We start from the raw sequence: 233,060 nt of genomic DNA on the forward strand, positions 1-233,060 counted from the left end.
TGGCCTCCCAAAGTGCTGGGATTACAGGTGTGAGCCACTGCACCTGGCTAGTTCAACTTTATAAATAAATGTCAAAGATAATTCAATATTAAAGTTTATTTACCATTTTAACCAGATAATGTAGAAATAGGGTGATATGAAACATAAGTACTTATATAGTTTAAGAAAAATAAACTATATAAGTAAATTATTTATATTCAATAAATTGGAGCAATTCTTTGTTATAAAATTCTTAAGAAACTCAGAATAAAATGCAACACCCTTTTCTCATGATAAACCTCTCAGCAAACATACTTCAAGCAGAACCTTACAAACAGTATAATTAAAATGAGGAACCACTGAGATCATCACTCTTTCTCATTATTTCTCCCTGGCATTGAGCTGGGGTCCTAACCAATGTGATACAGCAGGACGAGCCACAGACAAAACTTCTCAGACACCAGATTAAAGAAGGAAGAGGTTTTTTATTCGGCTGGGAGCGCTGGCAGACTCACGTCTTAAGAGCTGAGCTCCCCGAAAAAGAAATTTCTAGCCCTTTTAAGAGCTTACAACTTTAAGGGGTCTACGTGAAAGGGTCGTGATAAATCAGGTGTGAGGAACGTGACTGGGGGCTACATGCATCAGCTAACAGAACAAAAAGTTTTACGGTGCTTTCTCCTACAATATCTGGAATTTACAGATAACACAAGTAGTTTTGGTCAGGGGTTAATATTATTATTATTTTAACCACCAGGGCCAGGTGGTGGTGCCAAGGTTGTCTAGCTATTTATCTTCTGTTTCTTTGCAACTTTCTACTTTCCCCCTTCTCTCTTTTCATAAACTAGGGAAAAGGGGAGGTGGGGGAGAAGCTGGGAAGGACAACAGAAGTGGTGGTCTCATGTTAGTGGTAAGACAAGGAATGAAGATTAAGAGGTATATTGGACTGGAAAGAAAGAGAAATATTTTTGGTTGTTTGCAAGCAAGATCTTGTGATGATTAATGTTAGGTGTCAGTTTGACTGGATTAAAGGATACCCAGATAGCTGGCAAAATATTACTTCTGGGTATGCCTGTGGGGCTCTTCCAGAGGAGACTGGCATTTGAATCAGTAGAGTAAGGAAGATCCACCCTCACCCAGTGAGAACGGGCACTGTCCAATCTGTTGAGGGCCCAGACAGAAGAAAAAGGCTGATAAGAGGTGATTTCACTCTCTCCTGGAGCAGAGACACCATCTTCTTCTGCCCTTCAACATCAGAACCCAAGGTCCCCAGGCCTTCAGCCTCCAGCTGAGAGTTAAGCCACTGGCTTCCCTGGTTTTGAGGCCTTGGTACTTGGACTGAGCCACTCTACCAGCTTCTCAGATTTTCCAGCTTGCAATTGCACATCTGTGGGACTTCTTATAAGGACACTAATCACCTTCTGTAATCCCACGAGCCAATTCCCATAGTGAATCCCCTCCCACACATCTGTTCGTCTACCTCTCTAGCCTATTGGTTCTGTCTCTCTGACTAATACAGATCTAAGAAGTGACTTCAGCATTGTTCCAAGGTATGTATTAATACTGTTGCTGTTTACTGTTCGTCTTAGTCTACGCAGACTGCTAGAAGAAACTATTACAGACTGGGTAGCTTAAACAATTTATTTTCTCACAATTCTGGAGGCTACAAGTCTGCAATCAGTGTGTCAGCAAGATACGTTTAAGAAGTTTGTATTTAATTCATGAGTGTTTTAAGAGATGGGGTTTGACGCCGTTTCCTAGGCTGGAGAGCAGCACTGCAATCATAGCTCACTGCAGCCTCGAACTCCTGGACTCAGGTGATCCTCCTGCCTCAGCCTCCCAAGTAGTTGGGACTATAGGCAACCACCATCACACCTGGCCAATTTATTTTTATGTTTTAAGACAGGTCTTGCTATGTTGCCCAGGCTTAGCATGATGGGTTTTGGTTGGGGCTGTCTCCCTGACTTACAGATGGCTGCCTTCTCACTGTCTTCACACGGCCTTTCCTCAGTGGGAGCTCAGAGAGCGAGTGTGTGTTCTCTGATGGCAGCGGCAGGCTATCCAGAGTGGCCACTGCCATCAGGCCGGCAGCAGCGGCAGGAGCGGCTGTGGGGGCAGCAGTGGGTCTCCCGCCCTGTGTCGCAGAGGCAGCTGATGCCCTGCCTTCACCCTTGTGTGGCTGCGTGGTACCCGCTCCCCGGCCCCTGGTCCCCCATGGCTGCTCTCACCTGCCGCCACTGCAGGGAGGGCACGGGGAGGAAGCAGAGCTGGACCCGAGGATGCTGTGCTCCACGGAGCTGGCAGGAGCCAGGGACAAGCAGGAGCCCCTCCAGAGCCTGCTTCCCTGGAAGCCACTGCGATAGGGCCAGGCTGGGCCACCCGTGATCGGGCAGAGAGGGGCCCAGTGAGGACCTGCAGCCCCCACCCCAGGCTGCCAGGAGGCTGCGGCCAGGGCTGCCTGCCCATTGCACAAAGCAGGCCGGAGCCCTGCTCTCCAGGCGCAGGACCCGGGCATCTCTGAACTCTGCACCCTCAGGCTCGGGTAGGACCCCTCCCCCGACAGGCTCGGGGGGATCTCCTCCCGCTGCCTGGCCTCTTCCTGCTCCCAGCACCCAGCCCAGTCTTGGAGCGGGGTTGGAGTTGAGCTCAGGCACAGTCACAGCCCAGCCGGGTTTGCACATGCTCAGGGCGGAGCTGACACACCAGCCTCCTGCCGCCTCAGACCCGCCAGACTTCGGGTACCAAAGAGTGCAACGGCGAGGCCAGGGCGGGCCTGAGGGCAGCTCGGCGCTGGCCTACAGGTGCCCCTTGGTGCAAGCAGCCTGAGCGCACAGTGACAGGAGACAGGCTCCTGGGAGGAAGGGGGCGGGTCCCTGGCGAGGCCCCAGCTGCAGTCCAAGGGAGGCCTGAAGACTGGGGGGCCAGGATGCCAGTCCCACGAACCCGGGGTGGGAACTTAGGTTCCTTTTCCTGGCCGCCCATGGCCGCCCATGAACCAATCGGCGAGCACTGCCTCCTCTCTCAGCCCCGTACAAGCCCCAGGCTCAGCCAGAGCTGAACAGACAGTGGGACCATCTGCCTGCAGAGAGGGGCCACTCGCTTTAGGGCCTCCTCTCTGCTGAGAGCTGAGCCCTGGTCAGGACAACCAGCTGCAGAGAAGAGCTACCCTCTGTGCCAGGAGCTAAACACCGCGGGACACGCTGGCTGCAGATAGGAGCTGCTCCCTGCGGTCTCCTCGGAGCTGTTCTAGCACTCACCAAAGCTCCTCTTCATCTTGCTCACCCTCACTTGTCTGCCTACCTCCTTCCTTCTGGTCGCAGAACAAGAACTCAGGACCCGCTGAATGGCAAGGCTGAAAGAGCTGTAACACACACAGTGCTGAAACGTGCCCCTTGCTCGCCACATTGTGGGTGAAGAGAGAGAAGAGCTTCAGCCCTTTGAGGAGCCCAGACCTGGGAGATCTTTGAGCCAGGGCTGTGACTTCCTCTTTGAGGCCCTGTAGTTTTTGGGGTCTCCAAGCTTCTGGGCAACACCGCATTCTCCAGTGCCAGCCATGGAAGCTGCTTGTGGTGTGCCGGGTCCAGCCGCAGCCCCACAGAGAGCTGGCACCCATGCCAGCACCTGGAGCTGCCTGCCCCACAGCAGCAGCCAGCATGTCGATGCAGGGGCTGAATCCCATGCTTGCTCACACACCCCTTGCTGCTCCACGCCTGCCTCACGGTCTCCCTTAGAGGTGTGGGATCTGGGCTGGCAGTGTGAGCTCAGCACAATGTGCTAGGCCAAGGGGGCAGAATGAGCCCAGCGGGCCTGAGCAAAACTCGAGCAAAGGTGCCTCCGGCCACAGAGGTTTCTGACAAGAAAAGTGACACCCCAAAGATCCCATAACATCTTTTTTTTTCTTTTTTTTTTTTGAGACAGAGTTTCACTCTTGTTGCCCAGGCTGGAGTGCAATGGCGCAACTGGCTGACTGCAGCCTTTGCCTCCCAGGTTCAAGCAATTCTCCTGCCTCAGTCTCCCGAGCTGGGATTACAGGCATCCACCACCACGCCCGCTAATTTTTGTATTTTTAGTAGAGACAGGGTTTCACCATGTTGGCCAGGCTGGTCTCGAACTCCTGAGCTCAGGTAATCCACCTGCCTTGGTCTCCCAAAGTGCTGGGATTACAGGTGTGAGCCACCACTCCGGGCCTCTCATGAACTTATTTAGCCTTAATTATTTTCTTAGAGATTCCACTTCCCAATACAGCAACACCGGGGGTTAGGGCTTCAATATATGACTTAAGGGGCACATTCAGTCCGTGACTCCACCAACATCCAATAAGAAAACACTATAGGCTGGGTATGGCAGCTCACGCCTGTAATTCCAGCACTTTGGGAGGCTGAGGCGGGTGGATAACCTGAGGTCAGGAGTTCAAGACCAGCCTGGCCAACATGGTGAAACCCCGTCTCTACAAAACTACCAAAAAAATTAGCCAGGCTTGGTGGCGAGCACCTATAATCCCAGCTACTTGGGAGGGTGAGACAGAAGAATCGCTTGAACCTTGGAGGTAGAGGTTGCAGTGCGCTGAGATCGTGCCATTGCACTCCAGCCTGGGTGACAGAGCGAGACTCCATCTCAAAAACAAACAAACAAACAAAAAAATGCCATAAAAAACCCTCATATTCATTATAGCAATAGAAATGAGAAGCTACTTAGAAATATATCTTATAAAATGTTAAATTTAAAATGAGAACTGGCCGGGCGCGGTGGCTCAAGCCTGTAATCCCTGCACTTTGGGAGGCCAAGACGGGCGGATCACGAGGTCAGGACATCGAGACCATCCTGGCTAACACGGTGAAACCCCGTCTCTACTAAAAAATACAAAAAATAGCCGGGCGAGGTGGCGGCGTCTGTAGTCCCAGCTACTCAGGAGGCTGAGGCAGGAGAATGACGTAAACCCGGGAGGCGGAGCTTGCAGTGAGCTGAGATCCGGCCACTGCACTCCAGTCTGGGCGACAGCGCGAGACTCTGTCTCAAAAAAAAAAAAAAAAAAAAAAAAAGAGAACTGTCTGGGAATAAATCTTCTGAAAACTATATATAAACTGAGAAATTATGAATACAATAATGTTTTAAAGTTTGTAAAAGAAAAACTAAAAAATGGGCCGGGTGCGGTGGCTCATGCCTGTAATCCCAGCACTTTGGGAGGCTGAGGTGGGTGGATCACGAGGTCAGGAGATCGAGACCATCCTGGCTAACACGGTGAAACCCTGTCTCTACTAAAAATACAAAAAACTAGCCGGGCGAGGTGGCGGCGCCTGTAGTCCCAGCTACTCGGGAGGCTGAGGCAGGAGAATGGCCGGAACCCGGGAGGTGGAGCTTGCAGTGAGCCAAGATTGCGCCACTGCACTCCAGCCTGGGCGACAGAGTGAGACTCCGTCTCAAAAAAAAAAAAGGAAAAAAAAAAGTGAAAAGAAAAACTAAAAAATGGAAAGATATGTTTGTTACTGAGCAATAGGCTTACTTTATGACACCCACAGAAGCCAACATTATGGTTCCCTCTTTGGAGGAAAGAAAAAGCTTTATACCAAGTCAACTGGCAAGGAGACAGGAGGCAATGCTCAGATCTGTCTCTGTGATCAGGGGATGGGTCAAGTGTTTTGTTTTGTTTTGTTTTTTTTTGAGACGGAGTTTTTTTTTTTTTTTTTTGAGACGGAGTCTCGCTCTGTCGCCCAGCCTGGAGTGCAGTGGTGCGATCTTGGCTCACTGCAAGCTCCACCTCCCGGGTTCACACTCTCCTGCCTCAGCCTCCCGAGTAGCTGGGACTACAGGCGCCCACCACCATGTCTGGCTAACTTTTTGGTATTTTTTAGTAGAGACGGGGTTTCACTGTGTTAGCCAGGATGGTCTCGAGCTCCTGACTTTGTGATTCACCCGCCTTGGCCTCCCAAAGTGCTGGGATTACAGGTGTGAGCCACCGCGCCTGGCCAAGGTGGGTCAAGTTTTTATGGCATTTCCAGCTAGACCCAGATGATGCCAATGCAGCTGGCCTGCCAGGCTGGTGATGATAACAATCAGAATTTAAAGCTTTTTGCATTGCATGTGCCAAGGCAATTTTGGCTCTGTATTTACCTGCAACGACTTAAGAAATGGTTAATTTGTTTGAGCTGGTCCCACAGTTACAGGTACCCCCCTTTTTGTGCACTCCTCAATATTGAGGGAAGTGGGGTGATGACCATTCTAGCTACTTCATGCTTTCAAGGCGCGCAGGTCTGAGTACCAAGAATGCATGAGTGGGGCTACTGACATACAAGATAGCTCTGCTCCATCTGTACCTTGACAAGAAGGAAAAGGAATCCCAACATACATACAACTATAGTTCCTAACTTAATTAAACCCTCAAAAATAGATCTTATCCATGATGGCATTAACAGAGGCCTGGTTGGCATCTTGAGTGAGCTGTTTCCTTCAGCTGCCATCTGCTTCTGGCCCTCTAGTTTGATCAGGCAGAGGCTGGTTTTAGACTCTAAAAGGAATGAAAATATGGATAAATGGCTTTTCCTTTATCTGGAGATCCAAGAGCCCTTGCACTTTTTTTTTTTTTTTTTTCCTGAAAAGTAACTGAAGATCAGTTAGGGGTTCACAAGTGTATTCCTGGGTGGAGAAATTAGTTGTGGGCTTCTACAGCCATTTGGGATTTGGGTGACTTGGCCCTACTGCTTCCTGTTGTCTGTGGTAAGTATAACCTGTGTAATGAGGGGCTGAGGAGAGTTTTAAATATTATCAGATACTACTTTTTCATTGGAGTCACCCAGGCTGGAGTGCAGTGGACAGGAACAATCTTTACTAGTGATTGATGAACCCAGGGCTTGACTCCTTTTAACTTTATGAATGAATGGGTTACCAGGAGAACTTCATAAGGGTCCATTCTATTTGGGCTGTATTTGGTCCTCAGGGTTGTGATTTTTCCAGATTTGAAGGGGTACTTGGTCTCCTGGGCTAAGGCACCGTAAAATAACATTTATAGGAACAAAGAACATACACAGGAACAAAGTTGCACCCGGAGACTGTGTGTGTGTGTGTGTGTGCGTATGTATATATTTATTTATTTTGGATGGATAAAATAATAGATGGATAAGAAAATTTTAAATATATTAATATATAAATAATATATAAATTTAAATATAAATATATGTATATTTTAGAGTGAGTCTCACACTGTCGCCTGGGCTGGAGTGCAGTGGTGCAATCTCTGCCACTGCAACCTCTGCTTCGCAGGTTCACCCGATTTTCCTGCCTCAGCCTCCCGAGTAGCTGGGATTACAGGTGCACACCACCATACCTGGCTACTTTTTGTATTTTTAGTAGAGATGGGGTTTCACTATGTTGGCCAGACTGGTCTTGAACTCCTAACCTCATGATCTGCCCACCTTGGCCTCCCCAAGTGCTGGGATTACAGGCCTGAGCCCTTGCACCTGGCCAGACTGTACATATTTTTTGGTATCTAGTTCTTCTACAATATGACTGTTTTAGGAATTTTAACAAAATTTAGTTTTAAGGAAGGGTCTCTCATAAAGCATTTCATAGGGGCCTAATTGGAGCTTGCTTCTAGGGTGACTCTTACTCTAAGCAGGGCAGTAGGCAAGACCTTATCCCAGGTTAAGTGGGTTTCTTGTTTTTGAATTCAAAATTTTTTTTTGTAGAGATGGGAGTCTCACCATGTTGCCCAGGCTGGTCTTGAACTCCCAGCCTCAAGCGACATTCCTGCCTCAGCATCCCAAAGTGCTGGGATTACAGGTGTGAGCCACTGCACTTAGCCGCAGGTTAAGCTGGTTTCTTAATTTCCTTTTTCCTGGAAGTCAGCAAACCTCTGCCTTTCCATATGCCTCCCATGCATTAAAAAAATGGACAACTTAAGAAACAACCCCCCAGTGGTACAGAAATGTGTGTACGTCAGCAGTAACCACTGAAACTCGATATCTGCAGTTTCTGCATTTCTAGTATCAGTCCAATTTTTAAAAATCCTGATCTAAGTCAGTATCCATACCTTGTTCCTTACTTCTCCTAAGGTTCTACCATTAAGCAGCACACTGGCTTTATGGTTAAAATCCTATTTTTTTTTTTTTTTTATCATGTTAAGGTAGCAAACAAATTTGCTATTTTTGTAAAATCTAAAATATATCTTAAAGTTAATTTTTTCATGTAATTGAAGTGATTTTATTTTCCCCTTAAGTTACTGCGATGGTAATATTAGTAGGTTTTCTGATCAACCTTGTGTTTCTAGAATAGAATCCATTTGCTTATAGTATATTTTTGCAATGCACTGCCAGCTTCTGTCTGTTAATAACTTCTCAATATTTATGCGTGCATAATCTTAAGTTTTGTCTGAGGTTTCTTTTCAAACCATACATTCATCAATTTTGGTATCTTTATGCTGTTTAATAAATAGAAAAATTTCCTTCTTTTAATTCCTCTGGAATTGTGTTTTCAGCTTTACTAAAGGTATATCTGACAATTTAAAATTGTGTCTAGGGAGTGGCTAGAGTGGCAGCTGGGCAGCAAGACTAACTCTGGATCCACCAGGCCAGGTGTTGTGTACAGAGGCTGGGGCAGCCATCCCCAACTCCAATGCCCAGTCCCTAGAACACCAGCACTTTTTTGTGATGTTGCACATTTATGGTGACTCTGAGTGTGGTAGCAGATTTCTGCCAGGCTGAGCACAGCATTTTCACCGACAAATGAGCTTTGAGGTTCTACGTGCTGTCACCAACACTGCCGTGAAAACTCGAGATACCAAGACTGGCCTCAGAAATAGATACCTTTAAAAAAAAAATTGCAAATATATATATATATATATATATATATATATATTTTTTTTTTTTTTTTTGAGACAGAGTCTCGCTCTGTCGCCGGCTGGAGTGCAGTGGCCAGATCTCAGCTCACTGCAAGCTCCCCCTCCTGGGTTCATGCCATTCTCCTGCCTCAGCCTCCCGAGTAACAGGGACTACAGGCGCCCGCCACCTCGCCCGGCTAGTTTTTTGTATTTTTTAGTAGAGATGGGGTTTCACCATGTTAGCCAGGATGGTCTCAATCTCCTGATCTCGTGATCCGCCCGTCTCGGCCTCCCAAAGTGCTGGGATTACAGGCTTGAGCCACCGCGCCCGGCCGCAAGTATATTTCTTTTAGCGATTCCAGTAAAATTAAGCATCAACTAAGCACAAGTGGAAAGTGACCTACACTTTTAACTTGAACTAAAGGTAATAAAGGCTGCTTAAGCTTTGTATGTCGTTGGATTTTTTGGAGTCCGGAGGTGTCTATCTGCAGAAATTGAGGCCTAAGGCCGGGCGCGGTGGCTCAAGCCTGTAATCCCAGCACTTTGGGAGGCCGAGACGGGCGGATCACGAGGTCAGGAGATCGAGACCATCCTGGCTAACACAGTGAAACCCCGTCTCTACTAAAAACACAAAAAACTAGCCGGGCGAGGTGGCGGGCGCCTGTAGTCCCCGCTACTCGGGAGGCTGAGGCAGGAGAATGGCGTAAACCCGGGAGGCGGAGCTTGCAGTGAGCTGAGATCCGGCCACTGCACTCCAGCCTGGGCGACAGAGCAAGACTCCGTCTCAAAAAAAAAAAAAAAAAAAAGAAAAAAAAAAAAAGAAATTGAGGCCTAAATTGAGGTTGGATTCCAGCGGGTTCTGAACAATTCTGCTTATCTTGAAGATAGTAGCTTCATAAGGAATAGACAAGTTAAGTCGAAAAAAACACTGATCAATAATAGGCAGTCTAGTGATCTAAAAATAAAAGATTAAAAAGTTTTCTGCTGTGAAACATTTCAAGATTTATTAATTTCTTTTCACTTTCCCCATTACTCACACACATGCTCACACTTTTTCTTTGCCAGAATGGACTGACTGTCCAGCCCCTGTGGAGATCTACAGGAACACGCATTTTCTCATAACCCACAAGTCTACCAGTGCCACTGCAACAGGTTCACAGAGGAATGTGAGAAGTGTGGAGTGACACTTTTGGTTTGAGTTTGTGATGCTACATTTGGTAAAGTTCCAGTTGAAAAACAAGGAATCCACATTTTTGATTGGTCATTTGACGACGAAGCTCCACCACCTAATCAGATAGCAGATGATTGGCTAAACCTGTTAAACACCAAATGGCATGAAAAGCCAGATTGCTGCATGGCAGTGCATTGTGTTGTGGGATTGGGAAGGGCACCTGTGCTGGCGGCACTTGCTTTGACTGAATATGGAATTAAGCACGAAGATGCAGTTCAGTTTATAAGACAAAAAAGAAGGGGAGCATTCAATTCCAAACAGCTGCTTTACTTGGAGAAATGCCAACCTAAGATGCAATTACACTTCAGAGATACCGGTGGGCATTGCCATGTTCAGTAGAAATGTAAATGAAGGCCGGCTTGATTGTGGCACTTTAGAGGAACTCTAGTACTTGGAAGCTGAATCTGGAGTCTTACCTGTATCATCCAAGTAGTGATAGGCTCAGTACTCAGCCACTCTCCCAGTGGCTGGAAAAATGCAAACAAAAGAAATCCCTCTATAACATCAATAAAATGTTTAAGAAAAAATTAAATAAAATTGTATCTATTCAAGGTGACAACAGGATCTTTTGATATATCATTGTGAAGAGACTGACACAATCCAGCTAATGAATGTATCCATCACCTCACATAGTTACCCTTCGGGTATGTGTGATGAGAGTATTTCACTTACTCTAAGTGAATTTCAAATACACGATACATTAGAAACTGTAGTCACCATGCTGCCCATTAGGTCTCCAGAACTTATTCATGTTATAACTGCAAGTTTGTTCTCTTTTTAAAACATCTGACCAACATCTCATTTCCCACTCTTGCCACCTGACCTCTGGTGACCACACTTCCACTGTTTCTATGAGTTTGCCTTTTTAAGATTCCACGTTCAATTTCCTATGTTTGTGGTTATTTCTCTTTTTTCATCTCTCTCCTCTCCTCCATCTCCCCGGAGTCATCTCTCTTGCATAAGCATCGTGACTTACCTATAATTCTCCCTACCACTCGAGTTATGGATCAGCTTTACTTTTTTTCTGTTAATTCTTAGCTTCTTTCCGTAAATATATTTTTTTTTTTTCTGGTTTCCTCAACTGAAGTCAAACCAATTGTCTTTTTAAAGTATTGGTGGCCCGGGCGCGGTGGCTCACGCCTGTAATCTTAGCATTTTGGGAGGCCGAGGCGGGCGGATTGCCTGAGCTCAGAAGTTCGAGACCAGCCTGGGCAACACGGTGAAACCCCGTCTCTACTAACATACAAAAAATTAGCCGGGCGTGGCGGCGGGAGCCTGTAGTGCCAGCTACTCGAGAGGCTGAGCAGCAGAATTGCTTGAACCCGGGAGGCGGAGGTTGCAGTGGGCCGAGATCGCGCCACTGCACTCCAGCCTGGGCGACAGAGCGAGACTCCGTCTCAAAAAAAAAAAAAAAAAAAGAGTATTGGTGGATTCGGTTTCCCTTCATGTTTCTCAGAAAACCGTGTGAGCCAGTTTGGCGTCACTGCGTCTCCAGGCGACAGGCACTTCCGGATGCGGGGCACCCTGGGAAGTTGAGTTCGCAGTGGCTCCGCCCTTCGCGCATGCGCATATGCACTCGTGGCAAAGCTTGCTGGCGGCCCTTTCTTCCTCTTTGTCCTTCGCTGCCACGTGAGAGGGGAGTGTGCGCGTGTGCGCGTGTGCGCGTGTGCTCGTGTGCAGTCCCCTACTCGTCCCGGCCCGTTCGGAGCCGCGCGGGAGCGCACAAAGGCCGGCGGCTCCGGCGCGTGCGCGGGGCGCGGGAACGGGCGGCGTCACGTGATCGCGGGGCCGCGGGCGCGCGTGCTCGAGCGCGACTCGGCGGCGGCGTCTTTTGTGAGTTCAGTGCGTTTAATGCGGGACCGGCGCTGGGGGCTCCAGGGATGGCGGGGGAGGCGCGCGGGAGTGGCCGCGGAGGGCTTCGGCTTCAAGGTCCTGGACGTCCGCGCGCGGACTCGGGGCTGGGGCGGGGTGGGGCTGGGCCGGCTCGTGAAGATGCCGTGGGCCGCGGAGCCGCGCGGGTTCTGGGCTGTGGGGCGGGCACGGCCTTTCCGGAGGCGCCGCTCCTGGGCGTCCTTTCAGGCGGGCGTGGAGGCGCTGGCGGGGGCCTCGGGTGCGTTCGGCCTCCACCGCGGGCCAGCGCCGTTGCCGAGCCGTGGCCCTGAGGCGCGGCTGCCCTGCTGGACCGCAGCCGCCCGCAGCCTGGCTCTGCCGGTGTCGAAAGAGTCTTTTAAAGCGCTGGGCTCACAGGTGTGAGCCACCATGCCTGGCCCTGTATTTTTTAATGGTTACGTTTATTGACTGTTTTACATTTTTTTAAATGACTTTTGTCTTTTGTATCATGTGGCGACATCTCCCCTCAAATTATGCATATATTCATTCACCTGTGGTTTTTTTTTTTTTTTTAGACATTCTTAGGGTTTCCATTATTTAAAAATTTAATCCATCTGGAAGTAGTTGTATGAAATAGCTACCTTTATTTCCTTTCAAATATTCTCGTATGCATTAAATAATTTAGTTTTACTCATGGCTTTGAAGTGCTACATCTATTACATGCTGACTCTTGCATAGACAGTTCTGCTTTTTTCATCTGTATAACCTCTCTGAAGCCACTGTCAGATGTTATAATTATTATAATTTATATGTATTACAGTAGGCCTGTTCACATTCATTATTTTGTGTTTCCAAAAGCGTCCAGGCCAGGTGTGGTAGGGTATGCCTGTAGCCCCAGCTACTCTGTAGGCTGAGGTGGGAGGATCACTTGAGCCCAGGAGTTCAGGGCTGCAGTGAGCTATGGTTATGCCATTGCGCTTCGGCCTGGACAACACAGTAAGACCCTGTCTCAAAAAAAAAAAAAAAAGTGTTCAAACTGTTCTTGAACCTTTTTCCTTACACGTAAACTTCAGAATTTTGAGATTCTGAGTGGAGTTGAATGAGTTATATAAATCATTTGAGGTCAAATTATCTTCACAATATGAAGTCTTCCTATCCCAAAATAAAATCGAATTATAAATTTCTTTAATTCTATTTTTATAGTTTTCATTGGTGTTTTTAGTATGCTTCATATGGGTCTTGATATTCCTACATATTTTATGACTTTTTTTCAATTATGAGTAGGATTTTACTTTTTCATTATTTTATATAAGTTGTTGATATCTTACAGAAATAAGGTTATTGACCTGGAAAGATGTTCTTCACATAATGGGAAAAAAACAAAAACAGTTTTTAAATATGACCCTATGCTTCCATTTTATGAAAAATATCACAATAGTGTCCACCATCTCAAGAATGGTTACCTGTGGTGAGATCATAGATAATAGTTCTTATTTAGCTTGTGTACATTTTTTATGTTTTGCCATCATATTTTACTTTTATAATAATAATTATAGCTAATATATGTTTAGTGTGACTGTGTGCCAGCTTCTGTTCTAAGATTTATGTATTATCACAATTTAAGGTATAAAGGAGTCATTTCTTGTATAACTGGGAGAAACTGCTGTGTGTTTCTGAGTTGGCACTGAAGTTTGAACCACAAAAAACAAGTTAAAGTGCTGCTTGTTAGTGTGGTACAGGGTTGAGGCAGGCCGTCCTTCATTTGTGTTTTTGTGGGAATTAGTGACTGAATGTGTGCATGGAAATAGGAGCTGACTCCAGGATTTATGTTGTGTGTTTGTACATGTAGATACGCTCAAATGACGATATGACTTTAGTAGTACATGCTTTGAATGTAGCAGGATAGAGAATTAACATTTGAATTTTGCTACTTACTAAATGTACAATCACAGGCACATTTTACGATCACTCATTGTCCCAGTTTTCTCTTTGTAAAACGGAGATTATGTTAAACACCTCATAGGGTTGTGCGTAAGAGTTAAACTTAAAATGCTTAGTATATTGTCTCACATATAGAAAGCACTGGAACGTTAGCTGTAACAGTTATTACAAGGCCCAAGTCGCTTTCCTTTTAATACCTCTTTTGTTTCTTAGACTCCCATTGTGAGGTCCACTTTATCCTCACCATTGTAGCAAATACAGAAATCGAGGCTTTGAAGGCAAGAAAGGAGGGGGAAAAAAACAATAACCACAATAAGCATTAAATGTATTCAATTTGTCAGTTAAAAGACAGACTGTTGGTTTGGATTTTTTTTTTTTTTTTGAGATGAAGTTTCACTTTTGTTGTCCCAGGCTGGAGTCCAGTGGCACAATCTCCACTCGCTGCAACCTCCACCTCCCAGGTTCAAGCAACTCTCCTGCCTCAGCCTCCCAAGTAGCTAAGCTTACAGATAGATGCGTGCCACCACGCCCGGTTTATTTTTGTATTTTTAATAGAGACAGGGTTTCATCATGTTGGTCAGGCTGGTTTCGAACTCCTGACCTCAGGTGATCCATCCGCCTTGGCCTCCCAAAGTGCTGGGATTACAGGTGTGAGCCAGCGCACCCAGCCAATTTGGATTTATTTATTTATTTATTTATTTATTTTTAAACACCAATACATTTGAGCTCTGAGCTGCTTATAAGGGACAAAGATAATGATGCTGAGATTTTAAGTGTAGTCGAACAGATGATAACATACCAGGTAAATACCAAAAGAATGCTGAAGCCAGTTGTGGTGTTTTATGCCTATAATCCCAGCACTTTGCGGGGCTGAGGCGGGAGGATCACTTGAGCCTAGGAGTTCGAGACTATCCTGGGCAGCATAGTGAGATCCTGTCTCTACCAAAAAAAAAAAAAATACAAAAACAGTTAACTGGGGATGGAGGCACACAAACCTGTAGTCCCAGCTACTTGGGAGGCTGAGGCAGGAGGATCCCTTGAGCCCGGAGTTCAAAGTTGCAGTGAGCTATGATTGTGCCACTGCATGCCAGCCTGGGTGAGGGAGCAAGACCCTACCAAAGAAAAAAAAAAGAAAGAATGCTGATGTTGCAGACTTCGTCTAAGATAAAATAGATTTTAAGGCAAAAAGCATTATTTGGGGTATGAAGCATTGTTACACAATGATGTTTTAAAACCCTCTATTTAACCATGATGCATCAAACAATATAGCCATAAGCATATAATCCAAACATCAGCAGAATTATAAGGAAAAACTGACTAATCTAGTCATATTGTGAGATTTTAACCCATTTCCTTCTGAAATGGATAGAATTGGCAGACATAAGTTAAGGATATATTAATAGAAGATTTTGATAGGAAACTATGCTCAGAATGGTGAAATTTGTTTTTGCCAAAAGTCATCAGAATGGTGAAATTTGTTTTTGCCAAAAGTCATCTAACTGGTAAAGGAAAAAAGTTGATTGAAACTCAGATCTGTTTTCATACAAATCGTATAAACTGTATTTTCCTAACAGCACCTGTTAGACTGACTTGCATTTCGGCGTTCACAGTGAATATTGAGTGAATCTCACAGTTACTTTATTTCTGATATTTCCTTATCTGTTTGCAGAGACCTAGGCTTCCACTGTTCCATTTTACTATATTCTGTTTCCCTGAGAACCCTGTTTCAGTTATATAGCGAGCATACCTCTGGCCTTAGATGATCATTAATTCCAAGTTCCTAGCAAGACAGAAAAAGATTTAGTGTGCAATGTGAATATACCGGTTGAAGTACATTTCTCCCAAAGTCCACAGATCCTGGTCCCTACAAATAAGCGTGCTCATGTGAGATAAAAAAGTTGTTGCTGGAACCAGGAATTCATTCTCAGTGTAGAAGACCTAGCCAAGCCCTCACTCCACAGTTTTGGGGCAGAAGCAGAAGAGACGCACAGTAGAACCCGTCTCAGCCTTGCTGATCATCTCGTACAGCAGCAGAAAATGACCATGTTACAGGTGAGTTGATTGTTTAGTTCTTATTTTTTCCCAGGGAATTAAAAGAGATGTGTAAGCCTTCCAGTGAAAAAGAAAAGTTTAAATAGTTAAGAAATCAGAGGAAAATAGCCTCAGAATAGATGATCAGGATTGGAACAAAATTGGCACAGTGATATATTAACTATTGGACCATGACAAGTTCTTAGGGTTGAGTATTTATAGCATATTTAAAGCCATAACATCTTACGTAATTACTGCATTTGAGCTGCAAACTTTGTTTTCAAATTTTTGGCAGTCGTAATAGAGAAATGTGAACTTTTATATGCTTTGCATGGTTTAAAGGTAATTGCCCATAGGAAGTAAATATTTCTTGGTTATCAGGTGTCCATTTATTTTTCCTTGATGAAGTATTATGAATAAGAGATATGCAGTAGTTCCTCTTTATCTGCAGTTTTGATTTTTGCAGTTTTAATTTCCCAATTTCCCATGGTTTGAAACTATTAAATAGAAAATTTCAGAAATAAGCAATTTGTAAGTTTTGAATTGCTTCCTGTTCTGAGAAGCATGATGAACTCTTGCACCGTTCCACCCAGGACCTGCCTCATCCCTTGGTCCAGCAGATCCATGCTGTATATGTTGCTTACCTGTCAGTCACTTGGGAGCCATCTGAGCTGTCAGATCAGCTCATGGTAATACGGTGCTTGTATTTTAGTAGCCCTTATTTTACTTAATAATGGCTGCCATACATAAAAGTAGTGATGCTAGTAATTCAGATATATCAAAGAGAAGCTCCAAGTGAAAAGGTGAAAGTTCTAAACATAACGAAAAAGGTAGGCTGAGGTTGCTAAGGTCTATGGTAAGAACAAATTTATTCATGAAATTGTGAAGAAGGAAAAATAAATACATGCTAATTCTGCTGTCACACCTCACACTGCAAAAGTTATAGTCTCAGTGTGTGGTAACTTTTATTACACTATGTTGTTATAATTGTTCTATTTTATTATTGTTGTTATTTATTTTTTACTGTACCTAATTCATAAACTGAACTTCACCATAGGTATGTATGTGCAGGAAAATAGCGTAGTCTTTATAGGGTTTGGTACTGTCTGGTTTCAGGCATCCACTGGGGTCTTGGAACATCTCCTTTGTGGATAGGTGGGGGCTACTGTGGTGGGTAAATGTTCTCAGGAGAAACGCTAATAAATGCATGAACCTTACGGCATTTTTCATAGCATTCTTCAGAGTATGTCCCAAGGATAGAATGCCAGAGCAGGACTTCGTGACCATAATTATTTACTTTTTACCTTTTTAAACTGTAAGGCCTAATTTACATGCAGAAAAGTACATTTTAAAAAATACAGTTTGATGAATTATTGTCAGTGGAATATGCATGAAACCACCACTCAGGTCAAGAAATAGAATATTCGTAGCCCAGGTGAGTCCCTTCATTGCCCTCTCCCAATTATCACAGCCTCTTCCTCCTGACAGAGGTAACCAGGATCCTTTTTGGTAACCATTTCCTGACTTTATAGTTCTGCTCCTCTCTGCGCATTCTTAAACACTATATTTGATTTTGTCTGCTGTAGTATATGCTCACTTCTGTCTTCTTTCACTTCACATTTTGTGACATTCACTACAATTGCAACTGCAGTCCTTCCTCCAATTGAGGTGGCTTCTTTATTTTTTATTTTTTTTGAGACAGAGTCTCACTCAGTTGCCAGGCTGGAGTGCAATGGTGCAGTCTTGGCTCACCGCAACCTCTGCCTCCCGGGTTCAAGTGATTCTCCTGCCTCAGCCTCCCGAGTAGCTGGGACTACAGGCACCCGCCACCACACCCTGGTAACTTTTTCTGTTTTTAGCAGAGACGAGGTTTCACTGTGTTTGCCAGGATGATCTCAATCTCCTGACCTTGTGATCTGCCCGCCTCGGCCTCCCAAAGTGCTGGGATTACAGGCGTGAGCCACCGTGCCCGGCGAGGTGGCTTCTTGATGTCTAGTCAGTGTTTGCATTTCCAGTTCTCTCGTAACATTCAGAGGTTGGTGGTTAGTTGTTTGAATCAGAATCCCAGTAAGGTTCATACAATGCAGTTGGTTCATCTGTCTCTTCAATCTCCTTTAATCTGTTGGTTCTTACTTTTTTCTAGCCAAATTATTCGTTAAAGAAGCCAGGTCATTTTTCTGTATAGTTTCCTACTGTGTGGATTTTGCCACTTGCAACAGTGTTGTTAATGTTTGTCACCTGTATTTGGTGGTGTTAATATGTTTGTCATCTGTATTTGCTATAAATAGATAAATTTAGAGTTGTGCTGTCCAGTACAGAAGTCACTGGCCACACAGGACTATTTGAATTTAAATTAATTAAAATTAAATCCCACAGTCACGCTCGCCACATTTCAAAATGCTCAGTAGCCACAAGTTAGAGATCCATGAATTGGATAGCGTAGTTAAAGAATATTCCCATCATCACAGAAAGTTATGTTGGACAGATCTAATCTAGAGGGTTGGTCACATTCAAGTTTAGCTTTTTTGGGCAAGAATGCTTCAGAGGTTGTGGTATGTACTTCTTTCAGAAGACACATGTTTGCTTGTCTTCAGAAAGAACTTGGATTGTGGTAACATTTTTTTTTTGAAACAGAGTCTCACTCTGTCACCAGGCCGAGTGCAGTGGTGCGATTTTGGCTCACTGCAACCTCTGCCTCCTGGGTTCAAGTGATTCTCCTGCCTCATCTTCCCGAATAGTTGGGACTACAGATGCACGCTCCCATGCCCAGCTAATTTTTTGTATTTTAGTGGAGACGGGGTTTCACTATGTTGCCCAGGCTGGTTGCGAACTCCTGAGCTCAGACAATCCTCCTGCCTTGGGTTCCCAAAGTACTGGGATTACAGTTGTGAGTCACTGCACCCGGCCAGCATTTTTTAAATGATCATGGCATAGATGGATTATTTCATTGGGAGTTGCAAAATGGTGACGTTACTTTGATATTTCTTTTGATGAATCTGTCAAGGCACAGGTTTCATCTTTTTGTCCCAAACCTGCCATTAGTCATTTCTACAGTAAATGGTATCTGAAATTTTGTTATTTGAAAGACTTTTCTTGCCAAAACATGGAAGTACGCTATATTTTGGCATATTAACTTTGTATACAGGAACTTCTTTTTTATTTTATTTTTTATTTTTTTTTTAGGCAGAGTCTCACTCTGTCACCCAGGCTGGAGTGCAGTGGCACAATCTCGGCTCACTGCAACCTCTGCCTCCCGGGTTCAAGCGATTCTCCTGCCTCAGCCTCCTAAGTAGCTGGGACTACAGGTGTGCCACCACACCCAGCTAATTTTTGTGTGTTTTTTTTTTTTTTTTTTTTTTTTAGTGGAGATGGGGTTTCACCATATTGGTCAGGCTGGTCTCAAACTCCTGACCTTGTGATCCACCCACCTCGGGCTCCCAAAATGCTGGGATTAAAGGCGTGTGCCGCCACGCCAGTCCAGGAACTTCTTAAGCTCACTTATTAGTTCTAATGATTTTTCTTTAGATTTGATTAGATTTTTCATATTAATAAAAACATCAGCAATAACTTTTTTTTTCTTTTTCTTTTAAGAGGTATGGTCTCACTCTGTCACCCAGGATAGAGTGCAGTGGCACAGTCATAGTTCACTGCAGCCTTGAACTCCTGGACTTGAACATGCCTCCCACCTCAGCCTCCCAAGGAGATGGGACTGCAGGCACATCCTACTAAGTCCAGCTAGTTTAAAGTTTTTTTTTTTTTTTTTTTTTTTGGTAGTGACAGGTTCTCACTATATTGCCCAAGCTGGTCTGGAACTCCTGGCCTCAAACAGTTCTCCTGCCTCACCCTATCAAATAGTTGAAATTATAGGCATGAGCCAGCACACCTGGCCAGATCATTTTATTTAAATGTTTGGAAGAATCACCACTGAAACTACATAGATCTTGCATTTTCTTTGAGGGAACGTTTTAAATTGTGGGGTCAGTTTCTTTAACTGTTACAGGATTAATTCAGATTTTGTTTCTTCTTGTCACTTTGGGTTCATTGTTTTTCAAAGAATATAGCTATTTGGCCGGGTGCGGTGGCTCACACCTGTAATCCCAGCACTTTGGGAGGCTGAGTAGGGTGGATCATGAGATCAAGAGATTGAGAACATCCTGGCCAACATGGTGAAAGATCATCTCTACTAATAATACAAAAAGCTAGCTAGGCATGGTGGCGGTTGCCTGTAATCCCAGCTACTCGGGAGGCTGAGGCAGGAGAATGAACCCGGGAGGCAGAACTTGCAATGAGCTGAGATTGCGCTACACTGCACTCCAGCCTGGGCAACATAGCGAGACTCCATCTCAAAAAAAAAAAAAAAAAGGAATATAGCTATTTCATCTAAGTTGTCAAGTATGTTGGCACAAGTTTATAATATCTTTTTTTTTTTTTTTTTTTTGAGACGGAGTCTCGCTCTGTCGCCCAGGCTGGAGTGCAGTGGCCAGATCTCAGCTCACTGCAAGCTCCGCCTCCCGGGTTTACGCCATTCTCCTGCCTCAGCCTCCCAAGTAGCTGGGACTACAAGCACCCGCCACCACGCCCGGCTAGTTTTTTGTATTTTTTAGTAGAGACGGGGTTTCACCGCGTTAGCCAGGATGGTCTCGATCTCCTGACCTCGTGATCAGCCCGTCTCGGCCTCCCAAAGTGCTGGGATTACAGGGTTGAGCCACTGCGTCCAGCCTATAATATCTTTTAACAGCCTTATTGAAGTATGACCTCAATAAGATCCTCCATTTTAATGTATAATTCAGTGATTTTTAAGTAAACTTATACTGTATAACCATCATCACAGTCTAGTTTTAGAAGATTTTCCTCACCCCAAAACAATCTTTGTGACGTTTTTGGTCAATTCCTCTTCCCACGCCAGCCTGAGACAATAATTAATTTGCTTACTCTCAGCCAGGTGCAGTGGCTCACACCTGTAATCCCAGCACTTTGGGAAGCCGAGGTGGGTGGATCACCTGAGGTCAGGAGTTCGAGACCAGCCTGGCCAACATGGCGAAACCTCGTCTCTACTAAAAATACAAAAATTAGTCAGGCATGGTGGCAGGTGCCTGTAATCCCAGCTACTCAGGAGGCTGAGGCAGGAGAATTGCTTGAACCTGAGAGGTGGAGGTTGTAGTGAGCCAAGATCAGGCCACTGCACTCCAGCCTGGGTGACAGAATAAGACTGTGTCTGAAAAACAAACAAACAGAAATTAACTGGGTATGGTGGCATGCACCTGTAGTCCCAGTTTCTCAGAAAGCTGAGGTGGGAGAATCACCTGAGCCTAGGAGGCAGAGGTTACAGCGAGCAATAATTGTGCCACTGCACTCCAGCCTGGGTGACAGAGCAAAACTCTGTCTCAAAAAAGAAAGAAAGAAATTTGCAGTTTTCTGAATTGCTGTTCCCTTTAAGTGTTGTGATTTTTTTTTCTTTCTAGCCATGTATGATGTGTCTGGGAATGGATTTCCTCATGTTTATTGCCTGGCATTGACTGAACTTCTTGAATGTTTTGGTTTATATCTTTTGCCAGTTTTACAGAATATTCAGCTATCATTTCTTGAGACTTTATTTTCACCATGCTCTTTCTTTTCTCTTTCTGGGACTCTGTGACACTCACGTTAGATTCTTTGGTATTATTTGATAGTGTCCTGAGCTCTGTTCATTTTTAAGTCATTTTCTGTCTGTTCAAAACTGACAGTTTCTGTAGATCTGTCTTCAAATTCTTTGACTCCTTTTAAAGCGTATCATGTGCTATTAGGGTCAAATTTATTTTTTGATTTTCCGGTGGCATTCTAGATTTTTAAAAGATGTGTGCTTGTGTTTTCTTTTTATCTTAGGAGACTTTGAGACAGAAATCAATCTTGATCCAAAATCTAGTCACTTTTCTAAAATCTGTTTGATTCTATCATCCCCTTTCTTGTAAGGTGTTTCATGGCTAACTTGGCAACAAGAAAGTGTCCTAGCTAAACTAACCACTTTCTGCCCCAGCCCCCACTGTGGCCTTTAATCTCATCACTATCCCATTCCCTATTATCCTGTCAGACTGATGTTTTTGTATCTCCTCAGTCCTCACAGTTTTTTGTTTTTGTTTTTTAAATCAAAGCTGCTTCTCCCAGAACGCCTTTGCCTCCTCTGTTTTTGTGGAAAACAACTAATTTTCTAAAACTCATTTCAATTTTACCTTTTGCATAGAGCCTAACTTTACACTCAAATAGAGTGAAGCACTCCCTGCTTTTTATCCACACTGTACTCTCCTTTATTTCTTAGTTATTATAAGTTTATTTTATTTGTAAGTTCATGTTTGCAGCCCTCTGTAAGACAATGTGACTTTTGAAAGTATTATTTTGTTATCTTCCTTCTTGGTATTTTTGTGTATTGGTTTGTTTTTGAGATGGGGTCTCACTCTGTCACCCAAGCTGCAGTGCAGTGGTGCAATCACAGCTCACTGAAGCCCCAACCTCCCAGGGTCAAGCAGTCTTCCCACCTCAGCCTCCCAAGTAACTGGGACTACTGGCATGTACCACCATATCCAGCTAATATTTATATGTATATTTTTTGTGGATACAAGATCTCACTATATTACTCAGTTTGCTCTCAAACTTTTGGGCTCAAGTGATCCTCCTGTGTTGGCCTCCCAAAGTGCTGGGATTATAGTTGTGAGCCCCCTTGCCTATCCTATTTTCTTTCTTTTGCTACTACCTCTTCCAGTGCCAAATTTGAGGTTCAGTAAATATTTTATTGGTGGTTCAGGGGGTTTAAAGTCACCTATTCCAGTTTGCGTGTCTTCTGTGAAGTCGTCAGAATCAAAATGGAGTCACTAGTGTGAATTTTTTTTTTTTTTTTAACCCCGACAGGTAGAGCTGGGGAAGCCTGTGAAAAGAGTGTTCTCACACTTGCATGCCTGATAAAAATTATCACAAAAGACTGCAAAAGCCACAGCCTTGTACAAAGGCCATTGAAGCCTTGCACAAAAATACTTTTATTGGGACATCTGCCCAGCAGCTGCCTGTCCAGCTTTGGACTGGTGTCACCCTTATTATTGATCTTTGTAGCCAAGGAGAACTGTTTCAAAACAATTATGTGATGCACTTCTTTTTTTTTTTTTGAGACGGAGTCTCGCTCTGTCGCCCAGGCTGGAGCACAATGGCCGGATCTCAGCTCACTGCAAGCTCCGCCTCCCGGGTTCACGCCATTCTCCTGCCTCAGCCTCCTGAGTAACTGGGACTACAGGTGTCCGCCACCTCGCCCGACTAGTTTTTTGTATTTTTTTTTTTTTTTTTTGAGACGGAGTCTTGCTCTGTCGCCCAGGCTGGAGTGCAGTGGCCGGATCTCAGCTCACTGCAAGCTCCACCTCCCGGGTTCTCGCCATTCTCCTGCCTCAGCCTCCCAAGTAGCTGGGACTACAGGCGCCCGCCACCACGCCCGGCCAGTTTTTTTTTTTTTTTTTTGTATTTTTTAGTAGAGATGGGGTTTCACCGAGTTAGCCAGGATGGTTTCGATCTCCTGACCTCGTGATCCGCCCGTCTCGGCCTCCCAAAGTGCTGGGATTACAGGCTTGAGCCACCGCGCCCGGCCGTTTTTTGTATTTTTTTTAGTAGAGACGGGGTTTCACCATGTTAGCCAGGATGGTCTTGATCTCCTGACCTTGTGATCCACCCATCTTGGCCCCCCAAAGTGCTGGGATTACAGGTTTGAACCACCGCGCCCGGCCACACCTCATTTTTTTCGTTTAAAAACTTTCGTCTTTCTTCCCATCCAAGTAATAACCAGGCCCGACCCTGCTTAGCTTCCGAGACCGGGCGCGTTGAGGGTGGTATAACTGTAGACACCTTTGTCTTTCTTTACTTCCCTGAATACACATGTAGTTTACTGTGGCACGTGTCTTCCCATGGCAGTACTCTGTTCCCAAATAAACATCATTTTCTTCTGGAGAGCCTCTCTCTTTATTCTTCAGGTTAACAGTTGTATAAATGGAAGGATGGAAGAATGCACAATGACATTTTATCACACCAAATATGCAAAGGTAGGGACATAGTAGGCATTTTGTATAACTTGTTATGAGAATAAAGTGCTCAAACTCTAGTATTTTTTTCTCACATCATACAGTGTTAACTGCTTCAGGTTTACTAGGATTGTGCTCTTACAGGAGTCATTCTCATTTGATGATTTATCTGTGGACTTCACCCAAAAAGAGTGGCAGCTCCTGGATCCCTCTCAGAAGAATTTATACAAGGATGTGATGTTGGAGAACTATAGCAGCCTAGTGTCACTGGGTAATAAAAGCTTTCTTGAGTATCTCGGACCATGCCCAATGCATTGCCTTTTATTTTTAGTTGCTGGGAAGTTTCAGAAGCCTGTAGTTAGGCTTCTGAAATTTTTAATGATTTTAGACCTGAAATTTAGATCACAGTTGCTTGGACTATGACACCAAGAAAGTATTTGGGTCTCACCTTTCAATAATGAAGTCATAAGTTTGTTATGCAGCCTCTGAAACTTAAGTAGTAATAGTTTGAGTAATAGTTTGAGCAGTAGTGGTAGCACCTAATGCATGTAACTTACTGTATACCACATCTTATACCACGTGCTTTACATATATCAGCTCATTTAATCATCAGAGATTATGTGGCTAGTACCGTTATCCATTTTTCCTGATGAGAAAATCAAGGCCAAGAGAGGTTAAGTAACTTTCCCAAGAACTAACAACTATTAAATTAAAGAGCCTGGATGTAAACCCAGGCTTGCTGGCTCCAGAGCCTCTGAAGTGTTCAGTGGCTTTGTACTAGACCCTATTAGCCACCAGGGAGACTGTTACTGTAACTTTGAGAATTACTCTGTTGAGGTACAGCTTTATCAGGCCAACTGTGATGTGAAACCTTGCTCATCTTCAGAGGCCCTAAACCCCAAGCATTTGGGCCCAAGGCCTTTGTAATTTTTCCCTTAACAGGATATGAAGTTATGAAACCAGATGTCATCTTCAAATTGGAGCAAGGAGAAGAGCCATGGGTAGGAGATGGAGAAATTCCAAGTTCAGATTCTCCAGGTGAGTGCGTGAGAACCAGGCAGATGGGAGAAAGCGGAAGTCCCGTGTCATCTGGTCACTGATGGGTTGGCCTCTCTGAAATGTGCTTTAGGGATCTCTTTCCAAAATCTCTAAACCTTTGGTGGTACCTCAGAACAATTGACATTAGCTCCTCAAGTAAGTCACATTTAGACGTAGCTTCTTTATAGCTTAAAATGAAATGTGTCCTGCTTATCTTGGCCATGACGTTATTCTCTGTGACATCTAGGACCTTGACTTCTTGTTTGGTATTCTGTCCTCACATGTTTAATCCCTTTCAGTCCCTCCTTCCCCTGTGGTCAAAGACACCTCCGTTTGTCCATTGAAGCATCTCGATTTTGTCTTCAGTTTGGGTATCTCTGATGCCCAAAAGACCACCCTCCAAAGCCCCAGTCTGTTCAGTCTCATTATATTAGAAAATGGAGCCATTATTTCTCCCAATTTATCCTTATCCTCCCTTTTAAATTAGGTTCCTTTGTGTTTTTTTCCTACAGATTAGACACCATGAAGTATATGAATAATCCCTTTCCTTTTGTTTTGTTTTGTTTTTTTTTTTTTGAGACGGAGTCTCGTTAGTGTCACCCAGACTGGAGTGCAATGGTGCAATCTCAGCTCACTACTCCACCTCCTGGGTTCAAGCGATTCTCCTGCCTCAGCCTTCCCAGCAGCTGGGACTACAGGCACATGCCACCATGCCCGGCCAATTTTTTTTTATTTTTAGTGGAGACGGGGTTTCACCATGTTGGCCAGGCTGGTCTCAAACTCCTGACCTCGTGATTCGCCTGCTTCGGCCTCCCAAAGTGCTGGGATTACAGGTGTAAACCACTGCACATGGCCGAATAACGCCTTTCTACCATCCTTTCATGTTGTTTTAAATTTTTTTTCTATTGGGAAAGTATCTTTTTAAAGCCTTCCTTCCTCAACTTCCACTTAAAACTAGGTCCATGATGTCTCATTTTTGAAGTTGTCAAATTGCTAGATAGATCCAGTTTTTAATATTTTACAAGCTACCTTAATGATGCCACCATATTTTATTTCCTAAAGCTTCCCACACTACTCTAATCAGTTGAACCTCTTTACTCATTATCTGCTTTGTGACATTGACTTACTTCAGGTTCCCTCCAAAGCAGACCCTCAGATACTTATGTGAGTGTAAGAACTTATTGGGGACGCGGTCCCCACAAATGTAGTGAGAGAATGGACAAGTCAGACCATGGAAGTGCTGGGGGCATTACTGCCAGTGAAGGGTGGGCTGACGCTCTGACTACTGCTGTGGGTGGTGGATGCTCAGTTCTGCTGAGTGCCTCTGAGGCACTGTGAGAATATTCCTCAGTCTTGACACTCTGAGGTACCAGGAAACCCAGGTATTTATGTACTAACTCCCATCTCTCATCTTGAGGTTTCCTCTGCCGCAGTAAGTATCCAGAATGTCCAGGGTCCCTGCATACAGACCAGTCTTGTGCTTTCAGCTCGAGAAGGTTCTTGGGTAGAGAGTGGTGAGTGCCTCCGGTAGGAATCTGGTCAGCGTATGGGTGAGGCGGTGGCAGCATCTGCTACAGACTTGTAATCTTTGCTTTCAAGGACCTCCATAATATGACACTATTGCTGCCTGTTCAGTTATTTTTTCCTTCCCCCCATTCACGGTCAGTTTCATTTAAACATTTCTCAAGTGTTTTCAGATATGTAATGTCTTGAACTTTTGAGGGTATTATACTAGTGACCTAGAAATTCTTAATCCTTTCCATAGGAACTGGGGTTTCACTGCATTCATATTTATGAAATGTTCCTTGACTACCACAGCCTAAATTTTTCTCCGCTTTTGCTGAAGTCCCATCTGTGACCTGATCATAGTATGTATAATATTTTTTAGAACGTTGGTCCCTGAGCTTTGTTTGCACACATGGATGCAGGGGCTTATAATGAAATGTCTTCATTTTAGTTATAGAACATGTAATATTTGTTAAATTTCTTTCCAAAAGCCTTGTGTTTGGTTTTATAGACAGGGTCTTGGTCTGTTGCGCAGGTTGCAGTGTGGTGGCATGATCATAGGTCACTGCAGCCTCAAATTCCTGGGCTAAAGTGATCCTCTTGCTTCAGCCTCCTAAGTAGATGGGACTACAGGTGTGTGCCACCATGCCTGTTTTTTTTTTGTTTTGTTTTGTTTTGTTTTTTGTTTTTCTGTTTTGTTTTATGTGGTAAGACTGGGATTTGTAATTTGAGAAACTTCTTGTCGTTTTTATGTGCCCTTTTTAGTTGAGATCCACTCACCCAGTGGGTTTAATCCTTTACTGAAAAGGATTACAAAGACAGACCAGAAAATAAGTTCCAGAAACATAGGAGTTAAGAAGATGAGACATTTGTGTTCTTTTTTTTAAAAAATTCAGCACGTAAACACTGAACATTTGTTTTATTGCAAGGCAGTGGAGAGCTAATTATCAAGATTACACAAATGGGACTGTGTGTCAGGGTCTCCAAGATCCCCCCATGTTCAGAGTCACTAGAAGGACTCACTGGACTCAGCATATTTGTACTTATGACTAAGATTTATTACAGTGACACTATAAGGACACCGCTGGATCACAAATGAAAAAGGCACAGGCAGAGTCTGAAAGAACCCATTTGCAGGCCTCCTAAGCTCCCTCCTTCCCATAAGGGTCAAAGTTTACTATCCCCCTGCAGCAAAAATACAGTAACACATGTGTTTGATGTTTCTGCCCAGGAAAGACCATTAGAGATAAGTGCCCAGGGTCTACTGGGAGCTGGTCCTGTAGGTATTCTCTGCCTAACATGTGCTGATCATACTGTTTGTATACAGTCTCAGCATAGTAATTATCAGTTAGGAAATAGTAGGGACATTCCTGAAACCCATGTTCTCAGATACCAGCGGAGGGCCAATCTTGCAAACAGGACTTTCTGTGGATGGTAGTTTCGGGCCTGAAGCTCTTTTCTACACAGACTACTTCAGAGAAAATAGAATGTTTATTGACTTCTTTTATTTTTAAGTTATTGTGCCAGGTACTGTGGGTATAATAGAGCATTAGAGATATATTTCCTACTGACATAGTGTTTACTTGCTAGAGGACAAAAAAAGAACAGGGTAGTAAGTAAGCAGGAAAAAATTCAGATCCTGCTAAGTGTTATTACAGAAATAAATTAGATGAGAGAATGGGTTAGTCTGCTCAGTCTGCCATAACAAAATGTCATATTCTGAGGAGCTTAAACAACAGAAATTTGTTTTCCAGTTTTGGAGATGGAAAGTCCAAGGTCAAGGTACCAGCATGGCTGTTTTCTGGGGAGGGCTCTCTTCCTGCCTTGTGAAGAGCCACCCTCTCACTATGTGTTCACATGGCCTTTCCCCAGTGTGTACATGGAGAGAGAGAAAGAGATAGATAGATATAGATGGATCTCTTGTGGGGTTTCTTTTTTCTTTTTCCTTTTTCGAGACAAGGTCTCACTCACCCAGCCTGGAGTGCAGTGGCACAATCATGGGTCACTGCAGCCTTGACCTCCTGGGCTCAAGTGATCCTCCCAAGCATCTGGGACTACAGGTGTGCACCACCACACCTAGCTAATTAAAAACAGGTTTGGTTTTTTTTTTGTACAGACAAAGTTTCACTGTGTTGCCCAGGCTGCTCTCAAACTCTGGGGCTCAAGTAATCTGTCTGCCTCAGCCTCCCAAAGTGCTGAGATTACAGAGGTGGGCCACTGTGCCTGGCCTCATATCTATTTTTGTAAAGATGATAACCCTGTTTGATCAGGGTCATACCCTTATGACCTCATTTAATCTTATTTCCTTAGAGGTCCTGTCTTCAAATACAGCCATTCTGGAAGTTCTTCTTCGGTATACAATTTTTGAGGAGATACATTTAGTCCATAACAGAGAAAGACATGGGAAAACTAATTGTAGACATGAAAGATGTGAAATGAGCATGGGGAAGAGTGTCTCCAAAAGGAATGACCAATAAGAATATGTTAAGTCAGAAAATGATTTAGTCACTTTTAGAAACAGAATGGAAGCCCATGTGGCTGAGGTCAGTATGCCCGAGAGATGCAGGTAAGTTGGAGAGAGTATGGGAACTAGATCATATCTCAACTTGTAGGCAACACAATGGAGTTATAATCGAGTCAAGAAATTTTGAAAAGTAAAATCTGATTTAGAATTGTGAAAGTTTATTCTCACTGCCAAGTAGAAAATGTAATTGGAAGCAGGGAAACCAATTAGCAGGGTATTTCATTGAGATAATGTGATAGTTTAGAATACAGCAGAGAAAGTGATGGAGAGAGTGGGACTATTTGGGATATACCACAAATGACCAAATATAAGGCAATTACATTTTTCTAATAGGAAAAAAAATAAAGATGGGGGAAGGCAGATGTAAATTTAAAACACATACTTAAGTATTAATAGTTCAATAATTTGATAACATTTAAAATAACATGAATGTAAGTTTAATTTATAAATGTTTCATTTTCTGCACCCATATTTTCTGATACCATTCTATTGAAACTTCACATACATCTCAAAATTAATATGTTAGGCCTAACACAGTGTCAGTTGTGGGGGCCTGCACCTGTAATCCCAGCAACTTGGGAAGCTGAAGTGGAAGGACTACTTGAGCCTAGGAGTTTGAAACCAGCCTGAGCAACATGGTGAGATCCCATCGCTACAAAAAATTCTAAAAATTATCTTGAGCATGGTGGCATGTACCTGTAGTCCCAGCTACTCAGGAGGCTGAGTTGGGAGGATCAGTTGAGCCCAGGAGTTCAAGGCTGCAGTGAGCTATAATTGCACCACTAAACTCCAGCCTGAGTGACAGGGCAAGACCCTGTCTCAAAAAACAGAATTAATGTGTTTATAGTGGAGTCTTGATTTGAACCCATGTATTTCTCCCTCAGTTTTCCTTAATGCATTAACACCATAATCTACCAAATTGTTCAAACTCCAAACCTAAGGGTAATTCTAGATTCTCTTTTTTCCTTTATTTTCTCCATACCAAATACATCAGCAAATCTTATTGATTCTACCTCCACCATATAATTCTACAAATATATTACCTTCAGTTGACATTTAAATTTGTAGAATGTTTTCACATTACTGATTATCTTTCTTACCTCTAGGTACAACCTCACAAAAAATTTGAAATATAGATTTTTGTTGAAAAATGGGCCCAGCATGTTGACTCATGCCTGAAACCCCAACACTCTGGGAGAGACCAAGTCTCTTACTGGTTTGGGAGGCTAAAGTGGGAGAATTGCTCGAGCCCAGGAGTTCAAGAGCAGCCTGAACAACATAGGGAGACCCCATCTCTACAAGAACAACAAAATTAGCCAGCCATGGTGGTTGCACACCTGTGTATTCTGGGTACTTGGGAGGCTTATGTAGGAGGATCTCTTGAGCCTCGAGGTTGAGGCTGCATCACAACACTACACTTCAATCTGGTCAACAGAGCAAGACCCTGTCTCAAAAAATACTTATTTTGAAGTTCACTTATAATGGTATAAATGGTTATGTCATGAGGATAATGGAAATAGAGCTATGTAACAACTGACTGTCAAACTGTCAGATTATTTTTAGAATGGGAACTTGGGTCTTGGGATAGTTTTAGTGAAAGTACACATGGATTTTAAAGTTCTATGCCTGAATAGTTTAGATGAAAGATGATATGGTTTGGAAAATGTGTTGCATAAGTGGCTTTCTTAATAGCAACGTGAAGATGCTTATGGCAAGCTTAAATAAAACTTTAGAATGAGAACCAATATGCAAAATATTTCTCATTCTTTAAGCTTGAAATGACTACCTAATTTTTCTTTCAAATATGTTCATTTTCTTCTTAGTATTTACTACAGTGTACAGTTTTGTTGTTTTAAAAATATTATTTCTTTATCTTTTCCATTACAATGTAAATTTTATAATAACAGGAGCTTATTTTTTCTTTTGTGTCTCTATACCTCACACACTACCTGGGCATAGTATATACTCAGAAAGTATTGAGTGAATTAATTACTCAAAACATTGGGTCAAAGCTTCTTCCAACCTTTTTTCTTTGCTTTTCATTGCTTTTCATGTGTTTTTTACATTCTCCATTTAATAAACATATTTGTCAACAACCAAAGGTGACTTAATCTCCAGTCAGTTTCCTGTTTCTGTTTTCAGTAGTTCCTTGCAATACCTAGAAGATTGTTATTATACTTGGGACTTACTTCAGACTAGGAAACTAAGCCTTAAAAGCAGCCAACCCCTCAACATAGCATTTCTAGGTTTTGGGTTTTTTTTTAGAAAGCACAACCAAACATTTTTTTTTTTCCTTTATAGAAGTCTGGAATGTAAATGGTAACATGATGTGGCACCAGGATAACCAAGACAAGCTTAAAATTATAAAAAGAGGTCATGAATGTGATGCATTTGGAAAAAATTTCAATCTGAACATGAACTTTGTTCCTTTAAGGAAATCAAACAATGAAGGTGACTTAGATGGATCGATTTTAAAACATCATTTAGATTTGCTTATTCCAAAAGGAGATTATGGAAAAGCAGAATCAGATGACTTTAATGTGTTTGATAATTTTTTTCTCCATTCCAAGCCTGAGGATACTGATACCTGGTTAAAGTACTATGACTGTGATAAATATAAAGAGAGCTATAAAAAGTCACAGATTATCATATATCATAGAAATCGTTTAGGGGAGAAACTCTATGAATGCAGTGAATGTAGGAAGCGCTTCAGTAAGAAACCAAGTCTCATTAAACATCAAAGCAGACATATAAGAGACATAGCCTTTGGCTGTGGTAATTGTGGCAAAACCTTTCCCCAGAAGTCTCAGTTTATTACACATCACAGAACTCATACAGGAGAAAAACCTTATAATTGTAGCCAGTGTGGGAAAGCCTTCTCCCAAAAGTCACAGCTCACATCCCATCAGCGGACACATACAGGAGAGAAACCGTATGAGTGTGGCGAGTGTGGGAAAGCCTTCTCTCGGAAGTCACATCTCATATCGCATTGGAGAACACACACAGGAGAGAAACCCTATGGATGCAGTGAATGTGGGAGGGCCTTTAGTGAAAAGTCCAATCTCATTAACCATCAGAGAATTCATACCGGTGAGAAACCTTTTGAATGCAGGGAGTGTGGGAAAGCCTTCAGCAGGAAGTCACAACTCGTTACACATCACAGAACTCACACAGGAACAAAACCCTTCGGATGTAGTGATTGTAGAAAAGCTTTCTTTGAGAAGTCAGAGCTTATTAGACATCAGACAATTCATACTGGAGAGAAACCCTATGAATGCAGCGAGTGTAGGAAAGCATTTAGAGAGAGGTCCAGTCTCATTAATCATCAGAGAACCCACACAGGAGAGAAACCTCATGGATGCATTCAGTGTGGGAAGGCCTTCTCCCAGAAGTCACATCTCATATCGCATCAGATGACACACACAGGAGAAAAACCCTTTATATGCAGTAAATGTGGGAAAGCCTTCAGCAGGAAATCACAGCTCGTTAGACATCAGAGAACCCATACGGGAGAAAAACCGTATGAATGCAGTGAGTGTGGGAAAGCTTTCAGTGAAAAATTAAGTCTCACTAATCATCAGAGAATTCATACAGGAGAGAAACCATATGTATGCAGTGAATGCGGGAAAGCCTTTTGTCAGAAGTCACATCTCATATCACATCAGAGGACACATACAGGGGAGAAACCCTACGAATGCACTGAATGTGGGAAGGCCTTTGGTGAGAAGTCAAGTCTTGCAACTCATCAGAGAACTCATACTGGAGAAAAACCGTATGAATGCAGGGACTGTGAAAAAGCTTTCTCCCAGAAATCACAGCTAAATACCCATCAGAGAATTCACACTGGAGAGAAACCCTATGAATGCAGTCTTTGTAGGAAAGCTTTTTTTGAGAAGTCGGAGCTAATTAGACATCTGAGAACTCATACAGGAGAAAAACCTTACGAATGCAATGAATGTAGAAAAGCCTTCAGGGAGAAGTCAAGTCTCATCAATCATCAGAGAATACATACAGGAGAGAAGCCTTTTGAATGCAGTGAGTGTGGCAAAGCTTTCTCTCGGAAGTCCCACCTTATACCACATCAAAGGACACATACAGGTGAGAAACCCTACGGATGCAGTGAATGTAGGAAGGCCTTCTCTCAGAAATCACAGCTGGTAAATCATCAGAGAATTCATACAGGAGAGAAGCCTTATCAATGCATTGAATGTGGGAGAGCTTTCTCACAGAAGTCACAGCTCATCAATCATCAGAGAACTCATACAGTAAAAAAATCCTAGAAATACAGTTAATAGTAGTCTTTGACAGGTCATCTTGGACTTCAGAAAATGCAATTATGATAACGTTTTTAGACAGTCACATTGTGTTATGTGTCTGTACTCCCTGAGGGTGAGAACTCTAAATGAGGTGGTGTATGGAAAGCTGATCTTAATTCATAGAGTGAACCTATGAATGCAGTGCATCTCAACAACTTTTCAAACCATAGTGAAGCCTTACAGAGTAGAACATTCACAGCAAAGAAGAATCGTGTGAATATCAAAAAGCCTTCCAGAAGTCAAGTCTCCTAAGCTATTAGACATATTCCCACTGGAGATGAGAGAAAACCCCATGAATGCAGGAAATGAGGCAATATTTTTAAGAAATGACAGTTCATTGTACATAAGGAAATGCCCTTAGGAATGAAGTTCTGTGAAAGTACTAAATATGGGATAGTGCAACAAGTAACCAAACTATTTTGTATTTTGGAGAATTCATATTATGGAGAATCTAACAATTTAAAGACACTGGGAACACTTGCCCCTCAGTATAGTACTGTCAAGGGAAGCCATACACTTTTTGTAGACGTGGGTACCAAAAATACCCAATTCTAAGTGGTTGACAGTTGTTCACTTTGAAGTGTGGAGTTTTAAAAATATGTGAATAAAATTATGTGAATAAATTGGCCATTGAAACATCTAAGAAATTTCTTAGTGGTATTTGTGGCTTATCTTCTAGTGTCACATATGTTTTGCGTTTTGAACTGAAATATAATTTAATGTAATTGGGATTATGAAATGCATATGCCTTATAGTGCCTCTGATGTCTGTGAAGACACACTACACACCACTGGTTTTTATTTTTTAACAATAATATAGAAAATGGAAAGTCATGTAACATGGCTACATTAATAAGTACCTTGAGTGATAACCCATTTCTTTTTCCTTATTATAGACATACATAAGGGGTCTTTTGTTTTTACTGACCTTTCTATTCAGTAACTGAAGCCAACATTATGTAAGTCTTCTGCATCCTCAGAGTCTGAGTAACAGTTTATATAAAATAAATATGCAAAGGCAGGAACCACAGAATAACCATAGTAATATATAACTGAATTAGCAAAATAAAGATATTTGAACTACATTACAACACCCAAACTAAATGAAATAAAGTAGTGCTGTATCAAATCTTTTTCTCATTTAGTGAGATGCCTCCATATATTTTATATATATATATATATATATATATATATATATATATATATATATATATATGTATCTTAAGTGATATGTAACCCAAATACCACTATTTTAATTTACTGTGGTAAAGTATCATGGATATTTTGTGCTGCTATTATGCTTTTTGTGTTGCATAAAATATCTTGTAAAAATTAGATGAATAAATGAATTACTAAAAAATCCCATTTCTGAAGATATAAAGTATTAGGGAATTTTATGCTGGAAAAACATTTTTGACATTCAAGGAAGCCTGTTTTCTAGCAAATTTCTGTGGTCACTGGAAAAGTACATATGATCCTGAACTTACAATGGGGTTACATCCCAATAAACCCATTGTAAGTTGAAAACATTGTAAGTCGAAAATGCATTTAATACACTCAACCTACCAAACATCATAGCTTAGCCTAGCCTACCTTAAACATTCTCAGAACACATTCTAATGCATCGTCTATTTTATCAAAAGGTGTTGAATATCTGATGTAATTATTGAATACTGAAAGTGAAAAATAGTAGTTGTATGGATACCATTGTAATGTTGAGAAACTGTAAGTCACATCCTCTTAAGTCAGGAACTCTGTATTAGGAAACAAGATTTCCATTTTATCATTTGAAATGTATTTGACTCTTTCCCTAGTTGCATTATCCCCATGGAAAACTTCACATTGAGAACTTACATTATTTAAGTATACTTCCATAAAAATGCATGAACCATCCCTTAGCTAAGTAAGGATTTTGTAATGTTCTCTCAATGTTGCTTGACAAAGTTAATATTTTTTGTATGCTGATGAAATTTAGAAAAGTCCAATATTGAGCTTGATTGCAAACTTAGAAAAAATCAAGGCTTCACCTTTTATGTTCAAATTGTTGTATCAGTATGGTATTTTACACCTTTACCATGAACAGTATTTTCTTCTTTAATTATTGATTTTGCAACATTTTGGGAAAGTTGGAATTTTAAATAAATGAGAATAATTTTCTAAACCAGCATACCAGTCAACAGCCAAATAATTCTTTCTGTGCTGTAATTTTAAAGCATCTAATTTTCCAACTTTTTATTCATACTCAAGTGTATGAACTTCCTGGCTGGGCATGGTGGCTCACGCCTGTAATCCCAGCACTTTGGGAGGCTGAGGAGGGTGGATCACTTGAGGTCAGGAATTCAAGACCAACATGTTCATGGCCAACATGGTGAAACCCTGTCTTTACTAAAAATTGGCTGGGCGTGGTGGCTCATGCCTGTAGTCCAAGCACTTTGGGAGGCCGAGGCAGGTGGATCATGAGGTCAGGAGATCGAGACCATCCTGGCTAACACGGCGATACCCCATCTCTACTAAAAATACAAAAAATTAGCCAGGCATGGTGGCGGGCACCTGTAGTCCCAGCTACTCAGGAGGCTGAGGCAGAGTTTGCAGTGAGCCGAGATCGCGCCACTGCACTCCAACCTGGGCGACAGAGCAAGACTCCATCTCAAAAAAAAAAAAAAATTAGCTGGGTGTGGTGGTATGTGCCTGTAATCCCAGTTACTTGGGAGGCTGAGGCAGGAGAATCACTTGAACCCGAGAGGTGGAGGTTGCAGTGAGCCAAGATGGCACCACTGCACTCCAGCCTGGGCAACAGAGCTAGACTGTGTCTCCAAAGAAAAAAAAAGAACTTTGGCCGGGCGCGGTGGCTCAAGCCTGTAATCCCAGCACTTTGGGAGGCCGAGACGGGCGGATCACGAGGTCAGGAGATCGAGACCATCCTGGCTAACACAGTGAAACCCCGTCTCTACTAAAAACACAAAAAACTAGCCGGGCGAGGTGGCGGGCACCTGTAGTCCCCGCTACTCGGGAGGCTGAGGCAGGAGAATGGCGTAAACGCGGGAGGCGGAGCTTGCAGTGAGCTGAGATCCGGCCACTGCACCCCAGCCCGGGCGACAGAGCGAGACTCCGTCTCAAAAAAAAAAAAAAAAAAAAAAAAAAAAAGAACTTCCTACTTTTTAATATCTCAAAGTCATTTTACTAGATGTGGGAGACCAACTAATGCAAATGAACAGTTAGAAGGTGATGTTGTACTTTGTGATTTTTGCCCTATTTTTTTCTTTCCATCTATTATCATTCTCTGTCCAATCCCAGAGATTGATTCATTAAGTCTTGGAAATTCTAGATTATTCTATTAACTGTTAAGCAGTTAAACCTGATACTTCCTACACTCGATAACAGAACTTCAACATTAACCTATTGATTGAATGCCCAAGAACAAACATTTTTTCTTTTTTTTTTTTTTTTTTTTTTTTTTGAGACGGAGTCTTGCTCTGTAGCCCGGGCTGGAGTGCAGTGGCCGGATCTCAGCTCACTGCAAGCTCCGGTTCCCGGGTTTACGCCATTCTCCTGCCTCAGCCTCCCGAGTAGCTGGGACTACAGGCGCCCGCCACCTCGCCCGGCTAGTTTTTTGTATTTTTAGTAGAGACGGGGTTTCACCGTGTTAGCCAGGATGGTCTCGATCTCCTGACCTCGTGATCCGCCCGTCTCGGCCTCCCAAAGTGCTGGGATTACAGGCTTGAGCCACCGCGCCCGGCCTCAAACATTTTTTCTAAACATCAAGTGCTATGGGGAGGATTGACGCTGACAATAGAGGTCTAGTTAAGAACTGATGCAGAGGTTCAAATACATTGTGCAGTAGTCACTAGAACTCACCTTCTAAAGTGTCATAAGAGCTCTGATTCTGAAATTAGAGATTTTTTAGTGTGTTTTTGAAATTACCTTGTAAACCACAAAACTGTGTCGCTGCATTGTCCCTTATTGGTTCCTACCATAAATTCTACATCAAGAAGAAAGTTTTAAAGTTAGAGTGGATTTATTTTTGATTTTATGGAGCACAATAAGGTACATTGAGATAGCATACTAAAGGAGGCCAAATACAGGAAGCATCCCCTTTTCTTGTTTTCTTACTGCCCAGATTTTCCCACTGACCTCGAATTGTGCACAGTTCTACAAAGGATAATTTACATTTGTTTTCCTTTTACTAAGTAGTGGGTTTTCCTTAAGGTCCAGACTGAATTTTGAGGCCTGTACCAGGATTGCCTTCTGTGTAGCCTTCCTTTCCTTGCAGGATCTGATATCATTATCTATGGGTCCATATATTTGTGATACTTTGGTTTCAGGAACATCACTTTTAGAATGTTGACATAAAATGCACCTACAGAATGCCAGATTTATCAAAAGTAATTTTCTAGCAAAGTCTACAGCAGTGGCATTTGGAATCTACATTTGAGACCTTCTGTCATTCCAGGAATCTATGTCCAGGTTGTCAATTTCAGAGGTCTTATTAATGTCTATACAGGTACCAATAAGCTTTCAGATGCTCAATACCTACTCCTGGCCTAACTGCTAATAAACTTAACCAATCATAACCCTTGCAGATGCATGCATGTTTTCTGCACCTTGCTATCATTTTTCGGCCCATTTTTCACATGTATACATAGTGATTATTTTTAAATGCAACCCTGATTACACATGCCTCGTTGAAATATCATGTGGCTTATTGTGGACTTAAAGTGTAATATTCTTCTTATGGTATGCAAGGACTTTTGTACAAACCAATGCCTATCTATCCACTGTCATTTCTGAAAACTTTTTCCTCCTATGCAATATTTTCTGGCCTCTGTGAACAACTTGTAGTTCCTTGAGATTTCTATTATTGCTTACGTTTTTGCAAATCTGCAATTGAAATGCCCTTGTTCCTTGTTAATGCCTATTGAATCTATATGAACCTGTACGTGTGTTTCTCACTGTGATAATATAATCATTGCATGTTTTATCTTTTCAACTAGAAAGTTTCTAGAAAGCTAGGACTATCTTTTTGTCTATGTAATTTTAGCATCACAAGGTATATTTAAATGTGGGTGCAGTGAGTGGCTGTTTTCTGCCACGTGGAGAAACACGGTCTGCAGTGAGAGAGAAGAATGAAGCCATCACAGAAGCAAAATCAAGAAAGAGTCCTGATTGTGTTCCAGTACCTGGTTCTTCTGGTCTTCGTGTCCAGGTCCACCTCTGCCCTTTTCATGCCTTGGTTGTTGAATTCTTCTGTGAGATACTCCAAATATCCTAATAAATTATCATGTTTGCTTCATTTGGCTCAAGTTGTGTTTGTTACAACCCAAATATTTCTAACAGGAAATCAGGCTATGTCGTAACTTGTTCTCTGGATGTGGTTACTGAGAAGTTTGGGTGCAAGATGTCTATTGAGGATCAACAGCTGTGAAATGATCAAAGAAGAAGTAAGAAAACATTGAGCTGAGGAAGAATCCAATTTGCACTGCATTGGAGCCAGCAGGGAACTCTGGAACATGTACTGCCCATTGGAGTGCCTCGTGTTGAACCAAGATGGCCAGGCCCTTATAACCCTGTGTTGCTCACCCCATCACCCAGACTCAGGCTGACCTGGGAAGGAAGCAACCTTAGGTGAAGCAGCTCTTTTCTTAGGTGATGTTGCTGTCTTCTTAGGTGAAGCAGCTCATTTCAGCTGAGGCCAGCTTCACAAGTGGAGGCTCTGCTGATGACTCTCCCTGCCCTGTGCAAGTCCCACCTTGAGGAGAGATCTGAGTCATGATGCGTGTTTGTGATCACACAGTCCATCCTTCCCACCACTTAGATCCCCTTGTCTTGTCTATGTTACATTTGGGAAGCTGCTGCTCTAGGATTCTGGTGGGGCTCTCTCTGAGGAGAGACTCAGAGAAGGAAGATTCGTAGGACAAACCACAGCCCCTAATGTTGCAGTTGCTGTCTGTATTATTTGCTGTAGATTCTCATCACATCTGTTAGCACCTTTGTGGACATAAGTGAATTTCGTGGTAGCTTGTTGCAGACCCTTATTCCTGAGGGGGTCAGAGCCCTGTTCACCATGTCCTTTTCAGATCCAAGTTGCTGTATTTGTCCATTTACATCACAATAGGGCAAGGAAGTTCAAAGAGGCACCTAGGTGGACCACCTGAGTGCCACTCCTTTTTTCTCCTGCCCTGTTGTGTAAGCAGCCATACCTTCTGATGATCAGTGTCAGTGCCCCAGCAAACAGTGGTTTTTCTGGCATGCTGGTCCCTGGACACAAGGGTACAAAGTTCCATGCTGTATCTGTAGTTTGTAATTTAGAACACTCACTCTGTCCTCTGGTGGAAAGTGCCCCCTTTGGGACTAATCCTTCATGTTTGACCTTTATACAGTGCTGTGTTTTCAAAGAGGACACATGGGTTTGGGTACCGCAGTGTGGAAGCAGGAAGATTACAGATGATCCTCTGGGGGGACCTTGTGCTTCCCATAACCACAACTCTGGGGTTGAGAGAGTTAATATTGCCCTGGGAGCAAAACTGTAGTTATACCATTGTCCATTTCATGTATATTGTTTGGTTTTGGTTTTGGTTTTGGTTTTGAGATGGAGTCTCGCTCTGTCGCCCAGCCTGGAGTGCAGTGGCGCGATCTCGGCTCACTGCAAGCTCCACCTCCCGGGTTCATGCCATTCTCCTGCCTCCGCCTCCCGAGTAACTGGGACTACAAGTACCCACCACCATGCCTGGCTAATTTTTTGTATTTTTAGTAGAGACGGGGTTTCACCGCGTTAGCCAGGATGGGCTCGATCTCCTGATTTCATGATCCACCCGCCTCAACCTCCCAAAGTGCGGGATTACAGGCCTGAGCCACCGCGCCAGCCTTGTATATTGTTCATTTCATTGCCCACTTCATTTCACTTGATATGAATGCAAACATTTATCCTTTTTTTCTGAATCAGGATATTAAAAAATGCATTTACTGGATCAGTAGCCATATACCATGTATCTGAGGCTGTATTAATCTCTTCTAGTGGAAATATCACATCTGGCCTAATGGCTGTGATCAGGACTACTACTCACTTGAGCTTGAAGTTGAATTGCAGTTGTGAGTAGTTTTTACTAGAGAGATGATGGGAACCATCACTCCTAAATCTTTTATATCCTGAAATGTGACTCTAATCTCTACTACTCCCCCAGAGATTGTTCTTATTTACTATCTTGGGTGGATTGTAGTTTGAGGCTTCCACGTGGCCTTTCCTGCCACAATAGTTTTTTTTCCTGCAAGCCAAGGACCTAATGCCACTTGTGATACAGCAGGTGTGAGCTGCTTTTTGTGCAGCCAAATGCCCTCTAACTTTCACAGCTGCAATCAATTGTCTATTATTTGGCCTCAACTGTGTGTTACCTTTATGTAGAGCATCAGTGGCTTTTTAGCAGTAGCCACTGTATTAGTCCATTCTCATACTGCTATAAAGAAATACCCCAGATTGGGTAATTTATAAAGAAAAAGAGGTTTAATGAACTCACAGTTTCACATGACTGGGAAGGCCTGACAATCATGACGGAAGGTGAAGGAGGAGCAAAGATACATCTTACATGGTGACAGGAAGGAGAGCGTGTACAGAGGAACTGCCCTTTATAAAACCATCAGACCTCATGAGATTTATTCACTATCACAAGAACAGCATGGGAAAAACCCATCTGCATGATTCAATTACCTTCCCTGGGTCCCTCCCGTGACACAAGGAGATGATGGGGGCTACAACTCAAGATGAGGTTTGGGTGGGGACACAGCCAAACCACATCAGCCACTCAAACCTGTTATTTAATAATAATCTATCTCCTAAGTTCAAACATCTGTTACATAGCACAGGTGCTGCCTCTTAATTTTCTATTGGTGAACTATTTAATGATTGAACCACCTCCTTATGCCAGGGCCTCTTTGTGCTCCACCTGCCACAGTAGTGGGGTTTGTATGTAAGCTGGATAATGAGTAATCCAGTTCCAATGCTTTGGCCCATGCTTTGCTATTTTGGAGCGCCTCAATAATGGTACAAGCTGCAATCCATTGGGTTTTCTGAAAGTCGACTCTGAGATATACTTTGGAGGTATTCACTGTAGATCAGTATCTGTGAAAGGAAAGAGAAAGAAGTAGGATTAAGCAAAAGAAAAGGTTAAACTGCAATGCAGATCCTACAAAACTGCTCCCAACTCAGAATGGATCTCTGTGGTGAGTGCTGCCTGACAGGGTTCAGGTGTCAGGCAAGCATGGTCTAGTCTGTGTTCATGCCTCTTTCAGTCACTGAATACAGCCTGACCTGGGAAGAGGGTGACTTTGGACAAAGCTCTTCTGCAGCAAAAGCTGACCATGAAGGGCTTGACAGGTGAGGGCTGTCTGCTAACTGAACTTCCCACACTTGTGCTACAAGCCGTTCCTTGAAGGGAGATAGAAACAGCACATCCTCATGCCTACTAAGGCACGCTGCCCCAAATTTGATGGTCTCAAATACAGTCTTCCCTTACACTAGAAAATCTTATTTCATTGACTAAGTCAACGTTTTAAAAGTAAAGGCTAACCTCCAAATTCTCTCTAGAGGAAATTCAGGTGAAAAGATCACTGAACTAAGGACTCCTACAATAACCATCCAGTGTAGGATAGGTCTGTGTGAAAGGAATGGCCACATTATGGGAATAAGGGCAAAATTACATGGCATAAAATTGTATGTTTTTAAAAAAATATAAAGACATTCTCTGAAGTTGCTGATGTGACTTGCATGCAGGAGGATATTTCAAATGATGATGTATAAAATTTCCGGATCAACTGAGCTTCACAAACCAGGATGGCTGCATTTGGTGTCTGAGATGGTTTATAAGACTTCTCAATGTGATGAGAAACACGTAAGCTGCGATATCCATTTTTTGTTTGTTTGTTTGTTTTTGTTTTTTTTGAGACAGAGTCTTGCTCTGTCGCCCAGGCTGGAGTGCAGTGGCCGGATCTCAGCTCACTGCAAGCTCCGCCTCCTGGGTTCACGCCATTCTCCTGCCTCAGCCTCCCGAGTAGCTGGGACTACAGGTGCCGCCACCACACCCGGCTAGTTTTTTTTTTTTTGTATTTTTTTTTGTAGAGACGGGGTTTCACAATGTTAACCAGGATGGTCTCGATCTCCTGACCTTGTGATCCGCCCGTCTCGGCCTCCCAAAGTGCTAGGATTACAGGCTTGAGCTACCACGCCCGGCCGGCAGTTGGAGTACTTTCTACATTGGATTCTTGGTCTTTGGTTAAAAGCCACTATAGTGGGAAAGGCCAGGTGAAAACCTCTGAATCCTACCCCAAAGGTAAGATCGTAAATTAAAAACAATGTTGCATTTTGGGGAGAAGAGTTGGAGGGAGTGAGGGAGGTGAGTGCAACTCGTAAAGACCTAAAGAATGTGGTAGTAGTGCCCCTGTGATACTATTATTTAATTCGATAACAGAGACCTCATAGTGACCTGACAAATCCTAGAGAATGACTACAAGTGAGCTCAGCCAGGTCCAAGTCCCGCTTGCAGACAGGACATTGTTTCTAAAGCAGATTTAAGTGGTCTTGGGTCGGGAAATCAAGTTTTTATTCTATTCAGGAAAAAGAATCAGAAAATGTATGCATTAACATGGGACAGACAATACTGTGCATTCGCAGTTTTACCCCAGGCCTGTCATAATATAATCTGAATAGAAGTAGACTGAACATTTTATAGAACATCACAGTAATACAATACGGCAGCAAAATCATGTCAGTCAGGCAGGATAAGTAGGAAGTGGCCAGCAGGTTGGAGACACCACACGCATTCTAGAGGATTGGTGACAAACCGTTTAAAAATCTAGCAAGTTACCACAAAAGATAGCATATAATTCAGTTTTTCCACACTGCTTTATCAATTCTTGAGGAAGTTTTTGTCGATTTTTTCCTACTAATTTTATATATTTATTGGCATGAAATTACAGATATGTTCCTACTGATTTTAAAATCTCAGACGGGCGTGCTGGCTCATGCCTATAATTCTAGCTCTTTGAGAGGCCAAGGTGGGAGGATCGCTTGAGTCCAGGAGTTCGAGACCAGCCTGGGCAACATAGAAAGTGAGACTCCATCTCTACAAAAAATTTTTAAAATTAGCTGGGCGTGGGGGTGCTTGCCTGTAGTCCCAGCTACTTGGGAGGCTGAGGTGGGAGGATTGCTTCAGCCTGAGAGTTCGAGGTTGTAGTGAGCCATGAACACACCACTGAACTTTAGTTGGGTGACAGAGTGAGACCCCATCTCAAAAAAACCCCAAATTTGGAATCTCTTCTGTATTTGTAGTTATATTGCTTTTTTATTAATAATATTTATTTTTTACTTTTATTCTTGTTTTATCTTGGTAAAATTTGTGTATTTGTTAGCTTTTACAATAAACAAGACTGGTTTTATTGATCTATTTGTATCTTTGTTTCTACTTAGCTGATTAACTGAAAGCTGAACTTGACAGAGGCCAATATTAAGGTAAAGTAGATGTCAAAAATTTATTGGCATAAATATAGGGATTTAAGGAAATATTATTAATATTGATTTGTCATAAGTACTACACTCACTAATTCCTCCGATTTTGACCCCCAACAGGGGCCAGAGGACAGTTCTTTCACCATGAGAAATTACTTGGTAAAGGGAGAACCAGCCTCATGTAAAAATGTGGGTATAGTTGTGTGTTATAGATACTGACAGTAAAATGAGATTCCTGATGTCAAAATGGATGATAGGTTCTGGAATGGAACAGTTCTCACAGCAGAATTTACTCACAAGCAGCAAGATAGGCATGGTTAGTGCGGGAGGGTCATGATCATAATGGTAATGAGAATTGTTAAACCTACATAAACCTTTGGAAGTGGTTAACTGATCAGAGATCTTAAAGGCCAAAATAGGCCGGGCATGGTGGCGAGCGCCTGTAGTCCCAGCTACTCAGGAGGCTGAGGCAGGAGAATTGCTTGAATCTGGGAGGTGGAGGTTGCAGTGAGCTGAGATTGAGCCACTGCGCTCCAGCCTGGGCGACAGAGCGATACTCTGTCTCCAAAAAGAAAAAAAAAAGAAAAGAAAAAAAAGGCCAAAATAGATGAACAACTTGTCAAGGTCTTACCTTATTTTTAGAACCAAAAATACAGAAGAAACAAAGTATCTTTGAAAATGGAGCCGGGCGCGGTGGCTCAAGCCTGTAATCCTAGCACTTTGGGAGGCCGAGACGGGCGGATCACGAGGTCAGGAGATCGAGACCATCCTGGCTAACACGGTGAAACCCCGTCTCTACTAAAAAATACAAAAAACTAGCCGGGCGAGGTGGCGGGCACCTGTAGTCCCAGCTACTCGGGAGACTGAGGCAGGAGAATGGCGTGAACCCGGGAGGCGGAGCTTGCAGTGAGCTGAGATCGGGCCACTGCACTCCAGCCTGGGCGACAGAGCCAGACTCCGTCTCAAAAAAAAAAAAAAAAAAAAAAAAAAGAAAATGGAGCTTCAATTGCATCACAAGCACACGCTATACAACTTGGGATCCATCAAGAGGCCTGTTTGTTAGAATAGAATTTCCAAGTGTGTTCTATGCTGCTTTCCAAATCCAAAGAGGTCTACCAAGCATTTTACCTCTGCATGCGTGAAGTACAAATTGCAATAACTTGCCTTTTCCCTTAAAGGGATGTCTTAGCATTCTTCCATTCACTGAACTAAAAACTTCATAAATGTCAGGCCCTTAAATCTTCTAGCACATATATGTATTATTAGGTCACTTTCGGTACTTGCTACTTCTTACATAAAAATTACAGATCTGAGCCGGGCGCGGTGGCTCACTCCTGTAATCCCAGCACTTTGGGAGGCCGAAGCGGGTGGATCACGAGGTCAGGAGATTGAGACCATCCTGGCTAACACGGTGAAACCCCGTCTCTACTAAAAAATACAAAAAACTAGCTGGGCGAGGTGGCGGGCGCCTGTAGTCCCAGCTACTCGGGAGGCTGAGGCAGGAGAATGGCGTGAACCTGGGAGGTGGAGCTTGCAGTGAGCTGAGATCCGGCCACTGCACTCCAGCCTGGGCGACAGAGCGAGACTCTGTCTCAAAAAAAAAAAAAAAAAAAAAAAATTACAGATCTGTTCTCTACAGGGCCCAGGCCACCACCTCTGGTCTCTGGTTCAACTGTTACTTTCTGTGGGGTCAGATACGATGTTTTAAATATTCCTTTAACAAATTTTAGTCTATTTATTTGCTTTGGTTTTTTTTTCTTTTCTCAGACACAGTCTCACTCTGTCATCTAGTCTGGAGTGCAGTGGCGCTCTGGTTCACTGCAGCCTTGACCTCCCAGGCTGAGGTGATCCTCCCACCTCAGCCTCCCAAATAGCTGGGTTACAGGTGCGCACCACCATACCTGAATAACTTTTAGTAGAGATGAGTTTCGCGATGTTTTCCAGGCTGGTCTCTAACTCCTGGGTGCAAGCAATCTGCCTGCCTTGGCTTCCCAAAGTGCTGGGATTACAGGCTTGAGCCACTGCCATGAATTCTTATTATTTCTTCAAAACATCTAAAATTGTTATTGATATAATTTGCATATAGCCAGGCATGGTGGCTTATGCCTGTAATCCCAGCACTTTGCAAGGCTGGGGCAGATGGATCACTTGAGGTCAGGAATTCAAGACCAGCCTGGCCAACATGGTGAAACCCCGTCTCTACTATAAATACAAAAATTACTCAATCCCAGCTACTCAAGAGGCTGAGGCAGGAGAATCACTTGAACCCAGGAAGTAGAGGTTGCAGTGAGCTGAGATCGTGCCACTGCACTCCAGCCTGGGTGACAGAGTGAGACTCTGTCTCAAAAAAATTGCGTATAAATAAATGTACTTACTTTTCTTTTTTTTTCTTTAGAGATTGGGTCTCACTGTGTTTCCTAGGTTGGACTTGAACTCCTATGCTGAAGTGACTATCCTGCCTCAGCCTGCCTAGTAGTTGGAACTAAGGTGCACACCACCACATCTGGCTAAGTGTACGTATTTCTAATGTATAATTCAAATTCTATGAGCTTTGAAAAATGTCTGTGGCTGTGCAACCACAGCTCCTGTCAAGATGTAGGACATTTCCATTACTCCAAAATATTCCCTTGTTTCTCTTCCCAGTCAAATCTCACTCCATCACTGACCCCAGGTAACCGCTAATCTCCCTTCTAACACTATAGATTATTTTTGTCTTTTCTATAATTTTATATAAATGGAAATTATGCAAAAAGTATTTGTTTTTGTCTGGCTACTTCCACTCTGATGTTGTTGGGATTTGTGCGTGTTGTGTGTGCATCAGTGGTTTGTTTCTTTTTATTGCTGAATATTCCTTTGTATGAATATACCCAGTTGTCTGTCTGTGCACCTGCTGGTGGACATTTGGGTTCAGATTTTTGGCTATGAAGAATAAAGCTGAGATACCACATTACACCCATCATAACGGCTAAACAAAACACTGCCAATACGATGTGCTGGCAATAATGTGGAGGAACCAGAACTCTCAGACGTTGCTAGTGGGAATTAAAAAATAAAACCACTTTGGAAAACAGTTTGACAGTTTCTTAAAAGTTGAATATATGCTGGCCATATGATTCAGCAATTCTACTCTTCTGTATTTACCAAGGAAAATGAAAATGTCCCCAAACACTTATACACTAGGGTTCACAATACCATTTTAAGAAATGTTTAGGCTGGCCTTCTCTGATCTCTGCTGCTGAAGCTACAAACTGAGGATCACAGAAAAGGAAAAAATGAGTCATTAAAAGAAGAACCCTGAGGGGTGTGTGTGTGTGTGTGTGTGTGTGTGTGTGTACTTATTCTTATGTCTATATCTCTATATATACAGATCTTATATATATATAATATAGAGAGAGATCATATATATCTCCTTATTCTTAAAAATACATCCAGAAGATGACTTCATGTGGCAGAGCCCTTTCGAGCAGAAGCATCATCTATGTGTTCTCTAGGCTACTGAAAATAATTTGATTTAAAAATTTAATTTAATTTTTTTTGGTGGGGGATGGAGTTTTGCTCTTGTTGCCCAGGCTGGAGTGCAGTGGCAAGATCTCGGCTCACCGCAACCTCCGCCTCCTGGATTCAAGTGATTCTCCTGCCTCAGCCTCCCGAGTAGTTGAGATTACAGGCATGTCCTACCCACACCCAGCTAATTTTGTATTTTTAGTAGAGACGGGGTTTCTCCATGTTAGCAAGGCTGGTCTCAAACTCCCGACCTCTGGTGATCCGCCCACCTCGACCTCCCAAAGTGCTCCACTCTCAGCCAATTTAATTATTAGAGACAGGATCTTACTCTGTCACCCAGGCTAGAATGCAGTGGTACGATCATAGCTCACTGCAGCCTTGAACTCCTGTGTTGAAGTGATCCTACTGGCTCAGCCTCCCAAGTGGTTAGAACTACAGGTGCACACTACCGTGTCTGGCTAATTAACTTTATTTCTTTTAGACATTGGGATCTCACTATGTTGCCCAGGTTGGTCTTGAACTCCTGACCTCAAGTGATTCTCCTGCCTTGGCCTCTCAAACTGCTGGGATTACAGGAATGAGCCACTATGTCCAGCCCAAAGCATGTTTTATCCAATACATGTTGTTTGGACCTACAGCCAAGCAGTTTGTACAAAATAATAATGTTGTATCCCTATATCACACTCAAAAAGATAAATGCCAGAAAGGAGAATTCTACAATTGGCATGTAAGAAACAGCACAGTAGCTCACACCTGTAGTCCCAGCACTTTAGGAGGCCAAGGTGGGAGGATTGCTTGAACCCAGGAGTTGATATCAGCCTGGGCAACATAGGGAGACCCTGTCTTTACAAAAAATAAAAATTAGCTGGGCAAGGTGGTAGAGGCCTGTAGTCCCAGCTACTTGGGAGGCCGAGGTAGGAGGATCACTTGAGTCTGGGAGGTTGAGGCAGCAGTCAGCCATGACTGCACCACTGCACTCCAACCTGGGTGACAGAGTGAGACCCTGTCTCAAAAAAAGTAAAAACATTATATATAATTATATTAATATCTATAATGTGGATAAAAAATGTTAAAACATGCACTAAGGAGAACAACTATAAAACATAGATTTCACCCGCATAAAACGTAAGGTTATAGAAAGTAAAACTGTCTCCTGTAAGTCTTTATTGGCTAATTTATGAAAAATGTATACAATGAGACTGTGCACAGACCTTTACAAAAAAAATTGAATATACTAATTCAAAACATATTTTATGAACCTTTACCTACCATGTACTACCTATAACATACCACTGTTCTAGGCAAAGCGTAAAAGTCTGAGACAAGATTTCTTCTCTCCCAGAGTTTATATTTTAATAAGAAGAGACATATATATGTATATGTATATGTGTACATATATGTATATAAAAAGTGTAGGTACATATTAATACACTTTTAAATTATATACACATATACTTTTTAATATTTGAATAAATGTTATGATAAAAACAAAACAGGGTAATATGATACAGATTGATTTAAATGTGAGGAAAACTGCAATTGGTAGTTTTTTAAAATCTTATTCAAGCTTATTTGATTTTTTATTTTTTATTTGAGACGAAGTCTCGCTCTGTCACCCAGGCTGTAGTGCAATGGCATGATCTTAGCTCACTGCAACCTTCACCTCCCAGATTCAAGCAATTCTCCCACCTCAGCTTCCCGAGTAGCTGGGACTACAGGTTTCCGCCACCACGCTTGGCCAATTTTTGTATTTTTAGTAGAGACAGGGTTTCATCACATTGGCCAGACTGCTCTCCAGCTCCTGACTTCAAGTGATCCACCCGTCTCAGCCTCCCAAAGTGCTGGGATTACAGGCGTGAGCCACCGTGCCCAGCCCTAATTTTTAAATTTTAAATTTCATTTTATTTTAGATTCAGGTCCCTTTACTCTTCTTCTTGCTGTTAGAGACAGGGTCTCACTATGTTGCCCAGGCTGGTCTCAAACTCCTGGCCCCAAGCAATCTTTCCACCTCAGCCTCCCAAAGTGCTGGGATTGCAGGTGTGAGCCACTGCACCTGGCCCTTTCACTCTTTACTATAATTGTCTTAAATCTTTCCTCTATATACAGTGAGGTCTTGCATCAGATGATGTTAAAATTTTTGCTTCAACTATTGAGCGTGATTTTAAAAACTCATGAGAAAGGTAGTTTGTTACATTTACCCCAATTTTAACCCACTCCACAGTTTTTTGTCTTTTTGAAGTTCCATCCTGTTACCTTTCCAGTCAGAGATGCTCTGTGAGTCAGTCTTGAATGGCAGTCAACCAATTATTATTTTCCTTCATCTGAAATGCTTTTATTTTTTCTTAATTCCCGAAAGGTAATTTTGGTAGTTATAGAATTAGAGGTTGACAAATCTTTCAAGCACTTGAAAAATCTGCCACTTCCCTCCAGCTTCCATGGTTTCAGATGACAAAGCTACTGTCATTCAAATTGTTGTTACCCCACAGGGAATGCATTTTTTCTCTTAAAACTGAATATAGCCGGGCGCGGTGACTCACACCTGTAATCCCAGCACTTTGGGAGGCTGAGGCAGGTGGATCACCTGAGGTCGGGAGTTCAAGACCAGCCTGACCAACATGGAGAAACTCCATCTCCACAAAAAATACAAAATTAGCCTGGGTAGTGGCACATGCCTGTAATCCTAGCTACTTGGGAGGCTGAGGCAGGAGAATCACTTGAACCTGGGAGGCAGAGGTTGCAGCGAGCCAAGATTGTGCCATTGCACTCCAGCCTGGGCAACAAGAGCGAAACTCAGTCTCAAAACAAAACAAAACAAAACAAAACAAACAAACACACAAACAAAAAAAAAAACTGAATAGAATCACAATGGAATTTCTAATAAATTTTGCAAAAGGAGTTTGGCAAGATTATTTTAAAATTTATCTGCAGCCAGGTGTGATATTACTCATGCCAGTAATTCCAGCACTTTGGGAGGCTGAGGCTGGAGGATCGCTTGAGCCCAGGAGGTTGAGGTTACAGTGAACCACGATTGCACCACTGCACTCCAGCCTAGGTGATGGTGTGACCGGTCTTAAAATAAATAAATAAATAAAATTTTCAGGAGCTCGAGACCATGCTGGCCAACATGGTGAAACCCCGTCTCTACTAAAAATACAAACATTAGCTGGGTGTGGTGGTGGGCGCTTGTACTCCCAGCTACTCAGGAGGCTGAGGCAAGAGAATCGCTTGAATCCAGGAGGCAGAGATTGCAGTGAGCCAAGATCGCGGCACTGCACTCCAGCCTGGCAACAGAATGAGACTCTATCTCAAATAAATAAATAAATAATAAAAAATAAAATTTATCTACAGGGTAAAACACATAAGATAGTCTAGAAAATAAGAAAAGAAAGAGTAAGAGAGGATGTGCCTTACCAGAAAGCTACAGTAATTAAGACCATATAATATTGGCACAGAAATAGGCAATGAGATCCATGTAACAAAATAGAAGATTCAGAAAGAGACCCAAATATAAGGAAAATTAAGAGTGTAGGAAATATTTTAAACATTGGTATATGGATACCCTTTTTAAACAAGAGAAATTCAAAAGCCAGAAAGGAAAAGACTTTTAGATTTGACTACGTAAATACTTACAGCACAGGTTGGGCACAGTGGCTCACGCCTGTAGTCCCAGCACTTTGGGAGGTCAAGGCCGGCAGATCAGCTTAGGTCAGGAGTTCAAGACCAGCCTGGCCAACATGGTGAAAGCCCGTCTCTACTGTAAATACAAAAAATTAGCTGGACAGGTGCCTGTAATCTTAGCTACTTGGGAGGCTGAGGCAGGAAAATAGCTGAAACCCAGGAGGAGGGGTTGCAGTAAGCCGAGATTGTGCCATTGCACTCCAGCCTGGGCAACAAGAGTGAAACTCCATCTAAAAAAAGAAAAATAATTAGCCAGGCGCGGTGGCGTGTGCTGGTAGTCTCAGCTATTTGGGAGGCTGAGGCATGCGACTCACTTGAACCCAGGAAGGTGGAGGTTGCAGTGAACTGAGATCGTGCCGCTGTACTGCAGCCTGAGTGATGGAATGAGACTCTGTCTAGAAAAATAAAATTAAAAAAAAAAAGCTTATAGCACACAACCTTACAATATACAAGGGAAAATATAAGTAACAACTTGTGAGAATATGCTATATTTGCAACATATATATAAAAGGCATAAAATCCCACTGTGCAAAGAGCTTCTACAAATTAATTATAAAAACATAAGGCTCCTAATAGAAAAGTGATTCATAGCAAAATAATGGTTCGTAGCCTTTGCTATCTTCACAGAAGATAGACACTAGTCAATAATCAGTTTCATATTATCATGAAAAGTAAATTAAAACACGATATCACTTTACCTCACAATAGGACAAAAGTTAAAACTTGATAATATGTATCATTCCTTTAGTCAATAAATATTCACTGAGCACCAAGTAGCATAGTAGTCATCATGGGTACAGTGATGAACAAAATGGTGTCTAGATTCATGGTGCTTACAGTCTAGTGATGTAATCACTAACAAAATAATCACATGAACATAAGTACATAATTACAAACATAATTGCAAATTAAGTAAATGCTAAAGAGAGTAAGTCTAGGGCATAATCATTGGGACCTTACTGATTACAATGGGATCAAAGAGCACTTCTCTGAGCAAGACTTGCTGGGCTGAAATGTAAAGGATGACCTGAAATGAACTAATGAGGTTATGGTGTGAAGGGATAGTCACCTTTTTTTTTTTCAGACGGAATTAATGTGCTCAAAGATCCTTAGGCACATGACATTTGAGGAAACAAAGTGCAGTTAGAGAGGAGGAAAGTCATGTAAGAAAAGCTTGAAAAGATGGGAGTAAGATCCTGCAGCCTGTGGACCACATTAAGGACTTCTGCCTTTACTTAAGAACAATTAAAATCATCAAGTTATGTTAAGCAGAAGAATATGAGCAGAATTGCTTTGTAAAAATCAGGCTGACTTCGGTGTGAAGGAAAGATATGGGGAAACGGATGAAGTGAAATCTTCCGCAAGATTCCAGGTTAGGCCGGGTGCGGTGGCTCACGCCTGTAATCCCAGCACTTTGGGAGGCCGAGACGGGCAGATCACGAGGTCAAGAGATCGAGACCATCCTGGCTAACACGGTGAAACCCTGTCTCTACTAAAAATACAAAAAACTAGCTGGGCGAGGTGGCGGGTGCCTGTAGTCCCAGCTACTCCGGAGGCTGAGGCAGGAGAATGGTGTAAACCTGGGAGGCGGAGCTTGCAGTGAGCTGGGATCCGGCCACTGCACTCCAGCCTGGGCGACAGAGCCAGACTCCGTCTCAAAAAAAAAAAAAAAAAAAAAAAAAAAGATTCCAGGTTAGAAAGGATAATTTGGACAATATTAATAAAGTTAAACATGCACACATCATTCTCTATATGTCCCCAAATTAATTTTCTTCTCTTCTGAACTTGTTTCTTTTCCTGGGTTCATCATCTCAGTGAAACAAAATAGCTATGAGATCTGGGTGCGTCACCTGTAGGGTAACTGGAAGCTGAAGCCATAAGAGTGGACGGCCATGGCATAAGTCTTTAAAGAAGGAAATTCTCTGAGTATATCACCCTAACAAGACACTTAGCTCTTCCTCTCCTTCTATTTAATTGGATGATATCCAATTCATCACCCAGTCCTTTAGAGTCTCCCTTTAAATTGTTTCTTAAATAAATCCCCTCAATCCATTCTCTGCACCAGTTCAGATTAGTTTCCAGAATATTTAACTATTGCCCCAGTGGCCTTCTTCCCTTCAGTTCACCATGAACACAGGCAGTGGAATGCAAATATGATTATACACATCCTCCTTAGAATTTTAATGGGTCTTCCCAGCTTACTGAGCCACATCCAAGCTCCTTCACAAGGACTTTTTTTTTCAGTCTCCTGTCTTTTCACCAGGTCAGTGAATTTCCTCTTTTTTTGCCCTTTTCCATTTTGTATAATGGGCTTTTTCTTTTTTGTCTCTCTTTTTCATAAACTGTTCCCTTGATCTGGAACAATACTCCTTTGACTCAGTGGGTTGAGTTTTCCCTTACCTCGTATTTCAGCATACAGTTGGTGTTCTTCAAGGACAGGGATGTGACTGGCTCGCTTCCCCAAACCTCTCCTACATGCCCAGGACAGTGCCCCACACAACGTTGGGAGTAAAGGCGCTCCCAGGTCACTGGGCATCCAGCCCCTGTAGATGCAATCCAGTGCCTCTTTCCAGAAGGCGTCTGGGGGAGGGCTCGAGCTGGAGCACATGAAAAACCAGGGCCGCTCCAGTGTCTGCCTTCCTTCTCAGGTAACACGAGACTGCTCAAGGGTGGGTGGGTGGGGTTCCCAAAGGGAGAAGCCGTGGCTGTGCCGGTACCAGGTAGAGTCGGGGTCGTCCATAAGGCCACAAGGGACTCGGGGTCACATCCTCTGAGACCACTGTTTCAAGGTGGCCAGGGAGCGTTGCAACGATTCTGGTTATTACAGCTATACGAAGCCAAAGTGTCAGAGGTGTTTAAACCAGAGCAACTCCATCTTGTGTTTTTATTATCATTATTTGCTGTTGTTGTTGTTGTTGTTTTTTGAACAGTCTCGCTCTGTCGCCTAGGCTGGAGTGCAATGGCACCATCTCAGCTCACTGCAACCTTTACCTCCCAGGTTCAAGCAATTCTCCTGTCTCAGCCTCCTGAGTAGCTGGGATTACAGGTGCGCACCACCATGCCCGGCTAATTTTTCTATTTTTAGTGATGGGGTTTCATCATGTTGGTCAGGCTGGTCTCAAACTCGTGACCTCATGATCCGCCAGCCACAGCCTCCCAAAGTGGTGGGATTACAGGCGTGAGCCACCACGCTTGGCCTTGTTTTGTTTTTTTTGAGACACAGTTTCACTATGTTGCCCAGGCTGGAGTGCAATGCCAAGATCTTGGCTCATAGCAACCTCCGCTTCCCGGGTTCAAGTGATTCTCCTGCCTCAGCCTCCCGAGTAGCTGGGATTACAGGCGCCCACTACCACACCCGGCTAATTTTTGTATTTTTAGTAGAGATGAGGTTTCACCATGTTGGCCAGGCTGATCTCAAACTCCTGACCTTGGGTAATCTGCCCGCCTCGCCTCCCAAAGTGCTGGGATTACAGGCATGAGCCACTGCTCCCAGCAACTCCATCTTAAACAAGAGCTAGGTAAAATAAGGCTGAGGCATACTGGGCTGCGTTCCAACACCGTTAGGCATTCTAAGTCACAGTATGAGACAGGAGGTCAGCATGAGATACAGGTCATAAAGACCTTGCTGATAAAAGTTTACAGTAAGGAAGCCGGCTAAAACCCACCAAAACCAAGATGGCAATGAGAGTGACTTCTGGCTGTCCTCACTGCTACAACTTCCACTGTCAGAGGTGGTTGAACTAGGGCAACTCTATCTTGAGTAGGGGTAGATAGAGTTGGGTAAAACAAGGCTGAGACCTGCTGGCCTGCATTCCCCGGAGGTTAAGGCATTCTTAGTCACTGGATGAGATATGAGGTTGGCACAAAATACGTGTCATAAAGACCTTGCTGATAAAACAGGTTGCAGTAAACAAGCCGACTAAACCCACCAAAACCAAGATGTGTGATGAGAGCGACCTCTGATTGTCCTCACTGCCCACCAGTGGCCATGGCAACATCAGGAAGTTACCCTATATGGTCTAGAAAGAGGAGGCATGAATAATCCACCCCTTGTTTAGCATATAATCAAGAAATAACCACAAAAATGCGCAACCAGCACCCTCGGGGCTGCCCCCCCTATGGATTAGCCATTCTTTATTCCTTTACTTTCCTAATAAACTTGCTTTCACTTTATGGATTCGCCTCGAATTCTTTCTTGTGCGAGATCCAAGAACCCTTTCTTAGAGTCTGAGATCCAGACCCCTTTCCTGTAACAAAAGGTCTTGGACTGAAGTACTGACTCCACAGTCTTTAATAAAGTATCCTAGTTATTTAATAGTTGCGGTCTCGGGCTCTTGTTGGGCCGCGGTGGGTTCTGGGAAGTGTAGTTCGCCTGAGTCTCCAGTTCCTTGTCTCTGGGCGGTGTGGGCACGCCAGCGAGGCACTGTGGGAGTCGTAGTACCGGAGGAAAACCCTATACCCTCTCTCCTGGGCCGCAGGAGTTTGGGGGACTATAGTCGCTAAAGCCCTACATAGTCTTCCGGCTTTGGGCGTGGCCGCGATGCACTCTGGGAGTCGTAGTAGGGGAAGACAGTCCTCCGCTCTTTTGCGCAGGGTCGCAGGATGTTCTGGGAAGTGTAGTTGCCTGAAGCTCGTGTTCTTTGTCTTTCGGTGATGTGCGTGTGGCCTCAAGGCACCCTGGGAGTTGTAGTGGGGCGGGGAAAGTCATTTGCTCTCTCCAGCGGGGTCGCGGTTGTTCTTGGGAAGTGCCGTTGCCTGAGTCCCGCGTTCTTCGTTTTTCGGCTGGTTGTGCGTGTGGCCGAGAGGCACGCGGGGAGTTATAGGAACCGAAAGCCCTGTGTAGTCTCCCGCGGCGGGCCGCGGTTGTTTCTGGGAAGTGTGGTTGCCTAGGTCCCGAGTCTTTGTTTCTAGGCTCTGGGGTGGGAGGATAGCCCTATGCTCTGGAACGCGGGGCCGCGGGGCCTTCTGGGAATTGTAGTTGTCCCAGGCCCTCGTTCTTTGTTTCCTCGCGCGGGAGCGCGGCGAACTGGGCGATCCAGTAGGAACGAAAACCGTATGCCCTTGCGCGCAGGGCCGCATTGGTTTCTGGGAATTGTAGTTTCTTGAGGCAGGCGGCGTGCTGGGGTGACGTCCGCGGGCTTCTGAAGACGCACTCCTGCGACGCCCGCGGTGGGGCCCTCGGGGGCGGCTCCGAGCGTCTGGCCTGTGTAGGCAAGGAAAGGAGCCCCCCGGTCTGCGCCGGATGGCCCCGGGCGGTGACTTTTCGGAGCCCCGGGACGCTACACCCACCTGGCCGGAAGCACAACGGAAACGCGCCGTCCTGTGGCCACTGTTAGGTGGCCGGGTTCCGGGGAGGCGCGCCGTGGCAGGAGGAGAAAGCCGGCGCCAGTGGTCCAAGCGCCCTCTCTGGGGGCCCCGCTCTCTACGTGGGAGGCGCGGAGCGGGGGCCGCGGGAATCCCCAGTGCGGGATCTAGTGCCTTGGGCGCGGCCTAGCTGGCCCGTTCGCTCAGGGCTCCTCTCTCTCTGACAGGTCTGCCATTTTACACTTTCTGATCTCCTCGGTCCCTTCTGTGAGCTATGTCTCAGGTAAGCTGATGATATATATTGATATATATATTTATGTGTGTGTGTGTGTGTGTGTGTATATATATATATATATATATATATATTTTTTTTTTTTTTTCTTTGGAAGACAGAGACAGGGTCTCCTCCTGTCGCCCAGGCTGGAGTGCAGTGGGGCGATCATAGCATCCTGTAACCTCAAACTCGGCCTCAAGTGAGCCAACCCGTTGAGCCTGTCTCCTCTTTTCTTTGTGAAGTGCAGCCGTATTTTTCAGGACTTGGGACGTGGCTTTCTCTTACAACCACCTGCCTGGCGGAACCCCAGGACCCTGTCCCCTGTTCCTCCTTTTCAGGTGCTTATACTTAAGTATACATGAAGAGAGTGACAGGAAGCTCTCCAGATGTGGACGGGATTTCTGACCTGGCTGGTGTGTTTCAGGGTGGGAGGGTAGGGTGCCAGCTGTTACATTGCCTCTTCTTCCCACAGTATTAGACCGAGGAGTGCCTTGCGTTACTCCAGCGCCCCTTCATTCATTTATTGAATATGTTCTTACTGAACCTCTACTTTCAGTGGTTCCCACAGTGTGATCCTTGGACCAGCAGTATTAGCATCATCTGAGAACTTGTTAGAAATGAATATTCTTGAGTCCTACCCCAGACCTTCTGAATCAGAAACTGGGAATTTGGCCCAGCAATCTAACAGTCCTTCCAAGTGATTCTAACACTCAACTCATTCTATGTCTTGAGGATGCAGAAGTGACCAAAACAAAATCTCTGAACCCATAGAGCTCATTTTTCTGACATGACATAAGGAACACATTTTTATTTTGATTGGGGCTAAGAGTTCGGCTGGTAATTGTGCTTCATAGCAGTGGGGATAACAGGGTCAACTATTCAAAATGAGTCCCTCATTTTCAGTTCCACTTCTTTGTCCTACTTTTTGTCATACTTCTCTCCAAATTCAGGGGCTTTCTGAGTTTTGCTGGGGAATCCAATTTCCACCTCTGCTGCAGATCTTGCTGTGTAGGAAACAGCTGCTTTATTAGTCAACAGTCTTTAATCACTTTTTTATTAAACTTCAAAACTGTAAAATGTAACTGCCATCCATCTGGGGCTGCTACTAGTTTGAGACCTTTTAAATTCCCATTCATGCCTTATAGATCTATGTGGATCACTCAAGTGGTGCAAAACCAGGCTGCAAAGCAAGGGCTTCCATATTATTCTCCCTAACTCTGAGGGAAAGTGCTTTAGGTTCTGTCCTGGGAGGTGTTACATTCTCTTCTTGCAGAATCAAGATTCTTTACTGCTTATCCTCCTTATTCTGTGACATTGCCAAAATTACCACTAAGTTTCACAGGTATTTATTTAGGATTAGGGATGACTGGAACAAACTTGAGACTATATGCCCCATTTGAAGGGTGCTGCTATTATCTGCTATAGCCAATTATTACCCTGAAGAAATTCTGGCTGAATTATATTAAAATAGGCTGGCATTAAGGAAAATATACATTGTTTATTAACATAAAGGAATACTGTAAAATCTTAAGAATTTTTACAACCAATGCCAAAAATCCATATTGTTCATATGTATAATCCTTTATTTTGAACAAAACTGTAAATTGTCTCAGGACTGATAATTTATGTTTTTTTCTCCTTTTCTCCAGCTATGCAACAAAACACAAAAGCTAGGCTCTTCATTATATAATTACTCAGAATTCTGAAAACTCCCATTGTTGCTACTTAGACACATTGTCTAACCTCCACAGTGAGACTCATTTTATACTTTGATAAGGGAGTTTGGGAGCGTGGGTACTGGTCATGCAGATATCTGTCTGTCATTTCAGGGGTCAGTGACATTCAGAGATGTGGCCATAGACTTCTCCCAGGAGGAGTGGAAATGGCTTCAGCCTGCTCAGAGAGATCTGTACCGAGGTGTAATGTTGGAGAACTATGGCCATCTTGTCTCACTGGGTAATTATTCCTCTTCATCTCCCTCAAGTCAAAATTTGACCTTTAGGGTGGCTGTTATAATTATCTGGCTGAATATTCCCAAGATAGGTATGGGGTTTCTTAAAATTAGTAAGATGGGGATGTAAGTGTACCTTATTTTTAGACATTTTAAAAACTTCCATCTGACATTTCTTTTGTGGCCCTTGTTAGGATTCAACGACTGATTTTGAATTTATTTCATTTTCTGCAAGCAGGTCTTTCCATTTCTAAGCCAGATGTGGTTTCCTTATTGGAGCAAGGGAAAGAACCCTGGCTGGGGAAAAGGAATGTGAAAAGAGATCTGTTTTCAGGTGAGTGAGTTGGAAGCTGATGGGAAAATTTTTTTAAACCACTCAATTAGTCAATGAGAAAGGAATACTTTTTAATATGTTGATTGGAAAATTTTCCCTTAAAGGTACCAGAGATAGGCTGGACGTGGTGGCTCACGCCTGTAATCCCAGCACTTTGGGAGGCCAGGGCAGGTGGATCACGAGGTCAGGAGATCGAGACCATCCTGGCTAACACGGTGAAACCCTGTCTCTACTAAAAATACAAAAAATTAGCTGGGTGTGGTGGCGGGTTGTAGTTCCAGCTACTTGGGAGGCTGAGGCAGGGGAATGGTGTGAACCCGGGAGGCGGAGCTTGCGGTGAGCCAAGATTGCGCCACTGACTCCAGCCTGGGTGACAGAGCAAGACTCCGTCTCAAAAAAAAAAATACCAGAGATATAAAGACTGAAGTTTCACTTACAACTCCATAAAGGACTACTTCATGCCCAGTTCTCTTTGTTTTTTCTATATTACGTAACAGCTAACATACTCAACCAGTCCTCACTTTCTACTTCCTCCACTTTCTCACAGGTATCTTTTTTGTTGTCATTGTTTGTTCTGTCTGGTCTGTGAATTTCATTTCTTTTTGTTTCTTCCTCCCTTTCTTTCTTCAAATGGACATATATTTCTATTGCCTAAATCCAACCTGAGAAAGAAAGAAAAATTAAAAAGTACATATATTGCTGTTCTATTTAATCACCTGGAAAGGATTAGCTCATTACTCTTTGATTAACTGATATTTATTCCTTCACATACACTCTTAATATTTACAGGAATTTTAATCTTGTCAATCTTTCTCAAGACTCTCTATTAAATGCTACAGAGACTAGAGGGTGTACAAAAGTGTAGTAACTATCAAGGAATTCATGGCCTAGTGATGTGTCTAAATAACTTGCATTAGATATCCTCAAATTAGCAGTTCAGCAGCGAAAAAAGGAATTTCCAGTTGGCGCTTTAGGCTTGGATAATTTGGATAGAGATTTTAGTAGAGAAAAGACAGAAAAGGGTCATTTTTGGAGAAAAGGTGATGAATTCTGTAAGTTCTGAATTTTGTAAGTTCTGTAAGTTCTATAGTTGATTCTACAGCAGATTTTTTTTTTTTTTTTTTTGAGATGGAGTGTCGCTCTGTCGCCTGGGCTGGAGTGCAGTGGCCGGATCTCAGCTCACTGCAAGCTCTGCCTCCCGGGTTCACGCCATTCTCCTGCCTCAGCCTCCCGAGTAGCTGGGACTACAGGTGCCCGCCACCTTGCCCGGCTAGTTTTTTGTATTTTTTAGTAGAGACGGGGTTTCACCATGTTAGCCAGGATGGTCTCGATCTCCTGACCTCGTGATCCGCCTGTCTCGGCCTCCCAAAGTGCTGGGATTACAGGCTTGAGCCACTGCGTCCGGCCTACAGCAGATGTTTAATGGAGGTACACTGATTTTTAGAGAAAAAAGGAGGAATGTATACATTTTATGAGGCAGCAGCTTAGGACTGATGAAACAGGTGCCATGAAAACTGAGCTGTAGCTTTAAGGAGAGTAGTGGTTGTTAATATGAAATGCTGCAGAGTTCATTAGGAGAATGTCCAGAAGGATTTGCAAAGGAGGTACTAATGTGGGCTGAAGCCATGAGGTGGAACAGGTGCAGGGAAACTTCGTTTAGTGGGAGCAAATGAGGAAAAATATCCTTTTTGAATTCAAAAATAACAAAACCGATAAAAGTATGTACGAAGGAAGTGAGGAAAAAGGAAAACGTGGAAGTTGCCTCTAATTCTACTACTTTTTTTTTTTCTTTTGAGACAAAGTCTCGCTCTTGTCCCCCAGGCTAGAGTGTGATGGCATGATCTCAGCTCACTGCAACCTCCGCTGTCCGGGTTCAAGCGATTCTCCTGCCTTAGCCTCCCGAGTAACTGGGATTGCAGGCGCCTGCCACCATGCCTGGCTAATTTTTGTATTTTTAGTAGAGATGGGGTTTCACCATGTTGGCCAGGCTGGTCTCAAACTCCTAACCTTGTGATCCGCCCACCTAGGCTTCCCAAAGTGCTGGGATTACAGGCGTGAGCCACTGCGCCCAGCCTGATTCTACTACTTTAACACAGTTCTTGAAGTTTTTATGTGTTCCTTCCAGTATCTTATTTTGAAAATTCTTTTCATTGTGAAATATCACACACAGACAGAAGTAATGCATGAACATACATGTATACTTAATAAATTACTGTAAGGCAAACACCCATGTGACCAAGGTCAATAAACACAGCACTGCTAGGTTTCTTGCAAGCCTTCCGTGTGCTCATCCTCATCCTCCAATAAAGCCAATCATCTCTTTGCTTTTATGGTAAAGTAACTTCCTTGGTTTTCTTTATAGTTTAATCAGCTGTTTGCATTTGTGTTCACTGTAGTTTAGGTTTGTGTAGAAAACCATTATATAGAAAGATTTATAATGCATTTATTGATTTGCTTCTCCAAATTATTTTAAAAATGTTTTTGGCTGTGCATGGTGACTCATGCCTATAATTCCAATACTTTGGGAGACTGAGTTGGGAGAATCACTTGAGGCCAGGAGTTTAAGACAAGCCTGGGCAACCTAGAGAGACCCTGTCTCTACAAAAAATTTTTAAAAGCTAGCTAGGCATGGTGGCATGTGCCCATAGTTCTAGCTACTTGAGAGGCTGAGGCAAGAGAACCACTTGAGCCTAGGAGTTTCAGGCTGCAGTGAACTGTGATTGTGCCACTGCACTCTAGCCTGGGCAACAGAGTAAGACCCTATTTTTTTAAAAGTTAAAAAAATTTTTTTTCATTGTACAAGTAAGTATACCACAATTTATTCTTTCTACTATTGAGGGCTTCTTTTTTGCACATTTAGAGATACTGCAAGCAATGTTGTTACTGTGCTTGTATCCTGGTACATATTGGCACATTTCTCTGTGGTTTATATATAGGACTGGAATTGCCAAGTTGGAGGATAATGCACCTCTTTAAGTCATTAGATAATGCCAAAATGTTTTCCAAAGACCCTTGACTGACTTATACTCCCACAAACACAGTCAGTGAATGCCTGTTGGGCATCATCATTTTCACCTATCAGAAGGGTGTGCAGTGGTAGCTCGTGGTTTAAACTTGCATTTGTCAGGCTGTTAATGAAGCTGAGCACCTTTTCACATGTTTATTGAACATGTAGGTATCCCCATCTGTGAAGTACATCTTGAAGATTTTTGCTCATTTATCTACTGGATTCTTTTATTGATTTGTAGAAGTTATATATTTTAGATAGAAATCCTTTGCTAATTATATGTACTTCAAAATCTTTCACATGTGGCTTATTTTGTTTTACCTTCATAGCTTATTTTGATGAACAGAAATTCTTAATTTTAGTGTAGTCAGATGTATCAATCTTTTCCTTTATGTTTAGTATTTTTTTAGCCTATTTAAGAAATATTTCCCTACGAAGATTATGATGAAGACATCTTCCTATATTTTCTTTTTAAAAAGCCTACTTGTTTTGCGATTCACATTTAGATCCATTGTTCACTTTATTTTATCATGTGAGTTAGTAGTCAACTTTGCTATCTTCTGTATGGAGATCCAGTTATCACAGTACCATTTATTGATACATCAACCCTTTTCCTCACTGTTTTGAAATTAGTTAAATGTCAATTTTTGTGTTTGTATGTTTCTAGGTTCTCAATTCTCTTTCATTTTTCTCTTTGCTCAAATCTATACAGCCTTAGTTATAGATTTAATGATTAACATTTTATTGTATTTGTCTTACCCCTGCCCCTTTTTTTCTCTGAGTTATTTTAAGTAAACAGGGCTATCATTTAAGAGTTGTTGCTGCAACCTGGTGTAGATCTAATCATTACCTGAACTATGTAGGTATCCAGGGAGCTGAGGGAGGTAGACAGATTGGAAATAAAGTGAAGAAGTAGACTCAAAAGGACCTGGCAATTGGTTAGATGGCAGACATGAAGAAGACTGAGAAGTTGTGGTTGACATTAGTCTTTTTGGTGGTATGATTGTTTCCTTAGTAAAAAAAGGATCAGCAAGTTGGTAGGGGAGGAGAAGATTATATTGAGACTTGTTGAGTTTTGGGTTTCTGTGGGATATGAATATACAAATCCAGTAGGCAATTGAGTATCATATTCAAGAGGTTTCAAATGCATATTCCTTTTTTTTTTTTGAGAGGGAGTCTCGCTCTGTCGCCCAGGCTGGAGTGCAGTGGCGCAATCTCGGCTCACTGCAAGCTCCGCCTCCTGGGTTCACGCCATTCTCCTGCCTCAGCCTCCCGAGTAGCTGGGACTACAGGCGCCCGCCACTGCGCTCGGCTAATTTTTTCTATTTTTAGTAGAGATGGGGTTTCACCATGGTCTCGATCTCCTGACCTCGTGATCTGCCCGCCTCGGCCTCCCAAAGTGCTGGGATTACAGGCGTGAGCCACTGCGCCGGCCTCAAATGCATATTCCTAAGCCCCACCCTGGAAATTCTAAATTGGTAGGTTTGGGGTGGAACCAAATAATTTGCATTTCTTTCTTTTTTTGGCTAGTCCAAAAAAAAAAAAAAAAAAAGCTGTGGGAGTGGAGGAGAAACAAAGAAATCTATAACTAGTTGTGATCAATGACTTGTAAACTCCACTGCATTCCGACCAGCCAGAATTTGCATTTCCAACAAATGACCAGATGATGCTGATGCTGAACTAAAGTAGACATTTAGGAGTTACCTGCACAGCTTCTTAAAATTTTGAATTTTCTTTGTAAAATCGTTGCATTCCGTTGTTTATTCTTAAGCAACTTTCCTCAGTTTCTTTTCTAGATTGCTTCTCTATAGGAATGTTAGTGAATTTGTATATTTATATCTCTTTATCTTTATTATAGAAATAAAAATACGGTTGGGTGCAGTGGCTCACACCTGTAATCCCAGCACTTTGGGAGGCCAAGGTGGGCAGATCACCTGAGGTTAGGAGTTCAAGACCAGCTTGGCTAATATGGTGAAACCCGTCTCTACTAAAATACAAAAATGAGCAGGGTGTGGTGGTTGTAATCCCAGCTACTCGGGAGGCTGAGGCGGAAGAATCGCTGGAACCTGGGAGGCAGAGGTTGCAGTAAGTCGAGATCATGCCATTACACTCCAGCCTGGGCGACAGCAAGACTCTGTCTAAAAAAAAAAAAGAAAAAAAGAAAAAGGAAGGAAGAAAGAAGGGAAGGAGGAAGGGAGGAAGGAAGGAAGGCTCTAAATCTTTCTCGATTTTTTTCCTGCAGATACCATTGTAGTATATAGAATAGTTTCACTGCACTAAAAATTCTCTGTGTTCTGCCTAATCACCCATTCCTAACCCTTGGCATCCACTGATTTTTGTTAGTCTCCATAGTTTTGCCTTTTCCAGAATGTCGGAGAGTTGGAATTAACCTTTTCAAAATGGCTTATTTCACATAATAATGCATAGTAATATGCATTTTGGTTACTTGCATGTCTTTTCATGGCTTGATAGCTCATTTCTTTTTTTTTTTTTTGAGACGGAGTCTCGCTCTGTCCCCCAGGCTGGAGTGCAGTGGCTGGATCTCAGCTCACTGCAAGCTCCGCCCCCCGGGTTCACGCCATTCTCCTGCCTCAGCCTCCTGAGTAGCTGGGACTACAGGCGCCCGCCACCTCGCCCGGCTAGTTGTTTGTATTTTCTAGTAGAGACAGGGTTTCACCGTGTTAGCCAGGATGGTCTCGATCTCCTGACCTCGTGATCCGCCCGTCTCGGCCTCCCAAAGTGCTGGGATTACAGGCTTGAGCCACCGCGCCCGGCCGCTCATTTCTTTTTAGCACTGAATAATATTCCACTGTCTGCATGTACTGCAGTTGACTTATCTGTTCACCTACTTAAGGACATCGTGGTTGCTTCCAAAGTTTTGAGAATTTTGAATAAAGCACATCTGTGTGCAGGTTTTTGTATGGGCATAAGTTTTCATTTCATTTGGGTAAATACCAAGGAGTGTGACTGCTGGGTCCTATGGTAAGAATATATTTAGTTTTGTAAGAAACTGCCAAAATATCTTCCAAAGTGATTGTACCATTTTGTGTTCCCACCAGCAATGAATGATTGATATTATCATGTGATTTTATTTTTTTATCATGGTTGGTTGTTGGATTTTGCTGATGCTTTTATTGCTTCTGTTGATATTATGTGATATTACTTCTTTAGCTTGTTGATGTAATGGATTACAATTTACATTAATTGATTTTCAAATGTTGAACCAGCCCTGTATACCTGGGATAAATTCCACTTGGTCATGGAGTATAATTCCCTTTATACATTGTTGGGTTAAATTGACTAATATTTTGTTGAGAGTTTTTACATTTATGTTCATGAGAGATACTGGTCTGTCATTTTTATTTTCTTATAATTCCTTTGGTTTTGATATTAGGGCAGTGCTGGCCTTATAGAATGAGTGAGGATCCTCTGCTTCTATCATCTGGGGATTGGTATAATTTCTTCCTTAAATGTTTGGTAGAACTTACCAGTGAACCTTGATGCTTTTGTTTTTGAAAGTTATTAATTATTCATTTGAATTTTTTTTTTTTTTTGAGACAGTGTCTCACACACTGTTGTCCAGGCTGTAGTGCAGTGGTGCAATCATGGCTCACTGCAGCCTCAACTTCCCTGGGCCCAGGTGATCCTCCCACCTCAGCCTCCCCAGTAGCTGGGACTACAGGCACACTCCACCATGCCCAGCTCATTGTGCATTTTTTGCAGAAACGGCATTTCACCATGTTGCCCAGGCTAGTCTTGAATTCCTAGGTTCAAGCAATTCTGCCCACCTTGGCCTCCCAAATTGCTGGGATTATAAGTGTGAGCCACCGCATGCAGCCTCGTTTGATTTCTTTGCTATTCAGACAGTTTTCTCCTTATTGTGTGAGCTTTGGCAATGTCTGTCTTTCAAGGAATTGGTCCATTTTATCTTTGTTACCAAATTTGTGGGCGTAGAGTTATTCATGGTAATCCTTTATTACCCTTTTTATATCCATGAAATTTGTGCTGAGGCCCCTTTCATTGCTGATATTAATAATGTGTGACGGGGCCGGGCGCGGTGGCTCAAGCCTGTAATCCCAGCACTTTGGGAGGCCGAGACGGGTGGATCACAAGGTCAGGAGATCGAGACCATCCTGGCTAACCCGGTGAAACCCCGTCTCTACTAAAAAATACAAAAAACTAGCTGGGCGCGGTGGCGAGCGCCTGTAGTCCCAGCTACTCGGGAGGCTGAGACAGGAGAATGGCGTGAACCCAGGAGGCGGAGCTTGCAGTGAGCTGAGATCCGGCCACTGCACTCCAGCCCGGGCGACAGAGCGAGACTCCGCCTCAAAAAAAAAAAAAAAAAAATAATGTGTGACATCTTTTTTTCTTAATTAGCCTGGCTAGAGGCTTGATTTTAAGTATCTTTTCAGAGAACTAGCTTGATTTGGTTGCTTTTCTCCATTAATACCCTATTTTTAATTTCATCAATATTTGTGCTTTTTTTTTTTATTTTGAGACAGAGTTTCTTTTTGCCCAGGCTGGAGTTCAATGGCACGATCTCACTCACTGCAACCTCTGCCTCCCGGGTTCAAGTGATTCTCCTGCCTCAGCCTCCCGAGTAGCTGGGATTCCAGTTGCACGCCACCACGCCCAGCTAATTTTGTATTTTTAGTAGAGATAGGGTTTCACAATGTTGGCCAGGCTGGTCTTGAACTCCTGACCTCCCGTAATCCACCCACCTCAGCCTCCCAAATTGTTGGGATTATAGACGTGAGCCACCGCGCCCAGCCTATTTTTTTTGAGACAGGATCTTGCTCTGTCACCTAAGCTGGAAAGCAGTGCCACAATCATAGCTCACTGTAACCTAAATTTTCTGGGCTCAAGCCTTCCTCCTCCCTTAGCTTCCAAATAGCTATGAGTACAGACACATGCCAACACTCCTGACTAAATATTTTATTTTTTATTTGTAAAGACAGAGTCTTGCTATGTTATCCAGTCTGGTCTTGAACTCCTGTCCTCAAATCATCTTCCCACCTTGGCCTCCCAAAGTGCTGGGATTACAGGTGTGAGCCACTGCACCTGGGCCCTTTGATTTTTATTTCTTTTCTTCTTCCTTTGAATTTAATTTGCTCTTTTTAAAATTTCCTAACATAGAATGTAGATTATTGATTTACATTTTTTCTAATACATTAATTCAATGCTGTAAATTTTTCTTTAAGCACTGCTTTCACTGCATCCCAGATTATCCCACTGAAATACACTATATTTTCGTTTTCGTTTAGTTCAAAATATTTTAAAATTTCTTTTTAGATTTCTTGTTCATGTTACTTAGAAGTGTAGTGTTCAGTATCCATGTGTTTTGAGATTTTCCTTTTAATCTTTCTGTTATTGATTTCTGGTTTCATTCCATTGTGGTCTGACAGCACACATTATATGATTTCTATTCTTTGAAATTTGTTAAGATGTGTGTTATGACTAAGAGTCTTGGTGAATGTCTTGTGAATTGGAGACGAATGTGTAATCTGTTGTTGCATGAAGTAGTCTACTGATACCAGTTGATTGATGGCGTTAAGTTCAGCTGTGTTCTTGCCGATTTTCTGCCTGCTGGATCTGTCCAGTTCTGAAAGAGGGGTGTTGAAGTCCCCAACTATAATAGCGCTTTCATCTGTTTCTCCTTACTGTTTTATCAGGCTTTGTCTAATGTATTTTGATGCTCTTTTGTTAGGCACATGCACACTAAGGATTTTTATGATTCTTTCTTGGAGTATTGACCCCTTTATCATTATGCAATGCTCTCCTTTAACCTTGCTCTGAAGGTGGTATTTTCCTTGCTCTGAAGTCTGCTGTGTCTGAAATTTCCTTGCTCTGAAGTCTACTGTGTCTGAAATTAATTTAGCTACTCCTGCTTTCTTTTGATAAGTGTTAGTATAGTATACCTTTCTCTACTCACTTATTCTAAATCTATATGCATCTTCATATTTAAACTAGGTTTCTTGTACACAACATATAGTTGGGTCTTGTTTTGTGCTGCACTCTGACAGTGTCTTAAGTTAGTGTATTTAGACTGTTGACCTTTATTTATTTTTAAAATTTATTTATTTTGTGGCTGGGTGCGGTGGCTCATGCCTGTCATCCTGGCACTATGGGAGGGCGAGACGGGTGGATCACGAGGTCAGGAGAGCAAGACCATCCTGGCTACCATGGTGAAACCCCATCTATACTAAAAGTATAAAAAATTAGCCAGGCGTGGTGGCAGATGCCTATAGTCCCATCTACTTGGGAGGCTGAGGCAGGAGAATAGCGTGAACCCGGGAGGTGGAGGTTGCAGTGAGCTGAGATTGTGCCACTGCACTCCAGCCTGGGCGACAGAGCGAGACTCTGTCTCAAAAAAAAAAAAAGTATTTATTTTTTTTAGAGACAGGGTCTCCCCCCGTTTCCCAGGATAGATTGCAATGATACAGTTACAGCACACTGCTGTCTCAAATTCCTGGGCTCAAGAGATCCTTTTGCCTCAGTCTCCCAATGTGCTGGGTAAATTATAGGCATGAGGCACCACATCTAACCTCGTGTGTGTGTGTGTGGTTTTTTTTTTTTTTGAGGTAGAGTCTCACGCTGTAGCCCAGACTGGAGTACAGTGGCACAATCTTGGCTCACTGCAACCTCCACCTCTTGGGTTCAAGCAATTCTTCTGCTTCAGCTTCCCGTGTAGCTGAGACTACAGGTGCCCAACACCACACTTGGCTAATTTTTGTATTTTTAGTAGAGACGGGGTTTCACCATGTTGGCTAGGCTGGTCTCAAACTCCTGACCTCAGGTGATCTGCCCACCTCGGCCTTCCAAAGTGCTGGGATTACAGGCACGAGCCTCCGTGCCCAGCCCTCTTTTGTGTTTTTTTATTAAGCATTTTAGATGATTTTATTTTCTCTTCTTCTCTTAGCATATTGATTATACTTCTTTTTCTTGTGGTTGTCCTAAAGTCTGCAATATACATTTTTTTTGTGTGAGATGGAGTCTTGTTCTGTCGCCCAGGCTGGAGTGAAGTGGCATGATCTCTCCTCACTGCAACCTCCACCTCCTGAGTTCAAAGGATCCTCCTGCCTCAGCCTCCAGAGTAGCTGGGATTACAGGCGCACATGCTACCATGCCTGGCTAATGGTTTGCATTTTTAGTAGAGATAGGGTTTTGCCATGTTGGCCAGGCTGGTCTCAAACTCCTGACCTTAAGTAATCCACCTGCCTTGGCCTCTCAAAATGCTGGGATTACAGGCATGAGCCACCACACCCAGCCTACATTTATAAATAATCCAACCCTACTTTCAAATAATACTATGCCACTTCATATGTAGTGCAGGTACCTTATAATAAAATATTTCTTATTATTTCCTCCAGTCCTTAGTATCACTGTTATCATTCATTTCACTTACATGTAAGCTATAATCATAAAATACATTATTATTATTATTATTATTTTGGAGACAGAGTCTTGCTGTGTTGCCCACTGCCTCTGCCTCCCAGGTCCAAGTGATTCTCCTATCTCCGCCTCCTGAGTAGCTGGGACTACAGGTGCGTGCCACCACGCCCAGCTAATTTTTTGTATTTTATTTTATTTTATTTTATTTATTTATTTTTGAGACGAAGTCTCGCTCTGTCGCCCAGGCTGGAGTGCAGTGGCACCATCTCGGCTCACTGCAACCTCCGCCTTCTGGGTTCAAGCGATTCTTCTGCCTCAGCCTCCTGAGTAGCTGGGACTACAGGTGTGCGCCACCATGCCCGGCTAATTTTTTGTATTTTATTTTATTTTATTTTATTTATATATTTTTGAGACAGAGTCTCGCACTGTCACCCAGGCTGGAATGCAGTGGCACTATCTCAGCTCACTGCAACCTCTGCCTTCTGGGTTCACGCCATTCTTCTGCCTCAGCCTCCAGAGTAGCTGGGACTACAGGTGTGTGCCACCACACCCAGCTAATTTTTTGTATTTTATTTTATTTTATTTATATAGTTCTGAGACAGAGTCTCGCCCTGTTGCCCAGGCTGGAGTGCAGTGGCACCATCTCAGCTCACTTCAACCTCCGCCTCCTGGGTTCAAGCGATTCTTCTGCCTCAGCCTCCCGAGTAGCTGGGACTACAGGTGCGAGCCACCACGCTCAGGTAATTTTTGTGTTTGTAGTAGAGACAGTGTGTCACCATATTGGCCAGGTTGGTCTCGAACTCCTAGACCTCATCATCTGCCCGCCTCGGCCTCCCAAAGGGCTGGGATTACAGGTGAGAGCCACTGCACTCGGCCTTATATTTTATTTATTTTTTGAGGTGGGAGTCTTGCTCTGTCACCCAGGCTGGAGTGCAATGGCTCACTGCAGCCTCTGCCTCCTGGGTTCCAGAGATTCTCCTGCCTCAGCTTCCTGGGTAACTGGGATTACAGGTGCACGCCACCACGCCTGGCTTTTTTTTTTTTTTTTTTTTTTTTTTTTGAGAGATGGAATCTCGCTGTCGCCCAGGCTGGAGTGCAGTAGCGCGATCTTGGCTCACTGCAAGCTCTGCCTCCCGGGTTCACGTCATTCTCCTGCCTCAGCCTTCCGAGTAGCTGGGACTACAGGCGCCTGCCACCATGCCTGGCTAATTTTTTGTATTTTTTATAGAGACAGGGTTTCACCGTGGTCTCGATCTCCTGACCTCGTGATCCGCCTGCCTCGGCCTCCCAAAGTGCTGAGATTACAGGCGTGAGCCATTGCACACGGCCTAATTTTTGTATTTTTAGTAGAGGTGGGGTTTCATTATGTTGGCCAGGCTGGTCTCAAACTCCTGACCTCAGGTGATCTGCCCGCCTGGGCCTCCCAAAGTGCTGGGATTACAGGTATGAGCCACCATGCCTGGCCAATTGTTTGTATTTTAGTATAGATGGGGTTTCACCATGTTTTCCAGGCTGGTCTCAAACTCCTGAGGTCAGGCAATCCACCCACCTTGGCTTCCCAAAGTGCTAGGATTACAGGCGTGAGCCACTGTGCCCGGCCCAATACATTGTTATTATTTTGAACAAACTATTGTCTGTGAGGTTTATAAAAATAAGAAAAATAAGGCTGGGTGCAGTGGCTCACACTTGTAATCTCAGTACTTTGGGAGGCTTAGGTGGGAGGTGCTTGAGCCCAGGAATTTGAGGCTGTGGTGAGATACAATCCCAACACTGTTCTCTAGCCTGGGCAATACAGCAAGACACTCAAGACCCTGTCTTTTAAAAAAATAAAATATTTATTTTACTTTTACTTATTTCTTCTTAAATGGTATTCCTTTCTTTATGTAGGTCTGAGTTTCTGACCTGTATCATTTTCCATCTCTCTGAACTTCTTTCAACATTTCTTTCAGGGCAGGTCTACTGGCAACAGATTCCTTTAAAAAACTTTTATTTTTTGTAAGAGAGTAATTTCTCCACTTTTGAAGGACAATACTCCACTCTGTTACGTTTCATGGTTTCTGAGAAGATCTGATGTACGGTAGTCCTCCCCTATCTTCAGGGGATATTTTCAAAAACCTCCGACGTATGCCTGAAACTGCAGGTAGTATTGAACCTCATTGCCATTGGTTAGAATATGTCTCTGTTCATGTCTTCTACCCAAAAATGTAATGCCTTTTCCATTTTCCTTTTTTTTCCCTTTTTTGACAGGGTCTCACTTTGTCACCCAGGCTGGAGTGCAGTGGTGTTATCATAGTTCACTGCAACCTCAAGCTCCTGGGCTCAAGTGATCCTTTCACCTCAACCTCCTTAGTAGCTGGGACCACAGGTGCATGCCACCACACTTGGCTAATTAAAAAAAATTTTTTTTAGAGATGGGTACTCAAATCTTGCCCAGCTGTTTGCAAATTTCTGGCCTCAAGCACTTAGGCAGTCCCCTTGTCTTGGCCTCCCAAAGTTCTGGGATGACAGGGATGAGCCACCTTCCCTGGCCCTTCTACACCTTAACTAAGCACTTCTGCACTGTGGTTGTAACTTTTGCAGTTTGAGGGGCAACAGCAAAACTAGCTGAATTGCTTTTTTTCTTCCTCATATGAATAGAAGACTCATTCTGCTGTAATCTTAGCAACCTCAGCATATGAGAGGGTTTTTCCTTATTAAGTGGAGAAGAAATTTCACATTTTCACATTAAGCACTTTGTAGCTTCTGTTTGGCATATCTGAATTGCCAGCGTCGCTACTCTCATGCTTTGGGGCCACGATTAAGTAAAATAAGGGTCAGCTGAACACAAGCACTACGATACTGCATCAGGGGATCTGACAGCAACTAAGTGACTAACAGGTGGGTAGATATGCCAGGCAAAGGGATGATTCCCATCCGGGTGGGATGGAGCAGGACGGTGCGAGACATCACACTACTCAGAATGGTGTAGTTTAAACATGAATGATTTCTGGAATTTTCTATTTAATACTTTTAAATATTGAACAAAGGTAACTGAAATGATGAAAAACTACAGATGAGAGGACTACTGTAATTCCCAGCCTTGTTCCTTTATAGGTAAGGTTTTTTTTTCCTTTTACTTCTTTCTTCTTTATATTTGATTTTCTGAAATTGGAATATGATATGCCTAATTGCAGGTTTTTTTTTTTTTTGTGGGGGCTGAGGGGGCACCTATCTTGCTTGGTGTCCTCTGTGTTTCCTGGATCTGTGGTTTGGTTTATGACATTAATTTGGGGAAATTCTCCATCATCATTTCCTCAAATACTGCTTCTATTCTTCCTTCTCTTTTAGTGTTTCTATTATGCATATGTTACACTGTTTGTAGTTGTCCCACAGTTCTTGGATAATTTTTTTTCCCTCAATATTTTCTCTCTTTTTCAGTTTTGGACGTTTCTATTGAGATATCCACACACAATACTCATGAGCCTATTGAAAGCATTCTTTATTTTCATTACAGGAATTTTTATTTCTAGTATTTTTTTGATTCTTTCTTAAAATTTTCATTTCTTACATTATCCATCTTGTCTTGCATCTTGTGTACTTTTTCTCAATAAAACTGTTAGCGTATTAATCATAGTTTCTTAAATTCCTGGACTGATAATTCCAACATCCCTATCATATCTTTCTCAGATTCTGATGCTTATTCAGTCTGTTCAAACTTTTTTTTTTTTGCGCCATTTAATACACCTCATAATTTTATGTTGAAGGGTGGACATGATGTACTGAGTAAAAGAAACTGCCTTTCGTAATGTAGTGGTAAGGTGTTGGGGGAAGAGAAGCATTTTGTAATCTTAAAATTATGGTAAGCCTGTGCTTCTGGACTAAGAACTTAATTAGTTCTTTTTTTTTTTCCACCTTATGTGGGACAGGATGGCTAGAAGGGGCTGGCGTAGGATATTTCCCTTTCCCTTAGTGGAAGGCTAGAGCTGGCTAGAGTTTGGTATTTCCTTTCCCAAGGGTAGGTTAGGCTCTGGTAAAATATTTTCTCCTGAGGGCAGGCCTTGTTAAGAATGGAATACCCTGGTCTATTTTTAAAAATGGCTATTTTTATCTTAGCCCTTCCAAAAACACAGGGGAAGTTTTCTCCAGTACTCACTCTGAAAACAGGATAGAGCTCCTGAAGGTAAAACTCACAGAACCCTAGGGACACCCAAGACTAGAGTTTTGAACCACAGACTTGTCCACACTGAGCTTCCAGCTATTCATCAATTACAGTGCAAGTTCTCCTATCCCAGCACTGGTTCCTGCAGAGGTTTCTGCTTGTGGGTTTCTCTTCTGGTGAGTTGTCACTCACCGTATCTTCCTGTCTCATTTTGGGGGCAGTTGTTTGCCCTGTTACTGCACTTCTCTGAGGGATCTTACAAGAGTTTAGTTTGTTCAACTTTTCACTTGTTAGGACAGAGTAGTGACTTCTACGATCCTTGTAAGTCAGACTGGAAACTGCAAGTCTCCCTGTCACCATTCTCCGTAATTTCCTTCTTCCTGTATTGATCTTAAATAACATTGGTGACAGAAGATATTGGGCCGTTTTCCCAAGAAAAGAGTGAATACATCTAAAAAATTTCCTTTGAGTATATTACTTGCTGGTTTATCAAATGAATCCTTTATTACATCAAGAATGAAACCTTGGTGGCTCATGCCTGTAATCCTAGCTCTTTGGGAGGCTGAGGCGGCCAGATTGCCTGAGCTTAGCAGTTCGAGACCAGCCTGGGCAACACGGTGAAACCCTGTCTCTACTAAGATACAGAAATCAATGAATCAATCAAACCATTAGCCAGGCGTAGCAGTGTGTGCCTGTAGTCCCAGCTACTCGGGAGGCTGAGGCAGAATCCCTTGAACCTGGGAGGCAGCGGCTGCAGTGAGCCAAGATTGTCACTGGACTCCAGTATGGGTGACAGAGCGAGACTCTGTTTCTTTTTTTTTTTTTGAGACAGAGTCTCCCTCTGTCCCCCAGGCTGGAGTGCAGTGGCACGATCTTGGCTCACTGCAAGCTCCGCCTCCCGGGTTCACGCCATTCTCCTGCCTCAGCCTCCCGAGTAGCTGGGACTACAGGTGCCCACCACCTCGACCGGCTAACTTTCTATATTTTTTAGTAGAGACGGGGTTTCACCGTCTCTACTAAACATGTTTCACCATGTTAGCCAGTGATCTGCCCACCTCGGCCTCCCAAAGTGCTGGGATTACAGGCGTGAGCCACTGCGCCCGGCTGAGACTCTGTTTCTTAAAAAAAAAATGATAAAAAGAAACCTTGTATCTATAGGCTTTTAATAAGCACTGAATTTCCTCAAATCCATTTGGCATCTATTAAAAAGAGTATGGAGGCCGGGCGCGGTGGCTCAAGCCTGTAATCCCAGCACTGTGGGAGGCCGAGATGGGTGGATCACGAGGTCAGAAGATCGAGACCATCCTGACTAATGCAGTGAAACCCCGTCTCTACCAAAAAAAATACAAAAAAACTAGCCGGGCGCGGTGGCGGCGCCTGTGGTCCCAGCTACTCGGGAGGCTGAGGCAGGAGAATGGCGTGAACCCGGGAGGCGGAGCTTGCAGTGAGCTGAGATCCGGCCACTGCACTCCGGCCTGGGCGACAGAGCGAGACTCCGTCTCAAAAAAAAAAAAAAAAAAGAGTATGGAGGTATAGTAGGAGATGGGAAGAGGTGAGGTGATTGAGGAAGGGAAGTGGGTGAAGGGACATGTAATTAGCATTCTACTTTTATATCTTCAACATTGTTTTCTTGATTGTGTTTTTTTACTCTCGTGAGAAATCATATGGCAAATACACTAAATCTGTGGAATTAACCCCATTTTTTCTTTTTAATTGACAATCACTGTACATGTTTATGAAGTACAATGTGATGTTTCAATACATGTATACATTGTATAATGATCATATAAAGTTAGTTAGCAAATCCATTATCTCAAACGTGTATCATTTCTATGTGACAAGAGCATTAAAAACTTCTCTTCTATTTTGAAAGATACTTATTAACTATAATCGCCCTACCATGCAAGAGAACACTTGAGCTTATTCTTCATATCTAATGATAACATCATACCTGTCCAACAACCCCCCCCTTTTTTTTAAAGACAGGGTGACATTCTGTTGCCTGAATTCCTGGGTTCAAGCAGTCCTTCCACGTTACTCTGCCAAGTAGCTAGAAGTACGGATGCACACTACTATGCTTAAGTTTTTTTTTTTTTTTTTGGTAAAGACACAGGTCTCACTTTGTCACTGTGTTGTTCAGGCTGGTCTCAAACTCCAGGACACAAGTGATCCTCCAGCCTCAGCCTCCCAAAGTGTTCAGATTACAGGCAGGAGCCACACCCGACCCCAACAGCTTTTTCTATTTTTTTTTTAAATGTCCAGGTTCACTTAGTATATTTCAGTTCCCAACAAATTTCCTTGAAGCACTGCTAGATGAAGCCTTTATCTACTGCAGTGGGTTCTTACATCTGATCTCTGGTCTTTGATACAATTTTTACCCTAAGTATAATGAACTTGTTCTCGTGTCTTATATCAATATTTTCTTCTGTGTTCTCTTTCCCTATTTCTATCCTCAGTTCCTCACTTTACATCTACAGGGCTCTTATTTAGGTACTCAGTAGATACAGAGTTGGTTTAAAGAAGAGGCAAGAAAGGAATTTAAAGTTTTATCTGTATTGACATAATTATTTTAATAGCTGTCTCACTGCCTCCCCTATCTTAATCTTTCATGTATCTTGTGTACCTACTGTATAGGTACAGATCTTGATCCATTGTTGAGATATGAATTAAATACTTCATGAAAGAAATGTACATTCTACTTTTCCTTAAAAGCTTACAGTGAGAGTGATAACAGATAACATTTTTCCCAAAGTGTCAATGTACATTTGACTGAAATGAAAAATACATTTTTAGATGTTACTGGGAATTTTAAACTTATGTAAAAGTTGTTAGTACAAAGAATGCCCAGATTCATCTTTGCTTATACTCATTTGCCTTATCATTTGACGTATGATTTTTCTGAAACATTTGAGAATAAGTTTTATATATTATATATTAGCCTTTTACCGCTATACACTTAAGTGTAGGTTTCCTAAAGATATGAATTTTTTTTTTGAGACGGAGTCTCGCTCTGTCACTCAGGCTGGAGTGCAGTGGCACAGTCTTGGCTCACCGCAACCTCTACCTCCAAGGCTCAAGCGATTCTCTTGCCTCAGCCTCCTGAGTACTTGGGACTATAGGTGCATGCCACCATGCCCGGCTAATTTTTTGTATTTTTCTTTTTTTTTGAGACAGAGTCTCACTCAGTCACCCAGGCTGGAGTGCAGTGGCGCGATCTTGGCTCACTGCAAGCTCCGCCTCCTGAGTTCACGCCATTCTCCTGCCTCAGCCTCCTGAGTAGTTGGGACTACAGGCGCCTGCCACTACTCCCAGTTAATTTTTTTGTATTTTTCATAGAGACAGGGTTTCACTGTGTTAGCCAGGATGGTCTTGATCTCCTGACGTCGTGATCCGCCTGTCTCGGCCTCCCAAAGTACTGGAATTACAGGCGTGAGTCACCGTGCCCGACAATGTTTTGTATTCTTAGTAGAGACAGGGTTTCTCCGTGTTAGCCAGGCTGATCTCAATCTCCTGACCTCGTGATCCGCCTGCCTTGGCCTCCCAAAGTACTGAGATTACAGGTGTGAACCACTGCGCCTGGCCAAGAGTATGAATGTATTTTTAAGGAGACATTTCATATTATTTCAAAATTCTGTTCCTATTTAAAACTGATGAAGTCCATTGTTAAAATTTAGCATGGAGAAAATTAGGGCTTATGTTTGCCAAACACATTTGATATTAAGACACCGTATTTTTCTTTCCAACTTTCATGTTAGGTTAAAGGTTACTCATGTTACACGAGTAAATGGTGTGTCGTGGGGGTTTGGCGTACAGATAATTTTGTCACCCAGGTAATCAGCATAATGCCCGATAGTCAGGTTTTTAATCCTTACCCTCCTCCCACCTTCCACCTCAAATAGGTCCCAGAAAAGACATAACTGTATCAAATATGAGCTTCATAATAGTTCAGAGGGTAGAGTGAGGATCATAGGCTAGTTTTCAGAGAAACTGCTTTTTTTTTTTTCATTTAGAGTAAGTTATTGTAAGATGTTCCAAAGGCACTAAATGAACAGAATCTAACGTCTTTGTGCAATCTGATGAACACTTGCAGTGTGTAGTTAGCAGCATTATGAAATTGCCATTTTTAGATAATTCTGGCAGTAAGTACCATTTAAATGGTAGTGAAGACGACTAGCAACCTGTTCTTCACAAATACTTATCTTTTTGATAGCTCTATTTTCCCTGCTCTTTCAATTACTTATATTTACTCTTTCTCCTTATTTACCTATATCTCTATCTCTATTTGATCTTTTCTTAAGTTCTGGGCATACTACTCAAGATTTCAGTCACAGCTGTGAAAGCTGTTACTGATATGATTTTTAAAAACTTCATTCTGTTGCTAAAGAAGGGAGAAATGGCCTTATTTTATTCAATACAGGAAAAACATTCACTTCTTTTTGGTATCTTTCAGTTTCAGAATCAAGTGGTGAGATCAAAGACTTTTCACCAAAAAATGTCATTTATGATGACTCATCCCAGTATTTGATCATGGAAAGAATTCTAAGTCAAGGCCCTGTGTATTCCAGTTTTAAAGGAGGCTGGAAATGCAAGGATCATACAGAGATGCTGCAAGAAAATAAGGGATGTATTAGGAAAGTAACAGTCTCCCAAGAAGCCCTGGCTCAACGTATGAATATCAGTACTGTGGAGAGGCCCTATGGATGCCACGAGTGTGGAAAAACTTTTGGTCGACGCTTTTCCCTGGTGTTACACCAGAGGACTCATACTGGAGAGAAACCATATGCATGTAAGGAATGTGGCAAAACCTTTAGCCAGATTTCAAACCTTGTGAAACATCAAATGATACATACTGGAAAGAAACCCCATGAGTGTAAGGATTGTAATAAAACATTCAGTTACCTTTCATTTCTTATTGAACACCAGAGAACGCACACTGGGGAGAAACCTTATGAATGTACTGAGTGTGGAAAGGCCTTTAGCCGTGCCTCCAACCTCACTCGACATCAGAGAATTCATATAGGAAAGAAACAATATATATGTAGGAAATGTGGGAAAGCATTTAGCAGTGGCTCAGAACTCATTCGCCACCAGATTACACATACTGGAGAGAAACCTTATGAATGCATTGAATGTGGGAAGGCATTTCGCCGTTTCTCACACCTTACTCGACATCAAAGCATCCATACAACCAAAACCCCATATGAATGTAATGAATGTAGGAAAGCTTTCCGTTGTCACTCATTCCTTACTAAACATCAGAGAATTCATGCTGGAGAAAAGCTCTATGAATGTGATGAATGTGGTAAAGTTTTCACTTGGCATGCATCCCTTATTCAACATATGAAGATTCATACTGGAGAGAAACCCTATGCATGCGCTGAGTGTGATAAAGCCTTCAGCCGGAGCTTTTCCCTCATTCTACATCAGAGAACTCATACTGGAGAGAAACCCTATGTATGTAAGGTATGCAACAAATCCTTCAGCTGGAGCTCAAATCTCGCTAAACATCAGAGAACACACACTCTTGACAACCCCTATGAATATGAAAATTCATTTAATTACCACTCATTCCTTACTGAACACCAGTGAATTACACTGCAAAGAAAAACTACGAATGTATGAAATTTTTTTTAAAGTACTATAATGCCTTACTTTTACTTCGGAGAACTCTTGGAAAGAAGCCTTATGTGAGAGTGATGAATGTGAAGTAATATGGCCCACAATTTATTCAACATCCTGGAGGAAAAAAACCCAGAAATATGTGGAAAAGCCATTAATAACCACTCTTTTTTTTTTCCCCAATAACAAGGTAAAATCGATATTGTTGAGAAGATTCTTCTTCCATCTGGAAATATTGAGAAGACTTCATTTGGTAGGATTCCCTTACTCTACATGTGTAAATTCCTACCAAGAAAGAATACATATCCAATAGATTGGAGAAAGCCAGAGATTATTAACCCTCATTCTGCAGCTGTCAACCAGGACACAATGCATGGGCAAGGGATGAGCTTTACAAAGATGTACTTTGGAGATGAGGATATTCATGTTTAAGTGATACAAATACAGTGATTCGGGAATGCCTTCATTTACAATGCAATACTTACATTTTAATACTCTCGTAAGAGAAAAAGCAACTGTATAAAAGAATGTAGAGTAACTTTCTGCAATATTTCAAACCTATATCAGAGAACTACACTGTGGGAAAACTACCATTGTAAGGAGTGTAGCAAAATTATCTTAGATATCTGAAAAATCATACTGGATGGAATCTGTGAGAAAGGGTTCTATTTTGAGGGAAGGGGGATTGCTTTTTGTTTTTTAAGTGAATTCAGAAAATGTTATAAATAAATCTTTTGGTTTATTATAAACCTTCTACTTGCTGATTTTTTTCCCACAGCATGTGATTCCAAAAGTGTAACTACAATATTGACATAAAAAAAAAAAGAGTAGTGTTTTTTTTGTTGAAACATACAAACATAACTAGAAGTGTTTTTAGGTGTTTTACGGTTTTAACTTTCAGACCGAGTTTGGATTTAAGGTAATGCTAACTGACAGTTATCCTTGAATCTGAGTATAGACAGTTGTTATTCAGTGTGAAATAAGTATAAATAAGATACATCACAGAAAATTACCAAGGTACTCTTCCTGTTTTGTTCCATGTACAGTAAAACCATTCTTTTGTAAGCATGTATTTAAAACTGTTCTGGCATTATCAGCTGCCCAGCTGGCAAAGCTCACACCATCAGGGTGAGTTTGCTTTAATGAGGAAGGTAAGCAATTTTATTTTGTAGAAAGAGAGAGAATATGAATAGGAATGAATTTAGCATTAATGGCTGCATTGAGGGCACATTTGTAGGTGTTATTAAATACAAGTAGTTTTGTAAGATCTGAAATTTATAAAAGTTTTAGCCCAAAAACACCTTATTTATTTATTTATTTATTTATTTTTTTGAGACGGAGTCTCACTCTGTCGCCCAGGCTGGAGTGCAGTGGCCGGATCTCAGCTCACTGCAAGCTCCGCCTCCCGGGTTTACACCATTCTCCTGCCTCAGCCTCCCGAGTAGCTGGGACTACAGGCGCCCGCCACCTCGCCCGGCTAGTTTTTTGTATTTTTTAGTAGAGACGGGGTTTCACCGGGTTAGCCAGGATGGTCTCGATCTCCTGACCTCGTGATCCGCCCGTCTCAGCCTCCCAAAGTGCTGGGATTACAGGCTTGAGCCACCGCGCCCGGCCTAAAACACCTTATTTATATGAACTAGAGTTCTAAATACATTATTGGAAGTATATTTCTTCAAACCTGCCATTGGCATGCCATATTGGTACATACATTTAGAAGCTTCTCAACTTTCTGTAAGAGTTGTTTAGGAGGGGCTGATTTATCTTACAATAGTGTACAGTCAAATACAAGCAGCATGCCTTATTATATCTGGGTATGTAATACCTGATTTGGTTTTCTCAGGCAGCAATGGTTTGTATCAGGATAAAAATCAAGTTACACTGTCAGCAATATTAGGATATGAAAAACTCATTTATTTATTTATTTAAGGGTATACTGGATTTCTCCCATTATCTGCTCCACATCTACTCTCCTTCCTACTGTTTACTCTGGGGATGCACCTCATGAACTATGTTAGAGGTCATCAAGCTACAGCCCATGGGCCAGGTATTTCATTTACATAGTCTATGGCTCCTTACCTCTACAACTGAAGAGTTTAATATACTGCCATAAAGGCTAAACATTTACTGTCTAGCCCTTTACAGAAAAACTTGGCCAACCCCTGACTACATCAAATCTTTGTGCTCTAGTTTTTGTTTAGTGCAGCCAACATTGAGAACGTTTATTTTGGAGCAATCTCCAATTAAGCAAAGTGATACAAACAATGATTTTGGAATGCCTTCATTTACAATGCAATGCTTACATTTTAATACTCTTGTAGGAGAAAAAGCAACTGTATAAATGAATGTACAGTGACTTTCTGCAGCATTTTGAACCTACTTCAGAGAATTACACTGTGGGAAAACTACCATTGTAATGAGTGTAGCAAAATCTTCTTAGGTATCTGAAAAGTCATACTGGATGGAATCCAGTGTCCAATCTTTTGGCATCCCTGGGCCACATATAAAATACATGAACACTAATGACAGCTATCAGTTACTGTGGCTCAAGAAAATTCTTCTGGTGTAGCCCAGGGAAGCCAAAGATTGGATACCCCTGATTTAGAAGGAGATGTAAATATTAGAATGAATTACTATGTTCATGTTGTTCCCTTAGCCAGAGAAAGGCCAAAAGACGCTCCCGTCAGGGTATTAAGAAATACATTGTACCGCTATCCTTGGACAACTGTGTGGTACCTACCCTCTCTAGACTGTAGATGATGCAGAACTTCTGTAATGAAAGTAAGATCCCAATTTCAGTAGAGATCATGGGATCTTGGCATGGGAGGGGTTGGGTAAAATCGCACCAGAGTCCAGGGGATGCACTGGTAATGAGAATTTTAACCATATGGGTGGCAATGACTAAATGATCATGGGGTTCCTAGAAATAAATGGATAGGCCACAAATGTACTATCTGACATACAGTTGAAGCCAGTTCACAGTCTTACATATTCTCAACTGAGGGAGAGGCAGGTCCCTTTAAGAAAGACTATTGCAGCGGGGGGCAGGGGGCGCACATGTACACTGTGAAAAACTGCTAACTTCTGTTTTCATACTGAGCTAAAATGTCCTTCAGAAGTAAAAATGTTTCGGAATAAAAACAATGGAGGAAACATGGCAGCATGCTTATGCTGAAAGAAATACTAGTTTTTCAGGCAGTATGAAATCTTAGAAACTTGGAAATGCTTAAAGAAAGAAGTAACACTGAAGGGGTAAATATGTTTATAAATACAAGTCAGGTGTTGGGAAATTATGGTCTATGGACCAAATCAAGGCCTTTAAGCTAAGAATGATTTTAACATCTTTAAAAAGCTGCTTAGAAAAATAAGAATATGCAACAGTGACCATATATGGCCTGCAAAATCTAGAATATTTACTCTCTGGACCTTCAAAGTTTGTCAACTCTGATAGAAATATTGACTTTACGTAAGAGTATCTGGTGGATTATAAAATACACATCAAACTAAATAGCACAACAATAGCACAAGAAAGGAGGAAGACGGTTAAAAGATGAGTCTGGGAACATTGTAAAAGTAGTAAAAGTATTAATTTGGCTCTCATAATCTGGGAGCTGGTTAAGTGTGTTCTATTTGGAGAAATTCATAAAGCTGCATGCCTTTATGTACTATTATGTATTATGCTTCAGAAAAAAAAGTTTTTTTTAAAAGAACTCTCCCAGATTAATCTTCAGCATTGGAAAAAGAAGTTACTATGAATGCAGAAAGGGGATAGAGCAGCAGATGCAATCAATATTAGTAAAGAACAGTCGTGGGAGAATGACCACAATTCTGTATTTTTTTGGAAAGCAACAATCAAATGCTTTGGGAGACTTAAGATACTCACAAATAGGTAAAGCTGGGTTAACTTTTGTTGCTGTGATGTGCCCAAAAGAATTTTCTATGATACCTCAATGTTTCTAAGGACAGGGGGCTAAGTGATTCATGCCTGTAATCCCAGTACTTTGGGAGGCTAAGGCAAGCAGATCAATTGAGGTCAGGAGTTTGAGATCAGCCTGGCCAACATGGTGAAACCCTATCGCTACTAAAAATACAAAAAATTTGCTGGGTGTGGTGGTGCATGCCTGTAATCCAAGCTACTTGTGGAGGCTGAGGCATGGAGAATTGCTTAAACCCAGGAGGTGGAGGTTACAGTGAGCCGAGATTGCACCACTGTACTCCAGCCTGGGCGACAAAGCAATATTCCATCTCAACAAAACAAAACCAGAAAAAGAAAAAGGACAGGAAATTTGTTAAATCCCTCTGAAGAGATCCAAGAAATTTCAGAGCAAAAAGAGGTACCAAAACCTGCATATTGGGTACCAGTGATTTGGAAGAAAGAGTTCAAGTCCTTAGCAATAGTTTAAAAAGTCTGCCTTTAAAAGGCAGGACACAGAAAAAGTGGCAAAAACTGTAAAAAAATTATCTGGTATGTTAACAATTCTTTTAAGAAAAAAAAAAGGCAGAAAGATTGCTTGAGCCCAGGAGTTTGATACCAGCCTAGGCAATGTAGTGAGACCCCATCTCTACAAAAAATATAAATAAAAAAATTATCCAGGTGTGATAGCACATGCCTGTGGTCCCAGCAACTGAGGAGGCTGAGGTAGGAGGATCACATGAGCCCAGAAGGTTGAGGTGGCAATGAGTTGAGACTGTGCCACTACACTCCAGTCTGGGCAACAGTGAGACACTGTCTCAAAAAAAGGGAGAAATAAATATTACAGAAATAAGTTTTTAAAATAAATTCTGCATCATGAATACCCACAATATCACAAAGCACAAAATTACACAGAAAAAATGGATATTGCATCAAAAAATATTTTCAAAAAATCAAAACTCCCATGAAACTGTGCTCATAGGTGGAAAATATAATTTTATGTGTTTGACATGCATTTGTTGTTAGAGGTGAATTTAAGTCGTGACATGTATTAGCCATGAATTTCCTGTTTATGCTAAAACAAATCTCATTGTCTTTTAAAAAGTGAATGCAACTTATGAAAAGATTAAAAAGGAAACCCAATAACTATAGAAAATTTAAAAATAAAGAAAAATTAAAAAAATTAAAAAGTGAATGCTAAGGAAATTAGTTTTCGGCATTCAAATTTCATACATGAACTATTGCAAATAAAAAGCTTCCTAGTCTCTCAAGATTTTTTTTATACAAAAGTGTGATCTTTTTAAAACAAATAATTTTGGCCGGGCGCGGTAGCTCACGCCTGTAATCCCAGCACTTTGGGAGGCCGAGACGGGCGGATCACGAGGTCAGGAGATCGAGACCATCCTGGCTAACACAGTGAAACCCCATCTCTACTAAAAATACAAAAAATTAGGCGGGCGTGGTGGCGAGTGCCTGTAGTCCCAGCTACCTGGGAGGCTGAGGTAGGAGAATGGCAGGAACCTGGGCGGGGGAGCTTGCAGTGAGCTGAGATAGCGCCACTGCACTCCAGCCTGGGTGACAGAGCGAGACTCCATCTCAAAAAAGAAAAAAATACATATATATATATATATATATATATATATGTGTGTGTGTGTGTGTGTGTGTATATATATTTTTCAATTTTCAAAATCTGGTATTTAAAAAAATGAAAAGAATTTATTTGTCCAAAAATATCCTAAGCAAATTACAACTCTGAAGATATTCAAATCATGCTTTAAAAAGTATTAAGTTTGGCCGGGCGCGGTGGCTCAAGCCTGTAATCCCAGCACTGTGGGAGGCCGAGACGGGCGGATCACGAGGTCAGGAGATCGAGACCATCCTGGCTAACACGGTGAAACCCCGTCTCTACTAAAAATACAAAAAACTAGCCGGGCGAGGTGGCGGGCGCCTGTAGTCCCAGCTACTCCGGAGGCTGAGGCAGGAGAATGGCGTAAACCCGGGAGGCGGAGCTTGCAGTGAGCTGAGATCTGGCCACTGCACTCCAGCCTGGGCGACAGAGCGAGACTCCGTCTTAAAAATAAATAAATAAATAAATAAAAAGTATTAAGAAGTTAATGATAGAATTATTTTTAAAAAATAGACCACAGCTCTGTTCACTAAACTAGGCATCTTAAAAAAAGACAAAATAAAAAAATTATGATATAAATAACCATTGATAAAACTTTGGTGTTATGTCTTTCCATATTTTTAATGCACACACACATATTTATAACATGCATTAAAAAGTCATACCATAATATTTTGTGACTATTTAAAATTCATAATGTATCAAATATATCTCCACATGTCAATCCACACAGAATTACATTTTAATGACTGAATTATATTCTATTTTATTGACTGTTACTGGGAATTTAGGAATTTTCCAGTTTTTCACTAGGGCATGAAACTGAGGTGAATATTGTTACTTACGCATGCTTCTATGAAAAATCCTTTTATAATATCTCAGTTTAAAATTGTTAGGTTTTAAATATTTAAAGGTTATAAATATTCCAGCTTTGGACATTTATTGCTTAACTTTCCCAAGTTTTTTTTTGGTTTTTGTTTTTAGACAGGGTCTTACTCTGTCACCCAGGCTGGAGTGCAGTGGTGCAATCATGGCTCACTGCAGCCTCAACCCCACTGCAGCTCAAGTGATCCTCCTACCCCAGCATCTCTAGTGGCTGGGACAGATTCATGCTACCATGGGCGATTTTTTTTTTTGGTAGAGATGGGGTTTTGCCATGTTGCCTAGGCTGGTTTCAAACTCCTGGGCTCAAGCAATCTACTCATCTCAGCCTCCTAAAGTGCTTGGATTGCAGATGTGAGCCGGCATATCCACCCAGTAAGTCTGTACTAATTTATGCTTCCAGTGGTAGAGTCTAAAGCAAGTGTGCCACACACCCACCAATACTTGGTCAACTCGTCCCTTTTCATATTATAATATATAATGGAGCAAAATATGAACACTAGCTCTACAAAAAATAAACTAAGCTTGTGTAGTGAACGGGGTGGTGGTGAGTGGGATCAGGGAAGAGAGGAGAGGGACTAGGAGAGGGACATAATATAAGTAACATTAAACTGCTGTTGTCCTAAGTCTTAGTTTCTGCACACCTGTTATGGTGGAACAGTTTCCTATACCTAGAAGAAAAATTAATTCCATGCATCTTTACTGTAATGGAGTCTCATGTTACTCAGGCTGGTCTCAAACTCCTGGGCTCAAACAATCCTCCCACCTCAGCCTCCAGAGTAGATAGGACTACAGGCACAACCCACTGCACCCAGCTCCTTGCAACTTTTACCTCACAATCACTTAAATAGCTTTTAAGTTAAACTTCCACTAGAAAGCTAAGTAAAAGAAAAGGCACAAAATTTGTTGAAGAACCGTAAATGTTTAACTGAACACCTACACTGGGCCATGTAGTAAGAGTAAAACAATGAAAAATTTGGACAAAGTTCCCACCTTACCAAAACTTACAGTGTAGAGGGCACAATACACAAACAGGAAATACAGTGTGAAAGTGTGACAAGTATTGTTAAAGCAGATGAAAGATACAATACCTAAAGGATAAACAGGACACGTTAAGTTAGGGAGATGGTGAAGATAAAGGGAATAATAAGAGATGAGGCCTGAAAAGGCAAGTAAGAGTTTGAGCAAGGTCTTGTAAAAAGATTTTTATCTTAATTGGAGAAAAATGCCAGAAGATGATTAAAAGTGAAATGTTATATGATCAGGTTAGTACGTTAGATGGATCACCCTGGGAAGTGTAGAGAACAGTTGATATAAACAATATTATTGATTGCAGTATTGTTATAAAAACTCTGGAGGCAAATGGATTATATTATGGTACAAGCATATAATCAAATGCTAAGCAGCTATTACAAATGAAATAGAACTACATGCACTGACACAGAACGATGTTTAAAAAGATGTTAGATAGGCTGGGGATGATGGCCTCATGTTTGTAATCCCAGCAACTTGCGAGCATGAGGTGGGTGGATCACCTGAGGTCGGGAGTTTGAGACCAGCCTGACCAACATCGAGAAACCCCGTCTCTACTACAAATACAAAATTAGCCAGGAGTGATGGCACATACCTGTAATCCCAGCTACTTGGGAAGCTGAGGCAGAAGAATCGCTTGAACCCGGGAGGCAGAGGTTGCCGTGAGCCGAGACCGTGCCATTGCACTCCAGCAGGGAAACAAGAGTGAAACTCCTTCTCAAAAAAAAAAAAAAAAAAAAGATGTGGGATAAAAGGTATAACTCAATTTTTACAAAATGAAAAAGTTTGTATGTACATAGTCTGACGGAATGCACATTCACCTACCATATTAATTTTTTAAGGCAGCAGAATCTGGGGTTTCCCTTCTGTGTAGGGCAGAAGTTATTTACATTGTTTTCTTCTATGTATGTATTAGTTTTATAATTAAAAAACACAAAGTTTTTTTTTTTTTAATAGGATACCATGGCACCTGCATAAAAAACATACTAAAGCAAAGTACGATTCAAGTCAGAGAAACCAGTTAGGAGGCTATTGCAATAAAATCCAGGTGTGATGCCGGGCGAGACCGTGCCTGAGTCTACCTGCTGGTGTACAGATGAGTATTCCTTATCCAAAATGCTGGGACCAGAAGTGTTTTGAATTTTGAAATATTTGCATTATACCTACCAGTTGAGCATCACAAATCTGAAAATACAAAATTTTAAATGCTCCAACGGGCATTTCTTTTGAAAGTCACATCGGCGCACAAATAGTTTCAAGTTTTGGAGCATGCTGAATTTCAGATGTTCAGATTTAGATGCTCAATCTGTTCCAAGATCACTGGGCCAAAATTAGAGTGAAATTCCAGTCCCAACCAACCAAAGTACAATCCCTTGCTGAGTACTCCTCAAGATGATCTTACCCAAGAATCACATGCAGTTGGGACCATTTTCTTGAGACAGAGTCTTGCTCTATCGCCCAGGCTGGAGTGCAGTGGCGTGATCTTGGCTCACCACAAGCTAAGTACCCATCATCATCTTATAGACTGCTGGGATCTAACCTATACTCCCTCTGAATTTTGTTTTCACTGGTCATGGCCCTGGTCTGATCTCTTTTCCTATCAATACTGTCATAACAATCTTCTCTATTTCTCAGGCCAAAGCCACAAACCCTAAACCCCTGCCCTTCTGGAGACTCTTTCATGGTGCCCTCTGAGGTTCGCCTAATAAACTCCCTTAATATCCTCAACTATTTCCCTGAACATTTCCTTTCATAAAAACTTGGCTGTTCCCTGGGGAGCAAAAAACCCCTGACAACAATCACATCACAAGGGGGCTTATTCCCATGTATTCCACATATCCACAGGCTGGAAGTGGGACCAGTATCTTCCTTGCTCCCTAACACTGCTTCTAACCATTGCAGCCTGGTAAAAACCACTCCTTCCTTTCAGGCTCATACCATCTAATTATACCACATTCTACCTCTCTTCCTGGCTACCTTTTATTTTTATTTATTTATTTGAGAGAGTCTCGCTCTGTTGCCCAGGCTGGAGTGCAGTGGCGCAATCTTGGCTCACTGCAAGCTCCACCTCCTGGGTTCACGCCATTCTCCTGCCTCAGCCTCCCGAGTAGCTGGGATTACCAGTCCCCACCACCACGCCTGGCTAATTTTTTGTATTTTTAGTAGAGATGGGGTTTCACCGTGTTAGCCAGGATGGTCTCGATCTCCTGACCTCATGATCCACCCGCCTCGGCCTCCCAAAGTGGTAGGATTACAGGCATGAGCCACCGCGCCTGGTCCAATCTTTTATTTAAATGACCTCTCCTCATTCATGTAGACTTTGCTACTTGCTTTGCTGTCTTCTCCACTGATGGCTCTACTGATAACTTGGAAGGACTTTCAAATATATAGAGATCTTCTTCACTAAAACCTCCTTGCAGTATTTCATCCACCTTCCTCTTAGCAGCTAATCTTACCATGAAACCTATAATCATCTATCTATATTTTATTGGCCAGGAACAGTAGAAATGGCATCTCTTGGCTACAAAGGAGTTGGGATAAGTAGTTTTGTAGCTAAACACAATACTACTGTTAGCAAAACTGAAGATCTATTCATAAAGAATAAAAAATATATATATTTAGTTAGTACTTAGCAGTGGCTGCCACACAGTAGTTCTTAGGAAACACAAAATAGCATTATATAGTTCACATATTCTGACCACTGCTCAGTGAACTTAGGTGTAAGGAAACAAATAGGTAATTTAAACCAACCCACCCATTTTTCTAGTCCTGAGAGAACAGTGGAAGTATCCCTCTGCCTCCTGGCAAACACCAATCCTTTTGTTTGTGCTCTAAACAGCGACACCCCATTCTCAGAAGCTTACTAAGCTGCATATTAAACCTCACCATACTACATTCATCACATTAGAATTCAAATATGTTCTAGTTTTTCATATTTTAAACATATTATCTTTACTCCAAATCTCTCTCCAGCTACTACCCTTTCTCCTATTATTCAAACTTGTCTACATCCAGTCTTTACTTCTTGCCCTTCATTGATTCCTAAAGTCAGCCCAATCTAGCAACCATCTTCAATGTACCACTATGTTATTTTGAACTACAATCACGAATGATCTTCACATGGCTGTATGTGTTTACCTTTTTAGACTTCATCTAATTTGATCCCTAACACTAAAAACAGTTACCTTCACCTTTTTTTTTTTTTTTTTGAGACGAAGTCCTGCTCTGTCACCATGCTGGAGTGCAGTGGTGAGATCTCATCTCACTGCAACCTCAGCCTCCCGGGTTCAAGTGATTCTCCTGCCTCTCAGCCTCCTGGGTACCTGGGACTACAGGTGTATGCCACCACACCCAGCCAATTTTTGTATTTTAGTAGAAACAGGGTTTCACCATGTTGGCCAGGATGGTCTTGATCTCCTGATCTTGTGATCTGCCCGCCTCAGCCTCTCAAAGTGCCAAGATTACATGCATGAACCACCACGCCTGGCCAACTTCACTTTCCTTCTTGAAACTCGTTTGTCTTGGTTCAGTGAAACTCCACTCTTCTTGTTTTCTTATCTCTCTACTATGGTTCCTTTAAATGTACGTCTTCAGGGTAGGTGGCAGACATTCTCTTTTCATTCTTATTCACCTTCACAAAACCTGTTATAGTCTCTTTACTGATGTCACTAAAATTTGTATCTCTATCTAGACACCTCCTCAGTTCTAGAATTGCATACCAACCTCTTCATATGGATGTCTCACCATCCTCTGAGGCTAACATGAATAGCTACAACAGCAGCCACTGCCTTCTTTCTTCCACCGTATGCCGCTCCTTCTGTATTTTGTTAGAACTAATCTGGTATCTGCAAGACCAAGCAACAAAATCTCATGATTTAGCATTTAAAATTTGTAACTTCCCCTCGATCTGAAAACTTTCTGTAGTTCCAACGCTGAAATGTTGGGATACTCTTTTTGCTGCTCTAAACACTTGCTTTCAGTGATCTCGGCTCTATCTTCATCTGCTGCTTAAGCATAAAAGTTCTGTCAACATTCCTTTTCCATATTTTTTTCTATGTTCCTCTTCAAATGTGTACATCCAACATAAAACATTTAACTCTATATACCTCTGTTTTTCTACAATATTGTGACTGCGTTGACTGTATTTATGTAGTGCTTTAAAAAAAAAATCAGTAAAAGCCAGGCATGGTGACTCATGCCTGTAATCCTAGCACTTTGGGAGGCAAAGGCAGGAGGACTGCTTCAGCCCAGGAGTTTGAGAACAGCCTGAGCAATGTAGGAAGAGCCTGTCTCTACAAAATATATATTTTTAAAATTAGCCAGGCATAGTGGCATGCATTTGTGATCCCAACTACTGAGGAGACTGTGGTGGATCACCTGAGCCCAGGAGGTCGAGGCTGCAATGAGCCATGACCACACCACTGCACTCTAGCCTGAGAGACAGAGAGTCTGTCTGAAAAACTGAAAAGAAAAAAAAAAAAAAAAAATTCAATTAACATATTTTTCTCAGCCTGGCAAGGTGGCTCATGCCTGTAATGCTAACACTTTGGGAGGCTGAGGTGGGTGGAACACCTGAGGTCAGCAGTTTGAGACCATCCTGGCCAACATGGTTAAACCCCGTCTCTATTAAAAATGCTAAAATTAGCCAGGCGTGGTGGTGGGCACCTGTAATCCCAGCTACTCAGGAGGCTGAGGCAGGAGAATCACTTGAATCTGGGAGGTGGGGGCTGCAGTGAGCTGAGATTGTGCCACTGCACTCCAGCCTGGGCAACAGAGTGAGACTCCATCTCAAACAAACAAACGAACAAACAAAAAACTTTATTTTTTTCACAGAGAAACATGTCCAAATACAAGCAGTGCAGGGCTGCTACAACTATTTAAAGATTTCTTTGAGGAACAGGGATCTCTTTCTTCTACTTCATCCCTTGGCCACAGTTGTCATTTTCATGGTCACAAGATAGCTCTTTCAGCAGCTTCAGGAACGGCCAAGTCATAGGGACAAAGATGAAGTGCAAAAAGTAGAGGACAAGATAGATAGTTTTGTTCTCAGTGATATGTCTATTTTTGAATCAGCAGGAATGAATGATATGGCTACCCTTAGCTACAAGAAGTCAAAGAGTTCTATAACCACATACCTTATTGTTCTTGGCCAAGATAGAATTCATTAGTAAGGAAAGATGAGCTCAATGTTTGGTTGGCTGCTAGCAATAGCAGCCTCACTGGGCCAGAAAACAACTTTCATAAAAACACCAACAAAGCAGTAAAATATAGTCCGGATTCTTTGAACACAATGGAATTAACCCAGAAACCAACAATAAAAAGATAACTGAAAATATACATACCTCACATATTAAAAATACCTAATTCCAAACAGCCATGGATCAAAAACAGTTGTAATTAGTATTTATAGAACAAAATGTTATATTATGAAAGAGCCATTTATAACCTTAAATGGTTATTTTAGAGAACAAAGACTGAGACAAGGAGCTTGCAATACACCTTAAGACAATGAAAACAGCTATTCTACATTCGTTAACACTTAGAGTTTCTCTCTCAGTATGAATTCTCTTGTGTATAAGTGAAGAGCTCTGACTGAAGGCTTTTCCACATTGAATGCATTCATAGGGTTTCTCTCCAGTGTGAATTCTCACATGCCTCCTAAGGGAAGAGGAAACACTGAAGGCTTTCCTACATTCCTTACATTCATAGGGTTTCTCTCCAGTGTGAGTTCTTACATGCATTCTAAGGGATGAGAGCCCACTGAAAACTTTCCCACAGTCACTGCATTCATAAAGATTCTCTCCGGTGTGAATTTTCTTATGAACTTTAAGGTGAGAGCTCGTGTTGAAGGCTTTTCCACATTCACTGCATTCAGAGTTTTTCTCCAGTGTGTATTCTCTTGTGCACTATAAGGTAAGAGCTTGTGCCAAAGGATTTTCCACACTGATTACATTCATAGGGTTTCTCTCCAGTGTGAGTTCTCATGTGAGCCTTAAGGGATGGTTTTTGACTGAAAGCTTTTCCACACTGATTACATTCATAGGGTTTCTCTCCAGTGTGAGTTCTCATGTGAGCCTTAAGGGATGGTTTTTGACTGAAAGCTTTTCCACACTGATTACATTCATAGGGTTTCTCTCCAGTGTGAGTTCTTATATGTCTCCTTAAGGTTGAGGAATCATTGAACACTTTACCACATTCTTTACATTCATATTGTTTCTCACCCATGTGACTTTTCTTGTGTAAAGTAAGATTAGAAATACTTTTGAAGGCTTTTCCACATTGATTACATTCATGTTTCTTTTCAGTATGAGTTTGTCCTTGTTTCTTAAGGGATGATTGATGACACAGGGTTTCATTTTTATTACATTCACAGGAATTCTGTGCCATACGCAAATTGTTAGGTATGTGAAACATATTATGTGTGAAGTGCATCCCATGTTTAGAATATGTGTACTCTTTTTGTACTGTTTGATTTCTCTGAAGATGCCATAGAGTTGTATCACATTCATGACTTTCATAGAGCTTCTCACTTACAGAATTTTTCACATAATTGTTTATGATTGAATTGTGTTTCAACCATCCAATCTCTGAGTAACATTTTTGGCAATGTTTACTGGCGAAAATGCTCTGTGAAAAAATAAGTTTTGATCTAAGTTTAGAGGTTTCCTCTAATTCATGATCGTCACAGAATACTGTTTTATACGTCTCCTGAGATACTGTTTTCTTTGGGACATATGTCACTTGCCTCCAATGTTCCCCTGGAATCTTACACTGTTTTCTGATCTTATGGAATTCCCAGTCTTCTTTTAATGTGGAGGACCAATTATGCATTGTGAATTTTATCATTTTCACTGCACTGGATGGCTCCTCCCATAAAATTTTCTGCATAGTTGATTCTTTGGTTTTAGGTAGAATCTTCTGGTCTGGACAGATGCCTCGGGGAATTCTCTTTTCCATATTCCTTATCTCTTCTTGATCCAATGGGGAGATCACAGTAAGTCTGCACAATTGATATTCCACGGAGGTGAGATTTCTATAGTTTTCCAACATCACATCTTTGTACAGACTTCTTTGAGCAGAATCCAGCATCATCCACTCGTCCTGAGTGAACTCCACAGCTACATCTTTGAAAGTCATTGGTTCCTGTAACCAGGTTGTCAGAAATATAGCAATCATCCTTTCCTCTTCAGCATTTCTCAGATGGAAATGGGCAGAGTCCTGTTTAGTGAAAGCCCATGTGGAAGATAGGTCCATAACTGCCATTTTTATGAGTACATAAGCCTGCATAGTAGAGTGGAGAGATCAGGATGCTTCTGTTCTTGTTTCTCCAGTCCAGTCACAGGAGGGATGCATTTCACCCAAAGTCCTCCCTGTAGCCAAAGAAGCAGGTTCAGGTAAGAGAGCTGGAAACAGGGACCCATTTGGGGAAAGGTGAATACAAAATTGTAGACCCTCCCCATTGCATCCCAGCAAGGTCTAATGAGCTCAAAATCTTTACTGGGATTTGTACTGACATGCAATATAATGATCCTTACCCACTTCAAGAAATACCATCCTGATTCTTTGTACTGGCTTCTCCTTCAGACCACTTTGAGCTCTGGGTGGATGGGGCATGAGTTATTTTAAAAAATTAAAACTGAAGAGAACCAACCAGTAAAAACACATGGCTGTCAAATTAAATTTAATGTACTACTTGCTACTTTTTTAAGTTAACTTTTTGGGACAGAAAAATCATTTCCCTGTGAAACACGCGTGTTATATATAAATTTCTTCTGTAACTTGTTTACAAGAATAACCTTACAGGACTGACAATTTGGCTGCTACCCTACCAAGGAATTTTTTGAAGTTAAAGGTGTATATGTGACTTTGAAACACATGTTCATTTCAATGAGAACATATGGACACAGAGTGGGGAACACACACTGGGACCTGTCGGGGGAGGACAGCAAGGAGAGCATTAGGAAAAAGAGCTAATGCATGCCGGGCTTAATACTTAGGTGATGGGTTGATAGGTACAGCATATGTTACCTATGTAACAAACCTGCACATCCTGTGCATGTACCCTGGAACTTAAAAGAAACAGATGTTCATTTGATTACTTCCAGTTTAACCTCCCTCCCTAAAGTCCATATTGTCATCTATGATAGTTTATTCTATCTAACACTTGAATGGGGTCAAGTGACAAAGGAAGAACCATGAACTGCATTCCCAAGTTTGGAGTGAGGCACTAACTATTAATATTAGATACGGTACTCTCCTGGACAATTTTTATAATGAATTTAATATAAATAACAAAATAACATATAGTGTAAATACAAAAGATACACGCTTGGGGACTTTAAGAATCACGACAAATCACGAAACAATTTATTACACTAATATTTTTAAAGTTCTCACTTTTTGAAGACTAGGTAGTTAACCATCAAATGCAAGTCTTCTCTGTCAATACTGTACATCAATAGAACTCAGTTTTAATGGACAAAATTATAGAATTGACATTTTTATTTAGACAAAGATCTTTGACAGGTAGATTCTTTGTCCCTAAACCAGAAGTGTATATAGGTCTGTCACTTTAGGGAAACTCATTTAGAAATTGATTTTATCTGATTTGTTTACTGTATTCCTAGGACCTAGAAGAGTCCTCAGTCCATGGCACAACTCAACAATTTGAGTAAACCAAATGAACCTATGATAATTAAGGTTTTGTGCATGGGGGTATTTTTTCCATACCCACACCCTTCTTTCAAGAAGGAAAAGGAAATCGTCAGGCTTCTGGGTTGGGTACAGGGGCTAATGCCTGTAATCCCAGCACTTTGGGAGGCCACCACAGATGACTGCTTGAGTCCTGGGATTTGAGAACAGACTAGGTAACATGGTGGGACTCTAGGTCTCTACAAAAAATTTAAATATTAGCCAACCATGGTGGCATGTGCCTGAAGCCGCAGCTACTCAGGAGGCTGAGGTGGGAGGATCGCTTGAGTCCAGGAGGTCGAGACTGCAGTAAACCATGTTCATGCTACCACACTCCAGCCTGGGCAACAGGGTGAAATCCTCTGCTTGAAAACAAAAACACACACAAACAACAATAATAACAAAGAGAGTTAGGCTTCCTCTGCAAGAAAGAAAATATGTTTGCCTTGTAGTAAAAGATGTTAAGAATTGTATTGCAGGTTTAACTCTTCATTCCTCATAGTTTTATTTCTTTTCTAGTTATAGGACTAATTACAAACACTAAACAACTTTACTAAACAACAGGAAAAAATATTTGAATAAATGTTGAGATTCACTAGGTGAATCACCGTAGGATTTTGATTAAACTATGTATTTAACAGGGATTTCCTGAAATGTAGTTTTTAAAGTTTTATAGAAAATTAAAGATATATAAAACAGGCAAATACTTTAAAATGCCTTACCCTATTACATTTCAAAATACATTATAAATCTCTAGTAAGTAAAACAATGATATTAGGGCAATAATAGAAAACAAAACAGTATCTTCAGAAACAGATTCATGTGTAGCTAAACATTTAGTACATAACAAAGATGTCACTTTAAATCGGTGGGGGGAAGGATGAACTATTTAATAAATGATATCAAGACAAATGATTTTCTGTTTGGAAAAAAAAACACCCCTCACATTCACAAATTCCAGATGGATTAAAGATGTGCATATGCGTTGAACAGGAATTCCAGAAGAGGGAAAAAAAAGGAAATAGAAAAGAAGCAATGTGAGATATAATGATTGTTTTTACTCCAAGCTGAAAGAAGGATACATAAGTCCTTGATCTGAAAGCCTGTATACCATGTGCCATGTAGAATACATTTTAAAGGCCGGGCGCGGTGGCTCAAGCCTGTAATCCCAGCACTTTGGGAGGCCGAGACGGGTGGATCACGAGGTCAGGAGATCGAGACCATCCTGGCTAACATGGTGAAACCCCGTCTCTACTAAAAATAATACAAAAAAATTAGCCAGGCAAGGTGGCGGGCGCCTGTAGTCCCAGCTACTCGGGAGGCTGAGGCAGGAGAATGGCGTGAACCTGGGAGGCGGAGCTTGCAGTAAGCCCAGATCGCACCACTGCACTCCAGCCTCAGTGACAGAGCGAGACTCTGCCGTCTCAAAAAAAAAAAAAAAAAAAAAAAAAAATACATTTTAAAAATATACCAGCTACCAGCTACACTGAAGGTAAACTACAATATCAAGAATAATGTGTAAAACTTTAAAGTTACTGAAGAAAAAAGGCTAATTATATATAAGGGAATATCCATTATACTGACTACAGAATTCTCAGTTGCAAAGATAGAGGCCAAGAAGGCAATACAATAGTATCTTCAAAGTACTAAAGGAAAACAACAACAACCTAGAATTCAATTGTATGCTAAAGACTGAGAGCAATATAAAAGGCATCTATATGGGTGTGTGTGTTTACCACTCAAGATAGTTCCTGAAGGAACTACTAAAAGGATGTAAGCTGAACTCAGAAGAAAGCAGTGGGGTGGAGGAATAAAACAAAAGCAAAGGAGGAATTCAGAGGAAACAATGTAAGAAACAGAAAACAACAAACTTCAAAGCAACAACAGCATATTCAAAAGAGCAGACAGCAAGAGAAACTGGAATTAAAACAACATGGAGACATAATTTTTCTATGGAAAAACCATACAGACTTCAAATTGTATAAACGTTATCTGGACCATGAGTCAAAGAAATAAATTTTAAAAATTCATGAGAAAACAGAAAAATCTGAACACTGCCTATATATTTATTATTTACTTATTTTTTAGAGACAGAGTCTCACTATATTTGCCAGGCTAACCTTGAAATCCTGGCTTAAGTGATCCTCCACCTTAGCCTCTTAGCATCCTGAATGGCTGGGACTACAGGCATACCCTCCCCACCCTACCCCCGGCTTTTGCCTATAAATTTGATATAAAGGAATTACAAATTTTGCAGGTGTGAGAATATCCTACTTAAGAAGGAGTACTTATGATTCAGAGATACATTTTGAGCTATTTACAAATAATATCTAATGTCCAAGATTTGCTTCAAAATAGAACGATGGGGCCTTTTTCACAAGATGGTGCTGATGGTGAAGAAGGAAACTCCTGCCTCTCCTAAGGCTAAAACCAAAGCAAAGGCTTTGAAGGCCAAAAAGGCAGTGGTGAAAGGCATCCACAGCAACAAAAAAAAAGAAGATCCACATGTCACTCACCTTCTAGCAGCCCAAGAACTGAGACTCTGGAGGCAGCCCACGTATCTTCAGAAGAGCACCCTCAGGAGAAACAAGATTGACCACCGTGCTATCATCAAATTCCTACTGTGTCTGCCATGAAGAAGATAGAAGGTAACACACTTGTGCTCATTGTGGATCTTAAAGCCAACAAGCCTTCCTCACAGGCTTGTGAAGAAGCTCTATGACACTGATGTGGCCAAGGCCAACACCTTGATCAAGCCTGATGGAAAGAAGAAGGCATACGTTTGACTGGCTCCTGGTTACCATGCTCTGGATGTTGCCAACAAAATTGAATAATCTAAACTGAGTCCAGCTGGCTAATGCAAAATATGTATGTCTTCTCATCAGGAAACAACAAAATAGGATGATTGGTACACTATACTATTATACTTGTATATGTGTTTGAAAATTTCGTAATTTGAAAAATAATCAGAGATATTTCCTCTATGAAATAAGAATAGAACTCTATGGATTTTTTTCTTAATTTCCCAGGAAATTAAAAATTATAATGTAAAAACTCCCCCAAAAGGTACAAGGGTTAAAAGATAAACTTAGGGCTGGGCGTAGTGGCTCATGCCTGTAATCACAGTACTTTGGGAGGCCGAGGCAGGCGGATCACGAGGTCAGGAGATCGAGACCATATTGGCTACTGTGAAAGCCCGTCTCTACTAAAAATATAAAAAATTAGCCGGGCGTGGTGGCGAGCGCCTGTAGTCCCAGCTAAGCGGGAGTGTGAGGCAGAATGGCGTGAACCCAGGAGGTGGAGCTTGCAGTGAGCCGAGATTGCGCCACTGCACTCCAGCCTGGGCAACAAAGCGAGACTCTGTCTCAAACAAAAAAAAAGAAAAGAAAAAGAAAAAATATAAACTTAAGGAACTTTTCTAGAAAGCTGATCTTGGCTGAACACAGTGGCTCACTCCTGTAATCCCAGCACTTTGGGAGCTGAGGTGGGCGAATCACTTGAGGTCAGAAGTCCAAGACCAGCCTGGCCAACATAGTGAAACTCTGTCCCAGCTAAAAATACAACAACAAAAAAAGCTGGATGTGTTGGTGCACACCTGTAATCCCAGCTACTCGGGAGGCTGAAGCAGGAGAATTGCTTGAACCCAAGAGGTAGAGGCTGCAGTGAGCCAAGATGTGCCACTGCACTCCAGCCTGCGCAACACAGTGAGACTCTGTCTCAATAAATAAATGAATAAAGCTGATCTAAAAGAACAAGAGTAAGTGAAAAAAAGACAACTATATGAGCAATTTTAGGGGCCAACCCCAGATTACTCAGAGTTCCAGAAAGAAAAAAAGGAAGAAACAAATACAGGAAAACTTTTTTTTTTTTTTGAGACAGAGTCACTCAAGCTGGAGTGCAGAGGCGCAATCTCAGCTCACTGAAACCTCCGCCTCCCAGGTTTAAGCAATTCTCTGCCTCAACCTCCCAAGTAGCTGGGATTACAGGTGCCGGCCACCACGCCCGGCTAATTTTTGTATTTTTAGTAGTAGAGACGAGGTTTCACCATCTCGGCCAGCCTGGTCTTGAACTCCTGACTTCATGATCCACCCACTTCGGCCTCCCAAAGTGCTGGGATTACAGGCATGAGCCACAGTGCCCAGCCAGAAACTTCTTATTCCTTAAAAAAACACAGTATCTAAGACTTTATCCATCAAAGCAAGTAATTTCTTTAAATATTAGAACACACATCATCATGAAATCTTTGAATACCAAAGAGCTCCAAGAGATGATAAACAGATTACACATAAAGCAACATTAGCAGGTATGAAATAGGACTTCTCAACAGTAATGGTAACACTGCTCCATTTCCTATTCAGCTTCACTGGCTTTCAAAATTCTAATGGAAAGTAACTTCCTACTGAGATTTGTATACTAGGTGAAAACACCACACAAATGTGAGGACAAAGTAATTTCTATTCATTTCTACAACTTTAATATATGTAGATCATATGGACCCTTTTTCAAGGCAGTAAGATTACAATCCAGCAAACAGGAATAGAAGTGCTTTATAGGAAACAGGAGATCTAACACAGAGGTGAGATGATGAAATTGATGAGGGTAAAAGGGAAGCCCAGTGGTATGCCAGTGTGCTGCATGCCTACAGAGTAACTGATCAATCTACATTGTAGGGGGATGTCCAGAAAAGGAGAAAAATGGTAAGACTGTATGACAGATTAGCCCTTGAGGAAAATGGAACCAAAAGACATTTTACATAGATTTAAGAAAACCTAAGCAAATGAATAAAAAAGGCAGTCATTATAAACAAGAAAGGTAAACCTTGTACAAGAAACATATTATGGTTCAGTACTACAGACTAGTCATCAAATGAAAACACTGAACATATTTATCCAAAATTTGTGGGAGAACTACATTATAATATTTGTAAAATAATTACATTGTGATTTAAGGATGTGGAAAGAAGGCAGCCAAAGTTCTTATTTAAAAATAATGTCTGAAATCAGTGAATAAAAAAATACTGAGAGGAGTTCGAAGCCAGAATTGCTTAAATATTTTCAAGTGGTTGCCACTGGGAAGAGATGGGGTTAAGGTGTTTCTTGTTTTTATTATGAGTCTTTCAACATATTCAGCTCTTAAAAATGTACACACACATTTCTTGGAGCACAAATAGAAATAATTACCCAGTCAAATCAAGAAGCAGATGGCCAGGTGTGGTGGCTCATGCCTGTAATCCTAGCACTTCGGGAGGCCAAAGCGGGCGGATTGCCTGAGCTCAAGAGTTTGAGACCAGCCTGGGCAACACGGTGAAACCCCGTCTCTACTGAAAAATACAAAAAATTAACCAGGCATGGCAGCGTGCGCCTGTGATCCCAGCTATTGCGGAGGCTGAGGCAGGAGAATGGCTTGAACCTGGGATGCGGAAGTTGCAGTGAGCCGAGATCCTGCCATTGCATTCCAGCCTGGGCGACAGAGACTCTGTCTCAAAAACAAACAAACAAAAACAAAAATTGGCCGGATCAGCCGGGCTTGATGGGGCGTGAGGCAGCAGAATTGCTTGAATCCCGGTGGCGGAGGCTACAGTGAGCCGAGATCATGCCACTGACCTCCAGCCTGGAGACAGAGTGAAACTCTGTCTCGAAAAAAAAAAAAAAGTGCCAGGCGCGGTGGCTCAAGCCCGTAATCCCAGCACTTTGAGAGGCTGAGACGGGCGGATCACGAGGTCAGGAGATCGAGACCATCCTGGCTAACATAGTGAAACCCCGTCTCTACTAAAAAAAAATATAAAAAAACTAGCCGGGTGAGGTGGCAGACGCCTGCAGTCCCAGCTACTCGGGAGGCTGAGGCAGGAGAATGGCATAAACCCGGATCTGGCCACTGCACTCCAGCCTGGGCGACAGAGTGGGACCTCCGTCTCAAAGAAAAAAAAAAAGTAGGAAAATAGCAACAAAGTAAATTTTAAAATTAAGAGCAAAACTTACTGTAACAGGACCCCCCCCAAAAAGACCAAAACAACAAAAAAACCAAAATCAAATCTACATTTTTGAAAAGACTAATGTACACATACACCTTATAGGAGTAATCAAGAAAAAAAGAACACCTAGATAATTAGGTTCAAAAAAGAAAAAAATAGCAATTACAGCAGTTATTTTAAAATATTAAAAAGTAGTAATTTAAAAAATCACAGAAATTACAGTGATAAAATCGCATGGGCAATTTTATGCCAATAAATTTGAAAAATTACATTAAAAACAATTATCTAGGAAAAGGTATCTAAAACAGAATACAAACTAAAATACCTAATCAATGAGACTTTTAAAAAACTGAGTCAGGACCGGGCGCGGTGGCTCACTCTTGTAATCCCAGCGCTTTGGGAGGCTGGCAGATCACCTGAGATCGGGAGTTCAAGACCAGCCTGACCAACACGGAGAAACCCCCGTCTCCACTAAAAATACAGAATTAGCCACGGCGTGGTGGCTCATGCCTGTAATCCCAGCGACTCCGGAGGCTGAGGCAGGAGATTCACTGGAACCCGGGAGGCGGAGCTTGCGTGAGCCGAGATGGCGCCATTGCACTTCAGCCTGGGCAACAAAGAGCGAAACTCCGTCTCAAAACAAACAAAAATTGAGTCAGAAGTTAAACGCGTAATAAATAAGACCAAAGGTTCTGCATGCAAATTGTACCAAACTTTTGGAGGCGGGGCGGGGGGCGGGGGGGAGTGGTGACCCGTTTTACAGAATAGAAGAGACTGTGCTGTCCAAATTATTATGAAGTTTATAAAATCTTGTTAGTATAACGGGCAAGGAGGGTACACAAAAAGATTAAAATGCAATCTTGTGAGCATAAGTGAAGTCAAAGGGAGATAGTCAATTGAATACACCAGAGTATTAAGGAAATAAAACCACATCGCATTCAACCACAGTATAATGCAATAGGTGAAAAAAACTATGGCTGTGATTCAACCCATTATTAGATTTGGAGATTCAAGAGGCTGCTGGACAGGGAGGCGTGCACCCTCAGCCCTCCCGTGTTGCTTAGAGAAGGCAAACGCGCGCCCCCGGCCCCCCGGCGCTCCCTGCGTGGCACACACAGCCAGCCGGGGAGCCCTCCGCCCCTCGCGCCCCTGGTCCCCGCGCGCCACTCGCACCCGGTAAGGGGCCCCTCCTCCCTCAAGGGCCTCTCCAACCGCCGCCTCCCAGGCAGGCTCCCCGAGGCCCAAACTTCCGTGAGGCGACGCCTGCATGCAGGAGAACTCAGCGGGCGAGGCTGAGCCCACGAGGGGCGCGTCCCGGTTGAACAAGCCACCTCCCTGCACGCTCACCCGTCCTCGGCGCCCGCCTCCAGGCGCCCGCGGTCCCGCCTAAGGGGGACGGAAGGCCGAACTACGTTTCCCAGGAGCTTGTGCGCCGCCCCGCGGAAGGAGCGTGGTCCGTGCGTCACGAGCGCGCTCTCGGCGGAAGGCCCCCAGTGTCCGTCACGGAGTGGCGGCTGGGGCGCCGGCGGGGAAACGCCGATTCTAGGATCCCGGGGCGCGCGGCTGACGGGCTGGGGGCGGGGTGCGGCCTGAACGCCAGGCTGGGGCGCGTGCGTCACGGTGTGTGTGGGGGGGGGTGCGTGTGCGTGCGTGCGCGGCAGGGGCGGGCGCAGGACCAATGGGGCGGGGCGGGGCGCGTGCGCGTGCGTGACGTCAGGCCACGGGGAGGTGGCGCCGTAGTGCCGGGCCGGCCTCAGACACCGCTCTGACGCCGCTGCTCGCGCTGAGCTGGGAATGGAGTCGCGTTCTCTGTTTTGCCGTTGCTGCTGCCTTTGTGACGAGATCGCTTTCTCCCATCGAACCTTCTAGTTGCTTATTGCAGGTATACACGAAAGTGCTGAATTTTGTGTTTGCATCGTAATGAGACGCGTGTGGAACCCTTTGGTAATGTAGCAGTGTATTAGCTTCGTATTTCTAGGTAGACGGTAATTTTGTCAATGAAAAATTTTAACGTGATAGTCACCCCTTGCCTGAGTCACTCTCCCTCGCGCGGCCCAGGCGTTCACGGCGGACGTTCTTGTTCTGTGGAGAATAACGGCTGCGCCTGGAGATTGACGCAGAGTGGGCGGCGGTGGTAGTAAGTTTGAGCCAGATATTTTGAGTAATACAAAATAAGGTTTCTTCTAGTCTAACTTCCATTTTTCCCCCAGCTGGGATAGATGTTTAAAATTTTACCAATGGCCTTTCTAGCATCTCTTGAAATAGTGACGCCAATTTGTGTGTGGTCTTTTAAAAAACAAATCCTGCGTCTCTAGCTCCTAGCTTCCTCATCTTCAATTTTGTTTTGTTTTTTAATCAAATAGATTAACTAGAGGTGTGTTTGTTTAATTACTTTATTTGTTTTCAGAGACAGATAAGTTTACTATATTTTTATTTTCCCTTGACACTAGATTTGTTAATTAAAATTGTATATAGGCCATCTAACACATAATATGAGTGTCAAAGATAAGGTTAACATCAAGATTTGGTACGTAGATCCCACCCAAAGTGTATGCAGAAGTTGAACAATTTCAATTCTAGCTATACATTAATTGCAGAAAGAGACTTAATTAAAAAAAAAGTAAAAGGGAAGGCAGGATGTCACCCAGAATGCCAGCCAACAAATATTATTAGGTTAGAGATGACTGCAGTTAGCTCTGCGAGAACTGGATAGCTCACCTCCTCCCTACCGCTTTGAAAATCACCTCCACGTTAACTTTTCTCTTGTGACACAACTAATCTCTTCTGTTTTATTAAAATTGTTCCCCATCTTCCAAAGCCTCCTGGATGGTAAGTTGCACACGCTCCTGCCTCTTTTTGAAAATTACGTTTGTTTTTTCATTACTTCTCTTACCATGCATTTCTTTAGTTCTTAGCATATGCCAGTCACAAGGGCAGAGATTTGAGATACACATCGTAAATTAAATGAGAATATGTGCTTATCAGTATTTTATGTAAGCACCGTCTGGAAATTCTACTTAGGACAATATTTAAGTAGATATGAGGCTTACCTTCTGGAAAAGAGATTACAAAATTATCCTTATTAATTAACTAAGTCCCCAAAATGAGAAGAGATTCAATTACTATCAATAATTTGTAGTAAAGTGACTGAAAAGGAAATAATAAGCTAATAGATTGACTTGCCGTCCTCAACAAGTTAGCACATACTTTTATTTTTAAAAAGTCTACACAATAGGAATAAAATAATTAATTTTAGCTAGAAATATATGTGAACTATATGAGAAAAACTTCAAAACCTTACTAGGCAATGTAGAATAATAAAGGATGAGTAAGAATAAAAACAGATTTGTTTATAGATTATATTCAATTGTCAAGAAAATCGGAGAATTTTTTTTTTTTTTTTTTTTTTTTTTGAGATAGAGTTTTGCTCTTGTTGCCCTGGCTGGAGTGCAATGGCGCGATCTTGGCTCACTACAACCTCCGCCTCCAGGGTTCAAGAAATTCTCCTGCCTCAGCCTCCCTGGTAGCTGGGATTACAGGCTCCTGCCACAACGCCCAGCTAATTTTAGCTCTTAGCATATGCCAGTCACAAGGGCAGAGATTTGAGATACACATCATAAGTTAACGAGCAACAAGAGCAAAACTCCATCTCAAAAAAAAAACAAACATTGTTTTAAGGAAACAGAAATTTCCTATTGTTAATATCTCTGTTGTGCCTACAAGAGACGCTTACTTTCATCAGCAGTACTCTTTCTGGCATGTCTCATGTCAGCCAGGACTTTCAGTTCTTCTGGCTATGAAGCAAGGCTGGGACTATGATATAGGCCACCTTTGTCTGTATATGTGCCTCTTTGTCTCATAATGAACATCCAAGAACATTACTTTTTTCTCTTTCCACACAATGTCTCCTTGCTGCCTGATCCTAACATTTCCTGTTAAATATTTTATTGTGAAAAATTTTGAACATACGGCTAAATTATACGAAGTTTACAGTGAATACTTATAAACCTTCCCATCTAGACTCTACCATTAATATTTCACTATACCTAATTTTAACAAATACCTGTCTGTCCCTATTTTTATCCATCAGTTCATTGTATTTTTTTATTTTTTTCAAAGTAAATTGACATGGGTACATATTCCCTAAAAATTTCAGAATGCCTGTGTATTAACTAGAATTCTATATTTGTTTAGGTTTTTCTTTAGATGTGAAATGTACAAAACATGAAAAGTGCAAATCTTAAGTGTACATTTGCTGAGTTTTGACAGATGCAGTGTCTTTGCCTTTTGTATCTTTAAATATATCTTTGGCATGTCTATTGGCTACTGAGTTTTAACTTTGTGGCTGCTGGGTCCTTTTTGCTGATCATACCTTGCCCTTTGCTGAAGCAAATACTGGTAAATCTTTTCAGAACTTGAAGAGACTCTGTTGTCTTTATTAATGAACTCTATGTCCCCAAGTGAAATGCTGTGCCTGACAAGGTTGTGCCTGTCATTGTGAGTGCTGGTTAAGTATAGACAGATGTCAGAGTGAATGAATGTGAAGTGCTAAGCACTTTACTAGCCTCTTCCCAGGATTTTGAATGAGATTGTCCTAATTCTCAAGTGGTTCACTATCTCATAAGGGAGACAGACAAATTTTGGTACTGTAAGGCAGTGTTGAAGTGCTAGAACAGGGCATGGGCAGAGTCCTTCGTGTTTACTGACGATAGAACCACTGATTCTCTCTGAGACAGTGGGAAGGCCTCACAGCAAAGATGGCATTAAAGTGATCCTTAGAGAATATGGGGCAAATGTAGTGGGAGTTAAGTTGAAAAGGGTCAATAGTTGTGAAACTTGTACGCTAAGTGTTTGATTGGAGCTGTGCTTTGGAACTGCTTGTGCCTCATATAGTAACTTTCATAGCCTTCTTGCTGATACTTGAAGCTTCTTTTCAGCCCATATCTGCCCTTGTGGCAGGCAAAATAATGGCTCCCCAGAGATATCACCGGCACCTGGGAATATTTTACCTTATATTGCAAAATAGAATTTGCAGATGTGATTCAATGAAGGACTTCAAGATGGGGAGAGATTACCCTGGATTATTTCGATGGGCTTAGTGTAGTAACAGGGGTCCTTAAAAGTAAAAGAGGTGGGTGGCTGGGCGCGATGGCTCACGCCTGTAATCCCAGCACTTTGGGAGGCCAAGGCGGGGAGATCACCTGAGGTCAGGAGTTTGAGACCAGCCTGGCCTACATGGTGAAACCTCGTCACTACTAAAAATACAAAACAAAAATTAGCCGGGTGTGGTGGTGGGTGCCTGTAATCCCAGCTACATGGGAGGCTGAGGCAGGAGAATCACTTGAACCTGGGAGGCAGACGTTGCAATGAGCCAAGATTGTGCCATTGCACTCCAGCCTGGGCAACAGAGCAAGACTCCATCTCAAAAAAAAAAAAAAAAAGTAAAAGAGGGGGAGAAGAAGGTGAGCATTCAGGGAAATATAACTGTGAAAGAAAGGCACAGAGAAATGTATCATTGCTGGCTTTGCAGGTGGAGGAAGGGTCAGGAGCCAAGGAGTGTAGATGGCCCAGACACTGGACGGGGCAAGGAAATAGATTCTTCTCTAGAGCTTCCAGAAGGAACACAGCTCTACCAACACCTTAATTTTAGCCCTCCGAGACCTGTATCAGACTTCTGACCTCCAGAACTGTTATATAATAAATGTGTGTTGTTGAAAACCACGAAGTTTTGATAATTGGCAGTAGTGGAAAACTAATACAGCCCTCTGTCCTTAAGAGTTTACCAAAGCAAAAATGGTCTCCCTTACTCTTCTTTGGCACTATGTTTTGACTTTGCCTCAGAAGAAAAGTGGTGTGATTATAAATATTTTTTGTGACCACATCTGGTAGAAAATACAGACTTCATTGTAACATTCATGTTCACAAACTGAATTATAGTCTTTGTCTCCTAGGAGATTTTACCATTTGGAGGTGAGAAGAAAAGTCTCCTCTTTGCAAATGTAAAGCTCACGTTGTGGAATGGCTGCTGTTGTACTTTCTTAACATTGGACCTTCTCTCATCGTTGTTCGGTTTCTCCTTCCCCAGGAAGTTTTGCAGATTTCTGCAGCCACATTCTTTTATCCATTCTCTTCATGTCCGTGGCACTAGACTTTCAACATCTTTCCATGGTTACGGTCTGCTTGAGGGAGGAAATTATTCTCATAGTTGGCGTTCATGACATCTTAGAAAGAGCTTCTCAGGTAGGGGACAGTCAGTCACTCTTGATAGCTACCCGAATGCCTTTTGATCTTAGTGTGTGCATATTGAATTGTCTTTTGCCTTTCATGGGTCTGCCTTGTCTTACTGGGAAGATTATTGGATCTCAGAGCCTCCAGACTACCTCTCATCTTTTGTTCTTACACAGCAGTGACCGAGTAGTAAGTTGGGCTCCAAACTCTGCACTGTGAGCTGGGAAAGGGCACTCCCTGCTCCCTGAATACCAAGATCCATTATGCTGCTGCAGCCAAAACAGGAAATAAATAATGCTGGACATCATCAAGCGGAGGATTTGAAACAGCTTTCCTCTGTGGCGTTGCAGTGTTCCAGGATTTCATTATATGAACTGAGCCTACCTTGCCTTCTCATCTTTGGAGGCTCTTCACTTCACTGCTCATGTCATCACTCCTGTGTGTCTCAGACTTCCGCTCATGACCCAAACAGCACAGCCTCTGCAAACTTCAGTATCCCTCTTTGTGCCTCTTACCCCTTGTTCTCCTGGCTCTTTTATGTCCTTATTCTCACTACTGTTCTTGGAGGTTCTCCTCAAATTTGTCAACTCCTTCCTTGACTCACGTCTATACCAAAACTAGATCCTGTTGTTGATTGCACACATTTCTCACATTAGGCATTCTTCCTTCCCTTGCTCTGCATTACCTGCACACATAGAAATCCCAGCCCAGGACCACTGCACAGTGTGCGTTTTCTTCTGTCCAGGCAGCGAGTGCTGCTTGAGGAAATCACAGCTAGGCAGACAAGTGTGACAGACATACTCTCCATAACCTCAGCTTAGCTTTTGTCAGCAGCTTTTGCTAGTTTGTCACTGCATGGCCCAAACCTTTATCACTGTCCTCAATGATCATGGCCTCCTGTTGTTCCTCTCATTGTTAGCATATAGCCTTGCTTTCTTTTTTGACTCACATTTTTATTGAACTGCCTGCTAATTGTCAGCATCCCACCTATCCTGACTTCCAGGAGGTAGGAGAGAATGAAGCATCCTTCTTCCTTTACAAACCTGATGCCTTCATCAGAGATTTGACCCCATCCTTTCCCGCTTCTCACTCCTCTAGTTCCAACTCCCTTGTCTTAATTGCTTCCTCTGTTTTTAGTCTCCACTCTGACCCCACCACCTCTTCCACCTGCCCTTTCTCTTCCTTCTCCACTTCCAGACTTTTCATTCCTATTGTGGAATTTGTCTGCTGTTTCCACCAGTGTATTGAAACTGATCTCCTTAAATTATTAGTGAAGGCTTATCTAACCAATCCAATACCTTTCAATCCTTAATTTATCTAACGCTATTTTGATCTACCCGTCCTTGAAATTTTACATATCTTAGATATCTCTATTTGGTGGTTCTCTGCCTCCTTTTTGGGCCTCTCTTTCATTTGCTTCTTAAATGTTGATTTTTCTCAATAATCCTGGTCCTACCATTTATTTTACTCTTCAAGTTCTCTTTGGTTGGTTTTATGCCATGGTTTCATCTGGTAACACCATTACGTGGGACTATTGAATATTACTGTTTCTTAGTAAGCTTTGTATGAAATATGTCACAGGGTTGTTGATAGTAACATATGGTCCCCCTTAGACTCTTTTATTCATGTGTTTACTTAACCTATATGTTACAGCAGGAGAATATAGTTACTCTTAAATGTGTGACAAAAGACCATCCTCCTCCCGAAAAGCTTGTCCTGTTTGAATATATAGCCAGGCAGCCTGAAAGGATTCAGATAGAATGCAGATGTGGAAGGCAGATGACGTACATCTGGATAACCCTCACGTGTAAATACAGCCTCGTAGATGCCACTTCTCTGTGGCTTACTCACTGTGTTCGTGTGGCCTACTCACTATGTTCAAAACCAATCACATCATTTCTCTGATACCTAACCCTTCTGATACTGTTCTCCATCTAGTCACACAGGAACCTGAGAGTCGTGTGAGGCCGCTAGCCCTTTCTCACACCCACATTCAGTCAAATTCCAGGACACACTGATCATACCCAAATCTACCTGCTCTCCGTTTCTACCATCATGGCCTTAATTTCAGTCAAATTCCAGGACACACTGATCATACCCAAATCTACCTGCTCTCCGTTTCTACCATCATGGCCTTAATTTGTGTTCCCAAATCTTCTAGATTAAAGTATTAGCCTCCTACCTGTTTTTTTTTTGCTACTATTATAGCTTCCTCTAGTCCATTACACAGGTACCCCTAGAAGAGCACTTGGAAGACACTAATATTGTTTCCTGGCTTATAACATTTAGGAAAGAGTCCACATTTTTGCGAATGGCATTCTTGGCTGGCTGTGACCTAGATCTCGCCTTGCACACCTCTGGCCCTGTTTCTTTTTGTTCCCTGGCCTAAACTATATGCACTAGAAGTATTGAACTTCTTCCCCTTACACATAATCTTCTCAGGCACTGCCTTTGCTCACGATGTTCCCCATCCTCCCTTACCTACCAAACCAGCTCTGACACTCAGCCCATTCCTCCCTGAAACCATTAGGCTGTGTTAGAAACCACCTTCTATGCTCCCATGAGCCCTTGTCCATTGCCATTATTATAGCAGTAATCAAACTCTACTGTAAAGTGTGTTTTCAGTTTCTTCAACTAGCCTGAGCTGCTTGAGGTAAGGGATAAATGCCTTGTTCACATTTCTATCCTCAGGGCCTGATACAGAGCTAGAAACATAAGTGTTCGGTAATGATTTATTAAAATGGCGGAAGTTCCAGATCTATACCACTAAGATAGTTATTAACTTACCAAGTGTTTCCTCAAAAATAAACAAAACTTCTGCTAGTATCCCTGCTCTGAGAATGACTGTGATACTTTAGAGAAGTCAGTTTTGGCCAGTCACATAAAAGGATCCTTTGTGATGGATCTGATTACTTCGAGAATGGTAGAAACCTAGAATTAAATAAATAATGGTTTACACCTGTGTTTCTCAACCTTGGCTAGACATTCATTTGTACCAGGTGGAGCTCTTAAAAAAAAAAATCCTTAACCTCTTCTCAGATAATTAAATCAGAATCTCTTGGTGTGGGACTCAGGTATCAATAAATGCCAAACATACTTAACAATTCCAGTGTGCAACCAGAGTTTACAACCACTGGGTTAGATAAAGGTTTGAATGAGTTATCTAGAAGTAGTTGCTAAGGGAAATTAGAATTGAGTGAGACCTAACCTAAGTTATTCATAATTATGGTAGTTATCAGAGTGGACCTTATATGCCTGTCTGAACCAGCAACCTTACTGTAGTTTTGTTTGTTTTTAAATGAGATCCTATTGAAAATTTATTAGTGACCAGAAATGTTGAGACTCTGTCTAAAAAAAAAAAATTAGCCAGGTGCAGTGGCTCATACCTGTAGTTCTTGCGCCTTGGGAGAATCACTTGAGCCCAGGAGTTTGAGACCACAGTAACCTCCCTAGGATGCCAGTACTATTTCCAGATATGTCATTTGATTAACAATATCTCATATATTGACTTGTGATTGGCTTCTTTGTGATTCCACACATATGTCCTAATCCTGCCCTGTGCAACAACTCAGAATAAATATTATTCCGAGCAGAGGATGTACAAATGTGTGAAAATTATTTTCTTGCTTCCTTTAAGTAATTTTTTTCAGGCTGAGTATTTCCAGTTACTTCAGCCTTTGCTTATCTTGAAAAGCAAGCTCTATGAGGGAAGGACCCATGTCTGAATGGCCACTACTCTATTCTTAGCCCCTAGAATGGTACTTGGCATATTGTAAGTACTCAGTTAATGTCTGGTGTAAAAAGGGATGAATAAAGGAACCATCTGGGTTCATTCACCTCTTTATCTGACTTCTTAAAAGGAACCTTGTACTCCTGTGATAACATCCATACAAAGTATATATAGCATCCACTTGTATATCTTAATTTCCTTAAATAGTATGTCATTGCCTTCATTGTCAGCTAAAATTTGTAGGCCGGGTGCGGTGGCTCAAGCCTGTAAACCCAGCACTTTGGGAGGCCGAGGTGGGCGGATCACGAGGTCAGGAGATCGAGACCATCCTGGCTAACATGATGAAACCCCGTCTCTACTAAAAATACAAAAAAAAAAATTAGCCGGGCGTGGTGATGTGTGCCTATAGTCCCAGCTACTCGGAGGCTGAGGCAGGAGAATGGCTTAAACCCGGGAGGCGGAGCTTGCAGTGAGCCAAGATCACGCCACTGCACTCCAGCCTGGGTAACACAGCGAGACTCCATCTCAAAAAAAAAAAAAAAAATTTGTAACTGATCTTTACTTATATTGCTGGTGAAAGGATTAAAAACAGGGTAAGGACAGAGACCTGTAGCTGATGTCAGAGACCTCTCTTCATAAGGACATGACCCTTTGGTCAGCTAATTGTGGATCTCTCTTGCTGTACTGTAATTCAGTCATTGTTGCTGCTGCTTTTGGTGGCTGTAGGAGCAAAGAGTAAGAAACACTAAAACTCCTTGGAGAAATTAGGTAATGACATAAGAAGGGATAATGTTTGATCTTGCAACATAGATAAGGTTTTACCAAGAGACAAGAAAAGGAAGAACGGATCTGGCATAGGAATAGCATAGATAAAGGTGTTCAGGCAACTCAAGTGGTTCAGCATGGTTATAGGGAAATGTATGGTAGTTTGATGAAACATTTAGGGCTTAGGGAGGTAGAAAAGCCACAATCACAGAGGATCCTAAATCCATGCCAAGGACTTAGTGCATTTTTCTATATGTACTGGGAGACCAAAAGGGAATTTTAAACAGGGAGTGAAACTTCTGTGTTTTACAGAGATGATGTTGCTGCAGACACTCACTGGAGTGTGAGAGACCAAAGGCAAACAAGTCAAGTAGGAGGTTTCTAGGTCAAGAATTATGAGGGCCTGAAACAGGGCCATGGCAGTAGGAGTTGGAAGAGATGGATGGAAGACACTTAAGAGGGGGAATTTACAGATCGTGGTGACTGATTGGATGTTAAAAAGAAACTCTAGAAAGATACTTGCTGGTTGGGCACAGTGGCTTACATCTGTACTTTGAGCACTTTGAGAGGCCCAGCAGTTTAGGAGGCCAAGGCACGAGGACTAGTTGAGGCTAGGAGTTCTAGACTAGCCTGGACAACATAATGAGACCCCTATCTCTGCAAAAGAAATTTTTTTTGAGACGGAGGCTCGCTCTGTTGCCCAGGCTGGAGTGCAGTGGCCGGATCTCCGCTCACTGCAAGCTCCGCCTCCCGGGTTCACGCCATTCTCCTGCCTCAGCGTCCGAGTAGCTGGGACTACAGGCGCCCGCCACCTCGCCCGGCTAGTTTTTTGTATTTTTTTTTTTTAGTAGAGACGGGGTTTCACCGTGTTAGCCAGGATGGTCTCGATCTCCTGACCTTGTGATCCACCCGTCTCGGCCTCCCAAAGTGCTGGGATTACAGGCTTGAGCCACCACGCCCGGCCGCAAAAGAAATTTTTTTAATTAGCCAGGCTGGGCATGGTGACTCACACCTGTAATCCCAGCACTTTGGGAGGCCAAGGCAGGAGGATTGCTTGAACCCAAGACTTTGAAAGCAGCCTGGGCAACATAGTGAGATCCTGTCTCTACAAAAATTTAAAGATTAGCTGGACGTGATGGCATGTGCCTGTGGTCCCAGATACTCAGGAGGCTGAGGCAGGAGGATCACTTGAGCCCAGGAGGTCAAGACTGCAGTGAGCTGTGTTTGTGCCACTGTATTCCAGCTTGGATGACAGAGTAAGGACCCTGTCTCAAAAAAAAAAAAAAAAAAAAAGCCAGGTGCAGTGGCTCACACCTGTAGTTCTGTGTACTTGGGAGGCTGAGGAGGGAGGATCACTTGAGCCCAAGAGTTTGAGGCTGTGGTAAGCTATGATCATGCCACCACACTCGGGCCTGGGTGACAAGAATGAGGCCTCGATTTTGAAAAAAAGAAAAGAAAGACACTTGTGTTACTGGGTCACTAGACGTCTTTTTTTTTTTTTTTAATCTTACCACGTGTCAGGCACCATTCTATGTTTTACAAATACTAACTTATTTAATTCCCACAGTAACCCTATGAGGTCAATACTATTTTATCCCTCTTGGTCTTGAAAACCACTGTTTAATATATTTTGTCTGTTTTGCTGTTGGGTGAAGAGGTTAATTCTGTTCTCTCGTGTTCCATCTCGGCCGGAAGCAGAAGTTTATAAAACATTGCATTTTAGGCCGGGCGCGGTGGCTCAAGCCTGTAATCCCAGCACTTTGGGAGGCCAAAACGGGTGGATCACGAGGTCAGGAGATCAAGACCATCCTGGCTAACATGGTGAAACCCCGTCTCTACTAAAAAATACAAAAAAACTAGCCGGGCGAGGTGGCGGGCGCCTGTAGTCCCAGGTACTCAGGAGGCTGAGGCAGGAGAATGGCGTGGACCCGGGAGGCGGAGCTTGCAGTGAGCTGAGATCCGGCCACTGCACTCCAGCCTGGGCCACAGAGCGAGACTCCATCTCAAAAAAAAAAAAAAAGTAAAAGCAATATGGCCTCTGTAAGAGAGCATCTTACAGCAGGAGAATTCTGGAGATCTGCAAAGGTTCTCCCTCAAGTATTCAGCAGAATACAGATCAGTACATACGTGTGAGGAAACTACTTGAGCCAGGGAAAGAGTCCTCTAAAGGATTATTGGGAACAGTATCTGTTGTTCACATAGGGCTGAGAAGAGCGTCTATTCCCACCAGCCAGACTGGAAAACTCTTCCAATTCCTGGAGCGTTGGATAGGTCGTGTCTACCCGATCAGTATCTATCAAGAACGTCTTGCTTCAGTGTGGGGGATAATTAGCCCTATACTAGGCACTGCTCAATCTATCTAGCAAATTGTAAAAGAAAGACCCAAAAGGATCAAACTGTTTCCAAGTAACCTAACTGCATCCTAAAAGAAAGCTTAAGGAAATTTATAGTAATACAAAAATACCCAGCATCCAGTACGATAACATTCACAGTATCTGGCATCCAATCAAATTCACCAAGCATGCAAAGAGATGAAAACATGGCCATAGTGAAGACGATAATAATGATTTGAAACTCATCTAGACTTAACATAGATCTTACTATTAGCAGAGGAGGACAGTAAAACATAGTTATAAATGTATTTCATATTGCTAAGAAGGTAAATACAGCAATAGAAAGTATTTTAAAAAATTGAGATTCTAGGGAGAAAACCCATATTGTCTGAAATGAAAATACACCAGGTTAACAGCAGATTACATTTCTAGAAGAAAAGTTGGGTGAACTTAAAGGCATAGCAATGTAAAACTATCCAAAATTAAATGCAGAGAGAAAAAAGAAACCAGAAAAAAAATGAAAAGAACTTGAGTAAGCTGTAGATAGCATCAGGTAGCTACTGTATGAGTAATTGGAGTCCCTGAAGAAGAAAGTAAAGGAGAGATGGAGAAATATATGAAGAAATAATGACTGGAAATGTCAAAACTTAATGAAACTACAAACCCGCAAATTCAAGAAGCTCAAGAAACCCTAAACACCAGAAACATGAAAAGTATGCCAAGGAAAATAATAATCAGATTACTCAAATCAATAAAAGAGAAAATCTCAAAAGTAGCCAGAAGGAAAATACATGCTATATACAGAGGAATAAGGGATTACGTTGGATTTCTTACCAGAAATAAGACGTCTAAGAAGAGTGGAACTGTATCTATAAAGTACTGAAAGAAAAAAACAACTGTCTACCTATTAAATAGAATTACACGTTCAGGAAAAAACGTCTTTCAACAACAAAAGTAACTCAACCTATAGAGTGGGAGAAACAGGCCAGGTGCGGTGGCTCAACGCCTGTAATCCCAGCACTTTGGGAGGCCGAGGCAGGCGAATCACCTAAAGTCAGGAGTTCAAGACCAGCTTGGCCAACATGGTGAACCCCCGTCTCTACTAAAAAATACAAAAAATTAGCTTTGCATGCCTGTAATCCCAGCTACAGGCTGAGGCACAAGAATTACCTGGGAGGTGGAGGTTGCAGTGAACCAAGAGCGTGCCACTGTACTCCAGCCTGGGTGAAAGAGTGAGACCCCATCTCAAAAACAGTGGGAGAAACTATTTGCAAATCATGTCTCTGATAAGAGTTTAATATCTAGAATATACAAAGAATGCCTACAACTCAACAATACACAACAACCCAATTGTAAACGTGGGCAAAGGACTTGACATTTCTGTAAAGAAGATATACAAATGGTTAGTAAGCACGTGAAAATATGCTCAACATCATTAGTCATTAGGGAAATGTAAAAGCTACAGTTATCCCAACTACCATGGCTGTAATTTAAAAAAGTAGAGTAACAAGTATTTGGCAAGGATGTAGAGAAATTAGAATATGCATATATATTCCTGGTGTGAATGTAAAAATGATGCAGCCACTATAGAAAACAGTTTGGTGATTCCTCAAAAAGTTAAACATAAAACCATATGACCCAGCTGTTTCAGTCCTAGGTGTATACCCAAAGGAATTGAATGTAGGAACTCAAACAGATACTTGTATGCCAGTGTTCATGGCAGTATTATTCATAATAAGCAAAAGATGGAAACAACGCAAGTGTTCATCAACAGATGAGTGGGTAACAAAATGTAGTCTCTAACCAATGGAATATTTGGTTATTAAAAAAGACTGAGGTTCTGATACATGTTAAAACATAGACGAACCTTGAAAAATGTATACTCAGTGAAATAAGCCAGACTCAAAAGGGCAAATATTGTATAATTCCACTTATGTGACCTAAGTAGAGTAGGCAAATTCGTAGAGACAGAACGTAGATTAGGGGCTTCCAGAGGAATAGGGGAGAATATGGAGTTATCAGTGGATACCAGAGTTTCTGGAGTGATGGAAAAGTTTTGGAATTACATAGTGGTGATGGTTGCACCACACTGTGAATGTAATTAATGACACTGAATTGGATATTTAAAAACAGTTAAAATGGCAAAAAAAAAAAAAAAACCCATATATATATATATATATATATGTTACTACAATTTTAAGAATTATATAATATACCAAAACCCATTGAATACACAGTTTAAATGGTTGAATTGTACCATATGGCTGTTAAAAAAAAAAAAAAGGCACCAAAAAGACATTGTTAGCTATAAAAAAGCTGAAAGAATTTATCACCAGGAGACCCTTGTTACAAGAAACGTTAAAGAATGTGCTTCAGAGAGAAAGGAAATGAAACCAAATGGAAATCTGGATCTACACACACGAGTAAACAGCACTGGCAAATGGTGACTACATAGGTAAATATACAATATTTTTCCTTAATGTTTAAATTGTTTTTAAAATGTAATTGGCTATATTAGTTTTCTGTTGCTGTGTAGCATATTACCACAAACTTGGCAGCTTCAAACAGCACTTCCTTATTATCAGCTCTGTTGGTTAGAAGCGGTGCAAGCACAGCATGGCTGGGTTCTCTGCTCAGGGTGTCCAAAGGCTGAAATCAGGGTCTGTCACCTAGACTTGAGTTCTCATCTGGAAGCTGTGGGGAAAAATTCACTTTCAAGCTCACTCTTCTTGGTGGAATTCAGTTCCTTGTGGCTGCAGGACTGAGGTCCCTGCTTCCTAGCTGGCTTTCAGCTGGTGCTGCTCTTTGCTGCTGGAGACTGCCATGTTCCTCACACTGCACCTTCCATCTTCAAGCCGGTAATGGTCCATCACATTTTTCTTGGGCTTCAATCTCTGGCTTCCGTTCTGTGACCAGCTGGAGACAACCTTGTTTTTTTAATCTGTAAAGTGAGACTGTTAGTTTAGGTCAGGTTTGGTTTTTTTCCCCTCAAAAAAAAATTTGTAATGGTAAGTAGGATCATTCAGTTTTAAATCTTCAAATGTGGTATGGAACTCCAGAGATTAAGGGGTAAAAATGCAATTTATGTAGCTCTTCTCTTCCTAATCTTAGGGAGCTTCGGGCACTGTAGATTTGCTTATAGAATGTCTCTGATGTTCCTGTGTATAGTGGGTGTTTGTGTCATACCCAGCTGGTATGAGGAAGTTTAGGCTGTCAATTTAGGGAGCCTCCCAGTCATAGCAAACTTAACTTATGTTTCTTTCTTTTTCCTAGCTTTGTCTTCTTAGCACTCTGCTATCACTCAAGGAAGTATCATCAAGAACAAGGAGGACATGCATGCTAAGTCACTAACTGCCTGGTCCCAGGTAAGCTGTGCTTTCTCCCCAGTTTCCAACTGGGAATTCCTTTTTGTTTTAGTCCCTTTGCCAGAGAACTTCAGAAATTATATCTTCTTCTCCAGCAGACGAGGATTAGGTTTTTGTTTACTTTATTTGTAGTTGTAGTTTTATTTCCTTTTAATACAAAAGAAACACAACGCAAGTTTAACAGTAACATTGGTGGGAATCAAGTGAGGTGACATCAGACTTCTTCTCAAAAAGAAGAGAGAACTGGGAATGTTGATGTGTCTCTGTGGTTTCTCTCAGGCCTGACTGTCCTGGGTGTGGTGCTTACTGTGTTAATTCCTCCGTGGGGAACCCATTTGGAGGAACTCAGGGACAAGTTACATAGTTATCAAAGGATAACTGCAAACAAGGTGCAAAGAACTCTGAGGAGAACAGAACCTCAGTGAGCAGTGTGGCCTGGGGACATCCAGGCTGAGAGACTGGTTCTGGTGCCTATTCAGCTTCTTCCTCTGGAGGGTCCTTCACGCAGACCTTGACAGGTAATCTGGGGAAGGAAGGTGAGACTGGAGCCGAGGTTCCCTGGCCTGTCTGGAGGGCTCAGCCCCACATTGGAGTGCTCTGGGCAGGTGTTTGGCATATGCATTTAACATGAGGATATTTAAATAATTTAAAGGTTCAGAAGAAAACTTGCTGAAATGACATTTATGCCAACACATTAAGGATGACTTGTGATTGTCCAAAGAAATATGAGAGAGCTGCGTTTGTGAAGGCCCAGACTTTTGAGAGAGCATGGCCTGTTTGAAGAGGTAAAAGCAGTTTAGTGCAGCCCAAACACAGAACCAAGAGGGGAATATGGGCAGTGTGGGCCTTCTAGGCCTGTTTGGCACTGACTGCAACACAGATATGTTTGCATGGGGCTAATGAGACTCCTCACAGAAGGATACACAGTGATAACAAGGCCAACAAGAACTGAAACAAATACCAAGAGATAACTGATGAGGCTGGTTGAGCTGATGAGCTTGTGAAGGAGGCTGAGCCAGAGTCTTCTGCGAGTTAAAATGAAAACCAATGTGTACAGTATAGGGAAAGATGGTTTTGCAGGAATGAGAACATGACTCAACTGTAACATGCTGCTCTATTGACTAAACGGTGAGTTAGGAAGAAGACATCACTGTGGGCTTTGGTCTTTCCCTCTCTTCTTTTATTATAGAAATTTTCAAATATATACAAAATAAAAATAGTAGAATAGTAGTAGAAAATATGACAGAATAGAATGAGATGAGTGTTATATTTAAAATGGACTGGAGGCTAAGGCTAATACAAGAAAAAGATCAGCAATTTGTGCTGATCAAAAATTCAAAAACAGGTATTTGCAAACAGTTATTTTTTATTTTTTTATTTTTTTCGAGACAGAGTCTCGCTCTGTCACCCAGGCTGGAGTCCAGTGGTGCGATCTCAGCTCACTGCAACCTCCACCTCCCAGGTTCAAGTGATTCTCCTGCCTCAGCCTCCCAAGTAGCTGGGACTGCAGGCATGTGCCACCATGCCTGGCTAATTTTTTGTATTTTTAGTAGACAGGGTTTCACTGTGTTAGCCAATCTCAATCTCCTGTCTTGGCCTCCCAAAGCTCTGGGATTAAAGGTGTGAGCTACCCCACCTGGCCAAACAGTTATTCATTTACAATTGAAATAAAGGCATTTAAAAAACAATAAACAACACAATTCAGGATAATGCTTACTTCCAGCAAAGAACAGGAAGCACACGAGATTTCAAAAGTATTAGGAGGAATGAAAGCATACTTAGTCTATATACCTTCTTAGCATGTCTGTATATGCTGGACTACAGCGGATGGCACTTCTCGTCTCTGTCTTCTTTAACACTGTATTGTACTGTGTGTTAGTGTGTATAATACTATGAGACAGATGGTATTTTACAGCTAAGAGAACTGACTCGTGGTGAGGTTAAATAAACAAACATCATCCAATCCAAAATTTAAAGTGTGCAGACCAGGTGAGGTGGCTCATACCTGTAATCCCAGCACTTTGGGAGGCCGAGGTGCGCAGATCACCTGAAGTCAGGAGTTTGAGACCAGCACGGCCAACATGGTAAAACCCTGTCTTTACTAAAAAATACAAAAATAAGCCAGGCGTGTAGTGGTGTAGTCCTAGCTACTCAGGAGGCTGAGGCAGGAGAATTGCTTGAACCCGGGAGGCGGAGGTTGCAGTGAGCCAAAATCATGCCACTGCACTCCAGCCCAGATGTTAGAGCAAAACTCTGTCCCCTGCGCTGCTCCCCGCCAAAAAAAAAAAAAATTTAAGATGTACAGATTTGACCACGGGTTCGCCTGATTTCAAATCCAGTTATTAACTAACATCTCATGCACCTTTCCTTTTAGTAGTGTCACCATGACATGCTTTGTCTCTGTGTTTACAGTAAAAGTGCAGTGTATTTCTTATGGGAATGCTAAAACCACCAGACCAGAAATCAGATAGCCACTTAAGTTAAAACTGGGCAGGCTTCTTTGAAACCATGAACAGCAATGAATGAGTCAAGGACTAGCGGAAAGTAGCAGGCACACTTAACTTCAGTAATACGAGAATGAGGTGGGAGCAGAGTGTCATCACCATTAGGCCTGAAGGGATGAGAACAGGGACAGGTTCTGGAAACCAGACTTGTGGTTCACAGAGGCTGTTCCCATCTGTCAAGGGAATGTACCTCCATCACGTCACCACCACTGCACTGGGGCAGCTTGCCATATCCAACTGGTGATCTCCATTGGTGAAATAAATCAGAAAGGCAGAGGGCAAGAGAAATCTTTGGTATAATCCACACAGCTCGCCCTCCCTGGGAACAGAGTAGGGTGGAGAGGAAACCTGGAGGGAAGGAGAGAAGATATCCAGCATACAGATCTCATAGAACATTCCATTTTAAATATTTTTATTTATGTTTCAATTTACATACAGTAACGTTTTCCCCTTTGGATTTACAGTTCTGTGATTTTTGACAAACGTATATAGTCGTGTAGCTACCACTTCATTCAAGATACAGAGCAGGCCGGGCGCAGTGGCTCATGCCTGTAATCCCAACACTTCAGGAGGCTGAGGGGGAGGGTGGATCACCTGAGGTCAGGAGTTCGAGACCAGCCTGGCCAACATGGTGGAACCCCGTCTCTACTAAAAATACAAAAATTAGCTGGGCGTGGTGGCCGGCACCTATAAACCCAGCTGCCTGGGAGGCTGAGGCAGCAGAATCGCTTGAACCGGAGGAATGGAGGTTGCAATGAGCCAAGATTACACCATTGCACTCCAGCCTGGGTGAAAGAGTGAAACTCCATCTCAAAAAAAAACAAAACAAACAACAAAAAAACCCACCAAGTTACAGGGCAAACCCATGATCCTAGAATTCCCTATGTGCAACCCCTTTGTATATAGTCCATGCTTACTCCCCCTCCAGCCCCTTGACCACTGATCTATTGATTTTTACTTTTTCCAGAATGTCATATAAATGGGATCACATAGCATGTGGCCTCTAGCTCCTTTCATGAAGCAAAATGTATCGGAGGTTCATCTGTTGTCGCATGAGTCAGTCGGATATTCCTTTTTATTGCTGAGTAGATTTGCATTGTGTGGCTGTACGACGCTTTGTTTATGCATTTCGTGTTAAGGGACATTTGAGTTTCTTCCAGTTTTTGCCAATTTTAGATAAAGCCCTTTCTCAGGTTTATGCATTTGCATACAGGTTTTTGTGTGGACATAAATTTTCACACTCAGGTACTTAGCCAAGAGAATGATAGGTGTGTGCCAAGAGTATAGATTTAACTTTATGAAAAATATGCAAATTTTCCAAAGTGGTTGTAGCATTTTCGCATTCTCACAGTGATGTGTGAGAGTGGCAGTTATTCTGCATCCTCACCAGCACTTGGTGTCACACACTTTAAAAGTTTACCCTTTCTAATAAGTGTCTTTACGGTATCTCACTGTCGTTTTAACTTTCATTTCCCTAATAAGTAATGACACTAAGCATCATGTGGTTTTTTTTTTTTTTTTTTTGAGACGGAGTCTTGCTCTGTCACCCAGGCTGGAGTGCAGTGGCCGGATCTCAGCTCACTGCAAACTCCGCCTCCTGGTTTTACGCCATTCTCCTGCCTCAGCCTCCCGAGTAGCTGGGACTACAGGCGCCCGCCACCTCGCCCGGCTAGTTTTTTTTGTATTTTTTAGTAGAGACGGGGTTTCACTGTGTTAGCCAGGATGGTCTCGATCTCCTGACCTCGTGATCCGCCCGCCTCGGCCTCCCAAAGTGCTGGGATTACAGGCTTGAGCCACCACGCCCGGCTCATGTGCTTATTTATTACCAACTACCTATATTCTTCTTTGGTGAAATGTTTATTTCAGTCTTTTGCTCAGTTTTCAAACTAGTCTGTTTTCTTACTGAGTTGCTTTTTTTTTTTTTTTTTGAGATGGAGTCTTGCTCTGTAGCCCAGGCTGGAGTAGAGTACAGTGGCACGATCTCAGCTCACTGCAACCTCTGCCTCTTGGGTTCGAGCAGTTCTGCCTCAGCGTGCCGAGTAGCTGGGACTGCAGGCGCACACCACCACACCTGGCTAATTTTTTTCTTTTTTTTTTTTTGTATTTTAGTAGAGACGGGGTTTCACTGTGTTGCCCAGGCTGGTCTCAAACTCCTGAACTCGGGCCATCCCGAGGCATTCCCGAGGCCTGTCTCGGACTCCCAAAGTGCTGGGATTACAGACATGAACCACTGTGCCTAGCCTCTTATTGAGTTTTGAGGGTTCTCTGTACCTTACACGTACAAGTTCTTTGTCAGATAATGTGATTTGCAAATATTATTTCCTGGTCTCTGGCTTGTCTTTTCCTTCTCTTAGCAATGTCTTTTGAAGAGAAAAAACATTTTTAGTTTTGGTGAAGCGCTCACTTTGTCAATTTTCAATTTGTTCTTTTTTTTTTTTTTTTTTTTTTTTTTTTTGAGACAGAGTCTCATTCTCTCGCCTAGGCTGGAGTGCAGTGGTGCAATCTCAGCTCACTGCAACCTCTGCCTTCAGGGTTCAAGCGATTCTCATGCCTCAGCCTCCCAAGTAACTGGGATTACTTGCATGCACCACCATGCCCAGCTAATTTTTGTATATTTAGTAGAGATGGTGTTTCACCGTGTTAGCCAGGCTAGTCTTGAACTCCTGACCTTAGGTGATCCTCCTGCCTCGGCCTCCCAGAGTGCTGGGATTACAGGCGTGAGCCACCGCGCCTGGCCTATCAGTTTGTTCTTTTATGGATCATGCTGTTGGTATCACTGCTAAGAACCCCCTGAAGAACTCAAAATGACAGATGTTTTTTCCTATGTTTTCTTATAGAAATTTTATGAATTTATGTGTCACATTTTGATCTATTTAGGATTTGAAATTTTTTTGCAGATTGACACATTTATCAGTATGTAATATCCCTCTTTATCTCTGCTAATATTCTTTGTTGTTAATTCTATGTTGTCTGATATTAATACAGCCACTCTAACTTTCGTATGATTAGTGTTTCCATAGTATATCTGTTTCTGTCCTTTTACTTGTAACTTCTCTAGGTTGTATTCAATATTGTGTTTTTTTTTTTTTTTTTTTGAGACGGAGTCTCGCTCTGTTGCCCAGGCTGGAGTGCAGTGGCCGGATCTCAGCTCACTGCAAGCTCCGCCTCCCGGGTTCACGCCATTCTCCTGCCTCAGCCTCCCGAGTAGCTGGGACTACAGGGGCCGCCACCTCGCCCGGCTAATTTTTTTGTATTTTTAGTAGAGACGGGGTTTCACCGTGTTAGCCAGGATGGTCTCGATCTCCTGACCTCGTGATCCGCCCGTCTCGGCCTCCCAAAGTGCTGGGATTACAGGCTTGAGCCACTGCACTCGGTTTTTGGTTTTTTTTTTTTTTTTTTTTTTGAGACAGAGTTTCACTCTCGTTCCCCAGGCTGGAGTGCAATGGCGGTATCTCAGCTCACTGCAACCTCCACCTCCTGTGTTCAAGTGATTCTCCTGCCTCAGCCTCCCAAGTAGCTGGTATTACAGGCATGTGCCACCACACCCAGCTAATTTTGTATTTTTAGTAGAGACAGGGTTTCTCCACATTGGTCAGGCTGGTCTCGAACCCATGACCTTAGGTGATCCACCCGCCTTGGCCTCCCAAAGTTCTGGGATTACAGGTGTGAGCCACAGCGCCCGGTCCAATGTTTTTTTTTAGGTAGCAGATAGTCGAGGCTTGTGGTTTTTTTGTTTGTTTGTTTGTTTTGAGGCAGGGTCTCGTTGTCTAGGCTGGAGTGCAGTGGTGTTATCACAGCTCACTGTAGTCTGGCTCAAACTCTTGGACTCAAGTGATCCTCCCACCTGTCTTCCTAGTACCTGGGACTATAGGCTTGAGCCACCACATCTGGCTACTTTTTAAATTTTTTGTAGACATAGGATCTCCCTATGTTGTCCAGGCTGGTCTGAAACTCCTGGGCTCAAGGCTTGTAGTTTTTGCTGTTGCCTTTTTTTTTTTTTTTTTTTTGAGACAGGTTCTCACTCTGTTGCACAAGCTAGAGTACAGTGGTGTGATCACAGCCCACTGCAACCTCTGCCTCCTGGGTTCAAGTGATCCTCTCACCTTAGCCTCTCGAGTAGCGGAAACTACAGGCACATGCCACCATGCCTGGCTGATTTTTGTATTTTTTGTACAGACAGGGTTTTGTCATTTTGCTAAGCTTGTCCTGAGCTCATGAACTCAAGTGATCCACCTGCCTCAGCCTTCCAGAGTGCTGGGATTACAAGTGTGAGCCACTGCACCCGGTTGCTTTTTTTTTTTCTTAATACATTTTGGCGACCTGTTTTTTAATTGTTATGTTTAGACCATTTTTGTTTAATGTTATTATTGATACTATTGAATTTCAGTGTGTTATTTTATTATATGTTCTCTGTATATCTTTTCCCACTTCTTAATTTACTGCCTTTATTTGGATTATTTGAATATATTTTAGTATTTCACTTAATGTCTTGGTTTTTTAGCTTTATATTTTTGTACTTTTTAATGGCTGCTGTAGGAATGAGAATATACATACCTAATCTTTTACAGTCCACTTAGAGTTAATTTTTACCACTTCAAGCAAAATCTAGAAGCCTTACAATATATAGGTCCCTTTATGTCCCTCCCTTTATGTTAAAGTTGTGTGTGTATTGAGAAACTGCACCAGAAAATATTACAGGTCTTTCAGCTGTTCTATATATTTTTGAAACATTTAAGAGAAGAAAACAAATCTATTATATTTACCCAGATATCTACTGTTTTTGTTATTTATCTTCCATTTCTGAGATTTCAAGTTTCTCTCTGGTATCATTTCCCTTCTGCCTGAAGAACTTCCTTCAGCACATTTTCTAGAGCAGATCTTCTGCCAACAAATTCTGTTAGTTTTAGTTCGTTTGAGAATATCTTTATTTTGCATCAGTTTTGAAAGATATTTTCACTGGATATAGAAATTCTGGTTTGTCTGTTCTTTCAGTATTTAAAAACAGACAAACATTATTCCACTGTCTTCTGACCTTTATAGTCTTTGATGGGAGACCCTCAGTCACTCAAATAGATTTTTCTCTAGATATAATCAACACTTATTTTTGATGTGGCTGATAAGGACCTTGCATCTATCTCCTGTTTCTTTGTCTAATTGTTTTGCTACTGCTAAAATATAATCTTCCAACTCTTCCATTGTTTTTTAGTACCTACCAATGGTCATGAAAAATGTTTAGGATAATTATTTTAGGTTATAAAATATGGCTAGGGTGGTAAATCTCTTAAGCATTAAGGTGTACTCGAATTAGGTTTTTTATCTTACATAGTGTAAAAGTGGGTTAACTTTTTGGGAGAATAGATGATTCACCCTGCCATAGCTGTTTAAAATTTAATTTAAATAAAAATTCTTAGGACAGTTTTTTTTAACCTAAAGCATCATATAAAACTTGTTTTCAGACAGTAGGTACCTAATAGCCATTCCTTTTATGACCTGACCAGAATAAATAGTACTCACTCCTTGAATAAATTGGGGTCCATCCACTTTACCTGCCCCAGTGCTGTCAGCTTAATTTCTTTTCCTGTTAGCAGTCAGGAAAGGGGGATAGCAAAGATACATATCTGGTGCAATGCAAATGTGTTTGATGTTGTAGACACTGGTGACCTTCAAGGATGTATTTGTGGACTTCACCAGGGAGGAGTGGAAGCTGCTGGACACTGCTCAGCAGATCGTGTACAGAAATGTGATGCTGGAGAACTATAAGAACTTGGTTTCCTTGGGTAAGACTAGCTCTGTTTTTGAAGATTTTGGTTCTCCTTTGATCAAAAGGTACGAGACCTTGAAGTATATATCTTATCAGAGTACAGGCTTGGCGTTCAGAGACCTCATTTCTTTGAGGCATAGAACAGGGTTTTTTTACTCCAGCTTTTGTGGAAAACTTGTTTTAATGTATTGAAGTTTTAAAAATGCCTCTTTAAAAAATGCCTCTTTAAAAAGTTTTCCGGCTGGGCGTGGTGGCTCACGCCTGTAATCCCAGCACTTTGAGAGGCCGAGGTGAGTGGATCACAAGGTCAAGAGATTGAGACCATCCTGACCAACATGGTGAAACCCCGTCTCTACTAAAAATACAAAAATTAGCTGGGCGTGGTCGCGCGTGCCTGTAGTCCCAGCTACTTGGCAGGCTGAGGCGGGAGAATCACTTGAACCTGGGAAGCAGAGGTTGCAGTGAGCCAAGATTGTACCACTGCACTCCAGCCTGGCAATACAGTGAGACTCCGTCTCTAAATAAATAAATAAATAAAATAAAAAAGGTTTTCCTGCCTCTGTCAACTTTAGAGTCCCTGCCAGTCCTGCAGAGGGTTGGGGGGTCAGGTTGAATCTGAGATGTTTCTTTGTGCCTGCCCCAGAGCTCCCCTGACTCTTACCCTGTTGTCTTTCACTGTGAACAGGTTATCAGCTTACTAAGCCAGATGTGATCCTACGGTTGGAGAAGGGAGAAGAGCCCTGGCTGGTGGAGAGAGGGATTCACCAAGAGGCCCATCCTGGTGAGGACCAGACAAGAGTTGTCATAGGCAGTAGCCCAGATGAGCTGTGAGATGCTAGCACTTCTAGAGATAGTGGTAACTGGCCCTCCTCACAGGTCCTTCTTCATGGGAAGAGTGAGTTTATCTGGCCCCTATTTCCCCACTGCCAATCTTTATATTCCATTTGCATTGAGAGGCAAAGGTCTCTCCGTCTGTTGACGTGCTTGGTTTCAGCGCCGCACATGTCGCTCTCCTGATTATTACCGTTATTACCACTAACCTATCTTCTTGTGCTCTTGTTTGTCATAGAATCACTTCTTGCATTTTTGCCTCTCTTTCTTTCACGTGACCCCTTCCCACAACTCAGTTATCTGTGCAAGCTCCGGAGTAGGACTCTTACCACCTATTCTGAGAGTGTGTTTTCTGTCAGGTAGAAAACTGCTGCAGAAAGCTCATAATTCCTGTTGCCTCAACTCTCCTTCCTTTCCAGAATGGCTGCTCATAGAAACACCGGTTTTTCTTACTGTACTTTAGATCTTTTATTTTTTTTTTGAGGTGTAGTTTCTCTCAGTCTCCCAGACTAGAGTGCAGTGGCGTGATCTCAGCTCACTGCAACCTCTGCCTCCCAGGTTCAAGTGATTCTCCCGCCTCAGCCTCCCAAGTAGTGGGATTACAGGCATGCACCACCATGCCCAGCTAGTTTTTATGTTTTTAGTAGAGATGGGGTTTCACCATGTTGGCCAGGCTGGTCTCGAACTCCTGACCTCAAGTGATCCGCCCACCTCGGCTTTCCAAAGTGCTGGGATTACAGGCGTGAGCTACCATGCCCAGCCTCTATCTAGTTCTGTATTTAATGTTTTAAAAATCTATTTCTAGGCATTTCCCTGCATCTCAGACTTTGAGTGTGATGTAAATTAAATCTAAGTCTTACTTGTCCTGTAATGTAGCCTCAAGTTCTTTCCCATGAAGCCTTTTATGATTCCTCGTTAAGTACTGGCCTCTTCCTCTTCTGAACTTCCACTTAGTTTAAATCTCTACTTTAAAATATTATCATAAGCTCTTTTTTACTTTTTAGTATTTGCCTTGTAGCTGATTATATCAAAATGCTGTCTCAAAGCAAGTCTTTCAACTGCCTTGGGACCATGGGAGGAAATATTGTTATATTTTCTTTAATACTTACCTTCTTTCTTTCTTTTCTATTTGTTCATCTAGTAAGCTCTCCTAAATGTCTATTGACAAGTATCCAAAAATAACAATTATTAACTGGATCCAGCAGTTTATATTTTTACTGAGAAAAGGTGGGCGGATTATGAGGTCAGGAGATCGAGACCATCCTGGCTAACACTGTGAAACCCCATCTCTGCTAAATGTACAAAAAAAATTAGCTGGGCGTAGTGACGGGCGCCTGTAGTGCCAGCTACTCGGGAGGCAGAGGCAGGAGAATGGCATGAACCCAGGAGGCGGAGCTTGCAGTGAACTGAGATCGCGCCACTGCACTCCAGCCTGGGCGACAGAGAGAGACTCTGCCTCAAAAAAAAAAAAAAAAGAAATACTCAGACTTCATGGGCTTAAATGCATGGAGTTTTACAGAATCTACAAGGCTGTGAAATTCATTATCAAAACAAAAAATATAATGTGTGATAATTTTTAAAAATCAGATGATTAGTTGATTAATGGGTCCAATAAACTTCAGCAATAACTTACTGGCATGGCTATGTTACATAATATGTGGAAGATTTTAGGATATTAATAAAGCACCTCATTCTTATGATCAAACTCTCCACTCAGAATTGTCCTCCATTAGTGCTCAGCACCCCGCTTATACATATTCTTCATAAAATCTTCCAGTTGGCATTTGTAGTTTGAAAAACTTCTCCACAAGAGTTTATGATGTTCTGGATTGTGGAAAGAGGGGGAAAGGGTGGTGTATTTCCTATTAAAAATCATCAGGATGGGAAAGAAAACTAGGAACTAACAAAGTGCTAAGTGACAGTGAGGACTGGTGGGGGTGGGATTGTATAAGGAAGTCATTTAGGGACCAGGCCTGGCAGAGGGATCATTTACCAGGTGTATTAGTTTCCTGGGGCTGCGGTAGCAAAGAACCAGAAGTTAGGTGGCTCAGAACAACCAAAATGTATCATGTTACAGCTGGAGGCTGTAAGTCTAAAATGAAGATGTCAGTGGGGTCTGTTATGCTTCTAGGAGAGTGTCTTTCCTTATCTCTTCCAGGTTCTGCTAGCCCCAGGTATTCCTTGGCTTGCGGATATATCATTCCAGTCTTGGTCTCCATATTCACATGGTCTCTTCCCCTGTGTCTGTGTGTCTCTTTTAATGAGGACCACCATATTGGATTAGGGGCCCATCCTATTTCTGGTACTACCTCATAACTTATTACATTTGGAAAGACTGTATTTCCAAATATGGTCATATTTTGAGAATCTGAGGATTAAAACTTCAACATACCTCTTTGGGGGGGATACAGTTTAACCCATAATACTAGGTAAGAGTGGAATGTCACCCCATCATGTAAGATGAAGTGGTATTATCAATGTCACCCCATTCATGTAAGATGAAGTGGTATTATCAGTGTAATTTTTAGGTTTGGGATTATACATTTTACCTGAAAGACACTGAGAAACAGATAAAGCTCTTATTCAAGGGAAATAATTTGCAGTAATATACACAGGTAGCAGATGGCAGAAATTCTAAGAGAGTATGGGTCAGGCCTCAGATTCTAAGTTCACATCTTGTGGTAGTAGTCCTATCGGTTGTTAAGTCCTTATGTTTCAGAACAAAGAAATCAAAACAGAAAATGAGAAGAATGATAATGATTATTGTAAATCTTACTGCTTTGACCATAAATGTGCCAGAGACTGTAATAGGCTCATGCTTTATATAATATGATAATCTGAAATAGCAGATACTGTCATCCTTAAATTACAGATAAGCAAAATGAATTCTTAAAAGTTTAGCAACTTGTCTAAATTCACCACTAGTAATAGTATAAAACTTAGATTAGAACTTGTATCTTGGTAACTTTTGTGCAGTTACTCTTCCACCTTGTCATGCAACCTCTCTGACAGGTCTGTTGTGTCAGTCATCTGGGTGTTGTTCTGTAGTGCTTCTGTGATTTAGATAAAAAGCATTGCCTGATGTATGTCTGTATTCATGGTTTAAGAATACTAAATGGGGCCGGATGCAGTGGCTCACGCCTATAATCCCAGCACTTTGGGAGGCCAAGGTGGGTGGATCACCTGAAGTCAAGAGTTCAAGACTAGCCTGGCCAACATGGTGAAACCCTGTCTCTACTAAAAAGATAAAAAATTAGCCAGGCATGGTGGCAGGCACCTGTAATCCCAGCTACTTGGGAAGCTGAGGCAGGAGAATCATTTGAACCTGAGAGGCAGAGGTTGCATTGAGCCGAGATCGCGCCATTGCACTCCAGCCTGGACAACAAGAGCGAAACTGTGTCTCAAAAAAAAAAAAAAGAATACTAAATTGATAGTAATGTGAAGAATGTGTGTCAGGGGACAGTCCTGACAACAAGTAGACAGGTGAGGAACTTGCATTGTTAACTTCTGGATTAGGAAATGGAAGTGCAGTCCTTTTTATGTAATTTCCCTTATTTCTACCCTCACCATTGATATCCTGAGTCCTGTGGCTTCTCCTTACTCCTTTTGCCCCTTTTGAGTACTGTATACCCCAATGCATTTACTGTTTACTGCTCCATTCTTCCTTTTCTCATTCTCTATCAAAGTTATAAAGCCATATTTGAAAGCAACTGTGTACATCTTGCAGACTTTGTCTCCATATACTTCCTAACATTCTCACTTTAATACTGTCTTTAGTTACATGAAGATTTTCATTTCTTTCAGATTCAGAGACTGCATTTGAAATCAAATCATCAGTTTCCAGCAGGAGCGTTTTTAAAGATAAGCAATCCTGTGACATTAAAATGGAAGGAATGGCAAGGAATGATCTCTGGTATTTGTCATTAGAAGAAGTCTGGAAATGTAAAGACCAGTTAGACAAGTATCAGGAAAACCCAGAGAGACATTTGAGGCAAGTGGCATTCACCCAAAAGAAAGTACTTACTCAGAAGAGAGTCTCTGAAAGTGGTAAATATGGGGGAAACTGTCTTCTTCCTGCTCAGCTGGTACTGAGAGAGTATTTCCATAAACGTGACTCACATACTAAAAGTTTAAAACATGATTTAGTTCTTAATGGTCATCAGGAAAGCTGTGCAAGTAACAGTAATGAATGTGGTCAAACCTTCTGTCAAAACATTCACCTTATTCAGTTTGCAAGAACTCACACAGGTGATAAATCCTACAAATGCCCTGATAATGATAACTCTCTTACTCATGATTCATCTCTTGGTGTATCAAAGGGCATACATAGAGAGAAACCCTATGAATGTAAGGAGTGTGGAAAACTCTTCAGCTGGCGCTCTAATCTTACTAGGCATCAGCTTATTCATACTGGAGAAAAACCCTATGAGTGTAAAGAATGTGGAAAATCTTTCAGCCGGAGTTCTCACCTCACTGGACATCAAAAGACCCATACTGGCGAGGAACCCTATGAATGTAAAGAATGTGGTAAATCTTTCAGCTGGTTCTCTCACCTTGTTACCCATCAGAGAACTCATACAGGAGACAAACTGTACACATGTAATCAGTGTGGGAAGTCTTTTGTTCATAGCTCTAGGCTTATTAGACACCAGAGGACACACACTGGAGAGAAACCCTATGAATGTCCTGAATGTGGGAAGTCTTTCAGACAGAGCACACATCTCATTCTGCATCAGAGAACCCATGTTAGAGTGAGACCCTATGAATGCAATGAATGTGGAAAGTCTTATAGCCAGAGATCTCACCTTGTTGTGCATCATAGAATTCACACTGGACTAAAACCTTTTGAGTGTAAGGATTGTGGAAAATGTTTTAGTCGAAGCTCTCACCTTTATTCACATCAAAGAACCCACACTGGAGAGAAACCATATGAGTGTCATGATTGTGGAAAATCTTTCAGCCAGAGTTCTGCCCTTATTGTGCATCAGAGGATACACACTGGAGAGAAACCATATGAATGCTGTCAGTGTGGGAAGGCCTTCATCCGGAAGAATGACCTCATTAAGCATCAGAGAATTCATATTGGAGAAGAGACCTATAAATGTAATCAGTGTGGCATTATCTTCAGCCAGAACTCTCCATTTATAGTTCATCAGATAGCTCACACTGGAGAGCAGTTCTTAACATGCCATCAGTGTGGGACAGTGCTTGTTAATACCTCTAACCTTATTGGATACCAGGCAAATCATATGAGGGAAAATGCTTACTAATAAATACGGGAATTTTTCACAAAGAGCAATAACTTTATTTTGCATTGGAGAACTCCTGGATATATGCTGTACAAATTGAATCTATGTGGAAATGCTTTCAGTCTTGTTACTATCATTTTGCACATTAGATAATTGGTCCTAGAAGGGAAAGAAACCACAGATTTTATTTCAGTACACAAATCCATCAGATTTTCTTCTTTTCATAAATTCCTACAGAAGTAATTGGCCTGGGAGCATTCTTGACCAAGTCTTAAATGCTAGAATCTGAGAAGGAATTATTAAATAGGTGAGTTGTTGAGCAAGAACCCCTTCATTTGAAAAGAAATGAGTATGCTACTGTAGGGAGAGTTGTTGCTGAGAATTAAGAAATGATACAGTTAATGCAACAAAAGATGGAAAATAATATTTCAGTCAATATGTCATTGTTTACTTGACTTTGTCTCTCTTCTGGGACATTTAGTAGTGTTTGGTATGTTTTCTGTGTCTGGTAGAAACCGTATTTTGGTTAACAGCAAGGAAAATGCTTATAATGTAGTACAATTAAAAACAACACATCTCCACTACCAGTACTAACCCATTTTTAAGTATATTTGCATGTGGGCAAGAATTGGAAGTATATAGATAATTGAAGAGAATTGATTTGTTAGATAATGGGACTTTGAGTTTTATAGTCTGTTTAATGTTGCTGTAATAATTAAACTTTTAAATATTGTAAGAGGATATCTAGTTTCTGTATTCTACCATCAAAGAAGCTTTTGAGTACCACCTGTTAATGAGCTTTCCTATTCTAAATTGTTTTGGGTCACAGAGTTCCACTTTTTCCACTCTTTTTAGCATTGCAAAAGCTCCTGATAATTTAAAAACACAGTAATTCTCTGGATGTTAGGACTTAGGGGAACACTGGGTATTTGGACATATCAGGGAGGGGTCCCAATTTTAGTGGGAACAAGTATTTAAACAATATTTAGAGCAAGTGTCCTCGTGTGATAAACAGAGCACGGCCTAAAGATGCCCTCCGTCTCAAGGTAGTCTTTTATCTTTATAAAGAAAGATTAGTATTTAAGAGCATAGACTTGAGCTAGACTACCCAGGTTGAAACCCCACTAACTGGGTGATCTTGAACATGCTGCTTAGCTTCTCTGTGCCAAACTTACTGATATCCTCCTCTGTAAATTAGTGATAATAATAGTACTTACCTAGTAGGATTATGGTGAGTATTAAATGAGTAAACAGAAACAGCTTAGAATAGTGCCTGACATATATTATGTTCTCTGTAGTTACTGGCTGTGATTATTAATATTATTGCCCCACCCTAATGTCTGTTATTTAATTGAAATCTGCTTGTGTGCTTATAAAAATTTACTGAGTTCTCACTGTCATACATGGTTTTCCCCTTTTGCCTAAATCAGAACTCAACAACCTGGGAAAATCACTGACAAATAGTTGATGTAGGTTTCATTCCTGAGGATCAATAAACAACTTGTAATGTTGTATACACATTTATTCTGTTTGCACAAAGGTTTTCCATTCTAGGGAGAGGATCACAGTCTTCAGATTCTCTGGTAAGTTAGTAACCCACAAAAGATTCAGGAAGAGGATCTGTTTTAATTTTCTGTTTCATTCTATAAATCAATCTGTTGTATATAGGGACTGACCATGATTCTGCATTTCCTAGCAGAAATATTAGATGCTTAATGATTGATTGTTGAATGATAGGTGAAGTATTGCTGAAGCCAACCAGAGATCTTGATCTCTCTCTCAGGAAAAACCTAGAAATGGTGGTTAGAATCAGGAGACTTGAGAACTACAAGGAACATGACAGCCTCTAGCTCATACTTGTCATTGAGATCAAGTGAGTTGGCCCAGGTCTCATATTTTCCGTGAAGTCAGACTCAGAACTAGGTCCTGGGTTCCGTGTTTCCTGCTGCTCTTCTCACTGTGTACATACCGTGCCAACATATAACATGCCTATCAGAAATGGTTTTCATGAAGGGAGAATAGTCACTTAACTGGGACTTTGAACATTTCTAATAACCTGTGGCTCAATTTCCTCAACTGTATAATGAGGATACTACTAGTATCTACCTCAAAGTGTTGTCATGTGGATTAGATGATATGTATGAATCACATAAAAGAGTGCCTGGCACTTAGGTGCTATTAATAATATTACTATTGTTAACACCTTAAGGATCTAACTTGTAATGAAGACAGAAATATGTATGAGGATCACTGAAATATTTATGACTGCATAATTCGCAAAATGAAAAAATGTGCACTAGCATAATATCTGTGGCATAACTGTGTAATAGAATATTATGCAGGCATTAAAATATGTACGCAGAAAGTTTGGTAACAGGAAAAATGCTATTGTGTGTTACAACGAAAGCATGATAAATACTTGTTAATATGGAATAAGCTCAAATATGTCAAAATAAATGTATTGTAAAAAATGAATGTTGCCCGAAACTAAGGAAATTTGTCAAAATATTAATAGTAGCCTATATATTGGGAAAATTGGTGTTTCCTTTTCTATTTTTACACTTTTCAGTTCTTTCCAAAGCCTCCTGAAATAATATATCTTACTTTTAAAATTAGGAAAATAATCTCCTCAGTGATGGAATTTCTTTTTTCTTCAAAAGCTCATACCAAGGTCTGGTGTGTTGGCTCATGCTTATAATCCCAACGACTTGGGAGGCTGAGGGAGGAGGACTGATTGAGTTCAAGACCAGCCTGGGCAACATAGCGAGACCCTGTGTCTACAGAAAGTTTAACCATTAGGTGTAGTGGTGCGTACCTATAGTCCTAGCTACTTAAGAGGCTCTGAGGCAGGAGGATCACTTGAGACCAGAGTTTGAGGTTGCAGTGAGTTATGATCACAGCACTGCACTCCAGCCTGGGCAACAGGGTGAGACCCTGTCTCCAAAAAAGGGGTGTGAGGGCTCATACGTGTAACTAGAGGCTGGGCACGGTGGCTCACGCCCATAATCCCAGCACTTTGGGAGGCTGAGGCGGGTGGATCACCTGAGGTTGGGTGTTCAAGACCAGCCTGGCCAACATGGTGAAACCCCATCTCTGCTAAAAATACAAAAATTAGCTGGGCGTGGTGATGCACGTCTGTAATCCCAGCTACTTGGGAGGCTGAGGCAGGAGAATCACTTGAACCAGGGAGGCGGAGATTGCAGTGAGCCGAGATCACACCACTGCACTGTAGCCTGGGTGACAGAATGAGACTTCTTTTTCCGTTTAAAAAAACAAAAAAACAACTAGAACCTTAATAAAGGAATTTAGCAAGGTCATAGGATATGAGGTTACAAAAATCAATTTTATTTCTATATACTAGCAGTGACCAATTAGGAAATGAAATTGGAAATACAGTTCCATTTATAATGATAGAAAAAAGTTAGGTTTTGAAGGAAAGGTGAGGGTTAAAGAGAGAGTTAGTGGCTCAACAGAAACACAGGTTTATTGCCAGCAAAAACCTGCAGAGAGGGGACCAGCTTAGTGTCGGAGCCCACTGCTGCCTTCAGGCTAGGGTAATTGTAGGTCTGGGTGGAAGGGGTCTGGGTGGTATGGCTTGCTGCCCGGCAGGATTTGATAAAGGTGTTTGTGGAGTCAGGTGGTTAGATAGAATGTTTCTCATGGTCCGAGACCTTGTAGAATGTTTCGCCTTGACCAGGGTCTGTGAAATGGTTGGGGATTTATAAAATGATGCAGCTTTGACTAACAGTGACCAATTAGGAAATGGAATTAGAATTCCATTTACAATGATAGAAAAAATGTGAAATACTTAGGTAAATTTAATGAAACATGAAAGACCTGCACAGTGAAAAGTATAAAACATTGCTGGAAGAAGTTAAGGAACATATTATAACAATAAATAACACAAAAGAAATGGAGAAATACACCTTGGTCAAGGATGGGAAAACTCAGTATTGTTAAGATGGCAGTCCTCCCGAAATTAATCTTTTTTTAAATTATTTTTGAGATGGAGTCTCGCTCCGTTGCTCAGGCTGGAGTGCAGTGGGGCAATCTCTGCTCACTGCAAGCTCTGCCTCCTGGGTTTACGCCATTCTCCTGCCTCAGCCTCCCGAGTAGCTGGGACTACAGGCGCCCGCCACCAAGCCTGGCTAATTTTTTTGTATTTTTAGTAGAGACAGGGTTTCACAGTGTTAGCCAGGATGGTCTCGATCTCCTGACCTCGTGATCTGCCCGCCTCGGCCTCCCAAAGTGCTAGGATTACAGGCGAGAGCCACCGCGCCCGGCCTAGTTTTGTAATCTATGCTTAAAGCTTAAGAAAAAAACTATAACTTCAAACAACAGTTTTAAAACCAAAGTAAACCCCTGGAAATTTTTTTTTTTGGTCATAAAACCTACATTCTTGAGCATGATAAAATTCACATTTAACAAAAATCAGAAAAACATAAAATCCCGATGAAGGATTAAAGCTCCTACTCCCTTTTTGTTGAGGCAGTGTTGCAGGAAGAATATGCTTTGTGCATTCTGTGAGGAGTATCAAATAAATGTCAATTGGAATTATATAGTGTGAGGAACAGAAAGTAAATTTTAAAAAGTGAACAGATTACAGGCGTTCCTTGGAGATAGTGCAGGTTTCATTCTACATTATCACAACAAAGCAATCAATCATCATAAGGAAATCACACAGTATTTTTGATTTCCTAGTGAATATAAAACCTGTGTTTAGAGGGTGGGCTTCAAAATGACTGACTAAAGGCATTTGATACCTCATTCACAAAGAAGAACCGCAAATGGCAAGTATATAATCACACTTTGAATAGATCATCTAAGAGAGAACGTATAATTCAACAGAGAAGTGACAGAAAACACCTAAGGCAAGGAAGCAGAGGGAGGTGAGGTAGCCTGCTCAGCCACTGGAGATGGGCTGAGAACCCAGAGAAGCACCCCAATGTGAGGAAAGGGTGTGTGAGAGATTCCCCAGCAGTCCACATTTCCACAATGGTTGCTTGCAATCCTAGCATGGGAAATTTTCTCAACCCTCACGGGCCCTAAGACCAACATAGTAGCTGCCTGGAGACCACATGATGGCATTGCTACAGAGAGGGCATACACTGAATCTCACACACGGAGTCCTAAGTCCAAAATGGCAGCACAGTGCCATTTTGAGAGCCCAGACCCTACTATACTTCCCCCTTCACTGGGGCTCAATGACTCCTGCATATCCACATCCCAGGAGCCCCATTGACAAGCAAGCTTGGCCCACCACTCCCATTCCCTTGGGCCCTAAGGTCCAAGAGCTAGCTGACCTGGAATCCCCATCTCTAGCAAAACTACCACAGTCTACACCAACAACAGTGCTTTAAGCCACTGAGCAAATCACAGGTACCACTGAAACTGCTTACAGCTGAAGAAGTTATATGGCGACTACACTGCTGCATGGACCCAAAATAAAAACTAAAGTGCCCTACCCTGGGCCAGGCGCAGTGGCTCACACCTGCAATCCCAGCACTTTGGGAGGCGGGCAGATCACCTGAGGTCAGGAGTTCAAGACCAGCCTGACCAACATGGTGAAATCTCGTCTCTACTAAAAATACAAAAATTAGCCAAGTGTGGTGGTAAGTGCCTGTAATCCCAGCTACTCTGGGGGCTGAGGCAGGGAAATCCCTTGAACCAGGGTGGCAGAGGTTGCAGTGTTGTCTGGAATTGGTGGGTTCTTGTTCTTGCTGACTTCAAGAATGAAGTCGTGAACCCTCACGGTGAGTATTACAGTTCTTAAAGATAGTGTGTCTGGAGTTTGTTCCTTCAGATGTTCAGATGGGTCCACAGTTTCTTCCTTCTGGTGGGTTCATGGTCTTGCTGACTTCAGGAGCTAAGCTGCAGACCTTCCTGGTGAGTCTTACAGCTTTTAAAGGTGGCGTGTCTGGAGTTGTTCATTCTTCCTAGTGGGTTTGTGGTCTCGCTGGCTTCAGGAGTGAAGCTGCAGACCTTCGCGGTATTACAGCTCACAATGGCGGCGTGGACCCAAAGAGTGAGTAGCAGCAGGATTTACTGTAAAGTGCAAAAGAACCAAGCTTCCACACTATGGAAAGTGACCCAAAGGCGTCCCACTGGCTAGCCTGGGCAGCCTGCTTTTATTCCCTTATCTGACCCCACCCACATCCTACTGATTGGTCCGTTTTACAGAGAGCTGATTGGTCCATTTTGACAGAGTACTGATTGGTATATTTACAATCCCTGAGCTAGACACAGAGTGCTGATTGGTGTGTTTACAATCCTTTAGCTAGACACAGAGTGCTAGACAGAGAAGTTTTCCAAGTCCCCACTAGGTTGGCTAGACACAGAGTACTGATTGGTGTATTTACAAACCCTGAGCTAGACACAGAGTGCTGATTGGTGTATTTACAAACCCTTAGCGAGACATAAAGGTTCTCCAAGTCCCCACTAGACCCAGGAGCCCAGCTGGCTTCGCCCAGTGGATGCCAAACCGCCGCTGCAGGCGGAGCTGGTCGCCAGTACTGGCGCCGCAGACCTGCACTCCTCAGCCCTTGGGTGGTCGATGGGATCGGTTGCTGCAGTGCAGGGGGCGGCGCTCGTAGGGGAGGCTCTGGCCGTGCAGGAGCCCAGGGCGGCGGGGGGGAGGCTGGGGCATGGCGGGCTGCAGGTCCCCAGCCTTGCCCCAGGGGGAGGCAGCTGAGGCCCAGTGAGAATTCCAGCGTAGCGCCGGCGGGCTGGCACTGCTGGGGGACCCGGCGCATCCTCCCCGGCTGCTGGCGTTTGTGCTAAGCCCCTCACTGTCCAGGGCGGCGGCGCCCGAGCCCGCGCCCACCCGGAACTCGCGCCGGCCCGCGAGCGGGGCGCGAAGCCCCAGTTCCCTCCCGCGCCTCTCCCTCCGCACCTCCGGGCAAGCAGCGGGAGCCGCCTCCGGCCTCGGCCAGCCCAGAGAGTGGCTCCCACAGTGCAGTGGCGGGCTGAAGGGCTCCTGGAGCGCCACCAGAGTGGACGCGGAGACCGAGCAGACGCGGAGAGCGAGGGCTACTAGCACGTTGTCACCTCTCACAGTGAGCCGAGAGCCCACCAGTGCACTCCACCCTGGGTAACAGAGTGAGATTCCGTCTCAAAAAAATTAAAAAATTAAATTAAATTTTAAAATGCCCTACCTGGCCTGGTGTGGTTGCTCATGCCTGTAATCCTAGCACTTTGGGAGGCCAAGGCAGGGAGATTACTTGAGCTCTGGAGTTCCAGACCAGCCTGGGAAACATGGTGAAATCCAGTCTCTACAAAAAATACAAAAATTAGCCAGGTGGTGTATGCCTGTGGTCCCAGCTACTTTGGAGGCTGAGGTAGAAGGATTGCTTGAGCCTGGAAGGTAAAGTTTGCAGTCAGCCATAGATAGATAGTTGCAGTCACCATAGATACGTCTTTAGGAAAAAGTCCTCCCATACTAAAGCAAATTCAAAAAAATGGAAAAAGTGACTTTTTCACCAGATGTGTATATATCAATGTTGAGAACACAAGAAACATGAAAAAAGAAAAAAAAAACTGAGGAAAAAATGACACCTCCAAAGGAACACAGTAACTCTCCAGCCAACAAGGTTACTGTACCCAGAAAAGTTAAATGAAGTCTTAAATGAAGAAGAAAGAAAGTCTTTCCCAGGCAAATAAAAACCAGTAGACTGGCTGGCTATACAAGAAATTTGTACGGGAGTCCTACACCTGGAAGAACAATATCTACCATCATGAAAACATATGAAAATATAAAGCCTACCACTGGTAGAGCAAACACAAAAATAAGGAAGAGAAAGGACTAAAATCTTCAGGCTCCACTTCAAGTTTCCTTGCTATTTCCACCACATCTGGATTTACTTCCTCCATGGAAGTTTTGAGTTCCTCAAAATCATTTATGAGCATTGGGAATAACTTATTTTAAAGTCCTATTGCTGATATTTTGACTCCTTCCTATGAATCACAAATGTCCTTAATGGCACCTAAAATGGTGAATCCTTTCTAGAGGTTTTTCCATTTTCATCTCCCAGATCCATCAGAGTAATCACTAGCTATGGCAGTTGTAGCCTTACAAAATATATTTTTGAAATAAGACTTGAAAGTTAAAATTACTCCTTCATCCATGGGCTACAGAATGGATATTGTGTTAGCAGGTGGTTAAATAGCATTTATTTCCACCAGAGCTCTTGGGTGACTAGGTGCATTGCCAATATGCAGTACTATTTAGAAAGAAATCTTTTCTTACTGAGTAGTAGGTCTCAACAGTGGGCTTAAAATATTTGGTAAACTATGTTATAAACAAATGTGCTGTCACCCAGGCTTCGTTATTCCATTTATAGAGTACAGCAAAATAGGTTTAGCATAAATCTTAAGGGCTCTAGGATTTTCAGAACAGTAAATGAGACAAACAAAAGGAGTTGGAATTTGTTACTGTACTACATGAAATTCTAAAGAGAATCCTTCAGGTTGAAATGAAAGGATACTAGACAGTAACTTGGTGGTATATAGAGAGTAAAAAAGATTTTCAATAAGAAAAGACTACATGGGCGCATATAGAAGCTAGTGTCAGTGTAAAAGAAAATACATAAAAATAACTATAAATTTATGTTATCAGACACACAATATATAATGATGTAACTTTTGACAATAACATAAAGGGAAGCAGGGAACGGAGCTATATAAGAGCAGAGTTTTTGCATACTATTGAAGTTAATTTTGTATCAATTAAGACTATATTGGCCTCAAATTTATTTGGAATTCTGGGGGCTGTGAACAGCCAAAACAATCTTGAAAAATAAGAATAAAGTTGGAGGACTCACAATTTCTGCTTTCAAAACTTACCACAAAGCTACAATCATCAAAACAATGTGGTACTTGCATAACTATAAACATTTAGATCAATGGAATATAATTTAGAGTCCAAAAATAAATCTATACATCTATGTCCAATTGATTTTTACAAGGGTGCCAAGTATATTAAGTAAGGAAAACTAATCTCTTTAACAAATGTCACTGAATGACTGGATTTCCACATGCAGAAGAATGAAGTAGGCCTCCATCTCACACTACATACAAAAATTATTTCAAACTAGACAAATGACTTAAAACTGTAAAACTTTTAGAATAATAAATAAAGGGAAATCCTCATGACCATGGGGCTGGTCATGGTGATTCATACCTGTAATGCCAGAACTTTGGGAGGCTGAGGCAGGAGGCTCACTTGAGCTCGAGAGTTGGAGACCCACCTGGGCAACCTAGCAAGATCCCATCTCTATTAAAAAAAAAAAAAGAAAAAATATTCACAACCTTAGATTTGGCCATAGATTCTCAATTATAACACCAAAAGCACAAGCAATAACAAAAAAGAATAGATAAATTGGACTTTGTCAAAATTTTGAAATTTTGTGCATCAAAGGACATTATCATGAAAGTGAAACAATAACCTACAGAAATAGAGAAAATATTTGCAAATCATATAAGAGTTTAATATCAGGAACATTTAAAGAACTCCTACAACTCAAAAAACAACCCCACTGAAAAATGAGTAGAGACATGAATAGACGTTTCTCCAAAGAGGATGTGCTAATGGCCACTAAACATGTTAAAAGATGGTCAAAGTTATCAGTCATTTGGGAAACACTAACCAAAACCACAATGAGATACCACTCCACACCTTGTAGGATAGGTGTAAATTTTTTTTAAAGCAGAAAGTATTAAGTCTTATTCACCAGTGAACGGGTATATTCAAAGCTACCCCTACAGTCCAAGGGAACTGAGAAGCCAAAGAAAGAAGCTAACAAATACAGTTTCTCAGAAACATTTAATAGGGTCTTATAAACAGAAGCAATGTCTTGGGCAACCATGAGACAGCGGATTACTGCACTCACCCTTCAGAAAGAATTCTTTATATCACAAGCTTTTTTGTTAAGACGTGTTCAGCTAGCCATGTTTCAGACTCTCTTGCAAAACTCATGACCAATGGGAATTTAGATAAGCATCTTTATGAGGGATTGTCTATGGTACGGGAATCGTTTTTTGACCTTGCCGTAGCAATGTCTTGGTATGCATGATTCAAACATTAGTCATTATGTCAGTTTCATTTCAAGATGGGTTACTCTTGACAGGCAACAGACTGTTTTCCTTCAAGTGTTCGGTAAGGATGTGGAGAAATTGCAGCTTGGAGCCCTTGTACATTGCTGGTGGGAATGTAAAATGGTTCAGCTACTGTGAGAAATGTTTTGGTGGCTTCTTGGAAAGGACAGAATTGCCCTATGACCCAATAATACCGCTACTGTGTATATACCCCAATGCATTGAAAAGAGGGAGTCAAACAGATACTTTTATGCCAATATTCCTTGCAGAAGTATTCATAATAGCCCAAAGGTGGATCAATCCAAACGTCCATCAACAGATAAATGGGTTAACAAAATGGAGTATACAACAGGACATTAGTCATAAAACAGAACCAAAGCTCTGGTACATGCTACAACATAGGTGAACCTGAAAAACATTATGCCAGTGAGATGAGCCAGACACAAAAGGCCAAAGATTGTGTGATTCCACTTATATGACCTAGGTAGAATAGGCAAATTCATGAAGACAGAAAGTAGATCAGAGGTTTCCAGGCAAATAAGGGGAATGGGGAGTTATTGCTAAATGAGTACCAGAGTTTCTGTTTGGAGTGATGGAAGAGTTTTGGAATTAGTGGTGATGGTTACACAACATTGTGAATCTAACTAATGCCATTGAATTGTATGCTTAACGACGATTAAAATGGAAGTTTTTATTACATATATATATCCATAATGAGATAAAAAAGAAATTTTAAAAATTTAAAGAGAGCAATTTTAAAATGTTAGTCAATTTTAACATCATCTTGAATTTTGCATTTCAAGCACAAGCTAATTTCCCCTCACAATCATTGTGTGTGTGTGTTTGGGGGTGGGTGTTTTCAGGTCTTTGTATTTATTGATAATGATAGATGACAAGAAATTTTTATGCTAATGTGATTTATGAAAAAACATTTTTAAAGAGAACTGGTTGTGGTGGCTCATGCCTGTAATCCTAGTGATTTGGGAGGCTAAGGTGGGAGGATTGCTTGAAGCCAGGAGTTCGAGACCAGCCTGGGCAACACAGGGAGACACCATTTCTACAAAAAAAATTAAAAAATTAGCCAGGCATATATGTTATATATATTATATAATGTAATATACATAATGTAATATAATATATATTATACAGTTGCACCCTGTATTCCTAGCTACTTGGGAGGCTGAGATAGGAGGATCACTTGAGCCCAGGAATTTGAGGTTGCAGTGAGCTATGATCGTGCCACTGAACTCCATCCTGAGTGATAGAGTGAGACTCTGTCTCTTAAAAAAAATTTTTTTTAAAAGAATAAATGTAAGAAAGACTTTCTAAATATAAGGGTAAATAGAGGTGAAATGTAAGAAGAAAAAATATATACCATGCATACAGTAACCAAAAAAAAAAAAAAAAAGCTTGCATGGCTATATTAACATCAGACTATGGCAAGAAATATTATGAGAGATAAAGAGGAAAATTTTATAATAATAAATGGCAAACTCGACAGGAAAATCTAAATGTCTTAAATAGATAGCTTGAGACATAAGCGTATTCCAGCCTGATTACCGTGACAACTTTCTGTAGTAGAAGATCTGCCAGTGTTCATCAAAACTGTTTGCTTTTTCCTCATTAGCAACTCTTTCCAAACACACCTTAAGTTACATGGAGTCAAGTGACCAAGTTCTGGCCATGGAATATGGGCTAAAATGGGATATACTGCTTTCAGTCCTGTCCCATGTGATGAAGAATAAACATTCTTTAAATTATTACATAAAGTGGGAAAGACTGTCAGGGAAACTTGAAAAATAATTAGACATGAATAAAAATATTACTTTGTATTTTCGGTGTAAGTCTAGGCATTATTTAAGGCACTCTTCCATATTATATCTGCTTTTCATTGTCTTTGAGATATTTTACAACCCTATACTTTATCAAAAACTCATAATACAAGTTATTATTCTCTATAGAAATGCAAATATTTTATGTCTAGTTGAATGCAATTCTTTAGTTTTGCATCTTTTCGTAAATTCATCCTAGTATTTCTTTCCTATATATCTGTGGTTCTTTGAATTCTTCTTGGGACTATTTACAACAGCTTACTGGTACACTCATTAATTAAGAAGGTAATTAAAATATTTGGCACATGTTTATGTTTGTATGAGAGTCGTGACTTTATCTTGTTTTTTGAAACAGGGTCTCGCTTTGTCACCCAGGCTGGAGTTGCAGTGTCGTGATCATTGTTCACTACAGTGTTGACCTCACAGGTTCAGGTGATCCTCTTACCTCAGCCTCCTGAGTAGCTGGGACTGTGGGTGGCACACCATCATGCCTGGCTAATTTTTTTTTTTTTTGGTATTTTTTTTTTTGTAGAGACAGGGGGTCATGCTATGTTGCCCAGGCTGGTCTCAAACTCCTGGATTCAAGCAATCCCCCCATCTTGGCCTCTCAAAGTTCTAGTATTACAGGCATGAGACACCGTGCCCAGCTGATTTTATATTTTTAAAAATCTTGTGACAGTTTATTAAACACCCTGTATAAGTTCCACTCTCTCTCCCATCCACCATTTGCAAGCTGGATTTTAACGTAAGAAATCTTTCAGAATCACATACTGAAAACAGTAGACTCTGTAAACATGGGTCTCTGAATGATTCAGTTTAGCAGAGACTCCCTCGACCCTCATTGCACTAATATAAGTGAAAACATAAGGTACAAATTATATATCATAAAATGTAACCATTTAATGTATATAATTTCATTTTAAAACTATTTTTACAGAATTGTGCAACCATCTCTATAATTTAATTTTAGGGCCGGACATGGTGGCTCACACCTGTAATCCCAGCACTTTGGGAGGCCGAGGTGGGTGGATCACCTGGGGTCAGGAGTTCTAGACCAGCCTGGCCAACATGGTGAAGCCCCGTCTCCACTAAAAAAATACACACACATACACACACACACACACACAAATAGATGGGCATGGTGGCACACACCTGTAATCCCAGTTGCTCGGGAGGCTAAGGCAGGAGAATTGCTTGAACCTGGGAGCCAGTGGTTGCAGTGAGCTGAGATGGCACCACTGCACTCCAGCCTGGGTGACAGTGAGACTCTGTCTCAAAAAAAAATTAATGTTTAGTACATTTTCATATACCCCGCTCCCCAAAGCTTCATATCCACTAGTTATCAGACCTAGGCAACCAATAATCTACTGTTTCTATAGATTTGCCTTCTGAGAACATTTCATGTAAATAGTATCGTACAATATGTGGTCTTATAAGACATGCTTCTTCCATTCAGTATAATGTTTTGAGGTTTATTTGCTCAGACATGTACCAGTACTTAAGTCCTTTTTTGCCTAATAGTGTTACATTGTATAGATTTGTCTCGTTTTGTTTTTCAAACATCAGTTGTTGGACATTTGGGTTGTTTCCACTTTTTGGCTACTATGAATAATGCTTCTGGGAACATTTATGTACATGTCTTTGTGTGAACATTTCTTTGTCTTTCTTCTCTTTTTTTAAGAGTTGGAGGTCTCACTCTGTCACCCATGCTGGAGTGCAATGGTGTAATCATAGCTCGCTGAAGCCTTGAAATCCTGGGCTCAAGCAATCCTCCCACCTCAACCACCCAACTAGCTGGGACTACAGGCATGTCACCATACGTGGATATCATTTCATTTATCTTGGGTAATGAGCTTTGCTAAAGAGCACTTTGGGAGACTGAGGCTGGAGGATCACTTGAGGCCAGGAATTTGAGACCATCCTTGGCAACATAGTGAGACTGTATCCCTCCAAAAAAAAAAAAAGAAAAAAAAAAGTCAGGCATGATGGTGCATACCTGTAGTCTTAGTCACTTGGGTGTCTGAGTTGAGAGGATCACTTGAACCCAGGAGTTTGAGGTTACATTGAGCTATGATTATACTACTACACTTCATCCAGGGCAACAGAGCAAGATCATGTCCCTAAAAATAAAAATAAAATAAAATATATAAAATGTTTTAAAGTCTGATTTTTTAAAGCCTGACATACTTCTTTTTTATTTCAAGAGACACATAGGCTGGAGTATTGTAGCATGATCATAGCTCACTGCAGCCTCAAACTCCTGGCTCAAAGGATCCTCCTGCTTCAGCCTCCTGAGTAGCTGGGACTATAGGTGTGCACCCCCACCCCAGCTAATTTAAACAAATTTTTTTAGAGATGAAGTCTTCTCAAATTGCTCAAAGTGCTGTGGTGGCATTAGCCACCACACCCAGCCTAGTTGACATACTTAATCTACCCGAGATTTATTTTAAATATATTGTGAGACAGTCATCTTTATTTTATATATATATATATATATATTTTTTTTTTTTTTTTTTTTTTTGAGACGGAGTCTCGCTCTGTCGCCCAGGCTGGAGTGCAGTGGCGCAATCTCGGCTCACTACAAGCTCCGCCTCCCGGGTTCACGCCATTCTCCTGCCTCAGCTTCCCGAGTAGCTGGGACTACAGGCGCCCGCCACCTCGCCCGGCTAGTTTTTTGTATTTTTAGTAGAGACGGGGTTTCACCATGGTCTCGATCTCCTGACCTTGTGATCCGCCCGCCTCGGCCTCCCAAAGTGCTGGGATTACAGGCGTGAGCCACCGCGCCCTGCCTATTATATTATTATATAGCTACTTTGTTGTTCTGATACAATTTATTGAAAAGTTTATCTTTTCCATAATGACTTTTCCCCTAATATTTTCTTATGAAAAATTTCAAACTTAGAGAAGAGTTTAAATAATTTTACAGTAAACACTGATATTCCCAATCTTAAGCGGTTATCTACTGTGTTGAAATTTGCACTGATGGTACAAAACGATGGTAGGTAAAACTGCTGGCACTTCAGCATGAATCAAGGTAATAGCAAAAAAAGATGTTTATTAGTAGCCATTGTATTCTTCATCACTACACATTCATAGTTTTGTTCGTTTGCTTGAGACAGGGTCTAGCTGTGTTGCTTAGGTTGGAGTGCAGTAGCACGGTCATAGCTCACTACTGCCTCAAACTCCTGGGCTCAAGCAGTCCTCCTGCCTCAGTCTCCTGAGTAGCTAGAACTACAGGTGCTCACCACCGTACCCAGCTAATTTTTTTTTATCATGGATGGGATCTCGCTGTGTTATCCAGGCTGGTCTCATACTGCTGGCCTCAAGTGATCCTCCCACCTCAGCCTCCCAAGTAGCTGGGATTACAGAGATGAACCATTCCACCCAGATTTGTATTTTTTAAAGGAAGTCGATTTAGCTTCAGGATGTCTTTGATAAAGCAGTAAAGAGTCATTTTATTAAATAACAACTCTGAAATACATCTTTTTTTTTTTTTTTTTTTTGAGACAGAGTGTCGCTCTGTCTCCCAGGCTGGAGTGCAGTGGCTCGATCTCAGCTCACTGCAAGCTCTGCCTCCTGGGTTCACTACATTCTCCTGCCTCAGCCTCCTGTGTAGCTGGGACTGTAGGTGCCCACCACCATGCCCGGCTAATTTTTTGTACTTTTAGTAGAGACAGGGTTTCACCGTGTTAGCCAGGATGGTCTTGATCTCCTAACCTTGTGATCCGCCCGCCTTGGCCTCCCAAAGTGCTGGGATTATAGGCGTGAGCCACTGCGCCCAGCCTAAATACATCTCTTTTTAATATCTGTGTAATGGACGTTCTGTGCTGTATACTGAAGTTCTGTAGTTGTCTCAAGAAACAGCATTTGTGTGATTATTTGCATTGGGAGCTGAACTTTAAATTGGGAGCTGAACTTTGCATTAAAGAAGGACCTAGAAAGCTTGGCAGGTATTCTCTCAGAAATCAACCAAATAAACTTGTCACTTAAAGGAAGGCAAATGACAGGGTTTTATTTATTTATTTATTTGTCAATATAAAAGTAGAATTTTCAAGAGAAAAATACAATTTTGTTTTTTTTCCCCAAGATGGCTGACTAGGGCTTTTTCAGGTCACCTTATCCACTTCCGTGAACCAAAATAGTGTCTGGGCAATCACACTTTGAACATATTATCCAAGAGGGAACATAGGAGTTCAAAAGAAAAGCAAAGGGAAACTCCAGAATCTGGGAAAGAGAAGGAGGGCAAGCAGCCTGCATGTTTGCAACTGGCCAAAAACCGGGAGTGAATCCTGATATGGGAGAGGGTAACTGAGTGCCTTTCTGTGGTCCACTTTCCCTCTAGGAAATTGTGCAATCCAGGCCACAGGACAGCACTCTGATCCTCCTAAGCCCTGGATCTAACTTGGGAGCAGTCAGTAGACTGTGAGTAGGAGCTGATTTGGGAAGTATCCCATGCGCTCCCCAAGACCTGGGCGTCTACAATAATAGGATGTTATTCTCAATCCTAGCTCTTATAAAGCTGTGCTGAGTCCAGGGAGCTAGCAGTGGCATCAGTCGATTGTGCTCGAGACTCCTGGTGGGACTCAGGGAACTGGGACTCAAGTTGGTGAGGGACTCCTACAGCCAGAATGGAGAATCAGGTATGGTGTGGGCTCCAACTGCTGGCACTTGAACTGGGCTGTCCCCACCTTCTGACTGGAGCAGGCGGAGAACTTCTGGGGAGGCATGGTATTGAGCCAGGCAATGACTCCTATTGCCTGGGGCTGCGTTGCAGAGTAGAAGGAAACTGCAGTGACTGAATAAATATCCAGATTGGCTGACACAGTCTGGGTTGGGGAGTGAGCCTTACTGGGACTGAGATGTGACAGGGAAGCAGGCCCCACTCTTGCCTGCCGTGGCTGCAGTGCTGAGACTGCCCTACTCTCTCCATGCTGAGCCGCCGACACAGGAGCACTTGCCCCTAAGCTGGGCATTTCGCTGTGGGCCTGAGGACTGCCCCACCAGCCTTGTCAGTGTTAGTGCATGCACCTGTCATCGGTGATCTCAGTGCAGTCTTGCTTGTTCCAGCTCTATCCAGCCTTGCCATCCCTCTGAGAGGGCATGTGGGATCCTGGCCCCTGGGGGTTTCATGGCCCAATCCACCACCTGGGACACCCAAGTACTTCTTCCAAGGAACCAAGGTTGGGCAGAAATCCCACTGCTACTATTGTAGCTAGCTCATACCTAGAAGTACCACCTACTGGCCTGGATGCTGGCCCATACAGCCCACTGAAACAACTCCTCCTACAAGAGCACAGCACTTAGGAATGAGAATAAGTGGTATGGTTTAGATCTGTGTCCCCACCAAATATTGGGTTACTTTGTAGTCCCCAGTGTTGGAGATGGGGCTTGGTGGGGGGTGACTGGATCATGGGGAAGATTTCTCATGAATGGCTTGACACCATCCCCTTGGTGCTGTCCTTGAGGTGGTGAGTGGTTTCCCATGATATCTGGCTACTTAAAAGTGTGTAGCACCCCCCCCCCCCCAACTCTGCCTTGCTCTTGTTCTGGCCTTGTGAAATGCCACCTACCCCTTTACTTTCTGCTATGAATGTAAGTTTCCTGAGGCTTCTTCAGAAGCTAAGTGATGCTAGCATCATGCTTCCTGTACAGCCTGTGGAACTGTGAGCCAATCAAACCTCTTTTCCTCATAAATTACCCAGTCTCAGGTGTTTATTTTTTTTATTTTTTTAATTTTTTTATTTTATTTTATTTTTTGAGATGGAGTCTCGCTCTGTCGCCCAGGCTGGAGTGCAGTGGCCGATCTCAGCTCACTGCAAGCTCCGCCTCCCGGTTTCACGCCATTCTCCTGCCTCAGCCTCCCGAGTAGCTGGGACTACAGGCGCCCGCCACCGCACCCGACTAGTTTTTTGTATTTTTTTAGTAGAGACAGGGTTTCACCATGTTAGCCAGGATGGTCTCGATCTCCTGACCTCGTGATCCGCCCGTCTCGGCCTCCCAAAGTGCTAGGATTACAGGCTTGAGCCACCGCGGCCGGCCCAGGTGTTTATTTTTTATTTTTAATTTTTTTATTATTATACTTTAAGTTAGGGTACATGTGCACAATGTGCAGGTTTGTTACATATGTATACATGTGCCATGTTGGTGTGCTGCACCCATTAACTTGTCATTTACATTAGGTATATCTCCTAATGCTATCCCTCCCCCATCCCCACTCCCCACAATAGGCCCCAGTGTGTGATGTTCCCCTTCCTGTGTCCAAGTGATCTCCTTGTTCAATTCCCACCTATGTATGAGTGAGAACATGTGGTGTTTGGTTTTCTGTTCTTGCGATAGTTTGCTGACAATGATGGTTTCCAGCTGCATCCATGTCCCTACAAAGGACACGAACTCATCCTTTTTCATGGCTGCATAGTATTCCATGGTGTATATGTGCCACATTTTCTTAATCCAGTCTGTCACTGATGGACATTTGGGTTGATTCTAAGTCTTTGCTATTGTGAATAGTGCTGCAATAAACATACGTGTGCCTGTGTCTTTAGAGCAGCATGATTTATAATCCTTTGGGTATATACCCAGTAATGGGATGGCTGGGTCAAATGGTATTTCTAGTTCTAGATCCTTGAGGAATCACCACACTGTTTTCCACAATGGTTGAACTAATTTACAGTCCCACCAACAGTGTAAAAGTGTTCCTATTTCTCTACATCCTCTCCAGTGCCTGTTGTTTCCTGATTTTTTAGTGATTGCCATTCTAACTGGTGTGAGATGGTATCTCATTGTGGTTTTGATTTGCATTTCTCTGATGATGAGTGATGATGAGCACTTTTTCATGTGTCTGTTGGCTGTATGAATGTCTTCTTTTGAGAAGCGTCTGTTTATATCCTTTGCCCACTTTTTGATGGGGTTGTTTTTTTCTTGTAAATTTGTTTGAGTTCTTTGTAGGTTCTGGATATTAGCCCTTTGTCAGATGAGTAGATTGCAAAAATTTTCTCCCATTCTGTAGGTTGCCTGTTCACTCTGATGGTAATTTCTTTTGCTGTGCAGAAGCTCTTTGGTTTAATTAGATCCCATTTGTCAATTTTGGCTTTTGTTGCCATTGCTTTTGGTGTTTTAGTCATGAAGTCCTTGACCATGCCTGTGTCCTGAATGGTATTACCTAGGTTTTCTTCTAGGGTTTTTATGGTTTTAGGTCTAATATTTAAGTCTCTAATCCATCTTGAATTAATTTTCATATAAAGAGTAAGGAAAGGATCCAGTTTCAGCTTTCTACTTATGGCTAGTCAATTTTCCCAGAACCATTTATTAAATAGGGAATTGTTTCCCCATTTCTTGTTTTTGTCAGGTTTGTCAAAGACCAGATGGCTGTAGATGTGTGGTATTATTTCTGAGGTCTTTGTTCTGTTCCATTGGTCTATATCTCTGTTTTGGTACCAGTACCATGCTGTTTTGGTTACTGTAGCCTTGTAGTATAGTTTGAAGTCAGGTAGTGTGATGCCTCCAGCTTTGTTCTTTTGGCTTAGGATTGGCTTGGCAATGTGGGGTCTTTTTTGGTTCCATATGAACTTTAAAGCAGTTTTTTTCCAATTCAAAGAAGAAAGTCATTGGTAGTTTAATGGGGATGGCATTGAATCTATAAATTACCTTGGGCAGTATGGCCATTTTCACAATATTGATTCTTCCTATTCATTAGCATGTTATGTTCTTCCATTTGTTTGTGTCCTCTTTTATTTCACTGAGCAGTGATTTGTAGTTCTCCTTGAAGAGTTCCTTTACATCCCTTGTAAGTTGGATTCCTAGGTATTTTATTCTCTTTGAAGCTATTGTGAATGGGAGTTCATTCATGATTTGGCTCTCTGTTTGTCTGTTACTGGTGTATAAGAATGCTTGTGATTTTTGCACATTGATTTTGTATCCTGAAACTTTGCTGAAGTTGCTTATCAGCTTAAGGAGATTTGGGGCTGAGATGATGGGGTTTTCTAAATATACAATCATGTCATCTGCAAACAGGGACAATTTGACTTCATCTTTTCCTAACTAAATACCCTTGATTTCTTTCTCTTGCCTGATTGCCCTAGCCAGAACTTCCAACACTATGTTGAATAGGAGTGGTGAGAGAGGGCATCCCTATCTTGTGCCAGTTTTCAAAGGGAATGCTTCCAGTTTTTGCCTGTTCAGTATGATATTGGCTGTGGGTTTGTCATAAATAGCTGTTATTATTTTGAGATACATTCTATCAATACCGAATTTATTGAGAGTTTTTAGCATGAAGGGCTGTTGAATTTTGTCAAAGGCCTTTTCTGCATCTATTGAGATAATCATGTGGTTTTTGTCTTTGGTTCTATTTATATGCTGGATTACGTTTATTGATTTGTGTATGTTGAACCAGTCTTGCATCCCAGGGATGAGGCCCACTTGATCATGGTGGATAAGCTTTTTGATGTGTTGCTGGATTAGGTTTGCCAATATTTTATTGAGGATTTTTGCATCAGTGTTCATCAGGAATATTGATCTAAAATTCTCTTTTTTGTTGTGTCTCTGTCAGGCTTTGGTATCAGGATGATGTTGGCCTCATAAAATGTGTTAGGGAGGATTCCCTCTTTTTCTATTGATTGGAATAGTTTCAGAAGGAATGGTACCAGTCCTCCTTGTACCTCTGGTAGAATTCGGCTGTGAATCCGTCTGGTCTAGCACTTTTTTTTGGTTGGTAGGCTATTGATTATTGCCTCAATTTCAGAGCCTGCTATTGGTCTATTCAGGTATTCAACTTCTTCCTGGTTTATTCTTGGGAGAGTGTAAGTGTCCATTTCTTCTAGGTTTTCTAGTTTATTTGCATAGAGGTGTTTATAGTATTCTCTGGTGGTAGTTTGTATTTCTGTGGGGTCAGTGGTGATATCCGCTTTATCAATTTTTATTGCATCTATTTGATTCTTCTCTCTTTTCTTCTTTATTAGTCTTGCTAGCAGTCTATCAATTTTGTTGATCTTTTCAAAAAACCAGCTCCTGGATTCATTGATTTTTTGCAGGGTTTTTTGTGTCTCCATCTCCTTCAGTTCTGCTCTGTTCTTAGTTATTTCTTGCCTTCTGCTAGCTTCTGAATGTGTTTGCTCTTGCTTCTCTAGTTCTTTTAATTATGATGTTAGGGTGTCAATTTTAGATCTTTTCTGCTTTCTCTTGTGGGCATTTAGTGCTACAAATTTCCCTCTACACACTACTTTAAATGTGTCCCAGAGATTCTGGTATGTTGTATCTTTGTTCTCATTGGTTTCAAAGAACATCTTTATTTCTGCCTTCATTTCGTTATGTACCCAGTAGTCATTCAGGAGCAGGTTGTTCAGTTTCCATGTAGTTGAGCGGTTTTGATTTTCTTAGTCCTGAGTTCTAGTTTGATTGCACTGTGGTCTGAGCGACAGTTTGTTATAATTTCTGTTCTTTTACATTTGCTGAGGAGTGCTTTACTTCCAACTATGTGGTCAATTTTGGAATAAGTGCAATGTGGTGCTGACAAGAATGTATATTCTGTTGATTTGGGGTGGAGAGTTCTGTAGATGTCTATTAGGTCCACTTGGTGCAGAGTTGAGTTCAATTCCTGGTGGAGAGTTCTGTAGATGTCTATTAGGTCCACTTGGTGCAGAGTTGAGTTCAATTCCTGGATATCCTTGTTAACTTTCTGTCTCATTGATCTGTCTAATGCCGACAGTGGGGTGTTAAAGTCTCCTATTATTATTGTATGGGAGTCTAAGTCTCTTTGTAAGTCTCTAAGGACTTGCTTTATGAATCTGGGTGTTCCTGTATTGGGTACATGTATATTTAGGATAGTTAGCTCTTCCTGTTGAATTGATCCCTTTACCATTATGGAATGGCCTTCTTTGTCTCTTTTGATCTTTGATGGTTTAAAGTCTGTTTTATCAGAGACTAGGATTGCAACCCCTGCTTTTTTTTTTTGTTTTGTTTTCCATTTGCTTGGTAGATCTTCCTCCATCCCTTTATTTTGAGCCTATGTGTGTCTCTGCGTGTGAGATGGGTCTCCTGAATACAGCAAACTGATAGGTCTTGACTCTTTATCCAATTTGCCAGTCTGTGTCTTTTAATTGGAGCATTTAGCCTATTTACATTTAAGGTTAATATTGTTATGTGTGAACTTGATCCTGTCATTATTTATATTGGCTGGTTATTTTGCTTGTTAGTTGATGCAGTTTCTTCCTAGCATCGATGGTCTTTACATTTTGGCATGTTTTTGCAATGGCTGGAACCGGTTGTTCCTTTCCATGTTTAGTGCTTCCTTCAGGATCTCCTGTAGGGCAGGCCTGGTGGTGACAAAATCTCTAAGCATTTGCTTGTCTGTAAATGATTTTATTTCTTCTTCACTTATGAAACTTAGTTTGGCTGGATATGAAATTCTGGGTTGAAAATTCTTTTCTTTAAGAATGTTGAATATTGGCCCACACTCTCTTCTGACTTTAGAGTTTCTGCCGAGAGATCTGCTGTTAGTCTGATGGGCTTCCCTTTGTGGGTAACCCGACCTTTCTCTCTGACTGCCCTTAATATTTTTTCCTTCATTTCAACTTTGGTGAATCTGACAATTATGTGTCTTGGAGTTGCTCTTCTCGAGGAGCATCTTTGTGGCGTTCTCTGTATTTCCTGAATTTGAATGTTGGCCTGCCTTACTAGTTTGGGGAAGTTCTCCAGGATGATATCCTGCAGAGTGTTTTCCACCTTGGTTGCATTTTCCCTGTCACTTTCAGGCACACCAATCAGATGTAGATTTGGTCTTTTCACATAGTCCCATATTTCTTGGAGGCTTTGTTCATTTCTTTCTACTCTTTTTTCTCTACACTTCTCTTCTCACTTCATTTCATTCATTTGATTTTCAATCACTGATACTCTTTCTTCCAGTTGATCAAGTCAGTTACTGAAGCTTGTGCATTTGTCACATAGTTCTCGTGTCATAGTTTTCATCTCTATCAATTCTTTTATGGTCTGCTCTGCATTGATTATTCTAGTTATCCATTCATCCATTCTTTTTTCAAGGCTTTTAATTTCTTTGCGCTGGGTACATAGTTCCTCCTTTACCTCTGAGAAGTTTGATCAACTGAAGCCTTCTTCTCTCAACTCGTCAGTCATTCTCTGTCCAGCTTTGTTCCATTGCTGGCGATGAGCTGTGTTCCTTTGGAGGGGGAGATGTGCTCTGATTTTTTGAAAAAAATCAGTGGGCGCCTGTAGTCGCAACTACTCGGGAGGCTGAGGCAGGAGAATGGCGTGAACCTGGGAGGTGGAGCTTGCAGTGTTATATATACACAATGGAATACTATTCAGCCATAAGAAAGAATGAAATTGTCTTTTGCAGCATCATGGATGGAACTAGTGGCCACTATCTTCAGTGAAACAACTCAGGCACAGAAAGAAAAATACATGTTTTCACTTTAAGTATGAGCTAAAGGATATGTACACATGGATGAAGAGTGTGGGATGATAGACAATGAAGACTCAAAAGGTGTTGGGGGGTTTCAGGGACAATGATAAATTACCTAAATGGTACAATGCATATAACGTACAATAGGGCATGGATACCTTAAATGCCTTGACATCACCACTACACAATTGATGCATGTAACAAATTACACTTGTACCCCATAAATTTATAAAAGTTTTTAAAAGCCAAAAACAAAAGAATTTTAGAAAACTTGTATCTGCCTTTGTGAATGTCACCCCTTCCCAATACTTAAGATCAATAATGATGTTAGTGGATATTTTCAGTTGGTGCAAAAGTAATTGCATCTTTTGCCATTAAAGCCGCAATTACTTTTGTACCAGCCTAATAATTCTTTTTGTATAATGAAATGTGTTGACATTTGCAAGATCTGCAAAGCTCACTAAACTGATATTTTCCAACCGGGCAATGCATGATGTTATGAAATCATGCACGATAAAAGAATCCATTCAAAGTGCAATGTAGACCAATGGATTTTATGTAATAGAGTAGAAAAAGTTCATCTGCATGGCTTAAGATTGTACACTAACAAACTTATCTCTTGTTCGACTTGTATCTTTATATACTTTAACAAAAACAACATATGCAACAGATTAAACATAGAAGCAGATATGAGAATCCAGCTTTCTAGTAAGTCAGAAAAGACTTAAACATAAAACGAAGCCACTCCTTACTAAATTTTTTCTTTTGTAAAATATATGTAATTTTCATTAAAATATTATTTATGTTAACATGTAATGGGAATTTTATGAATCTTTGTTATTAAAGAGTGAAGCAAAATAAGACTTTTACCATTTCAGTAAAGCATGGGCTAGAATACTTGTAACCTAATTTACATCCCTCTAACCGTTGAGCAATTGGTGTCAAGTATTTTGATTCTCTTTATAATTTAAAACTCCCAAGTACTCCTCAGGGACTGGGCCAGGAGGGCCTGAGCTTTCGGGTCACTTTAGCACGCCCCCTCCCGGTGGCCCTTGGCCGGGGCCCTCCGGTGCGGGAGTAACTCCTCGCAGAGGCCTCTGGGAGTTGTAGTTTTTCGCCTTCGACTCTCAATGACGCAATTCCTGTGCGACACACGTAACGGCCGCCATTGCTCTGCGCCCACGGTGAGAGGCATGTTCCGCAGATAGCGTTCAACCCCCGTCGTGGTCACCGGGTCACCCGAGCCTGGAGTGGTTGCGAACCCTTCTGGCTGCAGATTCGGAGGTGGAGGCAGTACCCCGGACTCTATCCTGCCGCCCCTTCAGGGTTTGGAGGAGCCGGAGGCGCGGAATTCCTCCAGTTCCAAGGCGGCGGGACGGGACAGAACTAATCTGCCTTAACTCTCTCCTGCTGCAGACCCAGGGCGGTTGCCTGACCCCAACGTGTGTTGGTGAGGGGGTGGAGATGGTGAATCCCGTGGCTGTGGGCGGGAAGGAGCCTCAGCTCCGAGAATGGCAGGCAGCCCTGGTGCCTCGGACCCGCCCCCTCTGGGTTTGGGGACTGCTGGGAGACCGCCTTCTTCACTGTGCTCTCTCTTCTAGTATCCCTTGCGTCCTGTCACCTCCAGCGAAGCACACAAAACTGACCGTAGGGATGGCCACCAGGGTCCGAACAGCCTCTATTTGGGTGAGTAGGGGTTTTCTTTCATTCTTTTTTTTTTTTTTTTTTTTTTGAGACGGACTCTGGCCCAGGCTGGAGTGCAGTGGCGCGATCTCGGCTCACTGGAAGCTCCGCCTCCCGGGTTCACGCCATTCTCCTGCCTCAGCCTCCGGAGTAGCTGGGACTACAGGCGCCCGCCACTGCGCCCGGCTAATTTTTTTGTATTTTTAGTAGAGACGGGGTTTCACCGTGTTAGCCAGGATGGTCTCGATCTCCTGACCTTGTGATCCGCCCTCCTCGGCCTCCCAAAGTGCTGGGATTACAGGCGTGAGCCACCGCGCCCGGCCTTCTTTCATTCTTGAAAAGCTCTCCCTGAATGCCAACGTGTGCGCACTCCAGCTACTCCAAAGTCTGAATGTGCCGGGAGCTTTCTCACCCCACCGCTCTTTTAGGCAACTGGGTTGTCGTTTAGAGCATGTTAGACTTTCCAGAAATGCTTCTTGTCATCCGACTTCCTTTTTTCCTCCTTTCCTCAGTCTCTTTTCTGACAACTTTGTACGTTGAACGTTTGAGTTAAGCAAGGGATACTAACCTATCTTTCAGTTTTTTCAGCCTGCGTTTACTGAGGGTCTTCTGTATCTGGGATCTTTGAACCTTATTTTGGAAATTACAGACTATTTTATTCACTTGTTCAACATTTTTGTTTATTTTATTTTGTTTGCTGGACCCTGGGGCAGGCGCTAAAAATTTAAAGATGGGTTGCTCATTATCCCTGTCTTGAAGAACAGTGGTCTAGGAATGGTGGATAAGAAAGACACAATGACAAGTTAATGAGTGCTCTGGGAGCAGGCTGTGGAAATACACGGGGGCATGCAGGAATGAATCAATTTTGGAAGTAAGGACACCCCCTAACCCCTTACTCCCAGATGCTTCAATGATTCAGAGAGTCTTAAACTTGGGTTTGAAAGATGACATACCTAAAGTAGACAAAGGATTAAAACCAGCCTGGGAAAAAGAAGTAACATGCATATTAGGCTTGAAATGACCTCATATGGTGAACTTTGGGCACTTAAGCGTTGCTGAAATGTAGAGTTTAATGGTGATAGTAGAAGTGTATATTAAAAAATGAGGCTAAAGCCGTAGGCCTAAGATCATAGAGGGCTTTGAGGACCCCATTAAAAACTTGGATTTTATCATATAGGGCAGGCGGTCCCTAACCCTCAGGCTTCAGACTAGTACCAGTCTGTGGCCTGTTAGGAACTGGGGTGCATGTCAGGAGGCCAGTGGCGGGTTAGCATGATCGCCTGAGCCCCGCCTCCTATCAGAGGTGAGTGGCGTGTTAGTGAGCATGACTGCCGGAGCCCCGCCTCCTGTCAGAGGCTGCATTAACTTCTCATAGCACAAACTCTGTTGTGAACTGCACATGCGAAAGATCTAGGTTGCACACTCCTTATGGGACTCTTAACTAATGCCTGATGATCTGAAGTGTAACAGTTTCATCCAGAAGCCATTGCCACCCCCTACTCCCTGTCCATGGCAAAATTGTCCTCTACAAAACCGGTTCCTGGTTGGGGACTGATGGTATAGGGGAAGGAGTTTACTTATTTAAGTGTTTTCACAAAGAGTTTGAGGGTAGAACAGTCTAGTCTGCAGCAGGTAAGAGAATATAAGGGTTTAAGTAAATTAGTGGTTTTGAGAAAAGAGAGGAGGTAGCTGGGTGCAGTGACTCACACCTGTAATCCCAGTTACTTGGGAGGCTGAGACAGGAGAATCACTTGAACCCAGGAGGCAGAGGTTGCAATCGGCCGTGATCGTGCCACTGCACTCCAGCCTGGGCGACAGAACAAGACTTCGTCTCAAAAAAAAAAAAAAAAAAAAAAAAGAGTTGGTAAAGAGGCAGAAGAAATTAGGTTTCATAACTAGTTGGGTGCGGTGGTAACAGAGGCAGAAAAGCCAGGGATGACAACTAGTTTTACTCTGTGGGCCTGGTTGGGAATGTCACCATTTGCTGAGTAAGGGAAGACTGTCAGAATTGTGATTGATAGAGGGGGGAGATTTCAGTTTTATATGGATTGGCTCCTCTAGGTAGAGGTTGCTAGTGGGCAGGTGGGCAGGCATGTGTTTCAAGAGAAAGGTCTGGATGAGGTTGCACCAATTAGGTGTGGCCAAAGTAGCTCAGGGAGAATGTGTACCGTAAGAAGATAACTGAGGACAGTGGTCAGGGAAATGACAAGAGAAAGCAGGGGAAGAGGTGTTGGAGATTGAGATGGAATCCAAGAAAAGTGAGACAAAATAGATACATGTAATTCACACTTAAAGAAAAGGAAACCTCAAAAATGCTTGTCAAGTGACATGTATGAGGGAGATCAGGTAATATTAGATCATTGTCTTAGTCTGTTTGTGCTGCTGTAACAAAATATCACAGACTTGGCAACTTATAACAGATACTACTTTCTCACGATTCCGGAGGCTGAGAAGTTGAAGATCAAGGTGCTGGTAAATATGGTATCTGATGAGGTCTGCTGTCTGTTTTCTTTTTTCTTTTTTTGAGACAGAGTCTCTCTCTGTCCCCAGGTTGGAGTGCAGTGGTGCAGTCTCGGCTTAGTGCAACCTCCACCTCCCGAGTTCAAGTGATTCTCCTGCCCCAGCCTCCCAAATGGCTAGGACTACAGATGTGCGCCACCACCCAACTGATTTTTTTTTTTTTTTTGTATTTTTAGTAGAGACAGAGTTTCACCATGTTGGCCACAATGGCCTCGATCTCTTGACCTTGTGATCCACCCGTCTTGGCCTCCCAAAGTGCTGGGATTACAAGCGTGAGCCACCACACCTGGCTCTGCTCTCTTCTTTCAAGATGGCACTTTCTTGCTACATCCTTACATGATGGCAGGGGGCAAAAAGAGAAGACTGCTGTGTCCTCACATGGCCAAAGAGATGGAAGGGCCAGACGGCTCTCTGAAACCTCTTTTAAGGGGGTATTAATCCCATTCCTGAAGGAGAGCCCTCATGATTTAATCACTATTAAAAGCCCCCCCCCCCGTTTTTTTTTTGAGGCTGAGTCACTCTGTCGCCCAGGCTGAAGTGCAATGGCAATCTCTGCTCACCACAACCTCTGCTTCCCGAGTTCAAGTGATTCTCTTGCTTCAGCCTCCTGAGGAGCTGGGATTACAGGCACACGCCATCACACCCAGCTAATTGGCCCCACCTCTTAATACCATCACAATGGGGCTTAAGTTTCAACATGAATTTTGGTGGGATGCAATCATTCAAACCATAGCAGTCATAAAAACCTAAATTGAATTTAGTGGTGATGGGCTGTGTGTGGTGGGTCATGCCTGTAATCCCAGCACTTTAGGAGGCCAAGGCGAGCAGATCACCTGAGGTCAGGATTTCGAGACCAGCCTGACCAACATGGCGAAACCCCGTCTCTACTAAAAATATGAAAATTAGCTGGGTGTGGTGTTGGGCACCTGTAATCCCAGCTGCACGGGAGGCTGAGGCAGAAAAATCGCTTGAACCTCGGGAATCGGAGGTTGCAGTGAGCCGAGATTGCGCCACTGCACTCCAACCTGGTGTCAGAGCGAGACTATGTCTCAAAAAGAACAAAAAAAGAAATGACTGGTGGCTACTTTAGCTTGGGTGCTCAGGGAAGGCCCCCACTAAGGAAGTGACATCTAAGTCTGAGTTACAATAGCAAGCCAGCCTTGTTAAGAGCAGATAGAAGATCATCCAGGACGGGAACAGCCAGGGCCAAGGCTGTAAGGCAGGAGAAGTTTGATGCCTTTGTAACCTGGAAGGAAGGTCTTTGTGGCTGGGGGTAGGGAGTGAGAGAGAGGAGAGCAGATGAACACAGGTGGCCAGAGGCCAGATCAGGCTAGGAAACCATGGGGTCCAGGAGAGGGTATGGTGCTAAGAAAGGGAGCAACATGATCTGCTTAGGATTTCCAAAGACCCTTCTGAGTGCTGAGTAGAGAACAGGTTGTAGGTGGACAAGAGTAGACACAGAAAGGGGGAAACGAGACTGATTAGGTGACTACAGTGGTTCAGACAAGAGGTAGCAGGGATTTTGTGTAGTGTGGTAGAAATGGAGACACTAGTTAGAGTCGGGGGATGTTTGCAGGTGGAGTCCTCTTTTCTAAGAACCAGCATATGCTTTTCATCTTGGTGATTGTCATTTTGTAGTGTGGTTTATTTTCATTAAGTATTCCTGGTTTTTTGTTTTGTTTTCTTTTGCCATTTCAACCAAATGTTAATGCTCAGTGTCTACTACGTATGAGGTTCTGTGCCAAATCTTTTATTAGGTATTATCACGTTAAAACCTCACAGTGGCCAGGCGCGGTGGCTCACGCCTGTAATCCTAGCACTTTGGGAGGCTCAGGCGGGTGGATCACCAGGTCGAGAGATCAAGACCATCCTGGCTAACACGGTGAAACCCCATCTCTACTAAAAATACAAAAAAATCAGCTGGGCGTGGTGGTGGGCGCCTGTAGTCCCAGCTACTTGGGAGGCTGAGGCAGGAGAATGGCGTGAACCTGGGAGGCGGAGCTTGCAGTGAGCTGAGATCGTGGCACTACGCTCCAACCTGGGCAACAGAGCAAGACTCCATCTCCAAAAAAATAAATAAAAAATAAAACCTCACAGTAGTCCTAGCCCCAGGTGGTGGTGAATACTGTTATTCTCCCTTGATGGGTAAGGATACTGAGGCCCAGAAAGGGCTAGTTGGAGACCAGGTGGCACCCCTGGTCAATGTAGAGCCAGGACTTAAAACCAGATAGTCTGGCTCTATGTGCATTTTCCTGGCCTGTGTACTCTAGTCTCTGGATGCAGGTTGAGGATTTCTTAAGAGGCAGAGATTCTAGAATCCTCGATCTTGAAATGTAGAGCAAAATGTAGAGTGGGTGGATAGTGCCCAGTGTACCCAGAGAAGGCGCTGAGAGATAAGCTGTTGGTTTCCAGGGAATAATCTTTTTTTTTTTTTTGGAGACAGAGTCTCGCTCTGTTGCCTAGGCTGGAGTGCAGTGGCACTCACTGCAACCTCTGCTTCCCAGGTTCAAGCAATTCTCCTGCCTTAGCCTCCCAAGTAGCTGGGACTACAGGTGTATGCTGCCACGCCTGGCTAATTTTTTTTTTTTTTTTGTATTTTAGTAGAGATGGGGTTTTACTGTGTTGCCCAGGCTGGTCTCGAACTCCTGAGTTCAGGCAACTCACCCGCCTCAGCCTCCCAAAGTTCTGGGATTACAGGCATGAGCCACCACGCCCAGCCTCCAGGGAATAATCTTAATGTCCATTAATGGTGAATGATGAAATGTGTTGGAATACTATTCAGCAACAAAAGGAACAGACTATCGATATGTGCTATGACAAGTATAAACCTCATTATGCGAAGTGAAAGAAACCAGACACAAAAGACTAGATACTATGTTATCCCATTTATATGGCAAAGACATGCATATACATATACTAGCAATGCCCCTTCTTTTTTTAACACGAAAGCCAGCTTTAGTATGTAGTATTCTTCCCCTTGTCGTCATCACTAAGAGTCTGTATTGATCATTGTATTATACCAATACTGGTGCATAGAGGTTGGTTCTCTCTTCCCTATCTCTGTCACCGTTTACTGCTGTATAGATGGCCATAGCATTTTCAACCAGTTATGTAGTTATAGATATTTGGGTTATAAAAATGCCTCAGTGAACAGCCTTTTCATGTCATTTCATTGTTTCTTTTTCTAATTTTTTATTCCCTTTTTTTAGGCTTTCCCTACTTTTCACCTGTGCTGCCTTCTAGGTCATTGCTACTTTTTTGTGTTCCTCCTAATTTAATCTTCATTTCTGAATTTTTTTTCCTAATTTATTCTGATATTTCTCATTTCACATTTTCCAGATGTCTAAGCATCTACCTTCTAGGCTCTTTTATTTGTTGTAAATCTGTCCTCTCAAAGTTTCGTTTTTCTGATTTCTTTTACTTCATTTTGAAATGTCGTGTAACAGTTTTTATGTGGTCAGATATTTTGGTTATGTTTTTGTTGTCTGTCAGAACCTCATTTTGTTCCTTTTTCCCTCATAATAGTGTTATATTCCCGCTGCCCTCCCAAACCAGCCTATTAAGACGCCATTTGGTTTGTGGCAGGAAGTCCCTGTTTGGAGCTAGGATGAGCCAGGATCTTTCTGTAGCTTTGCTGTTTGAGGGTCCTGCCTCTGTTTTTGTCATGAAGGGCTCAGAACACGGCCTGAACTCTTGGTGCTAAGCCTTGTCAGGAAGCCATTTTCTACCTCTAACCCTGCATTTCCTGAAGTTAAACCTGCCTTGTTTTCTAATGTGTTTCTCTCACATTTATGTGATGTGACCCCTGTTTCCTTTTCCCAGAAGTAGATTATGCTCCCTAAAGTAAATTTGCTCTTGAGTCCACAGGTCCCACCTCTCCAAGAACGAAACAGTTCATGGGATAGGATCAGAAAGCTCCAAGGTCAGGACTCCGTCTTGGGCCAAGGGACTCTTGGCCTGCAACACCTCCCTGGAGCACCCAGGCAGAAGCGGAAGAGTCGCAGAACAGAGAAAGTCCTAGAGTGGCTATTTATTTCCCAAGAGCAGCCAAAAGTCACCACGTCCTGGGTGAGCTTCTCATTTGTTTATTCCTAGTGTTTTCTTTATTACTTTTTTTTTTTTTTTTTTTTTTGGTGTGGAGAGGGATGGAGATCCTTAGGTCAAAGGGTTAAGTTAATCACTCCTCAGTTCAGGTCAAGACCCCCCCAACTTTTTTTTTTTGTGACAGGGTCCTGCTCTGTCGCCCAGACTGGAGCGCAGTGGTGCAATCATAACTCGCTGCAGCCTCAAACTCCAGGCTCAGGTGATCCTCCAGCCTCAGCCTCTTGAGTAGCTGGGACAACAGGCAAGTGCCACCATGCCTGGCTGATGTTTTTTATTTTTAGTAGAGAGAAGGTCTCCCTATATTGCTCAGGCTGGTCATCAACTCCTGAGCTCAAGCGGTCCCCCTGCCTCAGTCTCCCAAGGTGCTGGGATTACAGTCATGAGCCACTGTGCCTGGCCTGTGGCCCTTTTATCATTGGTTCATGTAAGGTCCTTTCTGCTTTTATTTATATATTCTCTTATTTCCTCATCATCAATGTCCATCTCCTTCCCCATCCCTAAAAAGTTATTTTGTGTTTTATTTGTATCCTGTTTTCAAAAAAATGTGTGTTTACAAAATATGTATTGTTCTGGAAGCTTGTTAGAAATGCAGAATATCAGAGTTCACCTCAATGCTGTTAATATAAGACTCTTCATTTTAACAAGATTAAGTGATTAATGCACATTAAAGTTTAAAACAAACTTTATATGAAGCCTATATTCAAATTTTTACCTGGGGTGCTTGTTTTACTTCCAATATTGGCTTGCTTTTTTACTCTCTTAATGCTTACTTTTGATGAACAGGTATTTCTAACTTTTACTGAGTCTGTATTGCACTTTTTTTTCTTTTATTGCTAATGACTTTTGTGTCCTATTTTTTTCTTATCCTAAGCTCATAAAGATCTTTTTCTTTGTTACTTTATTACCTTACCTTTAACTTTTAGATTTACCGTACGTTTGGGATTGAGTTCAAATCCACGAACACAGGGTCCCCCTGTTATTTAGATCTTTGATTTTTAAAAGTCAGTGTTTATAGTTTTGAGCATACAGATCCTACACAGATATTTTAGATTTATATGTAAGTTCTTTCTGTTTCGTTGTTGCTGTTGTAAACAGTATCAGTATCTTAATTTTTTTTTTTTTTTTTGAGGAGTCTTGCTCCGTCACTCAGGCTGGAGTGCAGTGGCACGATCTGGGCTCACTGCACCCTCCGCCTCCTGGGTTCAAGCAGTTCTCCCGCCCCAGCCTCCTGAGTAGCTGGGACTACAGGTGCGCACTACCACACCTGGCTAATTTTTGTATTTTTAGTAGAGACGGTTTCGCCATGTTGGCCAGGCTGGTTTCAAACTCCTAACCTCAAGTGATCCACCTCCCTCGGCCTCCTAAAATGCTGGGATTACAGGTGTGAGCCATGGCACCAGCCAGTTTCTTAATTACAAAATCAAATGATTTATTGCTGTTATATAGACATATAGCCAACTTTTATGTATTGACCATGTATCCTGTGACCTTGCTACATTCACTAGTTAGTTCTAGGAACTTTCTTAGATTTTTTGTTATTTTCTTTGTAAACAGTCATGTCATCTTAATCTTTTTGTTGACATCGTCAGTTTCCTTCTTACTCTGTCTGTAAAAAAGGACAGTTTTGTTTCTTTCCAATCTGTATGATGTTAACTGCAAATTTTATTTCTTTCTTTTTTTATTTTTTTTGAGATGGAGTCTCACTCTGTCACCCAGGCTGGAGTGCAGTGGCACCATCTTGGCTTACTGCAAGCTCCGCCTCCCAAATTCACGCCATTCTCCTGCCTCAGCCTCCTGAGTAGCTGGGACTACAGGTGCCCACCACCACGCCTGGCTAATTTTTTATATTTTTGGTAGAGATGGGGTTTCACTGTGTTAGCCAGGATGGTCTCGATCTCCTGACCTCGTGATGCACTTGCCTCAGCCTCCCAAAGTGCTGGGATTACAGGTGTGAGCCACCGCGCCCGGCCCAAATTTTATTCCTTTAATAGATATATAATTATTAATTAAGCTTATCTATTTGTTTGTTTGTTTGTTGTTTTGAGATGGTGTCTCACTCTGTCGCCTAGGCTGGAATACAGTGGCACGATCTTGGCTGACTGTAACCTCTGCTTCCCGGGTTCAAGTGAGTCTCCTGCCTTAGCCTCCTGAGTAGCTAGGACTACAGGTGTGTGCCACCATGCCCAGCTACCTTTTTGTAGTTTTAGTAGAGACGGGGTTTTACTGTGATAGCCAGGATGGTCTTGTTCTCCTGACTTCGTGATCTGCCTGCCTTGGCCTCCCAAAGTGCTGGGATTACAGGCGTGAGCCATCCTGGCCTGTTTATCTGTTCTTGAGTAAGTTTGGTAATTTGTGTCTTCCAAGGAATATGTCCTTTTCATCTAACTTACCAAATGTATGTGCATAGAGTAGTTTGTCTTTTCATGTCTGTGGGTTCAGTAATGATAACTTCTTTTCATATATGATACTTGCCATGTATGTCTTCTCTTTTTGTTTTAACGTAAGTTTTCATTTCATTTGTATAAATACCTAGGGTGTAGTTGCTGGATTATATGGTAAGACTGTTTAGATTTGTGAGAAGTTGCCAAACTGGCTTCCAAAGAGACTCTGCCACTTTTCATTCCCACCAGCAATGAATAAGAGTTCCTGTTGCTCCACATCCTCTCCAGCATTTGGTGGTCAGTTTTTTGGATTTTATCCATTCTTGTAGATGTGTAGTGGTGTCTTACTTTTGTCTAGATTTGCAATTCCCTAATGACATATGGCATTGAGCATGCCTTGTATGCTCATTTACCATCTGTATATTTTCATGTCTAGGTCTTTTATCCCACAGAGTGGCTGCTACTTACGGCAGTTACCTTTTTAGTCCATAAAGTTTTAATGTGTCTTTTCTTCTAGGTACCTATAGTACCCTTTCACAGATTCCACCTGACCCTGTCAAATAGCATTGCTTACTTCTTCGTTTGTGCCCATGTTGTAATCTGTGTTCTTTTATTTTAACTTCGTTGACTTCCAGTTGCATTTGCATATGTAGCTTTCCTTCCTTGTGCAGTGCTGAATGCTTCTTGGGGGCAGGACTCTATTTCATTCATTTTTATATTCCCGGCACCTAGAGGTCGGTAACTGTATTGCAGATGTAGGAGTGATCATTCGAACTTCTTTGTCTGACTGTCCTGCCTTTAGTACTGAATGTCCCATGTCTGAGAACCCTTGTATAGATGGTTTCTAGGATAGCTTAAAACTTTAAAGAGAGTTTATTGCATTTGTTAAAGAGAGTTTATCTAGTTGTCAAATGTTAAATGAAAGATGACTGATTTACGGCCAGGCGTGGTGGTTCACACCTGTAATCCCAGCATTGTGGGAGGCCCAGGTGGGCAGATAATGAGGTCAGGAGATCGAGACCATCCTGGCTAACACGGTGAAACCCCATCTCTACTAAAAATACAAAAAATTAGCCAGGTGTGGTGGTGGGCACCTGTAGTCCCAGCTACTAAGGAGGCTGAGGCGGGAGAATGGCATGAACCCGGGAGGCGGAGCTTGCAGTGAGCCAAGATCACACCACTGCACTCCAGGCTGGGCAACAGAGCAAGACTCCGTCTCAACGAAAAAAAAAAAAAAGAAAGATGACTGATTTAATGCACATTGATGCGTGTTTTCAGTACAATTTTTGTTCTCACAAAGTTGAACATCAGTAATAGACACCCTAAGCAGCTAGTTTTCCACAAACCTAGTAAAATAACTTGAGATTGGATGAGAGTATTGTATTTCAGGGACCATTGTCATTCATGGATGTGTTTGTGGATTTTACCTGGGAGGAGTGGCAGCTGCTAGACCCAGCACAGAAGTGCCTGTACAGGAATGTGATGTTGGAGAACTATAGCAACCTGGTGTCCCTAGGTAAGTGCTGCCTCCCTGAGGAGGTGTGTGTTTGATCTCCAGGCTTCTTCTTGGTTGCTGAAAACTGGAGGCCTTCTGTGAAATACTTAGTGATTTTGGACTTAGATTTTAAGGCCAGATTTTCTTAGTTCCCTGTTGGCAGCAGAGTATGCCAGTTGAATAGTCTTTACTTTGCCAAATTGCAACAAGGCAGCTTCATCATGCTACCTCCAAACCAAATCTTCCCCATTCTTCAGAATCTCTGAATCCCAACCTGTTTGTTCCAGGTTGTCTGTGATTTTCTGTTTATAGGGTATCAACACACCAAACCTGATATCATCTTCAAGTTGGAACAAGGAGAAGAGCTGTGTGTGGTGCAGGCCCAAATTCCAAATCAGTCCTGTCCAAGTGAGTGATGGAGACAAATCTTTTCCTCTTTATTCAGAATTAGCATGAATTCTAATGTGATGTGCTCCTCTTGTTTGTACTTTGCCTCACGTATTACCATGCGCTCCTTTTTTTTTTTTTTTTTTGAGACAGAGTTTCACTCTGTTGTCCAGGTTGGAGTGTAGTGGCATGATCTCGGCTCGCTGCATCCTCTGCCTCCTGGGTTCAAGCAGTTCTTCTGCGTCAGCCTCCTGAGTAGCTGGGATTATAGTTGTGCGCCACCACGCCCAGCTAATTTTTGTATTTTTAGTTGAGAAGGGGTTTCGCCATGTTGGCCAGGCTGGTCTCGAACTCCTGACCTCAGTGATTTGCCTGCCTCAGCCTCCTGAAGTGCTGGGATTACAGGCATGAGCCACCACGCCCAGCCTTACCATCCACTCTTAATCTTCTGGTTGGTGTCCTTATTTCCTTCCTTACTCTGTCTTGGTGATAGACTCACTTCATTATGCATTTTAGCAAACCTTTCCTCTTTTCTTCACTTGATGTGACTCTCATACTCCTTCTCTTTCCTTTCTATATTTTGAAAATTACGTTTAAATCCCTTACACATAAATTCAACAGCCACAGTCCCATCTTCCTTCTTTTTGAAACCCGTTAGTAGATTCTACCCCTTTTATGCTTCTCTATGCTAATGGCCTTTTTTTTTTTTTTTTTTTTTTGAGACAGAGTCTCCCTCTGTCGCCCAGGCTGGAGTGCAGTGGCACGATCTGGGCTCACTGCAAGCTCTGCCTCCCAGGTTCACGCCATTCTCCTGCCTCAGCCTTCCGAGTAGCTGGAACTACAGGCGCCCGCCACCAAGCCTGGCTAATTTTTTGTCTTTTTAGTAGAGGCAGGGTTTCACCATGTTAGCCAGGATGGTCTCGATCTCCTGACTTCATGATCCACCCACCTCAGCCTTTCAAAGTGCTAGGATTACAGGCGTCAGCCACCGCGCCCAGCCTTGCTAATGGCTTTAACATTATCACTCTGTACCTTCTGAGCACATTCCTTTGTCATTTGATAGTGTCCATGATCCTGCAGTGACACCTGTTGATCCTGCTCCTGTGCTGCATGACCAAGCACTTTTTCCCTTCATGTTCTACTGGGCTTCTCTTGCTCTTCTGAATCCAAGGGGTCTTTATTCTTCATTTCCCTCATATAGTGTAACTTTTAAAAGGCTCACATATTAGCTGAGCATGGTGGTGTGCACCTGTTGTCCCAGCTCCTTGGGAGGCTGAGGTTGGAGGATTGCTTGAGCCCAGGAAGTTGATGCTGCAGTGAACTATGATTGTGCCACTAGACTCTGGCCTGGGTGATAGCGAGATCTCATCTCAAAAAAAGAAGACTTCTGTCTGAGTCCGTTTGTGTTGCTATAATAAAATACTACAGACTAGGTAATTTTATAAAGCACAGAAATTTATTTCTCACAGTTTTGAAGGCTGGAAAGTCCAAAGCCAAGGTGCTGGCAGGTTTGGTGTCTGGTGAGGGCCTGCTCTGTGCTTCCAAGATGACTCCTTGTTGCTGCATCCTCTGGAGGTGAGGAACACTGTGGGACAGAAAGAGGGGCAAAACAGGCCTAAGATCGTTCCCTCAAGCCCTTTTAGAAACTACTAATCCATTCATTAGGGCAGGACTTTGTCTTCTCCTCTTAATACCACCACAATGGGGATTAAGTTTCGACATGAATTTTAGAGGGGACACATTCGGACCTTAACAACTTCCATTCGGAAGATTTAAGCTCTTTTCCTCTACTGGTAATTGATAGCCACAATGGTCTTTTATCTGCCCTTTGGTCCTGGTTTAGATTGATTCACTGGCGTCTTCCTTGTACCACTCCCTGGCCTCGTTTTCAGAAACTGAAATTGTCTCTCCCACTGCTCCATAGCCACCTACATACCACCTTCTTTTCATCTTTCTTTTTGTTCATCCTGCTGTTTCTTCCATTTTAAGGTTTTTTTCCTAACACTGGATAAGTCAGCTTGAATTTCCTTTCTGTGCAGGGCTCCCTTACTAGTTTTGGTACAGTCTGTTAGCATTTTGTTCCTTTAAAAAGAGGTCTTTTAAAACCCTCATCGTCTCAATTCCCACTCAAAACGAGGCCAATATTGTCATGTCTGGATTGGTGTACTTAGCTAAATTTATTCATTTTACTCTTTTTATACTAATTCATCTTCGGTGTTACTGTCAGATGTGTTTCCCTGAACACCCCATTTATTCTATCACTAGCTTGACAGCATAAATCAACAGTTAGTCCTTGTATTACTAGGATTGCTTCAGCTGCAGTTATTGGTCAATCCCAGACCAACTAATTTAAGAAGTGATTTATTATTACACATCACAAAAAGTCCTGAGGTGGGGCAGCTCCAGGATCAACTAAGTGACTCACTCACTCAATCACCAAGGGCCCATCTAGGTATGCTGGCATTTTCCTTAGGTTATCTTCTTTAATGGTCCTCAAATGGCTCTTGCAGTTCTAGTTGATGCCTGTGGATATACCAGTGGCTAGTGAAATGAAAAGGGCTGTTTCTTCACACGTGAGTCTGTCAGGAAAACTCATCCCAGGAGGTCTCAAGCAGACTGATCGTGTTCAACAGGCTACATTTTTGTCACGTGCCCCTGTCTGAGGAAGGCTCTGGAAAGGCAAATGGGGCTATCTCTGTTGGCTTAGACAAATTATGCTTTACCTTTTGGAAGCCGGGCTGGGGATAGAAATGGGTCCTCACTTCCCTGACTGAAGCACATCACCGTAAGGATGGGGGTGGAAAAGAATCAGGTTACTGCCAGCCAGGAACAGGGCAGAAGAACCACTGGGTAAGCAGCACTGTCTGCCTTCACCTTCCTTGGCCAGGCAGCACCTGTCACACCCTTCTTCCCAGCCATCCATCTTCAAATATTTGCTGCAACCCATATGTTTATTCTTGTACTACATTAATACAAGTCTAGGATCCTGTTCCCATTCAGAGCTGGGAGTAGTTATTTATGGTCTATAGACCTATAATTAAAGATAAATTAAACACATCCAGTCATCCAAATGTAGAGGGATAGAGACAAGTCTAGGGTCCCCCAGTTCCAGGAGGGCAGCAGCAGTGAACACCACATGGCAGCCACTGGTTTATACTGTAGACTTTGTCAGGGTTTCTTTCTGTGGCAGTGAAATCAGCTACCTGAGGGACCTTTGTTTCTGCTCTGCAAGCATAATTTCCTTTTCCATCGTCATCTGTGATTAAACTCAAGGTGGTCACTGGGAGACTGCTTTTCTGTAGCTTCAGAATCTCAATTCTCTTGGTGTTTATTTGGGTTCCCAGTGATTGCCTTTGGACCACAGCCAGGAACCATATTTAATATGGTCTTGAATCATGTTTAAATAATTTTCAAGCTTTAGAATGCCTGGGCCGGGTGCAGTGGCATTTGTCTGTGATCCCAGCAGTTTAGGAGGCCAAGGTGGGAGGATCACTTGAGGCCAAGAGCTTAAGACCAGCTTGGGCAACATAGTGAAACCCCAGCTTTACCAAAAATTTTTAAAAATTAGCTGTTGATGATGGCTGTTGCCAGTGGTCCCAGTTACTTGGGATGTTGAAGTGGGAGGATCAGTTGAGTCTGGGAGGTTGAAGATGCAGTGAGCAATGATTGCACCACTGCACTTGAATCTGGGTGACAGAGAGGGATCCAGTCTCTTGTTTTGTTTTTTGTTTTGTTTTGTTTTGAGATGGAGTCTTGGTCTGTTGCCTAGGCTGGAGCGCAGTGGTGCAGTCTTGGCTCACTGCATCCTCCACCTCCCAGGTTCCAGCGATTCTCCTGCCTCACCTGAGTAGCAGGGATTACAGGTACGTGCCACCACACCTGGCTGATTTTTGTGTTTTTAGACAGGGTTTCACCATGTTGGTCAGGCTGGTCTCGAACTCTTGACCTCAGGTGATCTGCCCGCCTTGGCCTCCCAAGGCGTTGGGATTACAAACATGAGCCACTGCGCCTGGCAAACCCTGTCTCTTTAAAAAAAAAAAAAAAAAAAAAAAAAAAAAAAAAAAAAAGGCCAGACACTCTGGCTCATGCCTGTAATCCCAGCACTTTGGGAGGCTGAGGCAGGTGGATCATGAGGTCAAGAGATCAAGACCATCCTGGCCAACATGGTGAAACCCCATCTCTACTAAAAGTACAAAAATTAGCTGGATGTGGTGATGCATGCCTGTAATCCCAGCTACTCGGGAGGCAGAGTCAGGAGAATTGCTTGAACCTGGGAGGTGGAGATTGTAGTGAGCCTACATCACACCACTGCCCTCCAGCCTGGTGACAGAGTGAGATTCCATCTAAAGAAAAAAAAAAAAAGCCTGTCTTTTAGTTACTGGGTTTAGTATTCCCTGATTTTTTAAATTCTTTGAACTCCACCTTGGGGTGTCAAGTATAATCCTGTTTTTGCCATTATTGTTACAAAGAGCATGCTGTAGAGAAGATACATTAGATTTCAAATGATGAAAGCAGAGCTACAGGAACCAAGCAAAGATAAGGATGGGTATGTTACCAGCAACAGAAGGAACGGAAGGATAAAATATAGGATTTGATAGTTAGGATGGCTTCAGTATCAAACAACTGTTTGCCTACCCTGTGCCCATTCTTTTCCATGACTGCTAGAGAAAACATCTTCAGTCTCTTTTTAACTCTTGTGGTAGTTGCCTCCATATTTCTAAATAACCAGCTTATTCTGCTACACCTTGGCTTTCTCCCCTAATGATTGCTCAGTATAGAAAGGTGATTTACTTCTCTTTCACTCTTCTCTGTCCATACCTTCCCACCGTATGCACACTCATGATGGAGACATGTCTCTTCGTGTGTTCCCATACCTCCATCATTCTGATACAGTTATTTCATGTTTTTGGTTAGATCTGTCTTCAATTTTTATGTTGGTATGACTGTAATTTCTGTTTATAGGTAAATCATGAAAGTATACAGTGATTTATTTTTGTTTCTAAATTTGTATTTTTTTCTGTAGTTAGTTTTTTGCTTGTTTAATTTTGTTATCATTAAGGTATTAATCATATATTTAACTGCAGACTCTCCTTTCAGTATCTGAATATTCTTGGCTGATACTTTCAGCCAAATTATTAATTGTATTCCTTTTTTCTTCCTAGTGATACTGACTGCTAAGTTTTTCTGACTTCCTTCAGAGTAGCTTAGTTTTTCTTAAGACCTTCTGTGCAATTTTTATCCTAGGATCTCCTTTTTGATTTTATTTTCTATATCCTCTGTCATTTCTTTTCTTGGAGCAACTCGAGTAGCTTCCTGGAAAAGGGTGATAGAAACATTGAGACCTCTGTATCTGAAAATGTTTTGACTTTATTCCTCATTGCTCTGTTTTCTGTCCTCTAGTTTTCCTAATGAGAAGTCTGATGGCATTCTAATTTTTGTTACATTGTAGGAAGCTTTTTGTTTCGGTTTTGATTTCTCTGAATAGTTTTAAGAACTGCTTCTTGTCCTGTTAGGGAATGATGTTCCCTCTCAGTTTATTTTTATCCATTTGCTAGGTATTGAGATGTTATTCCCAGGAGGACTGGGCGGTAATCTGCATTGTTCTCTGCCATTTCTTTAGAAGGTAGCATAGTTTTTGGCACATAGTTGGCATTTAATAATTATTTTTTGAATAAATCTAATGTTCATAGATCCCTAATAACATCTTTATATTGTCTTCATTGTTCCTTGTGCCTATTTTGCCTTCTTTATCCAATATGCAAAACTTTTTAACTTCTTATCAGTTTACTATGCCTATCTTCAGTTTGGTTTTTCTTTCTTTTTCTCAGTACCCAGTAGTTTGAGTGTTTTTACACCTGAGAATTTATTTATATTCAGATCTGATATCTGAAACTAAAAAACCTCATGATATGGCATTTCATAGGCAACTTTCTAGTATACTACAATCATGTTATTATTTATAACATATGACTAATTGTTCTCATTTCTAGACACAGTCTGGAAAATTGATGATCTTATGGAATGGCATCAGGAAAATAAAGACAAGCTGGGAAGTACGGCAAAAAGCTTTGAATGCACTACATTTGGAAAACTATGTCTTCTTAGTACAAATTATCTTTCAAGACAAAAACCTCATAAATGTGGCACGCATGGAAAGGGTTTGAAATATATAGATTTCACTAGTAATTATGCTGGAAAAAATCCTAATGGGTTTCAGGTACATGGAAAATCATTCTTCCATTCTAAACAGGAGCAAACTGTTATAGGAATAAAATACTGTGAAAGTAATGAATCTGGAAAAGCTGTCAATAAGAAATCGCAACTTATGTGCCAACAAGTGTATATGGGCGAAAAACCCTTTGGATGTAGCTATTGTGAGAAAGCCTTCAGCAGCAAGTCATACCTTGTAGTGCATCAGCGAACTCACGCAGAAGAGAAACTCTATGGGTGTAATGAATGTGGGAAAGACTTCAGTAGTAAATCATACCTCATTGTACATCAGAGAATTCATACAGGAGAGAAACTGCATGAATGTGGTGAATGTGGGAAAACATTCAGTTTCAATTCACAACTTGTTATACATCAGAGAATCCACACAGGTGAGAATCCCTATGAGTGCTGTGAATGTGGGAAAGTCTTCAGTAGGAAAGACCAGCTTGTTTCACACCAGAAAACTCATTCAGGACAGAAACCATATGTGTGTAATGAATGTGGGAAAGCTTTTGGTTTAAAATCACAGCTCATTATACATGAAAGAATTCATACAGGAGAGAAACCATATGAATGCAATGAATGTCAGAAAGCCTTTAATACAAAGTCAAACCTTATGGTACATCAGAGAACCCATACAGGGGAGAAACCTTATGTTTGTAGTGATTGTGGAAAAGCCTTTACATTCAAATCACAGCTCGTTGTACATCAGGGGATTCACACAGGAGTAAAGCCCTATGGGTGTATTCAGTGTGGGAAAGCATTCAGTTTGAAATCACAGCTCATTGTACATCAGAGAAGTCACACAGGAATGAAACCTTATGTATGCAACGAATGCGGCAAAGCCTTCAGGAGCAAGTCTTACCTTATTATACATACAAGGACTCATACAGGAGAAAAACTCCATGAATGCAACGATTGTGGGAAAGCCTTCAGTTTTAAATCACAGCTCATTATACATCAGAGGATTCATACAGGAGAGAACCCCTATGAATGCCACGAATGTGGGAAAGCCTTCAGTCGGAAATACCAGCTTATTTCACACCAGAGAACTCATGCAGGAGAGAAGCCTTATGAATGCACCGACTGTGGAAAAGCTTTTGGTTTAAAGTCACAGCTTATTATACACCAGAGAACTCATACAGGGGAGAAACCATTTGAATGTAGTGAGTGTCCGAAAGCCTTTAATACAAAGTCAAACCTGATTGTACATCAGAGAACTCATACAGGAGAGAAACCCTATAGTTGTAATGAATGTGGAAAAGCCTTTACGTTCAAATCGCAGCTCATTGTACATCAAGGAGTGCACACTGGAGTAAAGCCCTATGGATGCAGTCAATGTGAAAAAACCTTTAGTTTGAAGTCCCAGCTCATTGTACATCAGAGAAGTCACACAGGAGTAAAACCATATGGATGCAGTGAGTGTGGGAAAGCCTTCAGGAGCAAGTCATACCTTATTATACATACGAGAACTCATACAGGAGAGAAACCACACGAGTGCAGGGAATGCGGGAAATCCTTTAGTTTCAATTCACAACTCATTGTGCATCAGAGAATTCACACTGGAGAAAATCCCTATGAATGCAGTGAATGTGGAAAAGCCTTTAATAGGAAAGACCAGCTCATTTCACATCAGCGAACTCACGCGGGGGAAAAGCCTTATGGGTGCAGTGAATGTGGGAAAGCTTTTAGCAGCAAGTCATACCTAATTATACACATGAGAACTCATTCAGGTGAGAAACCATATGAATGTAATGAATGTGGGAAAGCCTTCATTTGGAAGTCACTACTCATTGTACATGAGCGAACTCATGCAAGGGTAAACCCTTATAAATGCAGTCAATGTGAGAAATCCTTCAGTGGGAAGCTACGCCTTCTTGTACACCAGAGAATGCACACAAGAGAGAAACCATATGAATGCAGCGAGTGTGGAAAAGCCTTCATTAGGAATTCTCAGCTCATTGTACATCAAAGAACTCATTCAGGAGAGAAACCCTATGGGTGCAATGAATGTGGGAAAACCTTCTCTCAAAAATCAATTCTCAGTGCACATCAGAGAACACATACAGGAGAGAAGCCTTGTAAGTGCACTGAGTGTGGGAAAGCCTTTTGTTGGAAGTCACAGCTCATTATGCATCAGAGAACTCATGTAGATGACAAACATTGATAATTTTATGAAACTCCGGAAAGTGAATTCACAAGAAATCACAAAGTCATCTATAAAGAGAAACTCTGTAAGTGGAATCATCTTGTCATCTTCCAGAAAACATACTGAATAGAAACTTCATGAATACACAGCATATGGAAAGGCATCTACAGAAAGCTGTTCTTTACATGCAGAAAAAAATAGTAGAAAATACACAGAAAACTGAATTTAGTAACCACTCTGAAAATTCTCAGCAGCAAGTCATACCTTTTTTAAAAAGTTCATACAGGTGAGGAACCATGTTAAACAAATGTTGTAAAGTCATTTATTAACATAAGATTCACAAAGAGGAAACTTCATGAACCAGATGAATATAGAATAGACTTCTTTGAAATTCATGGTTTACAGGATTTTAATGAGAGAAATTATTGAGCTAATGAATAGCAGAATTAACAAAAGTACAAACATTTTATGTATCGGAAGCATATACCTTGGAGGAACCATGCTGTAAGGGAAAGTTTAAATCTGGAAATGACAAACCCCTAGGGAAAAAATATAGGAGTGAACATCTATGAATGTACCAAATAAGCCACAGCTGGACTGTTAACCTCACCTTAGAAGCTTCATTCTAAAAAAAAACCCCAATCTATTATTGTATTTTAATATTAATTTTGAAGAATGATTTCCTTTTGGAATCATTTTAAGAGAAATTTTATTCCAGGTGTTCCAAATTTTCAGGAAAAGATTTGAGTAAATTATAAATAAGATACAGATTATTTCATTGTACAAGTGAATCTAGTAAGGAGGTTAACCAGAAGAAGTTACATACCAGAGCCTACAGGGATGTTTAGATACCTTCCTATGTGTACTACATAATATGAATTTGGCAGTTTGGCATTTTACTTGTGAATGCCGTATGTGAGACAAAAGTAAATATCTTCCAGAGATTTCTACTCTGCATACCAACATTGTTTCTTTGTGGCTTACCAAATACAACTTGTTACTAGAATGACTTAGTAAAAATGCATTTCCACACTGCAAACATTTTCTTGTGTATCTTCTGCCCTTTGGAAGCAGCCTTGGCAGCAACGTCTTTAGTTATAGTAATCAATATAAGGCACACTTCATGTGTTTGTGTAGCCTGGAATGTATTCTACCGTCACCGGTTAGAACATCTTGATTTCCTCTTAGAGAAACATTCCCTCACAGTATATGCAGTCATGATGGAACCACCATTCAAGATGCCCTGCCAGGGACTTGGCATGAGCACTGTTGTCAGCTGAGGCTCAGAACTGTACATGGTTAACAGGTTTTTCAGGTTCAGAAAAAGCAACATGAGCTTTTGTTCTATGGTGGCATCTTGATGTAATAAGTAGCTATTTCAGTAGAGGTTCCTAGAACAGCTTTTTTTACTGTCATTTCCTTAACCTTGTTCACTTGTCTTTTATTTTGAGCTATTGGGTGTGCTTTTAATACATTCCTCGTTGGATTGCATTAGCCATTGTGTATCTGTTGCGTACAGCTTGCTAAATCAGACTGCTTCAGAAATGGGTGGTAGAGAGAGGTGTAGGCAGAAGCTTGCAAGGATATGTGGATATTTGGAAATGGCTGTTTCCCAAGACAGGATGGAAGTCCTTCAAGTCTCCATTTATATTCCACAGCAGAAACTTGGCCCATGCTATGAAGTCATGAAATGAATTGTTGGCATCATGTGCTCACTGAGGCTCTGGGGAAATGGATAAGTTGTCACTGAAAAAATTTAAACAATTCTGGAGTGTGGTCAAGAGGGACTGCTTTTGATACCCATGTATATAATCTTAAAACTTCAATTTAAAATTACGTGTTGGCCGGGCGCGGTGGCTCAAGCCTGTAATCCCAGCACTTTGGGAGGCCGAGACGGGCGGATCACGAGGTCAGGAGATCGAGACCATCCTGGCTAAGACAGTGAAACCCCGTCTCTACTAAAAATACAAAAAACTAGCCGGGCGAGGTGGCGGGTGCCTGTAGTCCCAGCTACTTGGGAGGCTGAGGCAGGAGAATGGCGTAAACCCAGGAGGCGGAGCTTGCAGTGAGCTGAGATCCGGCCACTGCAGTCCAGCCCAGGCTACAGAGCAAGACTCCGTCTCAAAATAAATAAATAAATAAAATAAAATAAAATTACGTGTCATCAGTGATACTACTTAGTTATGTGTAGCTATAGAGTCAGAGTGGTGAAAAATTCTGCCAGTTGCTTACTCACAAAATTAGTTTTATTCACTACCTCATCAGGTTTGTTAGGTGAGTGGGCATTAATCTAGGAATAGTGTGACCCTGGCAGTTAGATTAGGGCTATCTTGGAGGAATATGAGGATTCAACACTGCAAATATTTCTGAAACACCTTCCGCTTTGTGCTCTATTAGAGGAGGGAACCCTGTCTCTTGCCCAAAGAAATTTTCGTCCTTGAAGGTGAGGAATTTTAATGGTTTCTGAATACCTAACTATTGTTGTGTTCTGCTTATACAGAATCCAACCTCAAGATACCTTGGGTGAAGAATGATGATTCACAGAAGGGAAGAGAAATCTTACATAAACAAATAATTGCAGATATTTGCTAAAGTGTATCCCCCAATCCGGGAAATACTGTAAAGGTGTATATTATTATTGATGTACCAAAGAAGACAATAAATTCATAAGAGAAAATTTATATTCAGCTTACTACTACCTAGGGTTAGATTTTAGTTTGTTGCTAGTCTACATGCAGCCTTGCTTGGTAGAAGCCAGAAGTGTTGACAGTATTGAGGACAGCACTCAGATACTGTGGGAAAGAATAATACGTGATTAGGACTTAATACTCTTTAATGAAATGAAAATTTTACAAAATAGAAAATGAGTCACTGGTTTGTAAATCTACCTACTCTTTCTACCCCAGTCCCAGAAAAAAAAAAAAAAAAAAGACATTCCAGAGACTTTTCAGGAATAGTTATTAGTTACAAGAAAAATCCAAGGAAAGATAACCCCAGTATTTTACAACTTCCCCATCAAATAGGAATTCAGGAGAAAAAATGACTTGCAAACCATATTTGTAAACATAGATTTAAAAATTATAAGTTGAATTATAGCAAAGCAATGTATAGCTAACAACAAGAAAGTCATGATATTATTAGGTTTAACAGACTATTAGTGGATCCAACTTCCTTTGTTCATTACCAGCAGAATCACTATTATTTATAATGGCAGTGTACCCACTTAAAAAGAGAGAGATAGGGCCAGGCACAGTGGCTCACGCCTGTAATCCCAGCACTTTGGGAGGCTGAAGTGGGTGGATCACCTGAGGTTAGGAGTTCGAGACCAGCCTGGCCAACACAGTGAAACCATCTCTACTAAAAATACAAAAATTAGCCATGTGTGGTGGCAGTGTGTGTGTGTGTGTGTGTGTGTATGTATGTATGTGTGTGTATATATGCTGCATATGTATGTGTTATATACATACTGCATATATGTGTGTGTATATACACAGCATATATTTGTGTATATATACTGCATATATAATTATTTTTTTACTGTCTTTGCTGCTAAGTGTGGGCATGCTACTAATTTTTGAATAATGGAAGTTGTTGAGAAGATCTAATGGGAAGGTCCCTTAAAAAGGTAAGCAGACAACTGGGGAAAGCCCCTTTGTGCCTTTTAACATTTTTTCTTTTTTATCTGCATTATTTAATATCCGATGGTGTTTGGAGATTCAGCAATTATCATAGCACTTAAACTCATCCTGAAGATTTAGGCCATCTGCTGGAATGTATAGCAGAAAAAGTGATGTGACTCTGATAAACAGGATGCTATGTTGCCAGCTTTAGACTACCTACATCTTGGTATCTTTTACATGGAAGAGAAATAAACTATCTTAAGACACCTTTTCTCTTTGGGATTGGAGGGGAGTTGGTTCTGTTAAATTGGGCTGAACCTGATCTTAATGGAAACAAAGTAGTATGTTTGGGCTGGGTGTGGTGGCTCACGGCTGTAATCCCAACACTTTAGGAGGCCAAGGTGAGTGGATCATTTGAGGTCAGGAGTTTGAGACCAGCCTGGCCAACATGGTGAAACCCCTGTCTACTAAAAATACAAAAAAATAGCAGGATGGTAACAAGTGCCTATAATCCCAGCTACTTGGGAGGCTGGGGCAAGAGAATCACTTGAATCCAGGAAGCGGAAGTTGCAGTGAGCCAAGATCATACCACTACTCCACCCTGGGTGACAGAGCGAGACCCTGTCTCAAAAAATAAAAGTAGGTTTGGAAGATTTAATATTAGAAAATATTTTAATTAACTTCATTACCAGATAAAACTCATAGGGATTGTCTCAGTATATGCTGATAAATCACTTGATGGAATTTAATACCCATAGATGACTTTCAAATACTATTAAATTGGGAATAAAAATTAATTCCTGTAACTTGGTAGGGAATATATGTTCCAAAACATATGTTTGGAACATACGTTCTGAAAACACAAGTCATACTTAATGATAAAATAGTAGAAAGATTTCATTTAAAGTAAAATTAGCCAGGTGCAGTTCCTCATCCCTGTAAGCCCAGCACTTAGGGAGGCTGAGGCTGGAGGATTGCTGGAGCCCAGGAGTTTGACACCAGCCTGGCCAACATAGGGAGACCCTGTCTGTACAAAAACTTTTTAAAAAAGATTAGCCAGGTGTGGCCAGGCACCGTGGCTCACACCTGTAATCCCAGCACTTTGGGAAGCCAAGGTGGGCAGATCACTTGAGGTCAGGATTTCAAGACCAGCCTGACTAACATGGTGAAACCCTGTCTCTACTAAAAATACAAAACTCAGCCAGGTGAGGTGGCATGTGCCTGTAATCCCATAAACTTGGGAGGCTGAGGCAGGAGAATTGCTTGAACCCAGGAGGTGGAAGTTGCAGTGAGCCAAGATTGTGCCACTGCACTCCAGCCTGGGCGACAGAGCAAGACTCCATCTCAAAAAAAAGATTAGCCAGATGTAGTGACGTGCCTGTAGTCCCAGCTATTGAGGAGGCTGAGGCAGGAGGTTAGCTTGAGTCCAGTAGTTCAAGGCTACAGTGAGCTATGAGCATGCCCCTTGTACTCCATCCTGGGCAACAAGGTGAGACCTTGTCTGTAAAAAACAAAACAAAAACAAAACAAAATTACAAGAATGTGCGTCACTTTTACGAAATGAGTAACATCTAGCCAATGTGTGAAAACAAGGAATGTAAGGAATTAGGGATGGGTGCAGAAACAAAACTGCCATGAATTGGAGATGCGATTGTGTAATTAGGAAACCCAAAATAAACCACAAACAAATGTTTAGAACTGCCAGTAGAATAGCAAGTATGCCATTGTCACTCAGCATCCATGGAGGATTAGTTCCAGGACCCACCCCCCAACCACATGGATGCTCAGGTTCCTTATATGGCATAGTATTTGCATTGTGTGTGTGTGTGTGTTTTTGAGATGGAGTCTCACTCTGTTGCCTGGCTGGAGTACAGTGGCACGGCCTTGGCTCACTGCAACCTCTGCCTCCTGGGTTCAAGCGATTCTCCTGCCTCAGCCTCCCAAGTAGCTGGAATTACAGGCATGTGCCACCATGCTCAGCTAATTTTTGTATTTTTAGTAGAGATGGGGTTTCACCATGTTGGCCAGGCTGGTCTTGAACTCCTGACCTTGTGATCCACCCACCTCGGCCTTCCAAAGTGCTGAGATTATAGGCGTGAGCCACCAGCCTGGCCAGTATTTGCATATTTTCTATGCACATTGTTCTGTATACTTTAAATCATCCCTACCGATAGTACCTAATCCGATGTAAATGCTGTATGTCAATAGTTCTTATACTGTATTGGTATTTATGTTTTCATTGTTGTTAATTATTTATTTGTTTTTCAAATATCATTGAGCCAAGGTTGGTTGAATCCATGAATATAGAGCCCATGGATTTGGAGGTCCCTGTGTGTGTGTGTATGTGTGTGTCTTAAATAATACCACTGTGTCCTGTAAAAGACATCTCACTAAGCAGAAATTAACGTCAAATCATTTAAGATTGTCATTGTGTCATGAAAGATTTTGTCAAACATGACAGTCAATTGAAAACAAGGTAAGTATACTTTTAAAATATCGTTGACAAAAATTAGCAAAAGTACATAGGATTAACAATTTTATGTAATCCCAGCACTTTGGGAGGCTGAAGTGGGAAGATTGTTTCAGCCTAGGAGTTTGAGATCGTCTGGGCAACATCGCAAGACCCTATCTCTACAAGAAAATAAAAAATTAGCTGGGTGTGGTGGCATGTGTCTGTAGTCCCAGCTATGCGAGAGGCTGAGGTGGGAGGATCACATGGGCCTGGGAGGTTGATGGTGCAGTGAGCTGTGATTGCAGCACTGCACTCTAGCTTGGGCAACAGAGTGAGACCCTGCCCCTAAAAAAGAATTATGTAATATCTAGAAAAAGGAAAAATTAAAAGTCAAATAAGAGAAACCTATTGCATCAAAGTGGAAACCTAGAGGAAATGGTTGATTTCCTAGTACAAATACACGTTAGGACCTTGAAGGAAAGTATAAAAAAAATAGCATAGAAAAGCTTAGAATACTGCTTCGAGAGCGCCCATTGGAAAAGTCCCCAGGGTCATACAGGTTCACAGCTGAGTGTTAACTAACCTTTAAGAAATTGATTTTATTTAAAATGGTCAAACCCTGGGGGAAAAAAAGGGTTGACTTTCTTCAATTAATTTTATGGCATAATATCAATTTTATTTTATAATTTTTCTGAGACGGAGTCTCACTCTGTTGCCAGGCTGGAGTACAGGGGCACAATCTTGGCTCACTGCAACCTCCGCCTCCCAGGCTCAAGTGACTCTCCTGCCTCAGCCTGAGTAGCTGGGACTACAGGCGTGCACCACTACGCCCAGCTAATTTTTGTATTTTTAGTAGAGATGGGGTTTCACCATGTTGGCCAGGTGGTCTCGACCCTCGTGATCTGCTCCCATCAGCCTCCCAAACTGAGGATTACAGGCATGAGCTACTGCACCTGGCCTAATATATTTCTAATGTATGATGTCAGTGTTTGTAAAACAATCTTTTATGCACGAGTATAGCTATAGAACCAATTAACTGTGACTTTCTCAGGAAAAGAAGGAAAAATGATGAGTTAACATCTGTTAAAGCCACAAACTCTTTTTTTTTTTTTTTTTTGAGACAGAGTCACTCTGTTGCCCAGGCTGGAATGCAGTGGTGTGATCATGGCGCACTGTAGCCTCAACCTCCCCTGGCTCAGGTAATCCTCCCACCTCAGCTTCTGGAGTATCTGGGACCCACAGGCAAGTGCCACCATACCTGGCAAATTTTGTGTATTTATTTATTTTTGAGATGGAGGCTTGTACTGTTGCTTGGGCTAGAGTGCAGTGGCGTGATCTTGGCTCACTGCAACCTCCTCCTCCCAGGTTCAAGTGATTCCCCTGCCTAAGCCTCCCAAGTAGCTGGATTACAAGCACCCATCACCACGCCTGGCTAATTTTTTGTATTTTTAGTAGAGATGGGGTTTCACTATGTTGGCCAGGTGGTCTCAAACTCCTGACCTCGTGATCTGCCCTCCTCAGCCTCCCAGAGTGCTGGGATTACAGGCGTGAGCCACCAGCCTGTACTTATTTTTCTTAATTCTTTGCTAAAGGGCCAGGTAGAATTATTGATTAATTGATTGATTGTAGAGATGGGGTTTGCCATGTTTTCCAGTCTGGTTTCAAACTCCTGGGCTCAAGCAGTCCACCTGCCTTGGCCTCCCAAAGTGCTAGGACTATAGGCGTGAGGCACTGCACCCAGCCATAAATCTTAAATAAATTCTGATTTTGGTATAAATGATATATTTAAACTTAAAGTTGCAAGTTTTAACATGTCTATTCTCTAATTTTCAATATTGTTTCAACTGCTTGTTAGAAACACCATTAAAACATTAATAAAAAGGCTGGGCAGGAGGCTGAGACAGGAGAATGGCATGAACCCGGGAAGGTGGAGGTTGCAGTGAGCCAAGATCGCACCACTGCACTCCAGCCTGGGCGACAGAGCGAGACTCCATCTCAAAAAATAAATAAATAAATAAATAAATAAATAAATAATAATAATAAAAAGGCTGGGCATGGTGGCTCATGCCTGTAATTTCAGCACTTTGTGAGGCTGAGGCAGATTGATGTCTTGAGGTCAGGAGTTCGAGACCAGCCTGGCCAATAGGGTGAAACCCCGTCTCTACTAAAAATACAAAAATTAGCCAGCTGTGGTGGCACACACCTGTAATCCCAGCTACTCAGGAGAACTGCTTGAACTGGAGAGGCAGAGGTTGCAGTGAGCCGAGATTGTGCCATTGCACTCCAGCCTGGGTGGCAGAGTGAGACTCCATCAGGAAAAAATTGATTAAAGCAAGTACATAGGGTGCACATTTGCCCTTCCCTGTTGGGATCCAGGGTGGCCCCACAGGTGCTTGTTCATCCCCAGCTTTGACCTGGACTGTTCTAGTGTTTTGTCTCAGTGTTTCTCCCTTTTTTGTACCAGGATTTCTCCCCAGAAACAAACCCACGTGTATAAAAAGTAGTTTGGCTTGCCATAAAGAGGACTAGTGGAAACCTCAATAGAAGTATGATTTCCTAAAATAAATCTTGTTCAAATATTACAGGGCAAAGTAAAACACACAGCAAAGCTCCCTCCCCAGCACTCAGGGTGCAGGCCCCGCTTTTCCTCATCTTTTCCTCCTGTGGCCCCCATGTATCCCAAAGGTGAGGTGACATCTCCCCAGATGGGTCTGGAAAATGCTGTGGGTGTACCCACAGGAGTCTTCAGATATGTAAGCTCTGGATCTCACTGTGATGTACCCCCTGGGGGCTCCGCAGGTTGGGAGGAAAAGGAAGCTTTAGTCCTCATTGTGGTTGCATCCCCCACCAGTGGTCCTCAGGTTGGTCCTGAGAAGGAAGTTCCGGTGCTCAGTGTGCTGTACCCCTACCCAGAGGTCCCCAGGTCCTGAGGAGAAGGAAGCTCTGTTCCTCACTGTGGACACAGCCCCCAGGGGCCCCCGGATCAGTCCTGAGGAGGATACTCTGGTCATCGCTATGATCTACCTCCCAGGGGGCCCCAGGTTGGACCTGAGGAGAAGGAAGCTCAGAACCTCACTGTGGATGTGCCCCATGAGGGTCTCTAGGTCAATCCTGAAGAGAAACAAACTCCGGTCTTCGTTGTGGATGTGCCCCACAGTGGTCCCCAGGTTGGCCAGTGGAGAAGGAAACTCTGGTTCTCAGTGTGATGCACCCCCCAGGTTGGTCCTGAGATGAGGTAAATTCTGGTCATCACTGTGAAGTGCCCCTCAGGGGTCTCTGGGTGCTGAGGAGAAGGAAGGTTTGTCACTGTGGATTCCCCCCTGCCAAGGGTCCCCAGGTCAGTCCCGAGGAGAAGGCAGCTCTGGTCTTTACTGTGATGCAGCCCCAAGGATCCCCAGGTCCTGAGGAGAGGGAAGGGCTGGTCCTCTGGATTCAGCCCAGAGGTCTGTGAGCAGAGTGCAGGTGCTGCAAGCGGGCTAGACAAGGTGTGTGTTTGCAACCCTCCTTTACTACCTAGGCACAGTCTCGGATGGTCAGTGCTTCCTGCTTCGTGATGGCCATGTGCCCCCTCTTGCAGTCTCAGTGAACCCCTGAAATTCAATCTTATGATTTTCCATGCCATAATTTTGGAAAATGAAACTGAAATAGAGCTCACCATTCCATGCCTTAATTGGAATGGATAGAGATAATAAAAGGCCAATAGACAAAAGTCAAGTGATTTCCTATATATTAGAAATAAAGTATAGGAATAATTGGAATTTGTAATGAAAAAAATTATTCAAAAAAATCTGGAAAAGTGTATGCCAAATGTACCAAGAAACCTAAAATCGAACAAGAAGACAACCCAATTAAAAATGGGGCAAATCCAAATATAAACTTTCCGAAGAAGATATACGGATGGCAAATAAGCATACCAAATAATGCTCAATGCCACTTGTCATGAGGGAAAAGCAAAATAAAACAACAATGAGAGCACTGCACATCTATGAAAGTGACTACAATCTAAAAATAAGTAAATTTGCAATTGCAACAGAAACTGTCATTCATTGCTGGTGCAATGCATAATAGTATAGCCACTTTGGAAGACAGTTTGACTTTTCCCCAAAGCTAAACAAAGCTTCACAATATGAGCCAACAATCACACTCCTAGATATTTAGATAACTGCTTTGAAAACGTAGGAGTCTGATCTAAACAAAACCCAGCATGTACTTATGTACAGCAGCTCTTTTCATAACAGACAAATACTTTAAGGAGTCAGGATAACCTTCAATAGTTGAATGAATCACTAGGCTGGGGGTACATCCATGCAATGGAATCCTGTTCACAAGAGTAAACTGTGAGGCCATGCAGGACATGAATGAATCTGATAGGGATATTGCTAAGTGAGAGAGGCCAGTGTGAAAGGCTGTATGATCCTATTTCTATGGTGTTACAGAAGAGCAGAAACTACAGAGATAGCAAACATATCTGTGATTGATGGCGGTTTGTAGAGGGCAGGGAGTGAGTTAAATAGAATAGGATATAATGATAGAAACAGGCACAAATGGGCCTTTGGAGAGCGTACTCCCTCTGCTTGGTGAAATGCTGGGTGTGTGTGGAAGAGCCTGGGATGTATAATGCCAGCATGAACAAAAAGGCCACTTATCACTCCAGGAGAGAAGGGTCTTCTTTCGTCACACATGAAATTATTTCAGGACCAGTTCCAAGGAAGACTTTTGTGTGTGATTTTGTATATATATATATACACACACACATATATATACACACACACATAAAATATAATGTAATAAATATAAACATATATATAAAATAAGAAAATTTACCATTTTAACTATTTTTAAGTGTACACTTCAGTGGCATGAAGTACATTCCCATTATTGTGCAACTATCATTTTACATTCCACCAGCAGTGCACAAGGCTTACAATTTTTCCACATACTTGCCAATATTAATTAGTTTATGTTTGTCTCTCATTTCATAGGCATGATCATGGCTCACTGCAGCCCCAGCCTCCTGGGCTCAAGGGATCCTTCCACTTCAGCTTTCTGGGTAGCTGGAACTACAGGTGCATGCCACTACACCCAGATAGTTATTTGTTGTTTTTTGAAATGGAGTTTCACTCTGTCACCCAGGCTGGAGTGCAGTGGCACCATCTCAGCTCACTGCAAGCTCCGCCTCCTAGGTTCAAGTGATTCTCCTTCCTCAGCCTCCTGAGTAGCTGGGATTACAGGCATGTGCCACCATGTCCGGCTATTTTTTTCGTATTTTTAGTTGAGATGGGGTTTCACCATCTTGGTCAGGCCAGGCTAGTCTCAAACTCCTGTCCTCAAGTGAGCCACTCACCTTCACCTCCCAAAGTGCTGGGATTACAGGCTTGAACCACTGCACCTGGCCTACATATTTTTTATAATATCCACTCTAATGGGTATGAAATGGTATCTCACTGTGGTTTTGATTTTCATGTTCCTAATGGCTAGTGATGTTGAAAATCTTTTCATCTACTTGTTGGCATTGGATTTGGCAATGATTTCTTGGATGTGACACTAGAAGCATGGGAAACAAAATTAAAAATAGATAAATTGGACTTCATCAAAATTGAAATCTTTTGGCATCAATGGACACTATCAAGAAAGTGAAAAGAGGCTGGGTGCGGTGGCTCATGCCTGTAATCCCAGCACTTTGGGGGGCCAAGGTGGGAGGATCACTTGAGGTCAGGAGTGCGAGACCGGCCTGGACGACTTGGCAAAACCCCATCTCTACTAAAAATACAAAAAAAAAAAAAAAAAAAAAAAAAAAAAAATTAGCTGAGTGTGGTGGCATGTACCTGTAATCCCAGCTACTCCAGAAGCTGAGGCAGGAAGATCACTTGAAGCTGCAAGTGGAAGCTGCAGTCAGCCAAGATCATGCCACTGCACTGCAGCCCAGGTGACAGAGCAAGAAAGCAAGATTCTGTCTCAAAAAAAAAAAAAAAAAAGGCCAGGTGCGGTGACTCAAACCTGTAATCCCAGCACTTTGGGAGGCCAAGGCGGGCAGATCACGAGGTCAGGAGATTGAGACCATCCTGGCTAACATGGTGAAACCCCGTCTCTACTAAAAAATACAAAAAATTAACCAGGCATGGTGGCGGGCACCTGTAGTCCCAGCTACTCGTGAGGCTGAGGTAGGAGAATGGTGTGAACCTGGGAGGCGGAGCTTGCAGTGGAGCCCCAGATCTCACCACTGCACTCCAGCCTGGGCGACAGAGCAAGACTCTGTCTCAAAAAAAAAAAAAAAAAAGTGAATATGGGAGAAAAGACACTGTAAAATAATATACCTGATGAGGGTCTAGTATCCAGAATATATAAAGAACTCTTACAACCCAACAACAAAAAGCCCAAGATCAAAATGAAGAGACTTTTCTGTAAATAAGATACGCAAATAGCATATGAAACAATGCTCAACATCACTAGCCATCATGGAAATATAAATCAAAAATATAATGAGATAACATTCCACACCCATCAGAATGGCTATTATTTTAAAAGCAAACCAGAAACAAGTGCTGACAAAGAAGTGGAGAAACGTGAACACTGCTGTAAAATGGCAAAGCTGCTGTGGCTGACCCTTGCTACAATATGGAGGAAAAACATTGTGCTGAGAACCCAGCACAGGGCCACACACCTTAATCCCAGCTACTCGGGAGGTTGAGGTGGGAGGTCGCTTGAGCCTGAGAGTTCAAGTCCAGTCTGGGCAGCAGAGCAAGACTCCATCTCTACAAAGATAAAAACAATGTGTAGAAAGAAGCTGGACACAAAAAGGTCACATAAGGTATGATACCACTTAATGAAATACCCATAATGGGTAAATCCAAAGAGACAGCAGCTGTCAGGGGTGGGAGGGAGGATGGAATGTGACAGCTGCTTCATGGAGAGAGGACTTCCTTTGGAGTGATGAAGCTATCTTGGAACGAAGAGGTGGTGGCTGCACAATGTTGTACATGAACTAAATGTCACAGAAGTGTACAATTTTAAAAGTTAATTTATGTGTAAATTTTACCTCAATAAAAAAATCTAGTCCTTGGCATTCCCTCACCAGGGTGAGCCCTCAGCCTCGCGTTTAAGCCCCTCCACAGCCCAGTGCTGCCTGGGCCTGGCCAACCACATTTCAGACATGTGCTCCAGCCACACCATCTGCCAGCTCCTAAACCTGTGGCCGTTTCGTCATTCCAGGTCCAGGTCACCTTCTCTCTGATGCTGTCACAGACACCGAGTGATCAGCAATGCCTCCTTAGGGCACACAGGGTCTTCTGAAACTTGCTTTGCTGTAATTCATACCTCAGCACATGAGCTCCCAGGGTTGTCCCGTTTCAACAAGGAGAAATCAGTGTTTTCTGACCACCACCATGCAGGTGTCTTGCTCAGGTGACTCACGGCAATCTGCTCGGTACGGCTAGTTCCTTTTGCAGAGGGGGGGGCCAGGCTCAGGTGACTGAATGATTCACCTGCAATCACACAGCCTCCAAGTGGCTTCATATTCAGGTTCCAGCCCAGAACCCAGTCTCCAGGTGCCACTCAAACTTGTGAGTCATAAGAACCTGTGTCCAGGCCACACAGGAGAGGTAACCCAGCTGTGGGGGCGCTTGTCTGGTCATGAGATGGCTCAGGTTCCGCGTGAAGCCTCATGAGCCACACAGACCCTATCAAAAATACACCAGCCTGGAGCTCCCCAGAGGTCAGCTCCAGGAAGTGGAATCATGCTAGTATTGTAATATGTAGTTAGAACTGAGGCCACCTGCACCTCGCTGCCATCCACACCCCTTCCACTCTCTGTATGCTAAAGATCAACTCTAGGGCATGCCTCAGCCCTGATGATTCAGCTCCACTGAGGTCCCCCAGAAAACCTCAGGGGCTCTGCAGGCAAGCAGAGTGGGAGGGATGCTATCTGAGTCAGAAGGGGCTTTTGCCTTTGGGGGCCTGGGACTGTAAGTACTTTCTGCCTACGCCATAGGAGGCATGGGAGCCCCCAGGAGAGGTCCCCTGCTGTGGCTCAGCATCCAGAGAAGGACCAGCCTCTGGTTTTTCTTGCCTTCAAAACACCAGCACCTCAACCCCAGAACAGTCTGAATCCAGCCTTTACTGGGCAAGGGATCCCAATGCCAGCCCCAAACCCAGCAGTGAGGCCCTCGGTGAACTGCCTGGAGCATCAGGTACAAGGATGGGGCACCCTGGGCGGGGCCGTGGTTACCTGGCACCAGCAGGGATGTGGAGATCACCGGCAGAGACAGAGACACTGCTGGGATTGAATTATATCCCCCAAATTCATATGTTCAAGTACTGACCCCCAGTAGCTGTGAATGTGGCCTTATATGGAAATACGGTCTTTGCAGATGATAAATGTGAGATGAAGTAATTAGAGCCAGCCTTAATCCACTATGATATGTCCTTATAAAAAAGGGGGAATTTGGACACAGACATGCATACAAGGAGGAAGGCTTGTAAGACTGAAGCTTCGGGCCGGGCGCGGTGGCTCAAGCCTGTAATCCCAGCACTTTGGGAGGCTGAGGCGGGCGGATCACGAGGTCAGGAGATCGAGACCATCCTGGCTAACACAGTGAAACCCCGTCTCTACTAAAAATACAAGAAAATTAGCCGGGCGTGGTGGCGGGTGCCTGTAGTCCCAGCTACCCGGGAGGCTGAGGCAGGAGAATGGCGGGAACCCGGGAGGCGGAGCTTGCAGTGAGCCGAGACCGCGCCACTGCACTCCAGCCTGGGGCACAGAGCGAGACTCCGTCTCAAAAAAAAAAAAAAAAAAAAAGACTGAAGCTTCGATGTCACAAGCCAAGAAGCAAGCAGAACTGGGGAGAGGCCTGGGGGCGATCCTTCCCACTCTTCAGAGAGAGCATGACTCGGTCTCCTAGATTTCCCAACTCGGAGACGACAAATCGCCGTTGCTCTAAGCCTCTCAGTTTGTGGTGCTTTGTTACAGCAGCCCTAGGAAAGGAACACAGGCATGCTCCATCCACCACTCTCTCCAGACCACAGCTGCCTCCCAAGCCCACCCGAGAGGGCGAGTCAGGGAAGCTGGGCTCTTCATGGGCCACCACTGCTATTGGGTGGTCATTTCCACTCTGTCTGGAAGTCCTGGTATCAGTTCTCAGTCTCCTGTTTTAGCTTCCACCCCTCTGTCCCTGGGGCTGTCCTGAGCCTCCACCCCGCTGTCACTGGGACTGTCCTGAGCCTCTACCTTGCTGTCCCTAGGGCTGCACCTGAGCCTCTACCCCGCTGTCCCTGGGGCTGCACCTGAGCCTCTACCCCGCTGTCCCTGGGGCTGCACCTGAGCCTCTACCTTGCTGTCACTGGAGCTGCCCTGAGCCCCCACCTTGCTGTCCCTGGAGTCCAGAAAGCCCAGGGCTGGTCAAACCCCACCCCTCATACCTCTCTTGGCCCCTCCTCCCAGCCGTCAATCTACTGGAACAGCCATTATGTCCCTTCATTCTCTAGACAGGTGCCTCAGGAAGGCACAGAAAGGGGTCACACCACTTGGTCATGGTGCCTCACCTGTGTCCACTGGACTCAGGCTGGTCCTTTAATGGGGTGAGGGCAGAACAGGCTGTGGGGCCACATCCCATTGTCACAGAGGCCAGGGATAGAGCCAGAAAGGAGACGGCAAGGAAGGGCCTGTGGGTAGCAGCTCCTCCTCACAGGTGAACAGAGACAGTGAGGAGCCTCCAGCTTCCATCCTGTCAGGACCTGCAGCCACTGCTGGGGATCCCCTTTCAGGAGGTCCAGTCCTAGCCAAGGGCTGGCTCCAGAGACTTTAGTCCATTTTCTCTAGAACGGACATGATACAGCTGAGTCAGGACTCTAGAACGTTCAGGACAGACCTGCTGAGGACGGGAGGGAACAACATGCCCTGGAGATCCTTGTGCAGCCTGGGCCTCTGGCTGTGACCAGCAAGCACCCAGTGCCTCTTTGCTGGGTCTCTAGGCCCTGCTGGTTGCAGGAAAGGCCCCAGCCCAGGGCTGGGTTAGGCCCAGGCTCTGTGTGTTTCCTGGGAGGGCCAAAGGGTGGTGCCTCCCATAGCAGCCCAAGGCACAGTAGTCACTGCCGCTGCTTCTGCCCTCTGAGTCTGGGGGAGTCGGCCTGTAGGGAACATGGGGGCCGGTTCTCCTGCGACAGGTAGGGAAGCAGCTGTGCCCTCCACTCCACACCACCCTGCTGGCAGCACATTCTTCAAACTCAGGATGGCTGGGAAGCTGGTCCCAGTGCCCTCCTGCTTCTCCAGGCCTGGGGATTGCCAGGGATGCATGGGGCCACAGGTGAGCAATGCAATGGTCGCCAGATACCAAAGCTCCTGTCTTCTTTGCCACACTACCCCATTCCCTTCCTATCACAATACCCTTCTCCAACCTCCGTCAAGATTCTCCTGTTCCCCCGACCCCCACCGTCAGATCTCCCAGCCATGGCTCCTCCTCCTGTTCCACCCATGACCCCACAGGAAGGTTGGTATTTGTGCTCCTGTCTCTCACAGAGCAGCCTGGGAGCTCCTGAGAGCAGGGCCAGAGTCTGAATTCTCTGGGTTAAGGGCTATTGACCTCAGCCCAGACCACTTGTGGCTCTCCCCTGAGATGGGCACGTGGCCAGGTGAGCACAAGGTCAGTCACAGACACTCCAAAACCCACAGTCCACACCTAGGGCTACCATAACCGACCCAGAAATTCAGCTTCCAGGAATTTATCCTAATAATAACCAGGTGAAGGGCAAAGGGCAGAGGACAGGGTTGCCCACCCAAATGCTGCATATAAAACAGACACTAGAAACCATCCAGATGTCCATCTGTCGGACACTGCTGCATGATTAATGTACACCCACATCATGAAACGCGGGCCCCGGGTGGAAAGGCTGATGTTCATCTCTGTACTTTGGCATGGACAGATGCCCAGGATACATGGTTAAGTGAATACAAGGCAGTTCAAAACATTAAACTTTAATTGACAACATTTGTGTCATAGACACAGTGAATTACAACCTGAAGGGAAAACCCAGCCTACTCTGCCCTGCCTGGGCCATTCGCAGACAGGTTTGCCTCCCAGTACTCGAAATCCCTACACACAGAAATCTCAGGACACTCCTCATACCTCACTCAGTTAACTTGGTGGAGAAGTCTGGCCTTGTGCATGGGCAGATGGCAAGGCAGCCAGCAGTGGAACACTCCCCTCTCTAGAATGGCCTTCTCTGCCCACAAGTGCTCCGGAGCCTGACTGATCCAGAGCTGCCTGAGTGAGACACCTGTGACTTCTGATCCCATGAACATTTCTCAACTACAGGGAATTGCCAACCAAACTATTCAAACATGGCAGTGGGAAAGAATCAATGCTTTTCAGCAGAGCCCCCAGGGGAACTCTAGGGACCTTCATTTTGTATTCAGGATAAAGCTCTGCAACTCCTTGTGTTGACCAGCCAGACCATCCACACCTGCTCCTCCTGGGGTGCCGCCTGGCTCCCGAGGCTACTTCAGCCCAGGCTGCTCCCTGAAAACTCAAGGAGCATCCTGGCCCCCCAGAAGGCATCACCAGAGGCCTGGCTGTTGGAACACTGCACCTGGAAGAAAACACAATGTTAAACACAGAGGCTTCCTTTCCAGGCTCAAGATCGGCCCTCCCACCTGGGCACGTCCTGACCTTGGGAAGACCCCCCCCAAGTCTGGGCTCAGGAAGGAACGTTGCCCCACAGCATCCCTCACCCCAGCTCCCAGTCCAGTAATGTCTAGCCATAAATCATCCTCGTCCCTTGTTCATCTTTGCCTGGTGTATTCCCTCCAGTGGCACGAGCTGAACCCTCCTCAGCACCATGAGCTGCAGATCCCGGAGTAAAGAGGGAATCCTTTAGTGCTCACAGGGAAGCCTCACCTGGCTGGAGGGCAGGGCCTGGCTCAGCTCCATGGCAGACACAGGGCCGGGGAAGGCAGATGGGGCTGGGGCCAGCTCCAGAGGGCTGGAAAAGAGACAGTGTAAGGGTAGGCCCTGTCTCAAGGGGACACTGGGTGACAGAATCCACTCAGCTGTGCTTTCTTCCTCAACAGGAGCCATTCTAATACTTGACTTATCAGAACACTCTCTTCCTGCAGGGTTGTAATGTATGTAGAGAGTTAGGAGGGGAATGTTACACGGAGAGCAGGGTCACCTGGTGGGTCATAGGGGCAACTGCACAGAGGGCTCAGAGCAGGCTCATGGAAGAGCCAGTGAGCAGAAATGTGGAGGAAACAGAGACCTCAAAGGAGGAACAGGCCTGGGCTGTGGAGACAAGATTTCAGGGAGCAGGAGGGAGAGCAGGGATGCACAGCACAGCTCAGGGCAAGGGTCAGTGGTTCCTCAGCAAGGTCAATGCATACCTAGCACGTGACATGGCCACGGCTCTCCTGGGCATGCACCATGAGAAATGAAGGCAGGTGTGCAGACAATACACATACAGGATGTTCACAGCAGCCTTATCTGTGATGCCCCCAAATCCCCATCCATAGGATGAGGGTGAAGAAGCTATAGCACATCCATGCCGTGGCACGTCGCTCCACAGAGAGGAATGAACTGTTCATGCATCCACAGCACGGTGACTCTCAAAGTTGTCATGCAGAGTGAAGGAAGCCAGACCAGACCAAAACAAAGACCCAAAAGTATACCATATTTACGTGAAATTCTATAAAATGCAGCTAATCCTTAGTGACAGAAGCAGATCCATGGTCCTGGGTGGCCAGGGAGAGGCGAAGGGCAGAAGGGTACACTGAAGACCTTCATCACAGTGGTGGCCTTGTGTGGATGCGAAAGTCACACTGAGAAAATTCAGGTGCTCCATCTACACATGTACAGCCAATCACACCGCAATGAAGCCACTTTGAACGAAGGAACTCACGTTCTCAGGTTGAAGCATGGCCTTCAGATCGGAGTGGGGAGGCATGGGAGTTGGGGGAGCAGGAGGAGGGGTCGAGATGGCCATGTGGAGAGGTCAGGCAAGACATAGGGGACACCGTGGCCATGGCAGACTCTGCCTGGTGTCAGCTCTCAGCCATGAATGGAAAAGTGAGTCCGTCTGTGTGGTGCACATTCTCACAATCTGGCTGTTTCAGCAAGCAGACCATGTGATTTAGGGGCCGTTCCCCCTTTTCTCCTCTGTCCCCCTGTAATTCTGCCCTCACTAGCATGAGCCTTGAGTCAACCTGGTTTCAGCTCCCTGATGAGGGAGACCCCACACCCTCGGGACCTGCTCTGCTCCTGGTGGCCCTCCTGTAGAGAAGATGGGGCGTCTGCTAGAACAGGAGTGGTGGGGGTGATCGCCTCCCCACCAGAGGACCCCAGGCCACCCTGCCACACTCCTCCATCCCTCCTGTCTCTGCAGGATCCCTCCTGCTGTGCTGGCCCCGAAGGCCCTGCTCATCTTCTGTTTCTGAAGTCTGCAGCGCTAACACTATCAACAGCAAGTGTCAGGGAGGCTGTGCCAGACCCCCCAAGTCCCTTTGAAACTACAATTCAGAATAGAAAATCGGGACCTTGATTCTGCTCAAAAACTGACAGTGTTTGCTCAGGGAAAAGGAAACTCCAGCAAGAGGCTGCTGGGGTCCAGGGTGATCTGGGGGGAAGGGTGAACCCTGATCATGACCAATAAATGGGATGCCCACATCTGCTCTGATGTTTTGGGGTGCTCTTTTGAGAGAAAAACTACCCTTTTCTTCGTAGATGTAGGCTGGAGGGGACTGTTACAGTTTTCAGCAATCCAAAGGAAAGGACCCTATCTGCACAGTCTGGGATGGTGGGTCTATAAATTGGGCATTACCATACCTTGTGGCCCGTGGTAAGTATTGTCCAGGCCTGTGGCTCTTCAGGGCTTACCTCTGGGTGAGGATGAATTCAGGAGCTTGCAGTGGGGGCTGCGTCACCAGGAAGCTGCCCACCCGTAGCTCTGTCTGTCCACCGCTTGTGCCCAGACCCTCCTCCAACTGCACGCTCTGGGGATAGCCACTGGGGGGGCCAGCAAACCCTGCATGTAATGAGATTCCACAGCACACTGGCAGGAGAAAGGAGCACAGCCCACGTGTGACGCAACCAAGATCTCAAAGCAGATGCAGCCTGCGGCCCCACCAGCCCGGGCCACGTGAACCAGACTCACGGTCCCTGGGCCTCAGTCTCCCTCTCTGAGGAAGGAACTGTCGCAACCATTGATCTCAACAGCCTTTCCAGGCTTCCAGAGGCCAAGATGCGGTTGCATTCTGCTGACTTTAAATGCTGCTGTCATCACAGACCTCATGTGCCTTCAGTGCCAGAGTCAGAGTCTGCAGCTTGCTCCGCCCTGCTGGTGCAGAAGAATGTGCTAGGAGCCCTCAGTCTCCTTTTGTGGCTGGTTCACGGAGTGCTTGGCCACCAGCCCTTGGTGGTTTCCACTGTTACCTCCTACCAAGGTTACCAAGATGCCACTGAGGTATAAGCTATCACTAGTTTCCACTCCCGGTGACTTTCCAGAGCGTATCTCAGAACATCTCCCGCTCTTAGATAAGCTACTGTGGATTTGGTCAATTCTGGGTGGACATTTAGGAGAGCTGTGGCCTGAAAAGACAGGATTTTTTTCCTGCCCTGAGTCTATTAGGCTGTAAAACAAGCATTAAGATAGCCCTGGCCGGGTGCGGTGGCTCAAGCCTGTAATCCCAGCACTTTGGGAGGCCGAGACGGGCGGATCACGAGGTCAGGAGATCAAGACCATCCTGGCTAACCTGGTGAAACCTCGTCTCTACTAAAAAATACAAAAAAAAAAACTAGCCGGGCGAGGTGGCGGGCGCCTGTAGTCCCAGCTACTCAGGAGGCTGAGGCAGGAGAATAGCATAAACCCGGGAGGCGGAGGTTGCAGTGAGCTGAGATCTGGCCACTGCACTCCAGTCTGGGCGACAGAGCGAGACTCCATCTCAAAAAAAAAAAAAAAAAAAAAAAAAAAAAAAAAAAAAAAAAGATAGCCCTGATCTAAAGACACAGAACAACAGGCCTCGGGGTGAGGCTCACGTGGTCCTCCTTCCTGTACAGCAGAGTGACCACCTAACCTGGTGCCCAGCTGCCCAGGGCCTTCTTAGGTCAAAGGGACCTTCCTGACCATGTGCCTGCTTTCTGCTATTTCTTCTTTCATGCAGACCTTACAGACACTCTGGAGAGAAGAAATAATGTTCAAGCACCAGTTTGGACATTCTGGTTCCATCCATCATAGTACAGCAATAGATTACACATACTCCTTCCAAGAGAAAGGGAAAGCCATGAGCACAATGTCCACATTGTGCAGTCAGGACGCAAGTGCAGCCCATGGGGATGGGGTGTCTGGCAGGGAGCTGGGGTGTGGGGCAGGGGCTGAGATTCCCAAGGAGCTCAAGAGAGGGAGAACATCCAGGTGCCCAGGCAGCAGCAGGGAACCTGAAGGCAGGGGTTTCAACAGACAGAACAAAGGACTTCGCTGATTCCCACAGAACATCCCCCCTCACTTGTGCAGGCCCCAGGTTTGAAAACCAGCTCCTCTTGTCCCAGTGTGAAGACATCCAGTGACCGTCCCCACTCCAGCCTCATTAAGTATAGACAGGCACATGTGAGTCTCCAACAGTTAAATAAAAAGGACAGCAAAAAAGGAAAGGTCAGTATGATCAAACTGACAAGTCCTCTCCAGAGGAGCAAGCCCTAAGATCCCTTCCTCTTTCTGGCCCTGCATCAAGGAAGGGCCAGAATCCACAGTCCCAACAGTCCTGTGTTCAGTCAATGAAGCACATTAAAAAAAATTATTATTAGGAACCTTAGAGAAGTATAAGATATTGCATCCATAGAAAGTAACATAATCTATGAAGGAAGAAGAGTTCAGAGATCTGTAAAGAAGGACTGAAATTCTCTTAAGATATACAACTGTTGGCCGGGCACGGAGGCTCATGCCTGTAATCCCACACTTTGGGAGGCTGAGACGGGTGGATCACTGGAGGTCAGGAGTTCGAGACCAGCCTGACCAACATGGTGAAACCCCATCTCAACTAAAAATACCAAATTAGCCAGCGTGTTGGCACATGCCTGTAATCCCAGGCACTTGGGAGGCTGAGGCAGAAGAGTCGCTTGAACCTGGGAGGCAGACGTTTCAGTGAGCCGAGATCGCGCCATTGCACTCCAGCCTGGGCAACAAGATCGAAACTCCGTCTCAAAAAAAAAAAAAAAAAAAAAAGATATACAACTGTTAAAACAAAAAAATCAGATAACAGAATTTAAGAAATACCCAAAACACACATGCAATTAAAAAATACAAGATAAAAGGTAAATTCTTTGGGAGACTGGTCCCAGAGTTCCAACATCCAAATAACACTTGTGCTTTAAAGAGAGAGCTGAAAACATGGAAGCAGGAACTTATCAAAGATACTATCAAAGGATATTAGAAAAAAATGCCCAGAGCTTACAGGAGGCCTTATTATTATTATTTTTTGAGACAGAGCCTCACTCTGTCACCCAGGCTGGAGTGCAGCGGTCCAATCTCGGCTCACTGCAACCTCCACCTCCCGGGTTCAAGTGATTATCCTGCCTCAGCCTCCCATGTAGCTGGGACTACAGGCGCATGCCACCATGCTCAGCTAATTTTTTTATATTTTTGAGTACAGATGGGGTTTCAGCATATTGGCCAGGTTGGTCTCGATCTCTTGACCTCATGATCCGCCTGCCTCGGCCTCCCAAAGTGCTGGGATTACAGGCGTGAGCCACTGCGCCCAGTCAGGAGACCTTATTCTTTAAGATTAAAGTCTTAACAGCAAGATGAAGTAAAAAGACCCACACCTCGGACCCTCAGTGTGAAATTTCAGAACTTTAAGACCAAAAAAAAAAAAAAAAAAAGAAAAAAAGAATCTAAAAGCTCCAAGAAATTATGAGGGGTAAAAAGTATTTCAACTCAGAATTCCATCCTTGCAAAATTGTTAACCAACCTTGAGAACAGACTAAAGACATTTTTCGAACACATGAGGACTCGGATAATTTATCTTGCAGGCACTCTTTCTCGCAAAGTTAACGGAAACCGTTGGCAAACAAAACAAGGGAGTCAAATAAAGAAAGAACCAGACCTGAAATTCAGGACACCCTGGAGTAAACCCAGGGAAGCAGCATGGGAGCACTGTGGACAGTGGCTTCACTCCAGGCTAGGGAGCTGTCACTTGGATGGGAAAAGGAAAATGGAGGGCCCCCAACAGTGAGTTTTCAGATGGGATGCTTCAAATGCTGGAAGATGTTAAAAAGGTGATAAAAACAGACAATGTAAAACGAAAAAGGAAAGGCATGGAAAAGCTCCAAGAAGAAAAAAAAGGTGAAGAGAAAAGATGTATATACCCATAGAATATTAAATATAGGTGAATTTGGCTGGGCACAGTGGCTCACACCTATAATCCCAGCATTTTGGGAGGCTGAGGTGGGTGGATCACTTGAGGTCAGGAGTTTGAGACCAGTCTGGCTAACATGGTGAAACCCCGTCTCTACTGAAAATACAAAAATTTTGCCGGGCGTGGTGGCAGGTGCCTGTAGTTCCACCTACTCGGGAGGCTGAGGCAGGAGAATCGCTTAACCTTGGAGGCAGAGGTTTCAGTGAGCCGAGATTGTGCCACTGTACTCTAGCCTGGGCGATAGACCAAGACTCCATCTCAGAAAAAAAAAAAAGAAATTTCATAGTGCCAATTTCCTCCTTACAAAGTGAGAAATCACACGATTCTGGACAAAATATACATCTAAATACATATTCTTTAAATGATTTTACAGCTTCAGTAACTTAGAAACTAAAATCATGGGATCTCTACCACAGGTAAGGGGGGTGGACAAGTGGGGAGTCTAAGGAGCTCAGCCTCCTCTGCTGCACCCGGTGTTAACAGATAAATCAAGTGGACTGCAGTGGAGAGCAGAGGATGGCAGCTCCTTCCTTTCAACTTAACTCTTCCTCTCTAGTGATATGCGCGCGCGCACACACACACACACACAAAGTAGATGAGAAATAATCTGGGATGTTTGTGGGAAGAGTCTTTGTTCTGGCTACATTGGTTCCAGGTCTAATGAAATACCATGGGTTCAAGCCATGTGGCCCTACCCACACTTCTATCCCCTCAAACAGGACCTGAGTAGTCACAGTGTCTGGTGCTGAAACTCACGGTCTGTCTGAAGTGGACCCACCTGTAGGGCTGGGATCTCCAAGGGTGGCAATGGACACAGCCACAGCGGTGTCTGCAGGGCCCATCATGAAGTCTAGCCCATGGCTGTGGACCAGCTGCCCAGTCTGGAAGGAAACTTCCTTGGAGGACGCCAGTGCAAGAGACATCAGCCAAGATTCAGGGGCAGCCAGAGAGGGGTCCAGCATGTCATTGCCAGCAGCCAGAGGGCAGAGGCCAGGGCCAGGGCAGAAGACGGGGAGGGTGGCAGGATCATGGCCAGGCCCCTCCTGGTACATCTCACCACCCGGCAGAGACCTGGGGGACATGGAGAACACTGTCTCTTGGTGGGCAGAGCCTCCCTCAGGGCAGGGCAGGAGGGAGCACAGGGTGCATAATGGTGCTCAAACAGCACTGGTGTGCAGTAGGAACTCAAGAGATACTGGCTCGTATTAACTCAATGAAAATCAAAACAGACAAAGTACTAGAAACAAACCACAGGGACAGCTGGGTTTGTCTTTAGGTGGCAGGCCTGCATGTGTTTCTTTCTAAGTCTGTCCCCACATTCTCCAAGACAGACATGAACTCAGGAGATGAGTCACGTGGCAGGAGCACGTGTGGGGTCAGAAGAAGCTGTCCCCCACCCCAGTCCCTGACATGGGCTCCTTGCTGGTGGCTTCCCTCTCCCTGGGGTCTGACCTGATCCCAGTGTGGGGGTCCTGTCACCCCTATGCCTACTCCATGCCCCAGTCTCCACTTGAGGAAAGGGAACTGAATAAGTGAGATGATTCTATGGCTGTGGAGATGATAGTACCTGACATCCAGTGGCTTTGGGACTGTCTCATCTGCAGGAAAGGCTGGGGCTAAGGCCAGTGACTCCCATGGTCCTTGGGTGGTCTGTGGGGACTGTGGAGGCCCCTTTTCCTCACGTTCCTCTGAAAGTAATGAGATGGGAGGGGAGGCTTAGTGAGGCTCTGGTTCCCAGCCTCCTTCCCAGCAGGTATGAGCAGCCCTGCTGATGGAAAAGGTTGTTGCCATGGGGCCATCCCAATATTTTTGCTTCTTGTCCTATCTTTGGTGTGAACCAACGATCCCTAATTGCCAACCCAGGACACCCCAAATCCTGGTGCTTGCTTCACTTCTCAAACTGACTCACCAACTCCTCCTCTGGCCACATGATGCCCTCCTCCCCAGCCCAGCTCCTGGCCCGGCCACACAGTGACCTCGAAATGCAGAGGGGCAGCCACAGCCTAGCCTGGGCCAGTCTTGAGCCTCAGACCCTCAGACCCTGTGATCTTGCTCCCACAGTGGGACACCTGGAACCTACTGATTGGGGGAGGGCTATCCCTATAACCAGCGTGGCTACCTAGGCCCGGCCCATCAGAAATCAGCTCCCCAACTACCAGGAGACTGGGGCCCTCGGGCCACTCACCTGACCACTGAGGCCTGTCCACAAACCCAGAGTCAACATGGGGGTTGCCTGAGGGCTGCAGGAGGTCAGGACCCCTCTCCCTTGCACCAGGGTCTTCAGCTGTGGCCTGCTGGGCTGGCTCCACGTGCTGGGGAAGGGCTCTTTGGCGGCGCCGGTAATTGGCAAACCAGTTGTACACCTGCTCAGGGGTCAAGCTTGTCTCCAATGCCAAGTTCTCCTGCCCCCAAACAACAACACTTCTAGCCCTGCTTCCATTCCCTGAGGACAGGGGGTGTGTAGAAGTGGCTCTGACAGCTCATTTACACCAAGGAAGGGGCTAAGAGTCCCGCCTAACCTCTCCAAGGACAGCAGGGAGCAGCGAGCATGAGCAGAACATGCAGGCCTCACCTCCCTGGGCTGATCCCCATGCCCTGAGCAGTGAGGCCAGGTCAGGCTGTCTGCACAGCCACACGTGCACGTCCCCCTGAGTGGGGCCCTTGCTAGGTCCACCCAGAAAACATGCCCGGGGCCACCCCAAGCCACTGGAGGGAACCACACTGCCTGTGCCTGGCACAAACCCACTGTGCAGTGGAGAGCATGTCGGCCGGTGGATGCCTCGACCCATCGTCCCGGTGCCTGGCACACAGTGGGTGCTGAGTGAGCAGCCGTGGGGCCACAGACACGATGTGATGACTCCACGTGAGAAAATGAACCCTTTCATGTGGCAGACAGGACAGTCTGCAGGGGCTGCCTATCAACAAGGTCCTCGTCCAGAGGAGCGGCTGAAGCCAACAGCATCCTGGGGGATGGGGCCACTGAGGAGCCTGGGGTGGGGGTATCCCCTTGGGGGAGAGGGAGACACCAGGCAGAGACCTCCTGGGTCCTGGTGTCTTCTATTCTTACCCTCTCAGTCTTGCTGGGGTTGGTGTTCACCCTCACAGCGAAATTGTGCAGCTTCTCACGAACCTCTCTGGGGAAGTTCCGGCTCTTCAGCCCCTCCGGGCAGAGGGAAGGGGGTGGAGGGTTCCTGGGTGAGGACAGTGAGGAGGTGGTAACAGACAGGACCCCTCCAAATCTGTTCCCTTCTCCAAGCCTGGCCCTTTGCAGAAGGTGACACTTCCTTCCCTGTGCCTCCTCCTGGGGGATGCCTCTGTCTGCCTCCAGTTAGTGAAAACTAGAGTCTCTCCCACAGACATGTACAAACCCTGACATATACTGTTCCAGAACATCTACAGGCAGCTGTGAGGAGCACCCTCTGTGGGCCCTTGCAGTGCTCCTGGGTGCATCTCAGCCCATGGAGCTCCCGTGGATGGCCCTCCTGGACATACTCACACACAGGCATCCTCACCCATGGAGGCCCTGTGCACGGCCTTCCTGGATGTACTCACACACAGGTGTCCTCAGCCCACGGAGCTCCCGTGGATGGCCCTCCTGGACACACACACACACACACACTGTTGTCCTCAGGACTCGGCTGCCACCCTGTGTGTGCTTTTCCATGCAGTGCTTTCTGTTCATCGCTGGTTTCCAGGTGTCAGCCCCATTCTTGCATGAGTCCTCTGAGGCTTGCAGCACTCACACCCCTGCCACCCTGCATGGCCACGTCAGCTTTCTCCCTTCTTCTCTCACCCCTAACACCTCCTGCCAAGACTCATTGTCCTTGGGTGATCTGGCTGTCATTTCACCAACATGTTCTCAGAAGCATCACCTGTGCCCCCACCAAACCTGCCAGCCCTTCTGCACTCCCCAAATGCCTGTGGGGCCCCTGGTGAGGGGAGGCTCCAGCCGTGGCACCTGCTCATCCCCCACATCACTAAGAACGCTCCCCTGAACTAACTCCCTGCTTCCCACCATCAGAATTTCTTCTAGTAAGTCATTCTCATGAGCTGCTAAGCTCTGTAAATTTCTCACCTCCAGTGGTTACCCCATGACTCTGCTCCCGTCCCAGCTGAACTTCTCAAACAATGATCTTGGATCACTGCCACTGTCTCCCTGTCTCTGTGACACACCTGGATCCCTGCACCTTACCACTAAAAGCACAAAATCCAAAGTTCATTTCTCAGCTCTCCTCTTAACTGGCACCTCCTCAGGTTTAACCTCCTCACCTTCACTGGTTTCTGAACTCTGTGTACTTCTGGATTTCCTCTTCCTCTCACTGGCCATGTCTCAGCTAAATCTTCCTCATCCTCCTCTGGGCTGCAAAGTCCCAGAGATCTGTCCCTTGAGCATAGAGGACCCCTCCTTTCTCTGTGCCCTACCAGGGTTTCAGTGTCACTCAGAGATGACAAAGGGACACGTCTGAGAGGTGCTGGAGCTGGACACCGGGGGTGTTCCAGCTGGTTATGCTCCTCTCTAGTGCTGAGCTGATTTGCATATTTCGTAAGAAAAAGATGACATATGCACCAATATTACTTGTCTATAGAAGACGTGTCATCCCAGTGCCTACTTGGACATCTAAAATGCGTCTCACACATCACGAATCCCAAAAGAACTCCATCCCCCTTCTCCAAACTTTTCCCCAGACCGTGTGCACCTCAGTGAAGGAACCCTCATGCTCCTGGTGGTTCCCACACAGGCCAAGAGCCCTGGAGTCTACTTCAGTCCTCTCTTTACCTCCTTCAATGTGTTCAGCCCACCAGCCACCCCCAGCTCCACCTCCAAAATCTAACCCTAACCCAACCCTGTCCACTTTCCCAGCCGCTTTCCCAGCCCTGGGCCATGCCTGGAACCTCTTAGAAGCTCCAGCATCTGCTCCTGATCCCTGTATCTGCACCTGGTGTGACTCAGATGCCATCCCTTCCTGACACCCCCCGGGGACCATCAGCATGGTCATAACCCAAACCAGCAGCTGCCATGGCTGCAGGCCCAATGTCCTGCTGCTCATCAGCCTGTAAGGCGGGTGGGTGAATCAATCCACCACCTGCTTCTACAGTCACAGGCTAAGAATTGCTTTCACATTTTTCAAGGGCTGTGAACACAGACACCCCGAAATATTTCCCATCTGCCCCTGAACACCAAGCTTCTCTGACCCCAAGTCTTTGAATGTGCTGCCCCTTCCTGGAAACTTCTGCTCACATGGCTGGCACGTCACCACACTCAAGACTCTCCTCCAAGACTAGGACCAGCCTGCACTGACCACCCCATCTAAAGCAGCCAACCTCGCACAGCCCTCTTCTGAACTATTCTCTGCATAGCACTTCTCACCCTCGGAATTATGTGATCTACTCTATTTCCTCGTCTGTCGGCCATTGTCCACATCCCAATGTCAGTTCCATGGGGGCAGAGCCTGGCCTTCATCCCCAGCACCTCCCGAACCCAGCAGGCAGGGGACACTTAACAAACATGTCGACAAGATGACAAAATGACACCACTGCACTCTGGCGGGCTGCCAGCATGCCCATGGAGGGCTACAGTCACATCCCCTGAAGACCCCACAGCTGATTTACTGCAGGGCTTCTGACGACTTGTCTTACTCCGTCACTCTGTTTGATGGGTACCACACAAGAACATTCTCTGGGCCAAAAAGGTACCCACGTCTTTTTCCTCCAGCGACCGGTATTCTTACCGACCAAGCCCCGTGGCTCAGGAATCTTTCATGACTTGGGCTGTCAGGAGTTCACAGCAAGATCTACAGCCCTTTCCTGACCAGTGGAGAGCACCTGAGATGAAGAGTAAAGGCTACCAGGAGTTTGAGACCAGCCTGGGAAATACAGCAAGACCCTGTCTCCACAAAAAATTAAAACTTAGCCGGTCATGGTGGTCACAGCTACTTGGGGGGCTGAGGTGGGAGGATCGCTTGAGCCCGGGAAGTTGAGGCTGCAGTGAGTCGTGACGGTGCCACTGCATGCTCGTCTGGGCAATGGAGCAAGACCCTGTCTGAATTTTTTTTAAAGGCTCCAGTTTCTCAGTGTCTGGGCTACAGTCCTGGCTTTGCACCTCTCTCTTGTGTGGAACCTCAGGTTACCCTTTCTGTGCCTCCGTTTCCTCATCCATAAGTGGTGATGATGGTGATGATAATAATTACTAGTAGTAACATAGATTTAGTGCTGATAATGGTGGCGATGACAAGGACTACCACTTATTTAGTGCCTATCATGTGCCTGGTACTGTTCTGAGCACCTGGCGTGTAACTCGTGCTAACACTGGCAACATTCTCGCTCTCACTTCCTTGAAAGGCCTTCCAGCCCCTCAGTGGCCACCCAGAGCCCAGATGTGGGGATTAGATGACCTGGGGACACACGCTGTGCTGCTCCCACTTGCCTTCCACCTCCACTGTTCCTGGCCCGAGGGCCCCCTTTCTGGCCAGTCCCTGGGTGGATGCTGGGCGGAGATGATCAGGATGCCCACCTCCTGGCCTTAGCCTCAGTTGCCCTGCGGTCAGCCATCCATTTCCAGCCCACCTCCTGGCCTTAGCCTCAGTCGCCCTGTGGTCAGCCATCCATTTCCAGCCAGCAGCGGACTGAAGCGGCTGGTGGAGAGAGCAGCTCGGTGACCAGCGTCCAGCACAGGTGTGACCCACACTGAAGCCATGTTATGCTGACTACACTGTGACTCTTACTGCTCTGGCGGACACTTCCCGTCCGCATCTCCTCACCTCTACTTTGCTTCAGCCCCTCTGGGGTTTGCACGGTCCATCTAATCCCTCGGGATCCCCACGAAATATGCACAAGTAAAGGCTTCTGGGTTACCTCTTCCTGCAGCGGAACTTCTGCACCGGGGTGAGCGCAGCCACGCCCAGCCTCCTCATGACCAGATGGTAGTGGATGTCGTTCCAGAGCTGCACCAGCTCCTGGCTGCCTCCTGGCACCTGGCACCCCTGCCAAGAAGAGTGTACTGAGCCCTGGCCACCTGCCCATCCTGGAACACTGTTGGGACCTGCGTCTGCCATCCCAAACCGACTCAGCCTTGGGGAAGGCAGTGATGGGAAGAGCAGGGTTCTGGGTTCAAATCCACTGATTTTGCAAAGTGCCAGTGTGGCCACGCAATGCAGGCGTGAGTCAGACGGCCCCCGCTCCATTCTCAGCAGGCTCAGCGGTATGACCCTAGGCCTGCCAGGTCACCTCACAGACTTTGGGCAGATGCACTCACATCAGTCTGCCTTTAAAGCTTCAACCCTCCCCAAAACACAAGATGAGCACAGCTCCCAGCTGTACCTCAAAGGTAAGGCACATATGGCAAGGGGAAAGTGCAATAATTCCCTTTTGGCCAACAGCAAAGGAGAGGTGGAGCAGTGGTTATAACCACATGGTGTGATTTGAGGGCCTGATGTGTGATTCAAGTCTTATGTGAAAGACCTCTGTCTCCCAGCAGTAGTACTGGCCCCTCGGGTACTTGGCACATTCTAAGGTGAGGGGGATGAAGGGGTCCCGTCCACTTAACCAGACTTTGCTGATGATGGAGGATGCCTGGTGCTGGTCTCCCGTGATTCCTGTGTGGCTCCCATAATTTCCTCAATTCCAATCATCTGCCACAGGAGTGATCCCTGTGGCCCCACACTGGCCTTTAACTACAGTGTTGCCTGGACCATCCTGGCAAGGGAGGTGCTGAGAATCATTCAGCTTTCTCTCTGAGGCATTAGAGAGGCCCAGTCTTGCTCAGCAGTGACCCCTCAGAGCCGATGGCTTTGTGCCCCCGTCTCCTCTCGGCACGCAGCCTTCAGGGAACCTGCATGGGAACCTCCCCCTGCCCTGACTTGGGGGCAGGACTGGGCAGGAACACCCTGCACAGGCTGGGGTTGCTGCCCGTTCTTGACGTGGTGGTCCCTTCATGCCTCCCAGGTCTCAGCCACAAGTCACCTCCTCAGACGTACTCATGGGTCACCCTGACTGAGCTTCTAATTCCTCTCCAGGGGGTTTTCATCACTGACGCCAGCAGTTGCCTTCACCGCAGTTGTTACAACTCTAACTCTGCACTCCCTCATTTGTTTACTTCATTTATTTTGACAGATTTGAAAGACCTTGAGCCCTGCTAGGTTCTAGGTGTCATGCTGTGTGTTAGCCAATCTTGCAGTGAGAAAGGCTGTGGCGGCCCTGCCTTGTGGGCCTTCAGTGCAGTAAGGGAGGCAGATGGAAGGCACAGTGACAAACCACCTTCTTTTTTTTTTTTTTGAGACGGAGTCTCGCTCTGTCGCCCAGGCTGGAGTGCAGTGGCCGGATCTCAGCTCACTGCAACCTCCGCCTCCCGGGTTCACGCCATTCTCCTGCCTCAGCCTCCCAAGTAGCTGGGACTACAGGCGCCCGCCACCTCGCCCAGCTAGTTTTTTGTATTTTTTAGTAGAGACGGGGTTTCACCGTGTTAGCCAGGATAGTCTCGATCTCCTGACCTCGTGATCCACCCGTCTCGGCCTCCCAAAGTGCTGGGATTACAGGCGTGAGCCACCACGCCCGGCCGACAAACTACCTTCTAGTTACAAACACAGGAAGGGACAGAAAAGGGATAATGAGGGGGCAATACTGGAGCGTGAGGGAGACACCACCTCCATGGGCTGACATTTAAAGTAGAAACCAGAAGGGTAGGAAGGCACCAGCCACACGGAGAGCCAGGCGCCAGCCTCTAACAGAGGGAAAGACACCTGCAAAGGCCTTAGGACAGGGAAATATCTCGGGAGTTGGAATGGCAAGGAGACTGGATGGCCACTGCAGAGGAGGCTGGGAAGAGCCAGAGGTGAGAGGACGGCAGCAGGCTCAGGCCCCGGCTCTGGGAGCCACTGCTCAGGGGCACACCATGACACCATCTGCATTGTAAAAACTCCCTCTGGCTGCTGTGTGAACAGGTGGAGGAACAGGAGGACACCACACTAGCTTGGTGGAGCGGGGGGTGGGGTTGGAAGGAACTGAGTATCTTGAAGGTAAACTCACAATGAATTATGCATGGACTGTATTACAGGGTCAAAGAAAGGAAAAATAGGCATTCAAATTCCTTTTTGGAAACCCTTTGGGCCACACGTTTTCTGCAATTCAGAATTTTTCAGACTTCAGCAAGTAACACAGGCATCTGGCACATGACATGCACCACTCAGCACCACCTGAGGCAGTGTCCTGTCATCAAGCACACAAAACGTTCAGTGGCCACATTAGTTGGAATAATAAACACTGTAAATAGCTTCAGATCAGCACAGGTCAGGTTCAATGCCTAATGCGTTGAGGTTGAAGGTACCAGCAGGTGAGTGACAAAGATACTTTTGTTTTTCAGAGTTCTCCATTGCAGACTTGCAGCCAGGAAATGAGAGGGGGTCTGTCTGAATGCCTTGCTAAGATGTTGGCTCTCCAAAGGCAGGACTGCGTTTTATTCACTCACTTTGTTGGCATCATGCCTGTCACAGATCACCACTCAATAGGGATTTGACGAATGAGTAGTTTTAACTCAGATTACCAAACTAGTTAGAGTTCAGTAACGTGAGAGTGGACTAAGCTTACATAAAATCCGACTCCCACGTTTTTCCAAGGCCTGGGGTTGGACCTTCAGCCAACCGGTTCCTACTAACTCCCGGGTATTGCTGCAGTGCCTGGCATGGGTGGAGGCTGCCTGGAGAAGTTGCTAGTTCTCTCTGTACCCCACGCCTGTAGCCCAGGCCTACCTCCAGGAGCCGGCAAGCTGCCTGCTGCTGCTCCTGCTGGTCCAGGACACGAGCACACACCAGGGCCACATCTGCATTGTCCAGCAGGTGCAGGCGGAGCGGGCTGTCCAGAATGGCTGCGACCAAAGGCTGCACTTGGGCAAGGTCATCCTGGAAATCCCGGCACAGTCTGCCAGCAAGGGTTACCAGCTCTGCTGGGGGTGCGCGGGTGTCCTCATGCTCCTTCAGCAGAGTCAGGAAGCTCTGCATCCTGTGCTGGGTCGTGGCCACTCTGCCAACACAGAGAACAGTCACAGGAATGGCCAACACTGACCACGTCCTTTCCGTCAATCGCCCAACGCACTCTGCAAAGCAGGTGATGCCACGGCTAGTGAGCCATGGACACTTGTAGAGTAGGAATAAGACCTCACACATTCCGAGAGAGGGCACCACCATAGCAGACATCCTCTAGAATTTCCTTCTAATCCCCAAAATACTTTAGTCCTTAACAAACACGCCTGTGCACCAAGCACTGGGCTGGGTACTGTCTGCAACAGCTCCTCCACTTCTCTGAACCTTCCACCTGGCACCCTGGTCCACAGCCCACCCTGTTCCTCTCAGCTCTGCTTGCCCTTCCTTTCCTCCACGCTGTCATACACGTCGTGATTATGTTTCATCTCACTCCTTCTCTGGGCTCAGTAGGGTAGGGACCTTGTGTGCAGGGGTCACCAGTAGATGCCAAGGCCTTCCATCTGAATCCACATACATGCACTTGTTTTAACAGCAGAAACTGCTTATGCCAATACTTAATCCAAAGTGTCAAAGACACACTTCGCAATCACACGCTTGGTCCTGCATCCACACAGGAGGGACCTTCACTTGTTCTAACCGGGCCTCACCTGAGGACATTTAGGCAGCTGCCAGTGACTGCTTTTCCCAACATAAAACCTTTCCCAATCGATCTTACTTCTGCGGAATACATTGTTATTCCAAAAAGTTTGTAAACCCTCACAGCCTCAAAGAACCAGCTAGGCTGTGCGCTCCCTGGCGAGGGGTTCTTTCTGCCTGCATCATCTCCCGTGCCCCGCCGAGGTCGAGGGACACGACCTCGTCTACTCCACCCTTCCTGGGCTCTAGCGCCATCTCACCCAGGTCCCGAGTCAGGGCTCTGCGTTTCCAGCTGCCACAGTGGGCAGGAGACCCTGGACCCGGGGTCCCTTGGGGGAACAGAGGCTGCAGAGGCCTTGGAGGGCAGAGGAGGCTCCCAGGCCTGGGTTTCCTGCAGCGCCAACCCCCACCGGCTCTGGGAGGGGCGGGGTTCCTGCCATTTCAGGAAGGAAAAAGGTTCCCGTGGGGTACCTTGGCCTGTCCGCCCGGTGCCCTGAGGGGCACCCGGCTCCGGCTTAATGGAGGGGAAGGGTCGCGGGAGGTGGCTCTGCGTGGCTTCCCGACTGTGGCGGGACCCCCCCTCCATGGCCCCCGCCTTCCTACCTTTCTGGCGCGCTGCTCCCTGAGGCCGAAACTGCTGCCTGGGGCTGCAGCCCGGGAGGCTCCGCCCTCAGCCTCACCCCGGCCCCCGCGCCCCCCTCACCCTCCGGGGGCCCCCTTACCCTCAGGGACTCCTGCCCTCGTGCCCCTCACCCTCCAGGACCCCTCTGCCCGCGCGTCCCTCACCCTCCCGGACCCTCCCCTGCCCAAGCGCCCCTCACCCTCCGGGACCGCTTCAGCCCTGGCGCACGTGCTTGGCGCGCACCCGGGGCTGGCGAGGAGGCGCGGGGCAGCGCAGAAGGTGCGGGTGCTACAAAGTATCCAGGCCGCGGCCAATCCCCGCGAGGCCCCGCCCACAAGCCGCCCCGGGGACCCGCGCCCCTCAGCCTCCCGGGCAACCGCGGAACCCGGGGGAGCTCAGGGGTCTGTGGGGGATCCGGTGTACGTGGCATCTGCGGGTCCGAGGAGTCCCGGGCGTCCCGGGGGACCTGGGGTTTCCGGGGTGCGCAGTGCGGGGTCAGAAAGGCCTGGAGCTTTGCGTTCTCGAGCGCTGGAAGGAGCACGCCTGCGGATCGCGGGGTGCGGGGTGGGTGGGTGGGGGAGGGCGCCGTGACCCCCGCCCTGCCGCGGAGCCGAGGGAGTCGTGACCCACGGGTGACCCTGCGCTGCCCGCCCTGGTGCTGGCGCCGGCGCAGGCGCAGCCGAGTCAAGCTGGGGTCGCGGCTCAGTGGGGCGCAGCGCTTTCCCAGCGCGGGGGAGGGGGCGCCGCTGGAACAGACCCCCAGGGGACGCGCCCGGGTCCAGGCGGAGTTCCGACCTCAGCCTCGGCGGGGCTCCACCCAGGTGGGCCCTGCGGGCGGTTCCCTCAGGGGAAGCCTAGAGCAGCCTGACCACGGCTGACCTCCGTGACCCCCGGCGCTCCGGGCACAACTGGGCGATCCGGGGGCGGGGGTGGGATCCTCGCAGACCTGGTCAAAAGATGGCTGGGAGATGACTGAACACCCCAAGTCCTGGCACGGGCACAGTCCAGCCTCTGCCGTTGTGGAGTGTATAGTTTTTGTGTGTGTGTGGGTTTGTGGGTTTTTTTGTTTTTTGTGTTTTTTTTGGGGGGGGTGTTGATGTTTTATACAGTAAGTTCGGAAGGTACCCGGCAATGCAAGACCAAAGACCTTGAGTTGTTTGTTTAGAGGCTGGGTCTCGCTGTGTGGCCCAGGCTGGAGTACGGCGGTGCAATCAGAGCTCACTTTAGCCTCAACCTCTTGGGGTCAAGTGATCCTCCCGCCTCAGCCTCCCAAACCACAGGTGCGTGCCACTGTGCCGGGCCTTGAGTTGGTTTTCAAAGGTAGTCAAGGTCTAACTGGAAGGAAAAAAGTCAGTAAATGCATAAGACACGCAGGATAAACATTTCAGTGTTTGTTCCAGTGAAGATGTGAAAACAATCCAAGTCTCTGGCGGAAGATTTGAGAAATAAACCAGGTTCAGACAGGGGATGGGTTCCTGGAAGGTTATTAGTAGCGATGCTGAGGTCGCTTGGGCCCAGCTGATGATCGTGATACATTGTGCAGCAGAATGCTGTGTTCTAAGACAGATGTAGGAGTCCACGTGGAAAGCGGAGATAAAATGATGCCACATCCTAAACCCTGGTGCCTCTGGGGTGATTCAATTACCACTTTGTTTCAGTAACTTCTTTAGGCATTTTAATTTTCTTCTTTTTGCTTATCCACATTTTCTAATTTTTATAAAATACTTCTATGGTTTTCTATTTTTAAAGTTCGTTTTAAGGAGTGGAAAGAACAGGACAACAAGGTTGTGGAGAAGCAGCATTGACTGACCGAGTCTCTTGGGACTGGAGACCCCTGAGGAGGTGGAGAACAGACTGCAGCTGTCTCAGGTGCAGAACAGAGGAGAGCAATAGTCCCGATTGCTCACTACCGTTAAGCACCAACGAATGTAAAACAATGGGGCCAAAAATGTCGAAGTATCTACATTGTTCGATTTAAATGAATTCAACACATTTTTAATGTAGTTTTATTTTTTTAGGCACATGACCTTGCTGTGTTGCCCAGGCTGGCCTCTTAATTGTCAGACTCGAAAGTCTATCTTCTTTTTAATTTATTTTATTATTTTTTGAGACGGAGTCTTGCTCTGCACCCAGGCTGGAGTACAGTGGCACGATCTCTGCTCACTGCAACCTCTGCGTCCCAGGTTTAAGTGATTCTCCAGCCTCAGCCTCCCGAGTAGCTGGGATTGCAGGTGCGCACCACCATGTCCAGCTTGTTTTTGTATTTTTAGTAGAGATGGGGTTTCACCTTGTTGGCCAGGCTGGTCTTGAACTCCCAACATCACGTGATCTGCCTGCCTCAGCCTCCCAAAGTGCTGGGATTACAGGCGTGAGTCACTGGGCCTGGCCGAGAATGAACCCTTATTTATTTGTTTATTTATTTATTTATCTTTTAAATTTATTTATTTATTTTTTTGACATGGAATCTCAGTCTCTGTTGCTGAGGCTGGAGTGCAGTGGCATGATCTTGGCTCACTGCAAGCTCCGCCTCCCGGTTTCACACCATTCTCCTGCCTCAGCCTCCTGAGTAGCTGGGACTACAGGTGCCCGCCACCACACCTGGCTAACTTTTTGTATTTTTAGTAGAGATGGGGTTTCACCATGTTAGCCAAGATGGTCTCGATCTCCTGACCTCGTGATCCATCCACCTCGGCCTCTCAAGGCCGGGATTACAGGCATGAGCCACTGCACCCGGCCGATGAACCCTTTTTAAGCATTACTTTTAATAAAGGGTAGTGCAAAAATTTGAGTTACCAGTGCCTATTGTAAATATACACTGTCTCCCCTTTCCCTCCATGCTCTCTAATGTGAAATACAATTGGTAACACATCATACATTCTAAGGCATACTTACCCACTATTTCTAGATTTTCTCTTCCTTCCTGGACCCATGCTTCCTGGGGTAGACCGTCAGTTTAGTTACTTAATAGCTGTGTGACCTTGAGCAAGTTACTGATCCTCTCTGTACCTTTTCTCCTCTTTGGCATAATGGGGATAACAATAAGGCCTCTTCCTTGGTGGGACTGAGGTAATTAGAGTCAATATTCAATAAGTGCTATTTTTGTCATCATTTTGTTTTCTATATACACTATCTTTAGCACATTCAAAATCTGGTAAGTTTTCTATCATTATGTGTCTTTTTAACAAATTTCCTGGGAATTCCTGCATTTCTTCCATCATAATTAGCTGAACCACAAAAGGCTGGAAGATGATTTAGGTCAACCTCGTAAGAACCTCTGTTTCATCCTGAGCTGCTGTCTTCTGTCCCAGGAATGCCCACCATCACCGGTGCTCCCCTGAGGGAGCCCTGCCCTATCCGTATCTTGAAGTTGCTGGATGGCCCTGGGTTGAGTGCCTCTTAGGAGAACTGTCCAATGTCTGCCTGCTAATTAGGGGGCTCATAGCTGTTGGGGATCAGTCTTCAGGCCCCTTATGTGGGCTCACAGAATTATAGAGAGCCAGTCTTCTGGGGAACACCAAGGGAGATATGCGGGCAGGAAAAGAGAGGGAGTGTCTGGTGTCCTGGGTAGAAATTTGTAGGACAGAGGGAGCCTAGGGCTTCGGAGAGTGATTCATCAGCCCTTCCTTTCTTCTTGGAATTTGAGCACTTATAAAGCAGATGTGGACAGGGCCAGAGAATAGGAAAACAGGATCATCTATTTAAAGCACCCCCCAACATATGACCCAGAGAGGATTAGGAATGACCCCTTCTTCGGTGTGACAGCCCTGCTCAGAGGGCCAGAAGCTGTTCTTTCACAAGCTCAGAAGGGGCAGGCTGCAGCCCTGCAGTTCTTTCCTCTGGGTCATGGTCAAGGCTGCTCCAATCACCTGAGTTGTAATCTCACCCCTCAGCATAATAACCCAGCAGGTGGGGAACATGACACCCCCTGGATTGTGGATCTATAAGCACCACCCAGGTGTCCCAGATGATTTTTCTTCCAAATAAGGCTGAGAATGGGATGAAAGCAAGTGGAGTATCAAAAAACTCAGTAATCAAGATAAATAATATTGCAATGCAGTGTTTTTATTTTATTTTATTTTTTTGAGATGGAGTCTTGCTCTGTCATCCAGGCTGGAGTGCAATGGCTCGATCTTGGCTCACTGCAAGCTCCGCCTCCTGGGTTCACGCCATTCTCCTGCCTCAGCCTCCTAAGTAACTGGGACTACAGGCACCCGCCACCATGCCTGGCTAATTTTTTGTATTTTTTAGTAGAGACGGGGTTTCACCGTGTTAGCCAGGATGGTCTTGATCTCCTGACCTTGTGATCCGCCCGCCTCGGCCTCCCAAAGTGCTGGGATTACAGGCGTGAGCCACATCGCCCGACCAATGCAGTGTTTTTAAAAAACCAAAATATATGTTAAAGAATCTATGATGAACAGAATATCAAAATTTTGGATAAAACAATGTATATTATTGAGTTTTCCTTTACCTGAAGCTTCAAAGAAGCAATAGTTGCTTCTTTCCCTCGTAAGTCAGGTACAGGATGGGGAGTGATGTTGGAAAGTTCAGAAGTATTTTTGGAGCATATGTGCCAGGTCATCAAATGCTCCCATGACACTGCCATCACTGCCACATGACAAAATGCCCACCTGAGGTAAGTCATGGGTCTGCAGTCACAGAAATGGTACAGGGGTGGTTTGATTAAACCAAAGCATTTTAAGTTACCAGAATATTTCCTGTGAACAGTGGTTTAGAGGTAAAAGCCAACGAAAATAAAAGTACATCGTGAAAGGACAGAATGATAAAGATTTTTAAATCTGTCTTTTCTCTATGGAAGTAGATATTCGTCGAAACAACTGATCCTTAAAAATGTACATGTTTCTATAATCACAATTTCTAAAAAGGGTTAGTGTTAGAGTGAGAATTTAGGGATTAGGCATTGGTTAAGGGTTAGGTGTTACAGAGAAGAATTAGAGGTTATGGTTTAGGAGTTAGGTGTTATGGTTAAGAATTACAGGTTAGGCCAGGTGTGGTGGCTCACGCCTGTAATCCCAGCACTTTGGGAGGCCAAGGTGGTTGGATCACGAGGTTCAGAGATCAAGACCATCCTGGCTAACATGGTGAAACCCCGTCTCCACTAAAAATACAAAAAAATTAGCTGGGCGTAGGGGATGCATGCCTATAGTCCCAGCTACTCGGGAGCCTGAGCTGGGATGATGGCATAAAACCCGGGAGGTGAAGTGTGAAGTGACCCGACATTGCGCCACTGCACTTCAGCCTGGGAGAAGGAGCAAGACTGTGCCTCAAAAACAAAACAAAACAAAACAAAAAAAGAATTACAGGTTAAAGTTTAGGGGTTAGCGTTAGAATTTTGGATAGGGATAGGGTTCGGGTTGGCTTTGAGTTTAGGGTTAGGGTTTAGGGTTAGGGTTAAGCTTAGGGCTAACATTAGTGCTAGGGTTAGTGGTTAGGGTTAGTGTTGCGGTAGTGTTGGGGTTGGGGTTGGGGTCAGAGTCAGGGGTAGTGGTAGGGTTAGGGTTAAGGTTAGGTTAGGGTTAGGGTAGGGTTAGGGTTGGGGTTGGGGTTAGGGTTTAGGGTTAGGGTTAGGGTTGGGGTTGGGGTTGGGGTTGGGTTTAGGGTTTAGGGTTAGGGTTAGGGTTGGGGTTGGGGTTGGGTTTAGGGTTGGAGGTTTGGTTAGCTTTGGGTTATGGTTAAGTTTGGGGTTGGGGTTGGGGTTAGGGTTAGGGTTATGGTTAGCAAATTTCTCCACTTGTCGACCTTTGTTTTTAACTGAGCGGGAATTAGGCGAGGATCCTGGTCCTCTCCCCACAGCTCAGCAGGTACGCCGCCTATGTGCCTGTGGAGAACAGCGGTTCCTGTAGGGCCGACAGGTGTGATCCAAGTAGCTGTGAAATTTCTTGTGAAGAAAACGCACAAGGAGGACGCGAGTGAGCTCAGTGGAGGAGGGGCACTATCCCAGGGGACGTCCACATACATGGACTTGTGAACCCCGAATATCTGAGATGGTCTCAGTCAATTTAGAAAGTTTATTTTGCGAAGGTTGAGGATGCACGCCCAGGACACAGCCTCAGGAGGTCTTGACGACATGTTCCCAAGGTGGTCGGGACACAGCTTGGTTTTATACATTTTAGGGAGACAGGAGACATCAATATATGTAAGATGAACGTTGGTTCCGTCGGGAAAGGCGGGACAACTTGAAGCAGGGAGGGGGCTTCCAGGTCACAGGTAGGTGAGAGACAAACTTGTATTCTTTTGGGTTTCTGAATAGCCTCCCCAAAGGAGGCCATCAGATATGCACTTATCTCAGTGAGCAGAGGGGTGACTTTGAATAGAAGGGGAGGCAGGTTTGCCCTAAGCAGTTCCCAGCTTTTTTCCCTTTAGATTAGTGATTTTTGGGCCCTCAGATTCATTTTCCTCTCACAGGCTAAACAGCTTTAGGAACTGAAAGGTTCATGAGGCTGTAAGGAAGAGTCGAGTTTCCCCAGGTAAGCCTGGGCCACAACAGCATGCAGGACCTGGGCACCCACGAGGGGCTCCTGGGAGGGTTCGGGAAAGGGAGCCGTGAACCCTGACTATCTGAGATGGTTTCAGGTGATTTAGAAAGTTAATTTTGCGGAGGTTGAGGACGTGCACCCGTGACAGCCTCAGGAGATCCTGACGACAAGTGCCCGAGGTGGTCGGGGCACAGCTCGGTTTTAGGAAGACATGAGACGTCAGTCAATACATGTCGGAAGTACCTTGCTTCCATCCAGAAAGGTGGGGGCAACTGGAAGCAGGGAGGGGGCTTCCAAGGTCACAGGTAGGTGAGAGACAAATGTTGCATTGTTTTGAGTTTCTGGTTAGCCTCTCCAAAGGAGGCGATCGGATGTGCACCTATCTTAGCGAGGAGATAGGTGATTTGGAATAGAATGGGAGGCAGGTTTGCCCTGAGCCGTTCCCAGCTTGACTTTTCCCTTTAGCTTAGTAATTTTGGGGCCCCAAGATGTTCTTTTCACAGAGCCTATGACTAGATTTGCATTTTTCGATCCTGCGAGGAGGCTGCTGCACACATGCAGAAGTCACGCTGGTGGCCTGGACTCCGAAGGGAGAGAAGTGGATTTGAGAGACATTTAGGAGGTAGGATTGCCAGGGCCTTGGTGATAGCTTGGATGTGGAGGGCGGAGCAGGAGGGGTGTCAAGCAGATGTTGCTCTTAGATTACCACCTGGGATATTAGGGAGAGTAAGTGGGCTGTTTTTCCTTTGTTAGGCAGAACTTGGTTTTGTGGTGCAGTAGGGTGCCTCAAACCAAAGGCCTGACTTCCTCGTACAGGCCAGACCCCACATGGCCGTTCCTGTGACTGCCAGGCCACTTTGAGGCTGAGAGAGATGGTTTTGTCTGGCCTCTGCCCTGCAGTGTTTCTGAATGACTTCTCTGTGTTGGCAGATTTGGGGGTCCACCAGATAGGATCCTGTGAAGACACCGCAAAGGTCTTTAATCCAATTTATAAAACATCTTTTTGTTCATTATATCATTTCCACAATCAAAGATGAATAAAATATACAGAGGTTTATTTAGTGAACAAGGTTGATGGTGCACCTGTACTAGGCAGTGTTTTAGTTCGTTGAGACAGCAAGGAATTGAGACAATCCTTTACCTTGGAGTTTTGTGTCTGTAAGTCCTGCTGTTGAGAGCTGTGTGTGTTAAAATGTCTGATTTGGGCAGGTGAGATCTGGGCCGTCTGTAAGGTTAGGTGAGAGGAGGTTAGTGTCCAGCAAGTATCCAGTGCCCCATCAACATCCCAGTTCTTGTCCACCAGTCTTCCAGTTCTAGGACTGATGTGGAGGCCCTCAGAGCAACTTCAGAGGAGAAGTAGTGTGCTCTGTGGCTGGCTGTTTTGGAGTGTAAATTGTAAATCCTCTGCAAACAAGAAGTTGGAAACAAGTAGCATTTCAGCTTGAGTTTCTTGTAAATGGCTTGCAGTCGTATGAACCAGAGCACGTATACCACAGAGCAACATGAGGGTCCCTCTATCACCATTTCTCCCAGTGGCCTAGGTGGGGATTTAAACAGAATAATGTGTGCAGCCTCATTGTGTGAAAGTCCAGTACTTTGTGCTTGGAGTGTCGTCAGGGAAGGGCCCCTGACTTTGAAGGCTGCTGCGTCTCGCTCTGTGATAGGAGGCACAACATGGCCTTGGTCTTACAAAGACCTTGGGTGCCACAGCTCACTTCAGCCCTGATCAGCCTGATGCAGGCGCTGGGCCCTGGTTCTGGAGGTGAGAATACACCTTGGGCCTCCACTGCATGGCTGCCCTGTGAGCATCCGGGTGCTTATTTGGGGACTGATATGGAGTCCTGTGCCAGATGCAGTGGTGCACACCTGGGAACCAAGGGTCCCTGCTTCTACTGGAGAATCTGGACAGATGTAAAAGGTAAGATAGGCTGGGGGTAGGGGTTAGGGTTAAGGTTAGGCTTGGGGCTGGGGTTGGGATTGTGGCTAGGGTTGGGGTTGTGTTTAGGGTTATGATTAGGGTTTAGTGTTAGGGGTTAGGGTTTTAGTGTTAGCGTTTTAGGGTTATGGTTAGGGTTGGGGTTATGATAAGGTGTTAAAGGTTAGGGTTAAGGTTTAGGGTTAGGGTTGGGGTTAAGGGTAAGGATTACAGCTTTTAGGGTCAGGGTGCTTGGCAAAATGGGTCCACCCTCTTCCAGGTAACCTTGGCTCCAGGCCCTCTTTTATGTCCTGGCCTGTCCCACCAGTCCCCTGGAGCCCATGCTGACCTAAACTCCATGCTGTATGTTCTTACTTATAAGTGGGACATAAGCTATGATGATGATTCCAAGGCCTAAGAATGATAAGTGGGCTTCGGGAACTTAGGGGGAAAGGTGAGAGGGAGGTGAGGAATAAAACCCTACACATTGGGTACATTGTACTCTGCTTGGGCTATGGGTGGACCAAAATCTCAGAAACCATCAATAAAGAACTTTAGCATTTAAGGCCGGGCGCGGTGGCTCAAGCCTGTAATCCCAGCACTTTGGGAGGCCGAGACGGGTGGATCACAAGGTCAGGAGATCGAGACCATCCTGGCTAGCATGGTGAAACCCCGTCTCTACTAAAAAAATACAAAAAACTAGCCGGGCGCCGTGGCGGGCGCCTGTAGTCCCAGCTACTCGGGAGGCTGAGGCAGGAGAATAGTGTGAACCCGGGAGGCGGAGCTTGCAGTGAGCTGAGATCCGGCCACAGCACTCCAACCTGGGCGACAGAGCGAGACTCCATCTCAAAAAAAAAAAAAAAAAAAAAAATTAAAAAAAAAAGAACTTTAGCATTTAACCAAAACCACCTGTTCCCCAAAACTATTGAAATAAAATAAAATAATAACAACAGATATATTATTCCTTTGGTAGACCACATGGCCTAGCTCAAGAATTGACTAAATACTTGTAAAATATAAGAATAAATGGAACAACTGGGTAAGCACAGCTCATGCAGAGATGTCCAGCCATTTCAGAAGTGTTAAGGTTCAAAGCATTGTTCCCTGTGCAGGCCCTGGGGTACCGCATTTTTTGGGAGGCACTGCCATCTCAAGCCTCCTTGTTTATGGCTCATGTTCTAACCCTCACACAGCACATGCTTGTCTTTAAAAACATCAAGGTGGGCCGGGCGCGGTGGCTCAAGCCTGTAATCCCAGCACTTTGGGAGGCCGAGATGGGTGGATCACGAGGTCAGGAGATCGAGACCATCCTGGCTAACACGGTGAAACCCCATCTCTACTAAAAATACAAAAAAATTAGCCGGGCATGGTGGCAGGCGCCTGTAGTCCCTGCTACTCGGGAGGCTGAGGCAGGAGAATGGCGTGAACCCAGGAGGCGGAGCTTGCAGTGAGCCGAGATAGTGCCACTGCACTCCAGCCTGGGCGACAGAGCAAGACTCTGCCTCAAAAAAAAAATAAAATAAAATAAAATAAAATAAAATAAAAACATCAAGGTGAAATAAACCACATGTTAATCAAGGTAGAATAAGTGGGCAATTAGAGAACCCACATAATTGAGTTGTATAATAGTAAGCTTCTGCTGCATATTTAAAGGAAAATAGACAAGATAATCTTTTTTATAAAAAGTGTAAATTATTCCACTGTTTCTGAATACTCACTGCTAAAACTCCACACTGAAGCACTGCCCAGAATGGTGGCCCGTGAAGCGCTCTCAGTCTGGGACACGTTATTCCTCTTCTGTAAAAACTGCACCACTTTCAGACAGACTCTCAGGCAAAGACACAGAAAATTATCTCATTATTAGATTCGTGATCTTTTAGAGGTTTCCTGTCGCTGAGGTCATCTGAGCCAGTAGTTTTCAAAATGAGTTGATGGCTTCATATCCTAAAATGTTGCATTTAAATTCTAGTTAAAAATAGTTTACTGTATTTTTCCATTCTAAGACAGATTTTTTTTTATGCTTTACTTTTCCTGGAATTAGTATGCATCTTACAATTGATACACTGCATTAAATATGATGAGATCTCTTCTGTTCTTCTAAAAAATTATCAATACATTTGTGATGAATATTGATTTAATAGCATCTCAGAATTTAAAACATCCAGGTTACAATCATTAAGTCTTCTACAATATTTAGATACAAGAAGGTCATATTTCTTTCTTTTTATAAGTCAAATTATATCTAGCAGAAGCTCACATGTGTGAAGATATGGAAGATTCCAATTCACGGAGGTTCCTCGTCATATTCTGTGCCAGACACTGGAGGCGGGTATGGTGGCACTTCATGCTCCTCACCTTCCTGTCTCACTACTTGTCCTGTGACTGCCGACTGCTGGCCCTTTACTCTGAAGGGGGTGAGAGGACCACTGCCCCGGCACTGGGGAGGGGATGCTCCTCACAGCACAAGAAGTGCCAGGAAGGCAGCTGTCACATGCCGGAACCTTGGCCACACCAACCACATCTGGGGAATTGCATGTGACTAGGGCCTAGCCCATTAGGAATGCTACTATTCTGGGAACATCTCCCCGGTATCTTCATTTTGCTTTTCCATTGGCTAGTCCAGCTTAACCCCTTAGATGATTCTAGATCTCCCCTGAAAATACCTAGGTGACAGTTATCCGGGCAAATTCTCTTTTCCTCCTTTAAAACCATAAAGGCCATATGTGTGTGTGTGTGTGTGTGTGTGTGTGTGTGTGTGTGTGTGTGTGTGTTACAGAGAGGCCTAATCTGCAAAAGCACAGCTTGGCCTTCAGGAAATAGATGGGAGAAGGGAAAAGGGCCGGGCGCGGTGGCTCAAGCCTATAATCCCAGCACTTTGGGAGGTCGAGACGGGCGGATCACGAGGTCAGGAGATCGAGACCATCCTGGCTAACACGGTGAAACCCCATCTCTACTAAAAAGTACAAAAAAATTAGCTGGGTGAGGTAGCGGGCGCCTGTAGTCCCAGCTACTCGGGAGGCTGAGGCAGGAGAATGGCGTAAACCTGGGAGGCGGAGGTTGCAGTGAGCTGAGATCCGGCCACTGCACTCCAGCCTGGGCGACAGAGCAAGACTCCGTCTCAAAAAGAAAAAAAAAAAAAAAAAAGGAAAAGGGCTGCTTTATGATTTCCTTGTGCCTTCAAAGCACACACAAAGAAAATATTGGTTAGTAGTTTCTCTATTAATTCCATCTGTAACATTGAGCATTTAAAAGTTGTTATAATACATTTAAATACCATGCCCATACAGGCGCAGTATAAAATGTAGCATTAATGAAACAATTAAATGTCCCAACTTAACCTGTCTTCTTGTAAGTCATGAAATAAATTTCTCCCACTGTGTCTATGAATATGTTTACCATTTGTGCAAATATACCACTGAGTATAGTAGACAATTTTTATTTTGACGACAATCCACTCGTAAAATTACACACATAAATTCTGCTATAACCTATGTGCATTGGCAGATGCAATTAAATGTGAGCCAAGGCCCATTTGTTCATGCATGTGTTTTTATGATTTTGTCTGTTCCTTTTGTGAGTTACATATTTATAAAACAGAATGTGAGAAGAGTTAGCTCTTTGTAGTTATTTAGCTGGAAGACATAGAAAACTGTCTAGAACCTTTAAAAAGCAGTTGCAGGAATGTTTTTAAAGTCCCCGAAGTTACAAATCAAGATATTATTTTAAATTATTATCCTTTGAAACTACTTTTCTGTATACATCAAGATTTATCAATAACATATAAACAAAGTAGGAAAGTATGGTTACCATATTTTATTATGGCACCTCATGTTGCTTATTTCTTTTATAATTAAGTCATAAATTGAGCTCACAAAAATATTTATATTAATAAAATGATTATCATTGGTAATGTTTGAGTTTTTCTTGTACATTTTTATGTAACAACAAAAAAAGTTTTTACTATTAAAAATGGTTTTAAAAAAATTGGAGCAAGCCTAACCTTCATTTATAAATACAATAACCTGAGGCTCATCAGGGCTGGTGACTCTCACAGGCGCACACCCAGCATTGCTGGGTATCGGCTCAGGATCCAGAATGACTTTGAACAATTCATGCTAAATTAATAAATGCACTTTAAAATAGGCCCATATTAATCCCAAAGTAACTAAACCTGTGGAATTTGTAAAAGAAGGTGTTGATGAATGAGGACGTGGCCTTTCGACATTAGTTCTGATTCTCCCCTTTCTAAAAGAATCTACAGTCTCTATTTTCCCATGACGAGATTTCAGAGGAGAGCCTGGTGGCACTTACAGCAGACATCACAGATGTCTGAGTGTTTCGGTTGAGGACGGTAAAGGCTTTGTTTGTTTCATAAAACCTTTGTTTTCCAGGGGAGAAAACACAGGTTGAGTCTAAAGTCAATCCTCCCACTGAAATATTTCAATGACGCTGAAAAAGGTTGTTGTGTTTCACAGGTGCAAGTGGAGCCGTGCAGTCCTGACTTCTGAGTGGAGCTAGAGGAGAATTATGTTAACGTGTTTGCACTCCTTGCTCAATTTTTAAATATAAATATACTGAAGCAACGCTTTTTAATGAGAATAAAATAGTTTAACAATGTTTACGCACCTATTTTAGTTATTACATTCTCTAAGCTATTTTTATCCTCACAACCATGGAAATACTCCACCGTCTCCATTTCAGAAAGTAGACAGTAACTGAACAAAACTGTCCACTTTTAAAAAACATGATTTATTTCATTATGAAAGTTCATAGTTGATGTAATTAATACCTTTTTGTGGTCCTAATTCAATGGGTGTGGGCATCTGCACACTGTCGTGGGTCCACCGTTGTGGTGAAATCGCACACAGCGGTCTCACTGCCCTAAGCAGCCGGGGCTCTCTGCCCATCCATCCTTTCCTCTCCGCAACCCCTGTCAACCATTGATTGTTTTACTATCTATGTAATTTTCCCTTTTCCAAAATGTCACGTAATTGGAATCATACAGTATGTAGCCTTTTTGGCTTCTTTCACTTAGTGGTATGCATTTTGGGTCCCTGTGTGCCTTTTCATGATTAGATAGCTCATTATTTTCTCACTGAATGATATTCCATTGTCCGTAGGTAACAGAATTTATTTATCCATTCACCTACTGAAGGACATGTTGGTTGCCTCCAGTTTCTGGTAATCCTGAGTAAAGCTCTGAACATTTGTGTGCAAGTTTGTGTGTGGACATAACTCTTGAAGGAATGACAAGGAAAGGTGTATTTGCCTGATCCCAGGAATCAATGTAAACATCCATGATAACCCCACCGTTTTTTTTAAATGTATGATTTGGATGAAACAAGAGAATGAGACTGACTGTTGCTGAGTCCCTGCTGCAGTCCCGACACAGCTGGAGACACCCTGCTCTCCTGTTCTCCTTATTTTGTTGATGCTTATGAGGACCATGTTGTCTGAGGAAGACGGTTCCCATCCAACTCTGCCCCTGGTGTGTCACGTGCCGGCCTTGTCAACACACACGAGAACCTGACAGGGTGAGTGTTATAACCCCATCTATAGAAAAGGAAACGTCTCTAAAGTCTTTAGCATCTTGCCCGAGTTCGGACACTTAGCAGAGGCCTGAGTTTAGATGCAGCCCCGTCTTGCTCTTTGACAGCCTCAGCACCACATGCCTTGGGTGACCCACACAGTGAGTCACTGACAGCCCTCGTGGTTGGCCTGTGGCACAGCGTGGAGCGAAATGGCCCACTGAGCTTTTCAGACATTCAGGCAATTTGTGATGGAGCGTATGCGGTCACTCCCAGTTACTTCTGTTGTTCAGTTTAATAGAATACCTAATTCTATGTTTATTATGAATAAAGGGAGATTTCTTGTGGGTTTTTTTTTTTTTTGAGACAGATTCTTGCTCTGTTGCCCAGGCTGGAGTGCAGTGGCACGATCTGGCTCACTGCAAGCTCCACCTCCCAGGTTCACACCATTCTCCTGCCTCAGCCTCCCGAGTAGCTGGGAATACAGGCGTCTGCCACCACGCCTGGCTTTTTTGTATTTTTAGTAGAGATGGGTTTCACCGTGTTAGCCAAGATGGTCTCGATCTGCTGACGTCATGATCCGCCCACCTCGGCCTCCCAAAGTGCTAGGATTACAGGTGTGAGCCACTGAGCCTGGCCTCTTGTGGTTTTTAAGAATATGAAGCATATCTATTTTGCCTACAAGTTGGAAGTTCCAATACTACAGGAAGCATAAGAGCAGGTTATAATGATGGGTCTTTTATAAGACTGAATTCACATCAAACTGAATCAGTAACTCCACTGTATGAACAGGGTGAGACATTAAACATTTAATGAAAAGAATTCCTTTCTTAGGTCACAGCAAGGACTAGATATATCTAATTATGCCCAGTAAGATGTATTGTGATATTTACAGTTAATCACTCATTTAATTCAAAGGGTATTTATTAATCGTCTGCTCTGGGCATAACATCAATCAAAAGCAATGTGTTCACATGGAAAAAAAGACTTACCTGAGTTGGCTGGGCACAGTGGCTCATGCCTGTAATCCCAGCACTTTGGGAGGCTGAGGCGGGTGGATCACCTGAGATCGGGAGTTTGAGACCAGCCTGACCAACATGGAGAAACTCCATCTCTACTAAAAATACAAAATTAGCTGGGCGTGGTGGTGCATGCTTGTAATCCCAGCTACTCAGGAGGCTGAGGCAGGAGAATCGCTTGAACTTGAGAGGAGGAGGTTGCAGTGAGCCGAGATTGTGCCACTGCACTCCAGCCTGGGCAACAAGAGTGAAACTCCATCTCAAAAAAACAAAAACAAAAACAAAACTTGCCTGAGGCTCTAAGTCAACTTTCCACAACCAGCACACATTTCTAATTTGAAATACATATCTAAAGCTTTGAATGCATAAATAGCTATCCCAATCTAGAACTAAGTCAATAGTTGCTTTGAATTGTTTAAATTATCCTGGGAATCGGAAAGATATGTCTACATGAAACAATAAAGGTTATATTAGAATTAGTAAACTTTAGAAGACTATTTTAATCCTAATATATAAACATACTACCTAGGCACACTGCTTAAATATATCTGCAACATAGTATTTTTAGATTTAAGTAAATCATTAAACTTTAAAGTTGGAAAAGATTCCAGTGTCAGAGCTCTAGACTGTAAATCCTGAATGGTTTTCTAAAATTTTTGAGTTTTTATCTGGAAATACAGATTTTCCATGTCTCTAACAACTGCAAGAAATTTCACTTGGAGTCTGCGCATAGTCAACTATGTGACGGCAACATCAGTGTAATAGATACTATCACAAACATCCTGTGACTTTTATATGTATGTTTTAAAATACTTCAAGTTCTGGGATACATGTGCAGAATGTGCAGGTTTGTTACATAGGTACACACGTGCCATGGTGGTTTGTTGCACCCATCAGCCCATCATCTAAATTAGGCATTTCTCCTAATGCTATCCCTCCCCTAGACCCGAACCCCACAACAGGCCCTGGTGTGTGATGTTCCCCTCCCTGTGTCCATTTGTTCTCATTGTTCATCTTCCACTTATGAGTGAGAACGTGTGGTGTTTTGTTTTCTGTTCCTGTGTTGGTTTACTGAGGATGATGGTTTCCAGCCTCATCCACGTGCCTGCAAAGGCCATGAACTCGTTGTTTTCCATGGCTCCATAGTATTCCATGGTGTATACGTGCCACAGTTTCTTTATGCAGTCCCCAGCTAACTTTTGTATTTTTAGTAGAGATAGGGTTTCACCATGTTGGCCTGGCTGGCCTCAGACTCCTGGCCTCAAGAGATTTACCCACCTTGGCCTCCCAAAGTGCTGGGATTACAGGCGTGAGCCACCACGCCCAGCTGAGGTCAAGTTTTGGAGTTTTATCTTGTTCTTTTATTGGGCCTTGTTTCTCCGTTTGTTTGTGCCTTGTAACTTTTTTTTTTAACCGAGATTTGAATATCTAAAAAATGAATACCTCTTACAGTCTTTGCATACTGGCTTTATGCAGAGGAAGACCTTCACCAATCGCCTAGCTGGAGTTCTAAAACTTCTTGAACCTGTTTTGATCCCTTGCTCTTCCTGGCATCTGGCTGCAGAACTGCGGCTCTAGTGTGCTTCTTCCCTCTGTTTTTAGTGGCTTCCAAAATTCCGGCGCTAATCCCATCAGTGCTTTGAGTCAGGTGAAACAGAAAGCAGCCCCCTGGGCAGGCCCCACACGAGTCCAAATGTTAGGTGAAAGATCAGCTCTTTTATTTCTGTTCCAAGGGGAGAGCTTGAGTGTGAAGAATTTTCTCCTGATTGCTCTGTACTGTACGGCATAGGGGAGCAGCACTGATGGACACACCAAATGCTATGAATTGTCCTTCCCTTTTCACTGAAATCCCTTCTTGGTTTTACAATGGCCTAGGTGCTGTAATTTCTCAGCCTGTTTATAGTATTCTCACAGAGGTATTCTGATCGGTATATTGTTGTTAACTCGGTGTCTCTGTGAGGAAAGAAGGGGCTGTAGCTTTCTAGTCCGTCGTCTATCGACATCTTACTATACAATATTTACTTACTTACTTAATTTATTTTTTTTTGCGACAGAGTCTCCAGACCCTGAGGTTTCCCAGACTGAAGTGCAGTGACACAATCTTGGTTCACTGCAGCCTCCACCTCCCAGGCTCAGGTGATTCTACCTCCTCAGCCTCCTGAGTAGCTGGGACTACAGTCACACGCCACCATACCTGGCCAATTTTTTTGTATTTTTTTCTTTTAATGGAGACAGGGTTTCACCATGTTGCCCAGGCTGCTCTTGAATTACTGCACTCAAGCAATCTGCCTATCTCAACCTTCCAAAGTGCTGGGATTACAGGTGTGAGTCACCGTGCCCTGCCCTATGCAATTTTTAAATTTATGAGTTTTCAGATATTATCTAATGACTTCCTATTATGGTGAATGAAGTTTTTTTTTTCAGATGGAGTTTTGCTCTTGTTGTCCAGGCTGGAGTGTAGTGATGTGATGTTGGCTCACTGCAACCTCCGCCTCCTGGTTTCAAGTGATTCTCCTGCCTCAGCCTCCAGAGTAGCTGGGACTACAGGCACCTGCCACCGCACCCTGCTAATTTTGTATTTTTAGTAGAGACGGGGTTTCACCATGTTGGCCAGGCTGTTCTCGAACTCCTGACGTTCTGATCCTCCCGCCTCAGCCTCCCAATGTGCTGGGATCACAGGCATGAGCCACCATGCCTGGCCCTGAACATTTTTTAAAATCTAAATTTTACCCATTTCTCACACTCTTTGTTTTCCCAAATTGTTGGGAACAAGCCCCCAAATCTGGCCATAAACTAGCCCCAAAACTGGCCATAAACAAAATCTCTGCAGCACTGTGACATGCTCGTGATGGCCAGAATTAGTTCCATATTGGTGGAACACACAGTCAGCAGAGGTTTGAGAAGGGAGAATTTAGTCAACTGAGAAGTTCCCGTGAAAGGAGCAAGAGCAAGATCACAGAGACACCTTGAAACAAAAAGCCAGGAATTACTTCCAACCCAAGAGGAGAACAGAGAGGCCTCAAAACGAAAGCTAGGATAAGAAACTTCTAGCCCAAGAGTTACTTTTCAGACAAAGAAGCCTGAGATTCCAACCCAGCTTCAGAGAGTACTCACTCAAAGTGTTACTCAAACTGTAGGTTTTTAAATGACTTAGCCATGCATGCAAAAGGCATTCCCTAAGGTGGCACAGAAGATGGAGCGCCCATATCCAAAGATAGCCAAGAAGAAAGAAAGACCCCTGTTGCCAGAGCCAGTGGGCAAAGGCAACAGAGAAAGAGACAAGGGTCCTTATGGGATGAGACCCTTGCAGATTTAGACTTATGCAAACTCCCGAGAACTGGCAGGATGACAGTTGTAAATGGGTACCAACATTTCTACTCATTGGATTACAAGTTCTCAGGCATCCAAAATGGTTAACAAAATGAAGATTTCTAGGGCTTCTGTGGGAGAGTATGGAACTTTTTAATGCCGTCAAATGAAGAATGATGAGCTTCATAAATTCAGAAAGGAGAGATTTCATTATTTATTTATTTATTTTGAGTCAGCGTTTCACTCTTGTTGCCAAGGCTGGAGTGCAGTGGAGTGATCTTGGCTCACTGCAAGCTGCACCTCCCAGGTTCAAGCCATTATCCTGCCTCATCCTCCCTAGTAGCTGGGACTACAGGCATGCGCCACCATGCCCAGCTAATTTTTGTATTTTTAGTAGAGACGGGGTTTCACCATGTTGGCCAGGATGATCTTGATCTCTTGGTCTCAGGTGATCCACCCGCCTCAGCTTCCCAAAGTGCTTTGATTACAGGCATGAGCCACTGCACCCAGTGAGAGATTTATTTCCTATAAAGGGTTGCAGCCTGCAGGATGGTCCTGACAGGCTAGGAAGCATAACCTCCAGCCAGAAGTCAGAAACAGACACTTCAAGGGAGAGGTAAAAGAAATAGTAATTTATACTGAGTGGCGTGGCCAAATACACATATCTAATAAGCTCTAGGAGGAGTGATGCATATTTCTGAAAGGAGAAATGCATGCATGCGCAATTGAGTTTCTTGCTCCTTCATGGGTCCAATGTACAAAAAAATGGCAGTGTTAGCATGATCCCAGGGTGGAGTTTGCAGCCCTCTGACATTAAAAGATGAAGTAGAGGATATGAAAACTCGCTCTGTGCATCCTGTGTATGCTGTCCAGAACCTCTCCGTCATGGGTGGTCTCTTATCAGGCAAGAGAGGAGAGGCAGCTTCAGGCAGTTGGTTGAAATCAGTGGTGGAGTCTTTTGAAAGGCTTGTTTCCGTTAAATCCTTAGGGAAGAAAGCGTCATCATGGTTAGCAAAGGAGGGGGTATAACGAGGTGTATCTGACCCCTGTCATCCCATCCTGCCCAACTTGTAATAGGGGAGGAAAAATAATTTTCTCTCTACCTTTACAGAATTCTAAGATGGGACCCTCTGTAAATCCGAGAACTCAGTTTTGAAAGTCACTCTGGGATCCCCTCAGCCAGGAGTGGGTCTGTTCAGTCAGTTGGGAGCTTAGGATTTCATTTTCATTTATCAGTGCTAATGGGAATGAGTAGTCTGTCTTCCTGGCAGCTGAATTTGAAAGAAACTCCTTGGATGGGGTTAATGGCAGCTGTATTTTCTGGGAGCTCTGCTCTAATTAGACAAAGTAAGTTCTGGTAAGATTTCTTTCTTTATCTTCGGTATCTCAAATGTTTTCATTTAAATAATCTTTATAACAACCTTTTTTTTTTTTTTTTTGAGACAGAGTCTTGCTCTGTTGCCCAGGCTGGAGTGCAGTGGAAGATCTTGGCTCACTGCAAGTTTCACCTCCCAAGTTTATGCCATTCTCCTGCCTCAGCCTCCCGAGTAGCTGGGACTACAGGTGCTTGCCACCACACCCGGCTAATTTTTTTTTGTATTTTTTTTAGTAGAGATGAGGTTTCACCATGTTAGCCAGGATGGTCTCGATCTCCTGACCTCGTGATCCACCTGCCTCGGCCTCCCAAAGTGCTGGGATTACAGGCATGAGCTACCGTGCCCAGCCCCTATGACAACTCTTGATGTCTGAGTGGGTTCCCACACAGTCATCTGTTGTAAGACTTTCTGATTCCTTTTTTTCCTTTGGTCGTTATGAATAGGGCTCCTGTATGTAATTGCATGGTAGCTTTTGTTTGGAAATAATATCAAAGTAGCTGTCAAAATACTTATGAATGTGATTTTTGGATTGTAAGGTGAGACTTGTTTAACTTGGGGAAAAACTGCCCAACTTGTAATAGGGGAGGAAAAAAAATTTTCTCTCTACCTTTACGGAATTCTTAGATGGGACCCGCTGTAACAAATTACAGACTAAAATGAGAAAAAAGTAGACAAGTTTAAAAACATGTATACCTTATGGATACATGGGAGATACTCAGGGAAAAATGAGTAAATCCCCAGCAGGTGGCTTTCAATGAAGTGTAAATGCTATCTTCAACTTAAAGAAAGAAGATTTGAGGCGCAGTAGTGGGGAGGTAACAAGCAAAAGCACAGTAGACAAGGGTAAGTTTTCTTATACAGACTTAACTCCATGCATTCTCTGTTGGTAAGACTCTTTAGTGATTTAGTCATAGAGAGAGAGAGAGAGAGAGAGAGAGAGATATCTTTTAAATGGGGATTTCTTTTATAGATGTAAATTTTCCTTATACAAGGGTAACTTCTACTCTGTTTGCAGAACTTCCTTTTTTAGCATTTTTTCAAAGTAATCAGCTTGGAATAATTCTTATGCCAAAGGGATATATTTTGGGGTGGCATATTCTGGTTTCCTACCATCTTATTTTGGGGTGGCATATTCTGGTGTTACACACCGTCTTCCACCAGCAATGAAAAGAGTTCTTCTTTTTCCTTCAGCAATTTATCATTTTTTTAGAGTCTAGCAGTTCTAACAGATATAGACCAGCCGTGCTATCTCACTGTTGTTTTCAGTTCTGTAGTATGTAGAGCATCTTTTTGTGTGTTTACTTGCCATCCATAGATCATCTTTGGTGAGGTGTCTGTTCAGAACTGTGTGCATTTTTAATTGAGATGTTTAACTTATTGTTTAGTTTCAAGAATTTTGTCTATATTTTGAATACAGATTCTCAGATCTGTATTTTGCCAATTTTTTTTCAATATGTGGCTTGTCTTTTTGTTCCCTTAACAAGGTCTTTTCCAGAGTATAAACTGTAAATAGTAAGAAATCCACATTGTCATTTCTTCTGCGTATATCAACCTTGTGTGTCATTTGTTAAAATTCATTACCAAACCCAAAGGCTCATAGCTTTTCTTCCATAGTTTCTTCTAGAAATTGTATAGTTTTGCATTTTTAGTGTAAGGATGATTTTGAGTGATTATTTGTGTAAGTTGTAAAGTTTTCATCTACATGCATATCATTTCCTATGGTTCCCAATAATCGTTCCCTCACTATTTTTGGGAAAGACACAGGGTAGTGGGCTCTGTTAGAGCAGATAGACGGCTAGACATGAAGAGGAGGGGGAGCTCCTGAAAAAGGGAAAGTCTGGGAAGGCTCACCTGGAGGGACCACAAAAAATTCACATTTAGTGGCATCTGTAATGCTGGAGTGGATGGGCACTTGTCAATTGCGGGTAGGAGGGAGAAGAGGCACCTATGCAGAAAGAAACACCCTAGAAATCCTCTTAAGATGCCCCAGTCATCATTCAGTCTGCAGTAATAATATCACAATATTGCTAGCTACATGCTGATAAGAACAAAGGGGACATTCTTAAAATAAACCTGGCACCATAAGTAGAGATTAGGGCAGAGAAGCACATTGAAAAGAGATAGATGCAGTAGGTCCAAATGTGACCACTGTCAGTCTGCCTGGGATGGTGGGAAGGAGCCCGGAGCCAGAGTGGATTCGAATCGATCACCACACACGTGCCTCATCCAACAGTGAGGAGGTCCCACAAGCCTAAGTGGGGCAAGTCAGGGACCTAAGGCAGTAGCAGGAAAAGCAAAGAAAACAGGCGGAGACTTGAGACAGAGGCAGGAATGTGAAGAAGTCCAAAATAAAATTCCCTGCACAGGACTCTCAGGCTGCTTTCCTGCATGATCAGCCTACTCCTATTTTTCTACAATAAACTCTTCACACTGTATTTTTTTGAATGATCTGCCATCTTTGTATTGCCTCTTGGTAAAAATCTTTCTTCCAAGTTAGACAAGAACCAGGACATCAATTTCCAGAACTGATGGTGCTTAATAACTGGCGCTCTGACTTTAAGCGGTGCAGGAGGCGGCCTTTAGGGGGCGCCAGCCATCACACGTGGAGCAAGAGGGCCCTGCACAGTCCCCATCTGCCTGCAGGTATTCTGCTGCCACGA

General features: G+C 43.6%; 6 protein-coding genes and 1 pseudogene across 28 annotated transcripts; 5 read left to right on the forward strand and 2 right to left on the reverse strand.

The window, feature by feature from the left end:
* The first annotated feature begins 9,807 nt into the window (after nucleotides 1-9,807).
* Nucleotides 9,808-10,587, forward strand: LOC103239538 (protein tyrosine phosphatase type IVA 2 pseudogene; annotated as a pseudogene).
* Nucleotides 10,588-11,611: 1,024 nt separating this feature from the next.
* Nucleotides 11,612-33,876, forward strand: ZNF84 (zinc finger protein 84). Of its 3 annotated transcripts, none has more exons than XM_008005342.3 (5): nucleotides 11,612-11,849; nucleotides 15,635-15,839; nucleotides 23,990-24,116; nucleotides 24,788-24,883; nucleotides 31,215-33,876. In XM_008005342.3, exons 2-5 carry the CDS (start codon nucleotides 15,825-15,827, stop codon nucleotides 33,191-33,193), a joined length of 2,217 nt encoding a protein of 738 aa, XP_008003533.1. In that variant the 5' UTR covers nucleotides 11,612-11,849; nucleotides 15,635-15,824; the 3' UTR covers nucleotides 33,194-33,876. The 3 variants fall into 3 exon arrangements, with proteins under 3 accessions (XP_008003533.1, XP_072877390.1, XP_008003535.1); XM_073021289.1 differs by having other exon boundaries at nucleotides 11,837-11,945; XM_008005344.3 differs by lacking the exons at nucleotides 11,612-11,849; nucleotides 15,635-15,839; nucleotides 23,990-24,116 and adding an exon at nucleotides 26,649-26,751 and having other exon boundaries at nucleotides 24,787-24,883.
* Nucleotides 33,877-55,538: 21,662 nt separating this feature from the next.
* ZNF140 (zinc finger protein 140) lies at nucleotides 55,539-79,670 on the forward strand. 10 transcript variants are annotated; one of them, XM_073021296.1, is made up of 6 exons: nucleotides 58,666-58,765; nucleotides 69,756-69,904; nucleotides 71,114-71,304; nucleotides 71,412-72,041; nucleotides 72,191-72,257; nucleotides 77,753-79,670. In XM_073021296.1, exon 6 carries the CDS (start codon nucleotides 77,830-77,832, stop codon nucleotides 78,889-78,891), a length of 1,062 nt encoding a protein of 353 aa, XP_072877397.1. In that variant the 5' UTR covers nucleotides 58,666-58,765; nucleotides 69,756-69,904; nucleotides 71,114-71,304; nucleotides 71,412-72,041; nucleotides 72,191-72,257; nucleotides 77,753-77,829; the 3' UTR covers nucleotides 78,892-79,670. The 10 variants fall into 10 exon arrangements, with proteins under 10 accessions (XP_072877395.1, XP_008003536.2, XP_008003537.2 ...); XM_073021294.1 differs by lacking the exons at nucleotides 69,756-69,904; nucleotides 71,114-71,304; nucleotides 71,412-72,041; nucleotides 72,191-72,257 and adding exons at nucleotides 55,539-55,557; nucleotides 56,434-56,489; nucleotides 58,310-58,436 and having other exon boundaries at nucleotides 58,667-58,765; XM_037994674.2 differs by lacking the exons at nucleotides 69,756-69,904; nucleotides 71,114-71,304; nucleotides 71,412-72,041 and adding exons at nucleotides 55,960-56,489; nucleotides 58,310-58,436 and having other exon boundaries at nucleotides 58,670-58,765.
* An 11,501-nt stretch (nucleotides 79,671-91,171) lies between these two features.
* ZNF891 (zinc finger protein 891) lies at nucleotides 91,172-101,301 on the reverse strand. The gene is given in 5 exon segments (XM_073021293.1): nucleotides 91,172-92,246; nucleotides 92,248-93,742; nucleotides 95,291-95,425; nucleotides 97,580-97,820; nucleotides 100,244-101,301. Coding segments are annotated over 2 exon segments (1,839 nt in total). The 5' UTR covers nucleotides 93,660-93,742; nucleotides 95,291-95,425; nucleotides 97,580-97,820; nucleotides 100,244-101,301; the 3' UTR covers nucleotides 91,172-91,819.
* A 1,455-nt stretch (nucleotides 101,302-102,756) lies between these two features.
* On the forward strand, nucleotides 102,757-134,275 carry ZNF10 (zinc finger protein 10). Of its 2 annotated transcripts, none has more exons than XM_008005349.3 (5): nucleotides 102,757-102,916; nucleotides 117,364-117,455; nucleotides 125,610-125,736; nucleotides 126,406-126,501; nucleotides 130,356-134,275. In XM_008005349.3, exons 2-5 carry the CDS (start codon nucleotides 117,423-117,425, stop codon nucleotides 131,819-131,821), a joined length of 1,722 nt encoding a protein of 573 aa, XP_008003540.1. In that variant the 5' UTR covers nucleotides 102,757-102,916; nucleotides 117,364-117,422; the 3' UTR covers nucleotides 131,822-134,275. The 2 variants fall into 2 exon arrangements, with proteins under 2 accessions (XP_008003540.1, XP_008003541.1); XM_008005350.3 differs by lacking the exon at nucleotides 102,757-102,916 and adding an exon at nucleotides 112,683-116,545.
* A 22,020-nt stretch (nucleotides 134,276-156,295) lies between these two features.
* Nucleotides 156,296-179,020, forward strand: ZNF268 (zinc finger protein 268). Of its 10 annotated transcripts, none has more exons than XM_037994637.2 (6): nucleotides 156,296-156,321; nucleotides 156,739-156,823; nucleotides 163,208-163,408; nucleotides 167,215-167,341; nucleotides 167,633-167,728; nucleotides 173,698-177,377. In XM_037994637.2, exons 2-6 carry the CDS (start codon nucleotides 156,791-156,793, stop codon nucleotides 176,082-176,084), a joined length of 2,844 nt encoding a protein of 947 aa, XP_037850565.1. In that variant the 5' UTR covers nucleotides 156,296-156,321; nucleotides 156,739-156,790; the 3' UTR covers nucleotides 176,085-177,377. The 10 variants fall into 10 exon arrangements, 9 of the variants coding, with proteins under 9 accessions (XP_037850565.1, XP_037850559.1, XP_037850547.1 ...); XM_037994631.2 differs by lacking the exon at nucleotides 156,296-156,321 and adding an exon at nucleotides 156,323-156,421; XR_005239089.2 differs by lacking the exon at nucleotides 156,296-156,321 and adding an exon at nucleotides 178,567-179,020 and having other exon boundaries at nucleotides 156,328-156,823; nucleotides 173,698-176,352.
* Nucleotides 179,021-193,083: 14,063 nt separating this feature from the next.
* ANHX (anomalous homeobox) lies at nucleotides 193,084-211,204 on the reverse strand. Of its 2 annotated transcripts, XM_008005361.3 has the most exons (10): nucleotides 210,959-211,204; nucleotides 209,271-209,541; nucleotides 206,383-206,510; nucleotides 202,598-202,721; nucleotides 201,716-201,932; nucleotides 201,098-201,218; nucleotides 200,309-200,601; nucleotides 195,998-196,145; nucleotides 194,027-194,111; nucleotides 193,084-193,718 (listed from the first exon to the last, which is right to left on the reverse strand). In XM_008005361.3, exons 2-10 carry the CDS (start codon nucleotides 209,517-209,519, stop codon nucleotides 193,632-193,634), a joined length of 1,452 nt encoding a protein of 483 aa, XP_008003552.2. In that variant the 5' UTR covers nucleotides 209,520-209,541; nucleotides 210,959-211,204; the 3' UTR covers nucleotides 193,084-193,631. The 2 variants fall into 2 exon arrangements, with proteins under 2 accessions (XP_008003552.2, XP_037850538.1); XM_037994610.2 differs by lacking the exon at nucleotides 200,309-200,601 and having other exon boundaries at nucleotides 195,998-196,126; nucleotides 210,959-210,987.
* Between the last annotated feature and the right edge of the window lie 21,856 nt (nucleotides 211,205-233,060).

This window comes from Chlorocebus sabaeus, chromosome 11 (genome assembly GCF_047675955.1).
Source record: "Chlorocebus sabaeus isolate Y175 chromosome 11, mChlSab1.0.hap1, whole genome shotgun sequence".
NCBI lineage: Eukaryota > Metazoa > Chordata > Mammalia > Primates > Cercopithecidae > Chlorocebus > Chlorocebus sabaeus.

Bases quoted from the DNA above. Each gene is read 5' to 3' on its own strand.
- ZNF84 (XM_008005342.3), top strand. The intron at 24,117-24,787 runs GTAATAAAAGCT...TTCCCTTAACAG, and splicing joins TAGCAGCCTAGTGTCACTGG to GATATGAAGTTATGAAACCA. The intron at 24,884-31,214 runs GTGAGTGCGTGA...TTTCCTTTATAG, and splicing joins TCCAAGTTCAGATTCTCCAG to AAGTCTGGAATGTAAATGGT.
- ZNF140 (XM_073021294.1), top strand. The intron at 58,437-58,666 runs GTAATTATTCCT...ATTTTCTGCAAG, and splicing joins TGGCCATCTTGTCTCACTGG to CAGGTCTTTCCATTTCTAAG. The intron at 58,766-77,752 runs GTGAGTGAGTTG...GGTATCTTTCAG, and splicing joins GAAAAGAGATCTGTTTTCAG to TTTCAGAATCAAGTGGTGAG.
- ZNF10 (XM_008005349.3), top strand. From the start codon at position 117,423: ATGCATGCTAAGTCACTAACTGCCTGGTCCCAG. The intron at 117,456-125,609 runs GTAAGCTGTGCT...TTGATGTTGTAG, and splicing joins CACTAACTGCCTGGTCCCAG to ACACTGGTGACCTTCAAGGA. The intron at 126,502-130,355 runs GTGAGGACCAGA...CATTTCTTTCAG, and splicing joins TCACCAAGAGGCCCATCCTG to ATTCAGAGACTGCATTTGAA.
- ANHX (XM_008005361.3), bottom strand. From the start codon at position 209,519: ATGCAGAGCTTCCTGACTCTGCTGAAGGAGCATGAGGACACCCGCGCA. The intron at 201,219-201,715 runs GTGAGTGGCCCG...CATTACTTTCAG, and splicing joins GGACAGGCCTCAGTGGTCAG to AGGAACGTGAGGAAAAGGGG. The intron at 194,112-195,997 runs GTAAGCCCTGAA...TCTCTTTTCCAG, and splicing joins GAATTCATCCTCACCCAGAG to CCCTCTGGAGCTGGCCCCAG.
- ZNF268 (XM_073021290.1), top strand. From the start codon at position 156,602: ATGGTGAATCCCGTGGCTGTGGGCGGGAAGGAGCCTCAGCTCCGAGAA. The intron at 156,824-163,207 runs GTGAGTAGGGGT...TTGAGTCCACAG, and splicing joins TCCGAACAGCCTCTATTTGG to GTCCCACCTCTCCAAGAACG. The intron at 167,729-173,697 runs GTGAGTGATGGA...TCTCATTTCTAG, and splicing joins TCCAAATCAGTCCTGTCCAA to ACACAGTCTGGAAAATTGAT.